We start from the raw sequence: 288,358 nt of genomic DNA, 5'->3' as shown, positions 1-288,358 counted from the left end.
TCTCTCCTATTACTTGGAACTTTCTAAACCTACCATAAATAGCCCCAAACCTTTTCATCTGAGACCACATTCAAGTCCTCCTTTCCTTCCTTTTTTTGTGTTGTTATTGCAATGACAGAGGTTGTAGACAGAGCCTGGTTGTGGTGCTCACTGGAAGTCATGCAACAAGTTAACATACTTGCCAAGGGTTGTACCCTTTCCTTGTGCTCACACACACCTAGCTGCAGAGCAGCTGGAAACTGCTTGTCTTGCAAGAGCACATAGGCAGCAGAAACCACCAGGATGGCATTCAGCATTGAGGTGAAAACTTAGAACCTTGAGGAGCAACATTTAAAGTCATGATGAGTCTCCCTTGAATATTCAAGTAAAAAATTATCAATCAAAAATAACTAAATAGGGGCCGGAGAGATAGCACAGAGTAGGGCATTTGCCTTGCATGTGGCTGACCCTGGACAGACCCAGGTTTGATTCCCAGCATCCCATATTGATTCCTTGAGCCTGTTAGGGGCAATTTCTGAGCTCAGAGCCAGGAGTAATCCCTGAGCACTGCCAGATGTGGCCCCAAAATCAAAAATTAAAAAATAATAGAGTCATCAGCCATCTCTATTTTTAAGAATTCTCTTTCTCTCCCCACTTCGTGCTATTGCAGTGGTTGCAGAGAGGGGTGGGGGAGAGTTGTACACACACTTGGCTTGCGGTGCTTGCTGGGGACAGCACACCACTAGAACGTAGTGCATCCTGTGATCACTGGGGGCGAACTCTTGAGACTGGTGTTCACACACATTCTGGTTAGGACCTCTATCCTTTAGAGGTCACATACTCAGCCATGATGCTCACATGTCATTTGCTGTGATACTTCCCAGGGTTTGCACACTGGTTGCAGTGCTCAGGAATACATCTGCAAGTGGATACCAAAGTTCTATTGGCTGCTGGGATTCCAAACAGCAAAACCACTGGAACTGAGCTCAGTGCATGTGGGTGGTACCAGAAATCAAACTTATGGTCACAGGATAGCAAGGCAGGGACTTTGCCACTGGGCCATCCCTGACTCCCCCTTGATTTTTTCCTGAAGTAACATGTTCAAATAAAGCAGAGCAGTCATTATAGTCAGTGATCACAAAATGGAGCATGTATATATATATATACACATACACACACACACATATATATATATATATATATATATATATATATATATATATATATATAGCCTGCATTCCAATCAAAGAAATCAAGCTTTACCAGCTCCCCCAAAATCCATGAGGCACTCCTCCAAATACAGTTACTCCTGATTGCTACACTCTAGGTAAATCGTTCCTGTGAATTGAGCATCCAGGATCCCTTTGTAACCTCTACAAAATGCTCCTATGATTTTAGTGTCAGTGTGGTAGCCCAACCTCTGAGATGATGCCCAATAAATTTTGCTTCTGGTATCCAAGTTCTGTACAGTGCACTCCCATGCCAAGTGGCTGGTCTTTGTGCCCACAGAGTGTGGCAGAGGTGTAGAGCTTGTGAAGTGATAAATCCTTGCTCTGGCAGATTCCTAGCATATGGATGCTGAGATTTGTCTTCATGAAATGCTCCAAAGGCAGAGGAACTGCAACTCCCAGAACCAGTGTATCCAGTCTGCTGCATCTCTTTGGACCCTGGTTAAATCCTGAGAAGGCTATAGCCTAAGCACGCCCGAATTCCTGCCCCCTTGGGATATGTGGAATCCTTTTTATTTATTTTGTTTTGTTTTGTTTTAGCCCATTCCTGGGTTATTTCTGGATCTATACTCAGGAGTGACCCCGGGAAGTACTCAGGGGATTGTATGAGGTTCCAGGGATCAAACAGGGTCAGCTGTGTGCAAGGCAATACCTGTCCTATCTCTGTACTATCCTGTACTATCCTTAATTCCTGCACTATCTCTGTGACCTAAGAAACTTTTTATTAAAATAAAAAAATTTTAAAGAAGCATTTTTTAAATTACCTCAATTACCACACTTGGGAAAAGGGCCATCCTCCTGGGACATGGCAATTTGGTTCCATCTAAAAACTGCAAAGAGTTTGAAATTTCTCCAGGCTCTGAATACACACACACACACACACACACACACACACACACACACACACTCCCTAGAACTGGACACAGAAGAGCCAGCATGGGCTCCATTTATCTCTGGAGCTCTTTTACTACTAAAACTCTGGAATCAAAGATGTTTCAGAATATCTCTTGCAAGCCACTATTATACTATAGAATTCAATGGTGAGAAACCCAAACCTTGAGGTCAGGAGGCCTGTGTTCAAACCCGGACTGCTCCTCTTCTCCCCCACCTCCCTCCATGTGATCTTGCACAAGTGATGGATTTCTCTCCATCCCAGTTTCCTCATCAAAAGCAGTCAATCCCTCCTCACACTTGCTGTCATATGCAGATACCACACACCTTGTGACTATGACACTTGGGGTCATTTATGGCCTCTGGAGCCTTCAGCATTGGCAGGGAGTTCCCCAGAGGTGTGGGGGGACTAAGAGTCAGCCTTGTAGCACTGCTACATGATGCTGTGAGCTCTCATGGCTCCTCTGCCCTGATGTGTGTGAAGGGCCTGGTGAATCTCTGGTCCCTTGTCAGAGATGAGGGTTAGAGATAGAAGTTACAGATGAGGGGGGTTTGTGATGGGAGTTAGAGCTAAGGTTGGAATTGGGGGTAAGAGATGGGTTAAAGACAAGGCTTAGAGATGATATTAAAGGCAAAGGTTAGAGAGGAGGGTTAGAGATGGGTTAGGGGCGGGTTAGACATCTATTAGAGACAAGTTAGAGGTGGGTTAGGATGGGCTAGAGATGGGTTAGAAATGGGTCTACTCCTCTCCCTTGTTAGTGTCGCCTGGGGGCCTGTGCTCTCCTTAGCAGAGGCCCGGATAACGAAGGCCACAGCCTATTAATTGCGGTGACAGTGATAAAGGAAGAGGGGGAGGCTGCTATTTGTCTTGCCCGTAACCTCTCGCATCATTCCAAGACGAATGAAAACTCATTTTCTGCTTTGATTCGGTCTAATTTCTCTGGGCCCCCTGGGCCTTGTCGGGGGAAGGGACTCACAGCTCCTGCTAAGAAGGAATTGAGGGGAGATGGGAGAGGAGAGAGAGGCCAGAGATCACAGAGGGAAGAGGTTGAACTCCACCAGAGGACCAAGAACTGGTGGGGAGGGGGATGGTGAAGGAGTCCATTCATTCATTCATCCATCCAGCGCTCTATATGAAGCCTACCCAGGTACTCAACGACTGGATTTGCAAACAAATCACAGTGGAGGAGGGGATCTGCTACCTAGTTTATGGCAGGACAGTGGTGGTGGCAGAGGGGAGGTGTGCAGGGTCACGTAGGTTCTCTAGTGGCAGGACCTCTGCAACTTGTTCCCATCTTCACGTTGCCTCTCATCCTAGTCAAAACGGGACCCTACCTTTGGACAGTAATTACCAAGTGAGGGGGAGCTACCAACCCCCAGGGGAGGCAGGAAGAACATTTCTCCATGGAGCAAGGACCACAGGTGACCAATGGGGCCATGAGGTGTGGGAAGGGGTATTCCCCCCTGCTCTTTCCAGTTTGTGTATGGCAAGAAGGGCCAGGGAGAAGGTGGGAGAAGTGCTCGGTCAGGTCTGGCTCAGTGAAAACTGCAGAACATGATCTGAACAATGTCTTCACAGAGTCTAGGGCAGGAGGTAGTGAGGCTGCAAATGGGAGAAAGTTCCAATAATAGTGCCCTGTAGGAATAAGAATGCAGGGACTAGAGAGAGAGTACAGTATAGTTAGTTGGGGTACTCACCTTGCATGAAGCTAACTGGGTCCAAAACACCAGAATCCCATAGGGTCCCCCCACCCAGTACCACCAGCAGTGATTACTGAGTGCTGAGTCAAGAGTAAGCCCTTGAGAACTGCAGGTGTGGCCCAAACAACAACAAGAAAAAAATTCAGGGAGATTGTGGAAGAGGGTGTGCGAAGGCCTTGACTACTGTGTGCTCTTAGAAAACTTGCTTTGCCTTGCTGGAACTCACTTCCTTTATCTAGGAAGTAGGGTGATAGTGGGATATCCTTCGTCGGGTGATTCATTCTCTTCTTGAAGAGTTCTGGGTGCTGGGCCGGAGAGATAGCATGGAGGTAAAGCATTTGCCTTGCATGCAGAAGGTCGTTGGTTCGAATCCCAGCATCCCATATAGTCCCCCAAGCCTGCCAGGAGCGATTTCTGAGTGTAGAGCCAGGAGTAAACCCTGAGCGCTGCCAAGTGTGACTCAAAAACAAAAACAAAAACAAACAAACAAACAAACAAAAGAATTCTGGGTGCAGGTCAAAGCTCTAAGGGGTGCAGGCTGGAAGGGTGGTCTGAGATCAGAGATGTGTGAGAAATGAAGCAGCTGACTCCACTCGCCCAGAAGGAAGTCCTCCCATCTGCCCCTGATCTGAATTGCAAATCACCTTCCTTCCCCTCCAGTCCTGTGGCCACAGAGGACAAGAGGCCTAAGGGGCAGAGGAGATGCCTGACTTTCATCACCCTCATCCCAGGACCCCTTTGCTCTTTTGGGAGACATAGGAAGCAAAGCCTCCTTCCCTGGCTTTCCAGGACTTCATAATCTGATCACGCCTTCTTTTCGCTCACTACCTCTCCAGGCGCAGCCTCTTGAACTCTAAGCTAAAAACCTTCTTCCATCATTGCAGTCTGGCCCTGGGCCTCCCAGCTCTCCTCCATCAGCCAGGAAGTGTGTGCTGAGCTGGTCCCATTCCACAGGACAAGGGACTTGACCCCAGAGAGGGGACATGCTAGCAGGTAGCAGTTCTGGGATGTATAACTATGTCTTCTTGCCCAGCTCTGTCCTACCAGACACCCTGAGCCACAGGAAGAATGAACTGTCATGAGGGTAGAACAGAGACTTCCTGAGGTGACCACTCCCACACTGGGAGAGAGACCAAGTGTTTGAGGGCTAGAATCATGGGGAGAGCAGGGAGGGGGTTGTAGTCTCAGGTATAACAGGAGGTGCTTTCTTGTTTACTTAAAGAAGATGGTTTACTTAAGGTGCTAAAGGGTGGGCCCGTAACACAGCAGTGTTTGCCTTGCAAGCAGCCGACTCAGGACCAAAGGTGGTTGGTTCAAATCCCGGTGTCCCATATGGTCCCCCGTGCCTGCCAGGAACTATTTCTGAGCAGACAGCCAGGAGTGACCCCTGAGCACTGCCGGGTGTGGCCCAAAAACCAAAAAAAAAAAAAAAAAAAAGGTGCTAAAGGGTGGGGTTTTTTTTGGGGGGGGGGGCGTTGTTGGTTTTTAGAGGTTTTTTGTTTGTTTAGATTACAGTTGGTGATGCTCTAGGATTACTCCTGGCCCTGATCTCAGGAATCACTCCTGATAGTGCTCGGGGGACCATATGGGATGCTGGGGATCAAACCTACGTCAACCAAATACAAGGTCTGCTTGAGTTCTTTTTTTTCTTAAAGCACACAGTTTGGAGTTTGGGGCCGGGCTGTCAGAGATGTGAGCCCTCTGCTGACCATAGGCCCCACTGGTCACAGTGTGCTGGGAATGTAGTTGCCAATATCTCCCATATACTCTTATACTGTGCTCCTTCCTGAGTGAGCTCCTTCATGGCAAAGTGCTCACCCTCAGCACAGACAGGTGAGGCAATTTCCTTTGGATTTTTTGTTGGTTTTGTTTGTTTGTTTAGTTTGAGGGGCCTCACCCAGAAATACTCAGAGCTTACTCCTGGCTTTGAGCTTAGGTATCACTCTTGGAGAGCTGGGGGGGGGGGGGCATACAGGGTGCTAGAGATTAAACCCAGGTTGGTTGTGTGCAAGGCAAATGCCCTTTCTGCTATACTATTGTGGGCTCCCTGCATCCCTTTTGTGGTTGCCATCTTGCAGCAGGCCCCAAGCTTGGGAGAAGCTGCGTGTAGAAGGTCCCCAGATTCCGTGTACCTGAGTGGAGATCTGAACCTGCCCTACCTCTGAAGCACATTAGCAATGATGTCACTGACCTAGCATGCCTCTGGTCCTCTCAGGGGGCCAGATAGTTTGCTAGTCACTCAAAATGACAGCGCAAGTTAGGAGTAGCTGCATGATCTAGACTCTAAGTTCATTCATTTATCTGCTCCAAAGCTCTCTGGGAGTCAAGGGCTAGGCTCAGTCTCTTTCTTTGGAAAACTATGGGCTGCCTCCAGGGTGAGACTAGCCAGGGTGTGGAGGTGGCTCCTCACATACCCTACTCACCCTTCGAAACCCCAGAACCTCACATGTTGCTCATGTCCTTGTCTGTCAACTTATAAGACTGCTGGGAACATCTGAATGTTTTTTATTCAGTAGAATCGACATTTTCTTTTTGGCTTTGAGGCTGTACCCAGCGATATTCAGAGGCTACTTCCATATCAATGTTTCAGGGTCATTCTGCAGGGACTATGTGGTCTGGGAATAGAACCTGGGCTTCTTACCAAGAGTTCAGTGCTTTGAACTCTCTCCAGCCCAAGATCTGACTTTTTTTGGATGGGTGGGGAGCAACACTCAGCAGTACTCCTGACATTGAGCTCAGGGATTATTTCTGGAAGACTCAGGAAACCATATAGGTTGCTAGAGATAGAACCAAGGTCTGCCACATGTGAGGCAAGCACCTTACCTACTGTAATTTCTCTACAGTCCTCAAGGACTGACATTTTATTGGGTGAAAATAGATCTCTGAATCTGGGCATTGCAAGCTCCTGGGCACCACTGTCTTCTTCCTCCCTTACCTTCTCCCTATGTGGATCTATCCTGTCTCCCTGAGAATCCCAGCTGCTTCTACACTAGGAGTTTTGCTGGACTGTCTTTCTTTGGCCAACTAACAAGTAGGGACATAGTGAAGACACATGAGGTCAGGGGAAAATCTATGGCTTATAAAAAGAAACAGGGGAGGGAAAGAGAGGAGCTACAAAGGAAAGAAAATTGAGGTTAAAAACAAAAGAAAAACACAAAGACAGCAGCAAAAGACTAAGATTCTAAAGCAGAGACAGAATGATAGAGACAAAAACAGAGACAGAGAGTTGTCCAGGAACGGAAGAATAAAGCCACCAGAGAGGGGAAGGGAGGAAGGGGCCAGCCAAGGACAGAGACAAAAGCTCACCCCCGCCACCCACCCTGGCTGAGCGAGGCTTTCAGACACCAGCCTTCCGCGGCTGAAAAAGAAAAGCCTCCTCTCCCACATTGGAATGAATTTGATATTCAATCAATGAAGATTAACTCGCCCAAGGTAAGGGGGGTTTTACATCCGTAAGGAAGTCAAATACGATTATGCAGATGAGAAAATTATCCCGAGCTGAGGAGCAGCTCATATATGATAATTCCATGCAAGGTGGACTCCCACTCTGATTTGCATATCTTTGAGACCAGTGGAGATGGCAGAGGCAAGGTGGGCAGAAATGCCCCTGGCATGAATACTGGGAGGTGCCGATGCCTCCAAACACTGGTCAGAGACGTCTATCCCTATGTCTGAAAGAGCAGGTACTGGGCTTCCATGCAGGAAGACATTAATTAACTAGACCCACCATCCATCCAACTCTGGCCTTGTATGTCCCCCTTCCGTGTCCCCCAATCTCTATCCATCTTGCTCTTCTCTCAACTGAAGAGAAACTCCTCTCTAAAGTAGGCCTTCTGGAACTTTCTGATGAGTGCACTCTAGCTCCATGTAAGATGCAGTATTATGGATTCAGTGAGTGACAGGAAGAGTTAACATTTCTTTTCTTTTTTTTTTTTTTTTTTGGCTTTTGTGTCACACCCGGCGGTGCTCAGGGGTTATTCCTGGCTCCAGGCTCAGAAATTGCTCCTGGCAGGCACGGGGCACCGATTCGAACTGATGACCTCCTGCATGAAAGGCAAATGCCTTACCTCCATGCTATCTCTCCGGCCTCAAGAGTTAACATTTCTAACACTTTCTCAGTCCAGAGCTGTAAACCAGTGATTTTCAACCTTGTTACACCTGCAGATCACAGACAACATTTGGAAACCACTTAGTTACAGTATCCAACAAGAACTTTTTTTCCCACCACCCCACCACCCCACCCAACAAAGACTTTTGAACAAAGTTTCTATGGGAAAAAAGGGTTGAGAACCTCTGACTGAAGCAGGAGATCTGAGGACTCCATGGGTCAAGTCAAGGATCGAGAAGAAAACTAACTTCCATTCTATTTTATTTTATTTTATTTAAATAGATTTTATAATATATTAATTTAAGTACCATGGTTACAAACATGTTTGTAGTTGGGTTTCAGTCATAAAAAGGACAGCCCCCTTCCCCAGTGCAACCTTTCCACCACCAATGCCCCCTTCTTGTTCTTTCCCCACCCCCTGCCTCTCCGAGACAGGCATTCTATTATTTCTCTCACTCACTATCATTGTCATGATAGTTGATGATGTGGTTATTTCTCTAACTGTGTTTATCACTATTTTTGGTAAGCCTCATATCATGGGCTGGTCTTTCCAGCCTCATCTCTATTGTTTGTCTCTGGGTATTATTACTATACCACCTTTTATTTTCCTTAAAAAGTCTCACAGATGAATGAGACCATTCTGTGTCTCTCTCCCTCCCTCTGACTCACTTCACTCAGCATAGTAGTTTCCATGTCCATCCATGTATAGGAAAATTTCATGACTTCATTTCTCCTGACAGCTGCATTGTATTCCATTGTGTATATGTACCACAGTTTCTTTAGCTACTTACTTGTTGTCAGGCATCTAGATTGTTTCCAGATTCTGGCTATTGTAAATAGTGCTGTAATGAACATAGGTGTGCAGAGGGCATTTTTGTATTGTGTTTTTGTGATCCTAGGGTATATTCCTATGAGTGGTATTGCTGGATCACATGGGAGCTCAATTTCCAGTTTGTTTGGGGAATATCTATATTGTTTTCCAGAAAGGCTGAACAAGACAGCATTCCTACCAGCAGTGAATGAGAGTTCCTTTCTCCCCATAGCCCCAGTAACACTGATTGTTCTTGTTCTTTGTGATGTGTGACAGTCTCTATGGCATGAGCTGGTACCTCATTGTTGTTTTGAGTTGCATGTCCATGATGATCAGTGATGTGGAGCATTTTTTCATGGTTCTTTTAGCCATCTATATTTCTTTTCTGAGGAACTTTCTGTTCATTTCTTCTCCTTATTTTTTTGATAAAGTTAGATTCTGTTGTTTTTTTTGTTGTTGTTGTTGTTGTTGTTAAGTTCTGTCAGTACCTTTTATATCTTATATATTAGCTCCTTATCTGATGGTTATTGGATGAATAGTTTCTCCCATTCCATTCATGCCCTTTCTATCCTAGTCACTGTTTCCTTTGAGGTGCAGAAGCTTCTCCGCTTAATGTAGTCTCATGTGTTTATCTCTGTTTCCACTTATTTAGAGAGTGGTGTTTCTTCCTTGAAGATGCCTTTAGTCTCATTGTCATAAAGTGTTTTACCTATGTGTTTTTCTATATACTTTATGGTTCCAGTTTTGATATCAAGGTCTTTAATACATCTGGATTTGACCTTTGTACATGGTGTTAGATGGAGGTCCGAGTTAAATTTTTTGCATATGGCTTACCAGTTGCCCCATCACCACTTGTTCAAGAAGTTTTCCTTTCTCCATTTTGTGTTTCTTGTCTCTTTATCAAAGATTAATTGATTGTATGTCTGGATTACATTTTCTGAATATTCAAATCTATTCCATTGATCTGTCTTTATTCTTATTCTAAACCCATTGCTGTTTTAACAATTATTGCTTTGTAATACAATTTAATATTGGAGAAAGTGATGCCTCCCATCTTCTTTTTCCTAAGGGTTTCTTTAGCTATTGTGCTTTAGCTATTATTGTTTCAAATGAATTTCAGGAGTGTTTAGCCTACTTCTTTGAAGAATGTCATGGGTATCCTAAAGGAATTGCATTAAATCTGTACAATGTTTTGGCAATTATTTCCATTTTAATGATGTTAATCCTCCCAATTCATGAACAGGGTATGTGTCTCCATTTCTTTGTGTACATTTTATTTCTTTTTTTTTTTTTTTTTTTTTTTGGTTTTTGGGCCACACCCGGTAATGCGCAGGGGTTACTCCTGGCTATGCGCTCAGAAGTCGCTCCTGGCTTGGGGGACCATATGGGACGCCGGGGGATCGAACCGCGGTCCGTCTCCTAGGCTAGCGCAGGTAAGGCAGGCACCTTACCTCCAGCGCCACCGCCCGGCCCCTGTACATTTTATTTCTTGAAGCAGAGTTTTATAGGTTTTTTTAGTATAGGTCCTTCACCTCTTTAAGTTGACTTCAAGGTATTTGGGCACTACTGTGAATGGGATTATTTTTAATGTACATTTCTTCTTTATCATTATTTTTGTATAAGAAGGCCATTGTTTTTGCATGTTAATTTTGTAGCCTGCCACTTTGCTATATAAATCTATTGTTTCTAGAAGCTTTTTGGGGAGAGGTTGGGCCACACCCTGTGACACTCAGGGTTACTTTTGGCTATACACTCAGAAATCGCTCCTAACTTGGGGGACCATATGGAACACCAGGGATAGAATCCAGGTCTATCCTGTGTTGGCCGCATGCAAGGCAAATGCCCTACCGCTGCGCTATCCCTCCAGTCCCTGTCTCTAGAAGCTTTTTTGATAGAATCTGCAGGGTTTTCTAAATAAAGTATCATGTCATATACAAACAATGAAAGTTTGACTTCTTCATTTCCCATCTATGCCCTTGAGATCTTTTTCTTGCCTAATTGCTATGGCAGGTACTTTTAGTACTATGTTGTTGTATTAATTAAATTAATATGAGTCCTTGGTGGTGGTGGATGATAATGGATGGATGGATGGTGAGGCCTTTCTCAGCCTGCCCAAAGCCTGCAGCTTCTTTCACCTGGTGGGTCTGAGGGTTCAGAATAATGGTGAGGAAATGACCCACAGCCAGTCAGTAGATTTCAGGAGACAAGCAGTTTTATTATAAGGTCTAACCACCATGTGTGTCACATACATGGCTTCTAAGCTAACCTTTTAAGCAGCCTCCTTCAGCTGCCTTGCATCTATCCTATCTCTTATCTCTCCATCCTACAGTCCTTCTCCTGAGGCATCTTTTGCTGAATCTTTCACTGAATCTCTTGCATTCTGAATCTCTTGCTGAATCTCTCTCTGAATCTCTTCTTACACCCCTGAGGCAAACCCTTTATTAGCAATCACAGACCCCTCCCATCCAGGTGAGATAGTCAGAAGTTGGGAGAGGGATTACACTATGTTAAATAGGAGTGATAGGGGCCTGCGTGGTGGCACTAGAGGTAAGGTGCCTGCCTTGCCTGCGCTAGTCTAGGACAGACAGCGGTTCAATCCCCTGGCGTCCCATGTGGTCCCCCAACCCAGGAGCGATTTTTGAGCACAGAGCCAGGAGTAACCCCTGAGTGTTACTGGGTGTGGCCCAAAAACCAATAAATAAATAGGAGTGATAAGAGGGGGCAGCCTTGTCTTGTACCAGATTTTAGAGGAAAGGCTTTTAGTTAGTTTCCATTGAGTATAATATTTGTCATGGGCTTTTGGTAAATGGCCTTGATATTTTATTTAGTATTTTGGTGTTGGGGAACATTCGCCAGTGCTCAAGGTTCTTTCTGAGTGGTGCTCAGGGGAACTATATGCGAAGCCACTGACCAAAACTGAGATCAACTTCAAGCAAGGCAAGCACCCTACCCACTGTACCTGGGCCAGGACTTAGGGAGGGGACTTAAGAAGAAGTGGTAGGAACAAGTATAAGGTGAGAAACCCACCCTGAAAATGCACTAGGCCTATGTCCCTAGCCTATAGGAGAGTCCCAAAGGTAACTACCAAGAACAACTCTATGGATTAACTACCTACTCTTTTGAGTCCCATATATTAATATATGCTATCTACAGCTCCCAGAGGAAATACTACCATTTTCATATGACAGATGAGAAATGAGACTCAGGACCAGAGCAGTAGCACAGCTGGTAGGGCATTTGCCTAGCATGTAGCTGATTCAGGACCTACTGAGTTCAATCCCCAGCACCCCATATGGTCCCATGGTCCCCTGAATCTGCAAGGAACAATTTCCAAGCCAGGAGTAACCCCAGAGCCTGGCTAGGTGTGGCCAAAAAAATACAAAAACAAACACAAACAAACAAACAAAGAAAATGAGACTCAGAGTAGCAAAGTGTTAGAGTCAAAATTCAAACCTGACTTGGACTGAACTCAAATACCTCCCAAGCTAGCTTCTGCTAGTCACCCACTAGGTGACAGTGAGCAGATTCCAGGCCCTTCAGAAAACTTGATCTCAGATGTGCCCAGAGATGGAGGGAATAGCCCTGCTCCCATCCAACTGTACGTCTATCTCCATATCACTTCCACAACCTCCCTACTCAGCCAGAACAAATAAGGAGGAGAGAAGAAAGAGGAAAGAAAAAAAAAGTTCAAACCCAAAGGTCTGACTCTATGTTATCTCTATTCAGGTGTGGAGGTGCTCCTCTGGGCACCCAAATGTTTACAAGTATTGCTGCCACTTTTTCTTTAAGTCTCTTTGTACACTGCCTGGCATCTCTCACTCTGTGTGTGCACACCTGTTTCTACTGTTTGAAGGATTCTGGGTGTGCATGGTACTGGGCCGGTGGGTGGCAGGTATATCTATGTATGTGTGTTTTGGAATGTGTTTATAGGTGTGGGTCTGAATGTGTGTCTGTGTGGGTGTGTCACAGTGTGGGGACAAAAATGTGAAGATGCACCCAGAGGAAACTAGTATGTGTGTGTGGATTGGCAGTTATGTGCATTTCATGTACACACATTTGGACAGCTGTGCCTGCATGAGAGTCCCTAGGTGAGTCAGTGTTAGTGGGGGCAGGGGTGAAAATCTGATGGTGACTGGATAGGATTAGCAGATTGGAGGATAAGTGTCTGCCTGCATACTACTGACATTATCTTGTGTAAGGTCAGGTTGTAAGGAGTGTGTGTAGGAGCATGGCTAGGTATTAGTATTATATTATGTTATGTTATGTTATGTTATGTTATATATATTATATATATTATATTAGAAGCTAGGTATTAGTTCCATGTGGGTAGTTTGTGTCTATGGATGTGACTAGGTCTTATTTTTGTGTGGGGAGTGTGCATGGATGTGACTGTGTTAGTTTCTGTGGGGTGCCTATGTGTGGGTATATGAGTGTGACAAGGTGTTAGTTCTGTGTGGGGAGTATCTATGGGTATAACTGTGTTAGCGCCTGCGGAAAGTATTGTGTATGGTGTGATTGTGTTGTTCAGTGTGGGGCATGCATAAAGTCCTATGAGTGTATTTGTTTTGGGACTGGGATGCTGGGATATATGGGGTGTATGTTGGGGGGGGGCAGCCATTTCAGGGATGGGGCATGTGAATGGGTGTGTGTCTGGGTGCACGGACCCTACATCTGTGTATGCAGTTCTGCACCTCTCTGGCAGGGCTGGGCCCAGGCTCTGTAAATCCATCAACTCCACATGATTTTGTCAATTCTGACAGCTAACTTCAACATGACGACAAATCTGGCCCCAGAGGATATTAAGCAAAGACACATGAGCCTATAATTTTCTGCTTCCACGTGTGAGATGCTATAATAATCAAAAGAAAATGAGTTTCTAACTACCCCAGCTCTTTGTGCTGTTGCCTTCATGCCGGCTGCACTAATTGAATCACCCGGCACCACTGTATCAATGGTAACTTGGGTATTGGGGGGTAATCAGGCGTGTGGGGGGGACCAGCTTGAAGAGGTACTGGGGCTTTTGTGAAGGTCCCATCTGCCTCCTGCACCAAAGCCGCCCGCCCGCATTTGGCTGGACAAGTGAGTGACTGAAGGGCAGAGCCTTACCCAGGGGAAGGGCTGGGAGGGGGCCTGGAGGAGGGGGCACCTGGCCCCAGATGCTGTGTCTTGAATCTCTGGACTCCCGAAGAACTGGACAAAAAGGAAAGAAGATTGAGACTTTGGAGCTGGGTCTACCTAGGTTTAATCCTATTTGCAGCCCCTTATGTCATTGGGCCTTTGGGGCCTGGTTTCCTCTTGTAGAATATAGACAACTCATCTACTTTGCGGATGGCACAAGAATAAGAGAACATGCGGATTAAACGCTCCCTGTGGCCTCACAGAGAGGAGACACTTAAAGATTGTTATTATTTCTGCCACTACCAAATGTTTACAGTGCTTCACCAAGCGTTGGCTGAGTCTCTGCATGGAAGGAGACAGGACTCCTGGTCCCATCCTGCATCTAAAGAAACTGAGATGTCAGGAGATTAAAGCATTTGGCCATTGAAGATGCAACTCTGTGATGGAGGGGACTAAAGCAGAATGTGTGTGTGGATGTGGGTGAGTGTGTGTCCAAAGAGGAAGGCAGACAGTTCCTTGTAGCTTCTATAAGTTCTCCCAACAGCCCTTGACTCAATAAAAATAAAAGGTGTTCACTCTTATATAACACTTACCATGAGGCATTTGCAATATATTAACTCATGTTTCTTCACACTGAATTTATGAGCTAGGAATGCAAAGGCAGCTGTTTTACAGATGAGGAGATGCAAGGACAGAAAGCTACATAACTTGTCCATGGTCACATAACAGGTAGGGAGTAGAATTGGGCTTTAAACCCAGTATCTTTTATCCACTCCCTGTTCATCTTACAAATCTAGCTGTACCCCACACTCTCTTTTGCCCTCAGTGTCTTCTAAACTGAATCCTTCATTAATCTCCTCTCTCTCTCTCTCTCTCTCTCTCTCTCTCTCTCTCTCTCTCTCTCTCTCTCTCTCTCTCTCTCTCTCTCTCTCTCTCTCCTGAGCACTATAGGGTTTGACCCAAAACAAAATAAACAAAATAAAAGATAAAAAAAGAAATCACAGGTATATATTAGAAAGGAAAAAACATTTATATTTATATAGATATCCTGTTTTTTCCTTTCTTTTTGTTTTCTTTTTTCTTTTTTGGGGGGTGTCACACCCAGCAGTGCTCAGGGGTTACTTCTGGCTCTATGCTCAGAAATCGCTCCTGGCAGACTCAGGGGACCATATGGGATGCCAGGATTCAAACCACCGACCTTCTGCATGCAAGGCAAACTCCTTTCCTCCATGCTATCTCTCTGGCGTTTTTTCCTTTCTAATATATACCTGTGATTTCTTTTATATACATATATATGTATATATATAGACATATATATATATATATACTCTACCTATCAAAAGGGTTTTTCCTTTTAAAGTTAGTCTCTCCAGGGAAGTGGAAATTCCCCCAGTTTCAACCCAACTAAGTACCCCTACATCAAAAAGGGAAATCACCTTCCTCCTTTGATGAAAAACAAAATTTTACCAAACAGCTGCAATGAACTTGAAACTGTACAAGAATACTACAGAGAGGGAGCGGGACCAAAAAAATACTACAGAGAAAGGGGCTGGAGCAGTGGCACAGTGGTATGGCATTTGCCTTTAATGTGGCTGACTTAGGATGAACCTTAGTTCAACCCCCCATCGTCCCATATGGTACTCCAAGCCAGGAGCAATTTCTGAGCACATAGCCAGGAGTAGCCCCTGAGCATCACTGGGCATGGTCCAAAAACAAAACAAACTAACAGAAAAAGAATACTACAGAGAAAATAACAGTGACTTCCTATTTTTGATGCTTCTCTACTGTTTGCAAAGCTTGGAACAGGGGCCTAACTTTATTGTCAGGCAGATCTGAATTCTGATTTTGCCATTATCACTGACAAGCAGACCCTTGAGATCATTACCCTGTTACAAATGAACTTGAATTCTTTTATTGGGATAGAGGGGGAGGAATACATGTTATTTGAACCATGCCTGATAGTGCTCAGGGGCTTTTCTTCACTCTCAAAGTTTCATTCTCAGGGATTCTCATGAAACCGTGTGGTGCTGGGGTTTGAGCTCTCCCCTGGCTCAATTGTTACTATCACTCAATTTCTTCACCTATGAAACCAGGATAGTCTTCCTACTCTTCAGAAAAAATCAGGTAGAAGGCAAAATGACTGCTTTAACAGCTCCTATTCCACACTGTACTAGAAATCTTGGCCGGTGCATTAAGTTAAGTAAAAGGGAGCCAGAGAGTAGGTGCTTGTCATGCTCACAGCTAACCAAGGTTCTGTCATCCTCTATGGTTCCACAGCTCTGCCAAGAGTGGTTGCTAAGTGCAGAACCAGGATTAACTCCTGAGCACTATAGAGTTTGACCTAAAAGGAAACAAACTAACAAAATTAAAGATTAAAAAAAAGAAATCACAGATATTTATTAGAAAGGAAAAAACAGCTACTTTCATTCAAAGACATTACCTTTACAGAAAACCCTAAAGAAAGGTAGAAGAACCTACCTTAATATGTTTTTGCATATTTAAAATATACAGGATCACTCTACACAAATCACTTATATTTCTGCATGTTTAACAATCAACGGTTGGAAACTGATATTTAAGTGAGGGTATTCATACAACTCAAGATTGCTGGAAAAAATAAAATGAGGTGGCCCGGAGAGATAGCACAGCGGCGTTTGCCTTGCAAGCAGCGGATCCAGGACCAAAGGTGGTTGGTTCGAATCCTGGTGTCCCATATGGTCCCCCGTGCCTGCCGAGAGCTATTTCTGAGCAGACAGCCAGGAGTAACCTCTGAGCACCGCTGGGTATGACCCCAAATAAATAAATAAAAATAAAATGAGGTTATCTTTATCTAAAAGCTTCTAACTCACCAACTGTCAGATACATTTTCTTGAAATAAGTGAATGAAACTAGGAAAGAAGCAGCCTGGTCATTCAGAAGCATACCCCACAAAAATGTTTCTGAGCAGGTCCTTAGTAGTTATGCCAATTGTGAGGAGGTACGTAGGATCAGAAGAGAACCCTGAGACATAATGAAGGTAAGCTGGCACTCTGGTGAATGAGGATGTGATTTTGGAATGTTATATATATGAACCCTCTTATTAATAGAATTGTGATGCCTAAAAAAGTTTTATTGAGGAAAACAGAGGATAAGGAGGTGGTTGACCCAAACGTGAGGACTCCCTAGGAAACATGTTTCTAAGGATGTAAGAAGGGGGTGCTGGAGAGGTGGCGCTAGAGGTAAGGTGTCTGCCTTGCAAGCGCTAGCCAAGGAAGGACCCCGGTTCGATCCCCTGGCTTCCCATATGGTCCCCCCAAGCCAGGGCAATTTCTGAGCGCTTAGCCAGGAGTAACCCCTGAGCATCAAAATGGGTGTGCCCCCCAAAAAAAAAGGATGTGAGAAGGAAAAAGGGCCAAAAAAATATTACAGAAATTAAGGCACTTGCCTTGCTGACCCATGTTTAGTTCCTGGAACTTCATATGGTCCCTCAAGTTCACCAGGAGTGATTCCTGAGTGCAGAGCCAGGAGTAACCTCTGAGCATAATCAGATGTGGCCCCAAAACAAAAAGAAAAGAAGAAAATGACAGCTGCAGTGCTTTCTCTCTGGGTTTTCTCTTCTTCCATCTGCCCTTCTCAGCTACCATTCACAGCTCTGATGAGCTGGGGTCAGGGTCTACCATGCACCCTGAGTATATCTTTTTTTTTTTTTTTTTTTTTTTTTTTTTGAGTCACACCAGGCAGTGCTCAGGGGTTACTCCTGGCTCTATGCTTGGAAATCTCTCCTGGCAGGCTCAAGGGACCATATAGGATGCTGGGATTTGAACCACTGACCTTCTATGCGCAAGGCAAACGCCTTATCTCCATGCTATCTCTCTGGACCATTTATCTTGGGTCAATCTCAGCTAGGTGCATTCAGAAGAAACCCTACAAGCTTCCTGAAGCACTGCCTTGCAATTAAGCCTTTGCCAGATTTTCTTGGACCAGCAACAAATGGTCATATAACAGCAGTAAAATTCTCAGGAAATTTTTATTAGTGTTGTCTTTTCCCAAATTCTCATCATTTTCATACTACCACACTTTTTCTTTTGACTCCTAGAACTCTAGTTCAATATCCTTGTACCTCTATTACTTGCCAACTGGACCAATTCTATTCAAATATAGCTTTTTTAAGTAGGGGCCACACCTGGCAATGCTTAGAACTTACTCCTGGTTCTTTGCTCAGACATTACTCCTGGCAGGACTTAGCAGTACCATACGAGATGCCAGAATTTGAACTCAGTTCAGCACATGCAAGACAAGTGCCCTATCTACTCTACAAGCACTCTGGCCCCCAGATGTAGCTTTTGTCATTGAAAGCTTTGTGTTCTTTTTTGGCTTAAAAGCTTCTTCAAACTATATCTTTCTGTATTCCCCTGATAAACTCAGGCATGAAAACATGAAGGGAAAAAAACACTAGAAATATTCCTATATATATATATATATATATTTGTTTTCTACTCATCAGAAACCCTCAAGTCAGTCACAGACATGTAAAGGGAAAACACGTATGAATGGTTACACAACACCATAGGGACAAACTCTCTCCTCAAGGCAGATTCAACAATCTATTGATGAAATCTATCCCAAGAGCCCAAAAACATTAATTCAAAAAATATTTGCACATTATTCACAATTGCAATATTATTCCCAATATCCAACATCTGCAAACAACTAAGAACAGGGTCAGGGATAAAGAAACTGTGCGATAGGGCCAGAGACAGGACAGCATGTAAGATGTTGGTTTTGCATGTGATCAACCTGATTCCATCCCCAGTATTATAAATGATTCCCCAGGCACTAAGAGTGACTCCTGAGTGCAAAGCCAAGAGTAGCCCCTGAGCAATGCCGGGTTTGCTCCGAAGAAAAGAAGAAGAAGAAGAAGAAGAAGAAGAAGAAGAAGAAGAAGAAGAAGAAGAAGAAGAAGAAGAAGAAGAAGAAGAAGAAGAAGAAGAAGAAGAAGAAGAAGAAGAAGAAGGAAGAAGAAGAAGAAGAAGAAGAAGAAGAAGAAGAAGAAGAAGAAGAAGAAGAAGAAGAAGAAGAAGAAGAAGAAGAAGAAGAAACAAAACCAGCAAATAGTAACAGACCCTGAGAGTCAGCTTATAGAGCTGTTTGCTAAGAAGGTGATGGGTGACACAGAACCTAGATACAGAGGTGGAAAGACACTGACACTCTTGTGAATGAGAAGAAGAGCATCGTGTGTAGGGAACATTACTAGGTTCAGAACTGTAATCATTAGTAAATTAAATATTTTAATTAAATTATATTTTCAATCAAAAACATTTTTACATCAACAGAACTATGGCTACAAAGGGGAGGTCTGATTGATTGGAGGGGTCCAACAGGAAGTGACATTGACCCGGAACTTGAAGAACAAGCAAGATGACCTGACAGAAAGTAGCCCTTTGGTTTCACCTCCCAGCACTTGGCTAATCCATTGCTCCTTTGATAGTGAAGTCAGTGGGCACAAATATCCCCCTGGAAATGAGAGATCTGGATGGGACTGGGTCAGCTCAGATCAGCATTCATGCTTCAAACCCATTATGTTCACAGAGGAAGTGGGGAGGACCATCATGAGCCCCTGTGTGTGTGAAAGAGTGAGGATGGAGGACATAGGCTTGAGGGGCACAGCTGACCACTGTGTGTGGAAGGGCAGTAAATACCATGTACTTCCTTGTTGGCACATAACAGAACTCTAGGATACCCAGGAACTGGAGAGTGTTGACTGTCCCCACGGTGAGAACAGGGGTGAAAACTGGGATGCTAGAGACTAATGAGATGGTGGAAAGAGCCATTCCACTGTCCCTCACATGTTTTGAATTTTGAAAACTGACCTACTCAAATTGAAGAAGCATTCTGCAGTGACACTAAAAAATCAAATTGTGCCTGAAGAGCACTTGAGGAAGCACTGATATGGGCCTGGATCTCCCTCCTCTGGCCAGAGAAGAGAGGGAGGAATCAGAGGGAAGGGACACTGCTCTTGGTCAAGGTGGAAAGGGGGCTATCAGTGAGAGGAGGTGGCTGAGGGAGCTACTTTTGAGATGGGACTGGACATTTGGGCAGTTGGGGCCTATTTGTTGCCATTTTCACGGGCAGACTTGGAAATTAAGTGGCATGAAATTGAGCACAGACCAGGTCCCCCCCCCCCCCAGAGACGGGGCAGCCCTTGCCCAGGAGGGGAGAATGAGGAGGGGATGAGAGTGGGAGGGGTAGTCTGGCCACGCTTGGCTGCTCCAGTGCAGATGGAGGGAGAATGGAAGGAGGCGTGGCCCTCCCATCCCCTCCTCCAGGGTCTTCCTTGCACTCACTGGCCTCTGACAGCCAGAGGGTCTGGCAGACCCAGTGACAGGCTGAGCCTGACCTGTCTCCCTTGTGCCCCAAAACATCCAAGATCTGGGGTTGGGGGTGTCCGCCAGGCTGAAGGGGAATTTCTGAACCCTCATCTTTGCTATTTTTACACAATGCCCAGGAACAGGGTTGGGGAAACAAATGGGGTTCAGAGAATTAAACTTGCTTCCTTTCTTGGTGGGGAAGAAAGCATTGGGAGAGAGCTAAAGCCAGAATACAGCAAGTGGGAAACTTGCCTTGTACACAGCCAACCTGGGTTCAATTTTCAGCATCTTATATAATACATAGAGTCCCTCCGGGAGTGATCCCTGAGCACAGAGCCAAAAATAAGCCCTCAGCATTACTGGGGGTGGCCCAAAACCAAAATAAATAAATAAATAAATAGATCGATAAGCAAATAAATAAATAAAAGCAAGCTTTGGTTGAGGCAAGTGGTGCAGAGCATCTTCTGAAGGAGATAACAGCGATTTGGATTTCACCTGTGTCCTTGAGTTAGATACGAATCCTATTCCAAGCCTTTCTCTCCTTATCTGTAAAATAATAATATGAGCCAGCAGTTCTATGATGCTGACCCTGTGCCTGGCACTGTTCTAGTCTCCTGCACACTTTGTTGTGGTTCATTGATCTTAAGAAACTTTATCAGGGGGCAGGGAACTGTGGCTCAGTGAGAAAGGTCCTGCCCTGCTTGCAGGTGTGAAACTAAGAGTTGGATCTTCAGCACTGCTCCCCAAGCTGAAAGCAAAGCCAGCACAGCACTGCCCTTTGAGACCCCCCAGAGCCACAACTAAGCATGTGATATTCAGCTGGTACTGCAATCAGGTAGGGAAGCACTGAGGCCCAGTGTGTAACCCCTCCGGTCATCACAACAAGAAGGGGGGGGGACAAAACAACCTTTCTTAGGCAGTAAGTAATCAGATCACCCCACCATACAGAGAAAAGAGATAGCCTGTAAGACACAGTGAACAACCTGGACTTGCTGTTTGATATTCTGTCCCCTCAGAAAGCCAAGGGAAGGATTCAATAAAATGCCACAGGTTTAGAGTTTGACCTATGTTTATGTGCCAATCACATTAGCTATTGTCATCCGGAATCTACTTCCTTTGTGGCATGGATGGAAGCTCAATGTGGAACTTTAGAAGGGGAGAAAGTTAAAGCACCTGGTTTGCACCCTCTTGAGCTTGTCTGATGGAAAACTGGACTCCAATAAAGTGAGTAGATTTGTACAAGGTCATGGTCAGGGGGTGGGCTGAGCTGGGACAAAGAATTAGTGGCCTGTGGCCTTGTGCTTTGGAATCCTGTACACAGCCCAGAAGCTTTGGGGAAGATACCTTGCCTTGAGCTTTCCATCCTGTGGGCAATGTGAACCTGAGCTCTTCCTCCCTGTGCAGAATGGGACCCAGCCCCAATGGGTTGATGGAATGGACAGACTGAGAAGGCCACAAGGGCATCCTCCTGGGCAGTGCTTTGCCCTACAATTAGGAAGACTCTGTTTGCCTCTGCACGAGGCCCCACGTACCCAGTCTCAAGGAGCCCTGCAGGTGGCCAAGGGGAGGATAGGCCCCATGGTGCTTAATAAGGGCCTAATCTCTGCCAGTGTTGTCGGAAATGAAAATGAAAAACAGCCGCGATTTTGTGCTTTAGAAATTAGCATGTGTGCCTACCTCATAAGCCCCTGGCCTACATTACCATACAGATTTATCCTGGGCCCAGCACGTGGGCAAAATATGTAATTACTCACTGGCTCTGAGTGGAAAAGTTTCTCTCCTCTTTGCTCTCTATATATTATGGATTGGGGGGGGTGCCCTTCCAGTTGTGCTCAGAGGGTCCAGTGGCTGGTCCTGGTGATGCTAGGCCAACAAGACTGTCCAGTTCATGCATTACCATGAAGCCCAGACCAAGAAGTGCTGGGTACCACAGGATGGGGTAGTGGGTGGAGGGCTACATACCTGATGGTGCTAAGGAACCTGATTTTTTTTAATTTTTTTTTTTTTATTTTTTAGGGGGAGGCAGGTTTGGGCAGTCATCCCTGACTGTGTTCAGAGATTGCTCCTGACTCTACACTCAGGAATCTCTCCTCATGGTACTCAAGGATCAAAACCAGGTCAGCCATGTGCAAGGTAAGCACCACAGATACACACTGTACTATCTCTCTGGTCCCCTGGACTTTTTTCTAGAATGGAAAGTTAGATTTGAAATTGTGTGAGAAACCTACTCCATGGGGGATGCTACTTGTAGTGGATTCAGGAGGAAGGAGTAGCTGGGCTTCATCAGACATATATGTAAGAGGGTTAGGAATGTGCCAACTTGAGACATCCTCCAAACTTAGGAGGAGAGATGACCAAGCAGGGAAAGGCTAGCTTTACCATTAAAATAGTATGTTTTTTATGCCTTAGGTCCTTTTCAGGGCTTCCCCTGGTAGTTTCTTTTCTCATTAGTGGAGACTTGGAATTGAAAGTCTCAATCCCAAATGAAAGAGAAGAAAACTGAGGCTATGAGGGTAAGATGGGAGATTCTAAGTCATGACACTAACTCCAGGATCTCTGATCTTTCAAACATGTTCTATGTGATCCCTAAATTTACCATCATCTCTTCATCAGACTCAGCTGAAGCCATTGAGAGAGGAAGATTGTGTGGTAGCTGCAGGAAGGGGAGAGTCTATGTTCAACCAGAAAGATGAAAACATCTTCTCAGCCAAGAAACAGAAATCCCAACCAAAATCAACACATAAAATATAGCAAACAATGGATGGAATGAATGGACTAAAGTCCTAAATAGAAATCAGTGTCTTTATTCAACCATTGAGTGTAGTAATGTCCAGGTAAGGAGGAGGAAGGATAAATCAACATCCCAATGTAAGATCAATGTCCCAATCCGAAGTCAGATGGCAAGAGGAGTAAACATATCAGTGTAAGAATCAATACCCCATGGAAGATTTGGTAGAGGTCATCAGTGTCCCATGTGAGATCAATGTTCCAATCCAGAGCTGGTGGAGAGGAATCAATGTCCCAGCATTGGGAGGCATAAGGGAATGAAGATCCCAATGTAGAGATCAATGCCCCAATTCAGAGTCGGTTAGGGGAATCAATAACCCAGTATCAGCATCAATGGCAATCAATGATATACAACAATAAGTATTACAATCAGTGTCCCAACATAAAACCAATGAGGGACAAAGACCTACTTTAGAAAACAATGGGAGGTTATGGCCCAATGTAGACATCAGTATGTCAGCAGGGACAATGGGGTACTTATTTGTAACTCTGGGCATGTCTATTGCAGGATTCCTGCTCTTCTCTTTCCCCAGCCCATGGCCCTTTTGATTCCCTGGCTAAGCTCTTTAGAGGAAAGTAGAGGGTCAGTATTCTACCTACAGTACACCTGGGCCTGACTGCCCACAACAGTTTCCCTGAAAGGACTTCAGTTTCATAGACTGTTTTCAGAATTAGTTTTTTGGTACATCCAGAAAATCCCACCTGCCTAGAAGAACCATTTCCCACAAAGATCAGACCTTGGGCTCCTCCAATCTCAGCCTAAACTGGTGGCAGGTGAGATAGTTACAATCAGTCCCATCAAACTGATTGATATCTGTACTATTTGACATCATCTGAGTCATCCAAGGTTTGCTCCCCCACATTTTACAGATGAGAAAAACAAGACCTGAAAGAGCAGTGGTCCCAGAGAAGTAGTTGAGATAGCAGCAGAAGTCTTGCTTCCTGCCTACCAATGCTAACCTTTGGCAACTCCACTACTATCACCCTGAGACATAGTCTATTCTGCAAATGTATCCCCCAGGATGGGCTAAGGGGGTTCCACACATATCAAACCTTTATCTTCCCCCAACATCCCTTCACCCTTCCCTTAAGTTAGGGTGCAGAACAAAGGCCCTGTTGCTTTCCAGGTTCGGGGCTGGAGAATGAGGTGGATAGTGCCCAGCCTCAGTCACCTTGGCTCATTCTTCAGCTGAGCAAAAAGCCAGGCTGTAGCATCTTTCAGCTCAACAGTCAAAACCTGATAGGTGCTAATTTGGGGAGGGAGGGACATCTATACATGCCTGCACCCCACTTTCTCAGCTCACACAGCCTTGCACATATCATGTGCATGTTACACTTTGAGACACCCCTGTATCCCTAAAACCCAGAGCTTTGAGAGCAGTGCCCCCACCCCACTTGATCCCTGCCCTTCTCCTGTGCTCCACTTGTCTAGCTAGGCCTGCTACCAATACCCTCAGGCACCATTGCCCAGCCTATAAGATGATGGTATCTGGCAGGAGCAGGGACCCAGTGTCTGATAAGGTGATTCTCATTCAAGCTTCTTTTCCCCAGGGTTGGGGTGCTTTCTGCAGACCTCCTAAGAAGTTAAGGGCTTCAGGTCTCCACACTGAGAGGGGAAGCTGGACCTTAGTCCCAAGGAAGTGAAGACACTCATGGTTAGGAAGAAAGGCAAAGCCTGGTACATCATCAAACCAAGTGGAAGGAGCAGTGGGAGAGATTGAGTGAGCATAGAGGAGTCACATGTGCTAAAACATGTCTGACACATCACAGGCATGTCTGTGCACATGTTAACACATGCAGATACGCACATAAATGAATGTGTACACAAGTATAATGCCACATGGCAAGCTAAAAAATGTGACTTAAAGGTTGACCAGTTGGAACTCTGTGTTCTCCTCTTTTTTTTTTTTTTTTTTTTCAAAAATATAGGGGCCGGAGAGATAGCATGAAGGTAAGGCGTTTGCCTTTCATGCAGAAGGATGGTGGTTCGAATCCCGACATCCCATATGGTCCCCCATGCCTGCCAGGGGCAATTTCTGAGCATGGAGCCAGGAGGAACCCCTGAGCGCTGCTGGGTGTGACAGAAGATAAAGCTCTAGCCTTGCATGCAGCCGATCTAAGTTCAATCCCTGATATGCCAAGGGGGGAAGCCTGGTCATCCCAGCTTGTGGACCAAAAGTCAAAACAAAATTAAAACAATTAAAAAATAGTTTATTGATATTTACTTAGACTGCATTCTCAACTCATCCCCAACCCCTTCTGATAGGAATTATTTTGGTGGGATGGGCCAACCCAAGGGGCCTCTCTACTCCATCCATGCATTTGGTTCATTTGGGGGATCTCTCTCAGCAGTGCTCCTGGGAACATAAGGTGCCAGGGATTGAACCCAGGCCCCCCACATGCAAACATACACACTTAACTTTAGAGCTACCTTCCCAACTGGAAAAGAACAGTGTTAAGGCAGCAGAGACTCCTTAGTTCTGGCCACTCATTGTAAACTTTTATTGTCCACGTATTTTCCTTTGCGCTGCACCCGAGAGGAGAATACGGTGAAGGCGACGGTGGGGTGAACATTCTCTCTTGAGAAGATGAAGCAGGCGCAAAAGACAATGTCGACAGAGGCTGCGTGAAGGGGGGCAGTAGAGACGATCCCAGCCCAGCAGCTTTTCCTCTGGACCCCTCCCCGCGCGGTCCTCTTGACCTCTGCCTCCCCATTTGCTTTCAGCCGCCTCCTGCTTCTCCTCCCTGCCTGCCTAGGCTTCTCCCCCACCCCTCCACCCGCCCTGGCAGCCCCCGCCCCTCCCCAGGGCCCCCTCCTCAGATGCAATCCCCCTGCTGTAATTTCTGGGGGAATTGCTTCATCTCGGGTGCAGATATATTTGTGTCAAGGTGCAGCTGCACAGATAGCCTTCCTCTATGCATAGTAAGAGGGTTTCAGAGAGAGAGGTTGTGCCCAGAGCAAGGCCTTATCAGAGCAAGCTGCCTGCCATTTATCTGATTCCCCATCAAATAGGAAAACGGGCCTCAGGCTGCTGCTTCCACTTTCCTTGGGAAAGCCATGGGGGGAATAATAATTTACTCCAATCTTTTTGTTTCCAGAGCTCACCTTCAGCCTGACACAGCCCAGGGTCTCCTCCCACCCACCCCACCTCCTTACCCAGTCATGCCAGCCTAGGGGTACAAAGTTGGGCCCCAGCCCCCAAGGCCCCACCCCAGACACCCCCAAAAATGCCCTTGCTGGTTGACTGGACCCTCATCATGGATTGGCATGAGCCAGAGATCCCCTCTGGCACTGAGGAGTGAAGACTGGTTGGGGGGGCATAGGGACCCCACAGGGGGCTGGGAGTGGACACTTGGCTCAGCTGTAGGGGGCCTGGCTCTCTTCCCAGCCCCCACACATATGCAGATCCCCACCAACACGGGGGGGGGGGGGAAATGCTCATCTGCATTTGTGCACATGTTTGTTTTAGGCCTGGTCCTCAGAGCATCCTTGCTTGAGGACATTATCTGTGTGTCTGTCCATCTGTTGGTGCATGTCTGGGGGGTGTTTTGAGTGGAGGACAGGAGATGGTTTCTCTTGTCTGTCACAGACTCTGACCTTCCATCTCAGTTTACAATCCCAACAGCTGAGAACAAGGCCAAGATAGGACAGACTCCCTCTGAAAGGGGGTGACAGTGGGTGAGGGAGGGGCCCGGGGGCCGTCAGCTTACCTCACCCTGCCTGGCGGTACTGGACTGGGGACAGCAGGCAGCCCATCTGCTGCAGGAGCGCGAAGAGGTGGGCGCGGGGCAGGGGCCGCTGGCTCCCCACAGGCCAGCCATAAATCACAGTTATGCGGCCAGGGGCAGGGGGTGGGCAGGGGCCAGGGGGCAGCCGCAGCCGCACACGCAGGCCAGGGCGAGAGGCCAGGGTCAGGTGCAGCTGTAAATCGTCACCTAAATGCTTCCAGGCGAAAGCTAATCAGGGTCCTGTGACAGAACACACATGGCCCCACCTGCCCCAGTGGGCACCCCCAAGTCTATGCAAACACACACACATGCTCACACACTCATGCACACTTACACACACATATTCACACTCTCACACACATACTATACTCAAAGATGCAAATCCCAGGCATGTTCTACATACAGAGCTGTGTGGCTGAACAGGTGCACAACACCTGGATAGACATGCAGAACTGACAGGTGCATGCAGATGTGTGTGCACATGTGTATGATCTCTCACTCTTCACCCACTGTGCACAGTATGATTCAGAGATATGGTTATCCTACACCTCAATACATGCACACGGTAGAGGGGCAGCAAAGGGGTGGGGGGGGCACTGTGTGCCGAGCCAGCTAGCCCGGAGGGCACTGTTCTCTATAAGAAAGAAAGAGAACAAGGGGGTTGGAGAAATAGATCAGTGGATAGGGCTCTTACTTTACACAAGACTAACCCTGGCTCAATCCTCAACATCCCATATGGTCCTTTGATCATTGATAGGGGTGACTTCAGAGTGCAGAACTAGGAGTAATCTCTGAGCATTAGCACAAGTATAGGAGGAGGAGGAGGAGGAGAAGGAAGAAGAGGAGGAGGAGGAAGAGAAGGAAAAGAAGAGGAGGAGGAAGAAGAGGAGGAGGAAGAAGAGGAGGAAGAGGAAGAAGAGGAGAAAGGAGAGGAAGAGGAGGAGGTGGAAGAGAGGAGGAAGAGAAAGAGGAAGTGGAAGAAGAGGAGGAAAAGTAGGAAGAAGAGGATAAAGGAGAGGAGGAGGAAGGAGGAGAAAAGAAAGGAGAGGAGGAGAAGAGGAAGAAGAAGAAGAAGGAGAGAGATGGCTGTACTTTGCAGGAATATAACACTGTGGTTCAGGAACCCCCACCCTCAGACTCTCCTCCCAAACTCTTCTTGGCTGGGCCTGGACACCATTCAGCAGTATGGCTCAGGAACCACTCATTCCTTGGCAAAAGCTCACACTGCAGGCATGGGGCTGAGACAGGTGAGATCCCGAATTCACTCATCAGCACTTTGTAGGCATGAACACAGCACAGGCTTTGTTAAAGCAGGGTACCTGCCCTTTCATTGGAACCCTAACAGAGATGCCAGAGCAAGCCAGAATTGAGCAAGGAGAAAAGCCATAGTAGAGGCTGGTGCTGGGCAGTGGACCACAGAGAAAGGACACACAGTTTATTGTACAGGAGCCATGGGACTCATATGCAGTGACACACCCTCATTACTGTGCAAAGGCAAGAACAGAGAAACTTCTGGAGGTCAAAGGCCAAAAAAAGAGGAAGAGGCCAGAATTCGTGGAACTAAATATCAAGGCAGGGAGCTAAGGAGGAAAGGGTGTGTGTGTGTGTGTGTGTGTGTGTGTGTGTGTGTGTGTGTGTGTGTGTGTGTGTGTGTGTGTGTGTGTGTGTGTGTTAGGGCATGTTTGTGGGGCATAAGAGCCTAAATAGCATCTTGAGGCCTCTATAGCTAAGTGACCCATATAGAAATAATATTTGTATATGCTCAGGATTGTGAGCGGCTCAGTGTGATCAGGTCAGAAACCTATACACCCCACACCCTAGCCCCCACTCCAGATCCCAGTAACCTCTCTTCTGAGAGCAGAAAACAGGACTAGGATATATGCACTGATGAAAATCACTGTAGAGCTTGGAGGTGGAGCTTCCTCATGCTTTGGTGGTGTTGAAACAACAAAGAGACTTTACACCAGGTGAAGCCTGTTCTCACTGTAGCTCATTTTTCGTTTTCTTGCTCCCACTGACTTAGGAAAGGACCAGCCCCAATACAGGTGAAGAACGCTCCAGTTCTTATCCAAGAGGTTCTACTGGTTAAATGTCTGTGTCCCTGGTCAGGTTGTGTACCAGCCCCACAAGCTGTGCAGAGGTCACTCATTACAGGGGCTATGGCCAAAACAGACTGGTCCAAACTAGCAAGCGAAGGAGAGAGCAATTGGTGCAAATTAGAAGAAAGCTGGGGGTATGGTTTCCACTAATCAGCTTCTTGTACCCAGTGGCCACAATCTACCAGCTCTCTCCCTGCTACAGTCTGAGAGCTGAGGGTCCTCTAAGGAAGGGTGGAGGGATGCTGGGGAAAGATCACAGAAAAAGCAGAAAGCAAGGAGGGTGGAGAAAATCCCATGGGAAGAAGACACTCAGCCTCAGGCCCAGTTCCTGCCACCACCTCCCCACCCTCCATGCCTAACAGAGTGAGCTGGCTTAGAAGCTTGGAACTGTGAAAATGACCAGCCGCTTGTCACAGTCCACTGACTCCAAACAGCCTTCTAGAAACGTTGTTGAATTTAAATCCAAACACAGAGATACCCACATCCGTGCCTGTCACTCCTCCTGCCCCTTCCTTAAACACAAACATGGTTATCTCATAGTCACATACACAGCATGCCATTCAATTTGGCCCCAAAAACATTTATTATGTACCTATGTGTGCCAGGCAATAACATACAGTTTCATGTCCTACAGGGACATACATTCTTAGAGGAACATGAGAAAGAGGTCAGGGTAGAGTAGGGAGTAAGGGTGATAATGGGAGTACAAGCAATAGATGGACAATGGATGGCCTATTGGCTTTAGGACCAGGGAAGGGACTTCCTAGAGGAAGAGACACCTAAGCCATGTTTCTAGGGATAAATAGGAGTTTGCTAAGTGGATAGAATAGTAAAGGGAGAGATTAAGTTGCCTGCCACATTTCAACGTCTCTGACTACACATTTTTACCTTTTGCTGACTATGCTCTTTCTGTTATTTTCTATCAGTAATAATGCTATCACCTATGCTATTGCAGTTACTTAAATTTTCTCCCTCTTTCCATAGACCATTACCTAGTCAACCTTCAAACCTTTCTCTAAAGTACCATCTCTTCCTTGGAAAAAGCTACAGCCCCTTCCATATTACAGTCTCTGCCATAATTTCTTTGGTATCCTATTTCTTACTCTATATGTATGTGTTTGCTGTTTGAGGGCAGGGATTCAGGGGTCCCCACAGTATCTGGATCAGGGCTCAGGTTGGGCATTACATATTTCAGGAACATGTTGTTTCGCTAGTTGAATGGATGACCAGATGGATAAAGTTGGCTGGCTGGCTGAATGGACGGATGATGGAAGAAAGAATGAATAGATAGGTGGGTGAGTGGATAAAGACAGACAGACAGACAGACAGATAGATAGATAGATAGATAGATAGATAGATAGATAGATAGATAGATAGATAGATAGATAGATAGATAGATGATAGATGGATAAAGATAAATGATTGGATAAAAATGGATGAATGGATAAAGATAGATGGATAAATATACATAATTGGATGGAAAGGTAGATAAAGGATGGATAGATATGTTAAGATAAATGATTGGATGGATGAATAGATGAATAATTTATTTAAGGAACTACAAGTAAATAAAAAAAATTAGATATAGAGTTGTGCCAAGTTTAAGGGGATGAAGAATTCATGGGAAGGGTGGAGATAAAACTAAAGAGGCTAGTAGGTATGCACTAAGGAAGGCCCAGGAAGGCCTGTCTAGATCACAGTGGCATAGCGAGAGAACTCTAAAATATAAACATAGAAAGAATATAGACTCAAACTTCATTTTCCACATAAGGGGTATTTTTTTTTTTGGTTTTGGTTTTGGTTTTTGAATCACACCTGGCAGTGTTCAGGGGTTATTTCTGTTTCTACACTCAGAAATCACTTCTGACAGGCTCGGGGGACCATATGGGATGCCGGGATTTGAACCACCATCCTTCTGCGTGCAAGCCAAACACCCTATCTCCATGCTATCTCTCTGGCCCATAAGGGGTGTTTTGCCTTGCAAGCAGCCTACCTGGGTTCAATCTCTGACAGCTCATATGGTCCCCTGAGCCCACCAGGAGTGATCCCTGAGTACAGAGCCAGGAATAAGCCCTGAGCAACATTGAGTATGACCCCCAAACAAAACAAAAATAAAGAAGTTGAGATTTATAGATGGGAGCTTATTCTATAGTACCGAAGAGGAAAATTAATAACTCTGCTCGTATTACACACCCAGACTTAGCTTCCATATCAAGGTCTCTTCCCAGGAGTAACTTTGTTTCTGACATTTTTGCAGGGATTAGGAAGTGATGAGGTTCCCCTTAACTCTCCAGGTCTCCTGAATCAAGCTGGTATACTGCTAAAGGACAGGTGTGGGCACACACATGCCTAGTACATGCCTAGTATTCACACACATAGACACATATACCTAGCACATACATACATACCACCTCACATAGCTACACAGTTAACACATGCATACCTGTTTACACCCACATAGACACATGTACAATCTTTATCCTTGCAAGCAAGTGACTGAAATCCAGCCCAATCTGGTTCAATCCAAAGGAACAGATTATTTGCTTGTGTAATTGGAAGGGGCAGGTCAGGTTACTTTCAAGGACAGCTCCATTCAGCTAGATCTGTCGTCTCAAGAAATATCCCCAAATCTTTCCTCTGGGTGTTGGCTGTAGTCTCTCAACCCTTCTCCAGGTAGGCTAGGGCTATAGATTAGAAAGAAGGAACATAGGGGCTGGAGAGATACCATGGAGGTAATGCATTTGCCTTGCAATCAGAAGGTCGGTGGTTCAAATCCCAGCATCCTATACGGGTTCCCAGAGCCTGCCAGGAGCTATTTCTGAGCATAAATCCAGAAGTTACCCCTCAGCGTTGCTGGGTGTGACGAAGGAAGGAAGGAAGGAAGGAAGGAAGGAAGGAAGGAAGGAAGGAAGGAAGGAAGGAAGGAAGGAAGGAAGGAAGGAAGGAAGGAAGGAAGGAAGGAAGGAAGGAAGGAAGGAAGGAAGGAAGGAAGGAAGGAAGGAAAGAAGGAAGGAAGGAAGGAAGGAAGGAAGGAGGAAGGAAGGAAGGAGAGAAGAGAAAGAAAGAAAGAAAGAAAGAAAGAAAGAAAGAAAGAAAGAAAGAAAGAAAGAAAGAAAGAAAGAAAGAAAGAAAGAAAGAAAGAAAGAAAGAAAGAAAGAAAGAAAGAAAGAAAGAAAGAAAGAAAGAAAGAAAGAAAGAGAAAAAGAAAGAAGAAAGAAGAAAGAAAGAAAGAGAAAGAAAGAAAAGAAAGAGAAGAAAGAAAGAAAGAAAGAAAGAAAGAAAGAAAGAAAGAAAGAGAAAGAAAGAAAGAAAGAAAGAAAGAAAGAGAAAGAAAGAAAGAAAGGAAGGAAGAAGGAAGAAAGAAAGAAAGAAAGAGAAGAAAGAAAGAAAGAAGGAAAGAAAGAAAGAAAGAAGAAAGAAAGAAAGAAAGAAAGAAAGAAAGAAAGAAAGAAAGAAAGAAAGGAAAGAAAGAAAGAAAGAAAGAAAGAAAGAAAGAAAGAAAGAAAGAAAGAAAGAAAGAAAGAAAGAAAGAAAGAAGAAAGAAGAAAGAAAGAAAGAAAGAAAGAAAGAAAGAAAGAAAGAAAGAAAGAAGAAAGAAAAGAAAGAAGAGAAAGAAAGAAAGAAAGAAAGAAAGAAAGAAAGAGAGAGAAAGAAAGAAAGAAAGAAAGAAGAGAAAGAAAGAAGAGAAAGAAAGAAAGAAAGAAAGAAAGAAAGAAAGAAAGAAAGAAAGAAAGAGGGAGGAAGAGTGGAAGGGAGGAAGAAAGAGGAAGGGAGGAAGGAAGGAAGAGAAAGAAAGAAGAAAGGAAGGAAGGAAGAGAAAGAAAGAAGAAAGAAAGAGGAAGAGAAAGAAAGAAGAAAGAAAGAAAGAAAGAGAGGAAGAAAGAAAGAAAGAAAGAAAGAAAGAAAGAAAGAAAGAAAGAAAGAAAGAAAGAAAGAAAGAAAGAAAGAAAGAAAGAAAGAAAGAAAGAAAGAAAGAAAGAAAGAAAGAAAGAAAGAAAGAAAGAAAGAAAGAAAGAAAGAAAGAAAGAACATAAATACCTGGGGATTGTAAGGGAGAGATCTTCTTTATAAAAGCTCTACTAAATATTCCTATGATCAGTTCTGTTTAAAATCAAGACTGGGTTTCCTGTTCATACCAGAGGCCAGGAGAAAGTCCGATATAGGAACTAACTTCTCATCAATGTCATGGAAGGAAGAAGGAGATGGTCCAAAGGATAGGAATGGGGATGCAACTCTACAGTAGAGTATTACTTTGTTTGCATATGTGAGACCTTGGTTTTATATACTATGTTAGGGTGAGGGGGGGAAAGAATTGCAGTTTCCAGCTTTATGGGAAAGACATGCTGTGCAGTCAACAATGAAAACGGGCTAAAGAGATGGCTTGACTCACTGGCTTGCACTCTGCATGGAGAAGCCCCAGGCTCAATCCTTCACTCTACATGGTCCCCCTAACCCCACCAGAATAGACTCTCAATCACCTACTCTGGGAGTAGCCCAGAGTATGACTGGGTGTAGCAACACCACCCATCCCCTGCCCCCAGCCAAGAAGAAAAAAAAAAAAAAAAAAAGCTGACCACAATCCTATAATAGCACTAGGGTATATTAGAAAAAAAGCACTTAGAAATAACAAGCACAGCCATTCTCTTTTAGAATGAGCCATGCAAGTACTCTGCAAACATCGCCTTGTTGAATTTCATTAAACCTGGTTTGAGGTGATCAGGTTTGCATCCAGACTCTGTCATGGAGCAGGCGCCCTGTGGTGGAACTTCCCAGACCTGTCTCCTTTCCCTATAAAATGGGAAGACCTATACTGAGAACTACTAGTGACTTCTGTTGTGTCTGTGCTACTGGTTGTGTGTGAGGGTAAGGGCAGGAGAGGGTGCCTGATTGCACGAAGAGACAACAGCTGGGAATGCTCTGAGTAAACCAGAAGGTGCTTGGGTCCCAGAAACAGACGGCTGGCTGGGGTCTGACTCAGCAGGAAGAACAGGTCCTTTGGGGCACATGAGCTCTGTTCTGGGATCCCTCTGGCCTGGCTACCCTCCACTGGGTGAAGGGGCTGAGAAGAGAAGTTAATGGATTACATGGCCAGGCAGGAAGAAGAGAGGATTTTTCATTTTAAAATGCTCTGAAATAATTCATATTTGCTTTGTGGGACGGCGTTGGGCGATGTCAGCTCTGTAATAACTTCTGGGCCTTTATTTATTGTTTTGCCTTAATGATTTCATGTTGCTCTGGTGTGGAGAATTCGCAGTATCTTGTAACACATAATGGCAAAGAAGGCCCTTCGGCAGCAGACCCGAGGGGGATGGAGGGTCACACTCCCCCACAAGACCCTGCCACCGTGCCCCCCTCAAAACTTGAGGGCCAGCAGTGCTCTGGGCTTGGGACTATGATCCCATTTTATAGACAGGAACTCTGTCTAAGCTTTTGACAGGTTCTAAGACTGTATCAGCCTGGACTGATGCACAATTCTGGGGGTCTCCAGTTTGCTTTGGGACTGCATGATGGATAACATGGGGACCACCTGGCAGGAATCTTCCAATTGTGGGTTTCTAGGATCCCACCCTGGGGGCTGGGATGCAGATTTCTAAGAAGGACACAGCTACCTAGCTGGAGCAGTCCCATTCAGGGACTCGATGAGTTGAGGTCATTCCAACCACACACTTGGGTAGGCTACAGGCTCTCCCGGCCCATCTCTCTCACAAATATCCTCTCAACTACATGTCCCCTGGCCCTGCCCCATTCTTCATCATCCTGTACCCGGGAGCTGGGCCTCTCCTACAGACCTCTGGCCCTTCGGTGAAGCAGGGAGAGGAAGGGGAGGGGGAGGCTTTCTGGGTTGCCATGGTGATTGATTCTCCACCTCCCCGTCTGTGGAGGGAGGCCACTGCCATTGTGAGCCTCCAGCCAAGGCCTGGAGGGAAGCAAGCTGTCCTGGGCAGGGAGGAAGGCGGCAGTGGTGGGGGTGGAGGGGTGAGGACACTCAGGGCTAGGGAGACAGGAGGAGGGGGAAAGGGGTGGGGAGCAGTGGGGGGGGTGAAATGGGGATCCTGGACCCAGGGCAGCCGGAGCAAAGAGCCAGCCCCTCCAGATGCTGGGGCGCCTTCAGCCAGAAGGCAGGGAGGGATATGTGCAGGAGCTGTGGCGCACAGGGCCTGGTGCTCCCTGAGCCCCGAGCTGGCAGAAGATGTCGGGCAGGTGGTGGCAGAGATGCAGGGCAGGAGCGATAGCCAGAGGCTGTCACAGGACAGACACTGGCCTCCGAGAAAGTCCAGGCCCCCATCAAACCAGAGTCAAGAGAGAGTCAGGAGAAAGGAACAAGCTGGAGAAGTCTTTCCAGACCCCTGCACAGCCGCTCCAAATCCTAACCCAGTGCATGGCTGGCATGGCCTGGGATCCCAGCCTGCTGGGCCGGGCTGGCAAGCCGGATGGCACAGGCTGGGGCCGAGGCAGATGGAGCAAGGAGGGGGCCTGACCCGCAACCCACCAGGGAATGGCTGGGATTGTCTGTTCTTTGGGGCCCTCCCACCGCCCCACCCCCCAACACCCCCTTCAACCTCCTGCCTCTGGGAACATGGCTGGGCAAAATAACGGGCAAAACAGAAGCAGCGCTTTGGAGCCAACGTCCCTCCTCCTCCTGCTCAGTTGGCTTTCTCCCTCCCCGCCCATGCCACACACTGCCTGGCCTGGCTCAGGCAGAGACCATGAAGGAGACCAATGGCCCTGGTGCGAGGGGTGCAGGGGCTAGGCCCCAGAGGAGAAGAGAGGCAGAAGAGACTTTGGGAAACAACAGCTTTAGTTGTATGGTGGGAGAAGATGAGAGTTGAATCCTGGGGGTAGGGGGTGGGAGGACTGTCCCCCACACTAACTTTGATCCAACTTCATAGCATGAGCTCCTTCATCCTCATCAGCTGGTCAAGCCACTGAGACACCCACTGAGGAGAAACTGAGGTAGAGAGAAGTGGAGAGACTCAAGGTCACAAGCTAGAAACCAACAGAGGGAGGAGATGGCATGATGGTTTCCCCCAGCCGACTGTCTCAGCTCCCGAGCCTCGCATTTCTTGTCCTGCCATTTCTTTTTCTTTTGTGGTTTCTTCTCAGTGCTTGCATGGCCAAACTTTATTCTTTCAGGGACTGTGTTCTAGGCCCCCGCTTCCTCAATGGTTTATTACTGAAATGGGGAGAAAGGGGTTCACTAAAAAAATTGGCAGCTGCAAAGGGTTTCTGAATGTGCAGTGACCACAAACGAATTCAAAGTCAAACGTGTCATGAACCTGAGGTATATCTGGCAGCACGTGCCCAAGTGACATTTCTGGGGGGGTGCAATGGAAAAAGTTTCAGCAGCCCTTGGCTAGGTTACCTGGGTCGCCATGCAGATGCTATTGCCTGAACCACAGGTGTGGGGGTGGGGTGAAAGGGAATACTCACATGAATGATGGTTGGAGAGTCACATGTATAAACACACATGGCCCCTCTGCATGATAAGCACACATCCATGTGTCTGTTACCACAGCCCAGCCTAACATGTATCGACTGTACACTCTGACTGTACCCCATTACCAGCAGTGTTCACTGTGGCAAATAATCCCAATCAAGGGTGGAGCCAAGAAAAAAATCCCTTTGGCTTTGCAAGCAAGTGCTGCTTGGCATATGGGCTTTTTGGCATGTGGTCTACCTTTCTAGGTTTCACTCAGACTGATGTGGCTGCCCAGCGCAAGTGACTTGCCAGCTCTGGCTGCTTGGAGAATGAACCTGTGAGTCCAAAACAGATATCAAGTCTCTTCAAGACCCCCCTGATCAGTGCTGTTCCTAATCTGGGAAGCAGTTGTGGATGGGCCCATTTTACAGGTGAGGGCCCTGAGACTCAGCCGAGAGGCACCTGTAGGGAGAGTGAGGTTCAAGCCAACCCACATGGAAGCCAGAGGGGCTGCAAAGCATGAGTGCCTGCCTGCAGGTAGATGAGTGAACCAGACATGAGATTCTGTGACCTGCCTCATCTGTCTGGAATGTGACTGCATCACTGTCTGGTCATGTCTGGACCCCTCTTCTGCGGCCAGGCAGGTGGGCGTGGATGAACTACACTGGTTACACTGGGTCACTCTAGAGAAGGCCCGTAGTCAGTGAACTAAGTGTGCAAATGATTTTTCTCCAAGAGACAACAAAGTCGATAACGTTAGCTATGAGAACTTGAAGACCAGGCTGGCTGACTACCCACCACTTAAGACATAGGCATATCCTTTTAAGGGAACATTTCTTGTTTGGAAGATTAGTTTGGAGGATGAATATGGGTTTTAAAAACAACTGGGACCCATCCAAGATTGTTGACCACAGGCTTTGGATATCGCTTAAAGAACTGGCACACCCAGCATTGCTCAGGGAATCAAAGTTATGGCTCCTGGTACCAGAGAGATAGCATGAAGGTAAGGTGTTTGCCTTGCATGCAGAAGGACAGTGGTTTGAATCCCGGCATCCCATATGGTCCCCCAGGAGCAATTTCTGAATGTAGAGCCAGGAGTAATTTCTGAGCGCTGCCGGATGTGACCCAAAAACCAAAAAAAAGAAAAAGTTATGGCTCCTGCAGGGAAAGTATATGCTCCAGTTCTTGAGTTATCTATCCAGCCTGGAGATTTTCTGGAATACCGTTATGTGTTCTTGAAAACCTACTCATAGAGTTTTTTGAATTTAACTGAGCTCTCAGAACAATGCCATCAGGAAGTAAAGTCTGGAAGCCTGCCTTCTTTTTTTTTTTTTTTTTTTTTTTTTGTAGTGTTTGGGTCACACCGGCAGTGCTCAGGGGTTATTCCTGGCGCCAGGCTCAGAAATTGCTCCTGGCAGGCACTAGGGACCATATGGGACACCGGGATTTGAACTGATGACCTTCTGCATGAAAGGCAAATGCCTTATCGCCATGCTATCTCTCCAGCCCCGGAAACCTGCCTTCTAAGGCAAACAGTTTTCAAGATTGGAGGTGGCCTTATTAGAAGGTACCAAGAATCCTAAATGCTATGAGAGAGGTATTTCAGCTAGACACATCTTGGAAGACTTTATGGAGAAAAAGATGAAAATGACAACAGCAGAGAGTAGTGAAGACTATGTGAAGGGGATGGGAGGAGGGGCTTACAGCCCCTATCTTAAGATCTTGAGGTTCAGAATAAGGAATATAGGGTTGTTTTTGTTTGTTGCTGGACCACATCTGTCAACACTCAAGGGTTACTTCTGGCTCTGTGCTCAGGAATCACTCCTGGCAGGCTTGGGGGACCCATTCGGGATGCCAGGAATTGAACCTGGATTGGCCATGTGCAAGGCTGATGCCCTATTCTCTGTGCTATTACTCTGACTCCAGGAATATGGATTTTATAAACAAGTGGGACCCATCCAAGATTGTTGAGCGCAAGCTAGGGATATCACTCAAAGAGCATATCTGCTTATGTATAGAAGACCTGGGTTGGATTCCTGGCACCACATTGTCCCCCAGCATCCCATGAGAATAACTCCCCAAGTCACACTTGATGTGGTCCTCCACAACACTCTCTCTTTCTCTCTTTCACACACTCACACACAAACACAAACACACACACACACACACACACATGCACACACACAACATAGATTGTTGAGCAGGGGAGGGCCTTGAAAACTTTCATTTGGGAAGACTAATATGTCGCTCTGAAGGAAGAAAACCAGAAATGTATGTGATGCTATTTTCAGTGGCCATGATCTGGAAACAACCCAGGAACCCAAGGAAAATGAACATATAAAAAAAGATACTGTGTATATATGCACAGTGGAATACTGCTCAGCTATTAGAAATAAAGTAAGAAATATTGTCACTAGTGCCACATAAACAAAGTTAGAGGTTATCACTATGAATAAGATAAGTCAGAAAGAAAAAGATAGGTACTGGATGATCTCACTCATTTGTGTGATTAAAAAAAAAAAAAGCCAGAGCTGGAGAGAGAGTACAACAGGTTAAGTCCCTTTCATACATCTGATCCCTGTTCAATCCCTCACACTGCATAGGGTCCCCAAGTTCTGGTGGAAGTGATTCCTGACCAGAAAGCCAGGAGTGAGTCCTGAACACAGCTGGGTGTGCCTAGAAAGAGAAGAAAAAAAAAAGAAAAGAAAAGAAACCATTCAAAAGAATGGGGGGGTAGAAATACCATAGTAATTCTTTTTTGTTTTGTTTTGTTTTGTTTTGTTTTTGGGCCACACCCGGCGGTGCTAAGGGGTTACTCCTGGCTGTCTGCTCAGAAATAGCTCCTGGCAGGCACGGGGACCATATGGGACACTGGGATTCGAACCAACCACCTTAGGTCCTGGATCGGCTGCTTGCAAGGCAAACGCCGCTATGCTATCTCTCCGGGCCCCACCATAGTAATTCTTTAATTTTTTGTTTGGTTGTTTGTTTTTTGGTTTTATTTTTGGGCCACACCCATTTGATACTCAGGAGTTACTCCTGGCTATGTGTACTCAGAGATCACTCCCAGTGGTGCTCCAGGGACCATATACAGTGCTAGGATGGAACCAGAGTCACTGTGTGCAAAGCAAGCAACTAAACCCTGTACTATATCTCTGCCCAAACAACACACTTTTGAAGAAATGTTGAAAAGTACTCTTGTGGAGCCGGAGTGATGTTGCAGCAGTAGGGTGTTTGCCTTGCACATGGCTGACCCAGGATGAACCACAGTTCGATCTCCCACCATCCCATATGGTCCCCCACGCCAGGAGTGATTTCTGAGTGCATAGCCAGGAGTAACCAACCCCTGAGCGTCAAATGGGTGAGGCCCAACAATAAAAATAAATAAAAATAGAAGTACTACTGAAACAGATATAGTTATGAATTCACTTTGAAAATCAAAATGCAGGGCCCGGAGAGATAGCACAGCGGTGTTTGCCTTGCAAGCAGCCGATCCAGGACCAAAGGTGGTTGGTTCGAATCCCGGTGTCCCATATGGTCCCCCGTGCCTGCCAGGAGCTATTTCTGAGTTGACAGCCAGGAGTAATCCCTGAGCACCGCCGGGTGTGACCGAAAAACCAAAAAAAAAAAAAAAAATCAAAATGCAAATTTTTCTCGCTAGAAATGTGCTTGCATGCATGAGTATGTGTTTGTGTTTTTCTCACATACAAATATGCATACTTCCCCTCCAATGTGTGCACAAGCCCCAAAGTGTGGGATAATTCTTTAGCTCTCTTGGAATTAAGGATTAAATGTGGGGCCAGAAAGATAGCACAGTGGTAAGACATTTGCCTTGCATGCAGCCAATCCAGGACAGACAGTGGTTCAAATCTCACCATTGCATATGGTCCCCCATGCCAGGAGCAATTTTTTGTTTTTGTTGTTTTGTTTTGTTTTGTTTTTGTTTTTGAATCACACCTGGCAGCACTCAGGCTATTCCTGGCTCTACACTCAGAAATTGCTCCTGGCAGGCTTGGGAGACTATACACTGATGCCGGGATTCGAACATCATTCTGCATGCAAGGCAAATGCCCTACCGCCATGCTATCTCTCCGGTCCCACCAGTAGCAATTTCTGAGCACAGAGCCAGGAGTAAATCCAGAGCCCCATTGGGTGTGACCCAAAAATACAAAAAAAAATTAAATGTTTAAGTGCATTGTTTTTGGTTTTTGGGCCACACCAGTGACACTCAGGGGTTACTTCTGTCTATGCACTCAGAAATTACTCCTGGCTTGGGGGACCAAATGGGACACTGGGGGATCAAACCGCAGTCCATCCTAGGCTAGCACAGGCAAGGCAGACACCTTACCCCTTGCACTATGGCTCAAACCCCTTAAATGCATTTTTTTTATTTGAGTAGATAATATAGTCATGTAACTGAACATTCTAAAGCCCTTCCAGAAAATATATTGAAAAATAAAGTTATCCCCTACTCCTTATTCCAGCCCTGTTTCTTGACCTAGAAGCAAGCATCGTGGCCACCTAGGGAGCTTCAAAGATGTGCACAGGAAAAAATAAGGACATTTGTATTACTCACATTATCTTACACCTTGCTCTTCTTATTTATTAGATATATTGACTCTCCTTACACATCAGCACATGAAGAGCTGTTGATGTTGTTCTGCTTCTGTTGATGTGCTAAGGGGTCCCTACGTATTGCTATGCCAGGCCTCATGCTTAGCAAGTTGGGTAGTGATGGAGTTCAAACCAAGGACCTCATACATGCAAAGCATGTTTTCTTGCTGAACCACACCCTTCATCTTTTGAACTGTAGGTCACACTATCCATTCATTTTAGTTCCACACTTACATAATTTCTGTTCATGGATTTTTTTTGTACCAAAAATTTTGCATGGAAGGGTTAGGATGTGGTTTCAATGATAGTCTTGCATGTGTGAGTTTCTGCACTCATTTCATAGCACCACCCCTCCAAAAATGGGCAACTGATAACCTTGACTTTGCCATTTAAAATATTTATTCATTCACTTATTCATTCTTTCATTTATCCAATATATAAACACTTATTAAGTGCTGGCCTGAAATCCTGGTGCTCAAGACAGAGCACAGAATCAAATGGGCAAACATTCTTGCACATGTACAATATTGCATTATCCATGTATACAAGTGGATCTGCAGGATACATTTCTAGAAGTGGAATCACCGAATGAAAGTGTCTGAGCATTCCAAAATATTGGTAGATAAAGCTAATTCCAATTCCACAGGTTGCATCAATTTACTCTGGAAATACTTGAAAATGTCTGTTTCTTTTGCCAACAAAGGAGTTTTGCCAATGTGAGATTTTTTATTCCTCACCAATGTTTACAGGAGAAAAAGGTTGATTTTCCCTTGATTCTCTCTGATGAATGAGAGTAAAACACCTACATATACATTTAAGAGCAATTTCAGGTCCTTCTCTGTCAATTCTCTAATATCTTTCGCTCATATTTCTATATTTTGAAGATATTTTATATTGACTTGTGAATAATTGTTATCTACAAAATAAATGAACTCTATAATAGCCTGCAATATGAGCAAATAATTTTCTGCAGTTTGTCACTGGTATTTGAACTTTGCCTATGATATTCTTTCAATTTCTTATTTAGGAGTCAGAGAGATACTATACAGTATAAGGTCTATCAAGGCCTTGCATGTGACCACTCTGGTTCAGACTCTGGCACTATGTAGAGTCCCCTGAGTTCTTACAAGACTCCTGAGCACAGAGCCAGGAACATACCACAAACACCACCAGATGTGACCCCAAACCCTCAATAAACAGATAAGTAAACAAATATGTGCTTAGTCACCATACTATAATATTGATTTTCATTAGGAGAAGCACAGATTATAGACAAAGGAAAGTGATTCCCTGGTTTCCTGACTCAAGAGGTTTGCGACCAAGGGGAAGAAACTCAGAGGAAAAAAACCAAGAGGGTATATGTATTTGTAATCCAGAAACATAGGAATGATTATGGGACCAATTTAGCTGAGCCTGTAACATGTGATTGTTCTGAATCTCATCTTTGGCCATGAGACTGACCTCATGATAGAAAGCCAGGATTGGTGATGGCAGCTCTAGGAAGTTCAGTGTCAGATACTGAGGCTCTATTGAATGCAGAACTGTCTGAAAGTGTCCATTTTGTGAGCAAGTGCACTCAAGAGAGGAGTGCAAACCAGAACTAGAAGACCAACCCAGATAGACCAGACACCTTTCCAAACTTCTCCTCCAGAACCCATCATTCCATAATATCACAGAAATATTGAGAGAAGGTTGGGGACCACACCAGGCAGTATTCAGGGTTACTCCTGAATCTGAACACAAGAATTATTCCTGACAGGCTCAAAGGACCATATCTGATGACAGGGGTCAAATCCAGGTCAGCTGCATGCAAGGCAAGTGTCTTACCTGCTGTACTAACTCTCTAACCCAGTCCATGGGAATCTTAAGATGTTTCCTTTTACCAAGGCAGAAATGGGATTAGGGAATGGGCGTCTACTTTGTCTTGTGACATTTCACATCTATGATCTTATTTAAAAGAATAAGGACCAGAGAATTGGGTGGATGTACAGTCAAGACTGAAAGCCAAGTGTCCCAACTCCAAATTTTAGTGCTTTGGCCATCACAGGGCCTCTTGCTAGTCATAACAAAACAAACATTCTTTGTGAATCTATTGCTTATCTGCTTTGAATGGATGCTAGTGTGGTCAATAAGAGAACATTCTATGCAGGCTAATCAAAACATCACTTGGGGGGCTGGAGAGATAGCATGGAGGTAAGATGTTTGCCTTGCGTACAGAAGAAGGTCGGTGGCTCGAATCCTGGCATCCCATATGGTCCCCTGAGCCTGCCAAGAGCAATTTCTGAGCATGGAGCCAGGAGTAACTCCTGAGCGTGGCCGGGTGTGACCCCCCCAAAAAAAAACATCACTTGGGAGGCCCTTATGCCACTGAAGGTCACTTAATGACAGGTAATATCGTACTATCCCAGCATTGTCTGGTTCAATGAGAATGGGGTCCCATCACGACCATCATGGAGTTGTGCAACTTGATAGCCTTGGTATGCCTCTAGGAAATATAAGATAACTAGTAAACCACTTGTGAAAATGGGTATAAAGTATCACAAGAACATAGGTGGCATGACTACTTCCACCAGGAAAGGGAATCTAGGAAAACTGCCTAGAAGAGGTGTCAAGGCAGGGCCTTGAAGGATATGTCAAAGAAAAAGGGCAAGAGAGAAAAGTGTCTATATTCACTCCACAAACATTTATTAAACAGCTCTAGCTTGCCAGGAAGAGATGAATAATTCACAGTGCAGAAGAGGAGACAGGCAAATCACCATGAATTGTCACAGAGCATAAATGCAACGGTTGAAAAGGGTGCCTGGTACAAAAGCAGAGATAACATCCTCCGGAACATTGGGGTGATAGTGCTAGACAGGGCTCTGATATCTGCAGCCCTGAGACTTGCTGGAGGGAAACGAACACTACCAAGCTAGGGAGAGCCAGACAGGCATTCCAAATCCAAGGGAGAACATTTCTCTATCTCTGAAGATCATTTTGCCTTCAGATTCCTGAAGCAGATCTGAAGGGCTGAATATCAGGTGCTAGGGTGGTGGGCAGTCAATCAGGAGATGGCATATGACATACAGGCTTTCAGGCAGGACCTACCAGGCTTCTGGATGAGTGGGGAAATGGCTTTGGTATGCACCTGGATTTAGTAGGCTTAGCGACCTTCCCTCAAAGCCGTGCCCAGATTGAGGGCTGGAAGAGAAAAGTGTGAGCCATAAATCCCCAGCTCCTCCTGCTGTGCCCAGTGCTGCAAAGCCGGGAGTCTCCCTGGCTCTTCGTTCCCACTGCAGCGACCCTGGCTAATCCAGCCTCCTGGCCCATCTGACACACACTTCCACTTAACATTTTGTTAGCAACTCTATAAACGAGCTCTCCCTGACCTTCAATCCCTGGCTAATTGCTGGTTTCATGTACAAGACTAGCTTAATTTTATGTGATAATTACCTGAGAGTGGCAATACATATGGCATTGCATGTTCGAAATGTCAGACCGGGAAAGCTACCAAGTGGCCGGAGACAGGGGCAAAAGGAGGAGGCAGCTGGGTGGCGGAGATCTGGGGAAGGCAGCCGGAGAATCCATGTGGGAAAAGGCCTGGTGCAGAAAGAGTATTGGCAAACTGGCATCTAGGTTTATGGGAGGGTCCAGAATCCTCTCCTGGCAGATGCTCCTGGGGCACAGTTAGAGGAACAACATGCATTTCAGTCACACATGTGCTTGCACACACACTGCAGATCCAAAGCCGGGTCAGAGACTTAGCTCATACCTGTTCTTGGCCACCCACTCACTCAACACATGGTCCTGAGTTTAGCAAAGCCCAGGAATGTTAAATGGCACAGTTCTCAGGACAGTCTCATTCAGTTCAGAACTGTTCTCAGGCCTGGTGAGGAAACTCAAAGAACCACATTTGAGCCAACTTTCCCCAAGCCTCAGGCACTTTCAGGCCTAAGTAACTTGGCATCACTGTACTTGAACACCCAAAATGATCAGCGCCACACCATCCAAGCGTCGCCAGACCTGGCCCCAAGATGCCCAAGCACTGCTATAGAGTTCCTCCCCTAACCCATAAAAGAACTGACCCCTGGGCCCGGAGAGATAGCACAGCGGTGTTTGCCTTGAAAGCAGCCGATCCAGGACCAAAGGTGATTGGTTCGAATCCTGGTGTCCCATATGGTACTCCGTGTCTGCCAGAAGCTATTTCTGAGCAGACAGCCAGGAGTAACCCCTGAGCACCGACGGGTGTGGCCCAAAAACAAAAACAAAAACAAAAACAGAAACAAAAAGAACTGACCTCCCCAGGAGCCAGGAGATAATACAGCAGTTAGAAGGCTTGTCTGGCATATACATGACCTGGATTTGGTTCCTAACACCATATAATCCTCGGGTGGCCCAAGTAGTCCCAGCTCCATAGGCCCTTGCTTTGAATGGCTGGTTCGGTTAATCAACAATCACTGATCTTAAGCACCCTCAAAAGGATTTTCTTACATATAACCTTGTCAAAAAAAATGGGGAGAAGAAATGAACAGACACTTCCTGAAAGAAGAAATACAAATGACCAAAAGACATGAAAAAATGGTCCACATCACTAATCATCAGGGAGATGCAAATCAAAACTACAATGAGGTACCATCTCACACCACAGAGACTGAAATACATCACAAAGAACAAGAACAATCGATGTTGGCAGGGATGTGGAAAGAAAAGAACTCTTTTTTTTTTTTTTTTTTTTTTGGTTTTTAGGCCACACCCGGTGACGCTCAGGGGTTACTCCTGGCTATGTGCTCAGAAGTTGTTCCTGGCTCGGGGGACCATATGGGCCACCGGGGGATCGAACCACGGTCCGTCCAAGGCTAGCGCAGGCAAGGCAGGCACCTTACCTTTAGCGCCACCGCCCGACCCAGAAAGGAACTCTTAGTCACAGCTATTCCACTCCTAGGGATATACCCTAGGAACACAAAATATAATTCAAAAATTTCTTCCTCATACCTATATTCATTGCAGCATTATTTACAGACTTTGGAAACAACCAAGATGCCCTTCAACAGATGAATGGCTAAAGAAACTGTGGTACATATATACAATGGAATATTATGCAGCCGTCAGGAGAGATGAAGTTATGAAATTTTCCTATATATGGATGCACATGGTATCTATTATGTTGAGTGAAATAAGTCAGAGGGAGAGAGATAGACACAGAATAGTCTCACTCATCTATGGGTTTTAAGAAAAATTAAAGACATTACTGTAATAAGGCCCAGAGACAATAGAGTTAAGGACTAGAAGGGCTGGAAGGACCAGCTCACAATTTGAAGCTCACCACAAAGAGTGGTGAACTCTTTTAGGGAAATAAGTACACTAGCAACTGTCATGACAATGTAAAAGAATGAGAGAAGTAGAATACCTGTCGAGAATACAGGCAGGGATGGGGATGAGGAGACATTGGTGGTGGGAATGTTGCACTGGTAAAGGGGGGTATTCTGTTTATAACTGAAACCCAACTACAAACATGCTTGTAATCATGGTGCTTAAATAAAGATTTATATTTTTTTTTGTTTTTGTTTTTTTGTTTGTTTTTTGGGCCACACCAGCATTGCTCAGGGGTTACTCCTGGCTGTCTGCTCAGAAATAGCTCCTGGCAGGCACGGGGGACCATATGGGACACCGGGATTCGAACCAACCACCTTTGGTCCTGGATCGGCTGCTTGCAAGGCAAACGCCGCTGTGCTATCTCTCCGGGCCCATAAAGATTTATATTTTAAAAAATGATTTGCTTCTCTAAATACCCACCATGGTGTATAATGAAATCCCTGTTTAGAACCCCCACAATTTAGCCAACACCCCATCACCAAGACTAGTTTCCTCTCTGTTCCTGGTGTTTACAACCAAAGCAAGATAGTATTGCCAATAGATAATAGGTGAGGTAGGAGAGTGGGAGGGGACTCAGACTGAGAATAGGGGAGCTCACAAAATCCAGGGCCCAGAAAAGTCTAACCTGGAAAGTGCTCTTGCTGAAATAAGCCAGACACAAAAGACACTCTGGATGTTTTCTCTTACTTATACCTAGAGTGTACTAGTGAAATTCACAGACAGAAAGTGGAACGTGGAGGTCAAGGGTTGAGGGGAGGAGGTGATGGGAGTTATTGTTTAATAGGTGCAGAATTTCTACTGGGAAATATGAGAAAATTCTGCAACAGGATCTGTGTGATGTTGGCACCACCATCTCTCAGACATGGTTCGGTGCAATCTGAGGGATGGGCAGGACACAGCTCACATGCCTTTCATTCATTCTTTCATCACACCAGCAGTAAGGCACAGACAGGGTGGAGGGATTTCCATCTGTTGTAATTCTTTTTTTTTTTTTTTTTGGTTTTTGGGTCACATCCAGCAGTGCTCAGGGGTCACTCCTGGCTCCACGCTCAGAAATCTCCCCCAGCAGGCTCAGGGGACCATATGGGATGCTGGAAGTCAAACCACCGTCCTTCTCCATGCAAGGCAAATGCCTTACCCATGTGCTATCTCTCCAGCCCCCATCTGTTGTAATTCTAACTGGGATAAATAAGACAAGGTTTCTGTCTCTGTCTCTGTCTCTCTCTCTCCTCTCCTTTCTCTCTCTACCCCCTCCTTCCCACCCTCCCTCCCTCCTCAGTTCAGCAGACTGAAGAAGCTCCAAATGCTCATCTCCCTGGTACAATAGAAGTCCAACAATAAGACCAATAAAAGATAGTGGAAATATATTTAAAGTTAGGCTGGAGGACATAATCAATGGGCTGGAGCACTGCTTTGCATATAGGGATCCTAGATTCAGCCCTCGGTACCACGTGTAACAACCTCCATGTATCAAGCCTAGAGTAGACGCAAGCACCACTGGCTATGGCCCCCAAAGTAGTCACCATCTTGCTCTCACTCTCTATCACTCACCCTTTTTCTCTCTCATATCCACACATGGTGAAGACCTCTCATAAGGGCAAAGAAGGTGAAGATTGTGGAGGAGGGTCTCTGTGTCCAGGCAGAGACCCTTCCTGCTGTTTACTAAGGAACGAAAGATCTGTTGTTCCCTCAGCCTCTGTAGTTCTTGCATGGAACAATGTTTGGACAAACACAGATAAATTTCAATGTATCTATGTGTTTTTCTAAACCAGTGGTATTTGGTCTTTCCACACTGGAGGACCAGCAGTGATTAGAACAAAGTGTAATGGCTGGAGCACAAACTTTACATGTAGGAGCCTTGGGTTCCATCCCTGGGCACCATGGCCAGGAGCAACCCCCAAGCACCTAGCCAGGAGCAGCCCATACTCACCCTGAGTACTTTCAGGTGGGAACCAAAAACAATATTAAAAAATAATAAAAATAAGGGGCTGGAGAGATAGCATGGAGGTAAGGCGTTTGCCTTTCATGCAGGAGGTCATCGGTTCGAATCCCGGCGCCCCACATGGTCCCCCGTGCCTGCCAGGAGCAATTTCTGAGCCTGGAGCCAGGAATAACCCCTGAGCACTGCTGGGTGTGACCCAAAAACCACAAAATAATAATAAGAATAAAATAATAATAATAATAATAATAATAATAATAATAACACTATGACCAATTTAGTTTTCTTTCTTTCTTTTTTTTTAATTTTCAGGCCAAACTTGACAATATTCAAGGTCTATAGGAATCACTCCTGGTGGGTTCAGAGGACCAAATGAGATGCCAGGAATCAAACTTGGGTTGGCCATGTGCAAGGCAAATGCTCTACCTCTTGTGCTTTTGCTCCAGTCATAGACTCACAGTTTCAACCCTTTTTTTTTTTTTGGTTTTTGGGTCACACCTGGCAGTGCTCAGGGGTTATTCCTGGCTCCAGGCTCAGAAATTGCTCCTGGCAGGCACAGGGGACCATATGGGGCGCCGGGATTCGAACCGATGACCTCCTGCATGAAAGGCAAACGCCTTACCTCCATGCTATCTCTCCGGCCCCGTCAACCCTTTTTTTTTTTTTTTTTTTCCTTTAACAGGGGAAATCACATGGGGTCAGCAAACCTGGAGTGCAATGGATGAGTCTTACCCTGGGGAAACCACCTTTGTGATTATGGTATCTCCCCTGCCCCAGGATCTAGCAGGGAGAACCTTGGTCTACACCAGATGCATGACTGCAAACTACTCCACAAAGGCCTGTTTGCATCTCCTCTTGCCTTTCCAGGGCCTTGAATGGGGGACAGTAGGGTACAGGTCAAGGAGAAAAGAGCCGAGCTAGCAGCAGGGCCACACTCACCCACTCAGTCAAGAACCAAACAACCCCTCTAGTCTCCTCACTCACAGAACTGAGGACTCCTGAGCTGTGCTGAAGTAAATTACTTGCTTAATGAGATTTCAATTAACAAAAACAAATTAAAATCACTTTGGTAATTAAGCTGCTGAGAACCTCCCCAGCAGCTCTCCCTTAGACCTTAGAGTTCCATGGGAATGGGGAGGTCCATTCAGCAAGACCGTTGAGGCCCAGGGGGAGCCAGGAGCCTCCTCGACACCTTCCCAGCGCCACCAGGCAGCTGTTTCCCGAATCTGTGCCAGCTTTGAAAAAAGAGGGCCAGCAGGGAGGGGTGGCATCTATAAGGCAAAAAATGTGCTCAAGATGCCAGTTCAAGGGAGGCCATGTCAACTTAGCCATGTGAATGAGCCTCCCTGGCCTCAGTTTCCTGATCTGTAAATTGGACCTAAACCTAATTGAACTGAGGAAGAACTCAGTGAGCAGAGATACAGTGAGAACTAGTGGGAACTAGTCCCACAGTGAGGACTTTTAACCCACTTTCCAGCCCCACACAAGTTGTTTTTCAGCCTGCAATTTGTCTCAGATCTCTCCAGAAAGCCCAGTTCCTCTGAGTATGGTGATAAGGTTCCTCCACAGAAGTACGCTTGGATGTGGTGTTTCTGCCAGATCCCTCATTCCTGCATGGCAGCCAATTGCTCAGATGTGGGAACTAGAAAGCTTTTTCTTCTCAGGCTCCCTTCCCTGGGTCACAGAGCAAGTCCTCCCTTCTCTGGGTCACAGAATTGACCCCAGCCCTGGCATGAGAAGCCTGGAGAGCTGAGTAGTGCAGACGTTGCTGGACCTTCCTCAAAGGAGAAACTCTGCTCCCTGGCATACACTGTGGCTGAAAAGGAAGCGCCATGTCCAGTGCTGGCAGGGAATGGAGGTCCCTGTTCCCAGTCATTGTTGTAAATTACTGCACATTAGCATGACCTGCAAATTAGTGCAGCCTTCCTGGAGGGGGCCCATTGGCAATGGGCAGGCAAGGCTTAAAAACAGGCTTTCCCTTTGTTTCAACAATTCTGCTAGAAATTACACCTAGGAAATGATCCGAGATAGATGCAAGTGTGTAAGTGCAAGAATGTCTATCTCAACACTATTCGTTACGGCAAAAAAAAAATTGGGAGTGATGAGGTCTGAGTCAGGTTAACTCCATTAGAGCACCTCCGTGCTCTGGAATGCCATGCAATCCTACAGAATTCTGTGCATACACTCAACATTTTTTAAAAGAGAAAATCAGCACACACATAGGGAGAATAAGCCAAAAGTGTTTGTGCAATTTCTAGACTTTAATAACTTCAGAAGTATAAGTGCTTTCAGTTTGCAGCACCATTTGCTGCGGACAATTTGAAAACACTATTGGCACATTTAATTATGAATTTAGTCCTCTAATCTTTAATAATCAAATTTTAGTTTTAAATTTTGAGACTATTAGCTATCTTCATTAAGAAGACTTGAGTCGGGCCGGGAGAGATAGCACAGCGGTGTTTGCCTTGCAAGCAGCCAATCCAGGACCAAAGGTGGTTGGTTCGAATCCCGGTGTCCCATATGGTCCCCCGTGCCTGCCAGGAGCTATTTCTGAGCAGACAGCCAGGAGTGAACCCTGAGCACTGCCGGGTATGGCCCAAAAACCAAAAAAAAAAAAAAAAAAGACTTGAGTCAAAAAATTTAAATTAAAATGTTATTATTAGGGCTGGAGAAAGCACAGTGGTAGGGCGTTTGCCTTGTACTCAGCAATTCAGGGTGGATGGTGATTCAAATCCCGACCTCCCATATGGTCCTTGTGCCTGTCAGGAGCAATTTCTGAGTGCAGAGCCAGGAGTAACTCCTGAGTGCTGCCTGGTGTGACCCCAAAAACAACAAAAAAAGATTTGAGACAAAAACTTTAAATTAAAATGTTATTATTTAAAATCCACAATTTTTTTTGTTTTTTTTTGGGGGGGGGTCATACCCGTCGGTGCTCAGGGGTTACTCCTGGCTGTCTGCTCAAAAATAGCTCCTGGCAGGCACGTGGGACCATATGGGACACCAGGATTCGAACCAACCACCTTTGGTCCTGGATCGGCTGCTTGCAAGGCAAACGCCGCTGTGCTATCTCTCTGGGCCCAAAAAAATCCACAAATTTAGGGCCAGAGAGATAGTGCAGTGATAGGGCATTTGCCTTTCATGCAGCTGATCCAGGATAGACCTCGGTTCAATCCCCAGCATCCCATATGGTCCTTCAAGCCAGGAATGATTTCTGAGTGCATAGCCAGGAGTAATCCCTGAGTCACTGGGTATGGCCCAAAAACAAAAGGCAAAACAAAACAAAAATCCACAAATTGGACTGGAATGATAGCATAGTGGTAGGGCATTTGCCTTGCATGTGGCCCACCAAGGACAGAAGACCCATGTTCATTCTCCAGCACCGAATATGGTTTCTGAGCCTGCCAGGGTCGATTTCTGGCAGAACCAGGAGTAACCCGAGTGTCACTGGGTGTGGCTCAAAATCCAAAAATAAAATCCACAAATTAAATAAGTAGATATAATATAATTAATGACTTAAACGATTACTTAAATTATTTAGGGTTGGGGCTGGAGAGGTGGCGCTAGAGGTAAGGTGTCTGCCTTGCAAGTGCTAGCCAAGGAAGGACCGGGGTTCAATCCCCCGGCGTCCCATATGATCCCCCCAAGCCAGGGGCGATTTCTGAGCGCTTAGCCAGGAGTAACCCCTGATCATCAAACGGGTGTGCCCCCCCAAAAAAAGAAATGATTTAGGGTTAAGTTTTATAGGGGCTGGAGAGATAGCATGGAGGCAAGGCACTTGCCTTGCATGCAGAAGGTTGGTGGTTCGAATCCCAACATCCCATATGGTCCCCTGAGCCTGCCAGGAGCGATTTCTGAGCATAGAATAAGGAGTAACCCCTGAGCGCTGCTGGGTGTGACCCAAAACCCAAAACAAAACAAAAAAAAAGTTTTATAGGAAGGTGGTGGTTTGGGTCATACCCAGAGGTGCTCAGGGCTTACTTCTGGTTCTATGCTCAGAAATCATTCCTGGTGGTGTTCTAAGGAACCATATGTAGTCCTAGCATGCATCCATCCAGTGGCATGTAAGAAAAGTGCCATACCCCAATAATATCTCTGCAGTCCTTTTTTTTTTTTTTTTTTTTTTTTTTTTGAGGGGCAGAGGGGCACACCTAGAGTAATCCTGGCTCTCTGCTCAAGGATCACTCAGGTAGTCCTCAGGAGACTAAATGGGGAGTTAAGAATTAAACTTGGGTTAGCTGAGGCAAGGCAAGTGCCCCAGCTGCTATGCTCCAGTCCATTCTTCCTCTTCCTCCTCCTCTTTCACCTCCTCCTCCTCCTCTTCCTCTCTCTTCTCCTTCTCCTCCTTCTTTCTCTTCTTCTGTGACAGCATTTATAATTTAAATTTATTAAAGCAGGGACCGGTGAGGTAGCGCTAGAGGTAAGGTGTCTGCCTTGCAAGCTCTAGCCAAGGAAGGACTGAGGTTCGATCCCCCGGTGTCCCATATGGTCCCCCCAAGCCAGGGGCAATTTTTGAGCCCTTAGCCAGGAGTAACCCCTGAGCATCAAATGGGTGTGGCCCGAAAAACCAAAAAAAATATTATTAAAGTAAATTGTGCAGTAACCTTTTGGTACAGGTACGTATTATATATGGTCTTTATAATATATGTTGTATATTTATTATTATATGTTTTCATATATAACACCAAATGTTTTCTCTGCAGTGGTACAAATTACAGGTGGCTTTTCCTGATTTTTTTCCCTTTTGCTTTTATTATTTCAATGACCAAGGTGGGATGTCACATACTTCTGGTGGCAATGCCAGGTATTGGACTCACTAATATGGGGCAATGCCAAGGACTAAACAAGCAATCTCATGCAAACAAAGCCAACACTCATCCACTGAGCCACATCCCTGGGTTGCACAGATGACTTTTGATTTTAAGGGTTTGTTTTGCTTTGGTTTTGTTTCAGGACCATATCTGGAGATGCCCAGGATTTACTCCTAGCTCTGTGCTGAGATTATTCCTGGCAGAGATTAGGGACTAGATACTAATATGAGATTAGCTGCATGCAAGGCAAGAATCCTACTATTATCTCTCCTGTCATTTAGACTTCTTTTACTTTGTTTGGGGGCCATAGTTGTTTCACTCCTGGTAGTCTTGGAGGACTATATAGGATATCAGGGATCAAACCTGGCTTGGACACATGTGAGTCAAGTTTTCTACCCACTGTACTATCTATCTCTTTGACCCTTATTTAGACCTTATAAAATTGTTTTGGATCAGATCCCATAGTGCTTAGGTGCTACTCCTGGTTCAATACTTGAAGGAGAGTCATTTTTAACAGTACTTAAGGGGCCTTTGGTGCCAAGAATCCAGCCTCCTACATATAAGACATGTGTCCAGCCTGTTGATGGATCTCAAATACTCCAAGATGGATATTTTTTGTTTGTTTTTTGTTGTTGTTGTTGTTGTTGTTGATGGTGACAATGAGGTGTTTGGGCCACACTCAGCAATGCTCAGAGCTTATTTCTTGCTGTTCACTCAGAAAGTACTTCTGGCAGCCTCAGGGGCCATATGGGGTACCAGGGATCAAATCTGGGTCAGCCGCCTGCAAGGCAAGCAGCCTCCCCTTTGTACTATCATTCTGGCCCTGATAGCTTTTTTTATATGGTCATTCATTCATTCATTCAACAAATACTGTTAGTGCCCATGAAATACCACAATGAACCAACCAGACCTGAATGCTCCCTTCAGGAAACTTACAACCTGTTGATGAAGATAGACTTTGATCATGGAACCATAATTGAGTAATACAGAAAAGACCAGGCTGAACCTCAGAAGTCTGCATGAGACAAAGATATCCCAGGGGGGAGATCAGAGGAAAGCACTTAATTCTTTGGTAATTGGACTAAAACAAAGCTACATACATATTTTTTAATTAATCCCCAGAGTTTCATAAAAGTAACAAAACTGGAGGTAGACTTTAAAGCCTGGTTCTCAGGCAAACCTTTTCTTTTTAAAAATCTAACATCAACACCCTGCAATTTGAATAGTATCTCAGTCTTGTAAAAACCTCCTAAGCTACACAAAGGTCATGTCATACAAAAGTCATTCCACATCCATGCACCTGTCCAAGGGAGGAGGAATCCTCTTTCATACATTCAAGTTACACGAAGGAGGCTGACATGCACCTTTGCAACTGGCCTTTGTAGCTGGCCTTTTGTACATGTGTGTCTGTCTGTGAGTGTGTGTTTTGCCACCCATCAGAGACAGAGCTGGAGTTCAAATATTACTGTCTCAGTGGCCCCTCCCTCCCTGCCAGCTGACCTGTAGAATGAACCTGAGGTCACCACCTTTTCATGCTACCCTACTCGGTGTTCTTAGAGCCCCTGGAGCCAGCTCATCCTCAGAGCAGAACATCCCAACCCCAGAGCCTCCCTACCTGTTTCCTCTCACTCCTTGAGTGCTAACCTGGCAGCCCTACCACCCTGTTGACCCACAGGCCTGGACCAGGAGGGACAGAGAGGAATGGGTGCCATTCTCTCATCACCCAAGTACACTGAGATCAGTCACAGCCAAGGTGTCCTGCTGGGGAAGCAACAAAAGGTCCCTCTAAGATCTGGTCCACATCCTGAGTCCTGTTTTGTGCTGACTTAGGCAACAGGAGAGGACACAGAGTTGTACTTTCCAAGTAGCTGGAAACCCTTAATCAATGTTAATTGGCTCTAATTAGCATATGTTAATTAATGATATTTACTACAAATTAAAGGTATGAGTGCTCCCAGAGGGTTCCCTGTTCATCCAATTAGTGCCAATTAGTTGCAATTAACACGTGTAAATGAGATTCCATTGAACCCAAAACAAACAGCACAGAATCTCGCAGATTCCCTCTTGCACCTTTTCAGTCAGCATGGGGAGCTGGTGTGTCGGGTGGGAAGGGAGCGTGGCAGAAGAGAGCAGCTTCTCCTGGGTTGACCTCTGGAGCAAGATGCTGACTCTCCACACACTGGCAATAGAAAAGAGAGAGTCACATAGGGCATTAGGCAAGCAAAATGCCAGCAATGCCTGACTGCTCTTCAGTACTCTGAGGACAGATTCCTGAGAAAGGTTTCCTGACCTTGGCCATGCTCAGGCCAGAAATCATCCCCAAGGCAACTTTGTGCCTACCTGGGTACACAGGTATAGGTCAGTGATTAGTACAAATGGGCTGCTTGAGAATGTGGCTGAGTAACAGAGTAGAAAAGTCATGTGTGTGGTGCCTGATTCTATCTCCAGTGCTGTGATTCCCAGCATCATGGGCCCTGATCCCCACTCAATCAACACCATCAGGTTGTGGCCTCCACTAACATTACAACAAAACTGAACTAAAAGGTTGTTTCCTTTGCAGCAAGATCCAGTATCTTTAGACAGAACATTGATCAGAAAACGTTTCTCTTCTCCTGAATATCTTCCCAAGAGCTCCACCCTGGGACAAAATAGTATTCCCCTTGTTAAAATATAAATTGTATACATCTACATAGGTTGACTGCTAATCTCACTGTCCCTGAATTTTATTACTACTTGGCAAAGGCTCAAACCTCTGCAGTGATAAAGTCAGAGGTTTCACTACAATGATATTTCAGGGAAGGAGCATGGGGAGGTGGAGGGCATGCTTTGCAAGCATAAGACCCCAAGCCTAATATGTTACGCTTCAAGGTCCCTTGAATTCCATCAGGTTTAGCCCAGGTGTCCCCCAATAAAGCCTGAGCAGCCCTGAATCATTGGATCTGAGGATCCAACTGTCTATCTGTTGCCTCAAGGGGGCTAAATATCACCAGGAATAGCCCCAGGCACCCCAGCAGAGACCCCTTCAAATAAAATAAAACTGACATTTGCACCTTTGTTATATCAATTGAACAACACATAGATGAATCTTTCTCATGCAAGGCATGTGCTCTACTGCCAAGCCATATCTTCAATCCTGACGTGTATAATTTTTAGATAGTTTCTGTGCACTGTGTGACAGGCAATATTAGAGTGCTCAGACACTCAAACTTTTTAAACAGGGGCCAGTTCACTGTCCCCCAAACCGTTGGAGGGTGGACTATAATTTTAAAAAAACTATGAACAAATTCTATGCACATTACATATATTATTATGAAGTTAAAAAAAATGGAAACGAATGCAATATTTAAAATTAAAGGGCCCAGAGAGATAGCACAGCGGCGTTTGCCTTGCAAGCAGCCGATCCAAGACCAAAGGTGGTTGGTTCGAATCCCCGGTGTCCCATATGGTCCCCCGTGCCTGCCAGGAGCTATTTCTGAGCAGACAGCCAGGAGTAACCCCTGAGCAACGCCGGGTGTGACCCCCCCAAAAAATAAATAAATAAAATTTAAAACAAGTAAAGTTAAATCAACAAACTTACCAGTGTTTCAATGGTAAATATGGGTCTGCTTTTGGTGGACTGTAGTTTAAGGACCCCAGTCCAAGAGGTCTGAATGTAAGGCTCCTATATATGAATCATGGACTGTAGTGGACTGTAGTTTGAGAATCCTCTACCCAAGATTGAGAGAAGGAGTCAAGAGACAGAGACAAGTAAGGGAGTTTGAGAGTGCAGTGCATATCCCAATTATGTGCATTGCTTGGGATGAATCAGCTGCTAAGCAGGATAGTCAGTGGTGGCAAAAACATCCAGCAGGCTGAATAAAAGTCCTTGGAAGGCCACACGTGCTTCATGGGCCTTAATTTAAGGATCCCTGTTTTAGAGGATGGGGATATGGCAATGAATAAATTGCCCACATATCCCTACCCTCATGGAGGCTATGTTCACTTAATATTTCTTACTCTGTTGCTATTTTGGGATATCTAGCATTAGAAAGAGTTAATTCTAGCTATGGAGAGGGTTCAGAGGACTAAAATCCATGCTTCACATGTAGAGCCTTATATTCAGTACCACAGTGCCCTGAGCATATTTGGGAATGGTACCCAAGTAGTCATAAGTAGCCCCTGAGCACTGCTGGTATGGACCCCTAACCACAAAGTAGATAGGATGGTAGGGACAGTTCATATATGGTGTCAGTTTACTTATTTATAACTTGATTATATAATATTATATGTAGGGACCAGAGAGATAGCATGGAGGTAGGGCGTTTGCCTTTCATGCAGAAGGACAGTAGTTCAAACCTCAAATTCCATATGGTCCCCTGAGCCTGCCAGGAGCAATTTCTGAGTGCAGAGCCAGGAGTAACCCCTGAATGCTGCTGGGTGTGACCAAAAAACAAAAATCAATAATAATAATAATATTATGTATATAATTCTTTACACCAATTTTGCAATTGTTTTACTAGAAGGATTAACCTTCTTCCTTTCTCCGATTCTTTGCAGCCACAGGAAAATGGTGGGATGGTGATGGAATGTGTCTACAAACAAAAGTTTCATAAAATCACATCACATTTGAATTGCTCCATACAGTCTGGTCACAACAGTCCCTCCTCCCTGTGCGGCACTTTAAAATTTACAAAGTTTATTCCCAACCAGCCTCCCTGTTGATCCTTGTCACCTCCATATACTGTTAAGGAGTGGGAGAAAAAACAGATCGAAAGCCAGGAGGGAGAGCAAAGGGTAGAGGACATGCCTATCATATGTAAGGCCCTGAGTTTGATCCCCACCATTACATACACCCTGAGTGGTTCTGAAGATCCTGAGCACCTCTGGCCTAAGTTCTGCCTCCTGTAGCTCTGAATTCCAGAGCACAGTAAGATGTGGCCCTATTAAAGGGAAAGTGCTCCCCAGGCATCCAGCTCCTCTATGGTTTTTGAGTTCTGAGACAGGTGTGGGGTCCCCAAGGGTCACTCCAGCCAGCCAGGAATAGGAACAGTGCTGAGAGAAACCTGACCAAAGTGGACATTTGTTTCAGAGCTTCTCAGAAACTTTTTGGCCTACAGTATTCCACCACTGCATTTCTGGTTTCAGTGACACATGTTGGGTGATGTAGAAGTAGGTAGAAAAGACATTTTCTAATTCCCCTTCTTCCCAGCAAAAATATTACAACTATGCTATGTAATCCAGATTCTGGTCATAATGCAAAAGTCATTAAGTGACACAATTTTTCTATATATTTTTTCTTTTTTTTTTTATTTTGGGGCCACACCTGGTGATTCTCAGGGCTTACTCCTTGTCTCTGTGCTCAGGGACCATTCATGGTAGGGTTCAGGGGATTATATGGGGTGCCTGGGTTTGATTTCCTTTCTTCCTTCTTTCTCTCCTTCCTGAACTCAGGGGGTTATATGGGGTGCCTAGGTTTGAATCTGGGTCAACCACATGCAATACAAGCATCCTTTTCCTTCCTTCTTCCCTTCCTTCTTCCTTCTTTTCTTCCTTCCTTTCTTCCTCCCTCCCTTCCTCTTTCCCTTCCTTCTTTCCTTCCTCCTTCCTTCCTTCCTCCCTCCCTCCCTCTTTCCCTTCCTTCCTTCTTTCCTTCTTCCTTCCCTCCTTCCTTCTTTCCTTCCTCCTTCCTTCCTTCCTTCCTCCCTCCCTCCCTCTTTCCCTTCCTTCCTCCCTCCCTCCCTCTTTCCCTTCCTTCCTTCTTTCCTTCTTTCCTTTCTCCTTCCCTCCTTCCTTCCTTTCTTCCTTCCTCCTTCCCTCCTTCCTTTCTCCTTCCTTCCTTCCTTCCTTCCTTCTTCCTTCCTTCCTTCCTTCCTTCCTTCCTTCCTTCCTTCCTTCCTTCCTTCCTTCCTTCCTTTCTTCCTTCCCTCCTTCCTCTTCACACTATGAGTCTTCACTTCCAATGAGCCACATTTCCAAACCATTACTGCTACATTAAACATTTCTGGGGCCAGGAAGGTGGCGCTAGAGGTAAGGTGTCTGACTTGCAAGTGCTAGCATAGGACAGACCGCGGTTTGATCCCCTGGCATCCCATATGGTCCCCCCAAGCCAGGAGCGATTTCTGAGTGCATAGCCAGGAGTAACCCTTGAGTATCAAACGGGTGTAGCCCTAAAACCAAAAAAAAAAATTTTTTTTTTGCTATTTGGGGGCAGAGTGATAGTACAGTGAGTAAGGTTCTTGCTTTCCTTGTCAACCTGAGTTCAATCCCTGACATCTCATATGGCCCATTGAGTACTGCCAAGAGTAATTCTGGAGTGCAGAGCCAGAAGCATTGCTGGGTGTTACCCCAAAACAAAACAAAAAAAAATATTTTTTTTTTTGTCAAATCATTTGCTCGATCTTTTATTTCCAGGCAGTCTGGCTTCTTGGACTGGTGTGCTTTGGGAATGATGTCAGTCAGGTTTGGTCAAGGAAGGCAAAGTAGGGCTTTTGCAGTGAAAGTGTTTACTGTATCTAACTCCCTCCCCAACTGGCACATAGGCTTGCACACATACATCCACACTGCACACATGTGTATACACACACACATATACACACCTACATAGGTGCCCTTCTCTCCACTGACTCCACCCATCACCAAATAGACCTGGGGAGGCCACACCTGCAGCTGCTCAGTTGGTTGGGTGGGGAAGGACAGATGTGGGAAGACAGTGGGGCGAGACTTGGCCCACCCCATTCTGAGAATCCCTCAGAGTTTTCAGACAGTGACTGGTCCCATCTGGGAAGATTTAGCAGCTCTTCATTCTTTTTTGAGATTAGTTTAATGTTAGCTTTCAAGGACAAGCATGTTTGCCTCCAAACTAAGAGTTTCAGGAGTCCTGGAAACTATAGGATGGAGAAAAGGGACACAAGCAAAATGACTGCTTTTTCCCCCCCACTAATGCCTCTTGAGAAGTGATATCTCTCTAAAGCCAAAGTTCTCAAGATGAGGCTTAACGTGGGCACTTTGGAAAAAAACCTTGGCTCCAGAATGTAACAACAGAAAATAATTAAGGTCTAATAAGGTCAGTGTTCCACCTTAACACCTTTTCAGTTCCAGTTAAAACCTCTACTAATTTGCCAAGAAAAACCAGCCTCACTTGGGTCTTATTATTTGAATCACGTCCTGTCTCTTAATTTAAACGAGAGACTCACATAAGGGTTTTTTTTATTTTAAATTACAATGCCGACTTTCTTCCAGTTGATTACGGTATATGACTCTCTGTTGGAAGGCCATTATTTTTTGCTATGATTTACAAAGCATTTAAAGTGAAATCAATGTAATAAATATTGAAGTATTGTAATAGATAATTCCATATATTTAACCGCAGACACAGTGCAGCCAGGAGTGGAGCTGGGAAAGGGGTGCAGGGATGGGGGTGACCTGATTTACTCTGTCCTCCAGGACTCGAGCCCTCCATATAAGGTTGTTACCCTAGACCTGGGACTGTGGGGAGTGGGGAAGAGGGGTTCCCAAGACATGTCTACAGGGTGCATAGGCTCTCTGGAGATTTTCCTGCATTTCCCAGCTGATCAATAATGGAAGTCAGTTGCTCTCTTTCGCAGCAAATATACTAAAATTGGAACATTATTACAGAGATTAGTATGGCCCCTAAGCAAGGAGACATGCAAATTGGTGAAATGTTTCATAATTTTAGGACACTGGGACAATGGTAGAAAGAAGTGGTGAAGGAAAGGGTGTGGTAATGTGAAGAGTTGTGTTGCACATGAAATCCTGTCATTTACAGAATTGTAAACCATGGTGCTTAAAATAAATTGTTTAAAAAATCAATTAAAAAAGAAACAGGAATCGGGGCCGGAGAGACAGAATGGAGATAGGGCAATTTGCCTTTCAAGCAGAAGGACTGTGGTTTGAATCCCGGCATCCCATAAGGTCCCCCGAGCCTGCCAGGAGTGATTTCTGAGCCTGGAGCCAGGAGTGACCCCTGAGCACTAATAGGTGTGACCAAAAAAAAAAAAAATACAAAAAAAAAAAAAAAAAAAACCTGGGCCGTGCGGTGGCGCTGGAGGTAAGGTGCCTGCCTTGCCTGCGCTATCCTAGGACGGACCACGGTTCGATCCCCCGGTGTCCCATATGGTCCCCCAAGCCAGGAGCGACTTCTGAGCGCATAGCCAGGAGTAACCCCTGAGCGTCACCGGGTGTGGCCCAAAAACCAAAAAAAAAAAAAAAAAAAAAACCTTTAAAAAAGAAACAGAAACCAGAGCAATATCACAATGGGTAGAATGTTTGCCTTGAGGGCCCGGAGAGATAGCACAACGGCGTTTGCCTTGCAAGCAGCCGATTCAGGACCAAAGGTGGTTGTTTCGAATCCCGGTGTCCCATATGGTCCCCTATATGGTCCCCCGTGCCTGCCAGGAGCTATTTCTGAGCAGACAGCCAGGATTAACCCCTGAGCACCGCCAGGTGTGGCCCAAAAAAAAAAAAAAAGAATGTTTGCCTTGAGTGTAGCCAACCCGGTTTGATCCCTGGCATCCATATAGTCCCCCAAGCCTTCAGGGAGTAACCTCTGAACACTGCTGGGTGTAGACCAAAAACCAAAGCCAAACAAACACACAAACAAAACACAAAAGAACAATGGAAGGGCCAGAGCAATAGTTCAGCAGATAAAGCATTTGTCTAGCATGTGGCTGACTTCAAACCCTGGCATCCCATATGGTTCCCTGCACACTGTCAGGAGTGATTCTTTTTTTTTTTTTTTTGGTTTTGGGGCCACACCCGGCGTTGCTGAGGGGTTACTCCTGGCTGTCTGCTCAGAAATAGCTCCTGGCAGGCATGGTGGACCAAATGGGACACCAGGATTCGAACCAACCACCTTTGGTCCTGGATTGGCTGCTTGCAAGGCAAAAGCCGCTGTGCTATCTCTCCGGGCCCCTTTTTTTTTTCTTTTTCTTTTTTTTTTTTTTTTTTTTTTGGTTTTTGGGCCACACCCGGTAACACTCAGGGGTTACTGCTGGCTATGCACTCAGAAGTTGCTCCTGGCTTGGGGGACCATATGGAATCGAACCGCAGTCCGGTCCATTCAAGGCTAGCGCTGGCAAGGCAAACACCTTACCTTTAGCACCACCATGCTGGCCCCAGGAGTGATTCTTTAGTGCAGAGCCAGGAGTAATCCCTGAACATCATTGGGTGTGACCCCCAAAATAACAACAACAGCAACAACAACAAAACAACAACAAAACCCAACAACAATGAACAAAGGTGGCCCAAAGGACTAGCAGAGATACTTGGCATGCTGGAGACCCAGGTTTGTCCCTAGCACTGCCTGGCCCCACCCAGAGCCACTGGGAATAACCCCAAACACCAGTACTGAGAAGTACTGGGAGCCATGTGGGGCAGAGCTGGTCAGGCTGGATTAAGCAAGGAAATAACCTGAGCAAGACAAGTCACAAAAGGCCTTGCCAGTCTCTCCCTTCTCCCTCCACCCTTTTTCGTTTTGGTGGGGAGCACAACCAGCAATGCTCACGGCTTGCTACTGACTCTGTCTTAGAAATCCCCACTGGCAAACTCTGGGAAGTATATAGGATGCCAGAGAATTGAACCATGTTGACTATTTGCATGGCAAATGCCTTATACACTATGCTGTATAAGGGCTCTAGCCCTTTGCCCTTCTTTTTCTCCTTCTACCTCTTCTTTCCCTGGGCTGAGCTTGCCAAACTGAGCCCAGAACCGAGAGACAGGCCCAACATTCACTGGTAAGCTCATGAAATGGGAAGAGGCATGGAAGAGAGGTGGTGCCCCAATCTGCACCAACTCTCTGAGCAAGTGTCCTGGGCACACCTGCTTCTGCCCACCATGTACCATGAGACCTGTCCACTCTGGCATCAAAACACAGGTGTGTAGACTATCCATTTCTCCTGGGAGCCAGGATGGAGCATAATATCTATGGTGCAAGTTAGCACAGCCACAGTAGCCTTCCACAACCTGCCTTCTGAACCCTACTAGAGACCAATCTCCCAACTGACCTCTGACCTGCCCCTCCCCGCCAACCTTATAAAAGTGCTCAGAAGGGCCAGAGACATGGCATGAAGAATAAGGCTCTCACCTTACACATGACTGACCCTAGTTTGATCTCTGGAACATATGATCCCCTGAGCACTGCCAGGAGTGACCCCTGAGCACAGAGCCAGAAGCAGAAATAAGCACTAAACACTGCAAGATACGCATCCCCACTACCAAATGTACCCAGGAGTCAGCTCCTTTCCAGCTCTGAGGGGCACACCCCCTTCTTCCCATCCTTGGGGCCATTGCCTTTGGGGGCACACCTGTTTCCCAATTCACTCTGTTCCCCAATTCCTGGCTCTATTCAAATTCTCAAGTCCACCACTGAGAGAAGCCCAACAGGGGTGCAGCCTGCATTGGTCCTATTTTTCAGGCAATCTGCAGAGCCATTTGAGAGCTTGGGATTGTGAAATAAGACTTTGTGGTGTCTGCAATGCAGGCCTGTGCAGGAGTATGTCTGGTACATGCCCTCATGCATACACATACATGCACATATGCACGAACACAGAAATCAGATCTCGGGGGGGGGGGGAAGATATATTGTCTCTTGCCTTCCCACCCAAAGCTTGAACTCAAGCCCCAAGTCCCTAGGTCTGAACATTTTCCATCATAAATTCCAGGAGTGGACATGCAGAGGAAGCAGGACAAGAAGATTTACAGCAAACTTGCTTCCTGACACCTCTTTGGCCCATCCCATAAAACAACAATATTACCAGATGAATCACACGGGACTCACAGGGGCCTTCCCCTTGTTCATGTGAACTCTTGAGTGCCAGTGATTGTGACATGGTCAGTGGAACACCCGTTCCCCCCACCCCAACTGTGCTCTCCGTGACAACCTCAACTCTGTATTGCTCTGGGAAAGAAGAATCTCAAATCTAGTCCCTGGAGCAGGAGGAGTAGAGGTTGGATTGAAAATAGAAGGGTTCGGGGCCGGAGAGATAGCATGGAGGTAAAGCGCTTGCCTTTCATGCAAAAGGTCATCAGTTCGAATCCCGGAGTCCCATATGGTCCCCGGTGCCTGCCAGGAGCAATTTCTGAGCATGGAGCCAGGAATAACCCCTGAGCACTGCTGGGTGTGACCCAAAACCACAAAAAAAAAAAAAAAAAAAAAAAAAAAAAAAAAAAAAAAAAAATAGAAGGGTTCAGCTATCATCAATGAGGAGAAAGTGGATCATAAAAGATTCATCATTCATCCTGAATTTGGAAGAAAAGCCAGTCACATTCCTAAGCTGTATGATTTGAAGTAACTTGCTTAGTGTCTCTGGTTGGTTCATTTCTTTATCAATGTAGACCACAGAATATTCTTCTGTCAGGAAGGATGTGCAAATGGATGGAGAACAAAGTTTGTCGAAGTGCCTGGCATGGAACAGGTACTCAAAATATGGTCATTTTCTTCGTCATAAATATTTTCCTTCATCTGACACACAAAACGTGGCAATGGTCCAGCAAAAGGGGGTCATTATATGGTGGGTCTTCTTCAGGGGAGCCACTGGCCTAGCTCTCTGGCTATGGTTTCAGCATGAGCTGTGGAAGAAAGAAAGACCAGGCTCACAATCAGATCACTGTATGGGCAACTTGCCCTCCCCATATCTCTGGCCCCACCTGTAACATTAGAGCAGGGGAGTTCTTTTTCTGTTTTTTTTTTTTGGGGGGGGCACACCCAGCTGCACTTAGGAATTACTCCTGGCTATGTGCTTATAAATCGCTCCTGGGGCCCAGAGAGATAGCACAGCGGCATTTGCCTTGCAAGCAGCCGATCCAGGACCAAAGGTGGTTGGTTCGAATCCCGGTGTCCCATATGGTCCCCCGTGCCTGCCAGGAGCTATTTCTGAGCAGCCAGCCAGGAGTAGCCCCTGAGCACCACCGGGTGTGACACCCCCCCCCAAAAAAAAAAAGAAATCGCTCCTGGCAGGAGTGTGGGGTGGGGTGGGTGAGTGGGTGGGGGGACCATCTGGGATGCCGGGAGTTCTTAGTCTTGATTTTTTTTGTTTGTTTGGGGTCACACCTAGTGGCACTCAGCACTTACTCCTGGCTCTGCACGTGGGGATCACTTCTGCTAGGGCTCATGAGACCATATAAGATGCTTGGAATAGTATCTGGGTTAGATGTATGCAAGGAAACACCTTCCCTGCTATACTATTGCTCTGGCCTCTGGGGAGTTCTTAATCTTTAACATGTCCCATCAGCTAATCAAAGAGTCCAAAATTTAGGATCAGTTATCAGTGAAGATCACCATTCCCAATGATCACTGTCAACAAAGCAGGAGTAGGAGTGACTACAAGGCCTGCTCGGTGGACATGGGCATGAAGATGGTCAAAGAACTGAGAGCTCTGTAGCCCCCATCCCCGCGCTTTAACTACCCCAGTGCAGAGAGCCCCCACTGCAACCTGGCTAGTGCCCAGTGGTCTGCAGTCCTAGTAGTTTGACCTTCCCACAGAGGGAGGGACGTCAGCCTTCTGGGAGGTGGAAGCAGGTGGACAAGGCACTGACCTGGAGAGACTTGCAGCTGGGCTCCCTCAAATCCTCCCTGCTATCTGCCTCAGTACTCAGGGTGAACTTCCCACTTCCCATGTTCCCTTGCACCTGTGTCCCTTCCTTCACTGATCCTCCTCCTTCTCCACTTGTTTATTTTGTTTTGTTTTGTTTAGGCCATGCTTGTGGGTACTCAGGGCTTCTTCCTGGCTCTGTACTCAGGGATCATTCCTGGTGGTTGTTGGTAAGTGGTATCAGGAATCAAACCCATATTGGGGGGTGGGGGTGGAGCAATATTACAGCAGGTAGGGTGCTACCTTGCATGTAGCTGACCCGAGTTTGATACTCAGCACCCTGTATGGTCCCCTTGAGCTTTATCAGGAGTAATCTCTGAGTTAAGATCCAGGAATAAGCCCTGAGCACATCTGGGTGTGGTCCCCAAACAAAACAAAAAACCCAGATTGGGAAGCTAGAGATACAGTACAGTGGGCCAGACACTTGCCTTGCATGCAGCCACCCAATTTCAATCCCCAGCACCCCGTATGGTCCCCTGAACATCACCAGGAGTGAGTGCCTGAGATGAAAGCCACAAGTAAGAGAGCCACGAGCACCACCTAGTATGCCTCTCCAAAACAGAACAAAACAAACCCAGGTTGGCTGCATGCAAGGAAAAGCACCCCACCTGCTGTACTATTGCTCTAGTCCCCCAACTAGGCGGTGGTACTGTCTCTCCAACTGCTTCATCTCCACCTTCACTTTACTTAAGCTCTCTCCCCTCACTTCCTCCTACTCTCACCTCTCTCTTCATCTTCTCCCTAGTTCTCCAATACCTCTTGCTTCTGCTTGATTTTCCTTCTTTCTCTTTCCCCTTTCTTTTTCTTCATTCCTCCTCCGCCTCTCCTGCCTGCTCTTCTAGCTCCTTTATTGGCTTCTCTCTAATTCCAGGGCATGAGTGGGGGTGGCAGTGGAAGGGGTTATGCTCTGGCCTAGCCCCCACCCATGCCCCCCAGGATCTCTGCAGCCAGGGGAGGATCAGGAGTTCACCCGCAGGGCAGCTGTCAGCAGCTCAGTGGATGGATGAGTGAAAGTGGAGGGGGTGGGGAGGGAGAGGCTTCAAATTAAAAGGAAAGAAGGGCAGATGAAGCAAGGGGGCTCTTTAAGACTAACCCCCAGAGTAGCCCTACACCTGGACCTGGACCGAGGTCTCCTATCACCTCCCTCCATCCTGGTGTCCCATTCCTGAAGGTGTCCTCAGCACACAGTAATATCAGTGTCCCCTCTTTTTTTGGACAAGCTAAAAAAGCAGAAGAAAATCCCCCCCACACACACACACATACACATTTACCACCCCAACTCCCTAGCTCCCTGCTCCAGACTGCTTGGAACCCAGCAACCTGCTGTAGGGGTGATATCTAGGCAGATTAGTGCCCCAAAGCTGGCAGGCCTATTAGGCCTTTGTAGAGGAGGCGGCTGAGGGAGGAGGAGGGATTTTCCATTCTCCAAGCAACTGGATTACACAGTCGGGGGATCAGGGGAGAACTGGCTACTTAAGCTGCCTCTGCCAGGTCCGGCCTCTGCTGGGCTCTCAGCCTTCCAGCTCACAGTCGGGGTCTTAGTGAGCTCTGCTTTGCCTGTCTTTGAGGTGTCTTTTTGTATGATCTGTCTCATCTCTCTGCCTCCCTGAGTTGTGATACCAAAGAGGGGACTCAAAGGGGGTCAGCTGGCTGTGGGCTTCACCAATTCTTACCTTCTGTGATGACCTCAGGGCCCCAAGATGAAGTGATTCAGTTCTAGACACATACAGGATGGTTTCCTGTCAGTGGCTTTATGAGCACCTGTTCTCTGGAGAGTGAGCCAGACCTCTTTCTACCCAGATGGGCAGGACTTCAGACTGCTGTTTTCAATGGTTTGCTCTAGATTTTTGGCCCCAACATGAGCTTTCAAGGAAGGAGCTTTGTTCCCATTCTGTCACTCAGGCTAAAGGGAACCAAAACCCATGGTGGAGGAGAAAGAGAATAGATTGAAAATTCAGCTTAAAGAATGCAACATTGAGATTGGAGAGATAATATAACGAGTAAGGTGCTTGCTTTGCACGTAGCAGACCTGAGTTTGATCCCTTACACCACATGTGGCCCTCCAAGTACCACCAATAAAAATCTTTGAGCTCAGAGCTAGGTGTAGCCCAAAATTTAAAAAAATAAGTAATTTTAAATTGGGGCCAAAGCAATAGTATAGTGGGTAGAGTGTTTGCCTTGCACATGTCTAACCCAGGTTAGAACCCCAGCATCCTATATGGTCTCCTGAGAACCTGATGATGGAATTCCCAAGTGCAGAGCTAGGGTAACCTTGAGCATAATCAGACATGACCCAAAAAACAAGATTTGGGGGGGGGGTTGATTTTTGGGCCACACCCAGTGGCACTCAGGGGTTACTCCTGACTCTGCACTCAAAAATAGCGCCTGGTAGGCTTGGGGGACCATATGGGATGCTGGGAATCAAACTCAAGTTCGTCCCCCATTTGGCCATGTGCAAGGCAAACACCCTACCGCTGTGTTATCTCTCCAGCCCCAACAGGATTTTAAATAAAGAAAGAATACAAAATATGGGCCCTGTGGATGTGGTTTAAGTAGTAGAAGTATGTGCCTTAGGGGCCGGAGAGGTGGCGCTAGAGGTAGGGTGTCTGCCTCGATAGCCAAGGAAGGACCGAGGTTCCATCCCCCGGTGTCCCATATGGTCCCTTCAAGCCAGGGGCAATTTCTGAGCGCTTAGCCAGGAGTAATCCTTGAGCATCAAATGGGTGTGCCCCCCCCCCAAAAAAGAAGTATGTGCCTTAAATGTGTGAGGCCCTGGGTTTGATCCATCATAAGAAAGAAGAAAAGGAAGGAAGAGAGGGAGGGAGGGGGAAGGAGGGAAAGATGAAAGGAAGGGAGGGAGGAAAGGGAAGGAAGGGGAAGGGAGGAAAGGAAGGAAAGGAAGAAAAGGAAGGAAAAGAAGGAAGGTCAGAGAGATAGCACAGTGGTAGGACATTTGTCTCGCATGCAGCTGATTCAGAATGGGCCATGGTTCCAATTCCGGCATCCCATATGGTCCCCCAAGCCTGCCAGAAGCAATATCTGAGCACAGAACCCTAAGTAACCCCTGAAAGCCACCGGGTGTGACCCAAAAACACAAACAAAAAAAGTCATATCTTAAGGTCTCCCCAAAATTGTCACTAACTTTGTATGTCAACTTACATACTTCCCTTTCGAGTTTTACAGAAAGTATAAGGGTGAAAGTCTTGCCTTGCATGCTGTGGTGAACCCTGGTTTAATCCTAACTCTGTTCCCTAAGTACCACCAGATGTAATCCCTGGAAGTCAGGTTGGCCCAAAAAAACAGAGAAGGAGTGAAGAAAATATCTCTTAGAATTGATTTGAGGGCTGAAGAGACAACTTAGGGGCTAAGGGCATATGTCAAGGGTGTACCCAAGTTCAATTTCTGGCACCACATGGCCCCCCAGTACCACTGGATATAATTCTGAAGTTTTCCCAAGTGCCACAGGGTCCCCACCTGGTCTGACCTGTTGGTGGAGTATTACCAGGAGTCCCTGGGTCCCTGGACTGCTACTACTACAAAAAAAAAAAAATAAATAAATAAATAAATAAATAAATAAAGTAGGAAACTGAGGACACTGGTGAAGGGAAGGTCACACTGGTAGTGAGATTGGTGTTTTATCATTTAATATCTGAAGAGACTATATTATGACTATATTAAGACTGTAATATTATATATATCATATTATAATAAAACCATCATATTATAATAAAAATTTTAATAGAAAAGAATTGTTGGGCTGAGAGACAGTACTGGGCTTACAGTGCTTGCTTTATTTCCTGCCAAATCTCGTTTGACATTCGACACTGAGTATGGTCTCTCCAGCACTTCTAGTATGACCCCTGAGCACAGGAATAAAACCTGAGCACCACTGGGTATGGCCCCAAAACAAGAAATTAAAATAAATAACTTAATTATTTTAAAATAGTTATTTAAAGGTATTGGAAATTAATCAACAGAAGCCCTGGTATATGTTTGTGCCACAGTAAGTAAAAGTGGAAGCAGAATCCAAGATGCACTTATTTCCTTTGCCCAGAGCCATACCCATTCCCTTGAACAAGGAGCTCTGGTGCAAAGCCAAGCAGAGGTTCTTCTCACCCATAGGGCAAATCCATCACCTTCAGCAACTATTGGCCTCCCCAACCTGGTATAAGGTTATTGGGGGGTCATGGCCCCACACCCAGTAACCACTTTCTAGAAAGAGGCTAAAGCCTCCCTGCCCCCCCCTTACCCCCACATAGCCCCTAAAGGCCTTTTGCTGACAAAGCGGCCATCTCTGACCTTCCTTGATGGCCTATGTTCCTTCCAGCCAGAAAATTCTATGATCCTGTGACCCCTAAAAGCCCTGTCTTGCTAATGGTTTTATGATCTTCCCCACGGAATCCTCTGCTTTGCCCTTACTCACCCCCAATCCCCTTTCAGTAGGTCCTAGTCAAAATAAACAACATTTATGACCAGAGCAGGATTCAAGGTCCACATTGCAAACAAATGCAGAGCCCTTTGAAGGTGCCTGGGGAATCCATCACATCCTGGGGTGTGATGGTCTCCAGGCCTGAAGGGAGGTGTGCCTGGGAAGGGGTGCAGGCGTGGGAAGCTGAGCCCCTGTGCAGTGTCTGCCGCTCTCTTGGCAGGATCACGCTCATGCTCCCTACAAGAGAAGAGGTGGAGGGATGGCAGGTAAGTAGGAAATGGTGGAGTCCTGACTGAGGTATCCTCTGTGATTAGTAACCTTTGTTGCCCTGTGTGACCTGACTGGGCATGTCTACAGGGGAGAAGGGAACACAATACTGAGTGAGAAAGGGGATGAGGGAAGAGACAGAATAATAAGAAAATGGACAGTCAGCAAATATGAGTGAATGAGAAGATTCGAGTGAAAACCACAGAGGTCCCAAGGCTGACCCGGAAGTACTTATAGTGTTCACTTGGAAGGAGACACAATAGGAACCTGGCCCAAGCAATTTTAGGAGAAAAAGTCGACCCAACCTTCTCCCTCTCCTCTGGTGGGTCGATTGAAAGGAGAAATGAAAAAGAATCCATCTCTTCAGAGTTTCTAAGAGAAACGTGGCTTGTTGTGACCCTGAGAGAGAATTTAAAGCCCTCTATCCAGAATGAACACCTCTGCCTCTGTTCCACCACCATGAGAAACAGAGCTTCTGTATCTACAACTTCCTAGGGAGAGAAGGTCCATGACCCAAAGTGACTCTGCTCTGCCTTCTGCTTGCCACGGGGATGTAGGGCCTGGGCTCGTTCTCCTTCACAGTAGCATGAAGATTTGTTTTCCAGGGCAATGGGGTTTGGAGCTGGCTCTGTCTGGGGAGCTGTTGTTGGAGAATATTAAGGCAGCATTCCCAAAGGCCCAAGTCTGAGAGCAGCTTTCTAGGACACGCAGCCCACAGCTTCCTTCAGCCACCTGTACCAGCCTCCAGAACTAGAGCATGGGCCTAGGGGCTGGTGTTCTCTGACTGAGGCTGGAGGAGGGAGAAGACTTTCCCTAGAGGCCTGTGCTTCATCCTTTACTAAAAATACTATGTTAATTGGCAGGTGGCAAGAGGAACCAGACAGAATATATATGCAGGTAGCAAAGGTATCTATCTATCACTTTTATTAGGTCTCCACTTCACATTCTTTGCATATGTGAGTGAGAGCCAGAGAAATAGAAAGTTGGAACAAAGAAACAGAGAAGGAAGTTGGAAACAAGGGCATGAGTTTCTCCAGGATATAGTTTCAAAAACTGAAAGTTTTTGGTTTTGTTTGGCGTGAGTTTTGTGCCACATCCATCAATGCTCAGCAGCTACTCCTGGCTCTGCATTCAGAGTTCACTCCTGGCATTGTTTGAGGGATCATATGTGATGCAGGGGATTAAATCTGGGTCAGCCATGCATGAAGTAATCGCCCTACCCACTGTACTATCTCCTGAAAGGATTTTAATTATCTCAAGCAAGTGATTTAAAAATTTTGAAGGACACACTGTTGCTCCTCAGCACTGTTATACATAAAAGGTGCTTCATGGTAGAGTTGTAGTTTTAGAAGGTCCATTATTAGAAAGTGTCTAAGCCAGTGGATCTCAAGTTTGTTGGCTATACATCAACCTGGCACACTATTTTAATTTTATTTTTTGTTTTTGTTTTTGTTTTTGTTTTTGTTTTTGGGCCACACCCGGCAGTGCTCAGGGGTTACTCCTGGCTATCTGCTCAGAAATAGCTCGTGGCAGGCACGGGGGACCATATGGGACACCGGGATTCGAACCAACCACCTTTGGTCCTGGATCGGCTGCTTGCAAGGCAAACACCGCTGTGCTATCTCTCCGGGCCCAATTTTATTTTTTTTAAACTATTGTAATCTATAAAGTCCTTCATAGTTAAATTTCAGATATACAGTGAATCAGGACCATTCCCACCACCAATGTTGACCTCCCTTTCCCAATGATTCCAGAGTGCATCCTATACCACCACTCTTTGCTCCTTGGCCTGCCTATTTAGTTTAGATTGTTAAAGTTTAGGTCTCTTGATTCTATTGCCATTGACATTGGCTTGGATATTTAGTTCTGTCCTTTTTTTTTCTCCACCAATGCATCTAAAACCACTTGGCCCATGGTCCCCATTCTTTCTTTTTATCTTTCTTCTTAATTGTATAGAAAACTGCATAAATATGAGGTAAAAAAAAAAAAAAAGCAACTTGTGGCCCAAGGTTCTATGAAAAAAAGTGGGAGCCCTTATTTAAAAGATAAAAAAAGAAAAAAGAAAAAAAAATAGGGAGTGTGTGATAGGTAGTTGCTTTTTTTTTTATTTTGGTTTTTTGTTTGTTTTGCATAGGTGTAGCAAAAGTTGGGGAAAATAGAGAGGAAAAGCCTTTGGCCTAAAAACAGGGAGACCTTACCCTAAAGCATTCTGCCATAAGACCAACTAGAGGCTCTGGGCATATTAATTTGTCTAACCCCAAAGTATTTCTTCATGGTCCCAGTAAAAGTTCTTCATAATCACAGTTGTACCTGGCACACTTTTTTGTTGTTGTTGTTGTTGTTGTTGTTGTGGAAGGGTGGCACCCAGAGATGCCCAGGGCATGTTGCTTTGCTCATGATGAAACTTCAGCCTCTGGTATGCAAAGCATGTGCTCCAGTCCTTAGCGATCTCTCCAGCCCCCTGGGGTACTTTTTAAAACTAACATGCTGGGCACTTGTTTCCAGAGATTTTTATCTAATTGGTCTGAGGTGGAGTCCAGGTGTCTACATTCCCTCCCACCATCCCCCGAAGCTCCCAGATGAATCTACCATATAGCCTGGGTTGAGAATTACAGGTCTAGGTCAATACTTCACTTCCACAAATATAGAAACTGAGGCAGAGAGCAGCTTCCCTAAGTTCACACAGATAATTGGCAATTCAATGTGAATTCAATGTGAAGCCAATTCAATGCAGAGAAGCTACTTAGGTATCCAGACTCAATGGCTCAATGAGCACATGCAAGACTCATCTCTTTTGGAGCCATTGCTGTGTGCGGAGATTAGTTAATGCAACCCCTTCTGACCCTTCTCATATTTTTATATTATTTTCATCAGAGACAAGTCTGGCTCCATCCTGAGCCTGCTCTTTCTTCTTCCGAATCCTGACATCATTAGTGTTCATTGGGGGTAAACTCCCAAATCACAAACCACCTACTAGTTCAGTGGTACGTATTCACATAGTGTCCATGAACACCCACAGAAAGGGTATAGGTGTATGCATACAAATATGAGCTTTGTCTGAGCATGAGAAGGATCATTTACATGCAGACACTTGCAGGAAGGGCATTTTACATGTGTCCTACCTGTGGGGATGTGGCCCAGTGCTTAAGACTTGCCTTTGCATACATGAGATCTGGGTTCAATTCCCACACCACACACCAAAAAAGTGGGGGTGGGGTAAGGATCTAGCTCTAAGAACTGGAACATATACTTTGCATGTGGAAACCCTGAGTTTGCTCCTCTCCTCCACAGTATGGTCCCTTGAGCACTGACAGGAACTGCACCCAAACACTGAGCGGGGAAATAACCGCTGTACCCTGATGGGTGTGACCCTAAACAAACAAACAAAAATCTACAAATGGGACAGTTAGTAAACAGCTTCCTATCAGCATTAATCAACCCAGCAAGTTTTGTGTGTGTGTGTGTGTGTGTGTGTGTGTGTACCAAAAAATTCTGAGATGCCAATAGATGCATCCATAATTAAGTATAGGTACATGGAACTGAATCTATGGTTACAGGATTTACATTTACTTTGTCAGTGAAGGGACACAGATGTCCACATACATGCATGTGATTGGCTGACTATAGGTATCAGGTACTATAGGTACTGGGTGCAGAGAGAAAAGGTCTTTTGCTGTTTCTATGTGCTCATGGGGAAATATTTGTCTGGGAAACAATATTTTTCATGCTTAAGTATATCTCAGTATATATAAATGAAACATGATATTGTGCTGACTGAGCTGCTACTCATTAACACTGTTTATCACTGATAGAATTAAATAACCCATGCAAGCCCTGGTTGCGTTTTTTACAGTTTTATTTAACACTGCTTCGCCCAAACAACATTTGGTAAATGCCACATAGACACTGTAGATGACAGCAACGAATACATAATTGATGGGACATAACATACAGCATATGAGAGGAGGCAGTGAGAAGCAGCTTCCAAAAATTCCAACTGCCACATCTTCCTGTGTGTTCTAACTTATTTTCCCTTTCTCCCAGACCTGATTAAAACCCACCCTTCACACTTCCCTAGGAGGTCTCAGATTTGTAGTGGAGAGAGATAAAATGGAGCAGGAGGATTTGGGGTGAGGGAAGAGATAACACTCCAAGATCTGGTTCTGGAATGTCTCTGCTCCTCCCAGTCTGTCAGAGGCAGGCCCAAGCCCCAGGTTGTATGAAAACAGGAAAACTGAAAGGATAGGTCCTAAAGACCTTTCTCTATTTAGAATGAGTTTAAGAACACTGAGTGACCAGAGAGAGAGCTCAAAGGTCTGAATGCACACTTTACATGCCAAAGGCCTGTGTTTGATTCTCAATACCACGTGGTCATCAGAACACTGCTGAGAGCAGCCCCTGAGCACAGAACAGAGTATATATGGCAAAAATAAGGGAGGGAGGGAGGGAAGAAGGAAGGAAGGAAGGAAGGAAGGAAGGAAGGAAGGAAGGAAGGAAGGAAGGAAGGAAGGAAGGAAGGAAGGAAGGAAGGAAGGAAGGAAGGGAGGGGCCAGATTGTCGACAACATGGTAGACCATGATTTGATCCTCAGTATCCCATATGTTCCCCCTGCTGAGTGAAGAGTCAGGAATAACCTGAGCACTCCCAGATGCAGCACCTCCCCTGCCAAAAAAAAAAAAAAAAAAAAAAGAAAAAAAAGTACACTGAACATCAAACAAAAAGAGCATTGAACTGATCAAATTTGTAGTAAATCCTTCATTAAATATTCATAGAGGGACCAAAGAGATAGTCCAGCAGGTAAAAAGCTTGCTTCCCATGCAGCCCAGTTGGGTTCAGTCCCAACAGCAGATCATCTCCCCAAGCACAGTCAGGAATGATCCCTGAGCACAGAGCTAGTGGTAAGTCCTGATCACAGCCAGGTCTGGCCCAAACCTTCTCCCTGAAAAATAAAACAAAAATAACAAAACAAAAATTCATAGAAATCATTCTCTGCTTTAAAAAAAAAAGTATTAATATTAATGGGGAAGCTATGCCTTCCCTGGAACCCAAATGAGAATAGCCTTGTACACAGTAGCAGGTCTGCCGACTTTCCTTTCCTTTCCAGTGTGCTGTGACTGGCCTTGAGAGCTAAGTTATGAATAGCCTGAGAGCCAGGCAAGCTAGGATCATCATCCCCGAATCCATACTGGAGTTTCAAAAGAAGGCTGAACTTCAAAAGAAGGTAATACCATCCATCCATGCTCCTATACCAGACATCTGATAGGAGAAAGAAGGCCCCAAAATTCTAGATAAATAAATAGCACTTGCTTTGTTTTTTTTATGGGGCACACCAGGTCCCCCAAGGAATGCTAATGGGCTTGCTATTGGCTCTGCATTCAGAAGCTGCTCTTTGGTGGTATTCAGAGGATCATATGGGATGCCAGGAAACAAATCCAGGTCAGACACATGTAAGGCAAACACCCTACTGGTGTACGATCTCTCCAGTTCAACTGGCACTTACTAATCTTCATCTCCTGGGCACCAGGGCAGAGAATGCAAATAGAACCTTGAACCCAACTCTTTAGGATTTGTTTCTCCCTGCATTTCATTTGGCTCAGCCTACACCTTCCTTCCTGAAGCCCTTTTTGCTCTCACTAATTCCTCTCAGGCCCATTAGGTCAGGACAGCCAAGTCTAAATAGTGATTGACCCCTCCACTCCCTAATTTGCTGCCACCAGCACAGAAGCCATTGTCCTCAGAGTTGTTTCCTGGAGGCCAACACTACCGCCTGCACATATCATCTTCACACTGTCAGGAAGTTGGTTCTCCAAATCTAGGTGCCTTGGGCTGTCTCCTGAATGAATACAGAAAAAGAAAAAGTTTCCTCATGTTTGGATGAAGTTAGAAGAGTTAAAAGCACCCATGCACGAGAGAGCCTCTCCTGTGACTGCACACGCACGCACATACACACACCGCTGTCTGCGCAGACAAATCATGAATCATCTCCGTGGCTGAACACTTTAGCGTTCGGTAATATTCTCAGAGGCCCAAGGTTTTCAGGCAAATCCCAGGTCTGTGCACAAGGACACCACATAAATCCCTCCCCTTATGAAAGGCTGGTCTGAGCAGATGGGACCACTCTTAAGTAAACTGTAGAGCCCCTTGGTTCATCTCAGGAGGAGCGGTGGACGGAGGGGTGGGGGAGCTGGCCCTCCCCCTCATCCCGGGGGGGTGCAGAGACCACAGGGCAGCAGCTCCTCTCTCAGCTAAGGTGCACAGACCCCGTGGGTCTCTCTCTGAGGAGGGTATCCCCTTGGTCACTACCTCCTCCATTCAGTCCCTCCCCAACAGCCTGAATTTCAGAACCTGAAGTCAGACCAAAGGAAACCATATAGCAGCCAGAACCAGAAAGTAAATCTGGACATTTGAAGGAGGGAAGAGGCAATAGGACCCCCTCAAATTCAATTTCTTTTCATACCAAGGTTAAGAAAGTACCTCCCACAGTAACTCTGCTTTTCAATATCCTTCCTTATTCTCATTTATTACATGCAAAATTTTTCTTTGGAGAAGGAAGAGTCCAAGAGTTCAGTCAGCAGAAGCCGACTTTCTCCTTCCCCATCACTCGCTAGACTCCCATGTGCAGCCTAAGCCAAATAGGCTGCCCCATGCAACACCTCACAAACCCCTATTTTCCTATTTCTCTCCCCAGGTATGTCAGGGAAATGTCAGGCAGGTGGATAGAGGGAGACAGACCCAGGCACCCCTAGTGTGCCCCGGGAAATGCAGAGACTGTGAAATTACAAGAGAGCTAGGCAACTTACCACCACACAGGAACCCTTGGGGTACTGAAATAATTAACTTGCTAATCAGCTACACCTTGCTCTTTCCTTTCTTCCTGGAAAAAAAAAAAAAACACAGTTGCAAATCACCTTCACATCATGCGCCTATGTCAGTCACTTGAAGACAAACGATGCTTTGGAAAGAATATACTCTCTGCCTCCTTGTGGACTGAAATGGGTCCTACCAAGTTAGGCCTCCTTTCTCCTCCTTTTACAACCAAGCTTTGGGATAGGGCTGGGCACACAGAGAATGTTTCTGGTCATGCAAGATTTTGTTTCTGCCTGTCCACAGCACAGAGTCTTTCCATCTCTGCTAAGCTTTCCCGCTTTTGGTGCTCTTTGGACTGCTTGCTGGCGCTAAACGGCCAAGATCCATGTGGAGAAAAGAGGATTGATTAGAATCGTAATAATAATCCCTGGCATTCTTCCGGCTTTAGCGTTTACAAAGTGTTTTCACACATTATCTCATTCAGTCAGTGGAGGTCAGAGCCGGAAGGAACCCGAGCAGTCATTCAGCCCAATCCCCTTGCATTGAAATGTGGAAACTGAGGCCCAGGGAGATTAAACATCTTCCCTAAAGACCACCGCTAAGGACAGTTGTAACCAGGCCCCCACATTCATTGTCAAGAGATCTTGCACCACTTCACTCCTCTGAAAAGCTTATGATCTTTGCTCCACGGAGAGTAAAAACCAAGAAACCAACAGATGCAAGGAGTAGGCCATGAGCATGAATAAAAGCAGCTCAGTAAGAAAAGGTTGGTTGGGGGAGGCATGAGGAGTGGGGGGAGAAGAAGTTCATTAACACACTTCCCTCACAGTCTCTTTGTCCCCATCATCTTGCCCCTTCTCTTGAGGTTTAAAAACATGAACATTATGCAGGTTGGGATCTAAGGCTTAGTCGGCTGCAGATCTAGTGTGGGGAAGGGGGGCTTTGCTCAGATTCATCTGTTACCTACAGTCCCGGGATTCACAGCTTGACAGGCTTGTGTGTGCATCTGGGTGTCCACTCAAGACATTGGATTTAGCGGTGAAAAGCAGGCATCTTGATCCCTTCACAGATCAGATGATTTGCAAATTAATAGCTCTTTCCCCTAAGGCTCTGAGCAGGTGAAATAAATAAATAAATAAAGAGACAGAGATTTCTGGTGAGGTGGGAGGTAAGGGGCTGGAAAATTACAAAACAGGGAGAAGCAAAATTGATATTGGATTCCATCGGAAAATGCCTTGCTGAGGCATTGTGTGTTTGTATGTGTGTGTGTATTTGTGTGTTTGTGTGTGCGTGTGTGTGTCAGACCATGTATCCCTGCCGAGCTCTCTGTCCGCCGGTTGCCCCGGCCTGTTGGAAGCTAAGCTGTTCCTTTGTGTGTTCGTTTATTACTAAGCCCAACTCTTTTTCCCTCTAAAACTCCTTCTTCTCCCTGTTGAGCTGACCATGCCTTTGGATTTATGAAGAGAGATGTTTTAGCAGAAATCCCCCAGAGTGTCCCATCAGCCCTAAATCCCAGGCCCGCTCACCCCCCTAAGACCCCATGACACAAAGCATGCCAACACGGCTTCCTCTTGCCTATGCATTAGCCATCCATTGTGGCAACCTGACATCTCTCACACATAAAACCGTAAGAGAGAAATAAAATATCTGTCTCTGGGCGAAAATAAAGCTTTGCCTCCCTCCTGATGTATAGGATATAAAATAAAGCCGCGGCTCCAATAGTGGCTTTTCCTTATGCCAGAGTTGCCTTTGCACACCCAGAGACAATGAAGACGGATGGTTTGGGACAAGGCCCAGCCTCCTGAGGCCGCCTTCACCCTTTTTTTATTATAGGCTCTCCACCCGCCTCCCCGTCTTTTTCTTTCTTTCTCACTTTCTCTCCTTTCTGGTTTGACTTTGCCTTTTATATGTCCTTCTCTTTCTTTCCTCTGGAACTTTGTTCCTCCTACTTTCTCTCTTGTGCATGACAGAGACCCAGAGAGACAGCCAAGTTTCTCACCTTCTCACACATACCCACCTGCTCTCCTTGTCCCCTGGACTGCCCGTCCCTGTAACTAATTTTGCTATTACTGCTTAGGGATTTGCTTTGGTCAACAGTACAAATGGCCCCAAGGGACAATTAGGAATGTGTTTAGTGGGGGAAAGGGGAATGTATATTTTTTTCCTGGGATCAGTCCTTTACCTCCCCCAACACACACACACACACACACACACACACACACACACACACACACGCGCGCGCGCGCACGCTAGCACTTCTAGATAGGGTGGGTGCTTTGGGGGTCTCAGTCATTATTTAGCCTCTGAGGAAACCCACAGAGCAGAGCTTCCACCTGGAAGGAGTAAGATGGGTTCTTCACTTCTTAAACCCAAGCCTCCTGCTGAGGCATCAGGTCAACTACCCAGGGATTGATCCAAGAATCCCTGTTACCCCTGCCTCAGGCAGTCCTGAAAACTTAGGGTGCTGGGAGGGGAGGACAGAAGAGCCTCACCCCATCTCCCCAAGCTCATAGGAGATAGAGCTGTCCTCTCACTGTCACCCTTGGCTCTCTTCCAGGGTGCTTATGCCTGCCCTTTATTCTACCCCTACCCCTTTTTCCAATCCTCCATGACCAGTGATTTTGCCCAGTGCTTGGTGAGTGTCTCCAAAAGCCTCTTTACCTTCAGGCTCTAACTCCATTCCTCCCGTGTCACTCTCTCCATCTCCCCAAAACTCCTTCCCAGCCCTTTCAAATCTTCACCCAGGGCCTGAGCTTGAGAGCACCAGAGCAAACTCAGAGCACATGTTTTGCAGGCAGGAGGCCCAGTTGGATCCGGACACCAAATGGTCCCCTGAGCGCCAAACCAAAACCAGCTCCCCAGGACTGCAGAACTACCCCCAGATTCTGATAAAAGTGAGCAGTGACAAGAGAATGAGAGAGAAAGAGGGAGAAGGAGAGGATAAGGGGGTGGGGGCTTCAGAATCTGAACTCCTGGGGAGGGGGGGAATAAACCGAAAGAGGGGGGCAGTGGATAGCCTCCGCTTCTGAGACTGAGAAATGGCGTCTGTGTCTGTATGGGGGTCTCTGATCGCCCCTCATCTGAGATCTTCATGTATGCAAACATGGAAGGGCTGATAAGGCAGCAAGGTCTATTGAACTCAGACACACACGCACACCCCCCAAAGCCCCAAAGCGAGGTGGGGGGTGGACTCACAATGAGCCAGATCCCCAGTCTCAATGACGGGGAGCCTCGGGGTCCTCTCTCCGCAGTGACCACCGCGTTGGTTCTCGGGGTGGGGGTGGGGAGAGTCAATTAGCTAGAGGATTAATTACTCCCAGGCATGAGCCCCGTTTGTCTTCCTTACCCGGAGCGAGCGTGTGTTCAGACAGAGGAACACGGGCAGGCACCCAAATACACATTGTTGTCACGCCGTCTTAGACGTTTTATTTATTTGTTGGATGCCTGCCCGGAGCCGCTGACTCGCTTTTCCACGGGCGCCGCGTCTCCCACCCAACACTCCGCCGCCTCTTTCCCTCCCGAGCCTGCGATTGCGCTTGGCACACACCCGCGCCCCCCGCAGCCCCAGCGCTGCCCGACGCCCCGCGTGGACCCCGCAAGCTCCACGCCTTTCCTAGCCGCCTCGTGATTATTTTTTCCATCTCCGTGTTTTACTTTGACTTTTGAGCCTTTTTCTCGTTTGTTTTCCTCTCTGCGCTTTCCCCCAAAAACGCCCTTTCCTACGCCTTGGATACCCTTTTTACTTTTGCGCATCCCTCTTCTTTTCCCTGGCATTTTCTTCACTGTCTCGCTCACCTCCCGCAGCCCTTTTTTTTTTTCCCATCCCAGATTGTCCGGGCCGGCCTCTGAGATCACCACGCTCGACCTCGCTCCCCACCGCCGTCCAGGCCGAGCCCCTCTGGCCCTCGTGGGAAGCCAGCTCTGTTTACCCAGCCGAGCGCACACCGTGAAGCCGCCTCCCGGATGCGGTGCTTTTCCCCCAGGGCCTTCCCACCCTCCCACCCACACCCTGGAAAATGGGGCAAAGTACATAATGGAGCAAGGAGAAATCCCCCCACCCCATTTCCAAAAAGTTGTCCTCGTTAAACTTCATTTGCGGATGTCTGGCAGCCCTCCAATCAGGATTTCTATCCTGCACCCCCAAAAGGAAATAATGCCCAAGCTTCTTCCTCCCTTTATTATGCTTTCAGGGAGATTAAGGTCTCAACTGGAAGGTGCATTGCACAAAGCAGTCCTTTCTAAGAGTGTGGAGAGGAAGGCAGGTGACTGGAGGGAGAGAAACGAGATGGGATCAGAGCTGAGGGGTGCTGAGCAGTTTCTGGAGTCCCATCTCAGTCCCTATCAGTTTGGGCTCAGATTCAGTAATCCCCGCTTGCTCCCTCTTGCAGGACCAGGGTGACTGGCAGCACCCTCCTCTATTCTGTCACCCCTGCTGGGCATCACCTGGGTTTTCACTCTGTCCTCAGCATCTGCTTTCCTACCTCAAGGCCCTTTCCCTGGGGCTTTGGGCTGCAGGAAAACGCAATGAACAAGCAGGGACATGTCCAGGAGGGGTTGCCAGTATGGGGTTTGTAGCAGACAACTACTCAGGCAGGTTTCCCGTGCCTTGGGCCTGTGAACCCCTCGGGAATCTGAGGGAAGGTGAAGTGAAGCTGGGAACCAAAGAGGCGGCTGGAGGAAGAGGATGCAGGAGAGAGGATGTCTTCAGAACACAACACAGCAGGTTAGCTGGGAGGGTTGGGAGGTTATTTGACTCATCTCTCTAAACACAGTACTGAGACTTCCTGAGCCCTCGGGAATTTTCCTAAGGGTGCCTGGGGACAAGGTGTGAGGATTGAGCAGTCACCAAGCAATGGATCTACTCGGACACAGGCCCTAAAGCACCCTATTCTGAACTCACCAACCTAGGAGCTGAAAGTGCAGTGGTGGGGCTGTAAGGTGGGGATACCGGGGGTGGGACAGGCACTTGGGGATGCAGGAGGCAGTGAGTACAGTGAGGAGGATAGACAGGGAAGGCTGGAGCTCTTTAAGAAGCAGTTTGCTTCGAATGCAGAATTGAGCTGCGTCTTTGGAGACAGCAAATTTTGAAAGCCTGGTGAGTTTTCTCCTGGTGCCTCGATCACCAAGAGTGTCTCAAAAGTTCAATAGAAATGAATATACATCTAATGCCCTGTTGTTTACCCCAAGAATGAGCCAAGAGACTTGCCCAGAATTGCAAGTGGGACATCCAGGTTATTACCCCAACGATGCGGGTACTGGTTTCTGCGGATCTCTTTACGAAGTCATCTGGACACTGGGACAACAGAGTTCCTTTAACTCCACTGTCTTGGTGGTCTGTCCGATGGTCTGTTTGTAGGAAGGAAAACCCGGTTCCCAAGATGAGGTAGCTGCACTCCCAAAGGGAGACACCTCCTCCTGCCCATCAAAAAAAAAAAAAAAAAAAAAAGGCAAAGAAGCAGCATTGGGTCTTGAATTTAGGAAGAGATAGCTGAGGGGTCCAGCTGTCACCCCTTTGGTCCTGCCTGACGGTCCTCCTCCCCTCTGCTTTGCATGAGAAGAAGCCCAGCTGGGGTGGGGGCGGGGCGAGTCACTCGGGACAGGGTTGGCTATAGATTCCAGAAAGGGGCGGTTGGGACAAGGGGCTAGTGGTAGGAATGAGACAGCTGGGGGCTTTGGTTTGAAGGAGCAGTAGAGTGTGGGTGCCACGTTATACCCAGGCCTCACCCATTGCTGGGGGGCAAGAGAGGCACCTTGGGATCCCAAGGATGGAACAAGGCCAGAACCAAAAGTCTTGAGGCTCAAGTGCCTCCTTCAGTCCTGGAGCAGTCCTCATTCCTAAGGCATGGATCGAACCACAGAAGTATAAGCTAAGTCTGAGTAGAACGCCTAGTATGAGCCCCCATTGCTTGATGGGTTTGTAAACCGTCCTCTGGGTATCTATTCCATTGGCAAGTCCTGGCCTGGGTTATACTGGCAGGAGAAACAGATGGAGAGAGAAAACCTGCCCACACTGCACTGTCCCCCAGTAGGGTACTGGAATCCAGGTGTCCGGTGCAGGAAAGTGAAAACCTTGGAGGTCTTAACACACTGAGGTTGGTATGGACTGAATACCGAAGAGGTGGGCTGTCAGGACTCAACTCCGGTTTCTGCTAAAAAGGGAACGCAGTGGCCAGGTGCCAGCTACACACTGGGCATCAGTATTGCAAGCAGAACATGTGAGGTTTGGAGGTAGGAAATGGGTTGTCGCCATCCTAAAATTCCAGACTCCAAATTCGCTATAGTATCTTGCCGTTTCGTGGGAAGAGGGTATTCTTTTAGCAAACTGCTCAATTCCCTACCCGTTGAGGCTCAATGCAAATAAATTTCGGCTTGTATCCGGGGCCTTGCAAGGGATGTCTGTGCTGTACACCCCAAAGTGGGATTAAAAAACAAAACCCAAAATACCAGTTAAACCTCGCTCTCTCTCTGCCTACCTGTATTTCCATTCTCACAAGTTTCAAATGAGCATTTCTAACATTCCCTGATCCCCAAACAAACAAACAAACAAAAAAAGTGAACAAAAATATAAAACAAGGAGCCAAAGGGACTGTCTAGACCCGCTACAACTCTCCAACTTCGCCTCGGGAACTCTCCGGGTTAAGACGGCTAAGACGAAGATGGTGTGGTCCAAACGGAATCTGGTTATTTGTCCCGCCCAGACTCGGGGTGTAATGTCTATCTTCAACGTTAAGCATCTGGGGACCCTACCAGGGTTCCTGCGTCGGGGTGAACCTGCCCCAGAGAGCAATGGCCCCGACTTTAGCCTCCGAAAAGGAGGGAGTTGTGGACTCCCCGATCTGGGGAAATGACGGGTGCCAGCCCGCAGCCTGGAAAAAGGGGAGAGGGGGGAAATCAGTCACTCTGCCTGCTGGCGAGCTGCACCTCCGAATCCACAGCAGTTTTCGGAATTCCCGGAGGTCCCCCTCATTCCGCCACGACCCACACCCCCAGATCTCGCTGGGGGAGGGGGGAGCCCGAGTTTTCCCACCTCTGTCTTTGTTTTTATATGTAAAAGACGCCTCAGGATCACAGTTTTCCCACAACGTCTCCCTAGGGTGGCGACTCCTCACCCGAGGCGTTTCCCGCCCGTTTTTTTTTTTTAACTACACCCCCACCCCCAATTCCCTCGCCTCCGGTCTCCCCCACCCGCCCCCACCAGGAAGCCTCCGGAATCAACTTTCCGAGACCGCGCAGCGGGAAACGGACACCCAGGTCTGCTAGCGACCCGGACCGGGTGGACTTTGAATGGATTAGGGGTGGTGGAGAGGGAACGCAGAAGGAGGGACCGCAGGAGGGACATTGGCTGCCACGCGCCCATCCACCACTATCTTCTATTGCTCCCACTTTCCCCCAAACCCCCACGCCATGCAAAGACGCGCCACGACCCCGACACAAACTTTCAGGTCTGGGCAACAAGAGGAAGGATGAAAGCGGCCAAATTCCCAGTGAATTTTGCAAAGCCAAACTGCACCAGGAGCCGGCGGCTCTCGGACCTAATAAATAGCATCTTAGTCTTCAATCAAGTCAAGCTTCATCCTCTTGAATGACTCGTGTGCCCCACTCTGCCCTCTTCCAGCGCCTAGCTTGGGGCTTTCTCAGTCCGTGCCATCCCATCCATCCCACCAAAACGCACCGTCTTACCGGAGCCGGAGGGGACGCGGCGCCTCGCTGCTGCTGCTGCTGCCCGCCGGGCGGCCGAAGATGCGGCCGCCACTGGTCCTCTAAACGCGGTCTCCCCGCACTCTCCCCGGCCGGGGGATGCAGAATGGTTTACAGAGGGACCGCGAGGTTCTGATTGGTCGTGGGCCTCCGTGACGTCGGCGGGCGCTGCATTAAGGCGAGGGGGCTTCCAAGAGCTCAGCCAACAGCCGGGAGCAGTGACCGAGCTGCCGGAGCTGGAGTGAGACGCGCCGGGCGGGCCGGCCGACCGGGGCCAGGAGAGCAGGGATCGAGGGACGCTTGTCCGGGGAGGGAGCATCAGCAGCCACGAACTGCGGCCCGGGGCTGGCTTGCAGCCTGTGCCGAGCTGTTCCAGCCACGCAGAACTGTAGCCGCCGCACCAGGAAAAAGCAGGACGTTTTTCCCTAAAGCTCTCCAAGCGCCTCCTCCTCCCCCCCGCCCGACTCCTCCCGCAGCAAAAGAAAAAAAGAAAAGAGAAGAGAAAGGAAACCCAGATTTTACCAGCACAACGAAAATAAAACAGGGCGGAAGAAAAAGAAAAGGAAAAGAAAAGTCAAGCGACTGTGAGGTTGGTTGGTTGATTGGTTGGACGCAGGCAGCCGGAGCGTGGGCCAGCGATGCGGGGCTGCGCGCCCAGGCAGCTGGAGTTGTTGACCGGAGCCACGATGCAAAGCCAGGCACGGTGAGGAATCGGCCCCGCACTCCCTCCTCACAGGAGCCCTGGGCACCGGGAGGGCCGTCCCGAGGACACGCAGGCCGCCGGACAGGCCACCGGGCCGGGGTGGCGGGCAACAAGCGCGCGCGCTTGGCTCGGCCGCCCGGAGTTGTCTCTCATCGTCGGCGATTGACACAAACACTTCTCCGAAAGGGGGAAGCCAAGGCGACCAGAGCAGTCAACAGGAGCTTCTTCGGGCTCTCCCTGCGCACCCGAGCGCCTCGGCCTGTCCTCGCCCCCATCTCCAGGCCCAGCTCGGCGGGAGCCCCGTGCGCTCCAATCCATCCTCGCGGCGCGATGCTGACCATTTAGGATCCAAAGCTTCCCTCTCTCTTCGCTCCGTGCGCTTCCTTTCTTTCCAAAAGAAAAAGAGGAGAGGGGAATCCCGGTGTTGGGCAGCCCGGCACGCACACACCCGCTCTTAGCCCCCGACAAAAGCTGAAGATGCACTTTGACTTCTGACAGCTCTACCTCAAGCCGGAGAGAACTCGGAGGCGCTTTCTCCTGCAACCCGAGCTCGCCGCGTCGTCCGTCCGCGTCCTTCTCCGACTCCCTTCTTATTTATTTCCGTCCCTGCCCTCCACCTTCCTCGGTGACCTTCACTACTCCGCGAGCTCCGAGCCAAGAGTCTCCCTCGCCCGTCTGCGACTCCTTCATCCCGTAGCTCCGGGAGCTGCAGCGGAGCCGCTGTGACCCGGAGCCCTGGGACTTTCCCCGGCTGCACGCACCCTCCTCCGAAGGCGCCCCCAGCCTTCCCCCCATCACCTCTCCCTTCTTTCCCCCACTTTGATTTCCCGGTGCCGGGTTTTGGCTTGCACTACGGAGTGTGTCTCCTTTGATTTTTCTTGAGGGGCCGGGAAGCTTGTTGTCAGTCGTCTTTGCGAGAGCTTTCTCCGCTCTCTACCTGCTCTTCTCTCTCCGGGCCTCACCCGACCAAACAAACCAAAGACCATGGTGCACTGTGCCGGCTGCAAAAGGCCCATCCTGGACCGCTTCCTCTTGAATGTGCTGGACAGGGCCTGGCATGTCAAGTGTGTGCAGTGCTGTGAATGTAAATGCAACCTGACCGAGAAGTGCTTCTCCCGGGAAGGCAAGCTCTACTGCAAGAACGACTTTTTTCGGTGAGTATTTCCCTCCAGCGCCAGGACGCTTCCCTCCCAGCGGACCTTAACGGGCCAGCTTCGGATCAGAGGTCAGCGTGGCCGCTCAGGAGGCAGGAGACGTTAGGAGCTGCCTTTGGAGAGAGCGGCTAAGTCCCGGGGCACCTTACTTAAGGCCAGTTATTGAGCAGGGAGGCCGGTCAGGGCCCTGCTTGCGTCCTGGAAATGGTGGGGCCGGACCGCACGTGCCTGAGAAGAAAGCATCTATATAAACGGTCCTTGGCCCGGAGTACCTCCAAGCTTGGAAAGAGGCCCCGAGTCTTGGGCATTGTACCCAGTGCTCTCATCTTTCCTCAATTGTATTCTTGGAGTCTGCCGGGTATTTTTGTTTTGTTTGTGTATTTGTTTGTTTTAAACTTTGAAGCCTACCTTAGATCCCTTCTCTGCCCCGAAGAGCTCTTCCTCAAGAACTGTCTGATCAACCTGTCATGGAAGAGGCAGGGACCAGCATGGCCCTGAAGTATGGGTGTTCCCTAAATCCAGATAGCTTCCAAGCTTCAAGGAGGCATAATGCTGCTCTGTAGCCTGTGAAGTGCCACAATGCAGCAGCATCACGTTAGACTTATACCGTTGTTTCCTAGGCTGGCCCTTTGGTTTGGCCTCTGTGACCCACTAGAGTTTCCCCTAATTCCCTGACACCCTCACCTCCTGGGTGAAACACTGAGAAGTGCCAGCACCCCACTGTTGACAGCAGGAGACTTTCCCCTCTACCCCTCCACTGTTTGGCACTTTAATCATAGTCTTTGAAACTCAGTGTTTTGCCACCAACCTACCAAAACACCATAGTCAACCAAGAAAATGTAAAACAAATTCTAATTTTACCTTGTGGCTTTGAAATCAATGGGTTTCCTTTCCTGGCTGGTTTTGCTTTTACTTTCTGACTTGTAGTGGTGACACACCAAACTGAAGAAAAGGGGTTTGAAATCTCTTGGTCTCTGCTAGGCCCAGATGCTCTGTGCCCAGTGACATCCCTGGACCTGAGGTTATTGTTTCAAAGATCTCTAGGACAGTGTGGCTGACCTGGAGGAACTGGGGGAGCTTCTGCTCAGCTGGGGAGTCACAGAGGGGAGGGATGTCAATGGGTCCTAAGGGCTGGTGCCATCCATCTTCAACCCCACCTTGGCTCCTATGGGAGCCTATCTGCCTGCCTTTGGTTTTGAACTTGAGGGTACCCACCTGCACCTCCAGGGCTCCAGGTATCTATCTGTTTGTTTACCCATCACCAGACATGACCCTGTCAACTCAGCCTACAGTAGGGCCTTTCTTTGGTACAAGAAAGGCTTGAGGAGAAAACCCAGGTGATCAGGGTGCACTCTTTTGAAGTTCTAAATTGAATTGGCTCTTTCTCCAAATATGCTGTGTATAAATGGCATTCCTTGTTCTTTCTGATGCTGCATTTTACCCCACGGGGACCTCAGATGTTAGGAGAGATATGGGGGACAACTTGGGGCCCTGACTCTCTAACCATTGGTATCTATCTCCTGCGAGTGTTCTCCTGCCTTCTTGCTCTTCCTACACAGTCTTTTCTTTTTCATTTCTTCCCTCATTTGTGTGTCTGTCTGTCTGTCTCACACTTCTCTTCTTCCTCCACACTTTCATATCTCCCTCCATGTCTTTGGTGTGCTTTCTCCCTGGTCTTTCTCTAGGCCTCTGTGCCCCCATGACCTCTGGCCAACTTGTCCCCCCTGCAGGTGTTTCGGTACCAAATGCGCCGGCTGTGCGCAAGGCATCTCCCCTAGCGATCTGGTCCGGAGAGCTCGAAGCAAAGTGTTTCACCTAAACTGCTTCACCTGTATGATGTGCAACAAGCAACTCTCCACCGGCGAGGAACTGTACATCATCGACGAGAACAAGTTCGTCTGCAAAGAGGATTACCTAAGCAACAGCAGCGTCGCCAAAGAGAACAGCCTCCACTCGGGTGAGGGCCTAGGGCCAGGCCGGCAGTCCAGCTCTCTAGGGCAAGTTGGGTCCTAGGAGGGTGTGGGGGTGCAGATCCCCGCTGAGGCCGCTGCTCACCTGGCATTTTCCTCTTTCTCTCTCTCTTTCCCTCTTCCCTAAGCCACCACGGGCAGTGACCCCAGTTTGTCTCCGGACTCCCAAGACCCGTCTCAGGACGATGCCAAGGACTCAGAGAGCGCCAACGTGTCGGACAAGGAAGGGGGCAGCAATGAGAACGACGACCAAAACCTGGGCGCGAAGCGAAGGGGTCCGCGCACCACCATCAAAGCCAAACAACTGGAGACGCTCAAAGCCGCCTTCGCCGCGACGCCCAAACCCACGCGCCACATCCGTGAGCAGCTGGCTCAGGAGACCGGCCTCAACATGCGCGTCATCCAGGTCAGAACCCGGGGCACCATTCTCTGCTCAGCACCTCAAAGACCAAGGCTTCCCCCGGGCTGATCTCCGAGGCTGGCGGGGAGGCTAATTCCGGGCTTTGCCGGGGTGCGGGAGGGCAGGATTCGGCGGAGCTACTGGAGGGGACAAGGAGATCTGGACACATCTCCACCTGCGCGATCTTTGAGGTGTCCTCCGATTCGTGCAGAACACCTAGAAATTCCGTTGTCCCCTTCTCTTTAGGAAGCAGGAGATAGTGGTGGGCCTGTGGGGGAGATCGAGGGAGCTCCAGGGAGCTTAACCGGGAGGCTAGAGTAGGCGACACGGACAGGCCAAGGGGCAAGGGTTAGCATATTTTTTGTCCATGTGGTCCAGCGCTATCGGACAAAGCAGAGAGGTCGCTGAGCCAATCGATCTGCGGCCTTCAGCACGCTAGATCTAGTCTTCACCGTCTCCAACACCAATTTAGACAAGCCCATATACAGAGATTTTTCTGCCCGTCCCCCTTATTCCCACTTGCCGCTTGTCCCTGTTCTAAAAGGGAGGTGGTCCTGAAGGGAAGCTACTTTTTCTTTGGGTACTCCCCAGGGAATAAGATATGAGCATCCCCCACTCCTTCCCCCCGGGGCTGAGGTCCATGTGTGTGCGTGGAGAAGGAAGACTTGAGACCTGGTGATCAGTCTTGGCCGTCCCTGATCCCAGATCCGGGGTCCAGTTCACAGAGCCCCAGCTCTCCAAGCCAAGAGTGTGTGGGCGAATGGACCTTCGAGTCTGTCTCACAGGTGGAGTTTCATCAAACTCACACGGACCAGGGACTTAGCAAGTCCCTTTTGCTATCCGTGCTGGTGTGTGGCTAAATCTGTTTGGCACCCGGACACCCCGAGTAGTTGTGCGTAGGTGATTGAGGGTGTGGGTGTCACTGTCCTGGAGAACCGAGTGCTCACGGCAGGTGGTTCTATGCTCTGGGTAGTCTCTGGCGGCCTCCACTGCGGAGCCTAGGAGGGAGTGGATAGGGAGCGTTGGGGAGAGGTTGAATGTCTCAGGTGTGGATAGCCTCGGGTAAGTTCTCACTGGCCGCAGGACTTTTGGAAACAACGCAGCCGGCTACACTCCAAGGGCTATTCCTCGGGCGGGGCAGCGCCCCCCAAATCCCCCTCTCAGGAATCTAGCAAACCCGGCGTCTTTGGAGAAGGGTCCAGCCTTGTGGGGGGTTCCCCTTAGAGGCACCTCTCCCCTCTTCAATCTCTCACTCTCTCTTACACACCCATCAGTGGGGAGTGCCTGAAGTCTTCGAGCTAGGCGGTGCTGGCCCTAGGGGGTAGGTGGGGTCTACGCCGCCTCACCCCTCGTCCCGGTGCGGGCGGGTATGTTGCAGGTCTGGTTCCAGAATCGCCGCTCCAAGGAGCGCAGGATGAAGCAGCTGAGCGCGTTAGGTGCCAGGCGTCACGCCTTCTTCCGCAGCCCGCGCCGGATGCGGCCCTTGGTGGACCGCCTGGAGCCGGGCGAGCTCATCCCCAACGGGCCCTTCTCCTTCTACGGAGGTAGGCGCATCTCCCAGCGGCCGGGAGCGCAGGGCCCGGGCGGGCTTCGTTGGAAGCGGGTGGCTGCGCGGGAGACGATCCTGGACTTGGCTGCGGAACGGGGGTGGTGGAGTGGCGCAAAGGTGGCACAGAAATAAGCGCCAACGCCAAATTCCCCATCCGAGACGGGGAGCAGCGCCCGTGTGCGCCCCGAACCTCTTTCCAGTCCCCAGGCCCTCAGGGGAACCCCAAAAACGAGCTCCCCGCTTTCCTTGTCCCCAAATTCTCCTCCTAGCCCGTTCACCCCATTGCCACCCGGCTCTTTATCCCCTGACCCGCCTGTCCCCGTCGCTCTCCCTGCAGATTACCAGAGCGAATACTACGGTCCGGGGGGCAACTACGATTTCTTCCCGCAAGGACCCCCGTCCTCGCAGGCCCAGACCCCGGTGGATCTGCCCTTCGTGCCGTCGTCCGGCCCTTCGGGGACCCCGCTGGGCGGCCTGGAGCACCCGCTGCCCGGCCACCATCCGTCGAGCGACGCGCAGCGGTTCACCGACATTCTGGCTCATCCCCCGGGGGACTCGCCCAGCCCCGAGCCCAGCCTGCCCGGGCCGCTGCACTCCATGTCGGCCGAGGTCTTCGGGCCCAGCCCTCCCTTCTCTTCGCTGTCAGTCAACGGCGGGGCGAGCTACGGGAACCACCTGTCCCACCCGCCTGAAATGAACGAGGCAGCGGTCTGGTAGCGGGGTCTCCCCCGGCGCGCCCACCCACCCAGTGCGCTCTTGTACAGAAATAAGCCTTTTATTTAAGGAAAAGAAAAGATAAAGAAAAAAAAAACACTTAAAAAAACAAGTCATCCCCCACCACCAACCACCTCCGCCAGCCGTCCGGGACCATTTTCCAAAGTGGGGAGACCGGATGGGAAAAGGGGGGCACGACACACAGGATCCAAATCTGCCTGGAGGTAGGACTGGCTGGCAGGGTGCAGAACTGAGGCTCCTTAAAGGAAAGGCGGACTTCTTCCCCTGCTCCTTCCCCACACCGGGACCCGGATCCGAGGACACTCGCCCCGGGCGTGCTCTCCCTCCCGGCCGGGCTAGGAGCCACCGACACTCACTCCCAGCAAGATTCTGGGGCGCACGGTCCTTGTCCCCGGCGGGAGCTGCGGGGAGGGAGGCGGAAGAGAGAGGCGCTGTCAGCCCAGGGCGTCCCGGGCTCTCCCGGGCCTGCCTGCCTGCAGGGTCTGGCTCTGGGAAATCTCATTAATGTGAGCTCAGTAGCCGCAGCAACAAACTCTCATAGCTTCAGACACGCCGACCTGCTGTGGATCAGGTGGGACTATATATATATATTTTTTTTTGTTGTTGTTGTCTGGTTTTGGTTTGGTTTTTCTGTTTTTTGCCAAAATTGCAAAATTCTAAATGTCAAGCCCTCAATATCAACTCTTCTACCTTCACAAAGCTCGATCAAACATACAGATAACACACACAGACATGCTCTGTAGGTCGGTCTCCAAGCCAGACCGCTCAGTAAAAATGACTTGAACATCAGCTGTACAAGGAAAGTATTCTACCTTCACACACAAAAAGTTTAAAAAAAAAAAAAGACTATTGAACTAAAAACAGTCAACTGTTTACGTATAATGTTAAATTCAGGAGTTCAGTGTTTTACTAATATATCCTGTTTGAAACCTCTTGTTCAAAAGCAAAATGTTTTGAGCAATCAACCAAAATTGTTCATTTTCTTTTCCTGTAGATGTTCTGACAGATTTGCAGGGCTCACAGCTCACTGTGCTAGTATGTGAAAAAGTGTTGTTTACACAAGGCAAAGAGAAAACATGATATTCAGACACTTGCCAAATAGAATAATTATAGCACAAATACTGTAAAGGTGCCTGGCACCACAACTTGAGAAAGTGTTAAAAAATTTAAGAAGTGTTACAAGGTTAAAGAAAACATCTTTGCTAATTTTTAGTCCTGTTGAACATTCATGGAATTGTTAATATGACTTATATAGACCCACACAGGTTTTATTTTTATGTCTTTAAAATAAAAGTCCAAAATATTTAAATTTTATGGTCAAATATGCAGTCAACAGCTGCTACTTTTTTCTTTATATATTAAATTTCTCATATGTCTTTTATTGTTCTGATAAACCTAAGCTTGTGTGACCTCCAGTGCATATTAGACCATTCACTGTATGAAAGAAAACATGTTGAATCAATTTGTGCGTTTTTAATAAAAATAGAAAATCTGATGTTTAGATAATTGGTGTCTTATTTGAAGTTTCAACAACTACAGGGAAAGCTTGCTGAGGAGCTCCTCAGAAGCCAGGAGGAAAAGAGGTCAAACTGGGCTATATCTTTCTACCTGAGTGTAACTGAATCCCTTTACTAAAGCCAACCAGCTTCCTGTCCCCTTGTTCAGAACTACTTGTATATTTGCATTATGTGGACTTAAGTGATACACTTGAAAAGACATTTGCTGCTAAGTTAATAAGTCTAAAATAGAAATCAAATCCATGGCTAAGAAGGACTTCTGTCTCTGATTAGACATGAAATTCCATGTATTCTCTCCTTTTCTCTGCACATGCAAAACTGGACTTGTGAATGTCAGTAACCTATAGCTATATAGTGAGACATGTTGTTTCTTGTTTCTTTCAATTCATTTCTCAGAGATAACCCTGCTTTCTAATTTGGTGGTTTGAAAGATAATGTGAAATGAAGGCACAGTGCAGCTAGGAATGTATTACTTTCCATTCCTTTTACAAAACCTATATGAAATGGTTGTTTTGTATTGTTACATTTACAACCAGAAGGAAAACTCCTTTGCCTGGCACAGGAGACGAAATATGTTTCTCCTTTAAAAGATGAGTTAAGGGGCCGGGCGGTGGCGCAAGAGGTAAGGTACCTGCCTTGCCTGCGCTAGCCTTGGACGGACCGCGGTTCGATCCCCCGGTGTCCCATATGGTCCCCCAAGCCAGGAGCGACTTCTGAGCACATAGCCAGGAGTAACCCCTGAGCGTTACCGGGTGTGGCCCAAAAACCAAAAACCAAAAAAAAAAAAAAAAAAAAAAAAAAAAAAAAAAAGATGAGTTAAAAAATAACCAATATAGAAATCAGATGTTGATAAATCAATCAGATGCCAACAGGTTCTGAAAAGTACAATCCTGTCTTAGCTTTTCTTGGGAGGAATTTCAATATTTCATTTCTAAGAAATACGTGTGTATGTGTGTTTTTAATATCAGACAGTATTCGAGTTCTTGAATTTAATTTTTGTACCACCTAGATTTCAGTCTGGATTATTTATTTCTCCGTTTGTAAAACCAAGGGCTCTACATTAATGGTAAGTAATTTCCATGGTATTTTACTCTCTCGTAAAGACATAACCAACTATATCTCTTCCACTGAGGTACTAAAATAAGCAATAGTCCACCGGCACCCATATCACTGTGGTTTATCTGATGGGGAATCAGGGTAGAATCTGACGGCATTCTTTCAGAAATTTAAATGTATGAAATGCGGAGGAGACTTTCCAAACTTCAAGCCTCTGTATGCACCATATTTATTTATCTGCTTTATATGCAATTACTGGACTCCCTTGCTTTCACTCTTTTGGCGCTTTTATCTATTAAATCAGAGTCAACTTATGCGTGATAGGCACCCCCACCCACCCCTTTAAAGACATTCATTTAACTGAACGTGTGCTCATAGGGAAGCTGCATTTTCCTATCAAGATTGCTGAATAATTTAACAGCTTTCTGTGGAATGGAGTCCTTAATAAGCGTCTTAAGAGTTGGTTGCTGGGTTGGACTCAATGCTTTTTTGACTCCGAGGTAGCAGCAAGGACCTTCCTCTTAATGCTATATATATATCCTCAATCACAACAAACACCTGCACAGGTAGCAAAACCTAGTCATATTTGGAGAGAATGGAGGAAAAAAAGGGCTCCATCTGAGCTCCATGGAGGTGGTAGCTTCCAGCGCTGAGGTATGGGAAGCGCTGCCTTATAACCAAAGCCCTTCATGGATCTAAGCTTAGTGCCTAGGGTGGTGGTGGGGTTTGTTCCTGCATGGAGGGTATTTTTCTCTCCCTGCCTTTGGCTACTTGGTCCCAGAGCCAATCTTGAAGTCGCCACTTCTGTGGCTAGTCACCAGCCCCTTAATGTTACAGCGATAGATATTGGCAGGGTCCTGGGACTTGAGATTTGATGGCATCTACAAAGGGTGTTAGGTAGAAACATGGTTTCCAGAACTCCTGCTCCAGCCAACTGTAGATTGATTGAGACAAAGGGATGGTAGTTTTCCATGTCCTTCTCTACCACCTCACACATGTCCCACCTCTGCTACTTAGAAACTGAGGTAAGGGCAGAAAAGGACACCCATTTCTTATAGGAAACTTCTCCCCTTTATTCTCACACCCCTGCTCATCTTTGGTGTGAAAAACAGATTTACATTTCTTTTAGGGAGGTACGGTCTTTGAAATCCTTCCCTTAGGCCACCTTCCATGTTTTGTGAACCTTCGTTGGAGGTAATCCTTCGCTCCAGAAATTCGAAATTCGAAAGCAAACTGGCAAGCCCTTTGGTGCCTTCTTGAGGTGGTTTCCTAGCCTCATACCTTAACATCTTTCCATTGCATTCTAGAATTCCTTTCTTCTTCCTTCATCCTGGTAGCCTCTCCCTTACTCTAAGCATGGGTCAGAAAGAAAGCCCAGAAAGCCTTTTAGAGGGATTGGGAGAGTATGTGACTATAGATTAGTCTTAATTCCTGCCTTGCAAGCTCAGAAAAAGGAGAGCAGGTGTGTGTGTGTGTGTGTGTGTGTGTGTGTGTGTGTGTGTGTGTGTGTGGTGTGTAGTGGTCAGTATTATCAAACAGTATTAACTCTTGGGCTGGCTGCTGAGAGCTACACTCTGACCTGCCTTACCTCCCTCCTTCTCCTTTCCCTTTCTGGTACCAGAAGGAAGATCCAATTTCTAAGCATGATTGGATGTCTGGATAAAGAAAGGGAAAAGAATCAAAGGAGGTATTTTTCTAAATGTGGGATAAAAGAAATATATTTGTCATTTGTAGCCCAGTCTTAGTGGTCCTCTATTGAAGCTTTTTGTTCTAGAGGCCCCAGACCCAACCACAATTAGAATATGTATTGTGTTTATTTTCTTTCTATTTTAAGGTTGTTTTTTTTTTTTAATTTTGGGGGCTGGAGAGAGTACAGTGGATAAGGTACTTGCCTTTGGGGATATACCCTACTGTTCTCAATTCTTGCTCTTGTCTCTGTACTTAAGGGTCACTCCTGGCAGTGCTTGGGAGAACTATATATGTGAGGTGTTAGGGAACCAAACCCTTGTCTATATGTGTAAAGCAAATGACTAACTTGCTGGATTTTCTCCAGTACCCAAATCTTCCTTCTTCTTCTTCTTTTTTTTTTTTTTTTACTACCCTGTTCAGGGGACCATATGGAGTGATTGGGATTGAACTGGTAAACTGCATGCAAGGCAAGCCTGCTGTATTATCTCTTCAACCACCCTCCCTCCTTTTATTTTATTTTATTTTTTTTAAGCAGCTATTTCTTAGCGTGAATTTTCTAGTGGATGACAAGAAGCAGTTTTCTTTTCACACTGCCTAGATTTTGGAGAGGTAGGATAGCTGTCCTTGCCTGGCATTCCTTCCTTTCATGGCTGAGGGCATTTAGCCTAAGACAGGCTCTCCTTTCTCTCTGCAGCCCCCAGGAAGGGGACATGGGACAAGCCACATTCCAATTGTGATCTCTCATTGTTTCTAGTTTGGAGGGCATAAGAAGCTGGTGAAAGTCAAGGATCCCCACTTCCTTAGGTTCCACAGGAGATGCTAAGTAGCTGAGTGTTCATTTTACTGTTCAGCTATTGGGCTAGGCAATACCCAAGCACCTCTTGTCTGGACCTTTTAAAGCAGTTTCTATAAGGGAATTTTACATTTCTGCAGATGACTTCAAATAGATATTGGAAGGATAGACCATTTGGACTCTTCCTTATCCTTCACTGCAATTTCTGTTTACATAGTTGTCTGCCCATGCACCCTCCTCCCATCTCACCATCAGGACAGAGAATCTAATTTACTCAATTTTTTGAATCTATCTCATCAAGCATAGTGGGCAGGCAGGGAAAGCTTGATGAAAGCGAATTAAAAGGGTTTGTATCTATCTTTCCATGTGACCAATGCAATTAAATGGACCCCATTAAGTTCTTAAATTTTGAATCTGCCCGTGGTCCTTGTTGAGCTGAGTGTTTCTGCATTTGTGCACCAATTTCAAGTGTCTTAAGTATGCCTCATCTTTGAAGAGCAAAGAAATCAATATCAAGGGGTGTGCAATAATCTTCACTGCACTCCCTTTCTCTGCCCAGACAAGGCTACATGGAGACTCCACAGGATCAATCTTTATGCACAGACATAGCGATTTCTAATTATTTCTGTTAATAAAGACATTAGCAGAACACTTCCATATGCACCTCTCTAGCACAGGGATCCCCCCCCCAGTCATCCTGGTTGCTTCCGAGTTAGAGGTCTCCTTTTTGCCCCCCTCCCCAATCCCTCCAAATTGCTAAAAGCCAAAACCTGCTTTTTTGATCATCATCTATGTTTGGCCTGAAATCAATCACACCTGCAGTCGGCTGAAGACTGTTTTGCTTTTTCCACCTAAATCAGCCTATAGGTTCTCACTATAACTGCACTTTATTTCTCAGCGAATCTCCTACACCTTTGGAGTCAGAGTTTCTGCCAGGGAGGGAAGACGGGCCCGCTGTGCATCCCAGTATCAGCTAGGTGCCAGCGGCGGCCACGTGCCCTAGCGCGCTCCCGCGCCGACACACACGTCCCAGCCGAGCTAGCGCATGCGCACACGTATCGCGACGGTTCCAACAAGCCCTAGGGCCTCCCGCGCGCTTCCGCCTTCCCCCTAGCCACGCCCACCGTGACGCAAGACCACGCCCCTCCTCGCGCCGCCTCCCGGAAGTCGCCAACCGAGTGCTGGTCCCGGGGCCTCCGCGCGCCCTGTTTGCTCGTCTCCGGGCTGGAGGACCGCCTAGGCCGGGCGGGGAGATCGCGTCTGGACCGTGGCTGGCGCTGCACTTGAACGTGCTCGGCAGCGGAGCGAGACCCGCCAAGATGGCGGGGTCGCAGCCCCTGGCGCTGCAGCTGGAACAGTTGTTGAACCCGCGGCCGCGCGAGGTGGATCCCGAGGCCGACCCGGAGGAGGGTGAGGCTGCACTGGGCACGGCCACGTGTGCTCGGAGCGCTGTGGGTCCCGCCTGGTGCACCCCGCCTTGGCACGGGGGTGTTGGGCATCGGGGCCTCCTGACTTCTCATCCCAGTAGCCCCGAGGAAATTGGACTCCCGGCGTGAGCTGGGGAGCAAGGCCCGGGACCCCCCAGCGCGAGCTGGTCCTGGGTTTGAGATGATGGTGCAGGGAACCAACCCCAGCCTGGGTTCAAGTTGGGAGTCAGTTTTCCAGGATCTCAGTTTTCAGAGTTGCTCATATGAGCAAAGAGGAGAAGCAAGGCTGGTCAGTTTATTTATTTATTTATTTAAAAATTCTGTCTTCAACGCAGAATTCCCCTGGAGAATTATGGAAGGAGGCTTCCTGGGGCATTGGTGATGGTGATGGTGGTGGTAGTGGGGACTTGAACCCCCTTGGGGCCTCTTAGGCACTTGTCCAGGCACTGATGCTGGCTTGAGTCTTACTATTCTGCAGGATGATGCTCGAGGTCTTGAGTGGGAGGAATGTAAGTGAGGAAGGGCTAAGTAAGGGAGGACAACTGTGAGGGTTGGAACAACTGGTGGATGGAGGGATTTATCCAGAAGAAGCAAGGAAGCTTCCCAGAGGGATGAGAGAGTGAGGCTAGACTTGATGTGGCCAACTTGACTTATTCAAGTGACTGTCACACGTGGACCAGGAGTTGGGTTTTGTTTTAGATCCACTGAGGCATAGAGCTCTCTCCAGCTAGTAGATCCGGAGAGTTTTCTGCTCAGAAGCCTCACTGTGATGGCAGCCTGCTTTGGGGGAAGCAGCGAGTTTCCTATTTGTGGAAGGTGGGGATTTTTGGAAAGAACCCCAAATCAGAGTTGAAAAGGGTTAGCCTGAAAGTTCCTTCCAAACTGGAGACTCTCCCTGAGTACTTTTCTCCTGTCACCCACAGCCACTGCTGCCAGAGTGATTGACAGGTTTGATGAAGGGGAAGATGGAGCAGAAGATTTCCCAGCAGTGGGCAGCATTAGAAAACTGGCCTCTGCCTCCCTCTTGGATGCAGACAAAAGGTATTCTGGCAAGGCCACCTCTAGGCGAGCCTGGAAGGAAGACCACTGGGAACAACCTCTGCCAGGTTTATCTGGTGAGTAGAATTGTTTGCCTGGTTCTCTCTTTCTAACCTACTGTTTTTAGGGTTAAAATCCACTCCCCTTTCATCCCCATGACCTCTGCCACACTAGTCTGTGTATCCTGCCTATTATCTGATCTTAAGAGAGATCATTGATTTGACATTAGAAAGGGCTTTAGAGGTACTTAATTTCACTTCCTAAGGAATCTAAAGCCCTTAGAGATTAAGTCGCCATACTCCTTAGGTTTTGATTAATGGGTCACCATAAAATGGAGTGAAAGAAAAGGCAGTACATTTTGGGGCTGTGTATTGTAAAATACATGGCATCTGATATGCATCTGGCATAGATTTTCACCCTTTTCTTTCAGTTTTTTTTTTTAATTGCATTGGGCCACTGTTTGCTACTAATGTGTGAAACTAAATTTTTTGCCATCAAAATAGCAACCCTTCTCACTTCCTGTTAAGAGTTAGGAGAGCATGAATATATGTTTTAAAAGCTTTGTAAGTTGTTTAAAGAAGGAATTGGATATGGTGATTACTGTTTGGGGGTCATGCATTTTTCCCTCAGAGATGTCAGAGTTACCATATTGAGTCAACACAGATACTATAAAAAAGTACTTGTCAGATCATGATTTAGTGCTGATGGAATTCTGGGGTTTCCCAGATAAACTAATTTCATATGTCCCACCTAAAATACTTTATCAAAGAATGATAGCATGAATATGATATTTTTTGTGCTCTCACATGTGTTAGGCATTGTGATAAGATAAACTTTGAATTCTAAAATCCTAAGACTACTAGGTGCTCAAAACTTTTATTTTGTTTTGTTTTGCTTTTTTTTGGGGGGGGGGTCACACTTGGTGGCACTTAGGGGTTACTCCTGGCTCTGTGCTCAGAAATTGTTCCTGGCAGGCTCTGGGATGATATGGGATGCCAGGAATCTAACCACCGTATGTTCTGGGTTGGCTGCATGCAAGGCAAATTCCCTACCACTGTGCTATTTCTCCACCCAAGTGCTCAGAACTTTTATTGCCATTATTTTATTTTATTGCCATGTAGAAACATGTGTCATATCTCTCTCTCTCTCTCTCTCTCTCTCTCTCTCTTTCTCTCTCTCTCTCTCTCTCTCTCTCTCTCTCTCTCTCTCTCTCTCCCCTTTTTTCGTTTTCTTTTTTTTTTTTTTTTTGTGGTTTTGGTGCCACTCCTGGCAATGCTCAGGGGATACTCCTGGCTCTGCGCTCAGAAATTGCTCCTGGCAGACTCGGGATCATACGGGATGCCAGGGATTGAACACAGGTCTGTCCAGCATGGGAAGCAAATGCCCTGCCACCATGCTAATCACTTTGGCCCTTTTTTTTTTTTTGAGGCCACACCCAGCAGTGCTCAGGGCTTACTCCTGACTTTGTGCATAGGGATCACTACTGGTAGGTTTGGTTTACCATATAGTTTACCATAGTTGTGGGGGATTGTACCTGAACCAGCTTTGTGCAAGCAAGCTAAGCTCTTGCCCACATGTCATTTTATTTAATCCTCTCAGAGGAACGTAAGTTATAACTATTACTTTTTTTGTTGTTTTATTTTATTTTTGGGCCACACCTGGCAGTGCTCAAGGGTTACTCCTGGCTTTGTGCTCTGGAATTACTACTGGTGGTGCTCAGGGGTTCATATAGGATATCAAGGTTTGAACCTGGGTTGGTTGTGTACAAGGGAAATATGTCCTATCTGCTGTACTATCACTCTAGCCCCTAAGTTAAGAAATGAGTATTTATACTTATTTTAATAGAATAGAGAAATAGGGGGCTGGAGAGATAGCATGGAGGTAAGGCGTTTGCCTTTCATGCAAGAGGTCATCGGTTCGAATCCCAGTGTCCCATATGGTCCCCCGTGCCTGCCAGGAGCAATTTCTGAGCATGGAGCCAGGAGTAACCCCTGAGCACTGCCGGGTGTGACCCAAAAACCACAAAAAAAAAAAAAAAAAAAAAAAAGAATAGAGAAATAGAGAAACTGGTTCAATAACTTGCTCAAAACCATGTTTGGAAGAATCAGAACTTAGGGACTAGACTGACTGTACAGCAGGTAACACATTTCCCTTGCACATGGCTAACCTGAGTTCAGTTTCTGGCATCCCATATGGTCTTCCAAGTACTGCTAGGAGTAATTCCCAAGTGCAGAGCCAGGAGTAACTCCTGAGCATTGCTGGGTGTGGTGTGGCCCCAAAATATAAATAAAAAAAGCAAAAAAAGAAAAAGCCAGAAAGGCAGATGACTCCACCATTCGTAGTATAGCATTAAGGGGTTACTCTTGGCTCTGCACTCAGAATTTACTCCTGGTTGGAGCCAGAGCCATAGCACAGCGGGTGGGATGTGTTTGCTTAGCATGCAGTCAACCCAGGTTCCATCCCCAGCATACTATATGGTCCCTCTAGCCTGCCATAAGTGATTTCTGAGTGCAGAGCCAGGAATTGCCCATAAGTACCTCTGAGTGTGGTCCTAAGCAAAACAAAAAAAAGCTAGAAAGAATTCATTCTTGGCAAGCTTGAACCATTTGGGATGTTGGGGATAGAACCTGGATCAGCCATGTGCAAGGCAAATACTCTACCTGCTGTGCTATCGCTCTGGCCCTGACCACTGACCATCTGAACTCTTTTTTTTGTTTTGTTTTGTTTTGTTTTGTTTTTGTTTTTGTTTTTGGGTCACACCTGGCAGTGCTCAGGGGTTACTCCTGGCTCTTTGCTCAGAAATCATTCCTGCCAGGCCTGGGTTCTATTTCCATCACTAAGCACAGAACTGGATGGAAGTAGATCCTGAGCACTGCTATGTGTGGTCACAAAACAAAAATGCAAAGCAACTTCAATCCCGGGTTTCAGCACCAAAAAAGAACAAAACAAAACAAAAAAATTCAAAGCAACAAAAATTAAAAAAAAACCTGAAATATAATATTTCTCTTTATGAGGTCACTTTTTACCTGATTTTCAGCAGGAGAGTTTGGTGGCGCCTTTTTTTTTTTTTTTTTTTTTTTTTGGTTTTTGGGCCACACCCGTTTGAATGCTCAGGGGTTACTCCTGGCTATGCGCTCAGAAATTGCCTCTGGCTTGGGGGGACCATATGGGACACTGGGGGATAGAACCGAGGTCCGTCCTATGCTAGCGCTTGCAAGGCAGACACATTACCTCTAGCGCCACCTTCCCGGCCCCGGTGGCGTCTTTTCTATATACTGCATACTAGTGACATTTGAACATAATGACTGCTGTGCATAACTACCTTTCTTAGGTATTAGCATTTCTTAAATGTCATTTCTTAGCATTTATCTATGGTTGGCTTATAAGTGCTTAATAAGTATCTAATAAGTGAGATATACTGATATAAGATTGTGCATGTGAGATAGGTAATCTAAAACTTTTATCAAATACTTGCTTGGGAACACAAATTCCTTCACCAATTGAAAACTATTTTTCAAGGTCCAGATCAATGGCTACCTCTTTAAGATAGTACAGTGGGTAGGACATCTGCCTTGCATGTAGCCCATCTAGGTTCAATTCTTGGTGTTTCATATGATCCCCTGAGCACCACCACAAGTGTTTCCTGAGTGCAGAGTCAGGGCCCAACAAATAAAAACAGAACAAAACCAAAGAGCTTTTATAGCCTTGCTTAAATTCTCTTGTCCCATAGGCTTTTTTTTCGGGGAGTGGGGAGACACACCTGAATGCTCAGGGATAACTCTTGGTGGTGCTCTGGGGACCATATAAAATGCTGGGGATCAGACTCAGGTTAGCTGTGTGCAAAGTAAGTGCCCTACCTGCTCGCTGTACTACTATCGTTCTAGTCCCAATATTTTTTTTTTTTTTTTTTTTGGTGTGGGTTTTTTTGGGTCACACCCGGCAGTGCTCAGGAGTTATTCCTGGCCCCAGGCTCAGAAATTGCTCCTGGCAGGCACAGGGGACCATATGGGACGCCGAGATTCGAACCGATGACCTCCTGCATGAAAGGCAAATGCCTTACCTCCATGCTATCTCTCAGGCCCCTAGTCCCAATATTTTTTCTTCTGTTTTTCCTTTTTTGTTTTTGTGCCATGTTCTGCTCTGTTCAGGGATTATTCCTGGCAACCAATCACATGGAATGCCAGAAACAGAACCCAGATCAGCCACTTGCAAGGCAAGCCCCTGCCCCAGCAATTAATATTTAATTCTCTAAGCTACCAAAACTTTATGAAGATATTTTGAATACTTCTTTTTTTGGGGAGGCCACACCCATTTGATACTCAGGAGTTACTCCTGGCTAAGCACTCAGAAATTGCCCCTGGCTTGGGGGACCATATGGGACACCAGGGGATCGAACCACGGTCCTTCCTTGGCTAGCGCTTGTAAGGCAGACACCTTACCTTTAGCGCCACCTCTCCGGCCCCTTGAATACTTCTTTGTGTTATATAACCGCTTTTTTGTTTTCTTTGGGAACCAGACCCAGAAGTGGTGTGGGGACCATGCAAGACTGGAGATTGAGTTTAGGGCTCCCACATACAAAGCATTCACTTCCACCTTTTGAGCCATCTCTCCAGCCCTTTTATTATATTCTTGGGTGTTGCTCCTGGCTTACTGCTCAGGGGTTGCTCCTGGTAGTACTTATGGAATCACTGGTAATAGGGATTGAACCTGAGCCTCTGATCAGCAAACGTGACTATTAATCCATGAGCCTCTGTTTCCCTCTCACTCCCCCTCTCCATTATAGTTTTACCTCTTTCCAACTAGAATCTTTGGGTAGCACACATGTTTATCTCTGTCCATTGCATTTTAGAGATTATAGATGTATAATAAAAATCCAATGGGCTGGAGAGAGAGAGCATAGCGGTAGGGTGTTTGTTTGCCTTGCACATAGCCAATTCAGGGCCAATGGTGGTTCGAATCCTGGCATCCCAGAAGGTCCCCTGAGCTGCCAGGAGTGATTTCTGAGCACAGAGCCAGGAATGGCCCCTGAGTACTGCTGGGTACGTCCCAAAGAAAGCCCCCCCTAATAATAATAATAATAATTATAATAATAATAATTATTATTATTATTATTATTTGGGGACCAGAGCGATAGCGCAGCAGTAGGGCGTTTGCCTTGCATGCGGCTGGTCCAGGATAGACCTGGTTCAATCCGGCGTCCCACGTGGTGCCCCTAGACAGGAGTGATTTCTGAGCCCATAGCCAGGAGTAACTCCTGAGCATCACTGGGTGTGGCCCCAAAACAAAAAAACAAAATCTATTAAATTGAGAGTAGTAATACTTAAAAGAAATTAGATCCTAGGGGACAGAGATAGTATAGGAGGTAAGGTACTTGCCTTTTATGAGGCCAACCCTTTACTACATATGGTCTGCCTCCCACCCTCTAGCAACACCAGGGACCACTCCTGAGCACCCTTCTCCCACTGACACACACGCACGCGCACACACACATACACACACACACACACACACACACACACACACACACACACACACAATCAAGCTGTCAAATTCTTTAGTTTGAGCTGATATATGTCTCACTTTTCCATCTTCTCTCACTGGCTAGACCAGGAAATATCTGCTGGTGAAGGGTCTGAAGATGAAGATTCCGAGGATCTGGACGAATCCGATGAGGATGCAGCGAGTGTTGCAGAGGAGGAGTGGGCTGAAGAGGATGAGGATGAGGATGAGAAGGACAGTGGTCTGGCCTCAAGGAAGAAGGATGGAAACCGTGTGGCAACAGTGGGCAGCTTCAGGTCCCAGCCTATCAGTGACTTTAAGAAATTTACTGAGGGAATGGATGATCTTGGTAGTGATGAGGATGAGGAAGAGGAGGAAGAAGATGAGAGCGGCATGGAAGATGGCAATGACGAGGAAGACTATGAGAATGAGAGTGAGGGTAGTGTTGCTGATGGCCGGAACAGTGAAGACGATGGTGTGGTGATGACCTTCTCTAGTGCTAAAGTTTCTGAGGAAGTGGAGAAAGGAAGAGCTGTCAAGAACCAGATAGGTTTGTATATGCTTTGCTGATGTTTTCTAGAAGTATCTGCATTTGATCTCTCTTTTTCTCCCTCCCTCCCTCCCTCCCTCCCTCCTTCCTTCCTTCCTTCTTTCCTTGCTTTCTTCTTTCCTTGCTTTCTTCCCCTCTCTCCCTCCATTCTCTACTTCCTTCCTTCCTTCCTCCTCCCTCCTTCCTTCCCTTCCTCTCTCTTTCTCCTTCCTTCCTTCCTTCCTTCCTTCCTTCCTTCCTTCCTTCCTTCCTTCCTTCCTTCCTTCCTTCCTTCCTTCCTTCCTTCCTTCCTTCCCTCCCTCCCTCCCTCCCTCCCTCCCTCTCTCCCTCCCTCCCTCCCTCCCTCCTTCTTCCTTCCTTCCTTCCTTCCTTCCTTCCTTCCTTCCTTCCTTCCTTCCTTCCTTCCTTCCTTCCTTCCTTCCTTCCTTCCTTCCTTCCTTCCTTCCTTCCTTCCTTCCTTCCTTCCTTCCTTCTTTCTCTCTCTTTCTTTCGTTTAATTTTTTTTTCTCAGAAATCACTCCTGGCAGGCTCAGTGACCATCTGGGATTCTGGGGATTGAACCTGAGTGAACCTGGTCAGCCATGTGCAAGGCAATCACCCTACCTGCTGTGCTATTATTCTTGCTTCTTGTTTTTTGCTTTTTGGGATCACATTAAAGCAATACTCAGGGTCTGTTTCTGTCTCTGCACTCAGGAACTACTGGCATGCTTAGGGGACCATAAGGGGTTTCAGGGTTGAACCTGGGTCAGCTGCATGCAAGGTATACACCCTATCCATTGTGCTATTACTCCAGTCCCAAGATCTCTGTTTTGTTTGTTTGTTTTTGACTATTTGATTCTCCTGTGTCCTTCAAATTAGTTTGTAATATGCCCTGCTTACTAAACCCCATTTCTCTCTGCTTAGTCGCCATTCTACACTGCTTAGCTGTCTGCTCTGGTACTTTTAGCAACTAGAAGATTAAAGAGTATTTTCTCCTTTTTAGGCTTTAGTATTCTATCTCCCTGTCTCTGTCTCTTACCAGATATTTGCTTCCAAAATGCTGAATTTATTTCCTGTACTAGAATGTGTTGCCATGGCTTGAAGCTGATAAAACTGTGTTGCTTAGAGAATGCTATGATTTCAGTGCCTTTTCTTTCTCTGGTCCAGGAATATTTCATACTAAGGTATGCAATTCTCCTTTCTTTCTCAGCACTGTGGGACCAGCTTTTGGAAGGAAGGATCAAGCTGCAAAAAGCTCTGCTAACCACCAATCAACTTCCTCAACCAGATGTTTTCCCTGTTTTCAAGAACAGAGGTGGCCCGGAATTTGCCAGTGCCCTAAAAAATAGTAAGAATATTTAAGCTTTATTGGAATTTTACTTTGAGTCACTGGTATATATTAGTATGCACTGGGGTTGTGTGTGCAGTTCTAAAAAGTCGAAGGAATTTTATTTTAGTGATAATAGGGCTTGAAAAAGTGCATTTTAACTTCTGTCAAATGAAAATAACTTGGAAATAGATTTGGGGAACCATACATAGTGGACTCAGAGACCATACCTTGCTCTGTGATCAAGACCATGCCTTGGGATGATTGGGAAACCATATGTGGTACTTAGGAGGTCATATTCAGTGCTAGGGCTTTGAAATAGGTTCACAGCCACAACCAAGGCAAGCACCTTAATCTCTGGCCCTAGATTGGGCTTTAAGTAATGGTTATTAGTGTTTTTTCTACCTGTCCTCTCTACTCTTCTCTTGCCTAAAGGACTTTCTGAATTCTTTAGTGCTTAAGGAATGCTATTTGAAAAGCTACTGAAAGAATGATGACTGTATCTAGTTTAGTTATTTGTGGCATGTGCTTAAAAGATGGTCTCTGAAGCATCACTGGGGAAGTCTCTAGAAGTCCCCGGACATGCATCTCCAGGCCTGCAGTTCTGGGGGTCCCCTGAATACTGCTAGGTGTAGTCAAAGTCCTCCTCCCTCAATGAATATCTGTACATCAAAACAAATGTCTGCACATGTTACAGGTAGCTAGTTTTTGGTTTTTTTTTCCCCCAACTTTTTTATAGTTAGCCATAATATGTTGAGTATTTCCCTGTCTTGGCAAATGGTAAATGGTTTAGGAAAAGTTTCTTGGTAACCTTACTTTGGCAGAATGATTTATACTGTGCTGTATAGCTGATGAGAAACGGATTGAATCTGTACTGATCAGAAAACTACTGAGACTTAAAAACTGTCTTTAATTAAATAAGTCTCAAGTTCGGTTTTCTAGCAGTTAGTCTGATTATCTGGGTTTGTTTTTAATTTTTTCTTCCACTCTCTTTCCATCTCCCCTTCCTCTGTTGATGTTGGATGACTTGGGGTCACATAGAGAAGCTTGTGGAGCTTGTTCAGTTTTTCTGGTAGTGCTCACAAGAGTGGGGTGTGAGGGGGTAGAGTGGGTTGTACACTCGACTGTGGTGCCCTGTGCTTGTTTGGTTGTAGTGTTGGTACACATGTCACCATGGTGAGCACTTTTTGTTGAGGCACACATTATGGCTGTGGACCTCACTAGGGGTCGCTATAGTTCAGTGCTCACACAAGTGCTTGCCAGAGGTCACACTTGCTGGCCATGGTCTTGCACATCTCTTTTGTTTTGGTGTGTACCTCTTTTTGTGGTGCTCATATGCACCTGATTGATGCAGGCAGAAGAGCATTTTTGGTTCTGGTGTTATAGGGCACATAGCCTTCCAGATCTCCTAGGTTTAAGTGATAAATACATGATATGATTTGAGTGAGTTATTTACGTTCACAGTAAAATCAAGGTTATGTGATGATAAGGATTTATGAATATAATCACTGCAAACATTAGTATGGTGTCTGGTACACTATCAGTACTGCCAGTGTAGGTACTTCCTGCTAAAAAGAAGCATTTGACAATGTTTAGTCTTGTGAATGATGATCATCAGTGTAACTAACAATCTTATTCATTGCTTTTTAATATTTTAATTATTTTGTTTTGTGGGCCACATTTGGTTGTGCTTAGGGCTTACTCCTAGCATTGCGCTCAGGATCATTACTGGTGGGGCTCTTGGGACCATATGGGGTGCCAAGATCAAACCTGGGTTGGGGGGCCAGAGCAGTAGCACAGCGGTAGGGCGTTTGCCTTGCAAGCAGCTGACCTAGGACAGACTGCAGTTCGATCCCCCCAGTGTCCCATATGGTCCCATAAGCCAGGAGCAATTTCTGAGCACATAGCTAGGAATAATCCCTGAGTGTGGCCCCAAAACCCAAAACAAACAAACAAACAAACAGAAAAACCTGGGTTGGCCATGTGCAAGGCAAGTATCCTACCCACTGCCCAGGCCCTGCTTTGTAATAGAATTCTAATTTCCTATGTAATTTAAATGAACCATTTATTTGGGAAAGTGAGTATTGTTACATTCTATTAGTATGCTTAAAATTCATTTTCTCAGGGCCCGAGTGATAATATAGCAGGTTATGTTATAACATAACAGAATTATAACATATCGTATGATTGTATACGGCCCACGTAGGTTCAGTCCCCAGCATCCCATATGGTCTCCTGTGCCTGCCAGGAATACTTTTTGAGTGCAGAACTAGGAGTAACTCCTAAGCACCGCCAGGTGTGGTCCAAAATAACAAGGGGCCGGAGAGATGTATCACAGTGGTAGGGCATTTGCCTTGCATGCAGCTTACCCAGGACAGATGAGGGTTTGATCCCCAGCATCCCTTATGCCAGGGGCAATTTCTGAGAGAAGAGCCAGGAGTAACCACTAAATGCCACCGGGTGTGACCCAAAAACAACAACATCAAAATCAGCTTCTGCCTCAGTGACTATGGAAAGGTTACCAGAGATTTTTCCTTACTGCCAAGCCCTGATTCCCTGAAGCTTTCAGTCTGACCTTGCAATACTTCCTGTTGACTCTAATGACACTATATATGCACTTTGGTTTCCTGCCTTTCTAATATTATTTCAGTGTAATATTATTTCAGTATTGAGCATCCTAATCCCATATTATGTTGTTGTTGTTGTTGTTTTTTTTTTTTTTTGGTTTTTGGGCCACACCCGTTTGACGCTCAGAGGTTACTCCTGGCTATGTGCTCAGAAATCGCCCCTGGCTTGGGGGAACCATATGGGACGCCGGGGGATCGAACCGCTGTCCGTTCCTTGGCTAGCGCTTGTAAGGCAGGCACCTTACCTCCAGCGCCACCGCCCTGCCCTTTTGTTGTTGTTTTTAATATAATTTTTTCCCTCAGCATTGCTGTTTTTTGGTTTGTTTGTTTCGGGGGGGGGGGTGCCTTTATGGTGCTTTATGGCTACGCTGGGTAGTGTTTAGTAGGCCATGCAAGCATGGGTATCTGATCCAAGGTGCCTTGCAAGCCTCCCTAGTTTTTTTGGTTTTTTTTGGTTTTTTTTTTTTTTTTTTGGTTTTTGGGCCACAACCGGCGATGCTCAGGGGTTACTCCTGGCTGTCTGCTCAGAAATAGCTCCTGGCAGGCACGGGACCATATGGGACACCGGGATTCGAACCAACCACCTTTGGTCCTGGATCGGCTGCTTGCAAGGCAAACGCCACTGTGCTATCTCTCTGGGCCCATTTTTAACTAGAGTATTGAAAGTGACAGTCTTCCAGCTACATGCTCAGTTTGTCTCTTCAACACACTTATCTCCTCAGGTTTTCAGAAAATTGAATTTTGTTGTTTTTGTTTTTAACCTATTTTACACTTTTTTTTTTAATTACAGAGCTGGGGATTTATCCCAGGAAGCAGTGTGTCTTACTACAAGTCCCAGCTTCAGTGTCCTCTCTGACTTTCTTTACTATAGCATTAGGAGGCAGATCTTTTATGTAAGTGGTAATGTTGTAAAAGGGAGAAAATAAGTTACTTAAGGAACCCTCAGCGTGAATTATTTAAAACATTTAATTATAGACTATATTAGTATAATTGTAGAGAGAATAATATATTGAGCCCTATATACAATTGTCATAAACTAGTGAAACAATCGTCAGTCCAGGGCTGATCTTATTTCATCTATATTTATACTAACTTTCCCATTTCTAAATTATTTTGAAAAAATATTTGATAGCGTATCATTATATCTGTAAATCTTCTAGCAGGTGTCTCTGAAAGAAAAAGATATTTAAAAAAGTCATAATACCATTTATTCCACATAAAAGAAGCTATGTTTTTTTTGTTTTGTTTTGTCCCCCAATTCACAATACAGACCAGGCAAAGGGCCTGGGTTGAGGTGTATATGGGGTACATTTACTGTACCTCCTCTTTCTATACAGTCAGTGTCAAGAACACAGCCTGTGGTAAGAATTGGGAGGCTGTTTTGTTTTGTTTTGATTTTTTGTTTTTGGGCCACACCTGGTGACGCTCAGGGGTTGTTTCTGGCTATTCGCTCAGAAACCGCTTGTAAGACCTTATGGGACACCAGGGGATCTAACTGAGGTCTGTCCTAGGTCAGCGCGTGCAAGGCAAATGCCCTACTGCTTACATCAGTGCTCTGGTCCCAGCAATGTTTTCTTTTTTTGTGTGTGTGTTGGTTTTTGGGTCACACCCGGCAGTGCTCAGGGGTTATTCCTGGCTCCAGGGTCAGAAATTGCTCCTGGCAGGCACGGGGGACCATATGGGGTGCCAGGATTCGAACCGATGACCTCCTGCATGAAAGGCAAACGCCTTACCTCCATGCTATCTCTCCGGCCCCGCAATGTTTTCTTAATAAACATTAACTGATATGAATGGATGAGGGAATTGAGTGTTTTTTTTTTTTGGGGGGGGGGCCACACCCGGCGGTGCTCAGGGGTTACTCCTGGCTGTCTGCTCAGAAATAACTCCTGGCAGGCACGGGGGACCATATGGGACACCGGGATTTGAACCAGCCACCTTCGGTCCTGGATAGGCTGCTTGCAAGGCAAACACCGCTGTGCTATCTCTCCGGGCCCGGAATTGAGTGTTTTTATACTGTACTCTTTACTTATTTTATTTTTTTTATTTATTTATTTATTTATTTATTTATTTATTTATTTAGGTTTTTGGGCCACACCCGGCGGTGCTCAGGGGTTACTCCTGGCTGTCTGCTCAGAAATAGCTCCTGGCAGGCACGGGGGACCATATGGGACACCGGGATTCGAACCAACCACCTTTGGTCCTGGATCGGCTGCTTGCAAGGCAAACGCCGCTGTGCTATCTCTCCAGGCCCTATTTTTTATTTTTATTTTTTTTTGGTTTTTGGGTCACACCCGGCGGTGCTCAGGGGTTACTCCTGGCTGTCTGCTCAGAAATAGCTCCTGGCAGGCACGGGGGACCATATGGGACACCGGGATTCGAACCAACCACCTTTGGTCCTGGATCGGCTGCTTGCAAGGCAACCGCCGCTGTGCTATCTCTCCGGGCCCCCTGATTTTATTTTTTTTTAGTTTTTTTTCTGTAGCTTTAAATGAAATGATTAAAGGAAAGCTAAACTTCAGATATAATAAGTTGACCTTTTAGTGAAATGCATGTTATTAATGTATTTAATGGGATGCATTACAAACTGCGGTGAGCACTGTGTTTCATTACAGGTCTAAAATGCAATATTGTTAAAGACCTTTAATAGAAACAATGGTTGACATTTTGATATTTCCCACAAGCAAAAAATGAAAAGTAAAACAAAACAAAAACATCAAAAAAGATAAACCAAAAACAAATCAATCAACCCCCTATCAAGAACACAGTAAAATGACTTATAAATATGGAGAAAGTTTTGTATTAATTTTTTTGTTTTGTTTTGTTTTTTTTTGTTTTTGGGTCACACCCAGCAGCGCTCAGGGGTTACTCCTGGCTCTACACTCAGAAATCGCTCTTGGCAGGCTTGGGGGGACCATGTGGGATACCGGGATTCAAACCACTGTTCTTCTGCATGCAAGGCAAACTCCTTATTTCCATGCTATCTCTCTGGCCCTAGTATTAATAATTTATAGTTCGAGGTCAAAGCAATATATAGTAGTAGGATGTTTGCCTTGTATGCTGCCAACCTGAATTTGCTCTCCAGTACCCCATAAGGTTTCCAAGTCTTAAGAGGAGTGATCTCTTGGCACAAAATAGAAGACCTTGGCACCTCTGAGTGTGACCCAAAACTGAACAAAATTTTGCAATTTGATTTTTTGATTTCTTTTCTTTTTTGGTAAGATTTCTTTTATTGATATAAACGTATATTATACTGTGTATATACACCAATATATGCAATATATACATACATACGAACACTCCACCTCTATTTTGACTTGAGAACAACAAAGATCTTTTCTCTAGGGTCTAGCACCAGCTTAAGGAGTACCAAGTACAGACCTGACAGTTTGGTGCTCAGTAGCTACCAGGTCATACATACTTGGTGGTGCTTAGTTCCTTGTACAGATAGATGATCAAACTCAATACTTTATCTGCCCTACTTCTTGAGCCACATTCCCAGCCAAGTGGTCATTCACTGTGGTGCTCAGATGACCATGTGATCCTGGGGATCAAACCCAAGGTTCCCACATGTAATACTTGTCCTTCAGACCTTTGAACTGTCTATAGCTTCTAAACTTGGGTGAAAATTATTTGGTGGAGGTTTGGGAACGGGACGGGATGGTGGAGCACCCCTTGCCATACTTAAGGTTTATTCCTAGCTCTGTGCTCCAAGATTACTCCTGGCAGGCTTAAGGAAACATATAGGGGACTGAGGATTGAATCCAGGTCAGCTATGTGCAGGTTAAGTGCCTTACTCTACTATCTCTCTAGCCCTAATAAAAATGACTTTTTAAAAAAACTTTTGTTTTGGGAGCCAGAGAGGTGGCACAATGGCGGGTCTTTTGCCTTGCTTGCGGCCAACCTTGGAGGGACCCGGTTTGATTCCCAGCATCCCATATGGGTCCTCAGCCTGCCAGGAACACTTTCTGAGTGCAGAGCCAGGAGTGATTCCTTGAGCCCCACTGGGTGTGACCCAACAACCAACCAACCAACCAACCAACCAACCAATCAATAAAGTTTAAAAAAAAAAAGTTCTGTGTTGCAAGATTCTGCTTCCATCATTGGGTGGTATCTGATCCCACCATTGGGTGGTACCTGATTCTGGGGGATAAAAACAAGGGTCTGTGAAAGGCGAGGGGCTTTTGGCTGGAACTGATGCTGAGGCTTTGAACTTCAGTCTTGTCCACCGAATAAAGCTAATATTTCCACAAGCCTGACTGTCTGCGAGCTGTTTACCCGCCGCTTCACCTCAGAACCGCTGGCTGAACAGGGTGGCAGAAGCGTGCTTTGAGCTGGAGGGGAAAGACCTCATCCTCCATCCCTCCATCAGTCAACCTCTTCAGGGGCTGACTTGCAACAGTTCTGTTTTGGGGGCCAAACCCAGTAATAATCAGGGGTTTCTTCTGACTGTGTTCCGGAATTACTCCTGGCGGTCCTCGGTGGACTGAATGGGATGCCAGGGATTGAACCCAGGTTGGCAACATACAGCCAAGTGCCCAACCTGCTGTACTCAATGCTCCAGCGCCCCAAACTGAATTTTTTTTTTGGTTTTTGGGTCACACACGGCGGTGCTCAGGGGTTACTCCTGGCTGTCTGCTCAGAAATAGCTCCTGGCAGGCTCGGGGGACCATATGGGACACCAGGATTCGAACCAACCACCTTAGGTTCTGGATCGGCTGCTTGCTAGGCAAGTACCGCTGTGCTATATCTCTCCGGGCCCCCAAACTGAATATTTTAATGCTCCTTTGGCCTTAGCACTAATTGACACCTTAAAGAATGACTTCTTAAATATTATATAATTCACAAGCAGCTAGTCTTTTTGTTGTTTTTGGGCCACACCTGACAGTGGTCAGAGGTTCTATAGTCTGGTTCTACAGTCATGAATCATTCCTGGTGGACTCAATGGATGCCAGGGATTGAGTCCAGGTCACCTGTATCTAAGACAAGGACCCTATCTGCTGTACTCTCTCCATTGTTGCACAAGTAGTCTTGATAAAAACAGATTGTATTTATTTATTGGTTTTGGGCCACACCCAGCAGCACTCGGGATTACTCCTGGCTCTGTGCTCTTGGCAGGCTTGGGGAACCATAGGGGATGGTGGAGATCAAACCTAGGTCAGCCGTGTGAAGGCAAATGTCCTATTTGCTGTGCTATTGCTCTAGCCCCCCAAAATTATATTTATTTTTTAATAGATAATATATTTATCTAATACAAAATTCAAACAGTAATCAGGATTACATATGGAATAAAGTCTTCTCATTCCTGTACCTCTATCAGTCAGTCCTGTATCCCATAGGCAACAAATACTATCAGCAAAAGTCTCCTTAATTACTTATTTGCCTTAGGTAACAAATCCATGAACATCTATTTCATTGTTCTCTCAATTAACACTTTGAGTTCATGACAGTTCTCACAGATGATCTATAGAAATCTGAAAATATTCTTAATTACTTGGAATAGGTTAAAGTACTGCTTGGGATAAGTGTAGGAGCAGATTTAGAATTCTAGAGTACACAAGTGAGATTGTCTTAATGATGGCTGTTCATTATACTAATTATACAATTGTCTCCCTAAGAATTAAAATAACAGGTTTTTGTTCTTGACCCATGTAGCTACTGGTACTCTGAAGCTGTTCCTGTCTAACTTCTTTTCTTTTTTTTTTTTCCACCCACACCGTCAATTTTCCCTTTCTCCTGGCTCACTTCTTGGGGGACCATGTGGATCCAGGGACTGAACCAAAGCCTTGTGCATGCAGGGCATGCTTTCAGCCCCCTGGGTAATTCTTCGGGCTCTGTCATGCTTATTTTAAAAACTCAGAACATACATAAAAGCATTAAGAAGAAAATCAGGATTATTTGTAATTCTCTGCTGCAAGGAGTAACCACAGATGTCATTTTGATGAATATCCTTTCAGACCTCTTTTTGTGCTTAAACACAAATACACACCTACCTTTTTAAAAACAAAGTGGAATCTGTACAAATACCGACTATTCTGAAGGCTTATTTTTTTCTACTCAATATATCTTTTTATGCCATATTTAGATGTATGTATAGTTAGATATACATCAGCATTTTTAGTGACTACAGAATATTCCATTTTAAAGATTTACTGCAATCTGTGTTGATGGATGCTTGGGTTTATTCTAGTTTTTTACTTTATAACACATGCTTTGAGAAACATCTTTGTTCATATATATTTAGGCAATCTGTTTAAAAGTAACACAGTCCAATAACTATAATGCAAGCCTCTTATGTAACCTAAAATTTTTTAGTGACCACATTAAAAAATAATTAAAACCCACAGTAAATTAAAAAACATAGATATAAAGTAAAATGTATTTTATAAAAAAACTTGTAAAAATATTTTAATATATCATGGCCAGAGAGATAGCATGGAGGTAAGGTGTTTGCCTTGCATACAGAAGGATGGTGGTGTGAATCTCAGCAAGCCTGCCAGAAGCGATTTCTGAATGTGAGCCAGGAGTAACTCCTGAGCGCTGCCGGGTGTGACTCCCAAAAAAAACAAAAAGAATTTTAATATGTAAAATATAGTTTAAACATGTTTAAAGGTGAAGAGTTTGCCCTTATGATTTTTAAAAACTAGGGTATATTTATTTTTCTTTATTATTATTATTTTTCTGGATCACACCCTGAAGTGCTGAATGGCAACCTTTGATTGTGGACCATGCTTGTGGGACTAGGCGGTGCTGGAGGTTGGACCTGGGACTCGTGTCAAGCATAAGGAAGCCTTAGTGTTTCGGCTCATCTTAATTTGTATCTACCATATTGGTAGCCACATATGGCTAGTGAATATTACACCAGACAGCACAGGTCTACATTCTCTGCAAAAGCATTTGCTGGGATAGTCAACTGTAGTCAATTTCCCCCTGCCCCCAAGCTTTTAGAATGTACAACCAAACTGGTCTTTAGAAGGATTGTGACATGTTAAATTTTTATCTCTGACAGTTATTTTCCTCTATTATTTCCACAATAGATTATTACTGGTCTCTTGTTTTTTCTAAATTAGAGGTAGGAAATTAAGACTATCTCTTGGGGGGAGTCAGGGGAGACAGGTGATCATATTCATTGGTGCTGAGGACATACTCCTGACCATGCACTCCTGAATTACTCCTGTTAATCCTGATGAGCTCAGGGATCCAAATGGGGTGCTGGGGATCCAACTTGAATTGGTATGTGCAAGGCACATTCTAGCCACTGTACCATAGCTTTGGCTCCAAGCCTACAATTTGATATCTTTTATATATACGTAATTTCTGTTGGCTTAGCATTGAAACGTAGCTATGCTTTTATTATTTTATAAGAGTTTAGAACCTAACAACTGCAAGGTGCTACTCCTATTATTCATAGTTGTTTATGTCTTAGCTCTTAAATATTATTAAAGCAGTACATGAATATGATCAATGGTACAGAAGCTTCAGAAGACAATAGTCTTGATGCTGGAGAGATAGTACATCGCAAGGCTTTTGCCTTGTATGTGGATGACCCAGGAGAGGTTCAATTCCCGGCATTCCATATGTTCCTCTGAGCCTGCCAGGCACCATTTCTGAGTGTAGAGCCAGGAAAAAAACCCTGAGCCCTGCTGGGTGTGTCCCAAAAAACAAACAAAACAAGATTAATAGTCTTTTGCCTTCATCTATTTTATTTCTTTTTTACTTACATACGATGATTTGTTTTTCTCTGTCTATCTCATTTCTGATTCTCTGGTCTGAAAGCTGAGACTACTACTAACAGGTCATACATGTGACTTGTGACTTGGTCCTTGAACTTAGTCCTTGTGATTGTCTGTGACAATCATGAGCAGTTTGGTGCAGCACAAATGTTCCTGGAATTCCAGATCGTGGCCGATTTGCCTAGCTGTGGTCTCTGGCCCAGCCAGCTGCTGTGAATAAAGACCTTATTTTCCTGCTGAATCTCTGGCTCGGTATGCTTGATTAAGTGGACTTCTGGTACAACAATACTAAATAGACACGGATAGATAGGATCTATGAAAATTCTTTTTATTCTATTTTACTTGTAATAAAAACCAAGTTCGAGACTGGAGAGATAGTAGAGGGGATATTGTTCTTGATTGCACATGACTAACTTTGCCTCTCTCCCCAGCACTGCATATGGTTCCCTGAGCAAGCGAGTAGTAAGCCCTGATCACTGCCTGATGTGACTTCCAAATTAAACCAAACCAAGCCAAACCAAAAACCCAGGTCAAACATTGCAAATGAGGACTGGGGTAAAAACGTGGTTAAAGCTATAAGAAGGCATAAGATACGTCATCTTCTTTCTGGTACTTTATCCAATGAAAGCAATAAACTGCACTTTTACAAGGTACTTGGGGCCCACTGACCACTCCCAGCAAATCTTGGTTCTTGAGCAACTAGACCTGGGTTCAGTGCAAGGGGTGCTCCTGGGATTCTGCAATGCCAGGAATTACATGGTCACTGCAGGAAGGTTGAGGACTCCAGGGCTACACAAAATAACAGTGTTCCACTTGGTGACAGGTAGGCGTGTGCTTTATTTTATCTCAGGCCCTGTTTTCTTTCCAGTGTGTTTAGAATTAGAGTCATGACTTCTTGGCTACTTGAAAGATGTTTCTAGTTTAGTCCGATTTCCTAGTTGCTAGTTGAAATAGATCAGTTGCTTGAATCATGCAGTACTAAGTTTTTCTTAGTTTTGGACTATTAATGAATTGTTTTCTCCATGCCTTTCATCCCTCTGCCCTCTGTGTTATTCCCTTTTTTGGGGGGAGAGAGCACGCCCAGCACTCAGGGATTACTCCTGGCAGGCTCAGTGAACCATATGAGATGCCAGGGATCAAACCTGGGTCGTTCATGTGCAAGGCAAATGTCCTACCCGCTGTGCTATGGTTCCTGCTCCTGCCTTCTATATTAACTCAGATTTATCAACTCAGCCTCCCCCTCCCCCCACCCCCCACCAAAAACTTGAAATCATGCTACTTACTGAATTATATCTTTCTAGCTTGAATGGTTCTTTGGGTTTGATACACAATTGTATCCTAGAATTTCCTTTTATTAATTTACAAGGTGTAGTTCTTTCCCAACTCCCTCTTACTTTCCTTTATTTCAGTTTACTGTATCAAATTTTGTTGTTGTTGTTGTTGTTGTTTTGTTTTTTTTTGGGGGGGTCACACATGACAGTGCTCAGGGGTTACTTCTGGCTCTACACTCAGAAATTGCTCCTGGCAGGCTCGGGGGACCATATGGGATGCCAGGATTCGAACTACTGCCCTTCTGCATGCAAGGCAAATGCCCTACCTCCATGCTATCTCTCCAGCCCACCCCCCCTTTTTATTTTCTTTTATTTTTTTAGGTTACACCCAGCAGCGCTCAGTGGTTACTCTTGGCTCTATGCTCAGAAATCGCCCCTGGCAGGATTCAAACCACTGCTGGGGTTCAAACCACTGCCCCTCTGCATGCAAGGCAAATGCCCTACCTCCAACTATCTTTCCAGCCCCACCCCCTTTTTTGGGTTTTTGGGTCACACCCAGCAGCGTGCAGGGGTTACTCCTGGCTCTATGCTCAGAAATCATTCCTGGCAGGCTTGGGGACCATGTGGGATGCTAGGATTCGAACCACTGTCCTGCATGCAAGGCAAAGGCCCTGCCTCCATGCTATCTCTCTGGCCCCATACTTTATCAGTTTTTTTTTTTTATTTATTTGTTTGGAGTGGGTGGAGGTATGCTTGGCCACACCTGGTGATTCTTAGGGCTAACTCCTAGCTTGTGTCCAAAAATCACTGGCCTGGAACAATAGCACAGTGGTAGGGTGTTTGCCTTGCACACGGCTGCCCAGAACAGACCTTGGTTTGATCTCCGGCATCCCATATGGTCCCCTGAGCCAGGAGAGATTTCTGAGCACATAGCCAGGAGTAACTCCTCAGCATCACGGGTTGTGCCCCCTCCATCCCCCAAAAAATCACTCCTGGTGATAGGAATTGAACCACGCACAACTGGGTGCCAGACTGGCTTTTCCACCCACTCTGTCCTATCTCACTGTTCAGGGCCCTTTTTTTAATCTAGAACTCCCATCTCAGTCCTGAAAATGTTCTTGAAACTCTTTTTTTGTTTGTTTGTTTTCGTTTTTGTGTCACACCCTGTGGCGCTCAGGGGTCACTCCTGGCTCTACGCTCAGAAATCGCTCCTGGCAGGCTCGGGGGACCATATGGGATGCTGGGATTTGAACCACCGTCCTTATGCATGCAAGGCAAATGCTTTACCTCCATGCTATCTCTCTGGCCCAATGTTCTTGAAACTCTTATTTATAAGCACCTTACCCCACTGTAGTATAGTTTTGGCCCCTTACGGAATATTTTTATACTCTCATGTTGTGATTTTTTTTAATATCTCTGGAGATATATGCCTTTCAGATTACAAAATCTCAAAATCTTTTGGGATATTATGATATACACATATATGTACATATGGACACATGTATGCTCTTTTTCATAATATTTTCAACTTTATTTTTTAAATCATACTCAGTGGTGCTCAGGGGCTACTCTTGGCTTGATGCTTCAGGGTCCCGCCCTATAGTGCTAAAGAGATGACAAAGTGCCAGTAATCAAATTGGGGCTAGTGTTCTTGCTGCATAGTCTGTTTTCTCCAACCTGCTTCTTGAATTTTTCCTCAGCTATTAATGATTTCTTTTTGTTCCTTCTCTTTTAAAATAGCTTAATCGGGGCCAGAGAGAGAGCACAGAGATAGGGCATTTGCTTTGCACGAAGAGGAATGGTGGCTCAAATCCTGGCATTCCATCTGGTCCCCTGAGCCCGCCAGGGGAGATTTCTGAGCACAGAGCTGGGAGTAACCCCTGAGCCTGCCAGGTGTGACTCAAAAACAAAAAACAACAAAAACAATAGGTTAATCACGGGGCCTGAGAGATAGCACAGCTGTAGGGTGTTTTCCTTGCACGCAGTTGATCCAGGACGTACAGTGGTTCGATTCCCTGCATCCCATATTGGTCCCCTGAGCCAGCCAGGAGCAAGTTTTGAGCACATAGCCAGGAGTAACACCTGAACACCACCAGGTATGACCCCAAACCCACCTCCCCCAAATAGGTTAATCAAAAGTTCAATTGAAGTTTGGTTTGTTTGGGTAGGCATCTTTGTTTTGTCTTTTCATTATAAAGTGATCTATTTTGGATTTTATGGATTTTATCCCCTAGTGTCAGTACTTATAGCTCATTGCTCTTTATTGGTTCACAGAAACTAGAGGACATTGGTTTTTCACCTGGCTCTTCCCATATTGTAAAATCAGCATTCAGTCTGTGACCTGCAGCTTATCCCCTCGATTTTATTTCTCCATTTCTTTTTTTTTTGGGGGGGGGCACACCCGGCAGTGCTCAGGGGTTACTCCTGGCTGTCTGCTTAAAAATAGCTCCTGGCAGGCATGGGGGACCATATGGGACACCGGGATTCGAACCAACCACCTTTGGTCCTGGATCAGCTGCTTGCAAGGCAAACGCTGCTGTGCTATCTCTCCGGGCCCCTCTCCATTTCTGTTTATTTCTTTGTTTCTGATAACTTCTGTTTTCTGAGAATGATGGTCTGAGAAGATAATTGCTATGATTTCTATCCTCTTGACTTTATGAGTGCATGTTTTGTGTCCCAGCATGTAGTCTTGGTGAATGTCTTAGAGAATGTCCCATGTGCATTGGAGAAGAATTTAGCTTTGGGGGATAAAAAAGCCATATGTATCCTAAGCTCCTCTCCCATTTCTTCCTTCAAAGCAAGTATTTTCTTACTGAACTTTAGTTTAGTTGATTTATGGAGAGTTGCCCGAGTGGTGGTAAAGTTTTCAACTGCTATTGTGTTGCTATCAATGTTTTTTTTGGCTCCCGACTATTAGCAGTTGTTTTAAGTATTTTGCTGCTCCCTCTTTAGATGCATATATGTTTAGGCATGGCAGTTCTTTCTGATGTACATATCGTATGCCCATTAAGAAGTGACCTTTGGAAAAAAAGAAATGACCTTTGCTGTCTATAATTTTCTTTCTTTCTTTTTTTTTTTTTTGGTTTTTGGGTCACACCCGTTAGTGCTCAGGGGTTACTCCTGGCTCTACACTCAGAAATCGCTCCTGGCAGGCATGGGGGACCATATGGGATGCCAGATTGATCTGTTTTAAAAACTAGTTTAGGGTCCTGGAAGAAAGCTTAAGTGATAAAGTGTGTGGCTTTAATTTGACCCCTCATCTGGCCTGGCTGTCTCCTCACTCCAGGGTGGACACTGGAGGCCCCTGAGCATCACTGAAGTGTAATTTTGTTTTGTTTTGTTTAGGGACTACATCTAGCAGTACTGAGGAGTTACTCCTGGCTCTTCTCTCAGGAATCACTCTTGAGGGTTGGGGGAACCATATAGGGTGTGGGGGATTAAGCCTGGGGTTGACTTCTGTGCAAGGCCAATGACCCACCTGCTGTGCTATTGCTCCGGCCCCTAGAGGTGCAATTCTATAGGGAGGGTTAGGAAGAGAGCTCAAAGGGTATGTTGTGCATGCCAGAGCCCTTGTACTACATGGGTCCTGAGCAAGTGTGCAAAAAATAAATAAATAAAAAATACAAAGTAACCTAACTAGTATAAGTAAGTGACTTACTAGGACATTATTGATATACAGTAACTGCTTTTAAGTTACATTTTTCTGCCTTTATTTAAGGTAACATCTAGAATGAGCGTCTGCATTCTCAAATCATCTGTCCATTCCCTCAGCACCTGGTCCAGTTGAGCCAGTCTCTATTCTATCCACCAAATTGGCCATCTGTCACAGAGCTAGAAATGAAATCATTACTTTTCTTTTTTTTTTTTTTTTTTGGTTTTTGTGTCACACCCGGCAGTGCTCAGGAGGTTACTCCTGGCTCCATGCTCAGAAATTGCTCCTGGCAGGCACGGGGGACCATATGGGACACCGGGATTCGAACCGATGACCTTCTGAATGAAAGGCAAACGCCTTACCTCCATGCTATCTCTCCAGCCCCGAAATCATTACTTTTCAATGTTCATTTGTTAGCAGCATTTATAAAATTTGATTTCTATATACCATTGAAAGCATCATCACAGTTAGGAAAAGGAACATGTTTCTATGCCCAGAAGTTTTATTAGCCTGTTTGTGGTATCTTCACTGTCCCTCCCTGTCTTTAAATAGCTTCTAATCATTATGTACTGGTAAATCAGTTTGTATATTCCAGAATTTCATATAGATGAAATCATACCTTCTGTACTTTTATGTTTCCTGACTTTTACTGAGCATACTAGTTTGGGGTTCATTGGTGTTTTAATATGTGTCACTGTCCATTGCCTTTTATTGCTTGGTTCTATTACATTCTGTTTGTTGCCAGGTTTTAGATACTACAAATACTGTTACCATGAACATCTGTGTACTGTTTTTTATTTGTTTGTTTGTTTGTTGAGCCATTCTTTTTTTTTTTTTTTTTTTTGTGGTTTTTGGGTCACACCCGGCAGTGCTCAGGGGTTATTCCTGGCTCCAGGCTCAGAAATTGCTCCTGGCAGGCACGGGGGACCATATGGGACACTGGGATTCAAACCGATGACCTCCTGCATGAAAGGCAAACGCCTTACCTCCATGCTATCTCTCCAGCCCCTGTTGAGCCATTCTAATAGTGCTCAAGGTTATCTCCTGACTGTGTGCTCAGAAATTACTCCTGGCAGGTTCAGGGCACCATATCGGATGCCAGGGATTGAACCCGGCTGGGTCAGCCATATGCAAGGCAAACACCCTACCTGCTGCGCTATCACTCTGGCTCCTATGTACCTGTACCTGTTTTTTTTTTTTTGCGGGGGGGGGGGGGCACACCCGCTGACACTCAGGGGTTACTCCTGGCTATGCGCTTAGAAGTCGCTCCTGGCTTGGGGGGACCATATGGGACGCCGGGGGATCGAACTGCGGTCCTTCCTTGGCTAGTGCTTGCAATGCAGACACCTTACCTCTAGCGCCACCTCTCTGGCCCCTAGGTTACGCCTTTTCAAAGTTACTTTGAGGGCCTGGAAAATGAAGGAATTAGGGCACATGCATTTTTTACACTTGACCTAGGTTTGATACCACACACCATATGGCTTCTTGAGCATTTCTCAATGTAACCTTGGATGCCCCTGAGCCCTGGTGGTCTCTAGGAATGTAGGGCCTGAGCAGCATCACCATCTTGGATCCTGGCCCTGTTGGCCAAGTTTCACTGGGAATAGCTCATGCCCGGTTCTCCTGAACACCACTTGGCACTTCCCTCCTCTCCCCAAGATAAAAGTTACTTTAATAAGTAGAATAGAATAAAGTTCAGAAACAGATTCATATAGATATGGGTAATTGACTTTTACAAAGGTACAAAGTCAGTTCAGTGGAAAAATAATAGTCTTTTCAACAAATAGGACCAAAAGATAATGCATTTATTTGTATTAAAAAAAAAAAAGAATGGGGCCCGGAGAGATAACACAGCGGCGTTTGCCTTGCAAGCAGCCGATCCAGGACCAAAGGTGGTTGGTTCGAATCCCGGTGTCCCATATGGTCCCCCGTGCCTGCCAGGAGCTATTTCTGAGCAGACAGCCAGGAGTAACCCCTGAGCAACGCCGGGGTGGCCCAAAAACCAAAAAAAAAAAAAAAAAAAAAAAAAGAATGGGAACTTCTAAGTCACATTTTATTTTTTAAAAAAAGCTCAAAATGACTAATTTAAAACATAAAGCATAAAATTGAAAGTTGTAAAGAACACATAAAAGAAAAATCTTTATGAACTTGGGTTCAACAAGCATTTTTAGATATAATATGTAAAATATTTAGTATAATATGTAAAATATTTATATAAAAGAATAAATTATGATTAGACTAAGTCAGAATTAAAAGTTATTGCACTGTATAAAACTTGTTAATATAATTAAAAGACCAGGTAGAGACCCCCAGGAGGAAATACTTCAGAATATTCATCCAGGAGCCGGATAGATAGCATGGAGGTAAGGAGTTTGCCTTGCATGCAGAAGGATGGTGGTTCAAATCCCGTTATCCCATATCCCCCGAGCTTGCCAGGAGTGATTTCTGAGTGTAGAGCCAGGAGTAACCCTTGAGTGCTGGTGGGTGTGACCTAAAAACCAAAAAAAAAAAAAGAATATACACCCTGAGATAGCATGGAGGTAGGGCATTTCCTTGCATGCAGAATGGTGGGTGGTTTGATTCTCGGCATTTCATATGGTCCCCTGGCCTGCCAGGGGCGATTTCTGAGGATAGAGCCAGGAGTAACCCTTGAGTGCTGCCAGGTGTGACCCAAAAATAAAATAAAAATATCCATCCATAGCACAGTAATAAGGCGTTTTTGCATGCGGCCAACACAGGGTGGACTCCAGTTCAAATCCTGGCATTCCATATGGTCTCCTGAGCCTGCCAGGAGTGATTTCTGAGCACAGAGCCAGGAGTAACTCCTGAGCAGTGCTGGATGTGACCCAACCCCTCCCCCCCCCCATTTACATCCAACAAAGAACTTACTATTGTTATATTTAGGCCACATTTGGTTGTGCTCAAGACTTACTTCTGGCTTTCTGCTCAGGGCTCAAAGTGGGGCTCAGGGAACCCTATGTGGTGCTAGGGATTGAATCCAGGTCTGCCACCTGCAAGGCAAAGACCTTACCAGAAACCACCCCCCCCCCCAAGAACTTGTCTTAAGAATAGTTAAAGAGCTCTCAACACCCAATAAAATATTTATTTTTAAAAGGGTGAGAACATGGGCCTGGGGGATGGCTTAGAAGACTGAAGCACATGCTTTGCATGCAGAGTGCCAAGTTTTGATTACCAGCCCTGCATGGTCCTTTGAACACTGTTGGGAGCCTAGAACAGTTAATCCCTGGGCATCACCAGGTGTGGCTCATAACACAGAAACAAAGTGAGAGGGGAGGAGAACTTCATCATTGACAGGTCCAGTTCTGGTGGCTCCTGAGCACTGCTACCAGGGTCCACAAAAATAAAACAATTAAGTGGGAAGGTTAAAAAATATTTGGATAGAAACTTGTCTAAGAAATATATATAACAAATGCATGAAAGTATGTGTGACATAATCAGCAGTGTTAAGGGAAATGCATTTTAAAACTATAATGAGACAATATTTCAGTTCTCTTTGACTAAAACAAGGACGCAGAGCAGCTGGTACTTTGAGGTATTACTATTGGGGATGCATGAGAGTATGACCACTTTGAAAAACAGGTTAGCAGCTTCTTAAACAAAACTAAACATATTTAGCAGATGGTGCAGCAGTGCTGCACCTGAGAAAATGAAATCATGTTTTTAAAGACTTGTACATGCATGTTTATAGAAGTTTTACGTATAACCTACAGAAAGTAGAAGCAGCCCATATGTCTTTCAGTAGGCAAATAGAGAAGCAAATAAAGCAGTGAAAAGGCACAAACTATTGATAAATGTAAAAATATGGATGAATCGCGAAGATATCACAATAGGTAAAGAAGCCTACAATGTATCCCTTATGATATTTTGCTTCCAGAGTGGTTGATCACAGGACTGTAGAACCACTTCTGGTAGTGCTCAGAGGCCACTAGTGACAGGAATCAAACTTGGAGCTGCAGGCATACCAGGCATGGGTAACAGCCCTTTGAGCTATTTCCTAGCCCCTGGATTTAAAATGTTGTGTTTAAAAATGCTTTAAAATTTCATTTTGGGGGGCTGGAGCAATAGCACAGCAGTAAGACGTTTGCCTTGCATGCAGCCAACACAGTTCAAATCCTGACATCCCATATGGTCCCCCAAGCCTGCCAGGTGTAACCTCTGAGCACTACTGGGTATGACCCAAAAATCAAAAAACCTTTTTTTTTTTTGCACATATCTGATGTGGGTTTTATCTCTGGCATCCCATACAGTTCCTGGAGCTCCACCAGGAGTGATCCTTGAGCTCAGAGCCAGGATTAAGCCCTAAGCACCACCAGGTGCAGCCCCAAAAGGAAAATACAAAAAAATACCAAAATTCCATTTTTATGACATACGGAAAAAGGCAACGCTAAAAGGATAGGAGTAGTGAATGGTGGAGGCTTTTCATTTTACCAAGGGGCAGTAGTCCTGTTCTCCTTGTTTTCTGTAAGGTTACGTTTTCTTCTTCAGTAGCCTCATTTTCTTGCAGTGTTACCCAACTGATTTTCCACGGAGCTCACTGTAGAACCCTTCAGCTTAGCTTTACTGGTGAACATTTTGCTTGGATTAAGTGTGGGAGGTATAAATATGTGTGTGCCTATTCCCAGAGTTATCTGGGAATATTTTTTTATGGTAATGTACACATGATGTAGTACTTCCAGGGAGGGAGTTGTGGGCTACATCATCCTATCGTGTCATTTTTGCTTGAAAAATATATCTTTGGTACTAAAAACCTTACCCAGAAGAGAAAAATAGATTACACAATGCTCCTAGATTTTGATGTGGGTTAGCACTGAAAAATGAGATGTCTTTAAACTCTTTTTCCTTCTCTCTTTGATAAGTGATATAATGTGGTTTGGACACTCAGAGATTCCTGAGATTCCAGGTTCTGGTTGATGATTTACTGCAAAATTGCTTATAAATTGAAGTAGAAAATGTTTTGCAGACCTGGCAGCTTTCTGGCTTCACACCCATTTGTCACCCAGCATTTCCCTTTGTGTATAGAACAAGAATTAATTAGGCTGCACTGCAGGAAAAGTTTATGGCTATAATTTATATAGGATGAATTTCTTTTTAAAGAGACAGCATTGTTTTCTTATACCTATATACATAGAAGTATGTATATATATAAAGTAGTGTTGTTATTTTTTTTTCTCTCAAGAACGTGTTCTATGAGCTTTTGGAATAAACACTCATTTTTCTGCCTAATGGAAGATATTGGGGAATAGATGCTTTTATATTGATTGCTTTCTGATTAAAGTGGTGTGGGTTTCTTTCTTTCTGTTTTAGTTCATTGTATACCAGTGAGTGGCACTCATTTCTAGTGAGCAGTGCTTAGGATTAGTTTAGGTTTGAGTTTTCAACACTGATCAGACTCCTGATTTCTAAAGCTTTGTGGTCCGTCCTTTCTTCTTTTTTTTTTTTTTACACACACACAACCCTCCCTTTAAGGGTCTTGTTCATTCAATTACTGTTTTCATAATCAATGCAAGTCAGAACTTGCAATTTGTTCCTGATTTGCACATTAAAGAGCTCCATTAATTAAGAATCCTGGTGTTTGGCATGTTCCTGCAGGATCTGTGCATTATTTACATGGTAAAAAGTGCAAGATGCAAGTTTCGCAGTTGTAGTGGCAATTGCAGGTAATCCTGCTTTTTCTTTCTTCTCTCTCCCTCTCTTCTCTCAAGAATAGCAATTCTGGGCCGGGCGGTGGCGCTGGAGGTAAGGTGCCTGCCTTGCCTGCGCTAGCCTAGGATGGACCGCGGTTCGATCCCCCGGCGTCCCATATGGTCCCCCAAGAAGCCAGGAGCAACTTCTGAGCGCATAGCCAGGAGTAACCCCTGAGCGTCACAGGGTGTGGCCCAAAAACCAAAAAAAAAAAAAAAAAAGAATAGCAATTCACAACTCATTGACATCCTTAAGGATACACTGTACCAAAACAGAACAAGTTAAGCCAACCTTTAAAACCTACTTCTAAGTATGGCTGGCTGAGGCAGGTTGTGGTGGTATGGGATGGACTCTGGGAACATTGGTCGAGGGAAGTTGATACTGGTGGTGGGATTGGTGCTAAAACTTTGTATGTCTAAAACTCAGCTATGAATAACTTTGTAAATCACAATGTTTTTCTGTTTTGGTTTTTTTTTGGGGGGGAGGGGGCCACACCCGTTGACGCTCAGGGATTATCCTGGCTATGCGCTCAGAAATTGCTCCTGGCTTGAGGGACCATATGGGACACCAGGGGACCGAACAGAGGTCCATCCTAGGCTAGCGCCGGCAAGGCAGATGCCTTACCGATCCATGCCACTGTTCCAGCTCCTAAATCACAATGTTTTAAAATTTTTTAAATCATAATTTAAAAAAAAAACAAGTTAGCCTAATGGGTCACAGTGAAAGTAAATTCTTCCTTGTGGGAAATTCCCTGCAAAGCACAATTTATGAATTGGTGCAGACAGACATACTCCTATATTTATGCCAAGTGAAGTTGTTTTATAATATTCTTGATACTATTTTAAGTTAATTTCTCATGAAACCCCTTTCTGGGAGGTTTAGGTTCTATTACCATTTTGTTTGGAGGTCTATTTCAGTTAGAGAAGTTCTCTAGTGTGATATGAAAGACAACGTAATCCGTAAAAGAACAGCAGAAACATGAAATCTGATTACATGTTCTGGGGACTTTCCCTTCTGGTTTTGCCCAGGGCTTAGGCACTTAATGATTTTCCTGTTAGTAACTAGTCTACAAATACAGACTTCTAGGCATTTTAGAAACACAGAAGCTATTAGGCATTTTTCAAGAGTAGAAGCATCCCCTTCCCCCTATCTATATTCATGAAACTTTCTAGGAATTTTATGAAAGTTAATTTTTTATGCTTTTTATTACCATATATGTTTTTTTAAAACCTGCACTTAATCTTTATATAAAAGAATATGTGAGATTTTTACAATATCGGGCTAGAGAGATAGTATAGGAGTTAATGTGCATACATTTCGTGTAATTGACCTCAGTTTGATCCCTGGCACCATTTATAGTTCCCCGAGCACCACCAGCAGTGATCCCTGAGCACTGAGTCAGGAGTAAAACCTGAACACTATAGGATATGTTCTAAAACAAACAAACCGAAAAATTTCTTCACAATATTTTTTATTTTTATTTACTTTGCTTTGGCCCATACCCAGTTGTGCTCAGGTTTTACTCCTGGCTTTGCATGTAGGAATCACTCCGGGCAATGGCTCAGGGGACATGTGGGATCCCGGGTCAAACTGCTGTGTGCAAGGCACCCTACCCTGTGTAAGCTCCCTAATTCTCTCTTATTTTTTATATATTTATAACCTGTCTCAAGTAAGTTTGCAATGACCTGATTTAAAATTTGACATAAATTTACTATATTTGATATACTGAAATATGAGCTTCTATGAAAGTTTATTTTTTTTTTATTATTTTTTTTTTTTTTGGTTTTTGGGTCACACCAGGCAGTGCTCAGGGGTTATTCCTGGCTCCAGGCTCAGAAATTGCTCCTGGCAGGCACGGGGGACCATATGGGACGCCGGGATTCAAACCGATGACCTCCTGCATGAAAGGCAAACGCTTTACCTCCATGCTATCTCTCCGGCCCCTCTATGAAAGTTTATTATCTTGAGCTACTAAACACACTTAGATCACTTTTCTATTTTTGTTTTTGGGCCACACCCGGTGACGCTCAGGGGTTACTCCTGGCTATATGCTCAGAAATTGCTCCTGGCTTGGGGGACCATATGGGACACTGGGGGATCAAAGTGCGGTCTATGATAGGTCAGCCACATGCAAGGCAAATGCTTCACTGCTGCGCTACTGCTTGAGCCCCCTTAGATCACATTTTTTTTTTTGGTGGTGAGGGTAGGGGAGATAGAAGGGAAGTACACATGGCAGTGCTCAGGAGACTTTGCAGTTGGAGATTGAACCTGATGGCCATAAGCAAGATATGTCTCACCCCTGTACTATCTCCCTGGCCCAAGTTTGGTAGCTTAAAAAAGAACCACTCACCCAACTTTTTTTGCAAGGGAAGGGCACATCCAGTTTTTTCAGGGTTTATTTCTGACTCAGGAGTCAGTGGCCACTCATGTCTATGTTCATGGACTATACAGAGTACTGGGGATTGAACCAGGGTTGGCCACGTATGAGGCTATACCTTATCCCTTATATGTCTCATATTGCTCAAATCACATTCTTTTTCTTTTAGTGTTTGAAGTTCTGGAGGTTTGGTTAGGTCTACTAGCTTAGTTTGATGAATATTAACTTTTTTGTTTGTTTGCCTATACTCAGGGGTTATTTCTGGCTTTCTACTCAGAAATTATTCCTAGAGGTGCTCGGGAGACTTTATAGCGTGCTGGGAATCCAATTCGGGTTTGCTGTGTGCAAGGCAAATGCCTTCCCTACTGTATTATCACACTTGCTCCAGAGCTGAGTTTGATTGATTCTTCCTTCTACTTCTCTTTCCATTGTTGTTTGTGGCTGTTGTGATACATGGAGTCATACAGCTTAGTTTGTGCTGCTTGACCGGAGTCAGACAGGTGGCAACAGTGCTCCCAGAGGTCAGATTACTTGTGCTTGCTGGGGTCACTGACTTGGTTGTAGTGCTCATGCGGTTACTCGTGCTATTCCCCAGGGTCGACAAGCAGTTCTTAGAAGTGCTAGGTGGGTTACAGTATACTGGAGAAGGAACACTTTGTTGTGGCTCCAGAGATCACAGGGCAGTACCTCTAGTATCATGTGGGCAGTACTGGGATTGAACTTGAGACCTTGTACCAGCAAGGCAGTCATTCTATCACATAGCCACAACCCTGGGTCTTTAATGTGACCATTTTAATACTATATATATAATATTAATTGTTTGCTTGATATTTAGTTTCAGATCGACTAGATTCTAATTTTCCTGGGACAATTGAGTAAATTTAGATAGATCGGATAAATCCAATATGCTTTTATTTTGAGAATGGTTTCACTTGTTATTCTTATGGTTACTTCCAAGGAAAACCTTTACAGGTAGAGAAGCTGTTTGGATAGTCCTAAAGATTCTGGCATCCTAAATATGGTACATACATATCCTAATATACTATATAAATGTCAGCAGTGGAGGGGAAAGGGAAGGGCTATGTGGAAGGGTGGGACATACCTAACTTAATAATTAGAATGCAAATCTGGTGTCCTCAGAGAAAGATTTATAAGACAAGTTTATGAGCGAAAAGAAATGGAACTTGACATTTTGAGAATGAGTGTCATCATTTTACTTTTATTTTGATAATTTCATCATGCAGGTATGATGCTTGAGGCCAATATGCCCGAAGAGCAATAAAAATAATCTCAGCTTATTAATTGTACTTCACTTCCAAGCTCTGTCCATGCTGTATATGTTTCTTTACAGATGTCTCATTTGATTCTTTCAGCAGTCTGTGAAATACGTACTGATAAGTGTATTGTACATATCAGGAAATCAAGTTCCCAAGTTAAGTAACTTAACGTCAAACAGGTAGTTTGTGGCAAAGCTTACTTGGAAGCTCAAGTCTTCGAAGCTTCATGTCCTCTGCTCTCAGTCATACCTCTCAGTCACATGACATAGTGATACATAACTCCATTTACCTATTATTTTCATTTTAAAGTAGGAAGGAATCACAAGATGGAATAAATGTGAGAGATTAAAGGTACGAAGGCAGGAGTGATACGGATATAAAATTCTTCTAAAGACGACGACTCAGAGTTTGAAAATAGCTCTAGCCTAAGTTTATTTTTTTCTAGAGATTTTTTTCTGCATACTGTATTTTTAGTAAGAGTTAAAGGGCCCTTGAGAGATCACTGGATCGAGTCTCTTTTTCCTATAGGCAGATTCTTTTTAGGTGATGATGAACTAGAGAAAATTTTTTTCTTCCTTATGATAAATATACATATTCATCATATAAAATTCAGAAAATGACCAAATGAAAGCAAGGAAATAATCTTCCCTAATCCCTGCAGCTGGAGTTAAATACTTTGAATATTTTGGCATGTAGCATGTCTCTCTTCAAATTCTCCTGCCCCCTGTTGTGTGTAGTTAGAACAAAAATGGAGCCAGAGTCTGTATTCTGTTTTGCAATCTGATTTTTTTTTACTTAACAGAAATCATGAATATTTTTCCATGTCATTAAATATTGTTCTTACAGCATCATTTTTATTGACAGCATAGACTTTCCATCATATTAATAGTTTAGCCAGTTCTTTATTGTTGGATATTTAAATTGTATCTACTTTTCTATTTTTATAAATAATGCAGTAAACATCCCGGTTACTAAATCTTAACATCCACGGTTATTTTGTTACATGAACCAGATTTTTGAGATGTATAATTAATATTTTCTAAAGATATACAAAATTTAAAGACTTGAAATCTGTATTGCTAAATTGCTCTCCAGAACAGTTAGGTCACTTTGTATTTTCACTTTTTAAATATAAATATTATTTTCCTTACTTTGTCAACATTGAATATTATAATTTTGTTTTATCTTGGTCACTTGATAGTTAATACTTTCTATTTATTTCAATTTACATTTCATAGTGTTCAATGCACTTCTTGCTTTTATTGACCCGTGGTATGTTTTGTATGAATTATATGGGGACAGTTTTAAACCAGTTCTTGGGATGGATGATCTTGTTAACCTTGTTAATCTTGATAACATTATTGTCATCACCATTTTACATTTTTCCTGCTTTTATTTTAATATGTTTATTCTTGCATCATAATTTTTATTTTTTGAAGTAAAAACAGCTTTTATTTGGAAGTACTGGGAACGGAAGGAAGGGAGAAGATAAGAGAGTGATGAGTAATGCACTTGAGAGAACACAAGCTTCTTCAAAGTCAGAGAGTACACAACCCAGCATGAAAGCATGAAAGTCCTCTTCTCAAGGAGGAGGTGTGGCAACATGTATTTGGGCACCATGTACCCCGGCAACACATTTGCTTCTTTTTTTTTCTTTTGGTTTTTAGGTCACATGTGGCAACACTCAATACTTACTCCTGGCTCTGTGCTCAGAGATCACTCCTGGCAGGCTTGGGGGACTTATGGGGTGCTGGGGATGAACCTGGGTTGGTTGTATGCAAAGCAAATGCCTTACCCACTGTGCTATGGCTCTGGTCCCACCTGATAGTTTTTTTTAATCAACTAGGGGATTTACGTCTACCTCTAAAGATGTCTTTGTATTCTTCAATAAATTTAATCTTGATTACCTCTAAAAATTATTAAGTGTTTGTAGTAAATAATATTTTAAATCAGGGCTTACTTCTGACTGCATTCAGTAATTACTTCTGGTTTGGCTTGGGGATCTTTGGGACACAGGGAGATCAAATCTGAGTTGGCCACGTGAAAGGCAAGTGCCTTACACACTGGGCAATCTCTCTAGCTCCTACCATTTTTTTCCCTCTAGCTCCTATCATTTTTAAATAATATTTTATTTAAACAACTGATTACAAACATGATTGTGGTTGGGTTTCAGTCATGTAAAAGAACACCCCCCCATCACCAGTGCAACATTCCCATCACCAGTGTCCCAAATATCCCTCCTTCCCACCCCACCCCCGCCTGTACTGTAGACAGGTTTTCTATTTCCCTCATATATCTCTTTGTTAGGATAGTTCTCAATGTAGTTATTTTTCTAACTAAACTCATCACTCTTTGTGGTGAGCTTCATGTCATGAGCTGAACTTCCAGCCCTCCTCTCTTTTGTCTCTGAAAATTATTGCAAGAATGTCTTTCATTTTTTCTTAAAATCCATAGATGAGTGAGACCATTCTGCATCTTTCTCTCTCTGACTTATTTCGCTCAGCATAATAGATTCCATGTACACCCATGTATAGGAAAATTTCAGGACTTGTTCTCTCCTGACAACTGCATAATATTTCATTGTATTTATGTACCACAATTTTTTTTAGCCATTCATCTGTAGAGGGGCATCTTGGTTGTTTTCAGAGTCTTGCTATGGTAAATAGTGCTGCAATGAATATAGGTGTAAGGAAGAGATTTTTGTATTGTATTTTTGTGTTCCTAGGGTATATTCCTAGGAATGGTATAGCTGGATCATATGGGAGCTCAATTTCCAGTTTTTGGAGGAATCTCCATATCGCTTTCCATAAAGGTTGGACTAGACAGTATTCCCACCAGCAGTGGATAAGAGTTCCTTTCTCTCCACATCCCCGCCAACACTGCTTGTTCTCATTCTTTGTGATGTGTGCCAATCTCCGTGGTGTGAGGTGGTACCTCATATTTGTTTTGATTTGCTTCTCCTTGATGATTAGTGATGAAGAGCATTTTTTCATGTGCCTTTTGGCCATTTTTATTTCTTTTTTTGTCAAATTTCTGTCCATTTCTTCTCCCCGTTTTTTGATGGGATTAGATGTTTTTTTCTTGTAAAGTTCTGTCAGTGCCTTGTATATTTTGGATATTAGCCCCTTATCTGATGGGTACTGGGTGAATAGTTTCTCCCACTCAGTGGGTGGCTCTTGTATCGTGGGCACTATTTCCTTTGAGGTGTAGAAGCTTCTCAGCTTAATGTATTCCCATCTGTTAATTTCTGCTTCCACTTGTTTGGAGAGGCTCCTACCATTTTTAATGATTTTTTTAATTTTTTTTTACTCTTTCAGATACCTTCTGTCAGCTTTAACTTAATTTTGCTTTTTCAGTGCTGATGATCAAACTTAGGTCTCAAGCATGCAAGGCAGGCATATTATCACTGCCCCAGTTGAAATTTACTTTAGATTATGAAATAATCATGTTTTTCCCCCATGCTAGAGAGATAGCACAAGAGATAAAGCTTTTACACTCTTCAATGTTAATGAATATAAAATCTACCTGTTTTTGGATGACTGAAGAGATACAGAGGGCACTTACCTTGCATGTAGTCAACCCAGTTTTGATCCCCCACATCCCATATGGTCCCATGAGCACAGAGCTAGGAGTAAGCTTGGGGCTTACTCCCACAAGTGTAGCCCACCTCCCCAATTAATAATAAATACAATTTTAAACTTAAAAGGGGAGGGCAAGGAGTGTGGCCAAAAGCCAGAACAAAAAGCCACAATAACAGACAAAAATTCGCTATCTTTGTTTTTCTTTTCTTGAAATATAAGTAAGTTATGTTCATCATGCCATTTTGCATCTAGAAACTATAGCACAGGGGTGGTGAACACGCGGCTCATGCGGCTCACGGCCAAAATGAATGTGGCTCGTTGCCTCTTATCATTGTTTTGTATACTGTGGCTCTTTGCCAAGTTTGAATTTCATTCTGCTGCTTCTGAGGCGGGACCTCTGAGGAGAGATCTCAGAGGAGAGAACTCCGAGCGCTAGTCCCGCCCCCAGGCTGCATCCTCCCATCTCCCATCCCTCGGAAACAACTGCACGGGCCAGCGAGCAGGGGACCCATGTGTCACATGTTGTGTCACGTCTTGCTGTTAGTTCTTAGTGTGGAGGACGCAGCACACCCTCACCATTACTGCAGGATTTTTACTCTCACTCAAAATGGCAAAATGCAGTATGTGTTTAATATATTATTGTTAAAATTATATGCTTTTGTGTGAGTGTTTGTTTGGGCAGGTCACTGCGTGGTGTGGCTCTCTGACTCTCACAGTTTAAAATGTTGGCTCTTTGTGTCGAACTTGTTCGCCACCCCTGCTATAGCAAATGAATCTAAACTAATGAGGATGTTTCTTATATGACATGGTCATCTCAACTAACCAAACTATACTTCCAAATAATTATCTAATATTTCCATTTCAAATTCAGATTTTTAAAATTATCTTGTATTTTCTGCTAAACAGTTTCATTTAGGCTTAACTTTTACAGCAAAAACTCAGTTATCTGGTTAAGCCATCGTAATTTAACCAATCTACTATTAAAGGATGCTAAGATATTTGCAGGTTTTTATTTTTTAATTATAAGCAGTGGTAAAAATTATGTTTTGTACCAACATCTTTACTTTATTATCTAATTTTTGGGTTAGGATTACTTTCTAGTACTTGCAAGGTAGTTGGGAAGTGTTTATATGTAAAACTTTGATATATTTTGCCATATTGCTTTGCAGATACATTGTGTTAATTAACTTATCAATTGTATGTGGAGAGTGTCTTCCTCTTGTCCTCACATTCATGGTAACATGAAACATGAACAGCATCAGAAAGCCTGTCCTCCCTCCCTCCCTCCCTCCCTCCCTCCCTCCCTCCCTCCCTCCCTCCCTCCCTCCCTTCCTTCCTTCCTTCCTTCCCACTCTCCTCCCTTCTTCCCTCCCTACTTTCCTCTTCTCCATCCCTCCCTCCCCAGCTCTTAAATCAGGACCCTTAATCACTGTATCTCTGAGGGGTGGAGAGGCGAGCGGGAAGGAGAGGGAAAGGGAAGGCATGGGAGTGGCAGTGAGAGTGAATTGGGCTACACCAGGTAGTGCTGCCTCAGGGATCACTGCTTGTGGGGCTCAGGGGACTCTATAAGGTGCCAGGGATTGACTGGGTTGGCTGCATGCAAGCAAATACCCTACCCACTGTATTAATACTCTGGTTTCAGTTTGTTTTTTTTCCCTTAAGTGACATTAAGCATTTCTTCTGATATATTTGGCCATTTGAATTTTGGAAACTTGCATTTCTTTCTTGTTTTTATTTTGGGTGTCACACCCAGCTGTACTCTAAGAGCTGTACTCTAAGAGTTACTCTTGACTCTACACTCAAGAATCAGTCTTCGTGAACTTAGGGAACCATACAGGGTGCCAGATATTGAACCTGGGTCAGCCATATGTAAGACTAGCACCCTACTTACTGTACTATTCACAACCCCTTAATGTGGTTTTTTGTTTTTGTTTTTGTTTTTGTTTTGCTTATGGGCTTCATCTAGTGGCACTTGGGAGTTACTCCTGGCTCTGCTCAGAAATCATTCCTGGCAGGCTCGGAGGACCATATGGGATTCCAATGATTGAACCCGGGTAGGCCGCATGTAAGGTAAACTACCTACCCACTGTGCTATTGTTCCAGCCCCCCTTAACATGTTTTTTTTTTTTTAACTTTTTTTGGGGGGCCACACCCATTTGACACTCAGGGATTACTCCTGGCTATGCGCTCAGAAATCGCCCCTGGCTTGGGGGGACCATATGGGACGCCGGGGGATGGAACCTCGGTCGTCCTACGCTAGCGCTTGTAAGGTAGACACCTAACCTCTAGCGCCACCTTCCCGGTCCCTTAAACATTTTTTATATTAAGCAAATATTACTTTCTCTTGTCTTATTCATCAATATGATTTGGGTTTCCTTTAGTTTTCCCAACTTTATTTTTTCAAGCGTGAGAACCAAATTTGGGCATGATTGGTGATAATTGCATAGTCTTCATGAAGATGCATTGAAACATATATAAGTTCTCAATGGTAAAACAGTTTTGAAATGGGGTTGGTGAAAGAGTACAAAAGGTACTGCCTTTCATGCAGCCAAATTGGGTTGCATCCATACCATCACATGAGGCTCCTTGAACACTGCCAGGAATGATCCCTGAGCACAGAGCCAGGAATAACTGAGCACATCCAGGGGCATTTGAGATGCCCCTCAAAAAGATAAAACAACAACAAAAAAAGATTGATACTGAAAAGACTATAACTTACAGTTGGCATGTTATAATAAGGAAAAGTTTAGTTTGATTACTTTTCTTAATGAAGGCATTTTTTTTTGTTTCTATTTTTGGTTTTGGGCCATACCCAGTAATGTTCAGGGTTTAATCCTGGCTATGCACTCAGGAATCACTCCTGACAGTGCTGGGAGTCCATATAGGATACTGAGATTGAACCCAGGTTGTCCGCATGCAAGGTAAACCCTTCCCTGCTGTCCTATTGCTCTGGCCTGAAGATCACTTTTGTTGAGAATATAGTTACTGTAGTCAACAAATCTGTAGTCCACATTTCTCATGCTTGTCAGCATACACTTGGAAAATATAGTGTAATTATTTGTTCTGCCATGTGACTCACAGAAACTGAAAGAATTTGTAGAATCCTTTTTATCACCCAGGTGATCTCCTGGGAGCTAGAGTGACAGGATGAGATCTCTGCTCACAAGCAGCTTTCATCGTGTGAATTCAGACTCACTATATAATATGAGCACTACCGTATGACACGAATGATACAGAAAGAGGACTTATTAATTCTTCCTGGGAGTCTGCATTTTTAGTGGTTATTTCCAGATTCCTTAGTGGGCCATCTAGAGAATCTGAACATTGAGTGTTGTACAATTTTACTGACTAAGAAGTTTTATTTAAAGGTTTTTTCTGGGACCAGGACTATAGTACAAGGGAGTAAGGCATTTGCCTTGCACGTGGCCAATCAGGTTCTGTCCCTCACATACCATATGGTTCCCTGAGCCCTGCCAGGAGAGATGCCTGAGTGTAGAGCCAGGTGTAAGCCTTGAGCACTGCTGGATATTGTCCCCAAACCAAACAAACAAAAAAAGCTTTTTAATATGAAAGGATTGGACTTTTATATTGGATTATGATTTAAAATTTAATTTATGATTTAAAATTGGACTTTTATATTGGATTATGATTTAAAATTTATTTTTGATGTTTCCTTTAAATTTTGTGTTTTATTATTATTATTATTATTATTATTATTATTATTATTATTATTATTATTATTATGCTTTGGGATTGTACTCAGTGAATCTCAGAGCTTACTCCTAGCTCTGAGGGGACTATAGAGGATGCTGGGGATTAAACCCAGGTAGGCCGTGTGCAAGGCAAGAGACTTACTCATTGTACAACTGTTCAGTCTCTTTCAAGTTGACTTTAAATATTACTAACACTTTAAAATACAAAAGTAATAAATGCTTGTAAAATATTCAAATAGTTCAGAAGTGTATCAGATATAAAAGAAAGTATCCCCTTTCCCCAGATGACTACTGTTTGATTATGTAGATAGTTTCTTTTAAATAGACTTGTAAATATATTTGTAAAAACACAAGTACCAAAACAAAAACCAAAAAACACAAGTACCTTGTATTCTGGGCATTAATTCCTTTTCTTTGGAAGGGGAATTTCCCCCTTTTTAGGGAAAATGCTCTAGAGCAATGGAGGTTGTCTGGCAGCTGTAAAATGTAAGGATACAGGAGTGGATTTCAGGAAGTACATTGATCAGTTAGATTGCTGTGTCCTATAGGGCTTTTTAAGGATTTATTGACACACTTCATCAAGGTATTTGAGAGAGTATTCAGGGAAACCTAAGAAATTCTGCAGTTCTTTTCCCTTCCTTATAAATCCAAGCCTGGTCAGAAATTACAGCTTGAGTGGGATGTCCCTCCACAGAACTCAAATGCACACTATCTATCATGTAACTTAGTGTGCAGTAATGGGAAATGTTAAGGAATTTTTTTCTTTTTGTTTTTTTCTGTAAGGGGGCTCACCCAGCATATTTTATCAGATGTCTCATCTCTCTCTTATTTCAACTTCTACTTACTCCCCCAATTCCCACATCATTCTCTTAAGAGGAAAAAAAAGTAAGTTTTGTCCACAGAGTCCTCTTTCTTATTTGATTTAATATGTCTTGGGTTGAATGTTTCTCACAAAAACACTTTGCATTCAGAATTAGCCTATCAAATCCATCCCTCCACAGACCCCTCCATAGATTGCAGGCCTTCAACTGTGGCAACTTCTGAGGTATGAAACCCAAGTCTGCTTTTGGCTTAGCCATCAAGATTTTAGAATATAAGTCCCAGTGCTCTGCTTTGAGACGTTATCCTGGTGGTTGCATAAAAACGGCTACATTCTGATGTACCATTAAACAAAATTCTACTCTTGGTCCATTGGACCAACCATCACTCTGATACCCTGATATACATACTACCTTTAAAACAAAATTCTAGTTTTGGTTCATAGGACCAACCAATACTCGGAGAAAGAACTCTATATATTCTCTTAGTTAAAACAGCAGTCCTTATAATAAATAGCTCATTCATTTTTCTAAATTTGGAAACACACACCCCACATAACTATTTGTGTATATATATCCACAGATACACAAACATTCTAATTGGAACCACATTGGAAATGGTAGCAACTCATCCATACTGTTTGTGTTAAGGAATTTGTAACCTGTATTACTGTTTCTTACTGGTAACGCCATTCTGCTTGGGGAATATAGAACAAGCCCAAACAGTTATACTGACAGAATTTGGAATTATGATACAGTAGAGGCTTCACGTAATTCTTTGTTGAAGAAGTTAGGACCTAAATGTTAAGGCTTATTGTTATTCTGAGTTGATAATCTCTGCCTTGCTTTAATAATTTTTCCTCATGCCTGGGTAGCCTGCGAGTTGCACAATAATCACTCACACAGCTTTGTAATCAATGCCCAAAGTAATAGGATTCCTCTGGCCACCGGCAATTAATAAATTTGTGTCTTTTTTAAAACACTAGCAAGTCGGGCCTGAAATACGACTGACTGGCTCTCCTCATTTGCATATTTATTGCAGTGGAAAAATTCTTACCAGATGATTGATGCTGAGCCTGCCTCTTGAATTCCAAGCAGCACATTATTATGAAATGAAAAATGCCGGCCATACAGTTGATTAAAGTTGAAGACAGTGGAATCGGTGTTTTTTAAGATTGTGGGAGAATTAAAGGCATATTTTAATAGATGTTGACAAGAAGTGAACTAACAAAAGCAAAGCAAAGGATTTGCTTGAAAAGATTTAATCAAACGTCTTTCTTGGGGGATTAATTGCCGGGGATGACTAGTGCAAGTGGCAGGCTTGTGTGGATTTGAATGAAAAGTATTGTTCTCAGGCCAATATATTGTGTGTCATTTTGACCTATAGTTGAGCTCTAGTTCTAGAGTTACTTTTGAAGGAGAAAAAAATTCTCTCGTAACCTGTGCAATAATGTATTTATCCAAGGTGTAAGGTTCATAGGATTTATGTATATTTCAACATAAATGTGTTTTCATATTTATTTTTTTAAAAACTAGGTAATTAAAAACGGATAAAATGCAAGCTTCCTTTTACATTGCATTCATTGTTCCACTCCTCTCTATCTCTCCCCTTGCCAGAAGTTTTACTTGTTAGTTTATAATCTAATTAATGAACTGGGTGCTCATGTCCAGACTTATTCTCTGCCTATAGTTTTGTTTATGTCCAACAGCCTAGATGAATCAAGGGGAAAAATAAAGCTGTTAGGTGAAAATGGCTTTTAGATTGGTGACATTTTATATAGAGAATGCTTGCATATGGGAAGCATATGAGTGAATACTTAACATAGGATTCTGTGGATTCTAGTTCAGTCCTGGTGGAGTAGATCAGTACTGGAAATGCACTTCAGATTTCCACCAGGTGAAAGATGATTTCTTTGATGGTAATATGCTTTCTATTTCTGTAGAATTAAAAAAAATGTACTGGCAGGCCAGGGGGCAAAGGGTATTGGTATAGGATGCACTCTGGGTCCATTTGTTGAGGGAGGTCAATACTGATGGTGGGATTGGCCCTGATAAACTGTATATCTGAAATTCAACTATGAAGGATTGTAGATCACAGTTGCTTCAATAAAATAAAATTTAAAAAATATTAAAGCATAACACAAATTAATTAAAATTGTGAAAAAATACGTTGAGAGATCAGAAAATCTTATTTTTCACCTTCATTTTGGTTTTGTTTGGTTTTGTTTTTGCTTTTTGAGTTACACCTGGTGACGCTCAGGGGTTACTCCTGGCTGTGTGCTCAGAAATCTCCTCGAAGCCAGAGAGATAGCATGGAGGTAAGGTGTTTGCCTTGCATGCAGAAGGACTGTGGTTCGAATCCCAGCATCCCATGTGGTCCCCCAAGCCTGCCAGGAGTGATTTCTGAGCGTAGAGCCAAGAGTAATCTTTGAGTGCTGCTGAGTGTGACCCAAAAACAAAACAAAGCAAAAAAAAAAAAAAAACAAAAAAACAAAAAAAAATCTCTCCTGTCCATCTTAAGTTACCTCGTGCAAGGCAGACAGATGCCTTACCACTTGTGCCACCACTCCAGCTCCTTCACCTTCATTTTGTAAGATAAGTGTTCTAAGGATTATTTGAATTTCATGGGTGGAAAAAACTTGAGACTCAAAGATATTAAATTGGTCTACTTAATTTAATATGACTAATTAATGATAACATTATTTAGAATAGTGTTGTCTAGCCTTCTTATGCCTGTAGATGTACATCTATCCTTCATCTCAAGGTCCAAAGGTGGTATTTTTTGGAAGGGGTTGTGGGCCATACCCATTGGTACTCCAGGGTTATTTCTTGCTTTGTACTCAGGAATCACTACTGGCAATACATGGGGGACCAAAGAAGATGCTGGGGGTTGAATTTGGGTCAGCTGTGTACAGGGTAAATGCCCATCTTTCTCCAGCCCCTCAAGGATGGTGTTTGTAACCAAGGCAATATATCAGTGGTTTTCAGTCTTTCTAAACCTATGAACCAGCAGTGGTCGAAGGCCACTGAGTTAGAGTGCTGGGCTCCTGACTTACTAAGGCAACTCTTTCTAGTCTCCAGACACATAGGTTAAATCTTGGTAAAATGATGAGGCATGTGTCCTTCTTGATCTCCCTTGAAGGGAAAGGCTGCTGGAAATGGACCATGTAGGACAAAATAAACATATATATCCTGGAGAGTCTCCATTTGTTTTGTGGCCGTGTGCCAAGAGGGAGACAGAAGAAAGTACATGGGCATCTCAGCTGCTTTTCTTAACTCTGACAGTAATTGGGAGGAAAATGAGAGGTGGATTAGATACTGTTGATTCCATTTTCTTTATTATTTATAGGGTTGAACAAATTGAAATCAGCTCTATGTAAAATGATAGAGGGCTTTTTGTTTGGAAGAATTCACTGTTGGATTTAAGCCTCCAGGGGAGAGTTGTCTCTTGTCAGCTGTGGCTTAAAGGAAACCTACTAAATGCCGCAGAAGACCGTCTTTTCCAGTTTTATGGAAAATCTTATTTAGAAGCAATGTGGTCCTATGGTTACAAAAAAATGAGAATTGGGTCCTGTCTTCTAAATCTTTTACAGGAAGTTGTTCATGTGTTGGCCATTGGTTTGACTTCAGTTTGATAAACATTTTTTTTTTTTTTTTGGGTGGTGGTGGTGGTTAGGAGCACAGAATTGCAGATTTCATCTCTGGTGGGTCTCTTGACACTTTGATGCATGATGGTGCTATCCCTGAATGGAGCTTAAATACTTCAGGGCTACTTTCTGACTGGGTGAAGGGGTGTATAAAATGAGAACATATGAGAGAGTATTAACAGAAAGGCACAGTTTGATTTACTGATATTGGTGCTCTGCTTTCTTGTTGGATTGATATGCTGTCTAATATATCTGCAATGGATTTTTTTAAAACTGACTTGAACAAAATAGAAAGGCTTGTGTAGCTACTCAAAAGTGGTCCTTAAAACTAGTAGTCTCTTGTTGAATGTTTTCACAATTCTTGCTTATATGCTACATGTTCCAGTCAAATTATGACTTGCTTTTGGGGGCAAGTGACCATAAACATTATAGACTGCTCTGCAGCTTCTCTTCTTGCATGTTTCTTGATTTCATAGTTTGGATCCTGGACACACAGCATCTAATGGGAGTAAGATTTGAGCTATTTTTTTTTCTGTTCTTTAAAAATAATTGTGGTTAAAGAGCCACACAACATAAAATTTACCACCCTAGGTATGTTTGCAACTTTGTGCAACCAGTCTCCAGAGCCTCTTCATCTGGCAAAACTTGATACTACCAAGTCTTCTCTGGAGAACTTTTTGTCCTTTCTTACCATAATTGGGTTTTTTTGTTTGTTTGTTTGTTTTGGGGGGGCACACGTGGCAATACTGGGTGGGGGCTGAATGGGGTATGGCTACTTCTGGTTCTGTGCATGAGGCTTCTGGTGGGGCTTCTGGTGATGAGATTGAGTCAGAACTTCCCACATGCAAAGCACATGCTCCGCTTGTCGAGCTGTCTTTGGTCCTATTTTCGTTTTGTATTTTTTTCTTCTAATTTTAGCTACTGTAGGTATCAAAGAAGTGCAATGATTGTCTTTTTGTGACTGCCTAGTATAATGTACTCACAGTTCATTGATGTTGTAGTTTATGTCAATATTTTTATCCTTTCAAAGTGTGTAATATTTTTCCATGCCCCCCTCCCTTAGTGGATGGACTCAAGATCAAAGAAAAACGGATGGGGGATTTTTTTCCTTGTAAAGATGAAGTGAATTAGTAGAGGTTATTTTTATTTTTTTCCTCAGGCTTTAGAATTTGTAAAATGCTTTATCTATGATAAAATGCTATTAAAATGGTAGCACACCATTTTAATTTTGTTTTGCATTGTTTTGTTTTGCGGTCACTCTCAGCAACCCTCAATGGTTACTTCTGACTCTGCACTCAGAAATTACTCCTAGTGGGGCTCAGGGCACCATATGGGGTGCTGAGGATTGAACCCTGCTTGGCCACATTAAGATAAGAACCTGGGGTCGAAGAGATGGCATGGAGGTAAGGCGTTTGCCTTCCATGCTCGAATCCCAGCATCCCATAGGTCCCCTGTGCCTGCCAGGAGCGATTTCTGAGCATAGAGCCAGGAGTAACCCCTGAGCGCTGCCGGGTGTGACCCCCCCCAAAAAAAAAAAAAGACAAAAACCTGCCTGCAATCTCTCCAGCCCCCACTTTATCTTTACTTACTTATTTATTTACTTATTTATTCATTTATTTTTGTATTTTTGGGTCACACCTGGCAGCGCTCAGGAGTTACTTTTTGCTCTGCACTCAGAAATTGCTCCTGGCATGGGGGAACGTATGGGATGCTGGGATTCGAGCCATCATCTGTCTTGAATCAAGACAAACGCCCTACCGCTATGCTATCTCTTCAGCCCCTTCGGCCCCCATTTTATTTTATTTATTTTTGTTTGTTTTTGGGCCACACCCAGCGGCACTCAGGGGTACTCCTGGCTCTGCTCAGAAATAGCTCCTGGCAGTCACAGGGGACCATATGGGATGCTGGTATTCGAACCACCTTTGGTCCTGGGTCGCCACTTGCATATCGCTCCGGCCCCTTTTTAACCATTTAAAGTTAATATTAAGTTTAGTGTCATAAGTGCATTATGTAACCACCACTACTGTTCCTCCCCCAATTTTTTTTTTATTAATTCTGAAACTCTAGCCATTAAACAACAAATCCCTATTTCTTTCTGTGGTGGCCCCTGTTCTATTTTATCTGTGTATGAATTTTACTACTTTAGGTGCCTCCTGTAAGTACAGTCATATAATTTTTTTTATCCTTTTGTATTTGTCTTATTTTGCTTAGCCTAATGTTATCCCAAGATTAGGCCTTGCCAAATTGAAAAACTGCTTTACAAATGCAGAATTGATTTCAATCTAAAATGATGTAGTTTTATGTAAGAAAAAGGTGGGCTCTGTTTTATTTTCCAACAATGTCTAGATGTAGCCATTTCTAGAAAAGGAAGGAAGTGCAGTGATTTTTCTGTACTTAGTATAGAATTTAGATGGAATGAGATGACTCCATTGTCATGGGCTTTCTTCCAAGTAGGAGTGCCTTTTTATATTCTTATGGTTCTTTATACAATAGAAATTCAGAACTGTTGCCTCTTATGGTATCTGTTTACATTTCTCAATTTTATTCATAGACATTTATGATAACCTAATTGGTGTATTTTTCATGTGTTTACATGATTTTACATTGCTCTACTTACACATTTAGACTTGGTAATTCTTTCCTTTAAAATTGTTATAAGGGACCAGAGAGTACAGGAAGTTAGGAGCTTGCCTTACACTCAGCTAATCATCTTTATACTTAATATATTTCACAAATTTATCAGAAGGCTAATTCTGTATTGCTTTATTTCTCTTCTTGAAAACAACTTTTAGTTTTTTTCTTTTTTTAAGGGAATGGAATGGTTTTGGCCTACAACCACTTGTGCTCAGGACTTAGTCCTAATAAAGCTTGGGTTCCCATATGCATTGCCAGGGATCAAACTCTGCTTGACTGTGTGCAAGGCAAGTACATTGCCTACTGTACTATCACTCCTCTTAGCTCCATATTTACAGAGGGATAAATCCAGGGCTTCCATCCCTACTTTGATTATTTTATTTATTTATTTATTTATTTATTTATTTATTTATTTATTTATTTTTGATTTTTTGGGTCACACCCAGGAGCACTCAGGGGTTCCTCCTGGCTCTATGCTCAGAAATCGTTCCTGGCAGGCTCGGGAGACCATATGGGATACCGGGATTCAAATCACCATCTTTCTGCATGCAAGGCAAATGCCTTACCTCCATGCTATCTCTCCGGCTCAATTTATTACAATTGAGAATCTTAGCTTGGAACGGACACAAATCATTTTTGGCTTTTTCAATTTATAATTCTGTGTGGCAGAGTATAAACATGTAAAAGATTTTTTGTTTTTTTTTTTTGGGCCACACCCAGTGAGCTCGGGTTACTCCTGGCTCTGTGCTGAGAAATCACTCGTGGCAAGCTTGGGGGATCATATGGGATGCCGGTGATTGAACCTGGTTGGCAACATGCAAGGCAAATGCCTTACCTGCTGTGCAATCGTTCTGGCCCATGTGTAAAAGATTTCTTAGAAAAGGTGTGACTAGGGCCCGGAGAGATAGCACAGCGGCGTTTGCCTTGAGGTGGTTGGTTCGAATCCCGGTGTCCCATATGGTCCCCCGTGCCTGCCAGGAGCTATTTCTGAGCAGACAGCCAGGAGTAACCCCTGAGCACCACCGCGTATGGCTCAAAAACCAAAAAAAAAAAAAAAAAAAAAAAAAGGTGTGACTAGGGGTTTTGTGTTTTTTTGAAGGGGATGTTGCTTTTTTTTTTTTTTTTTTTTTTTTGGGTTTTTGGGCCACACCCGGTGACGCTCAGGGGTTACTCCTGGCTATGCGCTCAGAAGTCGCTCCTGGCTTGGGGGACCATATGGGATGCCGGGGGATCGAACCGCGGTCCGTCCTAGGCTAGCGCAGGTAAAGCAGGCACCTTACCTTTAGCGCCACCGCCCGGCCCCTGATGTTGCTTTCTATCACCTGTCTTATATGCACATTATTTGAGGGAATGTCAACTAGTCATTGGGACATTGAATTTCTTTTGACCAAGACATTTCTCAAGTGGATTTAGCTCTTAGTATTGTTGAAGTAGCATGTTATAGTATGATCTGTGTGGAGAACCTGGCTAGAATTGTATTGGTTATTAATGAAACAGGTCAGAATATAAAATAGTGAAGAAGCCACTCCAAAAAGAAATCATGAAAACTGAATCTTGTGTGGAAATGGAATGAGTGATGGTAGGCATTGCTAAAGGAAAGTAGAGCCACATGTGAGAAGATTAGAGCTACTTGAGGGAGCATAGGAAAGCGAGTTGATGCAAGCATGACCAGCAATGACTGAACCACTGCTAAGAGTAAAGCAGCAGGAACTATAGGACTGAGCAATCAGATCTATGGGATTAAGGACATCAAAATGTCAGCGATCTTTTAGGAAATTCTTTAAACAGAGGATATGAAAAAATATGACGAGGGAGAAGTATTTGGTAGAAAGAAAAAGTTCTGCTTTTGACTAGGTGATGGAGCTCCACGTGAAGGTTTTCTTGAAATTGCTGGTGATGTGAATATTTGTTTATCAGAGAGATGTCTGAGTACTATCAACATATGACAAGTGATTATTGCTGTCTAATTAGCCCCTCTAATAAGAATGTGCTGGAAAAGAAGAGCCTTTATCCTTGGAGGACCAACTTTTATTGTGAAAGACTATGTTCTTAACTTTGGCTATTGTATAAGTGTATCCTATTACTGTGAGTAGAACCAACTGGGAACATATTCCTTATATGTCCTTTAGTTTTGTTTTTATATTTTTGTTTTTTTTTGGGGGGGGGGCCACACCCTGTGGTGCTCATGGGTTACTCTTGGCTCTGAACTGAGAAATCATTCCTGACAGGCTCAGGGGATCATAGGGACTCCGGTAATTGAACCGAAGTTCGTTCTGGGTCAGCTGCGTGCAAGGCAAATGCCCTACCACTGTGCTATCACTCCAGCCTCCTTATATGTTCATTTTTAACTGACAATTCAGTACTTCTAATAGTAAGTCATAAACTTGGACATTAAACAGGCATTTCCATCAGGATATGTTTTGAAGACAATAAATCAAGTAGCAGCTGAAACCTGGAGGGGGGGATAGAAGGGGCCTTATTTAGGACTAAGTTGTGCTCTTTTGGAGAAGATGGAATGAAGGAGTTGGTTGGTAAAGTGATAATTCAGGTCATTGGGTAACCTGAGGAAAATTACCTAAGAAATGAAAACACCAAAGGAGGAAAAAGCTGGTTATGATGACAGGTAGGGAAGGATTTTGTCAAATTTACTAAATTTAAGAGATCATAATTTATCATAGACCATTTTCTAAGCATCTTAAACATTGTCTGTTGCTCACAACAACCCTTTGAAATAGTACTGTTATTATTTCCTCTCAAGAACTCTATTTCTGAGTTCTTACTCCTTGTTTGTATACCCTGCATCCCTCTCCCATGCCAGAACTGCTCAGGCATCATGACTTATGGACGTCACCTGCTTTGGAAACTTAAAGATAATGGTTATTTTTCTGTGCTTTATTGCCAGGTCACAAGGCACTAAAAGCATTATTGAGATCGTTGGTTGATCTTCAAGAAGAGTTGCTTTTCCAGTATCCAGACACAAGATACCTAGTAGAGGGGACAAAACCCAAAGCAGAAAGGTAAGGAGGGAATTGAATTGTGAGGTTGCTTATTTCCTTTGTATTTGAATCGTTTCCAGAACTTAGGAGGATGGCAGTCTATTTTAGATTTAAGTTTAGGGATTTCTTGCTGCTTCCAGAGATGGAACTGGAACCCAGGACTCTTGCCTATGGTGCCAGGGTGTTTTTTTTTTTGTTTTTGTTTTTGTTTGTTTTGGGGCCACACCCTGGCGGTGCTCAGGGGTTACTCCTGGCTGTCTGCTCAGAAATAGCTCCTGGCAGGCATGAGGGACCATATGGGACACCGGGATTCGAACCAACCACCTTTGGTCCTGGATCGGCTGCTTGCAAGGCAAACACCGCTGTGCTATCTCTCCGGGCCCAGAAGAGGTGTTTTGATGTGTTTTGAACTTCTAGATTTTTGTTATTGTTTTTATTTTGGACCAGACCAAAGGTGTTTAGGGGTTATTCTTGGCCCTGCACTCAGGAATTAACTCCTGGTAAGTTTAGGGAACCATATGGGATGTCAGGAATCAAACTTGGGTTGGCTGCATGCAAGGCGAGTGCCTGCCTTTGTATTATTACTTCGGCCGTAGTTTTGGCTCAGACCTTGTACTCAGGGGCTACTACTGTCTCCTTACTTGTGTGTATGAGGGGGTCGGTCACTCTGGCAGTGCTCAGAGGACTACGTAGTGTCCAGGAATCACATTTAGGGTTCCAGCATGCAAAGTAGCTCATTAAACTATATCCCAGCTTGAAAGCACATTTTTAATGTTAATGCTTAATTAATATTTATGAAGCACTTGTACCCATACCATAGAATTACTGTTCACAGCATATCATTTTCATGAAAGAAAAAGCAGGTTTCTTTTGATATTTGCTGTTTTTTTATTTGGGGGCCCCACCTGGTAATTCTGAGGCGCTACTCCTAGCTCTGTGCTCAGGAGTGGACTCTGGCAGGAATATATACTACGCTGGGGATCCAGCCTGGATTCACTGCATGCAAGGCAAGCACCTTTACCTCTGTACTATCTCTTCCTCAAAGCAATTATTTTGAAGTGTGGACAGTGTTTTTTGTTTTTTGTTTTTAAATAGCAGAACAAAAGCTTTATTTTCTGCAGTCATAATTTCATTTGGTGGAGTTTCCTCCCCTTGGTCTGCACCTGCTGCACATCGTCCCTGTTTGCTGGTTTCCCTTGGGAATATACTTTGTTCCATTTTTTAATGAATCAGTAGAAAAGACAAAAATGAGATTTACAGTCCTGGAGCAGTAGTACCGCGGGTAGGGCACTTGCCTTGCTTGCAGCCAACCTGGGTTCAATCTCTAGCACCTCATGAGGATTACTGCTGAGCCCCGCAAGGAGTGATCCCCAAGTGCAGTGCCAGCAGTAAGCCCTGAACATCACCAAGTATGGGGCCTACAAAAAAAAACAAAACAACAGCTCACATTTAACGAGCATCTACTATGTGCTAAACTCAGTAATCCCATGAGTGCCACTGGCTATATGGTTGGAGGGGATTTTCTCATGACTGTTTACTATGTTGCAGTTTAATACTGTATCTATTATCTACCCCCTTTGAGTTTCATTCACATCTGGTTTCTCTTCATTTGGTTTTATTATTACTCAGTTTTCCTGAACTCTTGGTTGTATTGTAGGGAGACATACTTCTCTTACTGATGTGGAGATTAAGGTTATGCAAATGTGATTATGTCTTTAATTTTTAGACCAGGTTCACGTGCATTCCTTATGTTTTTACCAACCTTGTTTGGTTTTATATCTTGCTTACCTTTCCAGAAATATTTCAAAACCTGTGATTTGGGTATTTATTTGAAAAGTTACATGAGATTTTTTTTGGACCTCATGAGCATGGCTTTCAAACAGTCTCATACATACATACATACATACATACATACATACATACACACACACACAGACAAAATCTGGATTGGAGAGATAGTACAGTGACTAAGAAGCTTGTCCTACACATACCCAACCCTGGTTTGAGTTCTACATCTTATATGGTCTCTCAAGTACTGCCAAGAATAATTCATAAGTACAGAGTCAGGAGTAATATATGAGCATTGCTTGGTATGACCCAAAAACAAACGAACAAACAAAAGATGTACCTGCATATTTAAGTTACATAAAATCTAGCCATAATAGGAAAGATTTAAATACTTCAAATAGTCTGGAATTTTATTTGAGCAAATTTTATTTTCTCTAGACTCAATGTTCTTATTGGTTTTCTAGTGAGGAAGAGATTTCTAGTGAAGAAGAGCCCGTAGAAGAGAAGAAGCAGAAAAGGGGTCCAGCAAAGAGGAAGCTGGAGATGGAAGAATATCCCAGCTTTATGGCAAAACGTTTTGCTGACTTTTCAGTCTATAGGAACCGAACACTTCAGAAATGGCACGACAGAACTAAGCTGGCTTCTGGAAAACTGGGGAAGGCAAGTGTGTGCATGACATATGTATGTAAGATCAGGTGTGGCAACCTGAAGCAGTTTCATAGCTTCCAATAGCAGAATTATAGCTCATTTGCATGGATAATGTCACAATATATGGTAACCAGTGATGTCGACAGCAAAATGTACTGAGCTACCACTGTGTTATGTCGACTTTAACTTGATTATACAATTTTAGAAATCTTCTCCTTTATGTTTAAGTGGTGGAAATAAAAATGCTTTGAAGAAATGAATTGAAAGCATTTATTATTTAAGGAGTAGAAGCTATCTTATGGGTTTAGGAAAATAACGTGATCTGCTCAAAACATTTAAAATTTTTTTTTCTAACAACAGTTACAGTCATTTACAAATATTGTCTTTAACAGAAAGTCTGTCTTGGAAGGAGGATTGTCTGTTTATCTGCTAACACAGATAGAAAAACCTGTGTAGCTGCCTTCTGCACAGACTTGCTGCATTATCTGACATTGGTTAATATTGTTGCAGGGTTTTGGTGCTTTTGAACGCTCAATCTTGACTCAGATTGATCATATTCTGATGGACAAAGAAAGATTACTTCGAAGGACACAGACCAAGCGCTCTGTCTATCGAGTTCTTGGCAAACCTGAACCAGAAGTGCAGCCTGTGCCAGAGAATTTGCCAGGACAGCCGGTAAGAGCTGATGTAATTATGAAGAGTAGTTTCTCTGAAGCTCATTAACTTAAAAAGCTGATTACCAGGGCCAGAAAGATAATACAGGAGGGTTTAGATGCTTGTCTTTCATCTCACTGAACTCAGTTGGAAACCTCAGCACCATATATAGCCCCTGAGCACTGTCAGACGCTTTCCCCTGCCACCCACAACCCCAAATATGATTCCCTACTTGTACTTATTCATCTTGGTATAAAGAAGTTAGTGATGTAGCTTAGTGGTAGAGTATGTTCCTTGCATAGGTGAGACCCTAGGTTTTAATCCACAGTGCTATTAAATAAAACAGTAGATAACTTAGTGGAAGGAAGCAGTACCTTAGGCTGCTATCCAGAACATATGCTTTGCTTATGGAGCCCTTAGTTTGAGCCCCAGCACTGCAAATTCCTCTAAGTACTGCTTAGGGAATAGCCCCTTGACCCCACCTAAAAATATGCTACATTATTCGATTGTTGAAAAGCTTAAGAGTATGTGGGAGGGAAGGGATCTTTAAAAGTGGGGAACTGGACAGATAGATAGATAGTACAGGGTTTCTGATGCTTGCCTTGTTTATCACCAATCTGGGTTCGGTCCCCCAAGCACTCTGTGTGTGACCAATGCCAGACCACCCACCACCCCCAGCACTTCTGGGTGTGGCTTCAAAACCAAAATTAAAAAAAAATAAATGGAACTGTTTTATTTTTCTTTATAGAAAGAATATAGATGGGGGTCAGAGAGCTTAGCTTGAGGGAGGATAAGGTTCAATCCTTGTTATTGCCTAATCCCAAGCATTTCTGGGAGTGACCAGTCTAGATGTGCCCCCCCCCCAAATAATAAAAAAACTTTATATATATATATAAATATATATATTTGGTTTTTGGGCCACACCCAGTGATGCTCAGGGGTTACTCCTGGCTATGCACTCAGGAATCGCTCCTGGCTGGGTGGATCGAACCCAGGTTCATCTTGGATCAGTTGCATGCAAGGCAAATGCCCTACTGCTGTGCTGTCGCTCTGGCCCCAAAACTTAATACTCTTTTAAGTTCAAAAGACTTTTAAAATAAAAAGTAAAAAAATTCTCCCAGTCTGTAATTTCACTCCCTAAGTTTAATAAATACTTAGAGTCATAACTGTCTCGTATTTTTCTATTCCTTTAACAATATATTATAGGCCTGGTGCCAGAGAGATAGCACACTTGCTTTTTTTTTTTTGGTTTTTCGGGCCACACCCATTTGATGCTCAGGGGTTACTCCTGGCTACGCGCTCAGAAATTGCCCCTGGCTTGGGGGGACCATATGGGATGCCTGGGGATCGAACCGTGGTCCTTCCTTGGCTTGCGCTTGCAAGGCAGACAGCTTACCTCTAGCGCCACCTTGCCGGCCCTAGCACACTTGTTTTTTTTTTGTTTTTTTTTTTTTGGTTTTTGGGTCACACCTGGCAGTGCTCAGGGGTTATTCCTGGCTCCAGGCTCAGAAATTGCTCCTGGCAGGCACAGGGGACCATATGGGGCGCCGGGATTCGAACCGATGACCTCCTGCATGAAAGGCAAACGCCTTACCTCCATGCTATCTCTCCGGCCCCGCACACTTGTTTTTTATAGCACCAACCTGAGATTAGTTCCAAGATCCCCTTGTGGTCCCCTGAACTTAGTTAGCCCTGTCAGGAATGTGAACCCTGAGCATCAGTGGGTGTGGCCCAAGTACAAACAAATAAAAATACCCAGTCTATATAGGCATATGACATATACATAAATATAATACATGATTGTGGGGTATTTTTTATTATTTTTCTTTTTTGGGTTACACTTAGTGGTGCTCAGGGCTTACTTCTGGTCTTTACTCAGGAATCACTCCTGGCAGGGCTTGGGGACCCTATGTGTGCTGGGGGTTGAACTCAGGTTGGCCTCATGCAAAGCAAACTACCCTACCCAATGTGCTATCTTTCTGGCCCCTCTACCTCATTTTTTTTTTTTTCCTGTTGACAAGAGGATTCCATTGTATGGGTGTGCACTGTAATTTATTCAAGTACTGGCTATTTATGTTGTCTCCAGTTTTTGAAACAATTCCAGAAACACTACTGAGAACTTACCTTTGTATTTGTATATGGAATAGATTTTTGAAGTGGAAATGCTAATGCATTTTAAATAATAATAGATGCTGCCAAATCAGCGTCCAAAAATGGTTAAATTAATTTCTAATCTCACCAGCTGTGTTTTCTAGTACTGAGTATTTCTTATTTTATATGTGTGTGGGGAGGGAGTGATCGTTTTCATTCGAATGTATTCAGTTAGAATGAGGTTAAACATTTCCAGGTAATTATTTGTTGTGGTTATTTTTCTGTTGAGCACAGTTTTGTTTTTTTTTTTGGTAACACTCAGGGGTTACTCCTGGCTATGCGCTCAGAAGTTGCTCCTGGCTTGGGGGACCATATGGGATGCCGAGGATCGAACCGTGGTCCGTCCAAGGCTAGCGCAGGCAAGACAGGCACCTTACCTCTAGCGCCACCGCCCGGCCCCTGAGCACAGTTTTTAATCTTTAGTTTTGAAAACTATAGCTTAAGGAAAACATAACTTTGACAGCGAAGCACCTTGTTTACAGCAGCTACATTAGCATGATAATTTCACGGGGGTCTCTTCTTTCTCTTGATACAGGAGATCCTTCCTGAAGCTCCCACCAATGCTCACCTGAAGGATTTGGATGAAGAAATCTTTGATGATGATGACTTTTATCATCAGGTGTGATTTTTTTTATTTTTAATACTCTTGACACTAATCAGACTTTAGTGTTTTCGGACTGTGAATAGAATTATCTGGCCTATCACTTCCTGGCATTTGAAAAATAGAATCAGCCTGGAACTTAGGCTTCCTCTGCTTAAAATGGATTTGCTGCTTAGTTCTGGCTCTGCTGCTCTTTGCCTTGCATTTTCTGAGTTGAATGAAAAACAATACATTAAGTGTAATTTCCGTTTTTTGTGCTCAGGAGTGACTCCTGGTACTATCCGGGGGACCATATCTGATGTCTGAGATCAAACTGAGGTCAACAGTACGCAAGGCAAGCACCTTACCTCCTGTACTATAGCATAGATTATCTGTAAAATAGTTTCACCTTCATTGAGTCAGATGGTTTATACTTTCTCAGTTTTTTTGCTAGCACTTATGGAAGATTTCTCTATTAATGAAACATTTGGTTTCTTTTTTTTTTTTTTTTTTTTTTTTTTTTGGTTTTTGGGCAACAACCGGCGATGCTCAGGGGTTACTCCTGGCTGTCTGCTCAGAAATAGCTCCTGGCAGGCACGGGGGACCATATGGGACACCGGGATTAGAACCAACCACCTTTGGTCCTGGATCGGCTACTTGCAAGGCAAACGCCAATGTGCTATCTCTCCGGGCCCCAACATTTGGTTTCTTATCTCCTTCCTATTAAGTCAGGATGTGGAAGTTCCTGAGTTGACCTCTCAGTTCTCTTACCTATTTTTTTTTTCTTTTTCTCTTACCTATTAAAGTTAGTGTGTATTGAGTTTGTCTACTACTTGCATAGTGTAATGCTTTTAAGACAGAAAAGATAGAGGTTGTAATATGACCCAATTCTCAGTGTCTCTTCACAATGGTCCTTCATGTGTTTCCCTGTTATTATTATCTGGTGGCTCATTGCCTTTTGTTATGATGTTGATAACTCTTTAAGGTAGACTGAACATTTGGGTGAATCTAAAGAACTAAAATCATTGTCCATAATCCATGGTCTTTTGATAACTCATACTTCTTTTTTTTTTGGTTTTTTGGGCCACACTGGGTGATGCTCAGGGGTTACTCCAGGCTGTGCGCTTAGAAATCACTCCTGGCTTGGGGGACTATATGCGACGCCGGGGGATTGAACCACGCATTAAGGCAGACGCCTTACTGTTCCATGCCAACGTCCTGGCCCTGATAACTCATACTTTTTAATGAAATGTTCTTGAGGCAGTACCCTTTCTAGCTCTGGGTATTCAAGAGCCAGAAACAAAATGCCAATTTTTGTCAAGCTGTTTTTCAAGATTTTTTTGTTGTTATTTGTTTTAGTTTTGGGACCACATCTGGCAGTGTTCAGGGGTTAGTCCTTGCTCTGTGCTCAGGAATAACTTCTGGTGGTATTTTGGGGGACTGTATGTAGTACTGGTTATCTAAGCCCTAGTTGGTTGTCTGCAAGGCAAGCACCCTTCCTGCTTATACTATCTTTTTGGTTTTATTTATTTTTTTATTTTTTTCGGCCACACCCATTTGATGCTCAGGGGTTACTCCTGGCTAAGGAAATTGCCCCTGGCTTGGGGAGGGGGAACCATATGGGACACCGGGGGAATCGAACCGCAGTCCTTCCTTGGCTAGCTCTTGCAAGGCAGACACCTTACCTCCAGCGCCACCTCACTGGCCCCTTTATTTTGATTTTTGAGACACCAAAGTTTATTTTTGGCTCTGTGCTCAGAAATGACCCCTAACAGTGCTTTGGGGACCATATGTGGCTGCATGCAAGGTAAGCATTTTACCTCCTGTGTTATCTCCAACCTCTTTATTTTGTTTGTTTTTGTTTTGGACCACAGTGAACAATTCTCACATTTGGCTCTGCACTCAGGACTAACTCCTGGCAGCACTGAGGGGACTGTATGGGATGCCTAGGACTGAACCTAGTTTGCGCATGCAGGGCAAGCATCCTACCTGTATTATCTCTCAAGCCCCTGACCACCTAAATGTTTGCATGTCAGCTCTTACTGGACATTTGCAACTACTCTTGAAGTTCTATGATAATTGTACTATGTATATGGAATATGGCCTATGATAGCTGTACTGTGTTTATGTACAAAGGAAGAGACAGGAAACCAGTAGAACCAGAGAATTTTTTTATTGGGCATGTGTTGGGGTTTGCCCTTAAAAGAAAAGAGGGGACCAGAGCAATAGTATAGCGGATACTTGCCTTATAAGCAGCCAATCCAGGTGTGATCCCCAGCATCCCCTATGGTCACCCTGAGCCTATTGGAAGTTATTTCTGAATGTAGTGAGTGCAGAGCCAGGAATAACCCTTGAATGTGGCCCCCAAATTATGCGAAGGGATGAGGAAAGGAGGGGAGAGGAGGAGAGGAAAGACTAGCTTTTAGGTTGGGGAGATAAATCAGTGTGTGCTATGCTTTGCACGTAGGAACCCACCCTCTTCTTGCACGCCCACTCCTATCCCCTTTTGACCTTAGTACTTCCACAATCCTCCAAGCACCATACCTAGACTAGCTCCTTGCACTGCTCGGTGTGACCCAAAAACAGAAAAGCAAAGACTTTCTATTAATCTTTGTATTCACACTAGTGTCTAAAAAAATCATTGCCATAAAATAATAATGAGAGGTTGTAGGAAAGAGGATTGGTGTGGCCTCAGGTGTTCCTAGTCAGAGGTCCTGATTTATTTTATTCTTTTTTTTTTTCTCTTACTATATCTATTTGTCAAGAGAGTAGGGAACTCTATTTTGTTCTGGAGTGGCTACGAATGTATCTGATATGGGATATTAATGCTATATAATTGTATGAGATCATGGGAGACAATAAAAAATGTCCCAATCCTCATTAATTGAAGTGTATGTTTTTTGATGGAAAGTGCAGCATAAATTAAATAGGCTTAATAAAATAAACTGCTGAAGAGAAGTTGGTTTCACTGGCGATCCTTAGTCTGAAAGAAAAAAATTTTTCAACGTGGAGGTGTGTTTTAAAAAGAAATAGCATTTACTTGATTGGCCCTTCATCCCAATTAATAATTTTTAACTTCGATAAATTCTGATTTCAGAGTTATGACTAGTCACATCTTAGCTTTTCCCCTTGCTGGTTAATTGGGGTGCTGGGGTTAATCTAAATTAAAACTTAAACTAATAGAGGTCAGCAAGGCGGCTGAAACACCTGAGTGAAACAAATGGGGCTGCCAGGCACAACTTTATCTTGGCTGTTTCCCAAGAGGGAAGTGGCAGCAAATTGGAGTTGTTTCAGCCTTCTGTAAAGGTGAATGATGGGTGACACTTGTTAATGTACAGCATCTCCGGAAGCATTCCAGATTGCTTTGCTGCTGTACCAACTGCTGCCATCCATGCACAGTCAGTAGCAACTGGACCAGTTGCCAACATCTGGCCGCACAGCAAGGAATTGGGTGCAAGTCTCGAAACCCCGCAGATTCTAAATATGGTGCTGAGAACTGTGCAGGCTTTAATCACTTACCACTCTTTGGCAGCAGGCTACGACAGCTTATCCTAGCCTCGTACATCACATCCCGACATCTGCCGAGCCGCAAGGCAGCTGCACATTCATTTTCTTTTCTTGCCTTTTCTCTTTGCCTCCGATTCCTCTTTTTCCCACTCTCCCCACCCCCAATCCTCTGCCTCCCTTCAGTCCCCCCCCCCCCCATCCCAATATGCTTCTTGGGAGAGATGATCTGTAAAGATTACTGCTTCATTGTGTGCAAGTAATTGTGGTGATGCCAGGCCCTTGACAGACACAGCCTAGCACCTGTTCTGCTGACCTGGTTAATTTCTTCTGTTGAGTGGGATTTGCCACAGATTGGAGCTGAAGCCAATTCAATGATAAGGCTAAAGAAAATGGCTGTATGTTTTCTGTCACCTCCCAATTAAATTGGCTTCATAAAGTGCTTTCCTTTATTTGTCAGGGTAGTAAGCCTGAGCTAAGTATTGTATTCAGAAAGTACAATGTATTACGATGGCCCTGTGCATTTTCATTTGTGTGTGTTTCTTTTTTAATGCGGTTCTATCAAAGAGCTGGGTGCTGAATATAATACATTTTTGCCTTTTTAAAATTTTTAAACCATCCTTGAAGCCAGCCTCTTTGGGACAGTGTTTTGTAAGGAAGAGATTATAGCCACATTAAAATTTAATGTTTCATTGTAAGGGTTTAAAAGGCTTACTTGGTTAATTCAGGTGTCATGAGAGTTAGTAAACGTCTCCTCTTTAGAAGGCTTGTGAGCTCCCTCTCTCTCTCTCTCTCTTCTCTATCTCATCCCCCCTTTTTAAATAACACCTCTCTATCCCCCCTCTCTTCCTCTTTCCCCTCTCTCCTTTCCCTCCCCTTGAGATCAGAACACACTCCCCTCTTAGTTTCACACTTCTTTATTTAACAATAGACCTTAAGCTAATAGGACATTAAAACATTGTGCTACTTAATAACTGTATATGAATACCTGCACATATATGAGTAAGAAGTGACTGAGTATCAGAAATAAAAAATAACTGCATCATTTTTAGTGAAAAAACAACGTAAGGTGGGGCCGGAGCTACAGCACAGCAGTTAGGCCTTGGATGTGGCCAACACAGGATGGCCACAGGTTCAAATCCCAGCATCCCATATAATCCTCCTGAGCCTGCCAGGAGCACAGAGCCAGAAGTAGCCCCTGAGCCCCACCAGGTGTAACCCAAAAACAAAACCAAAAAAAAAAAAAGCAAGAGAGAGAAAGAGAGAAAAAGCCTTAGAAGAAACTGAGTGTCTGAGATTTTGATTCTGTTAAGAAGCCAGAGCAATAGCAGGCAGGGCATGTGCCTTCCATGCACCCAATTTAGGTTCAATCCTTGGAACCCCAGATGTTCTCCAGAGATCTGCCAGGAGTGATCCCTGAGCGCAGAGCCAAGAGTGAAACATGAGCATAGCTGAGTGTGGCCCCAAAGTGAAAACAATAAAAAGAAACTATAAAAGTCTATGGTACTATATATACACCTTAAATCGGTACTTTCTTAGAACAAATCCTGTTCTTTCTTTAACTTTATTTCTTAAAAATTTTTTTCTTGTACCTTGAAAAGGTTTTCTCTACAGTGTAGTTTGCGGTTTCCAAATAAATAAGGTTCATTTCCTTTGAATTGAAGAAATGCTATGTGTATTAGAAAGTAATTTTTTTAGAAGGCAAGTAATTTATTGAACTCTTGTTACTTAACAATTCTAATGAAAAATTTACTTTATAGTTGTATCATTGGTTTGTCTGGAAATTGGAATTGTTCAAAACTTGACATATAACTGATAATGAAGATTTTACAAGAGAAACTATTTACCTACTTCAGCATTGCAGTTTTATTCCCAAGTGAAATTTGTTTGCATTTGGCAAACTTCTTGTCAAAACTTATCCCTAAAGACAATATCACAAAATACGAAAGTTGTAAATGACTGTAGGATGAGTTCATGAGAAGTGTTTTCAGTGTCTTATTTTTTTTTTTATTTTCATGACCACATTTGCTACTTTTAAGAATATGTGGGGTTTTCATTTCCCCTGGAGCTGGAATGATAATTTAGTGGGTAAGGCGCTTGCTTTGTATATAGCCAACCAAGTTAGAGCTCATAGACTCACCCAAGCACTGCCAGGAGTGCAGAGCTAGGAATGATTTCTGAGTTCAAAGCCAGGAATAAACCTTGATTATCTCTGGGTGTGACCCCAAAACAAAAACCAAAACATAGTATTTTTTATTCTGTTATAGTTTTAGTAACTTGGTTACATTAGTGACAATTTGCTATTTTTTAGAGTCCTGTCTTTTAAGATATGTAAAATTTGTCACCAATTAAACTTTTTATTTTGTTTTGATTTTTAATACCCATAAATTGATCTTTATTATTTTTATATTGATGTTAATCCTTGAGTTCATTTTTCTTGTTTTTTTTCTTTTTATCTTTTTTTATTTTTTATTAAGACCATTGTGAATTACAAGTCCTTCATAGTTGTATTCCAGGCATATAATGAAGTGAATTAGGGCCATTCCCATCACCAATGTTGACCTCTCTCCACAAAACTTCCCAGCATGCCTCCCATACCTCCACCCTTAGCCCCCAGCTCTGCCATTGTAATAGGTTCATTTTATATTTAGATTATTATAGTTTGAGTCTCTTGGTTTTATTATTCTATTCTATAGTCGTAGATCAGTGGTCCTCAATATTGTATTTGTTCCTGTTTTGTTTCTCCACTTCAAAGTAAGATATATGCAGTGTGCATAGGAATTTGTTCATAGTTTTTGTTTTTACTGTAGTCCAGCTCTCCACAGTCTGAGGGACAGTGAACTGGTCCCCTGCTTAAAAAGTTTGAGGACCACTGTCATAGACTTTGGCTTGGGTATTTAGTTCTTACCTTTTTTATCTTCTACCCAATGCACCTGAGACCAGTTGGCTCCTGGTCCCCATTCACTTTTTTTTTTTTTCTTCTTCTTCTTTTCTCAATTTGTTGAAAGAGATAGAAATATGAGGTAAAATAAACAGACAAACAAAAAAGTACTTTATGTCCCAGGATTCTATTAAAAAGGTGGTAGCCCATATCTAGAAGATATAAAAAAAATTTTTTTAAAAGGGCATTGTGTGGGGGTTGTTTTGTTTTGTTTTGCATGAGCACAGCAAAAGTTGGGGAAATTAGAAAGGAAATACCCTTGGCCTAAAAATACAGGGATTCTCTACCCATGAAGCATACTGTCATAAGACCTAATACAGGTTCCAGGCATTCTAATTGTCCAACCCCAAGGTGATCTTTGAGTTCTTAAAATAAAACCAAGGAAGAGGAGTAGGAAAGGGTAGTACATTGATAGGGTACTTGCCTTAATGGTTCAGTCTGAAGCATCCCATATGGTCCACTAAATCCTGCCAGGAGTGATCCCTCACAGAGATCACTAACACAGAGGCAGACTAAGTCCTCAGCAAGTCCTGCTTAGTGTGACCCAAAATGAAAAAACAAAAACTGAGGAAGAACTAACATTTTTTCTTTTTGGTGATGGTGGTGGCTTGGAGAATTCCTGGCAGTGTTCAGGGATTACTTTTGACTCTGTGCTCTGGGATCATTCCTGGCAATGTTTGGGGGACCCTAGGGAATGCTTGGAATCGAATCCAGGCTGACCACATGTAAGGCAAGTGCCTTACCTCCAGCCCTAAGGAAAGATACATTTGCTGACTACCAGGTAAATGTCATTTCTTAGAATGAGTAAATGGATTTGTTTTTGTTTTGTTTTGTTTTGTTTCCACTACATAGACTCTTGACCTAGATCTTTTTGTTTTGTTTTGTTTTGGTTTGGTTTTGGTTTTTGGGCCGCACCTGGTGATGTTCAGTAGTTACTCCTGACTCTGCACTAAGATATTGCTCCTGGCTTGGGGGACCATATGAGAGGACAATGGATGGAACTGTGGTCCGTCCTAGGTCAGCCTCGAGCAAGGCAAAAGCCCTACTGCTGCACCACTGCTCCAGCCCCTTGACCTAAATCTTTAATCCTCATAACTTCCCATATTGAGATTTGACTGAATTTTTTCAGTAAACTTTATGAATTGATTTGTTTTATTCTTTTTATATCCCAGACTTCAAACTAGTTTCTTGTCACCTCATGAGGTATTTTGTCCTGAAAGGACTAATTGAGCTCATGTATTGACAGATCAATGCCTGGGTTTCTGAGGGTTCATTAAGATTTCCTCTATTGGTTCTAGTTCTGTTTAGTTTTGATCTACTTTATTCTGTCACTTTGAATTTATCCAGGAATGTCTAGAGAAAGGATAATGGGTTTTGCTCTTTGGATGACCACTTTGATGTGTTGAATTTCTCCTTTCCTTGCCATCAGGACATGTCTCTAACTGACCTTACCACATGCTGGCCTTTTGTATCCAAGACATTTGATAATGCCATAAGCAAGTGTAATTACTAGTCCAATGAACTATTAAAAGTAAATAACGTTAAGAAGTAGAGGGGAGGCAAGCTTTCTGACAAGATGGTTTACTTTAATTAAATTGGTGAGTGATTAATATGGACACATCATGATGGGTGGTGGCTTTCGTTGTTTGCATTTAGATCTTAGAGTGAAGAGAGACATCTCAAACCATTCCTACTGTTAATGATAGTGCACTGTAGTTCTGGTTAGTATGTTTCTAGTGGTTCTAGTTGATAACATCTCTTAAAGTTTGATTTGAAGGACAAAAAGATAGTTTAAAGGTTTAAGGCATTTGCCTGGCATGTATCAGAACTGGGTTCAATCCCAGGTACCCCATATGGTCCCTCCCCAAGTACAGGCAGAACTTTCTTTCTGTACTTTCAAGTACTGAACAGAGAGAGCCAAGTGTAAGTACTGAGCAGAGTTAGTTTTGTTATATAAAGTATTGGGTTTTATTATATAAAGTATATATTATATTAAATATTTTATATATATTTAAAGCAGTTTATTGATTGTGACTCCACCCCAGATTTACATGTAACTACCTGCAAGACCCACCCATTCCTGGGAGGGGTCTTGGGAAGGTTAGATAAGGCCTTGGACAGAAGGGATTAAGGGACTTTGCCAGCATGGAGAGGTAACAGGAGGAGACATGGCTGGAAAAGGCTAAGACACAGGGCAAGCTAAGGATAGCATGCGTAAATGGTTAAGATAGACCACACATGTGGTGGACAGGGCATGAATAAAGCTGATACTTACTGAAGCCTGCTTGTGAGTGAGATTTCTACCCACGCGCTCTCCTGGACCCAGATACCCGCCGGCTAAAGGGGGTTGCAGAGCCACGTGGCCTGGAATGGCAGAGAAAGGCACCTCCATGTGTCTACCACCATCCAAGCCCATCCTAAGGGCTGTAACTCTACAATTGATTGGTTTTGGGGCCACACCCGACAATGCTTAGGGGTCACTCCTGGCTCTACACTAAGAAATGGCTTCTGGCAAGCGCAGGGGACCATATAGGGTGCCAGGAATCGAACCGGGTCCATGTCGGGTTGGCTGCATGTAAGACAAATGCCCTACTGCTGTTCTATCTCTCCGGCTCCCTATATATATATTTTTTTTAATACATAAATTTTTATTGGAATCTGCTCCCTTTAGCTACTTTTTATTCACAGAAATATTTCACTTTTAGCTTTACTTTAAAATGTTAAATGAGATATGGATAGTATTTCTTAAAAGTTTAGAAAACTTGCAACACATAGACCTTTATGATAGTTTTTAAGAGGATTTGTATTTAAAGTACATAAATTTGAAGAATTGAAATTGTACTTAAAGCAGAGAGTTGATTGGTTAGATGGTAAAGATGGTCAAAGAGAAAAATAAAAGTTACTCCTAATCAAATGCTGATGTTGAGTTAAACCTATTTATTTTTTTGTTTTTGTTTTTGTTTTGGGCCACACCCATTTTGACACTCAAGGGTTACTCCTGGCTATGAGCTCAGAAATCGCTCCTTGCTTGGGGGACCATATGGGACGCCTGGGGATCGAACCTAGGTCCATCCTACGTTAGCGCTTGCAAGGCAGATACCCTACCTCTAGCGCCACCTTCCCGGCCCCGAGTTAAACCTGTTTTAATCATTACAAGATTGGTTATTTTGTGAACCCTGTGTAAAAATTTTATTTGCAATATATTCTAGTTACTTTTAATTGACCAGGAGAAGAGGGTGGGTGTAGAGGCAGCTCAGAGCACCCTGCTGGCTGCACTCTGGCCTCAGGAGAAGCATATGTGGTGCTGGGAATCATACTCTGATCAGCTGCATTCAAGGCAAGCACTTCACCTGCTGTGCTATCTCTCACACCCATTATCCAGTTTCTTTGCTGCCATTTTTGATGTTTTGATCCAAATATGCAATCAATATTGTCTTTTGATAGCGATCAGTGGGTCACTATTGTAGAGACTGCACAGAATAGGAAGAAAGAAGCCATACTTTGAATGTTAAAGCCCAGAAAATTTATAATATAGCATCAAGAGAAGATATACACAAAACCTTCCATTTTAACTCTTTAAGAGTGCAAGGGATTGAACCAGGGTTTTTTTATGTGCACTGCAAGCTAGTATTTGCTGCTGAGCTATACTATATCCCTCATTTCTTTAAACAAAATCAGAGAAGCTGGGAATATAACTTAGCTATCCAGTGCATACTTTCCTTGAGCCCGTGGTGCTGCAAAAGGGGGAAAAAATAGAGTATGATTTTTTTTTAATTTTTTTTTTATTTTATTTTGATCATATTGGCTTACATATCTTTCACAGTAGAGTATGATTTTAGTACTATGTCCTCATCTAAGCAAAGGTAAAACAAAACCTAAGAAAATACTGATGCTCAGAACCATTTTCTGGCTTTGCGCTCAGATATTGCTTCTAGTGATGCTTGGGGAACAATTGGTGCTGAAGATCAAATCTGGGTCAGCTGCGTGCAAGGTAATTTCCTTAACCATTATACTATTTTCCCAGCTCTAAACTGGTACTTCATTTGTTTTGTTTTGGGACCATATCTGGCGGCGCTTAGGGGGTTACTCTTAGCTCTGCGCTCAGAAATTACTCCTAGCAGGCTTGGGAGACCATATGGGATGCCAGGAATCAAACCTGGGTTGACGGTGTACAAAGCAAATAATGCCCTACATAGAGCTGCACTATTGCTTCCACCCTTAAGATAGTACTTGTTAAGGAACCAGCTAGGACAGAAATAAGAATTAGCTTAGAATTATTGAAACAACTTTTCAAACACAAGTGATACCTTGGCAATTACTATACAAATATGTAGCTAAAGTTGTCTCATTCTGTGTTGTTAGCACAATGCTATTTAGCTGAGTATACGTTAAACACACGATTCTAACAGTATTTTAGAAATCAGAAATGAAATTGGCCCTCTTAAGAAATGGTCAAAATTGGGCTAGGGAAAAGCCTAATGTCTTAGAATATTTGCCTTACAAGCATATAGTCTTGTCTTGAGTTCAAACCCCTAGTACTCCCACATGCACAGAGCATGATCTTGGTAGCTCTGTTGTCTGCACTTGGCAGCTCTGCTGAGATCCCTGCTGCTTCAAGTTAATCTCTAGTCCTGCTACAACTAGATGTGTGTAAGACCCACAAAGAGTTCCAATCCCGAGTGAGCAAGATGTGCAAAACTGGCAAGGAAGTGCACCTCCTTATGAGCACTGGAATGAGAATTTGCATGTTGTGACTTAAGAGAGTGCTTCTTGATAAGCACCTAGACTCTGTATACTAGCACTGAAGCCTGATGTTTGACCCTGGAAAACACCACAGCCAGTTGTGAGCCCAATCCCTCCTCCCCAGAACAGCAACATCAATAAAAACAAAGGGAAGAAGGCAAGAAGGGGTAATTAAAAAATTAAAATATTTGGCTTAGAGAGATAGTATAGGAGGGCATAATACACTTGTCTTGCATGTAGCTGATTGGGGCTCTATCCCCAGCACCACAAATGGTTCCTCCAGCTCCCACCAGGAGTGATATATGAACTCTACCAGGTATGTCACCAGAACAGAAAAACAAAACAAAACAAAAAACAAACAAAAGGAAAGATTCAAGGAAATCTGGGTCTGAGGAGGTAACTCAATGAACTAGAGTAAATATTTTGCATGTGGATTTCTGGGTTCACTCCCAGCACCACATAGCCCTCAGAGCACAGTCAGGAGTAGCCCCTGAGCACTACTGGGTATTGTAAAAAAAAAGGGGGGGCATAAAATGAAAGGAAATCCATCTGTTCATTAAAGTAGCATGACTTATTGTCCTTAAATCATATTTAATGTAGGGTTTCTCTAAAGGAAATTAGAGGGACATGATTTAGTAGAGAAAGGGGATTTAATAGCCATCTTTAAAAATGTGTGTTGGATCTAGAGAGATAGTACAATGGTTAAGGCATGTGACTTGCATGCAGCCATTCCTAGTTCAATCACCAACACTCCGTATGGTCCACCAAACACTGAGGAGTCAGCACAGAGCCAAGAGTAAACTGTAAGCATGACCATTTTTGTAGCCAAAAAAAAAAAAAAACTAACAAAAAGATACATTAAATTTTATTGAAACAAATTTGTGCAAATGATGCTATCAGGAAAATAAAAAGACAACAAAATGAGAGAATATCTGTAAATTATATATCTGCTAAGACCTGGTTATAAAAAAATAACTCTTAAAACTCAATGACAACAAGTAACCTGTTTAAAAATGGCAGAGTCTGGGGCTGGAGAGATAACATGGAGGTAAGGCGTTTGCCTTTCATGCAGAATGACAGTGGTTCGAATCCCGGCATCCCATATTGTCCCCTGTGCCTGCCAGGGGTGATTTCTGAGCATAGAGCCAGGAGGAACCCCTAAGCACTGCCGGGTGTGACCCAAAAATAAAAATAATAAATAAATAAAATAAAGGTAGAGTCTGAGTTTAGAGTTTCTCTAGAGGATATTTAAATGAACAGTAAGCACAAGAAAAGATTATTAGACTTTAAGAAAATTCAAAGCCAGAAACCACAATGAATATAGTTTTATACCACCAGGTTTGCTATCCTATGAAGAATAGGTAAGTGTTGACAAGCATCTGGACATCCTAAAACTTCATGGTTTACTAGTGGTAATATAAATTGGTACAATTGCTATGAAAATAGCTCAACATTTTGAGCATATAGTTACCACAGGACTGATATTTCACTCTTAGTTCATATCCAAGAGAAATGAAGGCATATGCTTACAAAACTTGTATCCAAACATAAATAGTGTTATTCAGACAGCTACCAAGGTAGCTACCCAAAATGTCCCTCTTTATAAATGGATGAACAGTATATGATGCATCCATCTGTCTAGTAAAATATTATTCAGCCATAAGAAGAAATACTGTTATTTTCTAGAGCATAATGAATCTTGAAAACAATTTGCTAAGCAAAAAAAGTTAGTCACAAGACTGTATTTAATATAATTTAACTTATATGAAACATTTTATATCAGGCGCTTTGGAGACAGTGTGGGGGTGTTATTGACAATCATGAAAATATTCTAAAATTGACTGTGAGGTTAGTTGCATAACTATGACTGTACAAAATCATTGAATCGTGCAATTAGAATTGATGAATTACACAACATGTGAATTAGAGCTGAAAGAAGTTCTTTAAAGAAGGGAGTGACTATGTTAAATGCTCTGTGCCAGTCGTAAGATAAGGACCAAGAACTGACTTAGTTTTAGCAGTGTGGCAGTTGTTGGTGACCTTGACAAAAATTCCTTTGGTTGAGTGATAGAGTGGGTTCAAGAAAGAATAGAAGGGAAAAAATTAAGAACATGAGTATAGATAATTCTGGAGATTTGCTATAAAAGGAACAGGAAAAATGTCACAGCAGCTAGAAGGGAAAGTGGAGGATTAGAAGAGGGTTTTCTGGAGCCGGAGAGATAGCATGGAGGTAAGGCATTTGCCTTTCATGCAGAAGGTCATTGGTTCAAATCCTGGCATCCTATATGGTCCCGAAACCTGCCAGGAACGATTTCTGAGCATAGAGCCAGGAGTAACCCCTGAGTGCTGCCGGGTGTGACCCAAAAACCAAAAAAAAAAAAAAAAAGAAGAAGAAGAAGAAGAAGAGGGTTTTCTTTTGTTTTAAAGTTTACTTTGTATGCTGTTCCCAGAAACAATCCAGTGCAGAGGGATAAAAGGATTTTGGGGGGAAAGAGGAGAGACTTGAAGGGAGGATGGATTGAGGGGTGGTGTATGCAAGTAGAGAAGGTTTGATCTGATAGAATGTTTATTCGCCAGAATATGGGGGCACAGTTTCTTGGACACACTCTTATCTGAGAGCTTTGATTTTCTGAGTTTAGAAGCCAAGAAAGGGGGGCCGGGCGGTGGCGCTAAAGGTAAGGTGCCTGCCTTACCTGCGCTAGCCTAGGACGGACCGCGGTTCGATCCCCCGGCGTCCCATATGGTCCCCCAAGCCAGGAGCGACTTCTGAGCGCATAGCCAGGAGTAACCCCTGAGCGTCACCGGGTGTGGCCCAAAAACCAAAAAAAAAAAAAAAAAGAAGCCAAGAAAGGACCAGGGAGATGGCGTAAAAATGCTGGAGCATGTACTTTGGGTGCAGAAGTCCCAGGTTTGAATCCTAGTGACACCCAAATGCTGAGACAGATATAACCCCTGAACCTGCCAAGTGTTCCCCAAAACAAAACAAGACAGAACAAACAGATGAAAAGAAGTCAAGAGAAGCTGTAAGCAGGAAAGACAAGAACAGATAGCAGTGTCACCTAAGAGAGAATGAAAGTGAGATTTTTCGGGCCCGGAGAGATAGCACAGCAGCATTTGCCTTGCAAGCAGCCGATCCAGGACCAAAGGTGGTTGGTTCGAATCCCGGTGTCCCATAAGGTCCCTCGTGCCTGCCAGGAGCTATTTCTGAGCAGACAGCCAGGAGTAACCCCTGAGCATCGCCGGGTGTGGCCCAAAAACCAAAAACCAAAAAAAAAAAAAAGTGAGATTTTTCAGGAACCAGCAGATTTTAGCCATAAGGAGAAATGAAATATTGGGAACACTAGATTTCAAAAGATCTAAAGAAGGCTGGTAGTGATGATTTTTTGTTGTTGTTTGTTTGTTTGTTTGTTTTGTGGGCCACACCCTGCAGTGTTCAGGGGGGTTACTCCTGGCAGACTCGGGGACCATATGGGATGCTGGAGATCAAACTCAGTTTGGACATGTGCAGGGCAAAAGCCCTAACTGTTGTGCTAACACTTCAGCCTGGTGCTAAGGATTTTAAAGTAAGTGAGGCCAGTTCATATTGTCTCATAACCAAGTCATTCTGTCTCATAGATATATGTGTTAAAACTTGTGGCTTGGGATTTTGACAAAGATTTATAATTATAATCCCTTACCTAAAGTTGTGAAATTTTGAAAATTAAGAAATTGAGAAAACTCATAGTTTATGGTGAATTTGGTAGACTTCTGTAGCCCAACAACTAATCTGAATGTTTTTTTTTTTTTTTTTTTTGTGGTTTTTGGGTCACACCCGGCAGTGCTCAGGGGTTATTCCTGGCTCCAGGCTCAGAAATTGCTCCTGGCAGGCTCGGGGGACCATATGGGACGCCGGGATTCGAACCGATGACCTCCTGCATGAAAGGCAAACGCTTTACCTCCATGCTATCTCTCCGGCCCAATCTGAATGTTTATGAACTATTTATAGGTGAAATTTACCCCAGTTGGTGGGAATATTAATCTATTTCATTGTAGAAATTCTGTTAATAGCTTTAGGATTACTTTCTCTAGATTGTTCTGGGGACATTTGTATTACACACACACACACACACACACACACACACACACACACACACATATCACATAATGTAATTCACTACCTTCTTAAAGTCTTCAATGTTCTGAATATCAAGACATAACAATTATTTGGGGGCAGATTTTTGATGGAACACAACTACCTCTGGCCCTGTGCTCAGAACTTACTACTGATGGTGTTCCAAGGACTATATGTAGTTCTGGGGATTGAACTGTGTTCACCTGCTTGCAGTTCCTTACCCCCTTTTACTATCTCTCTAGCCCATGGCTCTGCATGACACAGGAACGAGATGCCAGGTGCACTGAGTGAGGAAGGAAGTGAGAAGAGGAGGGAGGTGCTGAAAAGGTGGCAGAATCAATAGTCTATTGATCCCAGTGGGATGAAAGAGAATTAATTGAAGTCTGATTACTAGATGAAGAGTGCTAGACAGAGAGGTTTGTTGCAGCTAGGCTTTTACTCTTTATAGGACATACTACAGATATATATTAGTGCTATTTTTTTTTTTTTGCAAGCTCAAGGATTATTCTGGTTCTCCCTGTAGGAGTTACTCCTGGTGATGTTTGGGAAACTATATGGGCTGCCAGGGATTAATCTCAGGTTGACTGTGTGCAAGGCAAGCCTCCTACCTGCTGTACTAGCACTCTGGCCCCATTTTTGGTTTCTTACTAGTGAATCCTTGTTAGTCAAATCTTTACTTCTGGACTGGAGAGGTAGTACAGCAGTTAAGGCACTTGCCTTACATGCAACTGAACTAAGTTTGATCCCTGACACCCTACATCAGGGGTCTTAGACTCAATTTACCTGAGGGCCGCAGGAGGCAAAGTTGGGGTGAGGCAGGGCCGCATAAGGGATTTCACACACAAAAAAAGTCCTCAAATGTCATTATTAACAGTTTTAATTATTTCTTCTGAACATGAATAGAACATTGAGTGAAGATCATGAACAGTTCTTCTGAACATGGCATCTTTTGCCTATTCCTTTCTGCCAGAGACTTGACAGCGCTTCTTCTCACAAATCTGAACCACATTTGGCTTTAGAGAGGAAGCAGTTGAGACCCTCAGTATGGCTTGAAGATGATCATTAAGTCTAGACCTGTGCTTTGATTGACGTTCAATGTGGAGAATAACTTTTCACACAAATATGTGCTCCCAAAAAGGCACATGGTGTGTTTGAACATTCAGAAAAGCTCAGAGAAAAAGCTAGGGCCAATTCTTTCAAAAATTGCCCATGCATGTCTGCTTTTCCACTAATCTCTCTGAACTTGGCTTTGAGATCAGAGTTGTATTGCAGGTCAATGAGCTCCATTTGAAGCACAAGAGGGGCATCTTGCACATCAAAGGAAAAAGGTTCCACAAAAATTTGGAAAGTGGCTCTGTGCTTTTTGAAGTCTACAAATCTGTGATCAAATTCCTTCTCTAGCTTAAAAATAGCATCAACATATTTCTCACCACTGAATGGTATACCTGCATCCACAAGTTCCTTGCATGCTGGGAAATGGCAAAGGTTTGTCTGAGAGAGCTGGGATTTCCATAACACAAGTTTTGTGGAGAATGCTCTCACGTTGTCATAGGCAGCACTGATAAGCTGCCCCGGGCCTTGTAACATCTTGTTTATTACATTCAGCTTATGTGTGATGTCAACAAGAAAAGCTAAGTCCATGAGCCATTTGTGATCACTCAACTCAGAAACAGCATTCCCATCCTTCTCCATGAAGGCTTTCACTTCTTCTCTCAACTCTTTTTCTCAAATCTTTTCAGGACATTTCCCCTGCTGAGCCAACGTACCTCGGTGAAATAGAGCACACCTCCATATTCTGACTCCATTTCCTCTGAAAAAGCACGGAACCTCCTGTGCTTTAAACCCCTGGATCTGATTTGGTTGATGCATTTCACAACAACAGACATCACATTGTCACACAGCAGGCATTTACTGCAAAGGGCCTGCTGATGGATAATGCAGTGAAGAGCAGTGGCCTTCTCTACACCCTCCTCTTCAAGTTTTTTTTTGAACAAGTGCCACCAGTCCATTTTTCCTCCCTGTCATCAGTGGCGCTCCATCGGTTATTATTCCAACAAACCTCTTCCATGGCAAACCTGCATTCTCAATGGCATCACACAGATGCCGAAATATCTCATTATCGGTGGTCTGGCCATGCATTGGAATTATTGTGAGCAGCTCCTCTGTCAATTCAAAATTGCAATCAACACCACGGACATAAATTGTGAGCTGCGCAGTGTCTGTTATATCTGTGCCCTCATCAAGAGCAACTGAGTATGCATCAAAACATTTGGCTTTCTCACACAGCTGATGATAAATGTCACTTGACATGTCAGAAATGTGCTCTGCCACAGTGTTGGCAGAAAGGCTGATTTTGTTAAACTGACCTTTCTTTTCAGGACAGATAATACTTGCAGCCTGCAACAGGCATTTTTTTTCTTGGTTTTTGGGCTACACCCGGCGTTGCTCAGGGGTTACTCCTGGCTGTCTGCTCAGAAATAGCTCCTGGCAGGCACGGGGGACCATATGGGACACCGGGATTTGAACCAACCACCTTTGGTCCTGGATCGGCTGCTTGCAAGGCAAATACCGCTGTGCTTTCTCTCCGGGCCCCGCAGCAGGCATTTTTTAACAAACTCTCCTTCTGTGAATGGTTTCCCTGCCTTAGCAATCATCTCACTAACATATAACTAGCTTCAACTGATGCAACATTCTCTTTGGTTGCTTTCTTGAAGAAATCTTGTTGCCTCATTGGACATGCTTTAAGACTGGCAACCTTCTTGGCTCTCTCATTTCCTTGATATTTTGCACATTCCTCAGCATGTTTAGTTGAATAATGGCATTTCAAGTTGTATTCCTTGTGCACTGTAACTTTCTGTGGCGATGCCCTTGTGCTCAACAAAGAAATACTGCGTCTCCCACTTTTCCTGAAATTGTCTGTGCTCGTCATCAATCTTTCTCTTCACTGCAGGCTTTGATAAAGTCATGATGAAGGTATGACAAAATCTAATTCTGTAATAAACTTCTCTCCCTTGGCCTCTGATAATGCAAGGGACAGCGGGCAGGAGCAGCGGAAATGACGTCTGCCCTAGGCGCATAGTATTCGCGATTATTCGCTTACCGAATATTTGCAATAAAAATCGCATTAGTAAGAAAAAAATCGCAAAAAATCGCATTAAACATTTGCATACTCCGAACAGAACTGCTCTGGGTATGCGAATGTTTAATGCAATTTTTTTCTTACTGATGCGATTTTTATTGCCATTATTTGGTAAGCGAATAATCGTGAATACTGTGATATTTGAAGGCTGGCCACGGGGCACAAAATGTTGTACGGAGGGCTGGGAGTTTGAGACCTCTGCCCTACATGGTCCCCTATCCTCTCTAGGAGTGATTTCTGAGTATAGAACCAGGAGTAGTTCCTGAGTACCATTGAGCGTGGCTCCAAAACAAAAATAATAAACAAACCATCTCCCCTACACACACACAAAAAAAAAACTTTAGTTCTGAGTAACTTCATATACATTTTCCCAATACAAAGGCTATGTTTTATGGTATTAGGGGAAAAAAAAAAACACTGCTGAAGAATACCTACAGAAAGGCAGTAATTGAGCTGGTGTCCCAAAAGTTATGTAACCTCGCTTCCCACTGTAGATGGGTAAGTAAAAGAAGACACCAGTGTGTCTGTTTGGAGACTAAAGGGCAGAATATTAGAAGTAAGGGCAGTTGAAACTACTAAAAAATAGTACTCTGTGCGTACTTTGGGTATGGATGAGGAGAAATGACAAACTGTAGTCACGTCCTGGTAAATTATTTTTTTCTATTTGAAGACAAAGAAAAAGGAAAAGCGGATTGACTTAAAAGAAGTTCCTTGCTCTTTGAAGTGCTTAATTCTTACTCTGTCTCACAACAGGACCTATTCCCAGTAATGATTTACTTATACTTCTAGTTAATAATTAGACATTGGAAGACACCGTGTCTTGCCTACAAGAATATATGGAGTCTGATGAGAAAGTTTTCTGTTTTGACTGATAAATTTTAATTCAAGTGGCCAAATCTAGTGGAATATTATGGCCTTTGAAATATTTTAGAACTTATTCCGAGGAAACAGTGTTACTTTATTCAACGAATGAATTTATCTTCTCAGCCAGATCATGAGCTCTAACTCTGGAGAGGAGACCTGATAAAATGCTGAGTCAGAAAGTAGGGAAACTAATCAAATCCTTAAAATCCAAGGGCAGTGAGTCAGTTAGGCTGACCTTTTTTTAGTAGTAGCTTCTAGCTAGACTCGTTCTTATTTTAGTAACTAGAGGTGGAATATTAGTTTTGGGCATTTTCTGCTGGTTTTTTAGGTCATGCCTGGCAGTGCTCAGGGATCATTCCTTGTGAGTCTCGGGAGCATGTGGGATGCTACCCTTTACTGTTTCTTTGTCTCCTAGTTTATTAGTAATTTTAATTTTAAGATGCTTCTTCATGGGCCCGGAGAGATAGCACAGCGGCGTTTGCCTTGCAAGCAGCCGATCCAGGACTAAAGGTGGTTGATTCGAGTCCCAGTGTCCCATACAGTCCCCCCGTGCCTGCCAGGAGCTATTTCTGAGCAGACAGCCAGGAGTAACCCCTCAGCAACGCCGGGTGTGGCCCCAAAACCAAAAAAAAAAAAAAAAAGCTTCTTCATGTATATCCATTTTCCTTTATTTTTGTAAATATTATACTTGTTATTATAGGAATTAGATGCTTTCATCCTTGATTACAAGAACTAGTTCCCAAACTTAATTGGCCTGTTGCTCTCTTTTTGGAGAGAAATTGATTTCATGTCTGCCCTTCACTGGAAATTCATCTCTTTATTTTTTAATTAATATCTTTATTTAAACATGATTACAAACATGATTATGGTTGAGTTTCAGTCATGTAATGAACATCCCCCTTTACCAGTACATCATTCCCATCACCAATGTCCCAAATCTCCCTCCTCCCCACCCTACCCCACCTGTACCCTAAACAGGCTTTCTACTTCCCTCATTCATTCATATTGTTATGATAGTTCTCAATGTAGCTATTTCTCTCTTTTTTTTTTTTAGCTTTTTTTTTTTAGCTGTTTCTCTTAACTGCACTCATCACCCTTTGTGGTGAGCTTCATGTAGTGAGCTGGAACTTCCAGCTCTCCTCTCTTTTGTCTCTGAAAATTATTGCAAGAATGTCTTTTATTTTTCTTAAAACCCATAGATGAATGAGACTATTCTGCGGGAAATTCATCTCTTTAAGTAAATGAACAGAATGCAGCGTACTATCTGTGGACCAAGGAGATTGCTCAAGAGGCCAGGGCATAAGCTTTGTAATTGTAAGCAGGAGGCCCTATCTCAATCCCTGGCATTGTATGACACCCCATGCACTACTGGGAGTAACCCTAATACCAAGCACTGTTAGACTCCTTCCCACAAGGAAAAGCATTCCTCACTTGCATCCGAGCTTCTATTGCCCTTTACTAAATTGTTCTAGGACCCTCAAGGGACCTGTATCACCCATTTTGGACAACATTGATTGATCCAGATCCAGACGCTAGCTTCTTTTTTTTGTTTTTGTTTTTGTTTTTGGGCCACACCCGTTTGACGCTCAGGGGTTACTCCTGGCTATGTGCTTAGAAATCGCCCCTGGCTTGGGGGGACCATATGGGACGCTGGGGGATCGAACCTCGGTCTGTTCCTTGGCTAGCGCTTGTAAGGCAGACACCTTACCTCTAGCGCCACCTTCCCGGCCCCAGACGCTAGCTTCTTATACTATGGGCTTTGACCATAACTGAATGTAGGGTTTACAGAAAATTTGGCAACTGTTTCTGAGTGTGAAACAAACAAAAATTGATTAATTGATATAAAAATTAATTCATATGGCTAATCAATAGCCACATGAATCTGAGGTGTCTCTGGTAGTGCTTGTCCATGTTATACAATCACTTTGTGTACAAGGCAGAGTGTAGGGTTCTGCAAGAGGTGTGAATTTGAGACAGACCCTGCCCTGTCCTCAAGACACTTAGAGCCAGGTAGAGAAGATAGTGTAAATATAAGCAATTTAAATATAGCATGCTTAGGTGAGGATGTGTTAAGGAAATCCCAGGAGAAAACATTTCTAAGGTTTCTGAGACATAATGAGTACTGCAAGTAATAGAGCTGGGTTTTGATCCAAGTCTTCAATCTGTAAGAATTTAAATAAATTGACACCTAAAGGTGGGGACTAAAGAGATGGTGGAGGGTATTATGTAATTAGAAGTTGTAAAGAGAATTGCTTACTACAAAGAGAGTAAGTGAGAAGAGAGAAAACCACTTGCTTCCTTTTTATAACATAAGCTAGTTTGGAAAAGTCCTACAACAGCATATACTTAAAAAATGGACTTCACATTTTTGTGAATTTTTGGTGCTTTTTACATTTTCCTCCTTTTACCCTCTTTTTTTTTTTAATTTTTATTTTGGCCATATTGGCTTACATATCTTTTACAGTAGTATTTTAGGTCCTTTTACCCTTTTTTTTAATATCCTGTCTACTTAGTTGAAAATGAGTAGAAAAGAAAACTGAATTATACTTGTTCATTGTTAGCAGCTTTAATGTTAGAAGATGCTGAATTTTTTTAATATCTTATGAGGTTTAGAAATTATTATATCTGATGTTTACAGTATTTTTATTTGCTGTTTATATTTGCTCACATGGTTTACTTTTATTTTTTGTTTGTTTTCTCTTTGTGCCAGGACAACTCTCTCTCTCTCTCTCTCTCTCTCTCTCTCTCTCTCTCTCTGGGGGGGGTTTGGTTTTTGGGCCACACCCAGTAATGCTCTGGGCTTACTCTTGGCTATGCACTCAAAAATCGCTCCTGGCTTGGGGACCATATGGGACACTGGGGATCTAACCAAGGTTCATTCTCGGTTAGCTGCATGCAAGGAAAACATCTTACTGCTGTGCTATTGCTCTGTCCTAGGGTCTCCTTTCTGTGTGACACTTGAGGGACCATGTTCTGTAGGGGATTGAACTCTGGATCCCCACCATGAGCTATCTCCCTAAGATACTTTACTTTTGGAGTTCTCAAATCAATTTTATGAGATACAGTTATTACCACTTTAGGAGTGAGGAAACTGAGTCTTGGAAACATAAATCACCTATTCCAAATTGCACAGCATTGTTGGATTTAAAACCCACATATGTCAGACTCCAAAGCTGTGACATTAGATCAGTTTGGCAGGTATTTGCATTCACATTGCGCTGTCAGCACATCATTCACATATTTAGATAGAGAAACATGAGATCATAGAAAATAGGACTTAGAAACCTTCGACTTGGATTTAACAAAATAAAATTAATTCAGATCTTTATTATAAAGATGTCAAGCCAATGAGGGAATCAATTCAAAAATCTACAAAAAGTCTCAGGATCTGGTGGGTGTTTAGAGGAATCACCTCTTCTCTTTTCTTACATAAAACTAATTTTTTTCCTTGTAGATATAAAATAAAGAGGGGAAGATTGGTCTACATAATTTTTTAAAAGCAAAAAAAAAATGAGAAGGGTTTTAAGATTTTTAAATTAATTTGAATTAAACAAAAACTTTTAAACTCAGGAATTCTTTTATGATAGGAAAAAAGGATCAGTTTTCCTTTACTTTAAACAAATTAGCCAGTTCTTTTTTTTTTTTTTTTTTTTTTTGGTTTTTGGGCCACACCCTGTGACGCTCAGGGTTACTCCTGGCTATGCGCTCAGAAGTTGCTCCTGGCTTCTTGGGGGACCATATGGGACGCCGGGGGATCGAACCGCGGTCCGTCCTAGGCTAGCGCAGGCAAGGCAGGCACCTTACCTCCAGCGCCACCGCCCGGCCCCGAATTAGCCAGTTCTTAAGAGACCCTCTATAGGACCCACGAGGAGAATATTGTTTAGGGAAGAGATATTGCTGGTAATTACAGTGACAAAAGCAAATAGGTTGCTTAAGTAATTGTTAGTACTCTGGATTAGAGTCAGGGTATTTTATATATATATATATATATATATATATATATATATATATATATATATATATATATATATATATATATATATTGTAGTATTCCTTTTGCTTAAAAGCAATGGAAGGGAGTTCTGTAGTAAAATTTTGATATTTTCTCAAAAAAAAAAATAAAACCAAATTTTACTCTTTTGTTTTGTTTTTTTGTTTTGGGACCACACCTGGCGGTGCTCAGGGGTTACTCCTGGCTGTCTGCTCAGAAATAGCTCCTGGCAGGCATGGGGGACCATATGGACACCGGGATTCTAACCAACCACCTTAGGTCCTGGATCGGCTGCATGCAAGGCAAACGCCGCTGTGCTATTTCTCCGGGCCCCCCCAAATTTTACTCTTCATGTTTGCTGAATTCCTTCAAGAGGCTAGTACAGGCAGCACAATTAGATACACTCTGTCCTCTCTGTCTGAAATGTATAGTTGCCTGGTATAGAACATAGACATATTAGGGGCCGGAGAGATGGCATGGAGATAAGGCATTTGCCTTGCATGCAGAAGGACGGTGATTCGATTCCTGGCATCCCATATGGTCCCCCGAGCCTGCTAGGAGCGATTTCTGAGCATAGAGCCAGGAATAACCCCTGAGCGCTGCTGGGTATGACCCAAAAACAAAAAACAAAAAAAAAAGAACATAGACATATTAAGTAACATTTTATGTAAATTAAATACAAAGAGGTACATTGATTGAAGAAAGAGATACAGGCTTGCTCTTCAGGCCTGTGTTCTCCCTTGAACACATGTTTGGTTTGCCTGTGTTTCTTTGCTTGCCTGTTTCCACTCTGGAGAAGTTTGTAGTCTCTTTTGTTTTTGTTTGTTTTGGGGGGGTTGTTTGGTTGGTTTTGGGTTTTGTTGGTTTTTGGGGGGGTGGTCACACCCATTGGTGCTCAGGGGTTAATCCTGGCACTGTGCTCAGAAATCACTTCTGGCAGGCACAAGAGACCGTATGGGATGGCGGGATTCGAACCACCATCCATCTTGGATTGGCTGCTTGTAAGGCATACGCCCTACCGTTGTGCCATCTCTCTGGCCATGTAGTCTCTTTTGAACATATTTCCCCCTTTTTCTCCTGTCACAACTTTCTAAACAGGTTTATTTCAATAAAAGCCATCTAGTTTCAGTGAAGGGAATGGGAAATATAGTATGAAAGACTTTCCTGAAGAAGCCATGATTAATCTGAGATTTAACTAGTGAGTAGAGGTCTAGGTAGACTGTGGTTGGAGAAACTTGTTCCAGGTCATCCCTGTGTGAAAGGACTCTTTGTAGGAGCATTTCTGGACATAGTTCAGGGATAGAAGGAAACCTGATGGGTCTGGAGCACAGAGGTGGAAGGGTAAGCTGGAGAGAGGTAGGTATGGAGCCAGACTGGGTTAGTACTTTTGAGTGCTATAAGAATTTTATTCTCAGGCCAGAGCAATAATATAATAGGTAAGATACTTGCCTTCCATGCATATGGCTTACCTAAGCTTGATTCTCAGATCCCATATCTGTCCTGAGCACTACCGGTAGAGAGAGATCCCTGTGTGCAAAGCCAGGAGTAACTCTGAGTATTGCCAGGTGTGGTCCTGAAACAAAAACAAAATTTTATCTGGAGACATTTTCACAATTAAAAATATTACTCTGGAGGCCAGAGTGGTGGCGCAGGGCATAAGGCGTTTGCCTTGCGCATGCTAGCCTAGGACAGACCGCAGTTCTGTCCCCTGGCGTCCCATATGGTCCCCCAAGCCAGGGGCAATTTGTGAGCATATAGCCAAGAGTAACCCCTGAGTGTCACCAGGTGTGGCCCAAAAACGGAAAAAAAAAAAAAAAAAAAGATGAAATAGGGGAGAGAATAAAATATAGGAAAGTTTTAGACAAACTCAGGTGAGATCTCATGTCTATTTTGTTTTTCATGGTTTTCTCAGGGTGCTTTGAAGTTCCCAAACTTATTTAGCTGGCTTTGTTTTCCATATGTCTCCCCCCACAGCCTGCCAAGAGTAATTTGAGTCCAGTGCTTAGGAGTAACCCTTGAGCACAGCTGAGTATAGCACAAAGACCTTAAAACAAAACAAAACAAAAAACTCCAAAAAACAAAAACTAAACTTATTTAACCTACTGTCTCCTTTTCAGGGGAAAAAAAAAAAAGACAACTTTTGGCCTTGTATGCCGCCCACCTTGTTTGCTCTCCACACCAAGTGTGATCTGATCCTCCAAGCTCCATTAGGAGTAATCCATGAGCACAGAGGCAGAATTAAACCACCACTAAATATGCATCACTCCTCACCCAAAAAAAAGACTTAGAAAGAGATTAAATATTTGGGGTAAAGGAAAAGAAATCCTGAGGATTTTTTTTTGGGGGGGGGGGCACACCTGGCGGTGCTCAGGGATTACTCCTGGTTGTCTGGTCAGAAATAGCTCCTGACAGGCACGGGGGACCATATGGCACACCGGGATTCGAACCAACCACCTTTGGTCCTGGATCGGCTGCTTGCAAGGCAAACACCGCTGTGCTATCTCTCCGGGCCCAGGATATTTTTAAATCCTTAAAACCTTGCAGTTTTCTGATTAATTATGTCCGAAAATATAGGAGAAATAACCAAACAGCATAGTCAAAACAGGTTTAGTATATGGACTTAACTTGACTTACAGTCCAAAATAGTTTTATATAAGGATATATAATTCATTGATCTCTACTCGTTAACAAGAGGCATCTGTCTATATGATAATAGCAATATCTGAATGATAACTGTCACTATTCTACATCAGTAAGCACCTCTGGTAAAGTAGAATTTTAATTTTATAAAATTAAGAAACAACTATATTGAGGCTGGAAAAAATAAATTTTATTTCTGGTTTAGCATCATCCTATAAGTTGGCTTTGAACTATTCTTAAATTCTGCCTTTAATTTTTATTACTTAATTAATATCCTTAATTAATATCTTTATTAAGTCACCATGATTACAAACATGTTTGTAGTTGGGTTTCAGTTATAAAAAAGAGCACCCTCCCTTCACCAGTGCAACATTCCCACCACCAATGCTCTCATCTCTCTCTTCCCTCACCCCCTGCCTGTATTCAAGACAGGCATTCTGTTTTTCTCACAACCATTGTCATGATAGCTATTAGTGTAGTTACTTCTCTAACTGTGCTCACCACTCTGTAGTAAATTTCATATCATAGGCCGGACCTTCCAGCCCTCAAATTCTGCTTTTAAAATCTTGTAAATTGCAGGCTTCAGTTTTCTGTAACTGTTTTCAAGACGTGCCTTAAGAGGCATTGCTGCATTAGTGCTTTGAAAAGAATGTCCAGAGCCTGTGCTTTGACCATATATCAGCTTTGCATATGACATCAGGGAAGGCCTGTTCTGCCACCAAGGAATAAGAGAATCATTGAGGGCCTGGAGAGATAACACAGCGGCGTTTGCCTTGCAAGCAGCCGATCCAGGACCAAAGGTGGTTGGTTCAAATCCCGGTGTCCCATATGGTCCCCCTTGCCTGCCAAGAGCTATTTCTGAGCAGACAGCCAGGAGTAACCCCTGAGTACCGCCAGGTGTGGCCCAAAAAACAAAAAAAACAAACAAAAAAAAAGAGAATCATTGCATCTGGCTTTATCGACAGTTGATCAATGTTTTCAGAGAAATATCTAGATCAGAAGTGAGAAGTGTGAACATTAAAATTCGGAACCCCATTTAAATGAGACTGAAAAAAGTGTGCCTATACATGCATAAAAACTACACATCCCAGTATGCCTTGCACCTCACCCTTTCTCTTCCTGGTGGTACTGAGAGATGGTAAACAAGAGATTAACACAGTGGCATGTGAGACTACAGGCATAGGGCAGCGCAGTCGCTCTTGCCATGTACACACTATGGAAATCTTCTCTCTCTGCTACTTTACGTATTAGGGAATGTTGGTGCTGCCAAAGTATTGTGGCCTGAGAGCAGATCTGAAACCAGAATATGACTTTTGGAGAGAATACCAATCATTTGTTACTTTTTTTTTGGTTTTTGGTTTTTGGCTCATACCTAGCAGCACTCAGGGATTACTCCTGGCTCTATGCTCAGAAATCACCCCTGGCAGGCTCGGAGGACCATGTGGGATGCCGGGATTCGACTGCTGTCCTTCTGCATTGCAAGGCAAACACCCTATCTCCATGCTATCTCTTTGGCCCCATTCATCCCCATTCATTATTTATTTTTGTTGTTGTTGTTAACAATCGGTGATGCTCAAGGGTTACTCCTGACTCTGAGCTCAGAAATTGCTTCTGGCAGGCTAAGGAAACCATATGGGATGCTGGGAATCGAACCAGGTTCATCAGGTGTTGGTCACGTACAAGGCAGACACCCTACTGCTGTGCTATTGCTCCGGCCCCTACTATTTGTATTATTGAAAGCATCCTAAGTAATACAACCTGCCACTGAATAGCTGGCTAGACAGGGAGTAGTTCCCCAGAAGAATTTTTAGCCCACACTGAATTCCAATGCTGACCATAGATTGGCAGTCTGGACTTCCACAAGTAACATCTGCCAGATCAGCCCTGGTTGAAAGAACATCCCTCATACCCCTCATAGCAATATTGTCCATGAGCCCCTTGATAAGCACTGAGAGGTTTGGGCAGCAATAACTAGTTGACAGCAATTCATCTGATGGGCACTTAATCAAGTTCCTCACAGAAGGTGTTCTTTAGTCACATTTGTGGGAGCCACATACCTTCATTCATAATCACCCGTTCATGGACTTTCCTCATGACTTTTTGTTACCAGTCTTTCAGCAATTAAAAATTCAGTTTTCTCACTAAAGGGACAGCCCTTTAAACTACTCTGATGAATCCACGTACATTTGTACACCACACTTTTTTTTTTTCACTAAGTAAATGGGCAGGTGAGTCGTCTGAAGTTGTTCTCAGAGAGAATGCCTCCTCGTGACTGTTAGGTTGCTCATATACGGTATTCTTGTGTAGTGACTGCCTGTAGCCAGTGTCAGCACATCCCAGAAGAAAAGGAGTTCACCCTTTTCTTCTCTGTTAGCTGGTCCCCAGTTACCTTTGTACGGTTACAGGGTGGTATGAGAAGAAAATGTGGGAACGCACAAAGATAAGTTAGAACTGATTTTAGGATCTTTTTTTTTGGGGGGGGGGCACACCCAGCGGTGCTCAGGAGTTACTCCTGGCTGTCTGCTCAGAAATAGCTCCTGGCAGGCAAGGGGGACCATATGGGACACCGGGATTTGAACCAACCACCTTTGGTCCTGGATCGGCTGCTTGCAAGGCAAACGCCGCTGTGCTATCTCTCCGGGCCCTTAGGATCATTTTTGAGGAGGCTATCCTAGCTGACAATGCTGGAGAGAAAAAACAACAACAACAAAGAAAATGGAGTAGACCCTCAGTTTGTTTTTTTTAGTACAGGATCTAAATATAGTCAATTTTTTCTTCTTAAGAAAATACCTTAATCCGAGTGATTTCTGTAGAATAATGGAGGCACACAGAGTAGGTGGTGTAGAGTTGGTTGAAGAACTGAGTTGGAAAGGAAGCAGAAACAATAGTTACCGACTGGGAGTGGATCATTTTATGACAATTTTCTACTACAAGGCCTGTACAGTAATTCCTTCCCAACTATTTGAAATTATAGTATAGTGGATTTATTTTTGTGTACTTCAAACACCATATAAAAATTGTAAGTGACTCCTTTTGGGGATAATTTGAAAGACTGGAGAGATGAAAATAAAAGAGGTAAAGTAGAAAGCAGAGCAGAGAAATATATTATTTAACTAAGAATTCTTGTGGAAGCCAGAGAGGAAGCTGAAGGCAGAGTAAACCCCAAACCTTGCAACTCAACAAAAGGGACTGAAACTTGTAAGGGGAGTCGGCTGTCTTGTTTCTTCTGCTCTGTACTGGTGTACTGGGTAGGGGCAGAAAGATCTTGCATTGGGTGAATCCTGAGCACAATTATGATTGCAACACACACACACACACACACACACACACACACACACGAATTGCTTAAAGCTTATTTTCTTATCTCAATCATCTGTACATATGAACTTTTGAGTCACAAATTCGGGCAGCTGAGGAATATGTAGTCCTAAAACAAAATTCTTGGGGCCAAAGAGGTAGCACAGCAGGAGGGGCATTTGTCTTGCATATTGCTGACCTAGGCTCAATCCCCAGCATCCCTGTGGTTTCTTTTCCTTTTTTTTGGTTTTTGGTTTTTGGGCCACACCCGGCGGTGCTCAGGGGTTACTCCTGGCTATCTACTCAGAAATAGCTCCTGGCAGGCATGGGGGACCATATGGGACACCGGGATTCGAACCAATCACCTTTGGTCCTGGATCAGCTGCTTGCAAGGCAAATGCCCGCTGTGCTATCTCTCCAGGGTCCCCCTGTGGTTTCTTAAAGCCCCACCTGGAGTGATCTCTGAATGCAAAGCCAGGAGTAACTGCTGAGCACTGTCAGGCATAGACCCCCAAAATAAAAGCAAACTCAAAACAACAACAAAACCCAAACTCTTTAAAAATTACTTGCCTTTTTGTTTTGGGAGAGGAAAGCCAACACATAGTAGTATTTGGGTTACTCCTCAAGCTCTGCAGTCAGAAATTACCCCTTACAATGCTCAGTGGACCGTATGGGATGCTGTGATCGAACCCTAGTGAGCCAGTACAGGGCGAGTACCCTATCCATAGTACTATCACTCTGGTCAAATTACTTGACTTTTTCTTTTTTGTATTTATTCTCACTGGAGGTTTTTGTTTCTAATCAAAGATAAAACTTGCAGATGAAAAGTGCCCTGAGATGTATTGGGGAAAATAAAGTCAAATGCAGAATATGGAACACTATATACAAATTTGCATGTCATCCTTGCAGAGGGACCAGGATAATTCAGTATTTCAATTTTAGTATAGGTGCTGCCAAAGTGAACACATCACTTGACTTTTTGATAAGAGTGCCAAAGTACTTCAGTAGGGGGAAAAGTAATCTCTTTATTAAAATATGCAGTTGGATAGTCAACAGCAAAATAATGAACCTCACATCAGACACAAAATAGATCACAGACTTAATGTGAGAGTTAAAACAATAGACTACTTAGTAGAAAACATAAAAGTAAACTTTCATGACTTTTTGTTGAGTATTGGTTTCTTAGATACAGCAGAAAGACAATTTGATTAAAGAATAGGCAACTGAGCAGCCCAGGGTTAAATTCTTTTACCACAAGAGCACTGTGTGTGTGGAAGGGGTGGGGGAGAAGTTACATTTGGCTTTGATCTGGAAGTATTTCCTAAGTATCAGAATACCAATAGGTATGATCTATTCTAAATGAACAAAAAATATAAACAAAACATCTGAATGCCAACAAAATAGTAACAAGTGCTAATAAGAAAAAAAATTGGATTCTTCCAGCACAGCTGATGGTAATGTAAAATGGTAGAGCTACTTTGGGGAAACAATCTTGTTAATTAAAATGTAAACACAGAGCAGAAAAAGAGAGTACACTGTTTAGGTCTCATTGCCTAATTTTGCACCTAACCCTGTTTTTATCCCCAGTACTCATTGACCATTGAGCAAGCTGCCCCCAGGCTTCACCCCCATTGCTGGATGGCCCTAGAGGCCTCTGAGTACTACTAGGGTGATCCCCCACATTGCAAGGCATAAGTAGAACCCTGTCCTTGAGCCTTGACATTTAACCTCCATTGAATTGGTCAGGTATTCTCAGGAGCGATCTCCGAGCACCACTTAGAAGGCCTCCCTCTCCCTAAAAAGATGTTAAACAGGGTGGTCAGAGAAATAGTACAAGGGTTAAGATGCTTGGAATTGGAGAGAGAGTACAGCAGGTAAGGCACTTGGCTTACACATGGTCTATCTGGGTTCCATCCCTGGTATCCTAAACACTCAAGAAGTGAGAGTGCAGAACTAGGAACAAAACCCTGGGTATCACAGGATGTGGCCCAAAAACCAAACCAACCAAACAAAAACAAATGAGTTAGGTGCTTGCATTACATATAGCAACTCCTGGTTTGATCCCTGGTACTGCATATGACTCCCTTGAGCACAACTAAGAGTGATTCATGAGCAATGAATCAGGAGCAAGCCCTGAGTTCTACTGTGTTATACTGAGCACCTCTCTCACTCTGGGGAGAAAAAGGGCAAGCAGAGAGGCTGGAGAGATAGTACAACTGACAGCAGCAGGGCACTGGTCTTGCACGCAATCTGGATTCAGTCCCACCACCCCACATGGTCCCCCTGAACTTTGCTAGAAGTGATACCTGGGCACAAAACCAGGAGTAAACCTTGAACACTGCTAGATGTGTCCCTGAAACAACAAAAAGAAACAGGAAAAGTTAGGCAGAGAAACCATATGTCTAGCTACTCTCCTCAGTATGTATCCAAGGAAAATGAAAGCAACTATCCCTATAAAAACTATCCCAGTGACTTGTCCATGGGCGCATTATTCATATTAGCCACAAAGTAAAAATAAAACAAATGTTCTTCAACTGATGAATGACTAAACTAAGATGTATCCATACAGTAGTATATATAATTCAGGCATAAAAGTGAAAGACTTGGGCCCGGAGAGATAGCACAGCAGTGTTTGCCTTGCAAGCAGCCAATCCAGGACGAAAGGTGGTTGGTTCGAATCCCGGTGTCCCATATTGTCCCCCGTGCCTGCCACGAGCTATTTCTGAGCAGACAGCCAGGGGTAACCCCTGAGCAATGCCGGGTGTGGCCCAAAAACCAAAAAAAAAAAAAAAAAAAAAGTGAAAGACTTAAAACCACTATAGAGTGGCTGAACCCTTTTTTGGAATGGAGGCATTCCATTGAGCAGGCATTCCTGCTCAGGGTGGCAGGGGCTACTCCAGTGGTGCTGTGCCAATGAGCAAACAGCTCGGTGCCAGGGCCCAGTGATATGGTGCTACATCTGGGAACACAAACCATTCTATTGAATGGTCCTATTTTTAGAATACACCCAGAGTGGGACTGTGTATAAAGACAGTACAATTAGTGGTTGCTGAGTTACTGGTATATAGAGCTATCCAATGAGATAAAAGATGATAGGTATGGTTCCTTTTGTGTTGGATGAAAATACTCTTTAAGATTAAATACAGCCATAGAGGATTTAAAAATATGTGGAATAATATATATTTTGAGTGGGTGATTTGTACAGCAAGTCAATAAAATGACTTGAGTAAGATAACTTACCATTATCTACCACAAATAAAGGCACTTGCCTTGCATACAGCTAACCTGGGTTGCATTCCCCACACAATATATGGTCCCCTGCAGACAACCAAGACTACAGCTGAGTATGATTCACCAATCAAACAGAAACTTTTAGTGTGCTGCCATGTTATATTTTGGGGAACAGAAAATGTTTCCCCAAGGGCTTTAATTGGTATATATATTTTTTTTTTTTTTTTTTTTTTTGGTTTTTTGGGCCACACCCGGTAACGCTCAGGGGTTACTCCTGTCTATGCGCTCAGAAGTCGCTCCTGGCTTGGGGGACCATATGGGACGCCGGGGGATCGAACCGCGGTCCGTCTCCTAGGCTAGCGCAGGTAAGGCAGGCACCTTACCTCCAGCGCCACCGCCCGGCCCCTTTAATTGGTATATTTAATCACTAAATTTTGCTTTTCTTTTTCTCTGTTGGAATCATAAATTTTTTCAGTATAAATTTGCAGGCTGAGAAGATACTTCAGATACATTTATGCTCTTTTCTCTGGACATTGCCCAAAGAAATGACAAACACTGACAAATTAATTTTCTTGTTCTGCTCATTTACCAATTTATCTCATTTGTCAAATCACCTTTTGGCTTTTTGGTAGTAAAGGCTCTTAACTCTCCCCGCCCCCCTGCTTCAGTTCTTCACGATTCTCCTGTACTTGTGAGACTTTGTGAAAGCAAGTCAGTGTTTATAATAGGTCTAAATAAATGTTATTTGTAAGTCATGAGCTATGATTCTATTTCCTTATACATTTTTTTTCTAGAATTGATAGTGCCTGGATCTTGACTTTGCTTCTTCGTCAAGTTAGACCTGCTTTCTTTCTCCATTCTACCAGCTATTCTTACTTTGCTAAAGCATCTTATTTGTGAGTGTGTGGAAAGCAAATGGTCTGAGTGTGCTTGTGTGAATGTCTTTACATACCTCTCACACTTGGTTACTCCTTTGTGCCTGGAATTTGAGGCTGAAAATAATTTCGAGGGTAGGGAGTGTTGGGTCACATTAGGCAGTATTTGGGGTACCTGGCTCTGTGCTCAGGAAATATTCCAGGCAGGCTCAGGGGACCGAATGTGGTCTAACCCAGGGTTATGATCTAACCCAGATTGGTCACATGTCAGGCAAATGCCCTACCCACTGTACTATGACGGTGGACTCGGAAGAAATTTTCTTCAGAATTTTGAAGGTATTGTTAAGCTCTCCTGAAGTGTTTGCTGTCACTGTGGAGATGTCTAAATTCATTTAGATTTCCATTCCTTAATATGTAAGAACACTGAATAATTTATTGTCAGAACTGGGACACTGTAGGTGCAAGCCTGAAAGAAACGAGTAAACTGAAAAAAAAAAAAAACAAAAAGAAAGGAGTAAACGGCAATGTGTGGTTTCTTGATATGAACCCTATTTTTTTTTCTCTATTTAGAATCTTCTCTTTCCTTTCAGTATTATGTATAACATGATGATCTGTCTTGGGAAAGATCCTTCTTTAATCATTGTATTATGTCTTCCCAGATTCGTTCCTTTCTTTGACTTAGGGATTTTTTGGTTTTTTGGTTTGTTTTGGGGTCACACTTGGTGGTTCTCAGGGGTTACTCCTGACTCTGCACTCAGAAATCATTCCTGGCATGCTCAGAGAACCATATGGGATGCCCGGATCTGCTTTATGCAAGGAAAAAGCCCTACCTGTGTACTATCATAGAACTGGCCCTGGGAAATTTTTTTATATTGTTTGCTCTAATAATTTAGCACAGCAGGCAGGGCTCTTGCCTTGCATGTAGCCAACATAGGTCTGATCCCTGGCATTTCATATGGTCTCTTGACCTTACCAGGAGTGATTCCCGAGTTCAGAGCCAGGAGTAACCCTGAGTTCCGCCAGGTGTGACCCAAAAACCAGAATAAAAATAAAATCTCCCCCCATTCTTTGTTATCAAATGCTAGACATCTGTATTGTTGTTCTCTATTATTTTTAGGAGATTTTATCTTTTTTTCTTGTTTTCTTTTCTTTCTTGAAGTTATATTGTTTGTTTATTTTGGCATTTGGGTGACACCCGGTGGTACTCAGAACTGGATCCTGGTACTGCTCTCAAGGATCACTGTTGGCAGGTTCTGGACCAGATGGGATGCTAGGGATCAAATCTCGTTCAGCTATTTGCAGGGCAAGCACTTGATCCACTCACTACACTATCTCTCTGTCCCGAAAATAATTTTTTTCTTTTGAGGGGATTTTGAGCCATGCCTGGTGACGCTCAGGGATTATTCCTTACTCTGCTCTCAGACAGTTTGAGATGCCGGGATGTAACCCAGTTTGACCACATCATACAGGGTGGTCTACCTAATGTGTTCCTTAACCCAACTTTTATTTTTAATAGGATCATAAATTTTCCAACATTTTTTAGTTCTTCTGTTAAATTTTTCCGATTTCTATTTCATTTTACTTTTTTCTCATGGCATCATTTTTTTTTGTTTTGTTTTGTTTTGTTTTAGACCATGCCTGAAGATGCCCAAGAGTTACTCCTGGCTCTGCACTCGGGAATTATTCCTGGTGGGCTCAGGGGACCATATGGGATGCTGGATTAAACCCGAGTTGGCTGTGTGCAAGGCAAACATTCTATGTATTATACTGTCTGTTGCTCCAACCCCTTCTCATGGCATCTTCTGGAAGTGTATTATCTTCTCCAATTCTTCTAAGGGTATCTGTCTTCTCTTTCTAAGGTTTCCTTTGTCCTCTGCATTGCTTTCTTGACTGTTTGTGGGATGTGTCATTGTCTTAGGCTTCTTCCAATACTGGTAGCCTCTGATTGATTTCATATTTAAAAGATAATCCAAGGCACATTCTTGCTGCCCACAGCACAGCTTGTTGTGCTCTCTCCCCCCCACCCCCGTCTCTCTTTCCCTCACCTCTTTTCTTTCTATCCTTTTACCTCCCTTATATTTTTCTAAGTAAAATTATTTTACTTTAAGGGGTGGAGCTGGAGCAATAATACAGCAAACAGGGCTCTTGCCTTACAGGCAGTTGACCTGTATAGAGGGTTTGATCTGATATACTTCATATAGTCCCTGAGCCCACTAGAAGTGAATCTGAATACTCCCAGGAGTAAGTCCCAAGCACAGTGTGTGTGACTTTCCCATTTGTTCTCTCCCCAAATCAAGTAAACATAAAGGTTTATAAAAAGCATTTTCAAACCTTTTTGAACTTCTTTAAAATGTAATTGTAGGGCTGGAGAGATTGTACAGGGGTTAAGGCACTTGTCTTGCTTGCAGTGAACCCTAGTTTGTTCCTAATCACCTCTAAAATGATCCCTCCCCTGAACTTAGAGTGAGGAATAGTACTTTAGCACTACCAGGTGTGTAATTGCAGGACTGGGAATGTGATTCCCGGTTACCTTGTATGTACAAGACCTGGACTTGATCCCCTGCACTGCACAAATAACAAAATTAGCTTCTCAAAAAATACTGTCAACTAACCTGTCAGCTAAACTACTCTTAAATGTCAGAACTTGGGAGTCTTACTAACCTGGGCATATGGGTCTCATTTCTCCAGATAGGACTCCTCTGTTCTCCTGCCCAGGCAGTTTTTTCTCTGGTTGCCGTCGCTCTGTACATGGGTAGGGAAGGAGCTTGAAGGCTCCAGCCATCATCGTAGAGCCTCAGTCCTGTTTTCTGCATCTCATACCACGTAGTCTGGAACTTTTGTGATTTTTTTTTTCTTTCCCCGGATAAGGAAATTTCTTTTTTGTGGTGAGGAGTAGTGGTAGAGGGAATTTGTCTCACGACTGTGGAATAATGGAGAAGGCCCAGTCATTCTGCCCTGGTCAGTCCTCCACCTTTTCTTGGTAACTGCAGCTCCACTGACTGTTCTTCACAAGCATTCTGTCGGCCTAATTACCCCGCCCTCACCTTTAATTCCCTCTGGGTATTTCGATAATAACTTCCTTTTCCTCCATCTCCTGGCTGTCTTTGAAAAATTTATGAAAATCTGCTCTCATTAGCTCTTCCCTTTTTTTCATTCTTGTGAGTTAATACATATATTTTATTCTTCTACTGTCTTTTTTAGAAGGGTTGCGAAGGGAGAGGAGATATTAACTATTGTGTTCAATCTACCATTTTTAACTAGCTGGCACGCATTTTTCTGGGCAGAGTATTATAAATGCTGATTAGATGCTGAATAAGTACCATCAGTGCTGTTTCTCATGTTATGGGTTAAATAGGTTTCTGAGTTGACCTGGAAAGCTCTCACTACATCTGTGATTTTTCTCAGAATTAGAGAAAAAAATGCATCTTTTCTGAATTGAGACTCTGGAAAAATTTTGGTTTTGTTTCTACTTTTGGGCCTCATCCAGTGATATTTAGGGATTATTCTTGGCTCAGCATTTAGGAATTACTCCTGATAGTGCCCAGGGGACTAAATCCTGGACAATTGCATGCAAATCTTGTGTCCTACCTATTGTCCTATTGCTCCAACCTCTCTAGAGGAATTTGTTTGTTTTTTTTTGGGGGGGGTGTCTACGCCCATTTCTGCTCAGGGCTTACTCCTGGCTTTGTGCTCAGGAGTCACTCCTGGCAGTACTCGGGACCATATAGTATGACAGGAATTGAGCCCAGTTTGGCTGCGTGCAAGGCACTCTACCCATTGTACAACAACCCTGGCCCCTTCTAAAGGAAATTTAATTGACTATAAATATATTTCATGCATCTCTCTATTTTCTGACTAACAGAAAATTACAAATATTTGTTATCAATATCTATATTTAAAAAACCATTAACTATTTCAAATTTTGGGGGTGTTTGGGTCATACACAGTAACACTCAGGGGTTACTCCTGGCTCTGCACTCAAAAATCGCTCCTGGCAGGCATGGGGAACCATATGGGATGCTGGGATTCAAACTACTGTCAGTCCTGGATTGGCTGCTTTGCAAGGCAAATGCCATATCGCTGTGCTATCTCTGTCTCTCTGGCCCCTCAAAAATTCAATTTTAGTGTAAATGTTTGCTTATAGAGTTAAATTATAAAAATTAAAAGGAGGATCAGGGAGAGAGCTCAAAAAAACTAGTGAGCATGTTTTGCAGCTAGAGACCCTGATTCAATCCCTCGTACAGATAGTCTCCTGAGCACTGTGACTCACAGTGTGGGTCACCAAACCACAATGTGATCCACCATATGATCACTGGGTGACCCACCCTCTACCCCCTAAAAGTGAACTGAGAAGCAAAATTTAGTTCTTTGGAATTTAGTTTGTAGGAATTAAATATTCCTAAATTTCATAATTTTGGCAATTGTTTTCTTCTTTTGGAGAGGGCCACAGTGGTGGTGCTCATCCATTAGTCTTAGTTCAGTGCTCCTGACATGGTAATGCTCAGGCTATATGTACCAGATCCAACCCAGGCTCAGCATACAAGTCATACTATCACTCAGCAACTTTTTAAAAGCAACTTTCTTAAATAAACTTAAATCTAGCATGAGAAATAAATGAAGTAGTAACAGTCATGAGACTACCCTGTTTAGTTCTATTTTCTTTGTTGTTTTTTTTCTGGGTTTTTATTTTCCTATTTTTGTTGTTGTTGTTGTTGTTGTTGTTGTTGTTGTTTTGGGTCATACCCAGCAGAGCTCAGGGGTTACTCCTGGCTCTGCACTTAGAAATTGCTTCTGGCAAGGTTGGGGGACCAGATGGGATGCCAGGATTCAAAACACCATCAGTCCTGGACTGGCCACATGCAAGCAAAAGCCCTACCACTCTGCTATCACTCCAGCCCCCTACTTCTATTTTTCTTGTTACTCTCTTATTCCTATCTAATATCTAACAGGATTCATATTGAAACATTGGTCTGAAAAAATTAGCCTTATCTAGATAGACTAAAAAACCAATCTTGAATGGTTAAAAATAGCTATGAGGTGGTTGGGTTGTGAAAATAACCCTCCTACCCCAATAGGAATACCCAGTGCTTTGAAAGAAAATCAACTTGGCATCAGCTTGGTGCCGGAATTGCTGGTGGAATAGATGCCCTGCAGCAGCACAGCTCTCCCTCCCAGCCCTTCAGGAGGGCCCTTGGGGCTTGCTTGCTTTCTGAGAATCACCCCTTGTCTTGGGGCAGCCGTCTCTGCGCCTGGTTCCCAGAGGCCGTGATGGCCCCAATCTTAAGGAATCAGAGATGATTAGGAAAACCAGGAACAGTTGTTGTAGTCTCTTACCTGGTTAGAAAAAAAGGTAAAGGCAATTGGAATGAAATTTTCCATGTTTTTTTCCTGCCTTTAAGATTATTCTCTCTTTTTTTTCTTCTCTCTCTCTATATTAAAAATAAAGTTTTATTCTTAAATCCTCCCTCATCTCCCCTCACAACCCTGCTTTTGACAGAATATTGACTAGAAACCAGAAGCCCATTTGTGCTTAGCCTTAAGGGCAACTGTTTACAGAGTAGCAGTGTTACATAGGTTTACTGTGTCGTATGTCTGTGTAACACTGGATTTGGATCTTGTATTTAGCTGCCAGAAGTGACTGTGATGAAGTAGGAGAGATAAACTGATAGATTGGCTGCCAGAAAGATGTTGGGAATCAATCAGATAAACAGGTTAGAGAAATAGCTTGCTGTTTTCTAGTGATAATAAACCAGTGGCCTCTGGTCTCCACATTTTTAAGCGTAATTGCTGTAACAATAATGCCTAAAATAAGCAAATGAAAAAAAATAGCACAGGAGGTTTGAAAAGTGTGGTAGAGATCCTTTTCCCTTTTGCTATGAAGATTCTTGTTACATGGAACTCATTTTTTTTTTTTAATTTCTAATTCTAGGATGTTTCACATGCAGGCATGTTCTTGACCACAGAGCCATCTCCCCAGCAATTTTTTTTATAAATTTGTGCATATTTTTAAATAAATTTGTTTTATATATCCCACTGCCTCCTTATACACCAAATAGAAATCAGAAGGTGAACAATTTTTATAGGAATTTGTTTTTCCTTCTATGTTATCCCTCAGACTGCCAGCTATTTAACTGGTGAAATATCTCTATTGTTACCTTACCTTACATACAAAAAATAATTATGTATTTGAAGACTGCCACACCGAGTAGTGCCTAGGGGCTACTCTCAGTACTGTGGTTGAGGGTCACTTGTAGCAGTGCCTGGGGGACCATAGGGCCCAGTATGATGGAACTTGGACCTCCACATGTAGAACACACAAACTAAGCATCTCCCTGGCCCAAGAAACAGATTTGAAAGTTAGGCCCTTATTATTGACAGGTGATTAGCAGGAACTAATTTATGTCTGCATCTTGCCTTCAATGTTTTTGAGTTTAATCTTTGCTGCCATTTTCCTGCATGCGGCACTTATATATTTGCATAGGAGAAATGCCTGGTTTTATTATTGAAATTTAAAATTCTCCCTCCTTAATACTTAAGTTTTAAATCCACTCTTCTCTTTAGAGTCTAAAGTCTGTGGTAAAGATACAAATTTAGACTTGCATAAAGTGGGTTACTCAGGACTCAGAGGAAAGTAGAAGTGTAATTCTGTGTTTCCATGGAGTTCATTATATGAAGAAACACTGGTTTCTCTACTGTATTTTGCTCCTACTTTCTTTACGTTCCCTCTTAAAATCTGTTCTATGTTAAATTATATATAATAAAAAGCTTGTGCCTGAGGAAGACTTTCCTGACTGCTGCAGGTAGGTCAGAAGTTAACCATGCACCATTTTTCTATTGGTAAGAAACTGATGCATTTTCCTTTTCATCACACAGCCCTTTCTACCTGACCTTTTAAAGATTCTCCATTGCTATCGATGAGATGGACAAAACTAATCATAAAAACTGTGAAGGGAATGTTGCACACTCATTGATCCATTTGAAATGAACTGCAGTACAATAAGTCTTTCAAATGGACTTCTGTTCTCAGCTATTGCTAAGCTACCCTTTTAAAGATATATAAATATGAAAGAGTTTGTGAGAATTCAGTCATGTTCATGCCACTGGATTATCCATTGTTAACTGTGCTTTTAGAGTTATTGCTGTGCCATTCAGAATTCCTCCTGTGCACTGTTTAAGTCTTGGTGATAGATAAATCAGTTGCTTTCCTTTTCCCTTAGCTCCTTCGAGAACTCATAGAACGGAAGACAAGTTCCTTGGATCCCAACGATCAGGTTGCCATGGGAAGGTAACGTAGCTATGGCTTTCTATTCCTGCAAGCCGACTACACAAGTTTTTTCCTTTGGGTGTCCTTAGTTCTGCTTCCAATTAGAAAAGTTAAGCGTGGGGGGTAGGGTGGGGGGTTGATGGGATCAACAACATAGCAGCATATAGGAGAGAGAGGGAGGGAGGGAGGGAGGGAGGGAGGGAGGGAGGGAGGGAGGGAGGGAGGGAGGGAAGGAAGGAAGGAAGGAAGGAAGGAAGGAAGGAAGGAAGGAAGGAAGGAAGGAAGGAAGGAAGGAAGGAAGGAAGGAAGGAAGGAAGGAAGGAGATAATTGCGCTGGAAAGATAAAAAGAGGAAAATCTGTGTAGTTTATCTTACATTGCCTGCAGTGCAGCTTGAAAAGAGTTTATAAAACACCTAAACTTGTCTTTGGAAAAGTTTGTTTTTTTTCAAATTCCTCATGTTCTTTGCTCTCTGACTCCACTTGAGATTGATTGCATCTGGATCAGTCCCTGACCAGTGGGGGAGAGAAAGCAACCACCCAAATTTGTTCACTCAGCTGTCAGAATGTGGCACTGTGCACAACAGGTTCCTTGCTCATCGTCCAATCTGCTTTGTTAAAGCCTGCCCTAATTTAGACCTCCACCCCTTCAGTAAAAGCTTCAGAACAATTAGAAATGGAACATGGCAGCATTACCGAGATGTCAGGGTAGAATATAAAGTAGTGAAAGAAGGCTCTTGTGTGTGTGCTTCATCCTGTGGTTGGAAAATAAAAAGGGCATTTAGAGTGCTACCTAATGAATAGTGTACATTTAAATAGCCATGAGCCATAATTTGCAAAAGCATGAAAGGAAACAAAAGCTGTAAGTGCCAGGATGGGATTCTGGGCCAAGCGGCATTTTGAGAACGCAATAAAAATTTTGTTGATGAAATAATTTTATTTGAGCAAAACATTATTTGAATTTTAGGGTAGGATGTTGATATTTTGTGCATCTCTGGAATGCTATAGAGAGTGCTGCGCACTATAAATTTAATGTGCTAGAGCAAATCGCATTTAGGTGGTGATTATATTGTACATTTATCTGACTTTACAATAAAATAGATTATGGTAATTAAGATCATATTAAGATTACAGTAATTGGATTCCCCTAGATTATTCTTTTTTTTTTTTTTCTGATGTTGAATTTTCATTGTATAAGTCAGGTATGATGATGAGCTAGTGCTGTCCCCTCTCCCCAAACACACACACACACACACACACACACACACACACACACACACCACACACAATTTCAGAAAATTTTTGTAAGCTAGTATCTTTTATTTGGAAAAATTAACTCCTCTAAATTTAAAATGACTGAAAAATACATGAATCTTGTTTGGATCCTGATTCAAACAAAGCAGCTGTAATCTCGGAACAGATTGGAGATTACCAGAGGGAAAGAGAGTGGCAGTAGACAGATGAAATGGTAAAGGGTATCAATTCTGTGATGGTGAATGGAAATGCGACTTTGCTGATTATTATGAAGTATACACAGAAGTGGGCTTCTAATGCTATATTCCTAAAACTTAGATAATGTTATAAAGCAGTGTGCCTCCAGCAACTTTGTTGTTTCTAATTTTTGAGACCATTTGAGGGAAATTTAAAAATAAATTGAATATTTCAGAGGGAAGAACTATTCCAAATCTTTTTTTCAGGAGTGACAGGTATTCAGGTATTTTATGGTGGAGAAAAGCCTTTACCTTTTAGCAACACAATCTGAAGTATTATAGATTAAATTAAAATTAAGTAAAATGACTAAATAATTAGAAATTTTTGGCAGAATTGGAGAGCTCATGCGCACACACGCATACACAGTATTTGGATAGATTTGTATTAACAAGGAGGAAATAAAGAATTCATGTGATCAACTTAAACAGCAGTTGCAGAACACACTGTGGCTAAAACATTAAAAGCAAGCTCAAGCCAGCTCTGCTCAGTTTGATGGGTTTTCTACTGACTGGTAGACTTAGTGCTTGTTACAGTAACTCCATATACTAAGGAATGTTGTTAACCAAATTTGCTGTAGAATTTCCCAGCTGCCATTTGGTCTTTCAACATTGTGTAAATCCTCTTTGCTGATTAGTTGCTTAGGTCCCAGACAGTCTTGAAGAACTTTAAGTTGACTCTCTTCCTTCCTTCCTTCCTTCCTTCCTTCCTTCCTTCCTTCCTTCCTTCCTTCCTTCCTTCCTTCCTTCCTTCCTTCCTTCCTTCCTTCCTTCCTTCCTTCCTTCCTTTCTCTCTCTCTCTCTCTCTCTCTCTCTCTCTCTCTCTCTCTCTCTCTCTCTCTCTCTCTCCCCCCGTCTCTCTCTCCCTCCCTTCCTTTCCTTTCCTTTCCTTTTCGTTTCTTTTTTCTTTTCCTTTTCATTCTTTCCAGATTGTTAGTGAGAAAAAAATTCAATTTTCGTCAATATGTTTAATTGTTTCTGTAAGTGGTGATATGCATTAACATTGCTTATGAATTTTCTTAGGCAGTGGCTTGCAATCCAGAAGTTAAGAAGCAAAATTCACAAGAAAGTAGATAGAAAAGCCAGCAAAGGAAGGAAACTTCGGTGAGTTCCTTTTGTTTTTAAGAATCAGAAAAATAGGGGCCAGAGAGATAGCATGGAGGCAAGGCATTTGCCTTGCATGCAGACAACCCTGGCAGACCAGGTTCAATCCCAGTATCTCATATAGTCTCCCAAGCCTGCCAGAAGTGACTTCTGAGCACAGAGCCAGGAGTAACTCCTGAGCGCCTCCAGGTGTGGCCCTAAAACCAAAAAAAATTTTTTTAAATCAGGGGTCATAGAGGTAGTGGGTACTGTGCTTGCCTAGCACTCAGCTGACCCAGGTCAACATCTCATATGGTCCCCTGAGCACTACCAGGAGTAACTCCTTAGTATAGAGCCAGGAGTAACCCCTAAGCATTATCAGGTATGGCAAAAATCAAAATGAAACAAAACAAACTAAATTGAAGTCAGTAATATAGTAATTTTGAATTGTTTTTAAATTTTTTTTTTTCTGAAATGGAATAATAGCTTTCCTTCTGCTGTGAATGGATGGGCCAAATAATATCTACTTATCACTGAAAGAGAAAGTGATAACTAGACCAGCCAAGATAATTGAAATAGTCTTTGTCTCTAGTAAGTTTTTAGATTTCTATAGAATAATATACAAATGGGAGTGGTCCAATTTTATGATGCCATTTTGTATATAGTTTGCTATATACTATGTTTCATATGTGATGAGAAGTAGAGTTTTGGTGAAGAAACAAATTTCTTATTGTAGGAAAACCTTTACCAGTGTGATCTCTTGAAAGGAGTCATAAAATAGGAGTAAGTGTAAGAATTAACATTGCTGAACTTTTGGACTCAATTTCTTTGTAACCACACACATTCTTTCTCATTCACATAAAACCAGGCTCAGATTTAAAATAATACTTGTAATTCAGATGCCTATTGCAAAAATATCTTACATTCATGTATTAGGTCAGTTTTAGGAAGATAGTTAATTGCACATCCTTTGTAGAACTTAAGACAAATGTGAATCTGTTTCATTTCCAGTGATCTTCAGAGAAGCAGATTACCTAGATACTGTACTTTAATTAACCTATTCTAGTAGTAATAAAAACTTCCAGGATCTACTTTTTCTTTATCTTTGCAGTAGTACAAAATAACTTGTCATCACCCATTTTGGGGGGACAGGTTTGGGCCACATCCAGTGATGCTCAGGGGTTATTCCTGGCTCATCACTCAGAAATCGCTCCTGGGGGCAAAAGCAATAGCACAGCGGTTGGGCATTTGCCTTGCATGGCTTACCCAGGTCAGACCTAGATTTAATCCCCGGCGTCCCATATGGTCCCCCAAGCCAGGAGCGAATTCTGAGCCCATAGCCTGGAGTAGCCTCTGAGTGTCATTGGGTGTGGGCCCCCACATCCAAAAAAAGAAATCGCTCTTGGCAGGTGGGGGGACCATATGGGATGCCAGGGATCAAACCTATGTTGGCTCAGGTCAGCCACATGCAAGACAAACGCCCTTTCCTCTTCGGCCCTTCATCATCTTTTGATTCAGTTTCTTTGCTTTAGGTTAAATTGTCATAGTTTACTTTATTTTCATATGTTGAAACTGTTCATGCTTAACTACTTAAGTTGATTTTTATTGTGATTTTTAAATGTGTTTTTATTGTAATGGTTGAGAACCAGATTTCTGAGTTTGAATTCCAGCTTAGACACTGAATTTGGGCAAGACCAAATTGGGCAAAGACCAACTAGGTTCTCCAACTATAAAACTGGTTCTACTGTCATGCCAGGCTTGTAAGTTTGCTAGAGGGATTGAACATTGCTGGGTGCACTTATACACTGCCTGGAAGTGCTGTGTGAGTATTGGTTGCCTGCTATCATCAGTGTTCCAAGACGGGGTCCAACTCCTAATCTAGGCTTTTTTATCTATTTATTCATATACATACCTCTTTTGGACTTGTCTCATCCACCCCCAGCCCCTACTAAGATTTAATAATGATGTAGCTTGGGCCAGAGATAGAACAAGGCATAAGGCACTTTTGCCTTCTATGTGGCAAACACCAGTTTTGATCCCCAATATCTGGTGGTATTTAGGTGCTCCCTGAGCACTGCCAGGAGTTAAGTCCTGAGTAAATTGGTTGTGACCACAAAACAAAACACAAATAAGTAAAATTGACCTGGTGAATTAGAATGCTGTTACTTTATTCTGAAATTAGATTTTCCCCCAATACTGTGCTTTTTCAGATTATAGCCTCATGAATGCTATCAGTGTTCTCGTGAGGAGGCCAAGACTTCAAATCAGGCCACTTGATTCAATTTGGCTTTGTAATTCTGATGGTTTTTTATTCTCCAGGTCTCTCTTTTTTCATTAACTAACCAGAGGTACTAATTCCTTCTTCATAGATTTGGTTTGAGAACTAAAATAATGTGTAAACATTGACACATCAGTATGTTTTCAAGTGTTTATTTCTTAGGTTTTACTTATTTATTTGTGTGTGTATATGTTTTAATATTGGGGCCGGAGCAGTGGCACAGCAGTAAGGTGTCTGTCTTGCCTGCGCTAGTGTAGGACAAACCACAGTTCAATCCCCCGGCATCCCATATGGTCCCCCAAGCCAAGAGTGATTTCTGGGCACGTAGTTAAGAGTAACCCCTAAAGGTCACTGGGTGTGGCCCCAAAGAACTAAACAAAACAAAAAGTAAAAAATTGGCATTGCTCTTCAAAATAAGAGAAAAATGTATTTTCTACATTATCATACTTTTAAGAATCTTAGCAATTTGAGACAAGTAAAGTAGTTTGTGTATCTTTTGAAATACTAACTAAACTCCTTTGTTCTTTAAAATAGTCCCAGTTTGTGGGGCCAGAGCGGTAGCTCAGTGGTAGGGCATTTGCCTTTCACACGGCCGACCCAGGACGACCCTGGTTTGATCCCCAGTATCCCATATGGTCCACCTGAGCCTGCTAGAAACAATTTCTGAGCGCAGAGCCAGGAGTAACCCCTGAGCACTGCCGAGTGTGGCTCAATAAAACCCCACACAACCAAAAAGAATCCCAATTTTTATATTTAGTATAGTACTCTGTCGATAGTTACCAGAAAACATTTTGGGATGATAATGAAAATAGTGAATTAGTTTGCTCATCAGGTAATGAGAGATGTCTGAAACTTGAAATACAACATTGATTAAGAAATCTGAGTGCTAAATAGAGACAGAGGGATAGTACAGTGGGTATGGCATTTGCCTTAAGCCACTCAGCTGAGCTGCTGACCAAGGTTCGGTCCCTGGCATCCCAGAATGGTTCTCCGAACACTGTCAGCAGTGATTCCTGAATGCAAAGCCAGAAGTAAATATGAGCATTGCTGAGGGTGACTCTTAAACAAAAACAGAAAACAAATTAAAAAAATAAAATTTGAATCATAAAGAAACAAATTTGGGGGACCAGAGTGATAGCATAGTAGTAGGGCATTTGCTTTGCATGCAGGCAACCTGGAACGGTCCTGGGTTCAATCCACCACATCCTATATTGTCCCCTGAGTCTGCCAGGAGTGATTTCTGAGTGCAGAGCCAGGAGTAACTTCTGAGTGCTGCCGGGTGTGGCCCTCTCCAAAAAATAATAAAAAATAAAAATATATATATGTATATATGTATGTATGTATGTATGTATGTATGTATAAATAAAACCAAACTTTTCTCTAGTTTTACAATTAACTTGGAGAACATGGTTCTGTAATTTACAAATTTAAATAAATTTATCAGTTATCAGGTTGAAATAAAAATTATTATTATTATTATTATTATTAGGTTTTGGGTCACACTCAGCAGTACTCAGGGGTTATTCCTGGCTCCACGCTCAGAAATTGCTCCTGGAAGGCTTGGGGGATCATATGGGACGCTGGGATTCTAACCAATGACCTGCATGAAAGGCAAATGCCTTGCCTCAATGCTATCTCTCCGGCCCCAGAAAAAATTATTTTAATAGCACTTTTCTTAAATTAACTTATTAAATTAACCCTTTAAAGCAGGGAATCTCAAACTCGTGGCCTGCAGGCCTTTTGCGGCCCACCGTACAACATTTTGTGGCCCGTGGCCGGCCTTCAAATATCACAGTATTCGGGATTATTCGCTTACCGAATAATCACAATAAAAATCGCATTAGTAAGAAAAAAGTCATATTAAACATTTGCATACCCAGAGCAGTTCCGTTCGGGGTATGCAAATGTTTAATGCGATTTTTTTTCTTACTAATGCGATTTTTTATTGCGAATATTCAGTAAGCGAATAATCGCGAATACTTTGCGCCTAGCGCAGACGTCATTTCCGCTGCTCCTGCCTGCTGTCCCTGTTTTATTTTGTTTTTTTTTTTTGTTTGTTTGTTTTGTGAAATCCCTTATGCGGCCCTGCCTCACCCCGACTTTGCCTCCTGTGGCCCCCAGGTAAATTGAGTTTGAGACCCCTGCTTTAAAGTATTAAATATATTTTGCATTAGAGATCAGGGCAAATGCATGCATCTATTTTTGTAGCATTTTATGCTACAAAATGCCCACATGCCTATAAATTTAGAGGCATTTGAAATCTTATTCTGACAAGTGACAAATGAGAAATTTTATTTAAAACATTAAAATATAAGAACTGGGTTAAATATTAAAGTATAAGAACTGACTTATTAAAATATATGGGTATATTTTGGTTTGCTCTGTGGTTACTTGGCTATATGCTTGAGGGTCATTCTCAGGAGACCATGAGGTGCCAGGGATTGGGCCTCTTGTTTGTAAAGGCTGTTCTTAGCCCATTGAGCTATCTCTTTGGACTGAGATAACATTTTTTGTTAGTTTGTTTTTGAGCCACATTCTGGTCTACTATTGCTCTGCATTGTGAGATAGTTTGTTCAAGTCAAGAGGGGCCAGACAAGATAGATATAGTAACAATAGGTATCTTCCTTGCAAGCTGCTGATGATCATGAATTCAATTCAGGTGTCCCAGATGTAGTGCCTGGCAGCTTTGTGCTCAGTGTATGTAGTATCACAAATAATTTCTGACTGCACCACAGAAAGGGGAATGGTGTGACAGTCTCTCCTACCCAGGGACACCTGGGCTAGGAACTTATGGCCGCTCTGGCAAGCCCCACAACCTTAACTGTGTGCCTCAGCTAGGAATGTGGTGGCCCCTATTTACTTCCAGGAACCCCTTTTCAGGAACCATAACTGGGACTGTGTTTCAATTCTCAGCACCATATATGAGCCCCCCAGTGGTAACACTGCTAGATGTGGTCCCTGAGCTCCCCTGGGTGCATGTGTGTGCAGACACACATGTAATAAATAGGTTAATATGTTTTGAACTTTCAGTTTGTCATCCAGATTCACCCAGTTTTCAGTGTAGCCATATATTAAGTGAATATGCTCAGCATCACTGAGTTATTTTATTTTATTTTATTTTATTTTATTTTATTTTATTTTATTTTATTTTATTTTATTTTGGGGGTAGAGGACTTCCCAAGCAATGCTCAGTGACCCAAGGTCTGGCCCTCTTGCAGCTGACCTACCCTACCTGCCTGAAAGTTCAAAGCTCATACCCAACAGTGCTTGGCAGGGGCCTCCAGGGCTACACTTGAGTGGGGAAGATCGACCTTAGGGCCTCAGGCATGCATGGCGAGCTCTCTAGTCCTTTGAGCTATCTCCACTATTAATAGCAAGAATGATAACTGACAGTTAAAAACTTTCACTGTCCTGCTCTGCTAAGCATTTTTACATGCCCTGCAGAAGCAGAAAGAAATTTTGTCGCTAAACCCTCTAGATTTGAAATCTGTCTCTTCCACATACTGGTTTTGAGACCTGGGGCAAGTTACTTTATCCCTGAAATTCAATATCCCCATCTGTGAGGAATGGAAATAAAAGTCACATTTACTAGAGTTGTTATGCAGACTAAATTAGTTTAATCATGCACCGTACTTAGAGAAGAGCAGTCAGTCATTTAACCTTACAGAAGTACTAAGTTGCAGGTTGGGATTTGAGTTACTTGGTTTGATTCGAGAGCCCACGCTTCTGCTTGAAGCTGTTGAGGTTGTCAGGGCGGCACCAACTGGCTAAAGCTGGCACCAAACGGCCATCTTCACTACATTAGCATTTTGCCCTGAAGGATTAAAGCAGTTGGCTTAGACTAGATGAGAAAATTATAAATAACTTTCTAAAATTAGGCCTCAAGAAGTTCTGGTGGGATGTGTGCTGCCCTTGCTGATTCTAAGTTTCACCATTGAGCAAGGTGTTTTGTCCTTTGTTTTTATAGAGTTGGAAAGATAGTCCAGAATGTCATAGCAAAGATAAACATTAGCCACAGATACAAATTTAAATATTAGCAGATTATTGCCACCAGCCTGGTTATAAGGAGCAGGACAACTTGTCTGTTGAATGTTAGAAAATAGTTTTGTTTGTTTGTTTTTTAAATTGGGGTGAGGGTGTGGAGAACTAGAGTTCTAGTAAAGGAGTAGGGCATTTGTCATTTATGAGGTCAGCCTAGGTTTGATTTCCAGCAGTCCAATGCAGACCCGGGAGTAACCCTTGAGTACTGCCAAGTATGGCCCCCTCCAAGAAAATTGGGGGCTTTGTTTGATTTTGGCCACACATGATGTAATAATACTGAGATGTCCTATCAGATGGAGTTTGTCTTTTTTATGAGATGTCAGATGGTATTTGTCTGTTTGTAACAAAATACCTTTTCTTAATAAGAGGTACTAAGTTTGGTACTAAATATGCCTCCATCCTCAGCAGCACTGAGGTGATGAAAACTAAATAATCTGTAATGTGAAAATTCTTAAAACCCATCTTTATCATTTAATTAATAGTTATTACATATATTCTATTAATATGTAAAGCTTCTCCTATAGAAAAGAGCAATACAATAAAAAATATTACATTGTGGGACAGAGAGATGGATAAAGGACATGTCTTTATGCTTTAAGTCAATCCTTGGTATCACGTGGTTCCCCCTTAAACACAACTGAGTACATAACCTTGATGGCCACCATGCTGCTTGACCTGAACATCGCCACAGAACCAGGTCCAGATGCTGGCTGACCTGTAAGACCCGTATGCATGCCAAGTATCTCTGGCAGTAGCCTCAGGACCCCTCTGAGTATTCTGGGAGAAGGAGGGCCATACCTGGCATTGCTTGTGGTTTATATGGTTTATTTGGTGCTAGGTATTAAACCAGGATTGGTGACAGGCACGGCAAGTGCCTTAACCATTGTATCTCTAGCACCTGTGTAGTAATTGTTTTATTAGTTACACTGGAAAAGCAAACAATTGCAAAGCAAGAGTACAGTGGGTAGAGCACTTGCTTTGCATACAGCCATTCTGGGTTCAATCTCTAGCACCCATGAGGTTTAATCCTGGTTCTGCACCCAGGGATCATTTCTGGAAATGGAGACCACATGGGGTGACAGGGATCAAACAAGCAAGCCTCCTATCCACTGTACTAATCACGCAGGCCTGTGTGTGTGTGTGTGTGTGTGTGTGTGTGTGTGTGTCTTTAAATTACAACCCATCTTGGTTCACACTAACTACACTTCAATTGACCAGTAGCTACATGTAAATAATAGCTATTGCATTGACTAGCATAACTATGGAATATATATATAGTTCATAGTATTTGTCCATCTTATCAATTAAACCTATGTTTGGGGACCAGAGCAATAGCACAGCAGTAGGGCATTTGCCTTGCACACGGCCAACACCAGACAGACTCTGGTTTGATTCCCAACATCCCATATGGTCCCCCAAGCCTGCCAGGAGTAACCCCTGAGCGACACTGAGTATGACCAAAAAAACAAACGAACAAACAAAAAAACCTATGTCTGTACATAGCCACGATTAGTATTCATTTTTCCAGAGGAACAACTAAGTTAAACAGCTTAAGGACATTTTAAATTTACGTATTTATGCTTTATAGTAAGTAGTGCAGTTCTATGGCTGACTAAAACTTAAGATATGTCTGAGTTCTTTCTACGCCATGTATTTCCATGGTGAATTTTAGTTTATAAATCAAATAAAATAATAAATTCATAATGAACCAAGAGATAGCTAAACAGGCTTGTGTGTCTGCTTTGCATGCAGAAGACCCTGGTTCAGTCTTTCAAACTGCCTGATTTCCCCACACTTTCAGCACTGCTATGGAGTGACCTCCTGAGCACTAGTGTGTGATGCCTAAATTTTTTAAAAAGTCAAGGGTAAACAGTGAAATTTGGGATGCTTAGTTATAAGAGTGAAAGAATAAAAATACTTATATATGTGAAACTATTTTATATACATTATGTCATGACATATGACATGTTTATGCCATACCTATAACATGTTTCTCTTATTTTTATTTGCATGGTCTTATGCCCACATTGAAGTTTGTTTGTTTGGATCACACCCAGCAGTACTCAGGACTTAACTCCTGGTTCTTTGCTCAGAGGTCACCCTAAAAGGGACACCGGGGATTAGGAAAAATGTGGTTTAGACCTCACTGTCTTGTCAGTACTAATGTTTAAGAGCTCGTATCTTGCTCAAGGGATGACGCTATGTATTCTTTTGAGGACTGTTATCTAAATAATTGGGAATCTGGAACTATTGTCATTTACAAAATGTATGCTATTATCAGATCTTTGGGATCTTCTATAGTAGTAAAGAAAATGTTGTGAATAGTGTGTGTCTATAAAGTGGCCCCTATTCCACTGGAGTCAAATGTTCCTGTGATCAGTACTGCAATGTATTAGCTCTTAGAATGTATTCACTTTTCTAGATTAATAGTTACTAATGTTGCTGCCTGCTTGTTTCCTGCTTTATTTAGGTTTCATGTCCTTAGTAAGCTCCTGAGCTTCATGGCACCTATTGACCATACTACAATGAATGATGATGCCAGGTGAGTAATAGATTAATTCTTTGTCTCAAATGGCTCCATGACAGCCTGATATTGACCTGTTCTACAGTCTGTCGCCCTCTCCACATCTTCTTATCAGTTACTCATTTGTCATTGGCATCATAGCAAGAGTCCTTGTCACATCTCTTCATGACCATAATTAGTGAAAAACCAAAGCAGAATCTCCATGGTGCTTTGGTGGGTTTTGGGGTTTGTTTTTGCTGCTTTGTCTTGTTTGCATGTTTAGCCTACTTGTCTTTTGAGACAGATGGGTCCAGACAGCACGTGCACTTGTTTTATGTATTTGGCAGTTTTGTGCACATGCGCTCCTTTTTTTTTTTTAAGGCAATCTAGAGATTATGTTATGTTTATTTGCTCAGGCATTATGGATTTTTTTCCTCTAGATTTTTTGGGTTTTGTTTATTTATTTATTTATTTTTTACAAAAGAGTTACATGCTCTGGGCTAGAGAGGATTTTTTTGTTTGTTTGTTTTTGTTTTTTTTTTTTTTTGGGGTCACACCTGGCAGTGCTCAGGGGTTACTACTGGCTCTACGCTCAGAAATCGCCCCTGGTAGGCACAGGGGACCGACCATATAGGATGCCGGGATTCAAACCATCGTTCTTCTGCATGAAAGGCAAATGCCTCATCTCCATGCTATCTCTCTGGCCCTGCTAAAGAGATTTTATTTCAGATAAGGTACCTGCTTTCATATGCCCGCCATCCCATATGGTCCCATGAGCACTATTATAACCCTGGAAGGCAGAGCCAGGAGTAACCCCTAACTAAACATTGCCAGATGTGATCCAAAAACTGGAAAGAAAAAAAAGGAAGAACTACATGCTTGTTTTATGAAGCTGAAACAAGGTAGAAATATACATTGAAAAGAGTGTATGTTCATAATATTACAAGCTCAGAAGCTACTCCTAGGTGGGTACTCATGGTCTGTTTGGTCTAGGAATTAAACCTGGAGCTCTCACATGCAAACATGCACTCTACCCCCTTAGACAATTTCCCCAGCTACGGAGCTCACTTTTTTTTTTTTTTTTTTTGGTTTTTGGGCCACACCCGGTAATGCTCAGGGGTTACTCCTGGCTATGTGCTCAGAAGTTGCTCCTTGCTTGGGGGACCATATGGGACACCGGGGGATCGAACCGTGGTCCGTCCAAGGCTAGCTCAGGCAAGGCAGGCACCTTACCTTTAGCGCCACCGCCCGGTCCCTGAGCTCACTTTTTTATTTGGGAGTCACAACAGTCATGTTCAGGGGGCTCTGGGAACCATGTAGTGCTAGAGATTGAACTCTGACTTCCTACATGTTAAGCATGTAACACAATCCACTAAACTATCTCTCTGGCCCAAGAGAGTGTTTTGGTTTTGTTTTTATTTTGGAGCTACAAAATGCTCAGGGGTTACTCTTGGTTCTGCATTCAGGAATTACTGTTGGTTTTGCTCAAGGGACTGTGTGTATGACAGGGGTCAAATACAAGTTGGCAATGTTTAAGGCAAACATCTTATATCTGAACTATCATTCTGGCCCCTAAGATGACCATTTTAAAAGAATAATTTCTTCTATATTTGTTAGATAAGTCTGTATTATAGTGAAGAGCTTTCCCTTCTTAATTTATTTTCTGTTCATACTGGAATGACTTTACTACTCTATTCAATTTATTATAATGATACTGTCATCTTGGGGGGGGGCAGGTGATGGACCATGCCTGATTGTGCTTGACTCTGGATTTGTTCAGGGGTCATTCCTGGCAGGGTCTAGAGATAGAACCCAGTCTGCTTGTGTGCAAGGCAAGTGTCTTGCCCTCTTTACCATTTCTCCCCATACTGTCGTCATTTTTATTTAAAATTAAAAGCTGATTTCTTCAAGCTGATTTGGGAGCTTTTGAGTTGTTACCAATTGATCTTTGAGTACTTCCTTACTTTCTGACACAATATAGTGTTGTGTTCTAGACTCATCTTATATTTTCCCCCATCCCAATGCTGGAATTAGTCTTTCTCAAAGGAAGCCTGCTTCATTTTAGTGATCATGACCTTTAGAACCCAAGATCTGAGGATAATACTTGTTCTTGGGTACCATTGTATCTGGATTCTCAATACACTGAGGTAGGAAATGTGTATACATACGTAAACACATTCACAGGAGAAAACCACCCTTCTCATAATATTTCCTTTCAGTGTCTCTTAAGTTCTCTTCCTGCATGTTCTTGTTTTCTTTCTTTATATAATTAAAATTTTACTCTTTTTACGCTTTGAGTTTTTTTTCTTTAACCGTCATATATACAATGAGTATTTTCATGTCATTAGAATTATTCAAGAGACCAATGAGGTAGCCCTAAATCCTATTCCCAGCACCACATAGCTCCCCATTGCCTCTAGGTGGAATGATAACCCAGAGTACCACAGGGCCTGAGCATGGGATACTGATTGCCCTAACATAGTTGGGAGTGACCTCTATTCAAAGACAATATTAAGGTTTTTTCTAAGCTAAGAAAGTTGTGTATTATAGGACTAGAATGATAGTACAGTGGATAGGGTATCTGCCATGTATGTAACTGGCTCAAATTCGATCCCCAGCATCCCATGTGGCCCCCCAAGCCTGCCAAGAGTAATTCCTGAGTGCAGAGCCAGGAGTGACCCCTGAGCACTGATGAGTGTGGCCCCAAAAGTAAAACACACAATAAATAAGATAATGCATTAAAATTCTTATTTTCTCTGTTGGCGCAGCATCTGACAGTGCTCAGGGTCTACTGGCTTAGCAGTCTGGAAGTTGCTTCCACTAGTGCTTGAAGGACAATGTGGTAACCCAAGATTCCTGCATGCAAAGCATGTGCTCAGCCCAAATATTTGCCATGTGTAAAATATTTGGGTACAGTATTCACTCAGGTGGATTTTTCACCCTTTATCCTTCAGCCAACATTTTTTCTATTTTACAGTAAGTATTATTTACTGTTAACTATCAGATTTGCTTCCCTTGTCTGAAAAGTATTAGATCTGCAAGTTTAGGTGAACATAATTATTATTTTTGCTTTGTTCAGTACTTTGAATATAATAGAACTGGTGATGGTTTTGAATGCACTTAAACATTGTGACTGTATGCTCTGAAAGAGTGCCTCTGTATGGTTGTTTTTCCATTGATTTATGGGTCTGCTCTGTTTTTGTTTTTGTTTTTTTTTTTTTGAATTAGAGTAGAATTAGTACATTGTATATCCTATGTTGGAATGATATGAAAAAAATTACACCAACAAGAAGTGAAAATTAGGTGCTTAAAAATTAAGTTGAATCCAGGCCCGGAGAGATAGCACAGCAGCGTTTGCCTTGCAAGCAGCCAATCCAGGACCAAAGGTGGTTGGTTCGAATCCCAGTGTCCCATATGGTCCCCGTGCCTGCCAGGAGCTATTTCTGAGCAGACAGCCAGGAGTAACCCCTGAGCACCGCCAAAAAACAAAAACCAAAAAACAAAACAAAACAAAAAAAAATTTAAGTTGAATCCATTAAGGTAACATTATTATTCCAGGCATAAAATATGGCCTTGTTTTAAATAATAGTGGCATCTTTTGAATATAGTACTAGAAGGTCATTCAGAACATTTTTTAAAAATTGGGGCCAGAGTGAAAAATAAAAGTGTGTTGGCACTACAGACAATGTCTTGGGTTGGACAAACTAGCTTGCCTGGAGCCTAGAGTTGGTCTTATGCCAGGAAACGTCAGGGATGGGGTCTCCTTGTATTTAGGCCAAGGTTTTTCCTTTCCATGTCTCTCATATTTTGGTGGGCCTATGCAAACAATAATTGCCACTCTAACACCGTTTTTACTGTGCTCCTTTGACTCTAATCCTTAAAAAAAAAACCCACTTAAACTTTTTAGGTTAACTTAAACTAATATGCATGTGCATGGAAATGTAAAAAAAAATACTATGCCTTTAATGTTTAAGGAGTTACATAAGTTTTATGGCTTTAGATTGCTTTGTGCGCTGCTAAGAAATATTATAATGTATTACAATCTGGGGACTTGAGGTACAAAGTAATTGTACATGGGTTCTGTTTTATTTATCTTAATGTTCTTTGGCTGAAAGTCCAAAGTTAAGATATCAGCAAGGGGACTTCTTCTGAGAATTCTGTGTATGGGTGATTATCCTTCCACTGTAACTTTACCTTGTCCTCTTTCTTTGCATCTTTGTTCTCATAATTAAAAATAGAAAATTAAAAAAAAATTGGGGCCGGAGAGGTGGCGCTAGAGGTAAGCTGTCTGCCTTGCAAGCGCTAGCCAAGGAAGGACCGCGGTTTGATCCCCCGGTGTCCCATATGGTCCCCCCAAGCCAGGGGCAATTTCTGAGCGCTTAGCCAGGAGTAACCCCTGAGCATCAAACGGATGTGGCCCAAAAAACAAAAAAAAAATTAACTCTTAGTTAAGAATTATTTTTCTAGGGGTTGGAGAGATAGCATGGAGGTAGAGCATTTGCCTTTCATGCAGAAGGACGGTAGTTTGAATCCCGGCATCCCAGATGGTCCCCCAAGCCTGCCAGGAGCGATTTCTGAGCATAGAGCCAGGAGTAACCCCTGAGTGCTGCTGGGTGTAACCCCCCCCAAAAAAAAAAAACAAACAAAAAAAGAATTATTTTCCTAATCCTTAATATTCTAGGGTTTCTCGTCTTTCAAAATCTTATTTATTCATTCAATAACTCTTATTTAGAAGTTTGCATCACCCTCGGTAGTGCTTAGGGACTGTTCCTAGCTGTGTTTGACAATCATAGGTGATGCTCAGGATCAAATCAGGATCACATTGTGCAAGACAAGTGCTTTAATTCCTGCATTTCTCTCTAGCCTCATTAATAAAAGTGATTATTATTTAGGAGCTGAAGCAATAGCACAGCACTAGCGTGTTTGCCTTGCACATGGCTAACCCTGGCCCCTTAGTTTTGTTCTGTTTTGCCTGGAGCAATAATACAGTGGGTAGGGTGCTTGCCTATGTTCAGCTGACCCAGGTTTGATCCCCAGCACTCCATTTGGTCCCCCAAGCATGCCATGAGTGATCCCTGAGCACGGAGCCAAAGACAGACAGACAGACAGACAAATATAGGTAGAAAAGTAGATATCTACTGTTTTGGAATGATCTCTAGATTTCTGTGAAAAGCAATGCTTGTAAACCGTTTATGTTTTTAAGTGAGCACATTATATATATATGTATATATATATGTATGTATGTATGTATTTCTGTATTACAATGCTGAGAAAAACTTCTGTGAAGACTTTTTGTGCGTATGTGCTCAGAGGCCATATACCTTCTCAGTGCTTAGGGGCCCAAGCAGTGCACTGGAAACCACTTGGGGGATCAAAGCCGGGGATCCTGCATGAAAAGCATGTGCCCCCAGCCCATGTAATATATGGGTAAGGAAATGGGATGAGAATGGGGGAAGGGCAGGTCTTCAGCATTAGAGTTTAGCTTTCATTTTGCTTTATCTTTTGCCATGAAAATATGTTCATATTGTTAAAAATTAAGGGACTGCAGTGGTTGGGGAGCTGTCTCAGGGATCAGGAACACTCGCCATACCTGTACAAGAACCCATAGCTGTCCTTCAACACCACTGAGTGTAACCAGGCATGAACATTGTTTGGAAGGCCCCCAAAGTTAAGCAGAAACTAAAACTGCACCACACTGCATATAATTATTACAGGATAGAATGGAATAAAAGATACATTTACTGTATAGGCTGTTTATTTCTAAAGTGTTTGAGTTTTTCAAACTTTTATATGACTTTTTCAGCAGAGGAAAAGGATAGTTTCTCTTCTTTTCTTATTTCCCTATTGTTGGGGATCAAACCCTGGGTCACATATATGCAAGGGATGTGCTCTATCACTGAGTTATATTCCTGGTCAAAGGGGGTATTTTCATTTTGAAATCATATATGTAATAACGAGGAAGTAGGAGTTATTGCTTCTCTATTGTATTAAAGAAAAGCTCTTGTGCTTGGGACATACCTCAAAAGACAGGTATGTGGTTTCCACGAAGGGGCCTCCCAGGTCAGGTCCTGGGACTGCCTGTTCTACAGAGTACCCTGGGGCCCACCTCCAGGGGTAGTGAGCCTGGACTAGAGAAGGCTGCAAGTGCCATTTGTACGGTCAAAATCCAAAAGTAGGGAAGATAGAAAAATGATAGAAAAAAAATAAGCAAAATGAAAGAGCTTCTCTTTCCCATTGCCTTGTGGACCATCAGGAATAAACTGTTTAATATATTTGCCTTTTTTTTTTCCCTCAGCTTCACTCTTTAATAATGGTTAGATGCGGGCCCGGAGAGATAGCACAGCGGCGTTTGCCTTGCAAGCAGCCGATCCAGGACCAAAGGTGGTTGGTTCGAATCCCGGTGTCCCATATGGTCCCCCGTGCCTGCCAGGAGCTATTTCTGAGCAGACAGCCAGGAGTAACTCCTGAGCACTGCCGGGTGTGGCCCAAAAACCCAAAAAAAAAAAAAAATAAAATAATAATAATAATAATAATAATGGTTAGGTGCACATAATATTAAATTTCTTTTTTGTTTTGTTTTGTTTTGGGGCAATACCTTGCAGTGCCCAGGGGTTGCTCCTAGCTCTGCACTCAGGAATTATTCTTGTCAGTGCTTGGGGGAGCATATGGGATGCTGGGATCAAACCTGGGATCAGCATCTGGGTCAGCCGCACGCAAGGCAAACACCCTACCTGCTGTACTATTACTGCAACCCCCAATATTAAATTTCTAAACTATCATTTCTTCATCCCAGAGATATGTGCAACTCTAGTTCCAACTTTTCCTAAGTCTGGAAAGGGAAGCACTTTTCCTCCCTGCATCCGATCCCCATTTCATCTGGTTTCTTTGTGCCAAATCTGGTAGTATTATTTATGGCATGCTGTTCAGGGTTCATGCCTGACAGTACTGGGCAACCTGTGATGCTAAGGACTGAACCCAAGTCATCTGCATGTAAAGCATGTGCATTATTCCTTTGAACTCTCGCCTGGCCTTCTCCTGCCTTTAATTGTGACTGGTTTCTAATTTCTTGTTCCGCACATGGTCTAAATTGGATTAACAGCCAGTTGTTGTTTTTGCAAGATATGGAGCCAAGTGTGTTACTCATCTTTGAAACTGCTATGCCTTGTCCAAGAGTTTTAACTAAAAAATAAATATATTTTATATAGTATATATATTTTTATATTATACATACATACACACACACACACACACACACACACACACACACACACACACACACAGGTAGGGCACTGCCTTGGCTGACCTGGGTCCTTCAGAGCTTTGTCAAGAGTGGTCTCTGATCACAGAACCAGGAGTAAGTCCTGAGTACTCCTAGATATGGCCTAAACAACCACCACCCCCCAAAAAAAATTTGCACTTAAATTGCATTGAAACTGGAACATAACTCTCATTAAGGGAGAGAGAAGAGATTTTTACAAAGCCTATTAAAAATCTATTTAAAATATCTATTAAAAATTACTGTATATAGGGGCCGGAGAGATAGCATGGGGTAAGGCTTTTGCCTTGCATGTAGAAGAACGGTGGTTCAAGTCCCGGCATCTCATATGGTCCCCCAAACCTGCCAGGAATAATTTCTGAGCGTTGAACCAGGAATAACCCCTGAGCACCAGCAGGTGTGGCCCAAAAACAAAAAAAAAATATTTAGTGTATATAAAAATTACCTTTTAGAGGCTGTAGCAGTAGTACAGTAAGAAAATTCTTTGCTTTTTATGCTTGGGACCTGAGTTTAATCTCTGTTACTACATACATTCCCCTGAGCCTACCAGGAGTGATCCCTTAGTGCAAGCCCTGAGCATCATTGGATATGACCCCAAGACCTCCCTCTAATATATATATATACACACACATGCATAACATTTTAAAAGATATATATAAAAATATAAATAACATGTTTATATAAAAATATACATAAAAGCAAATATATATTTTAAAGGTAGTTCTCCTTTGGTGTGCTCTGTATAGTATTACTTAGTTAAAGTCTACTTATGTTTATTATTTGGATTGGGCAGTGCAGGATTTTTTTTTTTTGCATTTTTTTCTTTATTTAAACAACTTGATTACAAATATTGTGATTAGGTTTCAGTCATGTAAAGAACACCCCCTTCACCAGTACAACATTCCCACCACCAGTGTCCCAAATCTCCCTCCATCCCACCCCACCCCCACCTGTACTCCAGACAGGCTTTCCAGTTCCTCATTCATTCACATGATTATGGTAGTTCTCAGTGTAGTTATTTCTTTTTTTTTTTTTTTTTGGTTTTTGGTTTTTGGTTTTTGCAAGATATGGAGTGCTCAGGGGTTATTCCTGGCTCCAGGCTCAGAAATTGCTCCTGGCAGGCACGGGGGACCATATGGGACGCCGGGATTCGAACCGATGACCTCCTGCATGAAAGGCAAACGCCTTACCTCCATGCTATCTCTCCGGCCCCAGTGTAGTTATTTCTATAACTGCACTCATGTGGTGAGCTTCATGAAGTGAGCTGGAAGTTCCAGCCCTCCTCTCATTTGTCTCTGAGGATTGTTGCAAAGATGACTTTATTTTTCTTAAAACCCATAGACGAGTGAGACTATTTTGCATCTCTCTCTCTCCCTGACTTATTTCACTCAGCATGATAGATTCCATATACGTCCATGTATAGGAAGATTTCATGACTTCATCTCTCCTGACGGCTGCATAATATTCCATTGTGTATATGTACCACAGTTTCTTTAGCCTTTCGTCTGTTGAAGGGCATCTTGGTTTCCAGAGCCTGGCTATTGTGAATAGTGCTGCAATAAACATAGGTGTGAGGAAGGGGTTTTTGTATTGTATTCTTGTGTTCCTAGGGGGCAGTGCAGGATTTACTCCTGATTCTGTGCTCAGGGGTCTTTCCTGGTAGTGATCAGGGACTATGAGCATTTTCAGGAATGAAACGAGTTGGCCATATGCAAGCAAATTCCTAAACTCCCATACTATCTCTATGGTCCTGATGTATAATTTTTTTCATTGTAGGAATTTTTCTTTTCTAGCCATCTATTTTAAAAAAGGAAACAACCACCTTTAATGTAAAGTAGCTCTGTTTAAGTCCCTGTGTTACCAAATTTCCCTTTAGAAAGATTTGTTTCTGGTTAAACTTTTTGGATTTGGGGGCCATAATTGACTGTGATTAAGGGTCATTCCTGGCAAATCAGATGCTGTGCCAGGGAATTAACTCCAGTTGGTCAAGTGCAAGGGAAGAATCTTACCCACTGTACTGTCTCTCTGGTTCCAAACTCTAGATACTTAGTTTAAATACCTTTCTGTGCCCTCAGATCTTTGTTTATGAAACTCTTTCATAACATGGGATGCAGGGAATCAAACCTTGGTCCCAGGAACGGGCTTTGACACTCTCCATTTTTTTCTCTACTTGATCTTTATTCCATGTTGGGTGGGAAAGTAATTTCTGTTACAGACCTGATATTGAGAGACAACTGAGAACCATGTATGGTGTGGGGTTTTTTGGTTTGCTAGTTTATTTTGGGGCCACACCCGCCGGGGCTCAGGGTTACTCCTGGCTCTGCACTTAGAAATCATTCCTGTCAGGCTCAGGGGACCATATGGGATGCTGGGGATCAAAGCTAAGTTGGCTGCATACAAGGCAAACTCCCTACCTTCTGTGCTATCACTCTGGCCCTTGTCTGATGTGTTTTTAATGAATGGAAGAATGTCAGGAGTAAAGCAAATGATCACTGGTTTTGCTCAATCCTGATGTTCTTTCTCAACACAGGCAGCTCACCTCTCAGATCAACTACTGATGCCCTCAGAGTCATTTTTTCTAAGCCAGCCATTGTCTGATACTGCAGAAAGGGTTATTAGTGAGGTAAGGAGAAAAGGTTTGATGTCTCGTTAGTAGAGAATCCAATAAGCATATTGTCACCATCAAGAACAGGCCAGTATGTTACATGATTTACAGGATTGCTGTTAACTTCCCCAACTATTAAGTTATGCTCAGCTTATCTCAGACATTTCAGAAACAGAACTTACTTTCCATGCTGTGAAACCCCTGGAGTGCTATTAAGCCACAGGGAACATGAAGTGAAAATTCAGCTGACCTCTTACAGCTCTAACAAAATGAAGGATATGATCATTGAAGGAATAATCACTTGCTTTATTTTTTTCTGGCCACACCTAGCAGCGCTTAGGGGTTACTCCTGGCTCTGCACTCAGAAATCGCTCCTGGCAGGCTAGGGGGACCAGATGTGATGCCAGAGATTGAACCTGGGATCGTCCAAATTCAGCCACGTGCAATGCAAATACCCTCCCTGCTATGCTATCCCTCTAGCCTCAACCATCTGCCTTTTTTTTTTTTTTCTTTTTTGGTTTTGGGGCCATACCTGGTGATGCTCAGGGGTTACTCTGAGCTATGCTCTCAGAAATCGATCCTGGCTGGGGGACCATATGGGACACCTGGGGGACCGAACTGTGGTCCCTCCTAGGTTAGCATGTGCAAGACAAACGCCCTACTGCTTGCGCTACCGCTTCGGTGCCCATCTGCTTTTTGCCTGTGATATTGAAAGAGCCTCTGGGACAGCTCTTTTTTTGGGGGGGCAGAGGGAAGAAATGCATGCCCATAGGTGCCAGGCTTACTCCTGGCTCTGTCTCCAGGATCCTGATGGGCTTAGAGGACCATAAGGAGTGCTGGGATTGAATACAGGTTAAGAATATGCAAAGTAAAAACTTAGCAAGCATTGCACTATCCCTCTGGATTTTTGGGACAGACTTAGAGATATTGATCCCTGGAGCTGGTATAGAATGTATGCCTTGCATGCATGAGACCCTGACTTCAGTTCCCTAGAACACTGGGGCTCTGAACACCTTTGAATGTAACCTTAGTGATCCCCAAACACTGTCAGATAGCCCCTTCAAAATAAATAAAGAGATTAGGAAGTATGGATATAGTTCAGTGGTAGAGCACTTGCCTTGCATGTGTGAAACTCTGGGTTAGATTTTCAGCACATTGTCCTAAAAAAGGAAAGGTAGGTGTGTGTGGGAAGAGGTTCATTCTTTTTTTTCTTTCTTTTTTTTTTTTTTTTTTTTTAGGTTAATTCTTTATCCATTTGTTGTGTTGCAGGTCAGATAGCAAAATGCTAGGGTGATGAAAGGGAGAAGTAAATTCCAAGTAAGACCTTTAAAAGAGAAGATGTGTTTCTCAATACTGACCACTGCCTTTGATTTGGGAAAAGCCTAAGCTTTGTTGTCAATATGGAGAAGGTTGAGCAATAGGTTGATTTATGCAAAAGACAATTCGTGTTTACCTTGCCTTTTTGCTTCAGAGAGAATCCCATTCTGATGCTGTTCACTAGATTGTTTTGTGTAGTGTATTGTCTTTTCCATAGAAGCCTTTTTCTTACTACGAAATGATAGGAATCATTGCATCCTCTATAGTTCACTCCTTTGCAAAGAACCTAAAATGTAAGAATAGCAAGAATGTCCATTTTAGCCTCCCCACCCCAAATAATAAATAAGTATAACCAACCTCAATCACTTTCCTCACTCTTTTTGTAAAGCTGCTGGCATTCGAAAGGACAGGGAGAGGATCCTTTAGTGATAAGTAACAAGCACCAAATACATTCTTGTTTTACATTGGAGTTTTAGGGAAGAAATGTACACATGTAATCCAGCCTTGTAAAGTGCTTTGTCAACATCACTGCCACGTTGTTCTTGAGGTGCCTTGGTATAATAGAATTTGTACAGGCAATTTATCTTCAGCGTGCCATTTTTGTGTGTGGGTCTGCACCCTAAATGTGGGCACATTCTACTACTCTTTCCCCCTAATTGGTTACCTAGAGGTTACTTTGAGCTTTTTTTTTTACTTCCTTTGCCCAGTTTATGCTGCTATTTGTGTGTGTGTGTGTGTGTGTGTGTGTGTGTGTGTGTGTGTGTGTGTGGTTTTTGGGTCACACCCGGCAGTGCTCAGGGGTTACTTCTGGCTCCATGCTCAGAAATTGCTCCTGGCAGCCACGGGGGACCATATGGGATGCCGGGATTCAAACCGATGACCTTCTGCATGAAAGGCAAATGCCTTACCTCCATGCTATCTCTCCCTTATCCTGTTATTTAATAGGAGTATGTACTTAATCGTAGTGTCATTTACTAAACATTTCAGAGCATATCATCTAACAACCTCTGAAATATCCCCCTGAGAGCTTTTTTTTTTTTTTGGTTAAAAACTTGCAAGTGAGCACAGTTAAAATAGAGATGTTTTCTCTTCGGCTTCTTATCTCCTAAAAAGACACAGGTTATTCTGATGGGTGAAACAAGTCCAGGTAAATATGCAACATAGATCTAATCAGCAGGAGTAAGCGCAATATTTTCACTGGTGCTGCCTCTTAAACCAGCCTCATTAAAGGTCTCCATTACTCTTTTATTAGAGCTTCCCTCTCTTCTTTATCAGATTACTCGATGGACATAACTCATGGCAGTGATTTGATCTCTTGTTAAAGAGGATTACAGCTTTGCATTAACTTGGATTGGCACAGTTTATCATTCGTTTATTGATACTTAGGCAGGTGGCATCATCTGTTTTTGACTGCCCTCCAAGCAATGCTGAGGGGAAAGGACTCCCTATGTCATCATTAAGATGGTGTTTTGGCTAGAGAGAGGAAACATGGGGCTAACTCCTCCAGGATGATCAGAAAGGACAAAGTGAGCATACTCAAGTTCAAACATGAGGTTTGAAGCAGAGCCTTAAAAAGGTTGGAAGGAGGACGGGCCTGGAGAGATAGTACAGCGGCATTTGCCTTGCAAGCAGCAGATCCAGAACCAAAGGTGGTTGGTTTGAATCCCGGTGTCCCATATGGTTCCCCGTGCCTGCCAGGAGCTATTTCTGAGCAGACAGCCAGGAGTAACCCCTGAGCATCACTGGGTGTGACCCAAAAACCAAAAAAAAAAAAAAAAAGGTTGAAAGGAGGAGGCTAGAGAGATAGCACAGTGGTAAGGCGTTTTGCCTTGTACGCAGCCTACCAAGGAGAGATGGTGGTTTGAATTTCGGCATCTTATATGATCCCCTGTGCCTGCCAGGGGGTGATTTCTGAGCCAGGAGTAACCCCTGAGCACCACTGGGAGTGACCCAAAACCCCCCAAGAAAAGTTGGAAAAACACTGCTAATGTCCTCTTTGCTTCCATTATTCAATATTGTCCAGTCCTATACAATTCTAGAGAACTTGCAGTTTCAAATTGAAGCCCTTGTTCCAAGTAGGAGATAGAGTTTAAAAAAGAAAGCAAGTCTTGGCTTGCTCTCACCTTGTGTCTCTGTTTCTTTGCTTGCTTATTTTCACTCTGCAGAAGCCTGTTTTCTCTTGAGCACTTTCTCTCCCCTTCCTTAATTTCTAAGCAAATTTTGTTCTTTATAAACTACCTTGTTGGGCCAGAGCGGTGGCACAAGTGGTAGGGCGTTTGCCTTGCACGCACTAACCCAGGATGGACTGCAGTTTGATCCCCCGGTGTCCCAGATGGTCTCCCAAACCAGGAGCGATTTCTGAGCGCACAATCAGGATTAACCCCTGAGCATCACCAGGTGTGGCCCAAAAACAAAAAAAGCAATACAAAACAAAAAACTACCTTGTTTCACTTTAAAAAGGGGAGGGGGCATCTTCAAGAAAAGAATTGTAGGTTCTGAACAGATGTTTTTCCTTAAAATGGAGCTTCTTGACTGTAGTTCATTCTCTCTCTCTCTCTCTCTCTCTCTCTCTCTCTCTCTCTCTCTCTCGCTCTCGCTCTCGCTCTCGCTCTCGCTCTCTTGCAGTGCCAGGGATCAAGCCCAAGTCTCATTTATGCAAGGCATGCACTTTGTCGCTGAGCAACTGGCCCAATAGTTCAATAGTTCTCAGTTTTCCAGTCTCATGCTCATCCATTTTTTCTTTTTGGTTTCTGAATCACAACCAGTTTTGCTCAGAGGTTACTCCTGACTCTTAGTCAGAAATTACTCCTGGTGGTGCTTGTGGAACATATGGACTACAGGAGACACTGTACAGCTGCTTAGTCCCAAATTCCTATCATCTTCTTTTTTTTCTTTTTTTCTTTTTTCTTTTAGGACCACACCCAGTGGTGCTCAGGGCCTACTCCTGATTTAGTGCTCAGGAGTCACTCCCAGCAGTGTTCAGGGAATTATGCTGTGCCAGGGATCAAGCCTTGGTATCCTGCATATAAAGCATGCATCCAGCTCATTACATTGTCTTTAGGCCAGAGCGATAGTAGAGAGAGAAAGAAGTTCCCTTATATTTGGCTGACCTATATTTGATCACTGGCATCCCATATGCTCCTCCAAACTCTGCCAGGAATATTTCCTGAGCATCACCAGGTCTGTATACCTCCCCCCCCCCCCAATAAAATTCACTCTCTCAAGCACCACATCACCTCTCCCTTCTTTTTGCTCTCTCGTTTCAGTGACCAGGCATCACAGATGCACATAGTTGTGGTGTTTGTTTACCAAGGGTTGTACACTTCGTGTTACTTACATGTGTGCTCACCGGGAGTCACACTACTTTCCTTCTTTCATGTGATACCTGTGTACCCTCTGGGTTTGGTTCTTGCCAGGGATTGTGTTCCTGATCATGCTGCTCACACTTGTTTTGTTTTGTTTTGTTTTGTTTTGGGACCTCACCCAGCAGTGCTCAAAGAATAATCCTGACTGGGCCGGAGAGATGGCATGGAGGTAAAGCATTTGCCTTTCATGCAGAAGGTCAGCGGTTCGAATCCCTGCATCCCATATGGTCCCCCGTGGCTGCCAGGAGCAATTTCTGAGCGTGGAGCCAGGAGTAACCCCTGAGCACTGCCGGGTGTGTCCCAAAACACACACACACACACACACACACACACACACACACACACACACACACAAAGAATACTCCTGACTGTGCTCAAAGGACCAAAAGGGGAGGTGGGGATTGTGACTGATCCCAGACTTTCTGATGCAGAGCATGTGCTCAGCCCCACCTGCTTTTGCATGGGAAAGCACAGCACTTGCTTTGGCACAGGGTTTACAGACAGCAGAGCTGCAGATGCTGTGCTCAGTGCATGTGGGTGGCCCTTGGAGTGGGACTCATGGCTTTGTGTTTACATGCCAGGCATTTCTTACCACTGAACGATTCCCAGGCCACTTGTCATCATTTCTTCAAAGCTTTGTGAGTCCTTTTCCTTTTTTCCAAAAGGATTTTTCTCACATTCTTAGAGTTTAAGCACTGCTCTTAATGACATTTTATAAAGTTTTTGGTTTTTATTGTCACTGTTCTTAGAAACATAGTATCTTGGGTGTCCTACATATCAGCTGGGCTGAGAGCATGATTTACATGCGCGAGACCTAGGTTTGATCGTCATTACCACATGGTCCTCAGGGCACTGCTGTGGGTGGCCTCAAAATATAAGGTGATTGATTTATTAAAGCATAATATCATCTTGATATTGTACTGATCCACACCTAAGTTACTCTTAAATGGACATGCAGTAGCTAGACAATCTTTTGTGTTCAGTAACTTTTCTTTGTTTTTGTTCTTGTTTTTGTTTTTTAGCCACACCTAGCTGAGATTGAGAGCCTACTCCCAGCTCTCTGCTTAGGGACTACATTCCTGACAGGGCTCTGGGTACCATAGTCACATTGATACTGGGGGTTAAACCTGTATTAATCATATGCAAGGCTATGCCCAACCCACTGTACTATCTCTGGCCCCTAAACATTTTAGATTTGGATTTGTCATTCACACAGGTGATGAATACATTTCCCACAATGACTCTGAGCCAAGATTTGTAGACCATTGCTGTTTCTAAGTGCATTCATCTTTCCTCAGATTTGTCCACCCTCTTACTGATAGGCAGCGAGATGACATAGACTAATGACATCATATTCCACACAGTGAACATATACTATATCCTCGACAGTGCACTGAGCCCTTCATGTATATTTTGATTTTGTATTTATAAAAGAGCCACTGAAGTAGTTGACATTATCTGCATTTTGTGATAAGAACACTGAGATACGGAGAAGTAAAATCCAGTTAAACAGCATGTACAGTGGAGAGAGGTCTTTTACAGCTTGGATCATGGTTTCCGACCCCTGCTGCTCTTTCTAAGAAATCTGGAAGCTTTTAGAAATATGTGGGGGCGGGGCCCAAAAGAGATAGTACAACACTATGGTAGAGCACTTGGCTTGCACACTGCTGACCTACCTGGATTTGATCTCTAGTGTCTCGTATGTCCTCCAAGCATCATCAGGCATAATTTCTGAGTGCAGAGCCCGAATTCACCCCTGACCTGAGCACACCTGAAATATGGCCCCTCCAAAAAAAAAAAAAATAGAACTATATGAGGATCATGTGCCCCACATATTTTATATTTTTCCCCCACAAAACAGTAAACTTATTCCTTCCTCTCCCCGCCATACACCTATCCAGAGCCTTTCTCTCAGCCAAAAATTTATGTAGAGAAGCTTGCTCTTCAAGTTCTTTCTCCTTTGAATTTGAATTTCTCTTGTCTGTGTTTTGCTTTTGTTTATTGTTTTTTTTTTTTTTTTTGGAAGGAGGGCACACCCGTTAATGCTCAGGGGTTACTCCTGGCTATGCATTCAAAAATTGTTCTTGGCTTGGGGGACCACATAGGATGACGGGGGATTGAACTGAGGTCTGTCCCAGGCTAACACAGGCAAGGCAGACAGATGCCTTACAGCTTGCACCATCGCTCCAGCCCCATCTCTCTCTCTCTCTCTCTCTCTCTCTCTCTCTCTCTCTCTCTCTCTCTCTCTCTCTCTCTCTCTCTCTCACTGTGTTCTTTCTTTTCTTATTTACAAAGTTACAAAGATATTTATTATTGAATTTCAAGCTTCTATTGTTCCAACACCAATCCAATCACCAATGTCCACTGCCTTCCACCAGGACCCTCATCCTCCAGTCTGCCTCTATGACAGACTCTTTTCCCCCTCCCATCGTCCTAGTTGTTCTCTTCCCTCAATTATCCTCCATCCCTTCTCTAATGGCAAGCTTCTTCCTACTGAAGACCAGTTCTGCTGTTTTTGTTGCTATTGGACATTTGATATTCCTTGAGAAGTTTCTTTTTATCCCACATATGAGCAAAATCATTTTAGTTCTTTTCCTTTCCCTCTTGACTATCACTCAATATGATACACTCCTAGATACAGCCATGTTGCAGCAGACTGCATGACTTTATCTTTTCTTACATTCATGTAGTACTCCATTAAAACGTATCATATATATCATACTTAATATATATCCTAGTTTCTTTTTTGTTGTTTGGTCCATTACCAGTGGTGTTTGGAGGTTACTCCTGGCTCTGTGCTCAGTAATTACTACTGGCGGGCTCTAGAAATGAAATGGGATGCCGAGGATCGAACCTGAGTCCACCAACTGCAAGGCAAAGGCCTTACCTGCTGTGGTATCTCTGGCCCACCATTGTTTCCTTATCCACTCATCTGTTTTTGTTTTTTTCCTCTTGATTTTTTTTTTTTTTTTTTTTTGGTTTTTGGGTCACACCCGGCACTGCTCAGGGGTTACTCCTGGCTCTGTGCTCAGAAATCGCTCCTGGCAGGCTCGGGGGACCATATGGGACGCTGGGATTCCAACCGATGACCTTCTGCATGAAAGGCAAACTCCTTACCCTCCATGCTATCTCTCCGACTCCTCCTCTTGATATTTTTAAAATATATATTAAAAAAAAAAACTTTCACCAGTGCAACGTTCCCATCACCAATATCCCAAGTGTCCCTCCTCCCCATCCCACACCGGCCTGTACTCTGTTCTTGAACACTTGGATTATTTCTAGATTTTGGCTATTGTAAATGTTGCTGTATGAAAATAGAAGGCAGGTGTCTTTCTGCATTGTGCTTTTGGGGCCTTAGAGTATATTCCCACGGACTGCGATTCGATTCCCCCAGCGTCCCATATGGCCCCCCAAGCCAGGCGCGATTTCTGAGCTCATAGCCAGGAGTAACCCCTGAGCGTCACCGGGAGTGGCCCAAAAACCAAAAAAAAAAAAAAATGAAATGAAATAATTATTTTTCAATATTCGTATATAGAAAAGCCATGATGTTTTCATGATTATTTTGTAGCCTGCCAATACAAATCTAATCTATTGTTCCTAGGAACTTTTGGTAGAGTCTTTAGGGTTTTCTAGATATAGTATCATGTCCTCTGTATATAGAGTTTAACTTCTTTTCTCTCTAGACGCACTTAATATCTTTTTTCTTGCTAATTAGTACGGCAAGTACTTCCAGTATTATATTAAATAGAAGCAATGAAAGTGGGTAACCATCTCTCATACCTGATCTGAGAGGGAAAGCTTAGTTTTTCCCCCATTTAGTATGTTTGCTGTAGGCTATGGCTATGATGAGGAAAAGTTCTTTCAAGTCCCATTCTATTGAGAGTTTTTATCATAAGTGAATGTTGGATCTTGCCAAATGCTTTGTCTGCATCTAATAACTTGATCATATGATTTTTAAAATTTTATTGATACGATATATTACACTGATTGCTTTAGTTAAACCATCCTTGCATCCCAAGAATGAATCCCATATGGTCATGATGTATGCTTTTTTATTGTTCTTATTGCTTTTTGGTTTGGGGGCTGCATCTGGCAGTGCTCAGGCATTATTCCTGGCTTTGCACTCAGAAATCACTCCTGGCAGACTCAGGGAACCATATGGGATATGCCAGGGATAGAATCCAGATTGGCTATGTGCAAGGCAAACTCACTGTGCTATCACTTTGGCCTCAAGGTGTATGATCTTTTTGATGAATTATTGGATTTGATTTGCTAATATTTTGCCAAGGATCTTTGCATCTATATTTATTTGGGATATTGGTCTGTAATTCTTTTTTGTTCTATCTCTGTTTTGGTATCAGAGTAATATTAGCTTCATAGAAACTATTTGGAAGTGTTTCTGTTTCTTTGATTTCCTGAAAGAACCTGAAAAATATTGGCAGTAGGTCCTCTTTGAAGGTTTAGAAGAACTGACTAGTAAATCTGTTCATGCCTCAATGTTTATTTTTGGAAAGACTTTTGATGACCATTTCCATTTTCTTGATAGTAATAGATACTCCAGTGATAAGGTCCCAGACAATTTTGAGTAAGCCATGGGAGGTTATATTAATCCAAGAATTTATCCATTTCTTCTAGGTTCTCATGTTTCATGGAATAAAGATTTCCAAAGTAATCTCTGGTGATCTGTGATTAACTATTACAATGTTTCCCCTTTCATCTTTAATTTGGTTAATTAGGGTTCTCTCTGTCTCTGTCTCTCTGTCAGTCTTGTTAGTAGTTTATCAATCTTGTTTTCTTTTTTCCCCCAAAGAACCAATTCTTTGTTTCATTGATCCTTTGGATTACTTTTTGAGATTTTAGTTCATTGGTTTCTGCTCTAAGTTTAATAATTTCTTTTCTCCATACCTGTTTTAGATTCCTTTTATTAGTCATTTTCCAGTTTCCTGAGCTCTGCTTTAAGTTATTTATGTGGGTCCTTTCTTACTTTTTTTTTTGGTGGTTTTTGGGTCACACCCAGCAGCGCTCAGGTGTTACTCCTGGCTTCATGCTCAGAAATTGCTCCTGGCAGGCACAGGGAACCATTTGGGACGCCGGGATTCAAATCGATGACCTTCTGCATGAAAGGCAAACGCCTTACCTCCTTGCTATCTCTCTGCTCCCCCTTTCTTACTTCTTAATGAATGTTTGCAAAGTTATGGACTTCCCTCTTAACACCATTTTTGCTGTGTCCCACAAATTCTAGTAGCTCATTCCCTCATTCTCGTTTGTTTCTAGGAATCTTTTGATTTCCTCCTTTTTTTCTCTTGCCACAGTGGTTGTGGTTGTTCAGTAGTGAGTCAGTTCATTTCCAGGTGATCGAATTATTCCTCTGTTTCTGTTTGTGTTTAACTTCTATTTTCAGAACATCGTGGTCTGAGAAGATTGATACAGCTTCTGTCTTGACTTTATGAAGGAAGTGATAGAACAGTATTGAAATCTCCACCTATCAATGTCTTCTTTCAAGTCTATTAGTAGTTTTTTAATATATTTTGCTGGTCCCACATTGCTTCATTTATGTTTAGGAATATGATTTCTTCTTGATATGTGTATCCCTTGGTTGTTAAGAAATAACCATCTCTGTTCTGTCTCTTAAGATTTTTATTTTTTAGTCCTAAAGTTGATGTTGTCAGATACAAGTATGGCTATCCCAACCATTTTATGGAGGTCATTTGCTTGAAATAATGTCTTTCTTTTTTGTTTGTTTGTTTTTTTGGGGGGTTTTGGTTGTTGGGCCACACCCGGCGATGCTCAGGGGTTACTCCTGGCTGTCTGCTCAGAAATAGCTCCTGGCAGGCACGGAAGACCATATGGGACACCGGGGTTCGAACCAACCACCTTTGGTCCTGGATCAGCTGCTTGCAAGGCAAACGCCTCTGTGCTATCTCTCCGGGCCCTGAAATAATGTCTTTTACACTTTGATTTTGAGTTTGTATTTGCCCTTACTATTCACATTTTTTTTTGTAAGTAGCAGAAAATAAGATTCAATTTTCTAATTCATTCTGCCACCCTGTCTCTTTTAATTGGTGCATAGAGGCTATTGACATTGAAAGAAATTATTATCACGGAGTTTTGTTCCATGTTTCTGTAGAAATTTGCCATGTTTGTGAGATCTGCCTTATCTTAACATATCCCCCTTAGTTCTTGTAGAAATTTCAAGTCTATGAAAATCTTAAGGATGCTCCTTTGTATGTAATTTTTCCTTTTTATATTGTTGCTTTCACTATATAACTGTGGCTTTTACCATCTGATTAGGATTTGTCTAGGAGTATTTTTATTTTGATCTCTTTTACCTGGTACCCTTTGGGCCTTTTGGATCTGGGTGCATGTAGATCACTGCGCCGAGATCTCTTTTGCAGTAATGTCTTTAATTGTTGCTTCTTTGTTAGGATTGGCTTCCTGTCTCTCTGGGACCCAAGTTATTCTTACTTTGTTCCTCGAGAATTCATCCCAGAGTTATCCTGTCTGCTGCTCATTTATTTTTGGTCTTTTCCCCATTTCTCTTGTCTGAAGGTTTTCTGCATCTCAAACTACAGCTTACTGATTTTGTCTTTTGCTACTGTTACTCTGCTGCTGAGGTCTTCTAGTGAGTTGGTTTTTTGTTGTTGTTGTTGTTGTTGTTGTTGTTTTCTGCTCTTGTATTTTATTAGCTGTCTGATCCATTGTTTCTCTGAGCTCCTTAAACATCTTCAGCATTTCCTCAACATATGGGCTCCTAAGCCCCACCAGAAGTGATCCTTAAGCTTAGAGCCAGGAGCAAGCCCTGAATACAGTCAGCATGACTAGGAAGGAAGGGAGGGAGGGAGGGAGGGAGGGAGAATGGAAGGAGGGAGGGAAAAAAGGAAGATGGAATATTATGTCCTTGTCTTTTTTTTTTTTTTTTTTTTTTTTTTTTTTTTTTTTTTTGTGGTTTTTGGGTCACACCCAGCAGTGCTCAGGGTTACTCCTGGCTCCATGCTCAGAAATTGCTCCTGGCAGGCACGGGGGACCATATGGGACGCTGGGATTCGAACCGATGACCTCTTGCATGAAAGGCAAACGCCTTACCTCCATGCTATCTCTCCAGCCCCGTCCTTGTCTTTTTTACTACAACATATCTACATTTGTGTGTACCAAAAAAATATTGTCTCCTATCTGAAATGCTTCTTGTGGCCATCGGTTTACAAATCTGTTGCTAGTTTGCTGGTAAGTTTCTTGTTATATATAATACTATAAGATGAATAGGTGAAAGTAATTGGAGTTGTTTTTTTTTTTTCTTTTTTTTGGGGGGGTTGGTTGGGTTCTTTTGCCCTTTTTACTGAAATACTTAAAAATATTTAGCTACTTGAATGTACTTTGTTCTGTGCTCCTAGAGCTTTGTACATGTGTGTACTAAATATAGCCTCCACATGTTGGTTTTTTCCCTCCTTTTTTTTGCGGGGGGGGGGGGGGACATGCCTGGTGATGTTCAGTGGTTTTCCTGTTATGCGCTCTGAAAATCACTCCTGGCTTAGGGGACCATATAGGACACTGGAGATCCAACCAGGTCTGTCCTGGATCTGCTGCATGCAGGGCAAATGCCCTACAGCTGGGCTATGGCTCCAGCCAGGTTCTTTCCTCCTTTGTAAATTCTGTCTGATCTAGAATATTGCCTTACTTGGGCATTCATTCTCTATTTTGTTCTTCGCTCATGCCAGGTAGGAATAACACCCAGAAATAAGGGATCTAATCAGGACTCTGAAACCCTCTCTTTTCTCCCTGGAGTAGAAGGAACCAAACCTTCTCATTACCACCCTTTTATTAGTTGTTTTGTATAAGGCCATTTTTACTTAAATCCTGCAGAGATCTTGAGCTTTGAAGAAAACACTTGCATTTTTTTTTAATTTTTTTTATTTTTAATTATGAGAACAAAGATGCAAGGAAAGAGGACAAGGTAAAGTTACAGTGGAAGGACAATCATCCATAACATAATTCTCAGAAGAAGTCCCCTTGCTGATATCTTAACTTTGAACTTTCAGCCAAAGAACATTAAGATAAATAAAACAGGATCCATGTACAATTACTTTGTCCCTCAAGTCCCCAGATGTAACACATTATAATATTTCTTAACAGCACACAAGGCAATCTAAAGCCGTAAAACTTACGTAACTCCTTAAACATTAGAGGCATAGTATTTTTTACATTTCCATGTACATGCATATTAGCTTAAATTAACCTCAAATTTTTTAACACTTGCATTTTCGTCACTTCCAAGAATGTTGACCAGTGTTTTGCAATATTTTTCTGAATGTGGCCCCTTCTCACCTTGTTTCCTTTCCATGGCCCCTTGTCTTACTGGTTAGCCCCTAGTTTTTGTTTGTTTTGGGTTGGGTTGGTTTGTTTGAGTCCACATCTGGTGATGATCAGGGGTTACGCCTTGTTCTGTGCTCACAAATCATTCCTGACAGACTCAGGGGACCTTATAGGATACTGGGGACCAAATCTGGGTTGACCCAATGCAAGGCAAGTCCCTTACCCATAGTACTGTCTGGTCTCCAAGACCCCTAGTTTTGTGCTGTGGTCACAATTTGTACGATTTTCACTGGGGTCTTCCTGGAATTTGCTGGTGGTTCCCTTTGGTATCGACCATAAACTTTATGCTAAACAAACATAAGCTTTCTCCTCTTCATCTTGTCTATAATAGGTTTGGTTTCACATGGTCCTGCTACAAATCATTACTCTGGAAATACAGTGAGTACATATCCCTGGATGGTGGCTGTTTGTTTAGGTCCATTTTGGCACCTACATTCAGAATTTATTTGATCTAAGAAGAAAACCTTTCTGGTTTTACAGAATACAGAATCTGGAAAGGATTCCATATATCATTAACTAGACATAATAATCTCTGGTTATCTTTGTTATTTTCCTGCTGGTCTTAGTCTTTTCAAGACTAGAAAATGGGTCTTTAGATAAAGAGCATAGCTTCCTTGTGCTTAGGCTTGTGGTGCTGAGATGCTGATACAAACTACACTGGAAACTTAAGGTCTTGAATGAGCCGTAACCACACCTTGGTGTTTTAGCCATTGTCTCCCTCTGGGGAGCTGAACACTTTATAAACATTAACTCTTTGACCCTCTGGGCACCTCCACTTAATAGGTAAACGACTGTTGGCCCCTTCTCCAATCTCTTCGAAGTAGCCTGAACCCCAAGAGGGTGGATCCGAGGTCTGGCGGGACCCCAGGGGCCTGGGTGTTTCTGTAGGAAGCCTGCTGACCCCCCGGAGGCCAGGGCTCCCTTTTCTGCTGCTGCTGGGGGCTGGGCCTTTGTCTCATGTGGAATGTGAAAGGCTGCAAAGACGAGCAATTGTTCTTCAGTGCTTTGTGCTCCTTTATAAGAAAGAAGAAATCAATACGCATTTTCTCCTGCGCACACTTGGCAGCTCTCTGCCTCCTCCTTGTCCACCTCTCCGTCCTGCGGGGGAGGCAGCATCACTGCAAAGGAGACAGCCAGCTTTCAGAGGCTTGGGCTGCACACAGCAGTCAGGCATCTTAAAGTCTGTCCTTGATCTGACTTGGTCAGCTCGGAGCTGACAACGGAGACCAGCAGGAGCTGAGGGCCACTAACCTTCCCTGAGGATGTTTGTCTGTTGGGCACTTGTGATCAACCTTCCTTCTCCCAAATTTCTCTCAGACTTAGAGGCAAGGTAAAAAAAAAAAAAAAAAAAAAAAGTTCTGTGAAGGATACTGCTAAAAAAGCGAAGATGGACATAGGATAGCATTTGTTTGCGTTTTATCAATATGAGTCAACTATTCAAATGAACCCCGTCTTATTTCCAGTTTGTAATGGGAAAATGTTTTGATGCCATGACTTTGTTTATAACTGCCTCCCATAAAACAGTTAAATATGGGCCAGATTCACACACACACACACACACACACACACACACACACACACACACACACACTGCTGCCATTATTTAACAATAGTGGCAGTTTAGGTGACAGAATGGCCTTGCAGGGGCCAGGGGAGGTGTTTACTTTGATCAGTCAGTGGCAGCACCTGGTGTGGATGTGTGTGTTCTGGCCCTGGGCAACCTTCCCACAGCGGAGGTTGTTCCCTGCCTGAGAGGCGGCAGGACAGAACCTGGGAGAAGGTCTGCGCTCCAGGCCAGAAGACAGATGAAAAGGAAGGACTGGAAGAAGAGGTAGTTTGCAGGCTCACTGCACCTGGGGAGGGGATGGCCAGTGGCCAGCAGCCTCCACCTCTCTGCTGGGGCGAGCGATTGAAGTCGGACCCAGGCTCTGCACTGCCTGTGCCTGTGCCTGGTGTGGCTTCTCTGGAATTGCTTTCCCGTGTGTTTGCCTTGGCCCTGGGTATGTTAGGTAAAAAAGTGCCCCCCCACCCCCCACTCAGTGGGGCTGGCAATCCTGGACTCGCCCCAGGTGGAAGTTGCAGCATCTGCCGCCCCAGCCGGCCGCTGGCTGCTTGGGCAGCGGTCTTGATCGCGATACAAATGTAACTCCAGTGTCAGTCTCACCTTCAGAGCGGTCGCAGGAAGTGATTCACGTCTAAGCAGTGAAGCATCCCCTGGCTTTGAACAGGAGCTCTTGGAGGGGCCGCTGTTTGAACAAGGAGCTTCATCTTCCTGAAGCCAGCAGTCACAACACCGTAAACACAACACCGGCCAACTCTATCGCAGGCTCGCGGCGCCTTGACGTTAATATTAAACATCTCCGGCAAGGCAGAGAGAGCTCTGCCGCTCAGCTCCAGAATAAAAATAAAAATAAAGAGGAAAAACCCGGCTAAAGGCACTAAGATGATTTGTCGTCTTTCCTCGGTGAGGCCATTTGTCTTCTCTCGCATCAAATCTGTTCTAAAACAGTCAAACTGTGAAAGTGGAAATCATCCCAGGAATGTGGCATATTAATGCGTGGGAAAGGCGGACATTTCCCTTTTGTCTAAACAGTGCTCCCGCCTTCACCCCCTTTTCTGCAGGTTTGCTGCCCTCAGTTTTTCTTTTTCTTACGAGAATGGGAAAGACTTGAAGCTCGTGGCAAATTGGTGGAAGTTTCAAGTATTTTCCTACCTTTGTTCAGGGATCTGCAGATTTTGTAGCTGGCTTGGGTACAATGAGGAGGGAGATAAGGAGAAACCTTTGCAAATGTGTCTCAGGGTCCTTGCTCCCCTCTCCTCTCCTTGCCTCTCCTCTCCTTCCCTTCCTTTCCCCCAGCTTTCTAGTCCCTTTGTTTGGGGCCCGAATCTCTGCTTTGAATGTTTATAAATCTTGAGTCTGTCTGATCTTTAGGAGACAGGCCAGAGGCCACATCACCGCCAGTAATTTAAAGCTATGGGGCTAAAAGCATTCGCAGAGGTTTGAAGGACCCAGTTCTGACCCGACCAAAAGAGTGAATTGGAACAGACCTGCTCCAGTCTCCTTCAAGCACTGGGGCGATAGCGATGAGAGCAGACACGCTCCGTAATTTATGGGCGCTTGCTAGAGCCGCCTGGTTCCTGGGGCCACTGAGAAAGGTGTGGTACATTGCCACCTTGTGGCAGATCAGACCAGCTGCAGTGTGGGACCCGCGAGGCTCTCGCGTTGTCTGATTGGAGATTGGCTTTGTATCCAGATTTAGGTAATTAGAGGCAGATAAGGTCATTCTCGGAGTCACTCTCTGCTACTTAACTAACCTGATTCCATTAAGAAGTCAGTCTTTGGTAAGAGAAGGTTGCGCTCTTTTCCTTCTGCCCCTTTTCTTCTCTTTTTTCTTCCCTCCACCTTCCGGGGTGGAACTTCGATGCCATTTCAGGAGAGAAGTCAGTGTTCCCCTTTGCTGGTGGGGGTCGTTGGGAGGACAGCAAAGAAGAATCAAGTTAATGGCCTTCTAGTTGCATCACCCGTTTTCTCCTCTCTTCATTCTTTTGTGTCATTCAGCCTCACTGAGTTGCCCCCAAATTTTGGGCTTTGCCTGTTCCTTCCTCAACGTCCATTCTGCGGCCACTGAGTTCCACTGCATTTCACGCACCCCTGTGACTTGAATGGCCCACCACACAGCGGAGAAGGGGGGCCTGACACTTGCTATTTGGACCAACATCTTCCCTCTTTTAGGCCATAGAGATGTTTCTCACCACTCTCCCAAAGCCACTGGTGCAGTGTCAAATGGGTGTGGGTCAGAGTAAGCAGAAGCCAAAAGCCGTTATGATAAAAGGAAGGTGTTGCAATATTGCTGGTGTTTTTGGATTGTGAACTACAAGGTGAACTAATGCTTCGGGTTCGCAGGTCCCTTTCTGCAGAGTCATTAACTTGTCCTGAGTGACAATTAGCAAGAACTGTGCTTCCGATGCTATTGGATAATATGCCTAGGCATATTGGTTACACCTGGACTGAGTAGAACTGAAGCTCCGTGAAGCCTGGGGGAATCTGGGGTCTGAATATAGGGTGATGGTGTCAAAGGTCTCGTTGCTTACCTCTGGTGCTTAGAGGATTTGGGGAGAGTTTGGTGAGAGAACTTTGTGATAGCAGGAATGGAGTCTACAGTCTTTTCTTGCCTGAAGAACCGCACCAATGAGAAGAAGACATTGTTGGTTGCAGAGTTACCACTGGCTCCAGGAAGAGCAAGCCTGACTTCACAGAGTGGGAGCCTCGGGAGAAAGATGCTCACTTCTCTGCAAACAGGTGTGCTGTCCTCGGAGAGATGTGTCCACGGTTCACTTCAGCCCAGCCTCTGCCATCCTCTTCTTGCCTTCTAGATTCCACAGCATCCAGCCACCCATGTAGTGCTGGGATCAATCTTGGGCTCCTGCAAACAGAGCCTGTGCTCTGGCCTGTATGGCATCTCCGACTGCAGCAGCGGTTAGCAGCCATTCACTTGCCCAGCAACACACTGATTTTCCTTCCCACCAAATTCACTGCAACATGTCCATGCCACTCACGCTTCCATCCAGGCTCCGCTAGATGGGAGCAGGGCTGGAACTGGAAGCCTCCCTCGCCCTCCCCATCTTTGCATTCCTCTGAAGAATCCTTGGAGTCTTCACTGTCTCTCAGGGCCGAGGTCAGCAGATGCCCCTGCCCCCTTACCCAGTGTAAAGGCAAGGGCCCTCGCCTGCACAGGGGGTGAGGGTCAGAGGGCCGGCGGGCTAGGACGTGTCTTGTGTTTATGTAGGAGACTTTCACCTCCATCCCCGGGAGGCAAGAAATGAAGGATTGCAAATTAATCTAGGGCAAATTATGTGTAATAATTTTAATCAGGAAAGCAGCAATATTGCCTTGGCTGGCGCACCAACAGCCTTTAAACTCCCAGCATGTCATACTTGCATGGGGAACATGATGTCCTTTGGAGGTGCTACGGGATCTGTAGGGAGCATTGCCTCACCGTGTCCCCTGCAGCCTACCCCCACCTGCCTTTGGCCACAGAAACTGGACACTTCTTCGGGGGTGGGGGGAATCTTGGCAGCTGGGAAGTCATTGCCAGAGGAGAAGGAAAAAGGGAGTGATGTTTTGGAGGCAGATGGGCAGTGGAAGTTTCTTTGACTACCCACCTAGCAAGCTTGAAAGCTTCACCCAGGTCATGTGGCACTTTGCTGGGCCCTTTCGGACTGTTGGTCCACAGAACAGCACTGAGGCAGTGAGAGGAGCCCACCTAGGGGCTGTGCCATGGACGTGCTGGTCATTGCTTCATTTATGGCTGTTTAAGACGCGCCACTGCTGAAGCGATTGCAATGCACAGCTAGCCAGGCTGTGCACACTCTTAAGTCTCTTCACCTCATAAACGAGCTGGATCCCGACGCGCGCTCATGTGTTCCTACTGTCACGCAGGATCATGGTCTGTCTTTATGGAAAATGGCTGCTAATCCATGATCAATTTTCCCCCCAGAAACAAGTTTTATGGTAATATAGTAAAAATATTAAATTAGAAACGGCCTCACTCAGGGTTGTAAAGCCTTCCTCTACTAGAGATGGGTAATTATCCCCTCTGCAGCCTAAATGACAGTTTAAAAGAAATAAAAATGTTAGTGCTCATTACTTGCTTTTGTAGGTTGCAATAAAGGGTAAGTTAAATTTTAATTCAAAATAAGAGTCCCTGCTATCGACCTTTTCTACCTCGGGTCCGAGTCCTGTTAATTACTCCGCAGGTCACTCTCCGGCATGATCCCAACATTAATATGTTTTCTACAGTGGACCATCGAGGCCAGGGGATCATGTTTCAGCCCACGGACTCAAATCTTGATTCTTTATGTGATAGGAAGCAAGCATTATGTATTAAAACAACAACAGGTTCATTATGCATAGCCTTCAGGGGACGTCCAGTATTAAACTCCACACTTACCCTGGAGAATCGGTGGAGACAAGGTTAACCTGAACGATTGATAGTTTTGCCTCTCTGCATTGCTACATCGGTCAGGAAGGAGGCTGGTGGGAGCAAAGGATCTGGGCCATAGAAGCAGGCCACCCTCTCTTGTGGCTTCTCTGCCTCATTGTATTTCCCTTGATCCTGGAAAGGGATACTGACATATTTGGCTTCTTTTCATGTTTCTACCTTTCTCTAAGCCCTGGTCCTAGGTGTAATATCTGTCTAGGTTTTGGGGAAAAGCTCAAGACAACTTTGTCCTGGAGTGTGCCAAAGATTTTACCAAAATAAAGCAAACCCTCAAAATTGTAAGAATCCCTCATAAGAAAGGAGTGGTATGGAAGTGTGAACTCCCCTTTAACCTTCTCTATTCTCTTACCCTCTCCCCATCCATGGTCCATCCCAGGCCCCTTCTCATCTCCTGGGGAAGCTCCAGGGCCTGAGGAAAGGACAGTTGGGAATATTGGTGCAGGATTGAGGAGGCCCTGCTGGGCCCACTTTTCCCAGATCTTCATTTTTTTTTCTTTCCTTTTTTGGTTTTAGGACCATACCCAGCAGTGCTCGGGGCTTACTTACTCCTGGGTCTGTGCTCAGAAATAATTTCTGGTGGGGTTTGGGAACTAAATAATGGGGTGCTAGGTAATTGAATCTGAGTAAGCCTCATGGAAGGCAAACTCCCTATTATCATTCTGGACCCTCCCTAGTTTTCGATTTTAACAAAATTGCTGGAGAGTCCAATGGACTTGTTAGCTGGGAAATCATTATAGAACTAATTTTGGGTAATATTAGTTGGCTGTGTGGACTTTTTGGGTGGGATGGGTGTGTGTTGAGATGGGTGCATATAATACAGAAACAAAAGAAATGAATGACATTGCTATAATAAAATTCCCATTTCTTACTATTAGTTATATGACAAGTTGTCTCATCACAGACATCAGTTGTATATTTCATAATAATTATAATTGAGGAATGACTTTATTACTTAAAGCTTTATGGTTTCAAGATATTAAAACCTTTTATTTCAACTTTGTAAATTTGAAAAAGTGCTTCACTTTACATTTGTGTCAAGAAGTATGGTTAATAAAAGACTTGCAAGCATGGAACACTTATATTGGGACAAAAATCTATAGGGCAAAATGTCCTATAGAAATAGAAGTTTTTTTAAAAATGGATGCTGTAAATTTTTCCATTTAGTTCAGTGCCCTGTTATTAACTGATGAGAATGAATATGGCATTGAGAGTTATTGGAAGTGTTACAGAAGGGATGTAAGAGTTTTAAAAGTTTGCACCGACAATATTCTAAAAATAATGTCCTCTATGACTATTTTAATTGAGCATGAAAATGTATGCATCAACATAGAAATGCATGAGAGGGAGCTGGCGCAATAGTAAGTACAATGGGGAGGAGGGCTCTTGTTGATGGCGACTGGCTCTGGTTCCCCAGAATCTCATATCATCCCAACTCCCTAGGAGTGATGCCTGGAAAGAGTCAGGAGTAAACCCTGAGCATTGCCAGGTGTGTCTCTGGCCCTAGAAATGTGTGAGAGGACCGTCTCTTCAGGCCCAGGTTCTCCCTTGATCACGTACCTCGCTTGCCTACTTAACACTCTGGAGAAGCCTGTGTTCTCTCATCTCCTGTAACATCTTTCCTAAATAAGTTTCAGTAAAAACTATCTTACTTCATCATCTCACCTCCTCGTGAAATTCTTAGCACAGTGCCTCTTCTGAGGGTAGGACTGACCTGCAGGTATTGTTCCAAATGCTGGTGGCCAAGACAGGTGAAGCAGAAAGGTAGAAACACTTTTGTTTTTCTTGAATGTTTTTTCCATATCCTCTGATACAACCCTGCCTATGTTATAAAATAGCATATACTTTTCTTTGTAAAAAAAAATGTATTTTTAAAAAAAATGTATTTTTATTTAAAGAATTATTTACAAAATTACTGGTAGATGAATTTTAGTCATATTGTATCTCAACAGCAATGTCCACTTCCATCACCAGTGTCCCTATGCTCCATCATCCTCCACCCCCTGCCTGTACCTTAACAGGCATATTACAAAGTTTGGTGATTGCAGCTTTGACCTCATGTTTTCAGTGTTGTTGAGTCTGCTTGGATTTGTACCTTCAACACTCTTCCACATCACCAGTATAAACAGAGCTCTCACCCCTGTTTCCCTATTACTTCCATTTCTCATCTTATTTCTTCCTGCCTTGATTTCTTTTCCTTCCCTGTCCTTTTGCCTATACTCTGGAGTTAAAAGTGATCTAGGCATCCCCCTTTACTACATTGCATTTTCTCATCCAGTTATTCTCTTTGCCACAGATAAATGAGATCATTCTGTCTGTGTTTGTCTTTTTTCTTCTGACTTCACTCAACATTGTATCTCCCAGTTCCAACCAGGTTGCAGCAAACTGCATGATTTCATCGTTCCTTGCAGCTGCAGAACATGCCACTGACACTCTTCTTCAGCCAGTTTCCCTTACTTCCCACTTTACCGAGCCAGTGGCAAAAATTTTATGCCATGTATTGTGTGTTTTATATATATTTATATATAATAGGTTGGAGGCTTTGCAGTGAAGACTAGTCAAGGGCACTCCCCTTAGTTAATTTTTTTATTTTTCTTTGTTTTTATTGGGGAGGCCACACCTGGTGGTACTCAGAGCTGACTCCTGGCTCTGCATGCACTCTGGAATCACTCCAAATGGGCTCGAAGAACCATATGGAGTACTGGGGATTGAACCTAGTGGGCCATATTGTAAGGCAAGCACCCTACCCACTATACCATCGCTCCAGCCTAGAGTCTTAGTTTTATAGAATAATAAATTTTAGCAAGTATTAGTCTCCCTTAGGCTAACTGACTATTGTATAAAATGAATGTGCAAATAGGACCTTAGGAAATCAATCCATGATTTTTTTTTTGAGTAAACTTTCTGATTACACTATTATAATGATGGGTGTAGTTGGTCAGTAATTGATCACCTGAACCAAATCTAGTATTTTACTATAACACCCAAATTTATCTGGTATATATATCATAGATACCCATGAATTTTAATTAATTTAGTCCAAGCTAAAACAAACAAAAAAAAAAAAATACATGGTCCTCATACCAGAATGGGTAAGAGGAAAAGGCAGTCCCTGAGCATTTATCCAAAAGGTACTTCTGATTTTGCAGCTTATGGTCCTCATACCAGAATGGGTAAGAGGAAAAGGCAGTCCCTGAGCATTTATCCAAAAGGTACTTCTGATTTTGCAGCTTATGCTAACTTGAAGTTAATGTTTAGAATCCCAGGCTGGAGAATATCCTGCTGAGTGAAGTGAGTCAGCAGGAGAGGAACAGACACGGAGTTATCTTCCTCATGGTGGGATATAAAGAAGCAAAGTGCGGGCAGGGTAACATACCTAAAAGCAACAGAAGTTAAGAACTGATCTTTAGTACTAAGGAAATGTCACCACAGGGGACAGGAGGGGGTGGATAAAACAGTGGGGTTGGGAATACTGGGACTAAGATGAAGAGAAGTTAACACTCCTGTGGCGGGTGTGGTGCTGGAATGTTTTAAGCATGAAACTAAGAAGAGCCTACTAAACCTTCTTTTAATGCTTTAATGAGTTCATTGGTGATACAGTAATGTTTACAAATATACTTGCTACTGAACTTTTTCTTTCCTTTCTCATCCATTTTTTTTTTGTTTTTGTATTTTGTATTTTATTATTTTTTTAGCAACTTTACTTTTGGTCATCTTGAAACAAATGTATTATGATCAGTTATGTCAACTCTGTGATGCATTTTCTTTTTTTTTTTCTTTTTTTTTTCTTTTTTTTTTTTAATTCCCCCGCCCCTACCCTGTGATGCATTTTCTTTAAATAAATTCATTTAATAAATGAGTGAAAGGGTTGTGTGGTCTTAGAAGCCTTCATAGGAGAGGTGAGAGTGCAGAACTGCTCAGCAGAAGCCTGGGATGTAGGAAAGCAGGTTGAACTCCACAGAGCCCGTAAAGAAATGAACCAAATATAAATTCAAGCATACAGAGTTTCCCCACCCCCATGTTGTGAGTGGGTGGCCGGCCCAGTGGTTCTGGGAGAGGTGACTGGAGGTCTTTGTTATAGAGAAACCTGGGTCCTGGGAAGTGTCTCAAGAATGAGAGCTGGGGCCGGAGAGATAGCATGGAGGTGAGGCGTTTGCCCTGCATGCAGAAGGATGGTGGTTCGAATCCCGGCATCCCATATGGTCTCCTGAGCCTGCCAGGAGCGACTTCTGAGCATAGAGCCAGGAGTAACCCCTGAATACTGCTGGGTGTGACCCCAAACAACAAAGACAAAAACAAAAAAAGAATGAGAGCTGAGGGACAGGGAGCTGCAGGTCTGGCTGGTGGTGCCAGCAACTCTGCCTTCTGGATCAGAGCCAGTGGACTTGGATATATTTGAAGGTGAACTATTGTGGGAGCTTATGAGGAAGCCAGGCACTTGAAATTACTGTGGGGTTTTTGAGATTGAAATAATCCCTGGCTCATAATTCTCACTGTTTGTAAACTCTTTTAAGAACCCAGACCACTCGTCTTTCCAGGTAGCTTTGCCATGAACAGCTGCATATGCTTGTCAGCTTTGCCCACCTGAGTGTGAAATGATGTTCTATCAAAACATGGGTCTCAGCATTTCCCTCTCTGCTCCTGACACGTGAACCCTGCTGCGGACAGTTACTGCCGCGCTGGCCCCAGCGCTGCGTTCAGATTGCAGCACGGAGTGGAAGCATTTGCTCAGTGGTAATGATGGGGTCTGGTGCAGGCAAGCAAGGCAGGCTCCAGAAGGATATGATTGCGAGAGCTAAATAACACTGCTGCTGCCTCTCCCTCTCATCAGATGGTGCAGCCTTAAAGTCGTACTGTCCTTTTTGTCATGCTGACTTTTCCCATAATGCCACTTAATTTGTTTGTTGCAGTGGCTAGGGAGACTTATACTTACTGGGAAACAGGCAGGCCAGTGCGTGATTGAGTGACGCCTGGGCAGGGCGCTGTCCTTTTTGTGATGGAGCTGGTGATTTGGAAGCGGCTGCCTTTGCAAGTGAGGCTGTCTGCCACTCATTTGCATTTGGTCGCAAGCCGCCTTCCACCTTATGCTGGTCTGTGGCCTGTGGAGGGCAGGCAGACAGATGTGTGTGGCAGAGGACTAAAGAGCCCAGTGGAGCATGGGGTGAGCCCACATCCTTTATCTGAAGGCCTAGGGGCTGTTCTGTAGTCTGGGTTGAGGGTACCAGCTAATTGTCATCATAAAATTCTTGTCATATCAGAGATCCATTGTCTTCTGGTCTGCACTTTCCCTACTGTCCTGGGGTCCCTGAAGGGTTGTTAGTTTACATTCCTGACTTTTCCAGTTTCTATACAATTTTTCTTTTGGCGGGGGCACATCTAGCAGTTCTTAGGATTGAATCCTGGATCTATGCTCAGGGATTACTCCTGACAGCAGGAGGAAATATGGGGTGGAATGACTCGAACCCAGGTCAGCTGCATGTAAGGCAGGCATCTTTCTTGATGTTCCCCCCCCATCTCTCTATCTATCTATCTATCTATCTATCTATCTCCTCTTCCCCCACTCCATTTATTTAAGTTTTAATGTGCTTTTCCAATAGATGTGCTTCTTATTATAGTGAGTCTCTCCTTGCCCTTGCCCTTGGGTCACTTCAAGTCCTGCCTGACAGTGTTGCAATTTTGCTGTACCAGACTAATGTGAAGGTTGGGTGTTTGGGGTTTGGTTTGGGTGTGCTTGATTTGTAAAGTCCCATTCTCAGGATGACTCAGATAAGGAATACTCTGTGGTAAGCCTGTGTTGGAGGCTATCCCTGTAGTTGACAGAAGCGGAGTGGAGCTCAACTTTCCTGGGGTAGGGGGAGTCTGAACATCCCCAGGCCTGACTCCCAGCTTCCTTCCTCAGTGGGTGGTGTCTGCATGTTCCACAGACTAAGGATTCACCTGCCTGCAACCTCATGGAGCCTGTCCCCAAGGCACATGGTCTGGGTTTTACCACTTGGCAGGTAGAGGATCCCTAACCCCACTCTTAGAACTTATAGGCTTGACAGGTGGCTTTATCGGTTGTGTGTGTTGCATGTAGTCACAGGAATAGTGATTAGAAATGACAGTTTAGTTTATTTTGAGGAACTCAAGCCCCAGAATGTTTTGATTTTTTTGTTTGTTTGTTTTAATGTTGAAACTCAGCTTCAGGGGACCAAGCGATAGCACAGAGGGTAGTGCATTTGCCTGCTTGCTGCAGACCTGGGTTCATTTCCCCAGTATCCTTTATGGTCCCCTGAGCACCACCCAGGGTAACCCCTGAGCACTGCTGGGTGTGGCTCAAAAACAAAAACAAAAAAAAGGAAAGAAAGAAATTAGCCAGTTGACATAGGATTAGGTTGAGACCAGAGAGAAGGGAGCAGGCTAGGAGGCGGGTGGGAGGAAGCTGAGTCCCATCACCAAATACCGCACATGGGAGAGTAATTGGAATCTTGTTGCTGGGTCATTTTCATTGTTTTTCAAGTACTGCCAAGTCCAAGAAAATGTATGAAAACTAAATTATATCCCCCTACATTCCGTGTCTGATTGAATCCTCCTCATCGCGTGGCAGTCGCACACATCCTATTAAAATATTCAATCTTGTTTTCTTACTTGAAGAGCCTGTCTGGAAAGGGCAAACTTACAGAAAACTCATTCCCCAGAGACAGGGTGGCCAGCCACACCGGACTATTTACATATGCCACTACTTGATTGGCTTCCCCGAGCGGCTCTCTGCCTTTGTCTCGTGAATCAGGGCTGTGGGGTACATTTTTTTAATTACACAGCTGTGTTTCCAGCCAGAGGAAGAGATTGGGGTGTTTCCCAGCTTCTTGGCTCTTTGTTAACCTTGAGACGAAATCCGCGTGCTTGCTCACAATGTGTTTCTCTTGTCTTCCAGGACGGAGCTATATCGATCTCTTTTTGGCCAACTCACCCCTCAGGAGGATGCCCCTACAGTCTGATCGCCCCGCCTCTCCCACTGTGACTATCCACTCAGCAGTCCCAGAGACAATGATGACGATGAGCACTGCTGGATCAACCCAAGAGGCCTGGAAGCAAGTGGCCTCATGTCCAGTGCACCAAAGCGCTTCGGGCCATGCGAGTCCTGTTACCATCCCCAATAAAGAGTTTTGTCCAAACCATGTGGGAGCTTGGAACAGTGCAGAGTGATTCTCAGTTTGAATTCAAGCAGGGGAGAGCAGAAGGGTTGAGAAGGCCTGGGGACAGTCTGTGGGAGATTTTCTTTCTTCATCTTTTTTCTTCTAGCTCAAAGATCAATTTCTTCTTCTTTCTCTTTTTGTTTTCTATTTTGTTTGGGGGCCACACCGGTGATGCTCAGGGATGACTCCATATGAGATGCTTGGATCAAGCTTGGTCAGCCACATGCTATCTATCGTTCCTGCCCTCAATCTCATTTTACATTATGAAACTTCATGGAAAGGGGATTCTGGGCCAAGATGCTGCTTTCTAATGTTTCATCATTATGGTTCCCAGGAGCAAGCAATCCCCCCAAACTCTCCCATGTGCCCAGGAGACTTGATGACTGGAGGTATTTGCCTGTTTGACATGAAAAACAAAACTCTAGCTTCTTTTTTTTTTTTTTCCTTTTTTGTTTCTTTGTGTCACCCATAAAGATCCCATTCCATTCTCACCATTCCTAAATCACGTTACTGAAATTAGCTCTGGTGTAAATCTAGCAGGAGGAAATGATGCACTTGTTTTTCATCCAAAGGTCAAAAGCTGGAAATTAAATCTCCGTAAGGGGGGTTTATTGGCCTGCTGTGGTCAATATGCAATGGAGATTATCTTGCATAAGTAATGTGTACATCCCCGGGCTCTCCTCTACCTGGGGCCACGGACTGAGCATGAATGTAGAGTCTAGGCACCTCACTGCAGTTCTAGCTAATAACTAGGTATTGTTTCTAAAAGTGAGATTTTGTTACTGTTTTGAAATGTCAGAACCAAGTGACAAATTTTTGTGCCCAGGAATTCCACGTATCATTGCCTTGGTGTCTGGGGACCACGCAGTGCCTGAAGGCTGCACTCCAAATGCAGTGGGCTCCGACGGAATCTGCATCACGGTTTAGCATTAACTCCAGTGTGTCTGCTGCGCTCAGGATGGGGCAAATGGGGGGAGGAGGGTTTTCCCATCTCACATTAATTGGACCTTGGTACGAGGTGATTTGTTTTCCTTGTCTCGGTAGTTACCTCTTGGGCTTGACTGTCAGAGAAATGTTTAATTTCCAGTGTGTCGTCAGTTACCCCTTAAGATCAATCAGCAGGGATAGGAGAGTCCCCCACGTGTACTTCCTTCAGAATGAGCAGATTTGGGAAGAGGAGGTGTCTTATCATGCAGCGCTGGGGGACCATGTGCTGCCAGGGATCAAACCTGCAGCTCCAGCCCTTGAAGCCATGTCCCTGCTTCTCAAATGAGCCTTTTATTAAAAAAATCTATTTTGAGGGCTGGAGAGTTAGCAAGGAGAAAGAGCGTTTGCCTTGCATGCAGAAGGATGGTGGTTCGAATCCGGGCATCCCATATGGTCCTCTGGCCTGCCAGGAGCGATTTCTGAGCGTAGAGCCAGAAGTAGCCCGAGTGCTGCCGGTGTGACCCAAAAAAAAAATCTGTTTTGAATCACTGTGAGAAAAACAGTTATAAAGTTGCTCATTACAGAGTTTCAGTTATACAATGCCCAACACCCATCCTTTCATCAAAGACAACACATTTCCCTCCACCAATGTCCCCAATTTACTTCCTGCCTCCCCCCCTTGCCTGCTGTTATGACAAACATTTTCTCTTTTTGGGGGGGTAGGGGGTCACACCTGGCAGTGCTCTGGTTACTCCTGGCAGGCTTGGAGGACCATATGGGATGCCAGGATTCAAACCACCATCCGTCCTGGATCAGCCTTGCCCTACCACTGTGCTATCTCTCCAGCCTCTCATAACCAGTGTTTAAAAGGGAAAAAGAGAAGAGCTAGAGTACACGAGAAGAGGCCTGAAGAGATAGCACAGTGGGAGGGCGTTTGCCTTACACAGGATGGATGGTGGTTTGAATCACCGTGTCCCACATGGCCCTCTGAGCCTGCCAGGGGCAATTTTCGAGCGCAGAGCCAGGAGTAACCCCTGAGCACCACCAGGTGTTACCCCCCCAAAAAAAAAAAAAAACTGTGGTTATGGGCACTTTTTTTATACATATCTTTAAGCATCATGATTACAAACCTGTTTATATTTGGGTTATAGTTATAAAAAAAAAAAAAAGAACACACACACACCCCCTTCACCAGTTTTAAAAATAAACTGTCCCCACCTACTCACGTGAGTGGAACAGAGTAAGAAACTTTGTATTAGGGGTCTACTACAAGTTAGATGTCCAGCTTTGTTTTTCTAAGAGATGACCTTTGTCATTGTCACTCGAGGAAAAAATGTAAACAGGTCCTTCAAAATAGTTAGAAGTCCAGCACCTTTCATTAAAATGACTTAAAAAACAGGTGAATGGGAATGGGCAAGATTTTCAGTAAAGGGAGGCTTGCATTTTAAAATTCAGAAGGCCACCCTCCTTGCAGCCAAGAATAAATTGGAAAGTATTTTAATTGACACGGATACTGCAATTCAACTGTTACTAGAAAGACAGATTAGTTGATTGATTTGCATTTTAATAAAACTAATACTTTACATTTTGGTAGCTAATGCTGATTTTTAAATGAGTTGAGAACTGTTATCAGGAGTTTCAATCCAGAGCCCTTTCTCGGTGTTGACTGAAGCATTCCTCTCTTTTGTGTGCAGTTTGCTTATTTTCTTTTTGCTCAGCTGACTGCTTCACGCACGCTCGACACTCACAAGCCATAGTGAGACACTGAGCTGGTCACAGTGGAAGCTCTCAGTCCATCTCACCCTCTGCCCCACCCCACACACATTCAACCTGGATCTACCCCAGGGGCAGAGCCAGGGGGGTGCTGGGTTATCTCCCTTGGATGTTGGTTTCTTGTTTATATTTATGTTCTCCTAACAAACAGTTCATGCAGAGAGGAGGAAGGGACAACTAAAAGTAAGACTGACTGTAACCCCTACCCACCAACCCAGAGAGATCCACTTTATTCTCAAGTTAGCATTGCACAGCTCTTGTCCACTTAAAAAGCCATAGTTCAGCAACTGGGGAAGACCAAAACGCAGCTGAAGCAAACTTGGTTTGTAAGTACAAGTACCAGTAAGAATAAAAGGTTCAGGAGAAGATCCTGTTTCTTGTTCATTTGGTTTTGGTTTTGGCTCTTGAGCCACACATGGCAGTACTTGGCTCTGCACTCAAAAACCACTTCTGGACTGCTGTACTACCACTCTAGCCTCTAGAAGATCATGTCTTACATGTATCATTTAAGTATTTTAGTTGCTAATAATTCCTCTGGGGAATTATACCATGTGTCCTGATATGAGTAACCAGTTATTGAACACTGTTAGGAATTATTTGTACTGATGAAATCTTACTGAAAATATTTGCTGGGACCAGAGCAATAGCACAGCAGTAGGGCATTTGCCTTACATGCGACTGACCCAGGACGACCTGGGTTCAATTCCTGGCATCCCAGATGGTCCCCCAAGCAGGAGCAATTTCTGAGCACATAGCCAAGAGTAACCCCTGAGCATCACCGGTGTGGCCCCAAAACCAAAATTATATCCATATACATATATTTGCTTGAAGTTTGCTTTATGTTTTCTGAAATTGTTTTTTCGAAGTAAAAACCCAGTGCACAAGAGGCATGAGAGTTGGTACCGGGATTAAGGCATTTGTCTTGCAGACTGGTTTGGTTGGTGCTGTCCTTGAGCACCAAAGAGCACAAAGTGACGAGTACCTGAGCACCTCTGTGTGTGGCTCAAACAACTACCTCATCCTCCTCAGACTTCCCCCCACATCACAGTGGGGACTTTTAGGCTCCTTGTTTACTTGTCTCAGGCTGGGTCCTCAGCAAGGAAGGATATTGAGAGGCATAGACTGGACTGACCAGAGATAATACAGCAAAGAGGGCCCTTGCCTTGTACACTTCTACAGTGAGTTTGATGTCCGGCACTCATATAGTCTCCTGAGCCCCACCAGTAGTGATTCCTGAGTGCAGACTGAGTAATCCTGAGCACCTCCAGGCATGGCTTATAAACAAAAATAAAATCCACCAGGAATGTGCGGTGGTCACAGAAAGAGTGGAAAGAAGATGACGCCAGTGCCTGCTCCTTGGGGCCCACATCTCCTTTCTATCTTACACATGAGCATCTGCACCCCACTCTCCACTGGTTTTTTGCTTCTGCTATGTTGGTGCCACTGGGGGGGGGGGGGTCCTCACATAGAGTATGTGGCTGCCCTATGAGCAAAATGTGAGGGCTTCTAAAAGATGAAAGGGCAGAAACAGCAGATTCCATTTCCTTGGGGAGGAAAAAGTTCCTGTGAAAGTGTCCTCAGGAAGTGAAGGGCTGAGTCCTCAAAAACATCACCTGAGGGAGCTCAGAAAGACTCTAATAGTTAACCAGTAAAGTTTAAAAAAAAACAGGGCCAGAGAGATAGCATGGAGGTAGGGTGTTTGCCTTGCATTCAGAAGGTTGGTGGTTGGAATCCCATATGGTCCCCCGAGCCTGCCAGGAGCAATTTCTGAGCATAGAGCCAAGAGTAACCCCTGAGCGCTGCTGGGTGTGACCCAAAAAGAAAAAGAAAAAAAAAAAAAAAACAGCTAGACTGGTCTAGTTTCTCTAGACTGAAAACTATGGTGGTTGCTAGAGAGGGGGCAAGGGATAGAACTGAGGGTCTACTTGGCAGTGAGATGGCACTGGAGCTCAGGTGGCTGGCACACTGAGTCTGGTAGACAAAAAGGTATAAAGTCATGCTCTGACATCCTCAAACTTTTTAAACAGGGGGCCAGTTCACTGTCCTTCAGACTAAGGAGGGCCAGATTATAGTAAAAACAAAAATTATGGGGCCGGAGAGATAGCATGGAGGTAAGGCATTAGCCTTTCATGCAGAAAGTGGTTTGAATCCCGGCATCCCATATGGTCCCCGGAGCGTGCCAGGAGCAATTTCTGAGTGTAGAGCCAGGAGTAACTCTTGATTGCTGCCGGGTGTGACCCAAAAATCAAAAAAAAAAAAAAACTTATGAACAAATTTCTATGCACACTGCATATATCTTATTTAGAAGTGAAGAAACAAAATGGGAATAAATACAATATGTGGCCCGCGGGCCATAGTTTGAAGACCATTGTAAATTTTGTAAACTAATGGTGAAATGAAAAAAAAATAATAATGGTGAAATGAATTTTGAAGGGACAAAAGCTAGTGGCTTTCATCATTAACCTGGAGCCTTCCCACAGAATTTAGCTGTCTGCATATGTGGATTCCACACCTTGGCCAGAGTCACGGATGAGGTGGTCTGCAGAGCCTTGAAGGGCAGGGTGGACAGGCACCAGTAGTGGGCAGTGGGGGCTGCAGCTTGTGCAACAGGCCCCTAGGCATTTGTGAGGGGGCTCTGTGGGGATTGCCCTATGGCAAGAATGAATCTTCAGTCTCTAGTGTTTCCATCTCATCTTTCTGCCCAGACATTTGCCCACTTTCTCTTCCTCTGTAACATTCAAAAATAATTGCCATTCATTTGGTAAGTTCATTAACTAATTCTCTCTTACGTGCTGAGGATCCATATCGCCCGCTGATGTGTATATATTCAATTTGTCCAGCAGCCTTATTGACGAGGCCCTCATTACCTGCTCCTCGGGTGCGGCCAGTGCAGTTTGGAAACATGCGCTTATCTAACCTCCTCCTCCTTGTGCAGCTATGGATTTCCTTTATGGCTTTGGCCTGTGGGGTCTGCGAGAGGGTCGCAGCCTGCGAAGTTGATTCGGTTTATTTTCCCTGGCTTCTAGGCTCGCATCTTAAGGTCAAGGACACCAAATTCCCAGAAAAGGAAATGGTCAGGGCCTGGAGAGATAGCACAGCGGCATTTGCTGTGCAAGCAGCCGATCCAGGATCAAAGGTGGTTGGTTCGAATCCCGGTGTCCCATATGGTCCCCCGTGCCTGCCAGGAGCTATTTCTGAGCAGATAGCCAGGAGGAACCCCTGAGCATCGCCGGGTGTGACCCAAAAACCAAAAAAAAAAAAAAAACAAAACAAACAAAAAAAAAAAAACAGAAAAGGGAATGGTTGTGTTGGTTTTATTTTTTTTTAAAGCAAGCTTTTTTATTTAAGTACGATTCCCTACCCCACCCCAGGTTTCTCCTATTTTTTTTTAATTTTTAAATATTTATTTAAATACTGTAGTTTAAAAAAAATTAAAATAAAAAGGGGCCGGAAAGATAGCATGGAGGTAAGGCGTTTGCCTTTCATGCAGAAGGTCATCAGTTTGAATCCCAGCGTCCCATATGGTCCCCCGAGCCCGCCAGGAGCGTTTTCTGAGCGTGGAGCCAGGAGTAATCTCTGAGCACTGCCGGGTGTGACCAAATAAATAAATAAATAAATAAATAAATACTGTAGTTTACAAGGTTGTTTATAATAGTTTTTTCCCTGCTGTTACAAAGTTGTTCATGATTGACTTTCAGTCATACAATGTTTAACACCCTTCACCAGTGCACATTTTATAATTTTTTTTTTATATTTATCTTCAGGAGCCAGAGTGATAGCACAGCGGGTAAGTAGTTACCTTGCACACAGCCGACCTGGATTAGATTCCCCAACACCCCATATGGTCCCCTGAGTCTGCCAGGAGTAATTTCTGAGCACAGAGAGGATTAATTCCTGAGCAACTCCAGGTGTGGCCCAAAAACAAAAACACAAAAGTATCCTCATTTCTAGGGGCCAGAGCGATGGTTCAGTGGGGAAGACACTTAGATTGCACACAAACAACCCTAGTTCGATCCCAGGCATCCTATATGGTTCTTCAAGCAACACAAGGAGTGATCTCTGAGTGCAGAACCAGGAGTAAACCCTGGTGTAGCCCCAAAACAAAACAAAAGTCGATTCTACATCACCCTTAGGAGAGAAGACAGCACACAAGGCTCCACGAATTTTCCTCTTTGTTGTTGGTTTTTTTTGTTTTTTTGGGGGGAGGGGCGTCACACTGGTGGTTCTTGGATTAACCCTGGTTCTGTGCTCAGGGATCACTCACACAGTGGCTCAGGGTACTATATGTGGTTCTGAGGATTGAACCCAGGTTGGTCACCTGTAAGAAAAACACCCTACCAACAGTATTAGCTCCAACTCAAGGCCTCTCCCTTATGACATTGGACAGGAAGACCCATTCTCCATTCTCCTGTGACTGTACCAGAAACTCACTCAGGCTGTGCTGACCCCTCATCACTGTCCTTACCATCTCCCTGTGATCCACAGCCCAGGGGTGCTGGATTTACTGAGGGTGTCACAGGATCTGATGAGGACTTAGGGACAGACTTCTGAGACAGGCTTCCAGGACTTGAGTCACAGCAACTGAGAGACACAGAGGGCACCAAGAAGCCAGCCTGGATGTGCTGCTGCTGAGGGTCCCTTACTCCCTGAAACTTGGAGGTCCTTCTCACACCAGAGCTCTGAAGTCAGGCAGTTCGTGTGTTGGCCTGGTACTATTCAGGCAGCTGTGGCTTAACCTACTTTGTGCAAGGCACTGGAGGACCCTTGGCACAGGGCTATTCTGTTCTGATCAGTGACCCTGAAATAAGGTGGGTCCTCTGTTCAGATCTGCAGACTTCAAATACAAAAATACTAAGAAAAGGAGCCAGAGTGGTAGCGCTAGGGGTAAGGTGTCTGCCTTGCAAGCGCTAGCCTAGGATGGACCACAGTTTGATACCCCAGTGTCGCCTATGGTCTCCCCAAACCAGGAGCGTTTCTGAGCGCATAGCCAGGAGTAACCCCTGAGCGTCAAACAGGTGTGGCCCACAAAACAAAACAATGAAACAGATCTGCAGACTTAACTGGGTCTGGATGAAGCAGTTTTCACAGTGTAGTTGCCTCCATGCCCTGTCGTGTTCCTGCCAGGCTCAGTGTCCCTGGAAGAACTTCCTTAGGGTCTGGTTTTGTTTCTCTTCCTCTTTCTGTCCTTCCTCCATGGCCCTCACCTGGCACGGCTGGGGGCTGCCAGGTGCTGGCCCTTGCACAGCCCCATTGTACTGCTTCACCAGTGGTGTGGCCAGCTCCTTCCTTTCATGGGGCCCAGAAGCCTCTTCTGACCCAAGGAAGTGCAGCCCTAGCAGGCCGGCGCCATCCCATAGAACTCTCTGGGACATCTGCCGAGCCGTGTTGCTTCCTACATTAGACATGAGCCACGGGCAGCTTCCTGCGCCCACCCTGGGGCCCGTGTCCTGCCGAGCGCAGGTCTGCACAGCTGTGTCCCAGCCTCCTGCAAGTTTCAGCAAACAGCGGAATTGAAAATAGAGTAAGTGAGAAACCGTCACGGACTGTGGGTGCAGCGTCTCACAGCGGGAGAGAAGGCCCTCCATTCCCATGGAAGGCGGGGGAAAGCTAAGGGCCGGGCTGGGCAGTGAGTCGTTTCCTCCCTGGGAGCTTGGGAGGCTCCACCAGCTCCATGTGGTGAAATGATTTTCCAGCTCCACTCTCATGTCCTTTCAGACTGTAGCGATTGCACTTTTTTTGTTTTGTTTTTGTTTGTTTCAGGGCCATATTTATAAAGTCTCAGGAATCACACCTGACAGTGCTCTGAGGACCATATGGGATGCTGCCAGATCCAACTTGTGTGTGCAAAGCAAACACCCTACCCGCTGTCCTAGCTTTCCAGCCACACTACTGCATCTGATTACAGGAAGGAGCATGAAGATTCACATTGACCTGACTTGGAACCACTTTTGGTGGCCACACAGAGGGGGTACAGGAGTTCTGGAAAGTACTTATCAGCCTTTCAGCAGGCTCCCCGCCACCTCAGAACTTGATTGTCCCGGAGCATCTGGGCAGGAGTCTTCCCCAGGATGGGCAGAGTCATCTGCTGACCTTGCTGCTAAGGCCTTTGTTCCCTGGGGCATCGAGGTGAGGGACACCCCGTCTGCTGTGCCTGCCTAGATGAGGCGCTCTGGGCAGTGCGTTTCCAGGACACTGCCTACTCCATGCGGAGGAAGGGAAGAGTCCTAGTTCTCACTTACATAATTAAACCAAGATCTTCCTTCCTGAAAGAATGAAAAGAGGCCAAGGACAGCCTCAGGGGCGCTACTTCAGGAGTGGCCCCTGCTGTGGGCCACAGTGGGTGCAAGGCCACCCAGGTCTGGCTGCCCCATAGGATAAACCTTTCCTACTCCTGGGTTGGTAGGGGAGCTATCCCCACTGTGGACCTGGCAGATAAACTGCTTCCTCTATTAACTGGCAAAGATGGGCCGCTTGGCCACCAAAAGTGCGTACTACGAGGCTGGCTAAGCTGGCCGGCAGATTGGCTCCAGGGGGTCGCTCATTGCCAGAGTAGTGATGGCGACATAGCTTCGACGTTCTATTAATTGCAGATGTGCTTCTAATTAGAACCCAGGCACAGCTCGCTTCTTTCTACCTGTTCAGACACTTGCTCCTGAGGGGAGGGACCCGCTCACCGCTCCTTCCGCTCCCCCCACCCAGAAGAGAATTTCAACTTTAAGACAAACAACTTCATTTACAAGTGTGTCTCTAATTAGCTGCAGAATTAGGAAAGCTGAGTTTTCCCCCATAGATCGGCTAAACCCTCGAGGGAGACTGGTGGAATAGAGAGAATCGCATTTCCAATTATTTTGTTGAATTGCTAATTTAGTTATTGTGCCTGGTGTAATTGTGATGGGTATTGGGTGTGCAATTCAATTTGTTTTAAATATTTGTGGGAAGGCTGATCAGTAATGGAGCTGACCTATTTTGTGGCCCAAATTGAGGGAAAAAAAGAGACTAAAAGACAACAGCCACGAAGATATAGTTTGTTTCCATTTTTATTTTGATCTCTCTCATCCCTCTTAAGACCGTTGATGCAACAAAAGGATTAAATTAAAAGATGACAGCACTTTGATCTTCTCCCTTTGAAAGCTTAACTGTCCTTGGTAGTTTAATATGCAGATATTTGAGGGGAGCATTTTAGATGCATTGCCAGAGTGAATCGTTTCCGCCTCCCATAATTGCATTTCTGTGTGTTTGACTTTTGAATAGTGTCTAAAGCAGTGGAGGTGGTGTCTGCTGCCAGTGGTGCAAAGTCATTCTCGCTGCTGGGTAGAAGTTGGTGCTGAGCTGGGCGAGCCTGAGCAGAGAGGGCTCAGCAGGCAGCACATGCTGTGTGTGGTGTGGGTGTGGGCTGACCAGGAGCCCCCCTACATTGGGACTCAGTGAGGGGCTGTGCTGTACAGGATGCTGTGGCAGCCAAGCTGGTTTCCCCTCTCAGGATGCCCATTGCTCAGACAGACCCTGAAGCAGAGCGGGGCTGAGTGATGGAAGTGGCTTTTCATGCTCTTGGGGTGCTGGGCCTGAAGCAGGGTGATCAGAAGGAAGAACTGCCACCTGGGAGGAGTCACAGACTAGGAGCAGAGAGGCCGGAGGGGGGGCTGCTGGTGTGTCAGATGCTGTCAGGGTGAGGTGACTCTCAGGTGACTCTCAACTCCTCACCCTGCCAGGTCCCAGCCCAGTTTGCTTCGTCTCAGGGCAGGTTTTGGTTGTTAGCATGACTTTGATCCTAACATGATCCTTTTTTTTTTTGGTTTGTGGGTCACACCCAGCAGCACTCAGGGGTTACTCCTGGCTCTGAACTTAGAAGTCACCCCTGGCAGACTTGGGGGACCATATAAGATGCGGGGATTCGAACCGAGGTTCATCCTGTGTTGGCTGCGTGCAAGGCAAATACCTTACCGCTGTGCTATCACTCCAACCCCAACATGATCGTTTAATTAACTGGAATTGCTGGGGTCCATTTCTCCTCTTTGCTACTAAGCATAAGTTCAGATTTCTTTATTCTCACATGAGCAGCCAGGGGTTCACTCAGACATGGGATCTTGCTGTCTCCTCGCAAGCTTTTCTAGAAGCAGTGGGTAGAAGTGGAGAGTGGACCCAGCCTGATTTGGGGGTGGGATAAGAAGTTGCCAGGACAGTTTGCACAGACTCAGCCATCTGCACCTGGCCGTCTGCCTGGGTGTATGGAGGAGGTGGGCACAGGGGTCTGCAGGGAGCTTAGCACTGGAAGAGTTTGTAGAGACAGGCTCCAAGACAGAAAGCAAGGATTCACCCATTGCTTCCTGGTTACAGGATTTTACAAATTTGAACCTGAAGTATAATATACAGACCTAATATTTACTTACTGATCAGGACCTTTTAGTAAATGTATTGAGTTGTGCTACCATCAGCACATCCCACTTTTCCAGCATTTTCATTCCTCCAACAGATAGATTCCTTCTTGTTGGTTTAGATCTGACCATGATGCCGTCTCTTCCTGCCAGTGTTTCCCATAGAACGAACTAGACTATAGACTTTGTGTCACTTCCTCCATCCCTTTCTCCTTTCCTCCCATCCCTTCTTGTTGATTCTGGCTTTGGGTTTTGGTTCCAATTTTAGTGTAGGTGCAGCCGAAGCGAACACCCAGCAATGCTATGGGGTTACTCCTGGCTCTATACTCAGGAATTACTTCTCAAAGGTCTCAGGATCCAATGGGATGCCAGAGATTGAACCCAGGTTATCCTCATGCAAGGCCAGCACCCACTGGACCATCACTATCAACTTCCTCTTTTCCCTTCCTTCCTTCCTTCCTTTCTCCTTACCCTTCTTTCTCCCTCTCTTCCTTCCTTCTTCGTTCCTTTGTTCCTTCCTTCTTCCTTTCCTTCCTGCTTTACTCCCTTCTTCCTTCTGTTTTTCCTCCCTTCCTCACATGGCAGTGCTCAGGGATGGCTCTACACTCAGGGGTCACTCTTGGTGGGGCACAGGGCACCCAGGTTAGCCACATACAAGGCTGTACTTACTGTCACTCCAGCCCTATGATTTCTTTTTTTCTTCTCCTCTCTCTCTCACTCTTACTTACTTGCTCACTCTTTGAGTGTAGGGGGGGAGGAATGCAGGGAATCAAATCCAGGGCCTCACACATGTACTTCAAGTGCTTCACCACTGAGTCACATCCCTCTCCCTGGCTTCCTGCCATAAGCTTCCCCTTATGTGTTATAGAGTATCTAACATTTCTTTTTTACTGCTGACTAATCACCACATAGCAACAGATCTTCTGTTGATCTATTTTTAGGGGGAGAAATGTCCCCAAGCAATGCTTAGGGGGTCTGAGGACCAACCCCAGCAATATTTAGCTGACTACAGACTGGACAAGGTCTATGCTTAGACCTGACAGTGCTGGTCTATCTTGAGCTGACAGTCTTGAAACTTCCCCAAGCTCTGACATTTGGGCTGTTGCCCCAGCCCTGTCTACCTGTTGGTTAGGTTGCCTCCAAAATTTCTTTCCCCTTTGGTGGAGGAGGTAGAAAATCTGGCCATGGGGCCGGAGAGATAGCATGGAGGTAAGGCGTTTGCCTCTCATGCAGAAGGTCATTGGTTCGAATCCCGGCGTCCCATATGGTCCCCCGTGCTTGCTAGGAGCGACTTCTGAGCGTGGAGCCAAGAATAACCCCTGAACACTGCCGGGTGAGACCCAAAAACCAAAAAAAAAAAAAAAAAAAAAAAAAAGAAAATCTGGCCATGCTCAGGGGTTACTCCTGGCAGTGCTCGTGGTCCACATGGGATGCTGAGGATTGAGTCTGGGTTGGCTGCATGCAAGGCAAGCACCTTACCCATTGTACTATTGCTCTGGTCCACTGGATTTTCTTTAGAGCCCCCCAAGCCACAGCAGGAGGGCTGGAGGCCTCTTTCAGGGCTCTTCTGCTCATGGGTGCTGCATTCAGCCCTGTGGTGGTGCTCAGAGGCCACATCTGAAGGTGTTTAGGGAACTACTGGTACCAGAGATCAAACGGAAATCATCGCTTTTAAAGACTGTACCTCAACACCAGAATTCTCTCTCCTGTATTTCCAGCTTTTAGCTTGAATGTGTAAAGCTGACAAAGACAGTCACAGGCCTTTGTGGTGCTTGGATTCGTTGCTCTAGGACAAACATCTAGGTTGCAGAATTGCTGGGGTAAAATCTTAGGTTTTAAGAAATTACCAAACTTTTCAAGGGGCTGCACCACATTCCATTCTCACCGTCACCAGTGATGTGGGAAATGTGCAGTTCTAGAGACTCCAGGGCTGGTTTCAGGAACAGGGGCCAGAGGGGATACTTTGATCTGGATTTTCCTAACACGAGCATGAAATGGAGCTATTTATATACCTACCTCCTTCTGTGAAACATTTATTCAGATACTTCACTTATTATTAAAACTTAGTTTGAAGCACCTTGGTTTACAGTAGTTAGTAAACCTTTTAATGAACCTTTTCTTCATTTTATTGGGTTTTTTTATTTTTTATTACTGAGAGAGAGAGAGAGAATTTCTTAATATGCATTTGCCTTGCATGCAGTCTATTCCTGAGTTCCATTCCTGTTGTGTATATATTATTGTTCCATTCCATTGTGTGTGTGTATATATATGTATACACACATATATATACATACATATATATACAGAATCAGGAATAAATCTTGAGCTGGATGTGGCCCCAAAACTTATATATCTATATAAATCATATTTATCATGTTATATATATAACTCATACAAATGTTTTATAAATTTTATTGTGGAAATGATGGTTGAATTAGAGCTCAACAGTGTATGGTTTTGATGTACAGTCACTGTACCAAAGTTCCATAGACCCACTGACATTGTTCTGTCACTTGTGGTCTGCCTCTTCCTCCCTCCACGTCCCCTGCCCCTGCCATTGGTAACTCCAGTTCTGTAGTGAAAATTGGAGAGTTTGTCACCATTCCATACTGTCCAGTTCCAGGTGAATGAGATCATCTGCAATTTGCTCTCATCCTTCTGACTTCTTTTGTTTCACATAGCACCCTAGGGGCTAGAGCGAGAGAGCTCAAAGGTCCAGTGCATATTCAGCATGCAGGGAGCCCAGGTTTGATCATTGGCATGACACAGTCCCCTGTGTACCATTGGTGTGACCCCTAAGAAATAAAACAGGAGCCAGATAGTACAACAATTAAGCAGCCAACATGGGCTCAATCCCCAGCACCATCTATCAGTGTGACTTCAGAGCACAGAACCAGGAGTAAACTCTGAGCACCACAGGACATAAGAACACCAAACTCTCCTTCCTTCCTGGGAGCCGGAAGGTTCGGCCAGCATGGCATTTGACAGCCCTCCGCCATGCCAAGGGCCTCTTTAACCGGGCCTAGGAAGGGGTGCAGGACATGGGTCACCCCAGCACCTCTCTACCTCCTTCCTCTGGTGCTCCAGGGCTTTTCCTGGCCACATAGCTGGGCAAGCCAGGGAGGTGGGTCCCTTGGAGGAGTTTATTGGTTTTCCTAGGCTTTCCCTATTTCCCTCCTGGCTCCAAAGGGAGGGTCTGGGGGTGGGGGCTCTGACCTTCCGGCCTTCTAGCTTGGGAAGGATCTCCTTCCTTCCTGGGAGCCAGGAGGAATAGCATGACAATAGGTTCTGGCAATAGGACTTACCAGGGAAGTTTCCTTATTAAACCTGTGCATTATGAAACCACTTGGGGGCTAGTGCCCCCACGCGGAACATTATGACAAATATATGGATATCATTGTGTTTCATTGCTTGTCATTATCTGAATGCCGTCCAGGAGCTCGCTTTATTCCTTTACTCCCTCACTTTCATCTCTTGTTACCCCACATTTAACCATTTTTCTGTACTAATAATTTTTGTTTTGGCCAAGGTGGATTACATATCTTTCACAGTAATTTTTTGGGTGGAGTCTGAAGCTTCAGCAGGCAACGCTCACAGCAAGGTTTTATGCTGTAGGCTTTTTGGCCAAGATAAGGTGAAGATGCAGCCTTGGCTGCCCCCCACATCTTTCTCTCTCCTTCCTCCCCGTCCCCAGGGTTATTTCTGGACACCTGCTCAGGGTCCCAGCAAGTGGGTTCCGGCAATTTAAAAGAGACCCCAGGCTTCCTTGCTCCTGCAAGGGGCTGGGAGGGGACTGGTGAACTTTCAACTTCCAGCAATTAGGAAGCAAATGCCTCTCGGGGAGTCGGAAGCTTCAGCAGGCAACAAGGGGAGGACAGGACTCCATGTTCTCTTTGCTTGTCCAAATTACAGACCAAAGTGGTGTCTCGGAAATACCCCCCTCCCTCTTGACTATTTCTAAATCACAAAAGGGACACGTGTATCTCCTTTGTATATCTCAGATGTATTCCCTTAACATCTATAACTCTTTTCGAACATCCTCATATAGTGACAATTTTGCCCACTGGATTTGTTATTTGATTCTTTGATTTTCCCCCTTTGAGATCTGTTTTATAAGCAATACTTGTAGAAGAGTACCTCTGTATAGATTTCATGTTTGAACCAAGTTATGGGGAATGTTGGACTTTATTCGTCGGCCCCCAGATTCACCAACAATATCTTGTGGCATTGCTTCTCTTTTGCATAGGCACATTAAAATGGGAAAATAATACATATGCAAACAAGTTCTTATCTAATAGAGATGGGAACACAAATTTGGTAATGTAATTAGGCCTTTTACCCTGAACATTGGCATAATGATTTGGCTCAGGCCTCAGAAGAATGGGCATCGCCCACACACACCTGAACAATGGATACCATCTATGGAAACAACCACAATTGTCTATAACATTACCAGGATCCGAGCCTCTACCAGGGAAGACCTACCACTGCTTTGGCATTGACTTACTCCAAAGAGTACTCCCAACACCCAGACGACTCAGCAACAGTCTGCATGCAGGGCAGATCGCTCCGCACTTAATGGTATGCTGAAACTAGAGGATGCTCCACATCAGCCTGACATCGATGAAAGAAATGTACAAAATCCAGAGTCTTTAAATATAAGAATATGATACCAACAATAGCTAAAGTATAAAAAAGTTTCACCGGGACCTTGAGAATGACTGAGTTGGACAGACTGGTATGCCTGGAACGCAGAGTCGGTCTTATGCCAATAAACTTCTGGGGTGAGGCCTTTTTGTAATCAGGTCAAGGATTTTTTTCCATTTTCCCCATTTTTCTGGAACTATGCAAATAACGGCAACTGCTACTATCACACCTTTACTATTTTTTTTACTCTTATCCTTTAAGGAAAAAAAATACAACTAATTGAACTTAAAAACAAATAACTGTAGTAGAATGCCTGTCTCGAATACAGGCAGAGGATGGGAAGGGGGGATGGGGTAGTGTTACACTGGTGAGGGGGGGTGTTCTGGTTATGACTGTAACCCAACTATGATCATGTTACTTAAATTAAAAAATATATTAAAAAAAAGAACACCAGTGCTCGCTTCGGCAGCAGCACATATACTAAAATAGGAATGATACAGAGAAGATTAGCATGGCCTCTGCGCAAGGATGACACGCAAATTCGTAAAGTGTTCCATATTTAAAAAAAAAAAAAAGAACACCAAACTAAACCAAACAAAAAAATAAAAAAGGTATCTAACTCTATTTATATTTAGCAAAGGAAAATGTTTGTCTTTTCTTTAACTTTTTTTTTTGTGTGTGTGGAGGTTACTCCTGGCTCTATGTTCAGAAATCACTCCTGGCAGGCTCAGGGATCATATGGGATGCTGGGATTTGAACCACCATTTTTCTTTTTTTTTTTTCTTGGCTTTTGGGCCACACCCAGCGGTGCTCAGAGGTTACTACTGGCTGTCTGTTCAGAAATAGCTCCTGGCAGGCAGGGGGATCATATGGGACACCGGGATTCGAACCAACCACCTTTGGTCCTGGATTGGCTGCTTGCAAGGCAAACACCGCTGTGCTATCTCTCCAGGCCCTGAAGCACCATTTTTCTGCGTCTAAGGCAAACACCTTACCGCTGTACTATCTCTCTGGCCCCAAGTTTGTCTTTTCTTACAGCTGCATAGTATTCCATTGTGTATGTATGTATATGTATATGTATATATGTACATATATATGTATATATCACAACTTGTTTTTTCTTTTTTTTCTTTTTTTTCTTTTTTTTTTTTTGTGCCACACCTGGCAGTGCTCAGGGGTTACTCCTGGCTACAACTTGTTTTTTCTTATTTTTCACTTATTATTTATTATTTATTCACTTATTTGTTGCTATTTTTAATACTACAGTATCTTTATTCATATTTAAAATTGTTCTCAGTGATACAATCAATGTAAGTGTGCATCATCTTTTGGACTTAATGTTTGGGTTCTTGGGATAGATGCCAAGAGTTGAAATTGTTAGATCATATGGAATTTCTGTTCTTTTATTTTTTTTCAACAAGTCTCCATACTAAAAAGAAAACAAAACCCAGAAGTACCCATACTATTTCTATAAAGATTGACCCCAACAACCTTCCCATCAACAGTGAATGAGTATTCTTTTTCTCCTCCATCTCTGCCAACACTGGTTGTTCTCAATCTTTCTTTTCTTTTTTTTTTTTTTTTTGGTTTTTGGGTCACACCTGGCAGTGCTCAAGGGTTACTCCTGGCTCCATGCTCAGAAATTGCTCCTGGCAGGCACAAGGGACCATATGGGATGCCTGGAATTGAACCAATGACCTTCTGCATGAAAGGCAAATGCCTTACCTCCATGCTTTCTCTCTGGCCCCATTCTCAGTCTTTCTAATGTGCACTTCTCTTTGGTATGAGATGACACTCATTGTTTTTTTTTGTTTGTTTTTGTTTTTGTTTTGTTTGTTTGGGTTTTTTTTGGTTTGGTTTTTGGGCTCCAACTTTGTGCTCAGCACTTACTCGTGGTTCAGTATTCAGGAATCACACTTGGCTATACCATATGTGTGGGTGCTAGACATTGAACCTAAGCAAGGAGTGCAAGGCAGGGGTCTTACTTGTTTATACTATTTAATAAATATGATATATTATCATATTTCCCATATAATATGCCTGTTGGCTGCCCATGTTTTCTTCAGGCAAGTTTCTGTTTCCTCTCCCCATTTTCTGATGGGTTATTTATATTTTATAGTTGAGTTTTGAGTGCTTTATATATCTTGGATATTAGCCTTTTAGCTAATATATGATGTGTAAGTTACTTTTCTCGAATTCAAACGAGTGTCTTTATTTTAGCCTGTTTCACCTTCATTTTTGCTCATGGTAAGTGGATCTTATTTCACGTGTAAGAATCTCACATAATCCCAATATAAACTCCTATTAGCTATGTACTTGGCAAATATTTTCTTCCTTTTGGTAACTAATCCACTTTATTTTGGTTTTGGGACCACACCTGAAAGTATTCAGAGTTTATTCTTTGCTCTACATTTAGGGGTCACTCCTGGTGAAGCTCGGGGAACCATATGGGGTTCTTGGGAAATCAAACTAGTGCCAACTACATACAAGACAAGTGTCTTGCCCCGTACTATCTTTACAGCTTACTTTTAGTTTCTAGTGCTATTTTAAATTAAACATTTATAATTTTTGCTCTAGGATATTATTTTTTTTACTGGATTGTTTTTCAGGGGATAGGGAAATTTGGGCCACACTGGCTGTGCTTGGAAGCTCTTCCCAACTCAATAGATTGGGGGGTGTGAGGGGGTCACTGCACTAGTGCTCACGGAACGATACAGAACCAGGGATCTAACCTGGGCTTCCCACATGCAGCTTCTGCTCAGGCCTTTGAGCTATCACTCTGGCCCCTGATTGTGTTTTTCTACAGGGGCCATGCCTGGCAGTGCCAAGAACCACCAGGACCACATCTATACCCTGTTTAGTGGTGGGGTCAAGCTTAGGACCTTGAGCTACAATTTAAGTTTTTCTCCAGTTTTTATTTTTATGGTACCAGAAATCAAATCCAGGGCCTTGCACATGCAAGACAAGTGTGCTGTACTATACATTAGCTACATCCTTGGCACTATAGTTTGCTTTTTTTTTTTTTTTTGGTTTTTGGGCCACACCCGGCGGTGCTCAGAGGTTACTCCTGGCTGTCTGCTCAGAAATAGCTCCTGGCAGGCACGGGGGACCATATGGGACACCGGGATTTGAATCAACTACCTTTGGTCCTGGATCAGCTGCTTGCAAGGCAAACGCCGCTGTGCTATCTCTCCAGGCCCTACAGTTTGCATTTTTAATGTCTCATCTAAGAATTCTTCCCTACACAGTTTCTAAGATTTTATTCTGTTTTCTTCCAGAGTTTATTATAATAATAGCCCTCATATTTAGGTTTTCAATTCACTACTTAATATGTCCTGATATGAGGGCTTAAAAGTATAATTTTGGATTGAAGAGATAGCACAACCATAGGGTGTTTGCCTTGCAAGCAGCCGATCCAGGACCCACATTGTTGCGAATCCATGGCTGCCAGGAGTGATTTCTGAGCACAGAGCCAGAGTAACCCCTGAGCGCTGTTGGGTGTGGCTCAAAAACCTATATATATATATCTATATATCTATATATAATTTTGTAGGGCATCACAGTTTTAGTACCCTAACACCATATATGGTTCCCAAGTCTGCCAGAAGTGATCCATGAACACAGAGCCAGGAACAAGTCCTGAAAACCACTGGGAGTGGCCCCCTCAAGAAAAGAGTTCACAATGGCAGACTTGTTCTGCATGTGTGAAGCCCTGGGTTCAATCTCTGGCACTGCAAATTAAACAAAACATAAATATAGGGTCACAGGTAGGACACTTGCCTTTGCACATGGCCAACCCAGGTTCCATCCCTAGCAGCCTATCTGGTCTACTGAACCTGGCAGTTTAATTCCTGAGTGCAGAGCCAGGAGTACTACTTGAGCACCTCTGGGTGTGACCCAAAAATCAAAACAGACAAACATAAATATAGTTGTGCTTAGCTAACTGTCCTGCTATTGCTTTTATTTATTTTGGTTTCGGGACCACCTGCAATGATACTTAGGGGCTATTCTGGGCTCTGTGTTCAGGATGATTCATAGTGATGCTCAGAGGACTATATGGTGCTAGTATTGAGCCCAAGTCTTCTTCCCCCACTAGCTTGCCTTGTCTCCTTTGTTGAAAATCAATTGACCATAAATGAAAAGATTTATTTATTTATTTATTTATTTATTTATTTATTTATGTATTTTTGGTTGTTGGGCCACACCCGGCGATGTTTAGGGGTTACTCCTGGCTATCTGCTCAGAAATAGCTCTTGGCAGGCACAGGGACCATATGGGACACCAGGATTCGAACCAACCACCTTTGGTCCTGGATCAGCTGCTTGCAAGGCAAACGCCGCTGTGCTATCTCTCCGGGGAAAAGATTTATTTCTAAACTGTTTTGTTTCATTTAATTTGCTTGTTGTGGGGCCGGGCGGTGGTGCTGGAGGTAAGGTGCCTGCCTTGCCTGCGCTAGCCTAGGATGGACCGCGGTTCGATCCCCCGGCGTCCCATATGGTCCCCCGTGCCTGCCAGGAGCTATTTCTGAGCAGACAGCCAGGAGTAACCCCTGAGCACCACCGGGTGTGGCCCAAAAACCAAAAAAAAAAAAAATAATTTGCTTGTTGTTATACCAGTGAAGTGGGGTAGTTTGAGTCTCACAACGTGTGTGTGTATGTATATATGCGCATGTGCATGTGAAATTAAGTTTTTATTGAAAGGAATTTAGAGAGATGTGAAGGGAAAAGAGACATGTTTAAGAAAGAACACAGGCTTGAACAGGCAAGCAAACAAGTGAGATACATGTTCAAGAGAGAGCATGGACTTGAAAGAGCAAGCCGGTCCTCCACATTTTTAATTAAAATTGTTTTGATGGTCCTGGGTCCTCTGCATTTCCATATAATTTTTGATACATTTATTAATATATGTAAAAAATGCCTGCTGGGATTTTGATGGGTATTACACTGAATCAATTCAGGAACATGGAGTGTCTTTTATATTTCTCAACAGGTACATGATTTTTTTTATATACAAATCTTCTGCACAAAATAAATTATTTTTGTTTGTTTTGGGATCACACCCGGCAGGGCTCAGGGGTTACTCCTGGCTCTATGCTCAGAAATCGCTCCTGGCAGGCTCAGGGGACCATATGGGATGCCGGGATTCGAACCATCAATCTTCTGCATGCAAGGCAAACGCCCCACCTCCATGCTATCTCTTCGGCCCCTGCACATGATAAATTTTGATAATTTATTCTTAGGAATTGTATTGTTGGGTTCTATTGTCAGTGAAAAGCTTTTTAACTTTTGGATTTCTCTTTAACAGTATTTAGAAATTTTTTTTTTGAGGGGAAACACACTTAAACAGGATTTAGGGGCATTTTCCATCAGTGCTGGGGGACTATGGTGGTGCCGTGGATTGAATCTGAACATCTCATACAAAGTATGTACTCCAGTACTCTGAGCCATCACCGCCCTGGCCTGAAGTGAACTGATTTTGACATATTGATCATTTGCCCTTTGATCTTATCTAATATTCTAGTTTATAAAAGGGATTCCTTGCACAGGATTAATTTATATGTTAATAATGACAGCTTTAATAACTTCTTTCTAGTGTGCAAGAGTTTAGTCTTTATTCACTTAGCCTGTTGTGCTGTTTACAATGCTGAATAGAAGTAACAAAAGTGGATATTCTTGGGCCCGGAGAGATAGCACAGCGGCGTTTGCCTTGCAAGCAGCCGATCCAGGACCAAAGGTGGTTGGTTCAAATCCCGGTGTCCCATATGGTCCCCCGTGCCTGCCAGGAGCTATTTCTGAGCAGACAGCCAGGAGAAACTTCTGAGCACCACCGGGTGTGGCCCAAAAACCAAAAAAAAAAAAAAAAAAGTGGATATTCTTGCCTGTTCCTGATCATAGAAGGAAAGTGTTCACTCTTCTTCCATTGAGTTTGCTAGCTGAGTTTCTTGTTTTGGGGTCATGTCCAGCAGTGCTTAGGTATATTCATGGCTCTCCATTCACAAATTACTCTGGGCAGGCTTGGAAAACCATATGGGGTGCTAGGTATCAAATCTGGGCCAACCTCACACACAGCAAGTGCCTTGACTGCTATACTACTGCTCTGGCCCCTGTTGAAGTTTTGAATTCACGGACACCATTTATTAGGTTGAGACAAGTCCATTTTTTTTAGTTGCTGCTTTTTCAAACTTTAAGAATGCTGATCTGGGGCCCGGAGGATAGCACAGTGGTGTTTGCCTTGCAAGCAGCCGATCCAGGACCAAAGGTGGCTGGTTCGAATCCCGGTGTCCCACATGGTCCCCCGTGCCTGCCAGGAGCTATTTCTGAGCAGACAGCCAGGTGTAACCCCTGAGCAATGCCGGGTGTGGCCCAAAATCCAAAAAAAAAAAAAAAAGAATGCTGATCTGGAGCCGGAGAGATAGCATGTAGCATGGAGGTAAGGCATTTGCCTTGCTTACAGAAGGACAGTGGTTCGAATTCCGGCATCCCATATGGTCCCGAGCCTGCCAGGAGCGATTTCTGAGTGTAGAGCCAGTAGTAACTCCTGAGTGTCGCCTGGTGTGACCCAAAAACCAAAAAAAGAAAATAAAAAAAAAGAATGCTGATCTGCATAGGTGTTGAATTTCATTGAGTACTTTTTTTTTTTTTTTGGTTTTTGGGCCACATCCAGTGTTGCTCAGGGGTTACTCCTGACTGTCTGCTCAGAAATAGCTCCTGGCAGGCACAGGGGACCATATGGGACACCGGGATTCGAACCAACCACCTTTGGTCCTGGATCGGCTCTTGCAAGGCAAACACCGCTGTGCCATCTCTCCGGGCCCCTCATTGAGTACTTTTATCTGCTTCTATTGAGATCATGTAATTTTCTTCCTTTATTCAATGAATGCAGTGCATTGTGTGTTACAAGAATTGATTTGGATATTAAACTACACCCCTGGGGCAAATCCCACCTGTTTTTTGGTGTATAATTTTTTTTATATTCTTAGATGCAATTTAAGATTTGCTGTAGATTTTTGTGTATTTCCATGAGGGACACTAGTCTGTAGATTTCCTGTATTGTCTTTGACATTTGCTATCAGAGCTATTATTGACTTCCTAGAATCAACTAACTGAAGTTTTCTCCTGTTTCCTGAAAGTTTGGGAGATGCTGGTATTTCTTCTCCAGAGCAATGAGCTTCTGGGATAGAGCTTTCTTCTGCAGACAGTTTTCTAACATAGATTTAATTTCTTTTTGGGTGGAAGAGGGTGTTTCAGTCACATTCAGTGGTGCTTAGGGGTTCCTCCTGACTCTGAAGTTAGGAATTACTCCTGGTGATGCTCAGGGGACCTTATGGGATGCTGGAAATCAAACCTGGATTGTTTACACACAAGGTAAGTGCTCTTCCTTCCCCCTCCAGACCATAATTTTGATAGCAGTGGCAGTTCTTGATTTCCTCTTTTGTGCCTGATATTGGAAGTTTGTGTCTTCTCTTGTCATTTTATGCTTTCTTTTGTTTTAGGGTCACACCCGCTGGTGCTCAGGGGTTACTCCTGGCTCTGTGCTCTTAAATCGCTCCTGGCAGGCATGGGGGACATATGGGCATATGGGATATTGCATATCCCATATAGATGGCATATGGGATACTGGGATTTGAACCACTGTCTCCTGTACCAGCTATATGCAAGGCAAACTCCCTACCACTGTACTAGCTCTCCAGGCTCCTTTTCTTGTCATTTTTTAAAAAATAACCTTTAGGGGGCTGGAGAGCTAGCACAGCAGTAGGGTCTTTGCCTTGCATATGGCCAACCCAGGAATGGTGGTTCGATTTCCAGCATACCATATGGTCCATGGAGCCTGCCAGGAGCAATTTCTGAGCGCAGAGCCAGGAGTAACCCATGAACACTGCTGGGAAGGGTCCCAAAACCACCAAAACAAACTAACAATACCTTTAGGGGCCAAAGTGATAACACAGTGGTAGGGAATTTGCTTTGCATGTGGTTGACCCAGGACAGACCCAGGTTTGATCCCTGGCATCCCATGTGTTCCCCTGAGCCTGTCAGGAATGATCTCTGAGCACAGAGCTAGGAATAACCCCTGAGCACCACTGGGTGCGGCTCCAAAACCAAAACCAAAACCAAAACCAAACACACACCTTTGTTTTTATTGATTTTTTTCTTTTTTCTGTATTGTTTCATTATATTCTACTCCATTTTTTTCCTTTATTCTTCTTGGTTTAAGCTCATTCCCCTCACACTCCATTCTTAGAGCACAAATTTTAGTTGCCCCTAAAATAAGTTGTAGAAGTTCCTTTTGCAGGGGCCGGGAAGGTGGCGCTAGCGGTAAGGTGTCTGCCTTGCAAGCACTAGCGTAGGACGGACCGCGGTTCGATCCCCCGGTGTCCCATATGGTCCCCCCAAGCCAGGGGCGATTTCTGAGCGCATAGCCAGGAGTAATCCCTGAGCGTCAAACGGGTGTGGCCCAAGAACCAAAAAAAAAAAAAAAAAAAAAAAGACACCTAACTGTTGGGCCGGAGAGATAGCATGGAGGTAGGGCGTTTGCCTTTCATGCAGGAGGTCATCGGTTCGAATCCCGGCGTCCCATATGGTCCCCCGTGCCTGCCAGGAGCAATTTCTGAGCCTGGAGCCAGGAATAACCCCTGAGCACTGCCGGGTGTGACCCAAAAACCACAAAAAAAAAAGAAGTTCCTTTTGCAGAATTTCTTCTTTCACTTCTGTCAATTTTCTCTTTGTATACTTTAGAGATCTGTTGTGAGGTACATATATGCTTATAATTGTTATAGATTTTTTTTTGGGGGGGGAGTACACATGGCAGTGCTCAAGGGTTACTACTGGCTCTGCACTCAGAAATCTGACTCGGCGGACCATATGGGATATCAGAAATTGAACCTGGGTTGGCTGCATGCAAGACAAACATATGCTCTATTCACTGTGATATTGCTCTGGCCCCATGTTATGGATTCTTAATAACTGAAGCTTTTATTCCTCTGGAATATTGTTTTAATATCCCTGGCTAAGATACTTCTCCCATGTCTCAAATAATCCCAAGAATGCTGGGAATGGGAATATCCTTCTCAAAATGCTCATAATTCTGGAAGAACTCATGATCAAAAATCAGAACAGAGAGAGAGAGAGAGAGAGAGAGAGAGAGAGAGAGAGAGAGAGAGAGCACAGCGGTAAGGTATTTAACTTGCACGCAGCCAACCCAGGATGGACAGTGGTTGGAATTCCGACATCCCACATGGTCCCTCAAGCCTGCCAGGAGCAATTTTCTAGCTTAGATCCAGGAACAACCCGAGTGCCGCCGGGTGTGACCCAACGCCCCCCCCCAAATAAAAAAAAAAGAATCAGAACAAGGAAAACACAGTAACAGGAGATAACTGGTTGTATTACAATTACTGGTTTCTCTTATGCTTTTATACGTGTTATACTGTTAGATACATTTTGCATAAACACTATATAATGTTTTGTGCCCCATCAGTTCTTACCTGCAAGTTAATGCTTTGGTCAATATGCTTAAGCTTCTTTCTTCAATATTAATATGGTCATTCCCTTTGTAATAATTAGTCTATGTGGCTCTTATACTTTTTTAAAACTTAAAAAAAAAAGTGGGAGGAAAGTTACCTGGCACTAACTCCCTGACCACGCTCAGGGAGGCATATGTGGTTCTATGGATTTGCTCTATCACTGAACTACATTTCAAACCTCTGTGTGTTGCTTTTTTATTCAGTTTAACAAGCTGACATTTGGTTGTTGTCAAGATCTTTGTATATTTGTTCTTCCTTTGCTACTTTGTGTTGGTTTACCATTTAAATTATATTGCTTATAACTACATATGTCTTTTCATCTTTAAAAAAACATGGTTTAGGGGCCAGAGAGATAGCACAGCGGTATGGTGTTTGCCTTGCAAGCAGCCAATCCAGGATAGATGGTGGTTCAAATCCCGGTATCCCATAAGGTCTCCGGAACCTGCCAGGAGTGATTTCTGAGCATAGAGCTAGAAGTAATCCTTGAGCATGGCCGGTGTGACCCAAAAACAAAAACCAAAAAACCAAAATGAAACAAAAAAATTACATGGTTTAGGGGCTGGAGCAATAAACAATAAATATTATAGTGCAGTCTATAGGGCACTTGCCTAGCATGTAGCTGTTCTGGGTTAGATCCCCAATACACCATAGGGTCCCCTGATTCTTCCAGGAGTGATCTTTGAGCACAGAGTCATGAATTAGCCCTGTACAGCTTAATAGAACCCCAAAACAACAAAAGCAAAACAAAACAAAAAAGGAAAGAAAAACAAGATTTAAGCATACAGCTCCTAAGTGGGTTTTTTGTTCTTGTTGTTATTTTTTGTTGTTGTTGTTTTGGTTTGGTTTTTGGGCCATACCCGAAGGTGCTCAGGGGTTACTCCCGGCTGTCTGCTCAGAAATAGCTCCTGGCAGGCACGGGAGATTCAAACCACCATCCTTCTGAATGCAAACCCTACCTCCATTCTATCTCTCCACCCCTCCCTTTTTTTTTTTTTTTTGTGGTTTTTGGGTCACACCCGGCAGTGCTCAGGGGTCATTCCTGACTCCAGGCTCAGAAATCGCTCCTGGCAGGCACAAGGGGACCTTAGGGGGCACCGGGATTCGAACTGATGACCTCCTGCATGAAAGGCAAATGCCTTCCCTCCATGCTATCTCTCCGGGCCCCCCCCCCTTTTTTTTTATCAGATACACATTAGATCTCCAAGCCGATTCTGCCTGGAGAAACCAAAAACCTCTCTCCATTTCTGCTTCCCTTCTGCAGCCCTGAAATTTCCCAACTACTCTGTCTTTTCTGTGACTTAGACTGCAGGCATCTCAGCTAAGCTACTGACACTGCTATCGTCTCATGACTGGCCCACATGTGGAATCATGGCTTTGTATGTACTCCTCTCATAGCTGAACTTTAGTCGATTAGATAGAAATGCCATCTTCTATACTATGCCATATTTTGGTGACCCATTCTTTCAAATGTCTGGGGTTTTGAGATTATCTGATCACTGTTTTGACTTCCTTGGGAGAGTTGCTGATCTACTGTGCAGTGGTTGCACCACTGTCCAGTCTCATGAGCAATACCTAGGGTTCTAATTTCTTCACATTCTTGCCAACACTGTTTTGACTGGGTTCTCTGGGACCCATTTAATGCTGGGCATTGAACCCAGGGCTTGCACAGCATATGTTCCAGCCCTTCAGCTCACCTACCAGTTGTTATTCTTTAGGGGTCATCATACTGGGTGTGAGGTGATAGTGCACTGTGATTTGATTTTAGTATCTCTAATAATTAGTGATGTTGAAAATCCTTTCATAACTTGTTGGATATTTGTATTATATCTTTGGCAAAATGTCTATTTGCATCATTTTGCATATTTTAAAATCATGTTTATTGTGGGATATAAAAAGAGTATGATAACAAAGACAATAGAGATGAGGCCAAGAGGACTGGTCAATGGTAAGAAGCTTGTCACAAAGAGGGGGCAGTGCAATTAGGGAAGAGAAGGGACCACTATGACAATGACAGTTGGAAATGACCACTCTGGACAAAAACTGGGTGCTTGTAAAGTGATGTAAAGTAATATTCGTGATATCCCACCACTAACAGTATTGGAAACCATAGTGCCTAAAGGGGGAAATGAGGGAGAGGAGAAAGGAAAAGGGACCAAGGGCTGAAGAAATAGCACAGAGGGTGGTGTTTGCCTTGCACAAGGCTGACCCGGGTTCAAACCCCAGCACCCTATATGATCTCCTGAGCCTGCCAGGAGTGATTCCTGAATGCAGAGCTAGAAGTAACCCCTGAATACAACGAGGTGTGCCTCCAAAACAAAAGCAAAAAGTAAGGACCGAAAGAGAGAGGAGAGAGAGAAGTAAAATGTCTGCATGGGGGAGGGGGAAGGAAAACTGGGGACATTGGTGGCAGATAATGTACACTGAGGAAGGGACCAGTGTTGGAACATTGTATGACAGAAACTCAACCACCAACAGCTTTTTAACTCTGTATCTCAGTGATTCAATTAAAATTTTATTTTGAGGGGCCGGAGAGATAGCATGGAGGTAAAGTATTTGCCTTGCATGCAGAAGGATGGTAGTTTGAATCCCAGCATCCCATCTGGTCCCTCGTGCCTGCCAGGAGCTATTTCTGAGCAGACAGCCAGGAGTAACCCTTGAGCACCGCCAGGTGTGGCCCAAAAACCAAAAAAAAAAATTTATTTTTGGGGGTCAGAGTGATAGCACAGCAGTAGGATATTTGCCTTGCATGCAGCCAATCCTGGAAAGACCTGAGTTTGATCCCCAACATCCCATATGGTCCTCTAAGCCTGCCAGGAGCGATTTCTGAGTGCAGAGCCAGGAGTAACCCCTGAGCACTGCTGGGAGTGGCCCAAAAACAACAACAAAAACAATTATTTTTAAAAAAATCAGTGCAAAAATCATATATAGGGCTGGAGAGATAGAACAGTGTATGGTAAGGCACTTGCCTTGCATATGGTTGACCCAGGTTTGATCCTGACACCACATATAGCCTTTAATATTTCTTACAAGGCAGCAATGGAATCTTATAGATTTTTTCTGGTTTTAAGTATTAGTTCATCTAGATTTTAAGCATAAATGTAGAGCAGAGGACTCTTGCAAGTATTTTTAAACTAGCACTTTAGGGGCCAGAGAGATACTTACTGTTACAGCAGTAAGGTGTTTGCCTTGCATGTAGAAGGACGGTGGTTGGAATCCCGGCATCCCATATGGTCCCCTGAGCCTGCCTGGGGCAATTTCAGCTCCTGAGCACTGCTGGGTGTGATTTCCCCCCAAAATCAACTAGCACTTTAAATATTGGGACGTTATTGACATGGATAAGTTTCAGGTGTGCATCTCAGTGTGCCATAGTAAGTTTTAAATCAATCACCACAATTTTTAAAATGAGAAATTTAAGTTTTACCTTTAGCACCTTTGACATACAGAATTCAGTCTTAATAACTACAGACTACATATTGTATATTCTAGAACTCTTTATTTTTGGATTTTGGGACCACACCTGGAGGCACTCAGGGGTTATTCCTGGCTCTGCACTCAGAAGTCACTTCCTGGCAGGCTCAGGGGACCATATGGAATGCTGGGTACCGAACCTAGGTCCATTATGGGCTGCTAATGCAAGGCAAATACCCTACCACTGTGCTATCACTCTAGCCCCCAGAACTCTTTTTTTATCAGGAGTTTCTGCCTTTTGAACATCTTCATCCATTTTGCCCACCACTGCTCCTCCCAGGCAAACCCTAGTCATCTGTGTTTGGCTTTTCCTTGTCTAGATTCCACATATAAATAAGATCATACAGCCTCTATCAGTCCTGACTTATTTCACTTTGCATAATGCCTCTGAGGCCAGGTGTGTTAACACAGAAGGCAATAACTCCTTTAAAGGCGGACAATATTCTTATGTGTGTATAAAATTGCATATTTTTAATTGAATTACCATGAGATAAGTAGTTACAAAGTTGTTCATGGCTTATTTTCATGTCCTATAATATTCCAACACCCTTCTCTTTACCAGTGTCCAAGTCTCAGCACCAACATTCCCAGTTTGCCTTCCAGGTCCCTCCCTTAGCCTGCCTCTATAGCAGACACTTTTCTTCTCTCTTCCCCCAACTGCCCACATTTTCCTTTTAGGCATCATGGTTTACAATACTGCTACTGAATGCATAAGATGCATATAATTTTACTTCCTTTCAGCATCCAGTTCTTGTCCAGAGTAATCATCTCCCATCGTCATTGTCATTGTGGACCATCTCTGTTCTAACTGTTCTCTCCTCCCTCCTCTGTGGTAAACTTTCCACCTAGAACCAGTCTTTGAATATTATTCTCATATTATGGTATTTTAATAACCCACTTATAAATGTGATCAGCTTATGCCTATTACTGTCAATATGATACTCAATATCCATCCATGTATAAGTAAATTTCATTTTACTAATGGCTGCATAATATTCCATTGTGTAGACCAGTTTCTTTAGGCACTCATTTGTTCTCAGGCACTTGGATTGTTTCCAGATTCTGGCTATTGTGAATAGTGCTGCAATGAATATAGAATTGCAAATGCCTTTTCTACATTGTGTTTTGGGGCCCCTAGGGTATATTCCCAGGACTGATCTACCTGGGTCAAATGGAAGCTCAATTTCTCGCTTTCTGAGGAATGTCCATATTGTTTTCCAGAAAGGCTGGACCAATAGACATTCCCACCAGTAGTGAATAAGAGTTGCTTTCTCCCAGCATCTATGCCAGCACTGATTGTTTTCATTCTTTTTGACGTGGTGTGGGATATCTCTGTGTTTCAATTTGTATCTCCCTGATGATTAATGACATAAAGCATTTTCTATTTGCCTTTTGGTCATTCGTATTTCTTCTTTCAGAAATTTCTGTTCATCTCCCCATATTTTGATGGATTGGATATTATTTTTCTTGTTAAGTTCCATCAGAGTTTTGTATATCTTGTATCATAATCCCTTGTCAGATGGGTTTGGGTAAATAATCTCACCCATTCCATGGATGTCTTTGTATACTGGTTATTGTTCTTTTTGAATTACACACTTTTTTAAAATTTTATTTTGGGGCAGTTTTGCACCACACCCAGAGGTGTTCAAGGGTACTCGTGGCTCTGCACTCAGTTTTTACTCCTGGCAGTGCTCAGGAGTATATGGGATGCAGGAGATTGAACCAGGTCATCTGCATGCGAGGCAAACACATGATGACCCCAGAAGCTTATTTTAATACAGTCTCATTTGTTTATCTTTGCTTCTACTTGCTTGGTCATCTGTTTTATCCTTGAAGATGCCTTTAGATTCAGTGTCACAGAGTTCTGCCTATGTTTTTCCTCTATGTACCTTATGGATTTAGGTCTCATATCAAGGTCTTTAATCGATTTTGATTTGATTTTTGATCACAGTGTTAGAAAGAAGTCTGAATTCTTTTTTTTTTTTTGTTCTGTCATGTATCTGACCAGTTTTCCCAGCAAACCACTTGTTCAAGAGGCTTTCCTTGCTCCACTTCATATATTTTTCTTCTTTATTGAAGTTTAACTTGGATAACATTAACGGAGGGTCTCAGAATTAACTGAAGGCCTTATGATATTCCACTCCATTCCATTGATCTGAGGGTCTGTGTTACAATACCATACTGTTTTAATTATTGCCATTTTGTAAGTACAGTTTGAAGTTGGGAGAAATGATGCTTCCCATCTTTTTTCCAAGAATTGCTTTAACTATTTGGGAGGGTTTTACTGTTATATGAATTTCAGGAGTGTTTGATCTATTTATTTCTTTAAAACTGTCATGGGTGAAATCGCATGTTTTTATCCTTTCACCATTGATGGACACTATTTGTTCCAGGTTCTTGTCTTGTCTCTGTAATAATGTTGCAGAAGACCTGAGATGAACAGTCTTTTCAAGTTAGTGTTTTTGTATACTTTGAATTGTAACTGCCAAATCATAGTAGTCACTTTTTTTTTTTTTTTAACAAAACCTCCACTCTATTCCATAGTGGCTGCATCAATCTTCATTCCCAGTGACAGTGCACAAGGCTTTTTTTTTTTTTTTCCTAAACAGCCTGCTTGGTCTTTCTTGTCATTTGTATCACAGCCACTCATTCGAACAGACATGAGGGGTATTTTCTGACTATGATAAGCATCTTACTTTTATTTTATTTATTATTCTGCACAACCTCTGATGCTCAGGGCTTGCTTCTGGCTGTGCTCAGAGATCACTCTTTGCAGGGCTCTGGGGACCATATGCACTGCCAGAGATCAAACCCAGGTCAACTTTGTGTAAGGCAAGTGCCCAACTAGTTGTGCTTTTGCTCCAGTCCCCAGACATTTTATTAATTAATGAATTTTGAGTATCTTTTCATATGTCTGTGGGCAAACTCACTGATTTGGGAAGAAGTCTTATTTTGATCCTTTGACCATTTTCTGTTGTTTGTTTTTGGGCCATATCTGGCTATGTGTCACGGACTGATTAGTCCTGACACTAAGGAATCTTCTGGGGTCCCTTGAAAGGTGGGTGCAGCATGGCTGTGGGAGACAGAGGCCAGAGACTCAAGTTGAGTTCAAGCTCTGTTCTGTGTATTCAAAGCAAAAGGTGGAATATTTATACTCAATTTCTTGACAAGTCGTAATTTTCAGACAAAGCTAATTTACCAAAAAGGCATAGGGGCAAATTGTTCAAGGCATATTCTGACACAGGGTAGTTTCACATCTGAGCTGCTCTTGTTATCTGAAGTCCCTCACCTAGCAAGGTCAGTAATTATTGTTTTGGTCTTATTCCAGTTTATGCATTTTGAACTGGGGCTTGAAATGTTAACTCTTGATATAACTGCACATAGACTAATAGCAAAGCTAGATTTGAAAGTAATTATTCTGTAAGACTAATAGAGAATACTTGAATCTACTCAAATGTTCCTAATAAGGTATATTTGTATATCTGAGTAATCTTTAAGAGAGACTCTAGGGCCCGGAGAGATAGCACAGTGGCGTTTGCCTTGCAAGCAGCCGATCCAGGACCAAAGGTGGTTGGTTCAAATCCCGGTGTCCCATATGGTCCCCCGTGCCTGCCAGGAGCTATTTCTGAGCAGACAGTCAGGAGTAACCCCTGAGCAACGCCGGGTGTGGCCCAAAAACAAAAACAAAAACAAAAACAGAGAGACTCTAAGAAAAGTGAGTAATAATTATTACTTTTTGGGGTTTTTTTTTTTTTTTTTTTTTTGGTTTTTGGGTCATACCCGGCAGCGCTCAGGGGTTACTCCTGCCTCTGCACTCAGAGATCACTCCTGGCAGGCTTTGGGGACCATGTGGGATGCCCAGATTCGAACCACGCCCTACCTCCATGCTATCTCTCTGGCCCCCAGTAGTAATTATTAAAGAATATTTGAATTCACAAAAATGTTAAATCTGAGTAATCTTTAAAATGTCAGCTGAAATTATGACTCAATGTTTATGCTATATCCCCCATTTTCTTGAATGCCTCATGGACAGGCAACCAAGGTTTTTCAGGGCCCTAATGCCAGTGAGTATGGGTTATTTTTTTCAAGTTTTCTTTCTTACAGGTGTCATTTTTTTATGCTGCCCTCTCAGCAGAGTACAGGCTGCTTTGAAAAAAATTGTTGCAATAGCAAACAGTTTTAAAAAACCCTTAGTTAGGGCTTTCTTTTTCTTTTTCTTTTTTGTTTTTTGGGTCACACCCGGTGACCCTCAGGGGTTACTCCTGTCTATGAGCTCAGAAATCGCTCCTGGGGTTGGGGGGACTATATGGGACACTAGGGGATCGAACCGTGATCTGTCCTAGGTTAGCCGTGTGCAAGGCAAATATCCTACCGCTGCACCACTGCTCCAGCCTCATTAGTTAGGGCCTTTTTTTTTTTTTTTTTTTTTTTTTTTTTGGGTCATACCTGGCAGCGCTCAGGAGTTACTCCTGGCTCTATGCTCAGAAATTGCTCCTGGCAGGCTCAGGGGACCATATGGGATGTCGGGATTCGAACCACCGACCTTCTGCATAAAAGGCAAATGCCTTACCTCCATGCTATCTCTCTGGCCCCCTACTTAGGGCCTTTTTAAACTTGGTGCATTCCTAGGTCTTAGGATCTGTTAACACGGGACATGTAGCAGCTGTGCTCAGGGATCACTACCTGGAGAGCTTGTGGGGCCAAACATGCCTACAGGGATAATACTGGATCAGCTGTCTGCAAACTTAAAGCCTTACTCACTGGATTATCTCTCTACCCAGCCCTTTACAAGCCAGACTGGTCTTTTGTTATTGATTTGTATGAGTTCCTTAAATATTTTGAAATTGACTTCTTATCAGATATGATTCACAATATATTTTCCCACTTTTCAGTATGCCTTTTCATTTCATTTATGCTTGCTGCATAGAAGCTTTGTTATTGTTGTTGTTATTTGGGGCCACACCCAAAAGTGCTCTAAGAATTTACTCCTGATTTTACTCCTATGTGGTACCAAGGTAGGTCACAGGCAAAACATGCTGGCTATCTCTCTGGCCCAGAAATTATTTGGTTTCTGGGCCACACCCAGCAGTGCTCAGGGGTTGCTCCTAGCTCTGCACTCAGAAATCATTCCTGAAAGGCTCAGGGGACTACATGGGATGCTGGGGGTCAAACACAGGTTGGACGCATGCAAGACAAACACCGCACCCACTGTGCTATTGCTTCGGCGCCACCAGAAACTTTAAACGTCGAGTCCCACTGATGTGCTTTTGTTGCCTTTGTTTTCAGTGTCTGATTCAAAATAATTGCCAAGACCAATGTCAGGAGCTTACTGCTAAGGTTTCCCTCTAGTTCTATAGTATATTTTTGTTTGTTGTTTTTCGGCCACACCCGGTGACGCTCAGGGGTTACTCCTGCCTATGCGCTCAGAAATCGTTCCTGGCTTGGGGGACCATATGGGATGCCAGGGGATCAAACCGTGGTCTGTCCTAGGTTAGCACACGCAAGCTTTATGGCTTGTGCCACCGCTCTGGCCCCTACTTCTATGTTTTTTATTCCTTTGCAGTTGATTTTTGTATCTGGTGAATGTCTCCAGTTTCATTCTTTTGCGTGTGGTTGTCCAGCGCACTCTCCTTTCCCATTGGAAGTTCCTGGCTGCTTTGCCATGGTTAATTGACCATACAGGCATGCTTGATGACAGAGATGCCTGAGAGAAATGTCATTAGGCGATTTCATCACCATATGAGCGTCACAGTGACCATCACACTGCACGATCCCGGATGGTGCAGCCGCTTGGGAGCCGGAGATGAGGCTGTCACTGAGGAAACGATGACACTTGAGTTCTGTGTGTAGCTTTCTGGGTTCTGTTTCACTAGCCTATGTATATGTTTTTATGCCAAATACTTTACAATTTTGATGATAAAATTAGTAATCTAATTTGAAATAAAAAATGTGACCATAGCTTTTATTTTCAGTATTACTTTGGTTGTTTAGGGTCTTTTTTTTTTTTTTTTTTTTGGGCCACACCGGAGGTACTCAGGGGTTACTCCTGGCTGTCTGCTCAGAAATAGCTCCTGGCAGGCACGGGGGACCATATGGGACACCGGGATTCGAACCAACCACCTTTGGTCCTGGATCAGCTGCTTGCAAGGCAAATGCCGCTGTGCTATCTCTCCGGGCCCAGTGTCCTTGTTTTCACTGTGACTATTTTTCACCTCCTTATTTACATTTACCTTTAGGTATTTGGGTCAGAGAGATAGCACAGTGGTAGGGTGTTTGCCTTGCATGCAGCCAACCTAGGATGGATAGTGGTTCGAATCCCTGCATCCCATATAGTTCCCTGAGCCTGCCAGGGGCTATTTCTGAGAGCAGAGCCAGAAGAAACCCCTGAGCGCTGCCAGGTAGGATTCCCCCCAAAAAATTATCTTTAGGTATTTTATTCTTTTCCATTGAAAATTAGTTTATTTTTGTTTGTTTGTTGTTTTTGGGCCACACCCAGCAGCGCTCAGGGGTTACTCCTGGCTCTACACTCAGAAATCACTCCTGGCAGGTTCAGGGAACCTTATGGGATGCTGGTAGTCGAACCACCATCCTTCAGCATCTAAGGCAAACACTCTACCACTGTGCTATCTCTCCAGCCCCCGAGTTTGTTTTCTTAATTTCTTTTTCCAACAGCCCATTATTAGTATAGAGAGAAATGTAGCTGATTTTTTTTTTAATTTTTGGGCCACACCCGGTAATGCTCAGGGGTTACTCCTGGCTATGTGCTCAGAAGTTGCTCCTGGCTTGGGGGACCATATGGGACACCGGGGAATCGAACCGCGGTCCGTCCAAGGCTAGCGCAGGCAAGGCAGGCACCTTACCTTTAGCGCCACCGCCCGGCCCCCATGTAGCTGATTTTTGCGTATCATAATGTTATGCCTTGAACCCCAATAAGTTCATTTTATAAGTATTTAGGAGGGGCAGGAAGGTAATACAATGGTCAGAGTACTTGTCCTGTGCATGTTGACCTGGATTTGATCCCCAAAACATTGCTGGTGTGACTCAAAACAAACAAATATGTCAAATGTTTTGGGAAGTGGATAACAGGTGCTTTCCTTGCACACAGCTGATCTCCAAACACTGCTGGGTGTAGGTCCCCCCAAAAAAACACCCCTCCCCTTGTGTGTGCTGAGTTTTTGAGTTTTCTTTCTTTTTTGGCCACATCCAGCAGTGCTCAGGGGTTATTCCTGGCTTTATGCTCAGGAACTACTCTTGGCAGTGCTCAGGGGACCATATAGGATTCTAGGGATGGAAACCAGGTCAGCCTTGTACAAGACAAATGCCCTACTCGCTGTACCATTGCTTCATCCCTTAGCTATGTCATTTTTGTTTATTTTTATATCTGTTATTTTTTGTACATTTTTCATTTTTCTGACTCAGGTAGCTTTTATTTTTTTTTAGTTAACTGTTCAGTTTAGGGTGTCCAATCCTGCTGAACAAAAGTAGGACATGCTTGTTTTGTTTTGTTTTGCTTTTTTTTGGCCACAGCAGGTGATGTTCAGGGGTTACTCCTGGCTATGCACTCAGAAATCGCTCCTGGCTTGGGGAACCATATGGGACGCTGGGGGATTGAACGGAGATCTGTCCTAGGCTAGTACATGCAAGGCCTTACTGCTTGTGCCACTGATCCTGTCCCAACTTGTTTTGAAAAAATGTTTTCAGCTGTGTACCATGGGGTCTGGTGATGGCTCTGAGCTTTCTGACACAGAGGCACACTTCCCTGTAGCCAGTCACATGCACATTCCCAGATTGTTAAGAGCAGCACCTCATTTTGGGTTGCTTTATTTTGCCTTAGTCCTTTAGGGCTGCCAACAATAGACTGGGGCAATTAGAAAAAAAAAAAAAAAAAAAAAAAACAGATTCCTAAATTCTGGAGGTTGTTTGAGGTTGTGGAACCAGCACAGTAAGGCCAGTACACTCTCCATCTGAGTATCCTCTGCCTGAACCACCCAATGGCTCCACCTTCAAATACCATAACTCCCAAGGAGTTAGGATGCCAACACTGGATTTGGGGGTTGGGAAACTGCCATAAATATAAGGCCACAGCATTTATCAGTGATATTTCTGACATGTCCACATAACCCAGTGCTAGAAACTTTCTGGAACTCCACTCTCAGGGCTGCTTCTCAGAAGACAGGTCCCCCTGAAGATCTCCCTGAGAGGTTCTCACTTCTGACAGAGAGGTCTGACAGACTGAGAATTGACTACTAATACCCATCTCTTATTCCTACTGGTAGTTTTTCAGGAAGTTCCTCCTAGGGCCTTGTTCCCCATAGTTCACTGCTGTGAACTTGCCCAGTTAGAGAAGGAATCAGGTACCTGGGCCTGTGAGTGGTGATGGAGAAGCTGAGCCCGTTAGCCTCCTCCCAGTTCAGGGACTGGACCTGTGCTTCTGTCTCCTTATCCCACTCCTTCCTGCTCACTCCAGGCAGGTAGAGAAACCAGATATTTGGGTTTAGCTCCATCACGCCACCCCTCTCAGGTGTGTCTCACTGCTCCAAGTTCCTAATGGATTAAGCCAACCAGGTACTGCGAGGGTATGTTCTCATCCTGCCTTCCCACAGGCTGCATTGGAAGGTTTCCTATTGCCCCCCACCTCCTGGGTTCACTAATCCAGTTGGGAGCTGGAATTCTTGGCACATGGGCTGTGTTCTTTTCATACAAGCAAGTCATTCACTGCCATTATATATGGTCTTTTAGTGCCCCCAGACCAGCGTTTTCTCTAGCACATACTTTGTCTATTGGTCAGCACTTAGGGATTTTCCAGATCTCTTGTTTCCTTCTTGGACAAACCCCATCAACGTCATTCCCACACAGGACTGCTGTGCTCTCTTTGCCACTGTGGTATCCCTTGACTAGCTACAGATGCCTTATCTTGGCTTGGGACCCTGCTTCACTCTGCAGCTGCAAGCCTGTCAGAGGCTTCAGCTGGCCGGTGCACTTGGCCTCACCATGCGGCTCAGCAGGCCCAAGTGTTACCCTCTCTCCTGTACAAACTCTGAGGAGGCAGTTTTAGGGTGAAGGCTGACTGCCTTGCGGCAGCACTCAGGGGTTACTCCTGGCTCTACATTCACAAATCGCTCCTGGCAGGCTCAGGGGACCATATAGAATGCCGGGATTAGAACCACCATCCTTCTGCATGCAAGGCAAATGCCTTACCTCTATGCTATCTCTCCAGCCCCTAGACTAGGAGATTTTAAAAACTGATTACAGCAAATTACAGAATTATAAAGTTATTCATTAAGTATGTACATTGAAAGAAGAGCAGGAAGAGGTCCCCAAGTTCTTGTTTTTCAGATGGGCAAAAAGGTGGGGCTGAGACTAGATCAGACTCTGTCCCAAAGTAATGCCAAGAAAATTTAAATGTTTCTTTGATTAAAAAGAAAAGATGAAAGGGGGCCGGAGAGATAGCATGGCGGTAAGGCGTTTGCCTTGCATGTAGGATGGTGGTTCAAATCCCGGCATCCCATATGGTCCCCTGAGCCTGCCAGGAGTGATTTTGAAGCATAGTGCCAGGAGTAACCCACCCCTGAGTGCTGCCTCGTGACCACCCCCCCAAAAAAAAAAGATGAAAAGATATTAGGGCCAATTCAAGGAGGGCAAAGTCTGTCCCATTCACCTTCCCTCTTCTCTGAAGCACCCATGGGTGCTGGCTGAATGTGGCCCAAGCCTTGGGGTCAGCTTGCATCTGTCTGCTTCAGGAGGATGGAAAAAGGCTCAGGGCTCCCTACTGCAGGGCATCCAGCCCTCCACTCCCAGCTCTGTTTTTGGGACATCTATCATGGGAAGGTCTCCCTTTGCTCTGCTGCACCTTCTGCAGAGACTGACCTTTACCATATTTATAATCAGCACAGGGCTCATCTTCTCCTTCTTATTGTGGACTGGGAACTATCATGGCAGGTCCTCAAGGATAGGTGTTTAGTCCTGAGCACTGAGTCAGGAATGCCTTCAAAACACACTAAATCCAGTAAGGGGTTTAACTGCTTAAAGAAACTAAAATTTTTCCATCAAAGTGACTGGAAGTGAAATGGTTTGCTATTTGCTTACTTCAGAAACCCCCACAAATCATAGCAAGTCAAGAGCTTAAAACTTTGGTGTTCACAGGGCCTACAAGAATGGGGATGGCTCAGAGGACCCAGGGTGTGGCTCGTCCTCTGGAGAGACACCCCCATGAAATTGGCCAGGTTGGTGAGAGTGGGACTACCAAAGCCCCCATGTCTCTTTCTCTTGAAGGAGAATATGAGCCCTCCTGTGGGGCGAAATGACAAACAGTAGCTCTTCTACAAAGGTGGTTTATTTCAACAAAATGTGAAAAGACTCCATTTGGCCCCTCGGGGAATGTGTCCATGACTCAGTGTGACAAGTGAGGGCTGCGTTGTGAACAGTGTGGGCAGCCAGCCCTCTGGGGTTCCAAGAGAAACCTTCAGTTAGTGTCATAATTTGGAGGGGAGGTAAATGAATACACTTTGCCTCTCAGAGTCACTGGGGCCATATATGGCAGAATGTTGAGTGGAATCATCTGGTTAGAGCTGAGAGCCACTGCCCACACCTAGGGCAGCCAGCTCCATCCCTGGTGGTGCACATTTGCATCTGAATAGTGATGGTCACCCCAGTTCAGCCCTACATGCAGCGCTTTCCTGTGTGTGAGCTAGACAACTGTAGCTTGTACAGAAGCAGTCACACCACTACTCCTACAATATCTTAGTGATTTCCTCTTTGGTCACCAGTGACAAATGCAATTAGCTGCACTGCAGGAATTGGATGCTTCACCAGTCTTGACCACCTGCCTCTCTTGTTTTAGGAGAACCAACAGGGTACCAGTAAACTCATTCCTGGGATAAATGGTTGTTGAAAACAAACTCTCTCCACACCTGGAGAAGGCCGCAGGCCAGGGAGGGAACAGGGAGACAGCAGCACCATGGCAAGTTGTGAATAATTCTAAGGTCTGTGGATTCCATGACCCCAGGAAGCATTCTGCTTCGGGGGAAGGCCGGGGTCTGGTGTGAAGAACAGCGCTGCTACCAGGCACTTTTCAGCAGCTATGGGGAGGGCGTCCTGCCACCCGTGTACATTCCTGGAAATAAGACCAAAAGGGAATGGGACAGCTGCCCTGGAGAGAGCTCAGGGCTGCTGCAGGCTGAACAATTACAGCTTCTGAGACATTCCAGCCTCTGTCCCCTGTAGTCTGAGAGGACAGGTAGGCGGAAAGCATGGAACCAAGCTTGAGGCCTCCACAGTAATGACAGTGGCTTGGTCCATCGTCTTTGCTGCTTGGATCGGGTGTCTCTCTGCTTTGAGTTCTCATGGAGCATGTATGTCCCATGCCCTCCTTTCTCATCATAAGCAGTTAATGTGGTGTGATTAAGTCAGAAGGATTCCTCTCCTGTGCCACTATGAGTTGAGACAAAGGTGGGGGCCAAAACCCCACAAAGTCGAGGTCCTTTTCTGTCCTCAGATCTGGGGCCTCACCCTAGCCTTCCTCCGCTGCCTGTGGCTGCAGGCTCATGAGGCTGGGAAGCTGCTGTGTGGAGTAAGACCTCCTGGTACATGTGTGTACCCATCATTGCCTTTCCAAAGAGGGACCAAGTCCCGATGATATAAATACTGAACCTTGGAGTTGGGCTAGATTTTGTGAATCAAAATGGCACTTTGATTCCAGTACTGAGTCTTAGGTGCCTTTGATCCCAGGGTTCTCATCGGAAAAGGCAGCTCTAGCCCTTGAGTCCAGGGGCAGGAAGTTCTTCCTACGTTGAAGGGGAATCCATTGTAGAAAGGATCCGTACAACTTCTGCGCGCTGAGTGGGTGAGATGTGCTGGGTCATGTGGACGATAGAATCCATGGCAACTTCGGGATTGGCCTGGACCAAGCTGAAGAAGAAAATAGAAGAGTGTGGCAGAGGCATCTAGATAAGGTTAGTTTGAACTGTCTATACCTGCTAAGAGTCTACCACACAGTAGAGAAATGGACCCAGTGATCAAAACAAACATTAGGTGGGATTTGTCTCCAGCTGTGGCCCTTGTGTCTAGCCATCAAAGCATACTCTGAGTGAGAATGCAGACTGGGAATGAGGAATGCATGAGGACAAGCTCAAAACCAACAATGTCCTAGCCATGTTAAAGTTACTAAAATAGATCATTTTACTCTGGCTATGGAAGAGGAATTCCCTATTATTGAATATTGAAGTATTGGGAGTAAAGGGTCCTGATTTGTGTAACTTATAAATATGTCAACTGGTGAAACAGATTTGGTCTTTATACTGTTTTTAGCTTGGCATTTTTTCCAGATAAAAAGTTAAGTATGTCCACCCCTATTCTGCGGGGAGTACTCTGGAATACAATAGACACTGGGTCAGGGGAGGGAGGAGGGAGGAGGGAGTGTCCTAGGAAACTACTAGGACCCTACTAAAACTAATACCTTCCCTTGTAGAACTGTTCTTCTAAGTGTCTGCATTTGGAGCTAGTAGTGGGGTAAGGGAACTAATAAGCCTTGGTCTGAAAAAGAATTGGGCTTAGGGCTCTATTTTTATCTCTGGGTCAACAACAGCAATCTTAAAGAAGAACACAAAAGTTATGTTTGGAATCCTTTGTTCCAAAGAAGTGAGCCCCAGTGCTCCCCACTAGTGTGACCCTGCCCCAGGTCTCACCTGCGGATCTGCTTGAGGACATAGTCTCTGCTGATGTATTTGATGTTTTCCTCAATTACTGAGCGGACACCATCTTCCTCAGTCAGCTGCTTCTCCAACCACTCCACTAGATCCTTGTTATTGTCCCAAACATAGGCCTGCAAACAGATGATTCCTATTCAGATATCAGGGGCTGCATATAGGCTTATTCCATAGCAGGAAAATGTACCCCAAAACTTGCTCATTGTTAAGTCGCTGAGCAATGTAGCCATGTGAGAGAAAAGGGTCTAAAAGCTCAAATTGTTTAATGAAAACTAATTGGGAGGGAAAGGTGATTTAGTAGGTACTTAAAAGGGAAATGTGTGGGGCAAGAAAAAAAGTTTGGGGTATATAGCACTTGCCTTGCATGCAGTGGAATCCTCAGCACCACACACATTCTTCTGAGCACTGCTAGGACAATACTGGGTCTGCCCCTCCCTCCACACACAAAGGGAAATGTGCTTTCAGGGAACTCAGACACAGTTCTTAGTATAAAAGTCTCTACAGATGAACTTCATGGTGGTGAAATCTCCTGGGTCCAAGGTCTCGTCAAGGCACGAAGTGGGGGACCGGCAGGTTAGAAACACAACCCCCATTTTACTTCTATGATAGTATTTAAAAGGGTCAAGACATCTCTAACCCGGAAAGACTCCACAAACCGCCTCTCACTTCCTTTTTTCAAGATCACTGGGCTGAGTATCTCTAGGTGGTTGACTACATAATAACTCAGGAGCGTGTTAGAAACCTAATAGCCTTCTCCTTGCTCTCTTCTCCTCTCATTTTCTTTACAAATCATTTAGGAATCGTTTTGTTAATGGCTTCCGGAAAACCAAGTACCACCATTAGAGCTCATTCATATTTATGTCATTTTGTTTGGGTAATTAAACACAAAGCTCGTCATTTAAAGGTGTGCTATCCTTCTCTGTTATCACTAACGAAGTCAAAGTCAGAATGACAATGAGTTTGGCTCTGTAATTTAATAGGTGGGTACATTAGGGAGTCTCTGAGGCTTGAGATGGGGCTCAGGAAACCCACACAGAAGTCAAGGTGCCAGGCCCACAGCTGACGACTATGGGGCCTGCAGCAGTGTCCGTCACCCTTCAAGGGGCAGCCACAGGGCTGTGTGAAAATCAAAATTTCCATTCTGTGCCTTTAAAAAATATGTTTAATGTATGTAAATTCCACACACCCCCACCTCCACCCTAGACTCTAGCTGGTGAGCTGGCTGTGACTGTTGATTATGTATCATGCAACTGACTTCTCATCCAGACGCTTCTTAAAGCGCCCTTCACAGGTGAAGGGACAGAGCAGGGCTCTTGTTTGGTGCCTTGGTCATGACTGCTGACTCCGGGGGCTGAAGTGAGGCATCTGTTACTAAGGAACAGTGGTGTCATATTTCTCTGTTGACAACAGGGTGGTGGTCTCAACCAAGTCCTGGCTCCTCGTTACCCCACAGAGGGAAGGTAAATGCTGATATTTCCTCCTCTACCACTGGCATGCCAGCTTAGACTTCTCACACTTGACACACCCTCCTTTTCCCCCCCGAGAACTTGAGCAAGCACAACTAGAAACACCTTGAATTTATGACGCAACTGGTTTGGAATCTGTCTGTGTGTTCAGAAACCTGTTACTGTTGGCAAATTTTTCATGACCTCCACATTCAGTTTTGTGAACCACATTTTCAGAAGCTGGGCTCTCCTCGCCTTCAGCGCATGCCCCTACTTAGGAAGGTTTGAGGGAGGAAAACATAAAACAATGAATGCTTCTTGGGCTCAGAATAAAAAAAAAAAAAAAAAAAGGCTAGATTTACCCAAGAATCCCAAAGCCTTTCGTTGAGGAGAATATTTAATACTCTTATTAATCATTTTTAATCCGTTTGCTTTTAATTAAGAAACAGCATGATGCTTTCCTATCAACATATGCCAGGGAGCAGATTAATTGTGGCTTAAGATAACTCTCCTTGATTGGTGTAATGTATTAGCTAACGAGATGCCTGCTTCTAACGATGCTCAGACTGGAAAGCCAGCTACCCTCCAGAGAAAACTCCTCTGCCTTCCCTCCTGCAGCCACAGAATAGAATGTGCTAGGTGTTTAAACATTAAAGTTCCCAGACAGGATTAGAGCAACACACTCCAAGTTTGAGTTGTTGTTCTAAAGTATCTCCTTTGAAAATACGGGCTCATTATAAGGAAAGATTTACTGTTCAAACTACAACTGGATGATAACCACTAAGCCACCCTCACCCCCGCTTAAAGTTTAGATCGGGTGCAGAGTACACGAAGACAGAAAAGAAAAAAGAAAAAGAAAGAGATCCTAATTGAAGGCATGTAAAGCAAGAATCAGCAATCTGAAGGATGGATTTATTACAAGTGTTGAGAGTTAACTTTCACCGCTGAAAAAAAGCAAAGGCCTGAGGTGCTGTGCTAGTCTCTACAGTTTCTTCTTTGCCCTCTTAAAAAAGAGCAGTAAGAGCTGCCTTACCAGACACCTGGATCAAGCTAATCTTATCTCCAGAAAAAGGGGCTACTATTATTTTCTTCTATAAAATTATGAAAATATGATTGAGATTGATGGTGTCATATGTCTGACACTCCCACCAGAAACATTTTAATGCCAATAAATGTTCAGCAGACTCTCTATCTCTCTGTATCAGCAGATAAGCATCTTTTGCTTTACAAGTTGTTAGGTAGTAATTAGTGTATCTGACAGAATCTAAATGACCTGTTTGGGAAGTTTCATTTCTAGGCATTCAATAGCTTTTAAGCCCTTCTTGCTCAATGATATGAAGGGCACAGTCTGAAGGCCCCCCAACTGTGATTTGGGGAAGGAAAGGCCCGCCTCCAGGTTCAGCTTCTCTTCCCTGCTGGCTGCCTAAGACTGATGCATTGCTAGTATGGGAATGGTGGAACTTCAGTGACGCGCTCTACAGTGCTTCTCTTCAGCAGAGTCTCTCATTTGGAAATGCAGAAAATAAGAATGCAGTCTAAGTTGTGGATAAAGTAGAAGTCAAATCAGAACATTTCTGAAAATCTACTGTGTTTACAGAACCAAGCCTCCTCCTTCCTAGATCATGAAGTGAAACATCTTTGTCACAATTTGGGGAGAGTTGGGGGGACAACGACAATGACTCCTGGTGGGCTCAGGGATCAAATATGGGTTGTGTGTGTGCAAGGCAAGTGTCTTAGCCACTGTATGATGGCTCAGGCCCCTTTGCCAATTTTCTTATAAAGGATAACACCCAGTGGCCTGCAAATACTTTAACCAACTGACCTCTCCATCATGTAATTTACCATCCTCGCATGCTGTTCTAAGAGAGGAGGAATACTGGCAAACCAGGCCCTGTACTACATGCTTGCTTAAGCCATTTGAAATCCAGAGCCAGGCCAGAGAGAGGGTAAGGCATTTGTCTGGCATGTGGGTAAACCTGATTTGAATCCCAGCATGGTTCCCTGAACACCACTGGATGTAACCCCCAAACAAAACCAAAGGCACACAGAACAGGACTAACATCAGTGAATGTCCATCCTCACCAGTGACCACAGTAGGGATGAGGGGGTTTCATCTTGGTGCAAAGCCAGGGGTTAGACTTCACTAGTCTCTGTCTTTAAGACACAAAATGTAAAGCCCATCTGTTTGAAATACAAGAATAGCCAATAAGTAAAAGTTCATATCACTGCAAACATCAAGGAGTACACTACATGAATAAAATGCCCTTTCTCTTCTCTCCAGAGCATCTGCTCACCTTGTCCCATAGCACCCCCACAAGCTGGCAGGGAAGGACATTTCCAAGTACCATCCTTCTTTCCCACCTCAGTTGTCATCATGAACTGGAGCTGCAATGGCTTATGGATGCAGAGACAGCTGGTCCCAGTTGGGACCTGAGTTATCTTCCTCTGGGGTTCTGGATCAGACTTAACTTCTGCACTGACTTCCGGCCAGGAAACAGTAATGACCTACTTCTCAGACACTATCTCCTGGGAGCAGGATGCTGAGGAGCACCTGTCTATTCTCTCATGCTCGAAGTGCAGCCATTTTTTCTCCTCGTGCCTATGCCCACTGAGGCCACACACATCCATTAGTGACTAATGTGGTAGGAAGGCAGCGGGGCTTCTCCCAGTCACACACACACACTCCATTTACCTGGCCAGCCGCTCTGAACTGGAGAACAACCTCCTATTTTACACTTGCGTGACTTTCAATGCCAACTTCCACTAGAAGCCTCCAGTAGCCACTGACAAAATTGTCTCACTCAATTATGATGCCACACACTGACCTTAGCCTGAACCAAGTGTCACCCGGGCTGCACTCCCCCACTGCACAAGTGAAATATTTATCCAAAGAAGTTTTTCAATTGTAAAGAAATGGGCAGACCGACATAGAGGTGACTCTCAGAAACAACAGACTCACTGGCTTTCGAATCATCGCCAGAGCTGGGGAGCTGTCCTTACAACAGTGAGCAGAGACTTCAGCATTTCCTTGGAGGGACGGGAGCCACACCTGGAACCCAGTAGCTGTGGGTTTTCAGCCCACAGCTCTCAGAAAAAGGGCAAGTTCATTTCCAGCATGCATGATTTGCCTTTAATCTATATACTACCAATAAAGATTGTTTTCCTTCTATCAATGGTCTGTGTAGGCCATCATTTCTGGGGCAAGTGCGGCCTGATCACTTGCCCTCAGCCCCATCATTTCCACCCTTGGTTTGCATCCTGGTGAAAGTGATTCAATCCCTGGCACCCTGTGGTCTTTTAAGCATGTCCAGCAGTCATTCCCGAGCACCAAAACAAATGGCAGGGAAACCCCCTCTACCTTGAAGCCTGTCATTCTACATTCTCATAAATGTGCTTCTCTCCTCTCCTCTCCTCTCCTCTCCTCTCCTCTCCTCTCCTCTCCTCTCCTCTCCTCTCCT

The 288,358-nt window shown here is 43.9% G+C and overlaps 3 protein-coding genes, 1 long non-coding RNA gene and 3 other non-coding genes across 7 annotated transcripts in view; 4 read left to right on the top strand and 3 right to left on the bottom strand.

Moving 5' to 3' along the window:
* The first annotated feature begins 60,499 nt into the window (after nt 1-60,499).
* Nucleotides 60,500-60,605, top strand: LOC126029519 (U6 spliceosomal RNA). Its single transcript, XR_007503014.1, has one exon. It is a non-coding gene; the product is annotated as a U6 spliceosomal RNA (small nuclear RNA).
* A 15,191-nt stretch (nt 60,606-75,796) lies between these two features.
* LOC126008088 (uncharacterized) lies at nt 75,797-78,166 on the bottom strand. Its single transcript, XR_007495502.1, has 3 exons — nt 77,986-78,166; nt 77,016-77,085; nt 75,797-76,048 (listed from the first exon to the last, which is right to left on the bottom strand). It is a non-coding gene; the product is annotated as an uncharacterized LOC126008088 (long non-coding RNA).
* A 7,427-nt stretch (nt 78,167-85,593) lies between these two features.
* Nucleotides 85,594-92,726, top strand: LHX1 (LIM homeobox 1). The gene is made up of 5 exons (XM_049772195.1): nt 85,594-86,577; nt 88,308-88,534; nt 88,676-88,953; nt 90,326-90,491; nt 90,834-92,726. Exons 1-5 carry the CDS (start codon nt 86,408-86,410, stop codon nt 91,211-91,213), a joined length of 1,221 nt encoding a protein of 406 aa, XP_049628152.1. The 5' UTR covers nt 85,594-86,407; the 3' UTR covers nt 91,214-92,726.
* Nucleotides 92,727-97,460: 4,734 nt separating this feature from the next.
* AATF (apoptosis antagonizing transcription factor) lies at nt 97,461-205,986 on the top strand. The gene is made up of 11 exons (XM_049772782.1): nt 97,461-97,696; nt 98,637-98,828; nt 104,357-104,800; nt 105,990-106,127; nt 148,039-148,153; nt 150,385-150,580; nt 151,079-151,243; nt 153,909-153,992; nt 194,507-194,574; nt 197,062-197,142; nt 205,911-205,986. Exons 1-11 carry the CDS (start codon nt 97,606-97,608, stop codon nt 205,984-205,986), a joined length of 1,650 nt encoding a protein of 549 aa, XP_049628739.1. The 5' UTR covers nt 97,461-97,605.
* LOC126031001 (small nucleolar RNA SNORA51) lies at nt 109,979-110,111 on the bottom strand. Its single transcript, XR_007503215.1, has one exon. It is a non-coding gene; the product is annotated as a small nucleolar RNA SNORA51 (small nucleolar RNA).
* A 52,233-nt stretch (nt 205,987-258,219) lies between the features above and the next one.
* On the top strand, nt 258,220-258,329 carry LOC126026579 (U6 spliceosomal RNA). Its single transcript, XR_007501808.1, has one exon. It is a non-coding gene; the product is annotated as a U6 spliceosomal RNA (small nuclear RNA).
* Nucleotides 258,330-281,066: 22,737 nt separating this feature from the next.
* Nucleotides 281,067-288,358, bottom strand: part of ACACA (acetyl-CoA carboxylase alpha) — a 276,321-nt gene continuing 269,029 nt past the window's right edge. Inside the window, exons 53-54 of the mRNA XM_049772768.1 lie at nt 283,435-283,571; nt 281,067-282,658 (exon numbers count right to left, since the gene is read on the bottom strand). Of these exons, the coding sequence (XP_049628725.1) occupies nt 282,535-282,658; nt 283,435-283,571 (261 nt within the window). The 3' untranslated portion in view covers nt 281,067-282,534. The remainder of the gene's footprint in view (nt 282,659-283,434; nt 283,572-288,358) is intronic.

This window comes from Suncus etruscus, chromosome 1, assembly GCF_024139225.1.
Source record: "Suncus etruscus isolate mSunEtr1 chromosome 1, mSunEtr1.pri.cur, whole genome shotgun sequence".
NCBI classification, from domain to species: domain Eukaryota; kingdom Metazoa; phylum Chordata; class Mammalia; order Eulipotyphla; family Soricidae; genus Suncus; species Suncus etruscus.
This window is presented reverse-complemented; position numbering and strand designations above follow the sequence as displayed.

Bases quoted from the DNA above. Each gene is read 5' to 3' on its own strand.
- LHX1 (XM_049772195.1), top strand. From the start codon at position 86,408: ATGGTGCACTGTGCCGGCTGCAAAAGGCCCATCCTGGACCGCTTCCTC. The intron at 88,954-90,325 runs GTCAGAACCCGG...GGTATGTTGCAG, and splicing joins TCAACATGCGCGTCATCCAG to GTCTGGTTCCAGAATCGCCG. The intron at 90,492-90,833 runs GTAGGCGCATCT...CTCTCCCTGCAG, and splicing joins GCCCTTCTCCTTCTACGGAG to ATTACCAGAGCGAATACTAC.
- AATF (XM_049772782.1), top strand. From the start codon at position 97,606: ATGGCGGGGTCGCAGCCCCTGGCGCTGCAGCTGGAACAGTTGTTGAAC. The intron at 106,128-148,038 runs GTAAGAATATTT...CTTTATTGCCAG, and splicing joins TGCCAGTGCCCTAAAAAATA to GTCACAAGGCACTAAAAGCA. The intron at 148,154-150,384 runs GTAAGGAGGGAA...TTGGTTTTCTAG, and splicing joins ACAAAACCCAAAGCAGAAAG to TGAGGAAGAGATTTCTAGTG.